The sequence below is a fragment of the Micrasema longulum genome, unplaced genomic scaffold (assembly GCF_059751315.1).
Source record: "Micrasema longulum isolate JH-2025_06_02 unplaced genomic scaffold, ASM5975131v1 h1tg000326l, whole genome shotgun sequence".
Taxonomy (NCBI): Eukaryota; Metazoa; Arthropoda; class Insecta; order Trichoptera; family Brachycentridae; genus Micrasema; species Micrasema longulum.
The window spans coordinates 11301-299658 of NW_028277530.1; the positions used below are offsets into that span (position 1 = coordinate 11301).

At 31.3% G+C, this 288358-nt stretch overlaps 4 protein-coding genes across 9 annotated transcripts; 2 read left to right on the forward strand and 2 right to left on the reverse strand.

Moving 5' to 3' along the window:
• The first annotated feature begins 5160 nt into the window (after window positions 1-5160).
• Window positions 5161-105349, forward strand: LOC148282460 (uncharacterized). 5 transcript variants are annotated; one of them, XM_088225037.1, is made up of 9 exons: window positions 5161-5779; window positions 54271-54333; window positions 79854-80008; window positions 91706-91976; window positions 95157-95440; window positions 98820-99149; window positions 101131-101542; window positions 102134-102325; window positions 103934-105349. In XM_088225037.1, the coding sequence occupies exons 3-9, from the start codon at window positions 79922-79924 to the stop codon at window positions 104074-104076; spliced, it is 1719 nt and encodes a 572-aa protein (XP_088081163.1). In that variant the 5' UTR covers window positions 5161-5779; window positions 54271-54333; window positions 79854-79921; the 3' UTR covers window positions 104077-105349. The 5 variants fall into 5 exon arrangements, with proteins under 5 accessions (XP_088081163.1, XP_088081166.1, XP_088081167.1 ...); XM_088225040.1 differs by having other exon boundaries at window positions 5330-5779; window positions 54274-54333; XM_088225038.1 differs by lacking the exons at window positions 5161-5779; window positions 54271-54333 and adding exons at window positions 61650-61732; window positions 61836-61944.
• Window positions 105350-109527: 4178 nt separating this feature from the next.
• LOC148282461 (cytochrome P450 4g15-like) lies at window positions 109528-137289 on the reverse strand. Its single transcript, XM_088225045.1, has 12 exons — window positions 137000-137289; window positions 135846-136043; window positions 134795-134977; window positions 132548-132617; window positions 130631-130757; window positions 128791-128956; window positions 125054-125166; window positions 121824-122061; window positions 120630-120815; window positions 120406-120555; window positions 111032-111120; window positions 109528-109626 (listed from the first exon to the last, which is right to left on the reverse strand). The coding sequence occupies exons 1-12, from the start codon at window positions 137208-137210 to the stop codon at window positions 109528-109530; spliced, it is 1830 nt and encodes a 609-aa protein (XP_088081171.1). The 5' UTR covers window positions 137211-137289.
• Window positions 115371-120338, forward strand: LOC148282462 (uncharacterized). Of its 2 annotated transcripts, XM_088225042.1 has the most exons (8): window positions 115371-115438; window positions 118384-118527; window positions 118639-118908; window positions 118986-119325; window positions 119418-119565; window positions 119638-119782; window positions 119857-120048; window positions 120133-120338. In XM_088225042.1, the coding sequence occupies exons 2-8, from the start codon at window positions 118449-118451 to the stop codon at window positions 120264-120266; spliced, it is 1308 nt and encodes a 435-aa protein (XP_088081168.1). In that variant the 5' UTR covers window positions 115371-115438; window positions 118384-118448; the 3' UTR covers window positions 120267-120338. The 2 variants fall into 2 exon arrangements, with proteins under 2 accessions (XP_088081168.1, XP_088081169.1); XM_088225043.1 differs by lacking the exons at window positions 119638-119782; window positions 120133-120338 and having other exon boundaries at window positions 119857-120026.
• A 40840-nt stretch (window positions 137290-178129) lies between the features above and the next one.
• Window positions 178130-237822, reverse strand: LOC148282463 (uncharacterized). The gene is made up of 2 exons (XM_088225044.1): window positions 236492-237822; window positions 178130-178466 (listed from the first exon to the last, which is right to left on the reverse strand). The coding sequence occupies exon 1, from the start codon at window positions 237820-237822 to the stop codon at window positions 236497-236499; it is 1326 nt and encodes a 441-aa protein (XP_088081170.1). The 3' UTR covers window positions 178130-178466; window positions 236492-236496.
• Between the last annotated feature and the right edge of the window lie 50536 nt (window positions 237823-288358).

A 288358-nucleotide genomic window follows, 5' to 3' on the forward strand; every position in this document is an offset into this window, starting at 1 on the left:
TTACATTAGTGGCTAATTTATGGATAAATTTTAATGATTCTAGTTGAAAGAGTTCAGTTTATTTAATTGCTTAGTTTGTTTAAAAAGTTCTCTAGTTGCAGTTAAATAGGGAAGGTCATATACTAACTTTAATATTTTATTTTGTTGTCTTTGTAGTCTGTTTATGTCATTTTGATATCCTGCACCCATAGTAGTTGCGTATAATATTCATTTTCATACAGAAAACTCAATTTGACTATATGTTAACTTCCCATTGAAATACGAGCCCTGGACTGGCATCTGAAGCGGGTCATCTTACGTATATCGCATATGACGTAAATGTAACAAACATAAAACCAGTACTCAATGTCAACTCTAGCAGGAATCAAACGTTGGGCCAAACATAGTAGGTGAACGCGGAAAATCGTATTCTATGAGGCGGACTAATGTCCACACGATTTCGTTTTCAGGATATTTATCTAGGAACAGCCATCAAAAACATTCTTCTAATGTACTACTTCTATTTCCAAAAAAATAATGGAACAAATGAATTAAACGCGCTGACTACGACGAAAATAATCCTTTACCACTTACCACCCAGGGATTTTACGAAACAGCAAGCTAATTTTGTCACAATTTAGTTTCGTAAGTTCGTTCGTTCGTTCGTTCGTCATATAAATCCATCTCACACTATGGCCCTATCACACATGCCACGCCAACCCAGTAACCCACCCGGCCCAGTAATTTTCCGGGTACTTCCTACAAACGCATACAAAATGTGTCACTTTTTGTAGGGTGTACCCGGAAAATTACCGGGCCGGGTGGATTGGCCTGGCGGCATGTGTGAAAAGGGCCTAACGCAATCAAAATCGTATTTCGCATCGTTCCCTCTCATACGAAATTTATGGAAAGGAATTAGTTAAAACAGGCTCATTTTGTCACAATTTCGTTTCGTAAGTTCGTTCGTTCGTCATATATCCATCTCATTCTAACGCAATCAAAACCATATTTCGCTCTCGTTCCCGCTTATACGATACGAATGCATTTACGCAACGAATTAGTTTTAAGGTCACGAGGAAGTTCAGGCCTACGGGAAATAGGATATGAAAAGTTTATTCGTACGTAAGTTTCTTGAAAATAAATGAAAAAATAATAACGAACTACTTCGCGTGAAGGCTCTAGTTCTTTCGAATCAACTAATGATAAGAGAGTGGTACAAGATTTCAAGTTTACGGTAGGTCAACTGACTAATCAGCAGAACTCATCAAGAAGAAGGGGAAGAGAACTTGAGACGTCATACGCGGAGTAATTAAAAAATACAATAGTTTAAAAAATCATAGTGCTGATAAATACGGTACGTAAAAATCAAAAAATCAAAATTCTTCGGCGATAATAATTATTATCGAACGCTTTTCGTCAGTGTCATAAAATTAAATTCCAATATCATTATGAATGAAGTACATAACTCATAAAAATAATATTTTTTTATATTTTATTTAAAAGCAAACTACGTACATCTCTCTGTAGAATGGTTTTCGTCAGTGTCATACCTAAAATGAAATTCCAATATAATTTCTACTTCATTTAAGAGTAGGCTTACCATACGTCCCGGTTTGACCGGGATTGTCCCGGTTGTTCGCATTTGTACCGGAGTCCCGACCGATTTAGCCTTTTGTCTGGGCCACGAGAAAATTAAAAAAAATTAAATGAAATGCCGAAAAAAGTACATTCCAGTGAGAATAACGATTGGTACAATACAATACAAAACAATAAAAATATAAAGTTGATTTTAATTATTATTATGATGTGATTATATAAAGAAATAAATTTAATTTGAAATTCTTAATTTAAGAAAAACAATGTACTAAAAACTGTAAAACTGATTTGCGTTAATATAACCTTATCGAGTCTATCCAACACCATTTTCTAATAAAAGTGGCATGATTGCTCGGATAACAAAAGGGTAATTATTCCTATTTTGAAATAGAGCAATCTCTTAATCTGTCGTTATTGGAAAGACGTAGAACTGAGATGGACCTTATATGCATTTTCAAAATACTTAATGCTATAATTGATGCCCCATCTCTGTTGCAATAATTTTTTTTCATGTTCCCAACCATGTCACCAGAAGTCAAAATCTGCTATTTATTCAATCTTCCATGAGCAACTTTTGTTTTTATGTCCCAATGTTCAGAATGTGTAGATTAGTCAATTTATCACACGACTTGGAATTCTTTGGGATAGATCTTCCGGCTTTTCGTACATATAAAATTCAATTTTCTGACTTCAGCTTTTTCGTAAATGGGAGTCTGATTTTTACCTTTTCTCTGGTATTGTGATCATGTTCATCTTGATTTTTAACAATTACTATACTGTGAATCTGTATATTTGAATAATAAAGCAACTTTAGGGGTTTATATTTTTTTTAAATTGCTTTCCCCTTCCTTCCATGGCGACAAAAAATATGTCCCGGTTTAAAGATTGATAATTATGTTAAGTCTATAGAAGAAAAAAGTAACAATATTATTTTCAGTGTTGTATTCAAAAATCGTGATAAACTTTGGTTTACTGGTTTTGTAAAACTATTGCTGCTTATCGGCCCTGGGTAAAAACAAACAAAATTAATTTAAAGGAATAAAAGGTTAAATAGAAATATACAACTTGTACCTTTTTACTATGAAGCAATAATGTATGGAACATAATACAAATTCTATGTTTAGTTCAGCTCATGGTACTAGAGAGAGATAGCAACCAAAACAACAAGCTTGTATTTCTTCTGGAACACAGCTGGGGGAGAATGTAGAGGTTGCCAACATTTTTTATGAAATATAAAATACAATGCTTTTATTAATTTTATAGTGAAAATGTTATTCTCAAACTATTTATGCTGAAACAATAACTAATACAATTTTAATCCATTTTTATTTCGGATATAGCGCCGTGTGTCGCGTGCTTTTTATTATGCCGTAGACTGTAAGACGCAAAAACGTTCACATTTTCTAGGAAATATCAACAAGTAAAATAATCCAGGGTATTTCCATAAAAATGCGAAATGAATTTGAAAAAACAACCCTTTTCATTAAAACATCACCAAAAGACTAAGAAAACTAGTGAAAAATATCATTTCTGCCAACACATCAACGCCTTCGTGGTATAGTGGTTAAGAGGCTTGAATCACGCATTGAAGATTCCGGGTTCGATTCCCAGTGAGAACACAAAAAATAAAAAAAGATTTTAATTATTTTATCAAAACCATGTAACGTAAGTTATTTTAATTTAATTTTTTTCTCGTTATTTTTTGTATCGATTGGTAAATTAGTTTATCGTTATTGAAATAAACAAGTATCTGTTAGTGCTGAGGTATTTTTGTTTTTCTAACATGTTTAATTAGAACAAAGTTTTAGCATTATATACCTGTGCATAGAATTTCATGTCTCACAGTGTTACTTGCGTTACCAAGCAAAATAAATATTTTAAAAATAATTGTGTACGCGAATTGAATTATTGATTTTCTAAAAATGTTGGTGATATACAAAATAAATATTTTATTAAATTATATTTATTAAATTATTTTATTTATTAAATTTTACAATTCGCCCAAGGGGCATTTACGAAATAATACAATGAAGTACAAACATAGTAAGAAATAATTTAAAAAATAAACAACACGTTTTTTTAACAGAAAAAGCATACTCCAATGCAAAATCGAAAGTGAAAACGTAAGAGTGTAAAAGTGAATTGTAAATAAATTGTGAAAAGTTAAAACAAAAAAATAAATAAAAAAAAACGATAAATTAATATTGTATGTAATTTATTTTTTTAATTTACAGTAAGTATACAAGATAATATTATCCAACTTAAGGTACACGTATTAAAAATACTTGAACAATTAATATAAATAAAAATAAATTTCATTTTATTTTGTTTAATTTGAATCTTGAAATAGAACAAACAAAAAAACAGCTTAAATAATACTCAGTTTTGAGTTAAATGTCACCATGAAATTACCCTCTACGGCATTCAGAAAAAAGATTTAAGCCTATTTCAGACATATTACGAGAAATGACAAGGATACTCTCAAGTGACAATGATAGTTCAGGGTAAACAAACAAGGAAATAGTCTCCTGGTAGATGGACCGATACAATAAATAAATTGATGGGGTCCTCATTAAACACTACCCTCAACTTAGCCTGGAGGAATAAAGGTGTATCATATCAAAGGTGTGTCATACACTTACGCAAGGCGATAAAGATGTACAGATGTCGTCCGGTGCCATACCTATTGCCGTAACCACGTAAATTATTCTTGTTATGCGATCTGAAATGTCAGCAAAAAGATTCAATGAACGACACACGACAAAACGAAATTTCCAGCAAAAAGGTCTTGAAAATTTAATATGCAAATTTTGACAGTTTTTTTGTAAGTTAATTAGGTATAACATTTTAAAATAGAATGCCATCAGATGAGTCTATTTTAGATTTTAGAGTAGCCTAAACATTTTCTCTTTAAGTAAAGACCTTTTCCGCTCTTTGGAAGTTCTACACAAATTATTGCAGATAATATCGCTAATTAATTCAATAAAAACCACGTACCAGTTGAGGGATTATTTTTATGAAGTCCCTGCTCTCTCTATATGCACAAATTTCAATTGCAACTACAAAAATATTTAAAAATTTATATTTCATGTCGAGCTTCTAAGGAATCGAAACCGAGACGTCTGGAATGTCTCGTGTCGATGATAATTCATTTTATTTATTTTAAATGAAATAAATGAATAAATACAATAAGCACTCGATAAAAAATATAAACACTAATGTGGTATATGATATTAACATTCCGAACTAATACCAAGTCACAAGTTACAAATCATAAGCATAAAATATGGAGTGAGTTAATGAAATTACTGTAAATCACGAACACGCTTTGCTTAAAAACCCTAAGATAATTTATTATAACGGATTTTAATGTATGCTTTGCTATATTAACACACCAATAACATAAAAGAGTGGCAGCAGCAGACAATACACACATACATAATTATATAAACGTATAACAACGGGCAAATAATATTTAAATAACACGGGTTATTTTTCGAATATTTTTGAACCACTGCCACTGGTTCCGAGCCGCTGGTTTGGTTCCCGACGCCCGTCCCCTCGCCTCCCGCTTTCTGACGTTTCAGACCGCGTGCTCGGCAATCGGCAATGGCCGCATCACTCTTGCAATCGCGGACGGCTCGCGCTACACTAGCTTCATCCACCATAGAACCCCGCAGTTCCATTATCACGACGACCGACGACAACATAGCGGACCGCGAAGACATAACTTAAAACGAAGCGGGCTACCGGTACCAGTTACAAGTTACAAGCCGCAGAAAGGCGACTGTTGTGTTGTGAAATGTTGCCGCCATTATCGATTGCAATGAAGTTCGCGCATGTGAATCGCGAGTAATAGTAACAAGGAGAAGAGCGCAGAGTGCCCCTCCACAGTTTTATTTCGTCTTGGTCATATGATTTTGACAAACGTGAAAGTGTTGCAGTTTTGCAGTTGCGAAAATATTTCGTGCGATTAGTGCGGCCTAGTAGCATGCGCAGAAACGGATGCTATTTTCATTTTCGTCAGATTTTATATGCAAAGTTTCCAGTTTGCCTCGTAGTATGGCCATTTGCCAGTTTTATTAATGTGAGCCTTTGATACGTGCCGATAGTAATCCTATTTCTAGTGCCAAATTTAAATTTCTTGAAAATTCGTAACTTTTTCATTCATTTCCGAACAAAATAAGGTACTGAAGAAAATAAGGTAAGCCCACTTTTTTGTACGTAATATTACTATGTATTGACAATCAAAGTTTATAATTTTTTCAACATTCTCAGAATTCAAAGGTGAATTTGAGGTGAAAAATATCTAACATATTATTATGAATATCTGCATTTTAAATGAGGTTCTAAAAGTGAAAGCAATATTTTATTATATTCTCATTTCAAAAGTTACAGACAAGTACATAAAACTATTTATTTGAATTTTTTGCGCTATTACGTGAACTCAGACAACAGAAGAGTTTAATTCTTTATCGTAACTTAGAACTTATTTCTGAACTCCTTAACTATCGCATAAATACTTCGTTTCGATATTTATTGCATTATGAACATTGTTTAAGACATGTTTTCATCACATGTAGGTTTTATAATTATGCACACGTACGAATTTCGTTTTTATTTATCACACAAGTTGTTTATAAATATTTTCACTGGGTCCCCCCCACTCATAAAACGGACAGGAATCATATTTATCTACGAATGTTTATTCAAAGTACTTATCTTATCATAAATTATTACATTTCCAAATTTATTTTTTTATTTACTTGCGTAAAAAATATAAAATAGAGTTCTTACGCATAATTTGATTGCACGGCATAGACCGATACATTGCGCAAAATTTTCAAATGTGATGCAATTAAAAAAAAAACTTCATATAAATTACATACTCTGATTCACCTGCTCCACAAATGTATAATTATTTATGTTATGTTTTTGTTCTTTTATTGTGCGCTTGATATTATAAATAATAAATATATACACAACAACAACAACATGGTTTTTACCATGTTTTCACTACATTTATTTCTTTGTTTTTATTATGTTTTTGCTTCGTTTTTTTTACTACATTTTTACTATGTTTTAACTACATTTTTACTATGTTTTTACTACATTTTTACTATGTTTTTACTACATTTTTTACTTTGTTTTTCACTTTGTCCTCTATCTTTATAACTGTTTCTATGTATTAATTATTGTTTTTTATATTTTTTTGACTGTCTTAGAACGGGGTAAATAACCCTAGTTAGGCAGTAAAAGCAACTTTGTATAAATTATAATTTTGTGTATGTAATATAATGATAATAAATAAATAAATTAACTAATTAAATATAAACAGAAATACGCAGGGTTTAAAACTGTCTGTTATTTCTCTCTGTATATTAAGTCTTCTTTGTATATTCTCACATGTAAAAATAATTTCAAAAAGTATATTGTTAAGTGTCCCCGGCACGGGTAAAGCCCAGTGAGGTCACATTATTTTTATTATTCATCAAATGAGTAAATAAATATTACGTCTAAAAATTAAATCTTTAATAAAATTATTTGTTTGAAAATACTTTCAAACAAAAAATACATGTTGTGGAGTTACGGACTACGCGAATCACTGGTCCAAGGTTCGGTTATTTAGTCATTATTTATTTAGTATTTTATCGATCGATATACCCAGTGTTATTTGAGAACATCAATATAAAATTTTTGCTAACGTCAGTTTTGTCTTGAGTCTCTACACATTAATAAATCAATGTTGTTATATAAACAAATTATTTAACAAATAACAAAATTACCACTGTTTTTAAGTATTGAAATAAATAACCGATTATTTACTTTATATTCACCATTCAGTATAATTTTATTGTTGTATAGTGATGCCCGACTTTTCAAAAATCGATCGATTGATTGAAACGAAAACATGAATGACCTCTATTTTTTTAAGGTCACGTTTGAATCGTAACTTTAGAACCTACATACAACTGAAACCAATGCTCTCTTTTTAAATAATTTACCACCGCCATATTATACTTCAATAATATTTTAAATACGTCCAAAATTTGTTCCTTGTGAATTTTAGGCCCAATACTCAAACGACCGAGTTGCCGACGCGACGCTAGGTATTTTTCTACTACACAGTCAACATTCCGCTTTACGTTTTTCAAACATTTTACAATTCAAACCGACGCGACGTGCGCCCAGCTCGAAATATTTCTCCGAACTTACAAATAAATCATATCGGGCTGTGTGCTTCCGTGGTTAGTATCGCGGACTAACATACCAAAGGCCCACTCTAACCCAACTTGATTCCCATTTTCTAATAGTTAGTTATTTACTACTCGTTGAAAATGGACCCCACAATTAGAATATTTGGGTAAATGATAAAAACGTAAATATTTATTAAACGTAATGTTGATGGATGCAGAAATAGAAGACTGAAGATCTGTTGGCCTCCCAAATAATATTAAAAATTAAATAAAGACAGACATGACAAGACTAAATCCAACAAATACTTGAAGATGGGCATGTCAAAAGTTAGAATAATCGACGCGTCGAATGTAAAGGAAGCGAGTTCTGTATGTAAAGACTGAGTGAGATGGCGTTCTATCCTCTCTACTCTCTACCTACCCTTACGGAAAAGCGGCGTGATGGCTCGTTTGTTTGCTGTGTTTGTTAAATATTTATTAAAAAATTTATAAAAATCAGAATATGAATTATTTTAGCGTGCTGCCGCCAGCATTGTCGTTAAAAATTTCTATGGAGACAGGCGACTCTATCATTTCACACAACGTAGCGCCTGTAACTGGCGCACGGAGCATGACAGCAAATCATAACACACTAAAACTGTAAGGAGCATGATTATCACTATGTATTTAAATGTAATTGCGTCGCTTGTAACGGGGTATGTGTACTTTTGTTGGCTGAACAAAGTGTACAAAAAATGTACACAGGGTGTTCTTTAAACCCTGTCACATCCGAAACCACGATGGTCAGTATGAGCAAGAAGGCATATTGGCGCATTAAAATATTTTTTTAGATCGAATAAAAATTCAAAAAATAAAATATCAAAAAAAGCAAATGGTTGCTTACTTCTGCAGTGGTGAAACGAGGTGTGGGAAAGGGGGAGTCTGACACTGCGCCGCGCTCCCCGCACTTCTCCCCTGCAGAAGTAAGCAACCATTTGTTTTTTTAAATATTTTATTTTAATAAGTTTTCTTTGTTCTAAATATTTTTTAAAATATGCTAATATGTCTTCTTGCCCATACCGATCATTGTGGTTTCGGATGTGACAGGGTTTAAAGAACACCCTGTATATGATAAAATGTATGAATAAGTTGATAAAAAAAGGCATTTTCGCATATTACGTAAGTTCCTGCATTTATTTCTCATGGGACGAAAGTAGACTGAATGCTGTTGAAATGCGATCCCTCAGGCGAATGTGCGGAAAAACAATGTATGATAGGTGCCCTAATGTCGAAGATAGAGCAGAATGCAAGGCTGAGTTAAGCATTATCGACAAAATTAAGAAAGGTCTTTTGCGATGGTTCGGTCATGTGGAGCGAATGAATGATGAAAGAACGGCTAAAAAGATTTATGATGCGAATGTGTCTGGTTGTAGAAGTCGAGGAAGGCCGAGAAAGACATGGCATGATCAAGTACAACAAATTCTTGAAAGTGGTCATGTGAAAAGTCGGAATAATCGACGTGCGTGCATGAGAAGATGTATGAATGTGAAGGAAGCAAAGAAAGTGTGCCAGGACAGAGTGGTGTGGCGTTCTATCCTCTCTGCCTACCCCTCTGGGGAAATGGCGTGATGGTTAGTTAGTTAGTTAGTTAGTATAAATCATCTGTACAACTATCCATATATAATTAACAGTTCATTCATCAGTAATATTGCTTCTGTTGGAATGATGCGAAATGATGTTTCTAATATCTGACCCTTAAACCTCCATAACTTCAATAATAATGATAAAACCTTATAATTTGACAGGGCTTATGACTTAGTTATTAACTGGTTTAAATGATTACTTTATACGCTGTGTAACATTGACCACTATGCCTTTTATTTGAACATCCATATTTTTTTTCTCTTATTAGGTTTACAGTACATGTGAATAATAATAGAACAAAACGATTAGAAGAAAAAAATCCCAGAAAGGCATAGCCTGTTCGTGGGTATACTGGTTTAATACGTTTAACGTGAAATTTTATTTCGCGACACCTATTTTGTCTACAAAGATTTCGACATACTCAAAATACTGTTTGTAAATATTAACAATTGAGTTATTTTTTAACCATAAATAATGTATAACCCAGCAGCGTCAAGTTGTCTGTCATGTATAATTAATTTGCTGTATAATAAATATGTTGATATTCATTATGTATTCATTAGTCATTATAATCCATTATAAATTGTCCATTAAGGTTCGTTCCAGAACATTAAACATGTTGTTATGTATGGTCTATCTGTTAAATACTGAGGATGTTAATGGGATAATTGAGATAAAAATGTACAGAAGCATTGGCGTATAACACATAGACATGCCCAGAGCCCTCAAAAATGATGACACTTAACTAAACGCTCAGTTATGCCCACCGCATATTTAGCCGTTATTTGACCGCCTAACTTCGGGACAATTTTTTTAATCAACCTACTCTAGGATCGCATGAAAATAACTGACCTAATATTTTTATATAAAATTATTACTTCTAAATTCGATTGTTGCGAACTCCCGGATTTAATAAATATTAATATACCAACACGTAGAACTATACAAAATAGTCTATATTATTGTCACCCTTCTCAAACCAACTATCTTTGTCACTCACCTACAGACTAGGAAATAAATGTACCTCTCATATCGACATTTTTAACTCGAGTCTCTGTGAATTCAAATCATCTCTTTATAAATATTTTTGATGTCCTATAGTAACGATTGACGAATTATTTGCAAAAACTACTTATGCTAATGGTCTAGTGTTAATTCATTTGATATTTTTTATACCTTGTATGCTGACATACATACATGTATGTACGACTGAGTAACTTTTCATTAGTTAGTTCAAGAGGGATAAACAAAGCTTTAAACAATGAATATTCAAATATAAATATTATTTTTTGTAAACGTCAAACTACGCCTAGCGGCAAATTGCGAAGCTCTTAGTTACAGTGATGCACTGATACGTTTTTAAAATATAATAAACGTGAGTTAATATTCTCTTTTCGTTTCTAAAAATCCAGTGAAAATAAATAAATGCGTCAACATTATAAGGAATTTTCGGAATTAACAATATTGGAATGTTTTTTTTTCTTTTTTTCTGCACGATCGGGAAAACAGGCATAAAGCCCGCAAGTTCCCAGTACAGAAGATAAGGTGCCTATTTATACATAGTATAGCAATAAAGTCAAGTTGGCAACAAACACTAATTAACCCATAATGGCCGTTAACAATTTATTTTTTAATGACTGTCTAGATTCCTCAAATGTATCCAACCCTCCATCCACTTTGACTAAATGATTAAACGTTCGTTGAATTCTTGGAAGGGGTGAGTGGTAACCGATATTTGATTTAAAGATTGGCAAAAGAAAATGGTTGGTGATGTTGTGTTCTTCTACTTGGTGCAGAAAAAAAATATTTGTATAGTTAAGTTTGGTGTGTCTACGGATAAACGTATTATTTTATGTAGATGTTGATTGTTAACGTTAAAATAAAAACTTTTTCATGTACCAAAAATGAGTATTCTTCAATTTCTGGTAGCATATGCATGCTCGTTAAATGCAGCCCTGGTGTGATTAAACTGTACTTAGTAACTATGGGTATATTTTCGTGTCACTACTTATTAAAATATTTTACCCTCTAGGGCATGTCTATGTATTATTATACGTCAATGTACATAAGTCTGAGTTGAGGTTAAATGGTACAAAAGAAGTTTTCGTTATTGGATTATGTTGCCGGTTGCTACTGTATTATCTAGTTGTTATGCTGTCTGGCTGTTATACTAGGTAAAGTTTTTTACAGACCTATTGGATCGTGTCCTTAATAAATGTTCTTGTATTTTTTATTTAATTTGGTTGATTTCTTAGTAATCACGACCATAGTCGTCTGGTTCTGAGAATTACAAACGGTTCATTGCCCTAAATTTGTTGTAACATAGAAGGAAAACATTTGCGAGAAGAGAATATGGAAGTCTAGGCATTTTCTAGACATTCTGCCTATGTTTTAAGATTTCTTCAACTCTTCCATCCGTTGACTTTTGTGATGTAAAAGAGCTGAAACTTTTTTCTGTTAGTGAACCATTTCTCCTACCAGGCTACGCCTGAAAATATTCGGACATACTCAAAACATGGTTGATAGTCATTTTAAGCCTGAAATAGTCAAACTACATCGGTCATTTGAGAAACCCCATTAGTCAGTCTCAACTTTTTAGAAAGACTGTTTTTTTATTAAATTTGAAAAAAAAGTTTAGGTATATTTAACTTGAATAAAAAAGTAGCTTAAATCGTATTTGTTTATTTTTTCAGGAATAAATCCTGAAAAAATAATCCAGTAGATATTAGTCTGGTTAGTGGCTATCATGTCTATGAAAACCTGGGTTTAATTACAGCTAAAATATTTAAATTTATTTCATTAGAGAGGGAAAACATTTTTGAGAAGGAATATGGAAGTCTAGGCATTTACAGGGCTTATGACGTGTCATTGGCTGGTTTAAGTGGCCGCTTTACACACCGTGTAACATTCACCATTCTGCCCATGTTTGAACATCCACATTTCCTCAACTCTTCCACCTGTTGACTTTTGTGAAGTAAAAGAGCTGAAACCTTTACCACGTGGGTGAGATTCATCCGGATGAACCAAATCACGTACTAGGCAACGCCTGAAACCAATTTTCCAATTTTTATACTTCTTCTTTCACCAGGTAGTTGATTCAGGAAGTAACATTCAGGCAGTTAATTCAGGTAGCAACAGGTAGTAAGGGTGAGTTAAGGAAATGTTGATGTTCAAACATGGGCAGAATTGTGAATGTTACACAGTGTGTAAAGTGGCCACTTAAACCAGCCAATGACAGGTCATAAGCCCTGTAAGAGACTTCCATATTCCCTTCTCAAAAAGGTTTTCCCTCTGCTGAAATAAATTTAAACATTAAAAAGTCCCTAGGGAGGAAATCCAGCCAGTCTGCAAGCATTAAAACATACTCAAACATTGTTGAACGACCAAAATAATATAAACAAAGACGACGGGCTTAAATTAAATTCAACATGGTTCCCAGCACTACATATGACAAAAACGAATAGAAATGTGCCTACTGCCGGCTGCGACACAGTACAAATTACTAGGACATAAACATAATTATTCTTTCCTACAAAACTAGAAATGTGCCTACTGCTGACTGTGACACGGTACAAATTACTAGTACTTAAACACATACATTTCTCTATAAAACACACAGTTTTCCCTGAAGATGGCTCCTGCAATGGTAGCCGAAACGTCGGATCAAATCCAACATACACGGTATCACCCAAAAAAGATACATAATATCAAAATTACAAATTTAAAAGTATTTTTTATGCTACTAATAATTAGCAATTTTTTTTTCACTGGACAGTATTTTATAGATCTTTGTTACTTTAAAAATGTTAAAAATAAAAGTAATGTTTCTTTGTTATATTGGATTTAAATTAATAAATATTGAAAATAATTTAAAATATTTTAAGAACGTCCAGACGTTTGTAGGCAGGGCTAGAATTTACTCCCTATAACAGAGAGGTTGCAATAAATTTATTGATTTAACCCCGCTGTCGCATTAAATGTAATATTTTATTATTACGTACGGCAATGTGTTGAACGTTGCGCGTGTTCCAGAGTTCAAGTTACGTTGTTTAATTAGATTTGTGACACCATTTTACAACAGGAATATTTAATGAAAACAAAGAAATATTTAATCACGCCGTGATAACCGTGCGCACAATCGACAGAGATAAACGGCTGCAGAAAATCAAAAGCTGATATTTCTAACTGTGGTATTCCCAACTGTTTTTACCTAAGCAAAAAGTGGAACTTAGTTGTAGAAATGATAACGGAACGAATCCGTTCTGTGAATGGCCAAAAAGATACTTAACCTATTTGCCACTCCTCAAATACTCTCGAGTGGCTTAGATTTTTATTATTATTAACTAACTTATATAGCGCCATTTTCGTAGAGTAAAGAAATAAATTTAATATTTACTTATTGAATTTGTAATTTAATCAAAACAATTTACTTTGTCATCACATGCATCAGGTTCATTCAAACGTTTCGGTGGGTTTTAAGATTCTTCCGTAGAATCACTTCACTCTCACATACTCGTATAATAAACATTATCTGTTTTTATAACAAAAAGTAATATTTTCAGTACTATTAAATATGGTAAATTAAAATTCAATGCAAGGAACACTCCTTTTTTCTAAACCACGTTCAAGATTTTACAAATTTGCCTTGGATTGCTCAGCTTACTTACAAAAATATCGCGCTTGATGAAATTTCGATTTTATTGACTTTTCATTTAATATTAACGGTCACCTTTTTTTATTCAGAAAATAACATATTTAATCAGTTTTGGTACATAATCCTTTTATTTGACTATAAAGCCCTTTCATATTTTAAGGATCACAACTAATGGGAAATTAACTGTGCCCAGGCGGATGAAGAATTCAGTTCTGTGTGTGAAATAGAACCAGAAACCACGACGAGTGTTTTTTATTTAGTCACTTGTTACTTACGTATTATGTATTTCAGTTCAGTGCCGAAAATCAACGTTTGTTAATAATACAATATGCTTTGTTTACAAAATAGTGACAAAGGGTACAATTCAATAAAATTAAACGCAGTACAATTGAGGGTATTAAAGCAAACTTAGAAATCTCCACCAAAAACGGAAAATCAGTTATTGATGCCAAAATAAGCTCTATATAAAAACATAGTAATAATAATAGGGTAATTCAAAACCGTCTCTAACAAACAAACAAACCACCTCGCCGCTTCCCCGTAAGGGTAGGCAGAGAGGATAGAACGCTACATCACTCTCTTTGCATACAGATCTCGCTTCCTGTTTGGTCATGCCATGTCCTTCTCGCTCTTCCTCTATTTCTGCATCCATCAACATTCGCAGTGTAAATATTCCTAGCCGTTCTTTTGCTGTCCATTCGCTCTACATGTCCAAAGTCCAGTGCAAAGCTCTTTTCTTGATAACCGTCTCTCAATCTTGCAAAAACAGATTTCAATTATACTACTTGACACGTCAAACTTAGCATTCTCCACTGAGTTAGTGAAGCATAATTAGAAATCTCACAATTCTTTTTTCAAAGTTTTTCGCAAATATCTCAATAACTCCTTCAATGGAGATTTATCAGTTTGCTTTTAATACCCTCAATTATGTTAAATTAAATTAAAACGAAATTATAAGCAAGTATATTAGATACTGTCTATCCTCACTGGGTATGGTAAATACCTGTTCTGAGTAAGTGCAGAGATAATTTTTTGTTTTATTTTATTTATTGGGGATATCAACAGAGTAATACATGTGTAAAAATATAACAAACAAAATATATACAGAAAAAAACCAATGACAGATATTCACAGAAATATACATAATTCGGTTGTTTTAGAAATTAGTTCTGATGGTTAGTGTGTAAGGGTGAGTGTTGGTGCGAGTGAGAGTGGTTGAGTAGGTGTTATAATGGAATAAGAGTGGACATGTGTATGTACAAGTATGGAAATAATAAAAAAATGAATATCCTTGAAAATTTTTAAAATTATGGAACTAAAATAAATCAAACTGTCAAAGTGTATGAAACTGAAAAAATAGTACATAAATGTATATATGGTCTTTGTGAAGTTAAAGAGCTAAAACCTTTTTTTTTTTTTTTTTTTTTTATCAATATTCCTACAGAGATGAGGTAGAATTTTTTTCAAATTCAGGATTATCGATATTCGAGCGTTTACAGGGCTTATGACCTGTCATTGGCTGGGTTGAGTGGCCACTTTACGTACAACATTCCCCATTCCGCTTATTAGCGAATATCGACAATGGTATCATTTTGATAAAAATATATACCTACTTCCCCTCGGGAGAAATCCAGATTTGTGTATGTACAAAAATACACATACCAAAAAATAATGTTGTGAGCTAAAACCTTTATTGATGGAGGTGACATTCTGACCGAATTATTTCACCAGTTTTGAAATATGGGATAATTGGATGAGGATGTGCAAATGACACACTGATTAAGCAAATAATAATTGCAAAAAAAGCTTTAAAAAAATTATCTTAAGAGTCCCAATCAAAACTAGCTCCCTCGGTATATTTGAAAATCTTAATGTAATATCTATAAAACAACTTTATGTAAAAGCTTTGTTACTATACGCACGTAAACATTATTCTCTACCTTCCGTTACAAATGCAAGAGTTACTAGATACTCCACCCTGATGCTGCACAACAATAAAAAAAAAAAATACAACCTTCGGTCAAAGAGGATTGGCCTACTACTCGGTTAAAGTGTACAATCTACTTCCATTATCCATAAGGACAATTAGTAAGTTCTCACAATATAATATTGCTATTAAGAAATGGATAGTGGAGGTGGGTTGCACACGGATCGATGATTGGATCAAGCCGAATAGGTAAAATGTATGTACTGTTTATGAAATTTGTTCTATTGGTCTATATAAATTGGTTACGTTTTTTATGATTATTTTAGTTTTTTTATTGTTCATTATGTTAATGATAAATTAGGTTAATTGGATTAATTACGTTTTTTTTTATTGTTACTATTATGTTAACTTTGTTAAATAGCTAATCTTAGGCATGTTTCACATTTTGTAAAATGTTTCCCTCGGTACGGGACACCCCAGTGAGGGAACATTATTCTGTATAAAAAAAAAATAACAAACTATGTAAAAGTATAAATAAATAAATAAACATTCTAATTAGGCAAAGCCTGAAAATATTTTTTGATTTTTATACTTCTCGGACGAGCTGGTTTTATCAGAAATATTTTGGGTCTATCTAAATTTTCAAATGAAATTCACGAACATCAATAGATTAAAGAATTTAAGGAATCTAGATGTTCAAATATAGGCTGAATGCTGAATGTTATACATTGTGTAAAGTGGCCACTTAAACCAACCAATAACAGGTCATAAGCCCTAGGCTTCCATATTCCCTTCTCTAAAGTGGTTTTCCTGATTTTTATTTATTTATATTTTGATACCCCGTTCAGAGCTGTGCAGCGATTGAAAAGTGAACCAAACAGTGGAAATTTCCATTACCCACTCGCTCCGCAATCATTGACCACGGCAGCAGTGCCAATTAAAAAAGAAACGAAACGCGTTTACCGGAAACTGCCGTAGGACGAAAAGAGAAGCAAACAGTTGTCTCAGTCGCCTACCACAATATAACGTGACTCAACAGGAGATGGGAGATGCACTTGCTTCCTTTGTGTAAACGACCGTACGATAAATGGGGCGATTTTAGACAAAATGTATGCGTTTTGTATTGTGGAGTTTACCTCTTTTGTGTGTGAGTGCGTGTTGTATTGCCAGTTCATATTTTGGTGATTTTCTGCAGTACCTAAGGTTTGTCTGTCCTTTAAGTTAACAAGAAATAAAAATTTATATTGCAGGCATTGCCTAGTATGTAGGTGATATAATTCAGTCACTTGAATCTTACTCGCATCAATTATTATTATTACTATGGATAACTTATGTGTGGTAAAACTATGTACGATAGATGCACAAATGTTGAGATCCGTACATTATGTAAGGCTGAGACAAGCACTATCGACAAAATCAAGACAGGGTTCTCTGCGCTGGTTTGGACATGTAGAGCGAATGGACAGCGAAAGAACAGCTAAGAATATTTACAATGCGAATTTTGATGGATGCAGAAATAGAGGAAGACCGAGAAAGACATGGCATGACCAAATCCAACAAATACTCGAAGATGGACATGTCAAACGTCGGAATAATCGGCGCGCGTGCATGACAAGATGAAGAAGTATGAATGTAGAAGAAGCGAGATCTGTATGCAAAGATAGAGTGATGTGGCGTTCTATCCTCTCTGCCTACCCTAACGGGGAAATGGCGAGATGGTTTGTTGTTGTCGTTGTTGTTGGACTTATATAGCGCCATTTTCGTAATATTATACCTCAAGGGCGCATTAAAGAGTGATTCTATAGATATACACATTTAATCCAAGCTTTTAAATTTGTAATTTAATTAAAACAATTTATTTGGTTTGAAATGTTACGGATTTATTAGATGATTGAGAGAATAAGTGGGTTTTAAGTTTTTTCCGAAAAATCACTTCACTCTCACAGCCTCGCACCTCTGCTGGGAGAGCATTCTATGCCAAAGGGCCTGCGACCACAAATGCGCGTTCACTGAATTTAGTGCGCTGTTTGCGTAGCGTAGAGGTATAATAACTTTTCTCTCGCCCTAGACGTAGCTGATCTAAGCGTGAGACGCCTGTCAGCTAGTTCATCTAGAATGCATAGTTCATTTAGATATTCCGGAGCAGAGTTGTGCAGTGATTTATATATAAGCCAACAGAGTTTGTATTCCACCCTCTGTGGAAAACGTAGCCAGTGTAAGTCCCGAAGTAGTGGAGTGATATGACTGAACTTCCGAAAATAAGTCTCGCAGCGGCATTTCATACAGACTCTAGGCGAGTCATTTTCGAGTACAGGTTTCAGCTCTTTTACTTCACAAAAACCAACAGTATGAAGAATTAAAGAAATTTTATGTTTAAATATAGGCAGGGCGGTGAATGTAACACATTGTGGTGGCCACTTAAACCTATCAGTCATGACAGGTTATAAGCTCAGTAAATGCCTAGACTTTTATATTACCTTCTCAAAAATGTTTTCCCTCTCTGCTGCAACAAATTTGAATCATCTCTAGTTCATGCATTACCATATACACCTTTGAGATACCGCGTTTGATTCTTTGCTGGGTCGACGTAAAATATTTGTTTATAAGGTGGGTTTACACTGCAATATTGTTCTGTACACAGACTGGCACCTGAAGCGTAAGACTGGTGACCTTTCGTTTCATGTAACAACAATAATCCAGATACGCTGCATCCGTGGGTAAGGAACCATCACTGAGTTAAGATTAAACTCTCGACTTTCGTAACATTTTAGTTACTAAAGTTTTTTTTTTACTATAAAACCCACCATAAAGATTTGAGAAAGAACAATAGGCCGAAAAGTGGGGTCGACAAAGGAGATTCCGTTTTTTTTTGGAAATACCCAAAACAAAAGAACACGTTTAACAAAAACTGGCTTCGTTCGACCGTAATTACCGCTCTATTTTTTTGTGAGGAGCGTTCATAAAAAATCTTCAAATTACGACACACGATAATTTAGGTCTGCCAACGGATGTGAAAGGGTTCTACTGTTGAAAATGTTGTAAATATAATATATTACGCAAAAATTCATTTGTATATAATGCTGGTAGTGTCGTTTGAGCCGATTTATTGACATCTAAAATTGTTTACCATGGCTTCGATTATGATGGAAAGATAAAGACGTCATACCTTCACCTTGACGGTATTCTCGAAGATAAATTCCCTCTAGCGATTACAAAGATATACTACCGACCCCCCACCTTCAAGTGTTCGGTAGGTACATCGATATGAAACAAGGGGAAGCGTACGTCACGGAACACTTATCTGCGCTCTAAAATGACATAGCCTCAATATGACTTCATAGTTGAAGATAAGTCTCCCGACCGACTACAGAGATATACTACCGATACCCCCACCATCAAGTTTTGATGTAAGTACATCGGTTTATACCGACGGGTCTAGAACCCCTCGATACGTTTATCTACGTATTAAAGGTGTCAAAAATTTTGTTCCACCCAGAAATTTTTCCTTTAATTGTGATTTATTAAAATTTTCAATCGTTTTGAGGTTGACACTTTTTTTCTTAAAAGCCTATTAAGAATATGAGAGAGAAATAGGTAAATTTTGAAGTCGAATGAAATTCCGACATAGCTCTCAGTTTAATAAAACGAACGCCTAGATGCGAAAATAATGACGCTAGGTTCTGTCCTATTAAAATATAAGAGTATCTAAGAGTTAGAAAGTTACCACTGTAAAAAAATAATTTAGTTATTACATTTTTTCCATCTGTTAAACTATCTTTCTGGGAGAACGTATCAAGAGTCGCTCTTGTAATAGCTCAGTACTACCTCAGGAGATAAATGCAGACGATCGTTAAGCATATAGTTTTGGCAATGGTTAAAAGTCTTATAAAAATAATATTTAAAAGAGTTTTTTTTGCTTGAATTGGGATTTATTGGAGTTTATAATCGCTTTGAAATGGGCACTTTTTATTACAGAAGCCTATTTGAAATATAAATGAGAACTATTTTAAATGTTAAAAATGTTTAAATGTTAAAAAACGCGGACTAATTGTTTACGGTTATTCATTGGCTTGTTTCGATCATATGATGTCGATATGACAAGAAGGTAGAACATACAGAATTAATTAATTAATTATGGATAACTTATATAGCGCCATTTTCGTAATAAAATACCTCAAGGGCGCTTTACATGGTGAAGTTAAGTATACCGTCTTGATATATTTATACAGATGAAGATAGCGTTCATAGTCGAGGCACTGGTATTTGTTTTAAAAGAGTATTATTGTATAATATAAATTGCATAATATAATACAAGATTTTTGCTTTATATCTAATTAGGCACTTTACTAAATCTTTCATAGTTAGAAATTAATTTATTTTTCATAAAAATTCATACTTTTGTAGGATTTTGGTAGTTGAGAGTTGGAGCTCCTACCCCAGTTAGAGATTGACAGAAGACACAAGGTCGCTGTTTAATGCGTATTTATTACATGACGAATAAGATACAGCACTTGGTTGTGTAGCGCGAGCGTAGCGGCGATGATGGGTTGAAGAGACTGCACTTGAACTACATGCTGGAGCTGTGAGACTGCGTTGAGAGGGACTGAATTAAACTAACTAACTTTGACTGCGTTCTGTGGTCTTTTTATAGGCGACGTTCATTTCTAATTTATTTATTCATGGTAGGGACGATGTGAATGTACTGCATAACGATGCTCCCGATTTCTTGTGCAATACTGATAGAGTTGAATTAAATGTGATATTGGATTCTATAGAAAATGATGACATTGCTCTCTTCGGTCATCACACTATTTCAGGTTAAACGTTTAAGCATGTGTATGTCATCGATTATGGACTATGAACCCTTTACTCTTATGTACTAATAATTGAGGATCGTTTTTTCAAAACAAGATTATCGCCCCACGCGGCGATTTGCATTTTAAAAAAATATTTAAACCCAGTATCGTGACGCATCGATTACCTGAAAAAAAACGTGTATATTGATACCTAATTTGAAATATAAAACAAAATTTTAAACTATGTATAAATAATAAATTATATTACCTTTGGGCTTAGTTGTAAGGTGTAGTTTTTAAAATGAAGATTGTTCACGCGATTTCACGCGACTCAAAAAAAAAACTCTGAAAAATTAAGTTTTAAGCGAATGTCGACTTAGGAAAAAACGGTACTCAATTAAGACATTCATATTTTTAAAGGCATTGATGATACTAGAATTACGAATTTAATATTTACGAGCTATTTTTAAATAAGAAGGAAATATTTGTTTCTAAGATGGTTTTACATCGCAATATTTTACTGACCCCGGACTGGAACCTGGAGAATACGACTGATCACCTTACCTTCGAGTACCAAATGATCAAGATATATACGCTGCATTTACTTTACCAATGTGGAGCAGGTGTGGATAAGGGTTTAATGATGATTGATGATATTATTCCAATAACAGTTTTTAGCATAAATAGAAAATGAGTCAAAAGTACAAAGTTGTTTTATTTTTGTATTAATTGGTGATGTCAACAGTTGCGCCGATTATAAATAAAATAAAATAAATAGGCAGATAATAAAACCAATTAAAGATATCTAAAGAAATACAATTATTTTAGCATATAATAACAAAGGTGGATAACATTTAGTCTAGTGCCATAAACCTGAAAGAAAATACGGGTTTACATTTACATGAAGAAAAGACAAACCGTGCATTCTCTTAAGTATAACATAATTAGATTTTTAACTAACAATGTTTTGAGTATGTCCAAATGCTTGTAGACAAGCTGGCTTTCTTCCCTAGGGAGTTATTTAGATCTAAATTTTGATGCAGCAGAGAGGGAAAACATTTTTGCGAAGTTAATATAAAAGTCTAGGCATTTACTGAGCTTATAACCTGTCATGACTGATAGGTTTAAGTTGCCACCACAATGTGTTACATTCACCGCCCTGCCTATATTTAAACATACAAATTTCTTTAGTTCTTCAAACTGTTGGTTTTTGTGAAGTAAAAGAGCTGAAACCTGTACTCGAAAATGACTCGCCTAGAGTCTGTATGAAATGCCGCTGCGAGACTTATTTTCGAAAGTTCAGTCATATCACTCCACTACTTCGGGACTTACACTGGCTACGTTTTCCACAGAGGGTGGAATACAAACTCTGTTGGCTTATGTATAAATCACTGCACAACTCTGCTCCGGAATATCTAAGGGAACTATGCATTCCAGATGAACTAGCTGACAGGCGTCTCACGCTTAGATCAGCTACGTCTACGGCGAGAGAAAAGTTATTATACCTCTACGCAAACAGAGCACTAAATTCAGTGAACGCGCATTTGCATAGAATGGCATAGAATGCTCTCCTAGCAGAGGTGCGAGGCTGTGAGAGTGAAGTGATGTTTCGGAAAACATTTTTGAGAAGGGAATATGGAAGTCTAGACGTTTACAGGGCTTTTGACCTGTCATTGGCTGGTTTAAGTGGTCACTGTGTAACACTCATCATTCTGCCTATGTTTTAACATCCAGATTTCTTCAAATCTTTCATCTGGCCAAATAGGCAGAATGGTTAATCTTACACAGTGTGTAAATTGGCCACTCAAACCAGCCAATGACAGGTCATAAGCCCTGTAAATGTCTAGACTTTCATATATCCTTTTCTAAGATAATTTTCCTCTTTGTTGCAACAAATTTAGAGATGATTCATTCAAATTAAAATAGTGATCACTAAATTCATTCGAAAGAAAGAAAGAAAGAACGGTTAAAAATATTTAAAATGCGAATGTTGATGGATGCAGAAATAGAGGAAGACCTAAAAAGACATGGGATGACCAAATCCAACAGATACTTAAAGATGGACTTGTCAAAAATCGGAATAATCGGCGCGCGTGTATGAGAATATGTATGAATGTAGATGAATCGAAATCTGTATACAAAGATAGAGCGATGTGGCGTTTTATCCTCTCTGCCTATCCTTACGGGGAAACGGCGTGATGGTTTGTTTGTTTGTTTTAAATTCATTCGAAAGATTTTACCCCCCTCAGGGATGGTATTCTGAATCTTCATCCTCTACATCCTAGAAAGGGGTTAATTTAGGGATATTTTTTTGCATGCATGGACTCTTTGCTTCATTTAGTAGCCACACCGATATAAAACATTAAATTATGTATAAAACTGTTTAAAAAACAGTGAAAAAATAATACGGTTTGCTCAATTGAACTTAATTAAGTATTTTGGGTAATGTTTAAGGTCGCAATAATGTTCTAAATGAAAATCATCGTGTTGGATTCAACGTGTTCATATTTATTTGTATATGTAGCAAAGTGTAAACGCCCGCAAAAAACTCCCAAATTACGGGGGTAGGGAAGACTAAGCAATAGTACCCCCAGATCCCATTTTTTTATATGACCACGACTCCCCAGCCCCTACTCTCAATAATCGAAACGCCCATCTCTATTATCTATGGTACATCGGAAATGATTGATTAATTTGATTGATTCATTCGATTATTTAATTGATCAAATAAATTAATCATTCGATTAGCAAATTCATTGAATTATTTTCATTTTTAGTATGTATTTGTCTATTTTTCCAATTATCGCAACAATTTTTTTAAATTTAATTTAATATTTTTTTTATTTATTTACAATTTTGAAAAACCCGTTAGGATTACATTAGAAATTTAATATTGTCCAGTCATTTTATGTCTCGTCTAGTCTAGTTAGTTCAGTCATCATGTGCTTTTTCAGATTGATTTTAAATTTGTCTCCAGTAAAAGTTTTCGAGTAGTAAGGTAAGTCGTTGTAGTGTTTAAGTCCATTATGTAGTATTTTTGACTGTCCTGTGTTTGTCTTTGCTTTTTCAATATGATAGTGTTGTTGTTGTCTGGTGTTATATTTGTGTATGTCAGCATTTTTGACTAATATTATGTCGTCGTCTTGTATGTTTCCCAGTGTTATATTGTGCTCAATTTTTAACACAATTAAAAAACAACATTTGAATGCTGATGATGCCGTGCTTCTTGCTAGCAACAAGATCTGCAATTGGCAACTAAGGTCAGTTATTTACTGATGAATGTCGATAAATTGAATGATTACAAATATGATATCACTCTATCCTGAAACAGCTGGACGAATTTGTGAATCGGGGATGCACGTTTGCTAGATATGGAAATACTTGGAAAGATTTTTGAAGGAGGGTAAGTGCCGGGAATAAGTTGAACGATTTACCAAAATCAACCTTCCCAAATCATTTTTTTTCGCAGGAGGCGAAATTAGCAGTCACAATGGATTCCTTGTGTTAATCCTTATATGGAAGCAATGTATGGAGTTGGAAAAAAAGAACGAAAGTAGGCTAAATCTTGTCGAAATACGTTATCTCAGGCGAATGTGTTGTAAAACTATGTCATGATCCGCATTATGTAAGGCTGAGATAAGCACTATCAACGAGATTAAGAAAGGAGTTCTGCGTCGGTTTGGACATATAGATCGAAAAGACGACGAAAGGACGGCTAAAAATATTAACGATGCGAATGTTGATGGATGCAAAAAACAAGGGTGACCTAAAAAGACATGGCATTACCAAATCCAACAAATACTTGGATGTGGACATGTTAAAAATCGAAATAACCGATTTGCGTGCGTGTATGAGACGTTGTATGAATGTATGGATGTACAGGACCCAAAGTCTGAATGCAAAGACAAAGCGATGCAGCGTTGTATTATCTCTGCCTACCCCTACAGAACGGGGTGATGATTTGTTTGTAAAAAATCATATTAGGTATGTGCTTGTGGAAAGTTTTTAATTAATTATGGATAATTTATATAGCGCCATTTTCGTAATAAAATACCTCAAGGGCGCTTTACATGGTGATTCTATTGTTAAGTTAATTTAATTGAAGCTTTTAAATTTGTAATTTAATTAAAATAATTTATTTTGTTGTCACGTGCTACGGATTTATTCAAATGATTTAGAGAACAAGTGGGTTTTGCCTGCACATTAGAGAAGATCAGGCTTTGAAACGATTTATTCTTTTGATAAAATGACTCATTCGTTTTGCGATGTTGGGCATGTCAAATGTCAGCATTTTTGCATTCGTTTTATACTTTGTTTCCGGAAAGTCTTGTTTCAACCCTAATTTATTAAGAATGTATCTAAGTAAATAATATCAATGTATATCATTATTCATTGTCACGCGGACCTACAGTTTGTTAACATTGATAATTGATATCTAGATTGATTAATAAAAGTAGTATGTAGTTCCATCTATGAGTATATTATAATAATTATTGTAATCAACGCAGGCCCTTTTGTTATACCGCTCCTTATTAATTAATTAATAAAAATAACAAGTAACATAAAACCAAGTTCAAAAGTTGTTAAGGTCATGGATTGGGATGTTTTAACCTTTTTAGTGATTAGTCATTTTATTATGTTTTATACTTACCAGGCGCGTGAGGTGTCTACAATTCGACTATCTGTTGCGAAAACCAGTGTTTTATCTCGTCTAGAATACTTAAATTGCTTTTAGAACAAACAAATTCGCAATTCTAGATAAATTACATGACTTAGAGTCATTCGAACTGCATTTCTACTCTAATTTCAGTGTATCTAGACCATTTTTGCTACATAGAAAGTGACTTGGTTTTACGCTTCAGCTGCCAGTACAAGAACGATTCAATTTTACAATGTAGAACTACATTTAAAATCAATAATTTACGTTCACCCTGCCAGGAAACGCACCTGGGCATGATAGACGAACGTGTTACCTCTACACTACGAGACGGACTTATCCCCACTCGATCTCCTTTTTAGGAACTTTAATCCAAAAGTACGTAGCTATCATAATAACACTCGTCCAGGGTTCTGGTTCTATTTTTATCATATTTTGTTTTTAGATTGGCCTCCGAACTATTCTATATGCTGCTAACTTTTGTTTGTCCCTGCGTCAGGATTGTTTCCCGTAGTTCAGAGTTCAGACACGACCTGCCTGCAACTGGCAGCAAAGGAGCCCAGGACTAGAGAACCTGACGACTTATAAATTGGCGGCCTCCGTGGTGTAGTGGACTTTCGGGAGACTTTAGGAAGACTTTCGGGAGACGTCCGCTGCATGCAGTAATGTGCACCATGGCCAAACCGACCATATCGCTTCTGCTTTCTGGTTGATGCAAGTTGCTACAGCGTGGTATCCGTTGTCCTACTGCTACTTTCTATAAAGGTCCACAGCCGAAATTCCCTAACTTTTCTAACACTACTCAGATAAAGTAGGCCAGAAAACTAAATTAAATTGTGGAATATAAACCTTGTACATTATAAGAAAGGTTAATAATACCGCACCTATAAAAAAAACTACTTTTTACGTTTCCTATGAAGGCGCTCATTCAAAAGTGTTCTTTTACCTGCTTAAGTAAAATTGGTCTACTGGCGGTTCAACGCTTTTCCTTACCATGCAAGAAGACTCAGGTTCCATTTCCAACCTGGTTGACATTAAATATTGGTTCAAAAGAGTGTTTTTACACTGCAATATAGTTTCTAGGCCCCGATTACAACGAGAAGATTATAGAGTTATCTTCAATTGTTTATAAAACAAAAGCTAATTTTCTATGTAAAAATCAAATTCAATATATTTAGTTTTTTTAAACATCTTCAGTTACAGGTTACTGACAAAGATACTTAAAAATTTTATACGAACAAGTAAATTGTTAGGGGCCCCGGGACCTGATTACAATGGGGAGACAACAGGTTATCCTCGATTGAAAATTGAAACATATGACCGAAAATGTGTACATTTGTATTGAAATTTGAAGCATCTTTGTCGGTAACCAGGAACATGTTAAAAAAAAATTATACATATGTTATTTTTCATACCGAAATTTTTTATTTTTTTATTTAAGTAATTTAATTATACATTTTTACAATTTTTTAAAATTTCAATTTTTATATTTTTGCTTAAAATAAAATCTCACCAAGCCACTGTAGCTTGTTGGTGGAGATTATATTTATACTAACTTATATAATATTATCTACATTTATAAAAACAATGAATAACAGACATAAATTAACAACCGGAAAGATCAGAATATACATGTATATACAAATAATATTGTATAAATTTATTTTTTAAATACAAGAAAATATATGAAAAATTAAAATATTTACACATAAGCTACATATATACATATATAAACTTTTGATCGAGTAGCCACTCTATTATTTTGCTCTTGTTACAATGTGAGTTTAATTTAAGTTCTTTCAGCAATAAATTAAAAATGCTAGGTACTAAATATTTGAGAGTTCTATTACCATACTTATTACATTATTATTATTTGATTTGACTTTATAGGCAATTGTAGATAACTCTGTTAACTTACCACTGTAATAAATACGGCCCCTGGACTAGCCCCAGCAGTGTAATTCTGAAAGCTTTGTAGGGGGTAGAGTAACTGTTGCTATCACGTAAGTACTTATTAATTATTAGGCCATTTTCAAGAGAAGAGTAAAAGTTTGGATTTTAACTAAGGGAAGAGACTATTGCAGGAGACTACTGCGAGACATTGTATAGATTTATATACTACTAAGCGTGTTTATTGAAAATTATGTAATATTTTTTATTTGTAGTATTCTTAAAACAGGTAGAGGAGCTTGTGTATCTCGGAAGTATGTTGTCTAGGGATGGAATGACTAAGAAATATATTGAAAGGAGGGTGAGGGCCGGGAACAGAGTGAATGGTGCACTGAAATCAACCTTGGCAAATAAATGTTTGTCGCAAGAGGCAAAAATAGCAGTTTTCTGGTCTCGACCCTGATGTATGGGAGCGAAGGATGGACTTGGAAAAACAGGGTAAAAGTAGGCTGAATGCTGTCGAAATGCGATCTCTCAGGCGAATGTGTGGTAAAACTATGTACGATAGATGCACAAATGTAGAGATCCGTACATTATGTAAGGCTGAGATAAGCATTATCGACAAAATCAAGAAAGGAGCTCTGCGCTGGTTTTGACACGTAGAGCGAATGGACAGCGAAATAACGTCTAAGAATATTTACAATGCGAATGTTGATGGATGCAGAAATAGAGGAAGACCGAGAAAGACATGGTATGACCAAATCTAACAAATACTTGAAGATGAACATGTCAAAAGTCGGAATAATCGGCTCGCGTGCATGAGAAGATGGATGAATGGATGCAAAATCTGTGTGCAAAGATTGAGTGATGTGGCGTTCTATTCTCTCTGCTTACCCTTACGGGGAAACGTTTAGTATTCTTTAATAATATGCATGCTTCCACTTTCTATTATGTTGTATCCCAACTCAACACATGGCTTTTGGCCTTATGGAGTTAGGATACGTTATTATTTTTTTTTAACATAAATAAATAAATATTACTTTTATTTTATTATGTACTATGAACGTACAAAATGATGATGTTTTTTTTATAGTTTACTTGTCAATAAAATTACCATACGCCAGTGTTACTAATGCAGTGCCCTTAACAGGATTAGATGTGTGTAAGAAATTGATGATGATGAGTAATATAAAATGTAAATGGCAATCACTACTTTTTATATAATCTCATTGGCCTGTGAATCACTGTTTAGCAACTATAATGTTAACAATTCGGTACCAGATACTATCAAAAGTACCTAGTTTGATGCATAGTGTTATGTTCTAAAAAGCAATGGGATTTTTTCAATGTTAAAAGCCGACATAAAAACGTATCACGCGCGAGGATAGCTTCGCTTTCTAGGCCAGTCGAGTCTGCAGCCGGCATTTTGAAAATCTTACTATTGTAAACTTATTGCAGCAAATAAGGCCAAGAACAAATCGTATGAAATTAATGTATGCATGAGTACCTTATCCTTCCATAATGCGGATGTATTCAACAGTAGTATAAGCAATTTTATTTAATAAAAAAAACATATTTACTTAGCTAAGTAGGATTTTTATATCCGGAAATTCCTTTCAATCGACTTCTTATTTTATTTTTTTCACTTCCGCTCCTAAGTGGCACTTGTGGACATCACCAGTTGCTTTCAGGAGACCCTATCGCCAGCCAGCACTCTCGCCTCTTTCTACGTCAATCCAGTGCCCCTTAGTTCCACCGAATAAAGTCGAAAGATCGTCATCGACGGCGTGAGCCCGCAGGTTTAAAGAAGAGGCAACTTGGATTTAAGTTCTCCTGAGGCATGCGCAGCACGTGTCCAAGCCAGGTCCACCGCCGCATCTTCAAGACGCTCGTTATAGGAGGCTGCTGCGCCCAATTTCGGACTTCAATGTTAGTTATAAAATCGAACTACCTTATACCTAATATTCTTCTCAAGCACTTTCTCTCAAAACTCAGAAGTTTGGTGTTTTGAGCTTTAGTAAGATGCCAGGAATCGCACCCATATAGAAGTACTGGCATTGTACTAGAGTTGAATAATCGGCATTTCGTTTTAACCGAGTATGTACTAGAGTTCCAGACAACACGCATCACGTTAAAAGTTGCTCCAGCAATTCCTAGGCGGATTGCGAGCTCTTTTTGTTGCTTCCACCCTCAATTTTGTAAACTTCAAGTATTTATTTTATTTTTTCTTTAAAGGAAAATATTATAACAGCCTTTTTAAGTAAACCCGTCACACAAAAAATGCACACAAGTAGTATCAGATTATTATTATGGATAACTTATGTTACCTCAGGGGCGCTTAACAAAGTGATTATTGAAATAAATAAATTTAATTTTAACTTTTTGACGTCCTTAGCTGCCATCATAATCGCGGCCTTGGGAGAATATGATATTACGTAGTGTAAAACCACCGTTTAATCAAATATTTCATATCCACTTAGCAAGGAATCGAACCTTAGACCTCAATCCCCACTCGATATCACTTTCAGGATTTTAACCTGATAATAGTCACCGAGTCGATAGCACTAGTCCAGGACTCTTGATTGTAATCACACAAAACTGTATTCGTAATCCGCCCAGTCAAGATAGTAATCTAATGTTATTATTTGTAAGCGATTCTTGACCCCCGATGCTTTGATGTACAGAGTATGTACATATACAGATATACACGAATAGTTGTATGTAACTTGTAATATCACTCAGACATTCAAAGGGTGAACGACCAGACTTTTCTTTCTATTCTAAGATTTGGAATATATTGTTAGTTGTAAATCTACATCACGTCATCGCACGATACTTGCTAATTAAGGCATATATTTTAAAAGATGTTAAGGTATTATTCTGCAAAGAAGTTAAGGTAATAAGATAAGGCTTTAAATCGTAAAGATGTCAAAGTATTTTGTATCGACTGACTAATTTACTTTATTTCAGAATACACGAATAAGGTATATTTTTAGTCTTTGGAAATATGACCACATTTCTGATTTTCATAGGCAACTGAAATGGCTCAAAATTAGACAGCGTAGAGACTATCACTCCCTTTCACTTATGTTCAATGTATTTTATAGTCCTAATGCTCCTTTATACCTCCTTGAAAATTTTTAATGCTTATCAGTTCATGGTTAACCGTTTTTTTTTTCAGTTTCAGTGCTGCAGAGCAGCGTTTATTTTATAATTTAAAAATAAATATAAGAATTGGTTACCTACTAAGTCTAAAGACTTTTCGGTGAGACACATTTTTTTTATAACAAGTTTATATTACATTTATTTAATTTATATTTTACAAATTTATTTATAAACAGGCACTATAAAGTATCTAGAAGATATTTCTTCAGTTCTTTCATTCTAATTCTCAAAACACTCTCTTAATACTCATTCACAATTCTTCTTTCTTCGCTAACTCATATTATAGTAGAATGTCGTAGAATATAATCGGATTGTGGTCCCGTGGCTAGTGTTGCGGATTCACGGATTAGAGGTTCGAGGTTTAAACCCCACTTTACCCCAACTTGATTTCAATTTTCTAATAGTGAGTTATTTATAACTCGTTGAAAATGGCCACCAAAATTAAATTTTTATGTAAATTATAAGAACGCTAATATTTCTTTAAAAAAAAGTGTTTATGCGGCTCGACTGTGCAATCATCTCCTATCAAAGATGTTACTACAGTATCACGTCTGAAGAAACATCTCCTTTCTCTTCCTTTACCTCCTTTCCTCTTTCCTCTTTCCTCTTTCCTCTTTCCTCTTTCCTCTTTCCTCTTTCCTCTTTCCTCTTTCCTCTTTCCTCTTTCCTCTTTCCTCTTTCCTCTTTCCTCTTTCCTCTTTCCTCTTTCCTCTTTCCTCTTTCCTCTTTCCTCTTTCCTCTTTCCTCTTTCCTCTTTCCTCTTTCCTCTTTCCTCTTTCCTCTTTCCTCTTTCCTCTTTCCTCTTTCCTCTTTCCTCTTTCCTCTTTCCTCTTTCCTCTTTCCTCTTTCCTCTTTCCTCTTTCCTCTTTCCTCTTTCCTCTTTCCTCTTTCCTCTTTCCTCTTTCCTCTTTCCTCTTTCCTCTTTCCTCTTTCCTCTTTCCTCTTTCCTCTTTCCTCTTTCCTCTTTCCTCTTTCCTCTTTCCTCTCTTTTTCCTTTTTTTTTCCTTTTTCCCATTGAGTAATAGTATTGAATTAAGGTAATGCATATACAAATTCAGCCATGATGTCTTTAGCTTTTTTATTTTTGTTTTCTATAGAATACATTTTGTAACTTTTATAATACAAATACAACTTTTTAATTTGTTGGTTGGAAGAAATTGCCATTTGGCAATATGCCCACCAATGTACAATAAACGTTTTGTACAAAAAGTTCAATAAATAAATATTATGTTAGTTTGAGCACGCACAGTGGGGGATCGAGAAGCCTTTTTATTTTATTTTTTATACATATTTTTTTTTTTTTTTAATGTTTTTTGAAAACATTTTTTCACAGCATGTCTCTATGTTTTTAACTTCGGAATATTATGTCTTTTGTTTGAGGCAACGCGATGTCACATCACAGCATGTACGGGATTTTTTTAGCACAGCTTTTTAAGAGTATACAAAATGTATCAATTCGACAATGACTTAATTATAAAAGTGTAGCATTCTCGGGATTGCTGCGTTTTGACTATTTCTCGTTCTATATGCCTTAACATAAGATAGGCGGCTTAATCTTGTTGCGCGTTGAGGGATAAAAAAAGTGTAAAAAAACTAATTGCATTTTAAATCAGTTGTATTCTCGAGTATTCAGGTTCATACGTAAAGTACTGATGATTTGAGATTTTTCGTTTTTATTTTATTATAAATGATCTTTAATCATAAAAAAACAAAAATATCAAAGATGTATACAATTAAGATACAAAGGTTAATTAAAAAAAATCATGATATTGCTAGTCTGAGTGATTTTCGAGATGCAAGATTATGCTGGAAAATAGTTCAGTCACTTCAGTCTCAAGTTTTGCTTTTTCTTAAGCGTGGGTTAAAAATTCTGCCTTAGAGAGTAAATCAGAAAAAAAGCTCTTTTTGTGTCTGGTGGTCTTTTTATACTAAAATGCTTTTATGATACCCACGATGATGATAGGTAAAAATACGGAATCAATTCAAATTCAATTCAATTCATTTATTTTAAATATAACATTTACATCACAAACATTATTCAATACGGACAAATTATAATTTGTCTTATAATATATAAAAAGAAAAAAAAATACACGAAAGAGACTCATGTCAAAGAAGTAGGAGAATCCTGCTCCGGAAAACCCCTTCGGATACATGGAACAGATCAATATCCAGAGCGATGTTGTTCAGCATAGCGGTAGCCCTTTCAACAGGCATAACCATAGGCAGGTTGATCCTGAATATCGGAATATGAAACAATCTATGCTGACGCTGTCTTGGTAATTATCAGAAACATACAAACCAATGCTCATCATAATTTCAGAATTATCGATCATACAACAATCGATAAAAAGTCAAATACACATTCCTTCTAGTCTCTAAACTGTTGTAGCCAAGCATACCCTGGAGAAACTCGGTCGGGTAGAGCCAAGGATAATAGTCGCACTTTCTTATGTAGGGACCTTTTACCTTACAATCAGGTTTAAAGTGGGTTTTAATCACGTAATAAAAAGCAATTTTTTTTGGAAATGCAGATTTATTTTTTCGATTCGGAAATAAGGACATATTAATATACTATATATATATGTATATTATACTAGCGGACCCGGCAGACGTTGTCCTGCCCAAACGTTGGCTTGCTTGCTATTAGTTAGGATAAAGGCTTTTCAATGATAAGTAGGTACCTAGGTACTTTTTTATCGTTGAGTTCCAAAACATAAAAAAAAAAAATTTATATACAGAATTGTTTTTGCACATGTCAAACTCTGCTATTCTAACAACAGCTTACTTAATTTAGAAGTGCGATTTTCAAAAATGTATTAAATGTCAATTAATATTATTTTATCATTACCAAAAATCCAGTAAAAAGAAGTAAATGGGTAGAAATTATAACAAATTTTAGGAATGAATCTGATTGAGATCCACACAAACCGAATGCTGTTTGTTAACATTTAAATTCAAACTTTTTTACATACAAAAAAAAAACATCTTCCCAATATTTTAGTATACGCATTCTCATCAAACGCAATCCTGGTAGGTCAAACAATAAAATATTTATGCTCGTAACTTTTTTTTACATATTAGATTGAAGATTTTAATATCTACGAACACGCGCAGCGCAAAGATCTACATTTCGCTGAAAACCGCACGTAAATCGGTTAAGCCGTTAAGTAGGAGTTCAGTGATATCACACGTACGGAAGAATTAGATATATAAAGATATACATGAATTGACATATGTTAAGTGTTTTTTTTAATGAAGGAGTATTATATGTGTTAACATTATAAGTTCATAATTTTATTACAAATAAAATTGTCAATCGATTATAGGGCTGGATGCTTATACAATCGTACTCTAGTTGGTAGTAGATACTACAAAAACACGTTTTCCACCATATTTTTTCATAAACTTTTTTAAATCTGAATTTAGCAATCTGCAAAAAAAAACATTTCTACAAAAATAAAAAGTACGGTTAATTACAATGTTTTCACCTCAAAACTTTGTATTGATTTTTATTTTAATTATAATGTTTTATTATTTTTAATGATTTAAAGGCAGAACGCACTTACAAGTAACATCACGAGGCAGACTAATATTTGCTTCATTATATTTTGAATTTTTTTTTTTACCAGAGAGTAGCCACTAAATAAATAAATAGATTAAACAATACAGTTAATTTTGAAAGATTTGGACGATAAGTGTGAAATGGTCCTATGTATTTGAAAACTAAATCTATCGATTCTTGGCGTATCGCTCAATGGGGAAGTTCAGCCTCACGGGAAATTGGATATTAAAAATGTATTCTTACGTGCGCTTAAAATAAGAGCATTAAATTGTACGACGAAGTTTCTTGAAAATGTATAAAAATTATCATAATAAAAGTGATTTTAATAAAAACGAACTACTTTGCATGATGTCACTAGTTCTTCCGAATCAACCAATGATAAGAGAGTTGTGTTAGATTTCCGGTTTCCGGTAAGTCAACTGACGAATCAGCAGAACTCAAAGAGAAGAGACTTGAGATGTCCCACGCGAAGTTATTTAAAAATTACAAAATTAAAAAAATCATAGCGTTGATAATACGATACATAAAAACTAAAATGTACTTAGTTTAATAGTCGATTAACAAATATTTAAAAACAAAACCCTGAACTTCTTCGTTGTGATGTCACATATCTAATAATAAAAATGTTTTGGTATAGGAAAACAAAAATATACAGGGGTTCACTAAACCCTGTCACATCCGAAACCACGATGATCAGTATGAGCAAGAAGACATATTGGCACATAATTATTTTTTTTAGCACGAATAAAATTTTAGAAAATAAAATATCAAAAAGAGCAAATGGTTGATTACTTCTGCAGGGGAGAAACGAGTAGGGGTGAGGGGCGAGTCTGATATTGCGCCGCGCTCCCCTCACTTCTCCCCTGCAGAAGTAAGCAACCATTTGTTTTTTTTAATTTCTTGGTTCTCAATATTTTTTTAAATATGCTAATATGTCTTCTTGCCCATACTGATCATTGTGGTTTCGGGTGTGACAGGGTTTAAAGAACACCCTGTATAATTTAACGAGTTAACCACTTATTAAATAACTTTTCCTTAACCATCGCGTTATTATTATAAAATGTGAAAGCTTTAGAGAACAACTACGGCACGTTAAGTGGCTCGATCTAAATTATTCCGCGCAATTTTCTTCTCAGAATTTTAATTTGGTGCTATTGAAATAGTTTTTAAAGCGATTCATGCTTACATCACGTGATTCCAAAGAAGCTCCTAAGTGACACCGTCCACATTCAACTATGGGGCGAAGTTCTTTCATTTTGCTTTTATTTATATTGGTCCGTTGTCCATAACGTTAGTGTAAGATGGCCCCGCAACTATCACACGCCGCGTTCTCGTGCTAATATAATTTGAGTACAACATATGAATTGGATGGCGTTATACAACATGGCACCAACGCCACTAACCCGTATCAAACATACAAAACGTATCTAATTGCAGTAAGTCAAAATGTAGTCGTTGTACTTTAAAACAAAAAAGTTTTTGCTCTTTGTGAAGAATGTCACCTTGGTAAACATAATGGTTTGATTATATAAAATAATTGAAAATACAATTTTTCAAAAATATGCAAAATAATTTTTAGTGAAAATATTTTTTGTTATTTTCAAATTATGCACCCATAGTTTTTGTGTATTTAACAGTGAATTAATCTAATCATTTTTTTTAAATTAACTGTACAGGGTGTGAAAAAACAATATCTGGATTTTTTTGGTCAAACGGACGTCTATGATTTACGAACTAATTTCTGAAGGATGACATACATAATGTAATATCTAATATCAGATCTACTTGTGTGTATTTAACACTTTCTATTATTTCGTACATTTAAGAGAAGTTTTGCCATAGATACAATTTTTTCTTTCCCTTTCTTACAGCACTAAACTTCCGCATTTATTCGTAAAACACTTTACCTCTCCATTTTTCGTGTAGCACTAAATTTCCACCTTTTTTTTGCGTAAAGCACTAAACTTCTTCATTTTTAGTGTAGAACTAAATTTCGACGTTTTTTCGAGGACTCAAGTTCTAAATTTTTCGTATAGCACTAAATTTTCACATTTTTTACGTGTATCAATAAACTCATATATTTTGCGTGCAGTACAAAACATTAAAATTTTTCGTATAGCACTTAACTTCTGTATTTTGCACATAGTACAATACATCTTCATTTTTCGCGTCACACTAAACTTAATTTTTTTTCCATATGAAACTAAATTTCCGCATTTTTTTAATATGGGTTTAAACTTCTCAATTTTTTCGTAAAACTTAAAACTTCCACATTTTTTGTGTACATCATACCTCTATAAGCCTTTTTCACACATGCCACGCCAATCCACCCGGCCCGGTAATTTTACCGCGTACACCCTATAAAAGGTGACACATTTTGTATGCGTTTGTAGGATGTACCCGGTAAAATTACTGGGCCGGGTGGATTGGTGTGGCATGTGTGAAAAGGGCCATATTGTGCGCATAGTACTAAACATTTCCATTTTTCGTATAGCACTAAATTTCTTCATTTTTCTTGTAATACTAAATTTCCACATTTTTTTTCAATTATCTGTTCGTTAGTGGGCTGGTTCACTGTTGTTCATCGGCTTCCTAATACTGGTGTTTGAATACGAGGCTGGAAACAGGTTTTCTTGTCTCGCCATTTGCAATTTAGTTTGGCTAGTTGAATGACAAGTGGCACGTGCGCGATTGGCGATAGGACGCCTATGCCTGTTGCTAACTAAAACTTAGTATTCCATGTTTATTTACATATCAATATTTTTTTTAAATCATAAAGTACCTATGTGAATAACGTCACGTCCCGTTGTGTCGGCTCAGAGCGAAAAGTGGCCAACTATTATTTTTTAGAAATTGATTTTTGTATGAAATATGTGAGTACCTACTACCTACCTAATTGATGCATGTTTATTTTTACGAACCTAAATTTTTTATTTATTTGGAAAGTTCATAAATGTCGCCAGTTAGGCGCAAAAGCGCTTAAATAAGTTTTTGTGATTTTTTATTAGTATTTGTATGTATATTCCATACAAATACTTATCCATATAAATTTGATTGAACAGTAAATATCTATTTACATTCCCTTTATCTGCACCGTTGTGCATATGGAACTGCATTGGTATACAAACTGCAATTTATCTCGATTATGTACTACATGAACTCAAAATGATCAGTGATAGTATTTTGATACATTATTTATTTATTTATTCACCAATAAAATTGTAGTCAGCATCACTTTACGGGTTGTTCAACCCATTACGCAATGTAGACTATGAATCTCAGAAAGAAGTTCATAAATAGAAAGGAGATTTATTTTATTTTATTTGGGAAATCAGATTGCTGCTAAAATGTCTATAAAAGTATGTCCATATTATGTATGGAAGCCATATTCAGCATGCGAAATGTCCCAGTAATAGGTGAATTCTGACTTGTATAAAAAATACGAATCAGTACGTAATATTTTTTAGTAATGCAACCGACGTGAAGCTTACAATATATTTATTACAATAATAACCAACATTCAAGAGAAGTATTTTTTTTATAGTTGCAAGCTTGTCAGTACCGAGGTATGTAAGAACACTTCATTATACAATCACTAAAATTTTTAGTAAAATTCTCTAGCAGATCTTAAAAGAAAATGCAGATAAAACTTTTAAGGAAAAAAATATTAAATGGGTCATACGTAACAAGGCTTTATATTGATTATTATTTTATGTTAACAATCATATATTTAATTTTTTGTATATAAATTTTGTGGAAAAATACGTATGCTTTTAGTTCGGTTTTTAAAATTAGATAAAAACAATATTTTTTAAAGGTATTTCTGTTAAAAAATATACTTAAAAGTTTTATGTAACTAAAATATAATTACTTTTAGACCGACAGATAAACTGTCACAAAAATGTATGTGATTTAAAATGCTTGTATTTTTTTTCAAAAACAAAAAATTAAAATTTGGCCGCGGCCACTTCTATGTTCAATTTATAATCTTTAAATTATTGCAAAAAAAAATAGTTCAATACTTAGTCTTTATTGAGATCCCAGATACCTAAGTTTAGTCTAAATTTAAAATGGCGTAATCTGCCGGTCTAAAAGTAATTATATTTTAGTTACATAAAACTTTTAAGTTAATTTTTTAACAGAAATACCTTTAAAAAAAATGTTTTATAAAATTTATGTTTTTTTAATGTTTTTATTATTGCGCGATTAAAAAAAAACATTCGTTTTTAAATGGCAAAATCGTATGATTTCCTAATTTTGCGTTCGTTTTACCAGACTACAGCCTTAACAAAGCCAATTTGTTTTTTCTCTTATGGTTTTCGTCTAGCAGCAGCAGTGCGATTCCGAAAACTCTCCCGGGGGTACAGAAGCGTTTAGAATTGCATTGCAAGAAAAAAATTCTAGACCTCACGCAGTCGACAAATAGTCCTTAAATGCCAACCAACGTGATTAGAATCGTAATTTAGTATTCATTTTATATGCAAATATTGATTATCTCAAAATAATAAGTTATGCGATAACATATCAACCTGCAAGTTTACTAATACTCCTAAATAATTATTATAATAAATAATTTGTTATAATTATTATGTCAATACTAGTATTATTATATAATGTAGGTGCTTAGGAACCAATAACATTCATTGCATTTAAAAGTAATTGGCATCAATTTGCTGAGTTTAGTTAAGATATATAACATATATATGGTTTAGTTCGAAGTCTTATATGTTTATCGTGTTTATGAATATATTGTATAACGTGCCCTTGCTCGCCTTTGCTATATAGTTTTATGTTCTTTTTGTTCAGTTTCTTGTACATATGTTTCTTGTATAATGTTAGTATTGTAATTGACTTATGCCGTATATATAATAAATAAATGAATAAATAAAATAAATATATTTGACTACGTAGAATAGTGAATAGTGCAATACGCTACTGCGCACGAAATCCTGAGTTCGATTATTGGCCGAGTCTACACGACATTTTCAACCTACGAAATTGACCGGCTTTTTAATCGTATTATTTAGGTATCATCGGCTTTTTATTTGTACCGACTTACATTTATTTATTTTAGAAAGAAAAGTAATTTTGGCAAGATTTTTTTAAAAACAATATCTACATCACACCCTTATACGTACCCTAATGGTGTATAGAGCACTGAATTTGTATACCAAATGTAGTGTATTTAGATCATTGTTTTACATTGGTATGGAAGTATTTAAGTAAAAACTGTGTTTGTTTCTTATTTTTTAAAGTTTTTTGACATTAAAGTTAAGATGATCAACCTTACGCTTCAGGGGGCAGTCCAGGGACTGATATATTGTAGTGTAAAAATATATTTTTATATAAATATTTCATGGCGACTATGTCGGTAATCCGAGACTTCTTCCATAGTAGGCAAACGTGCTGACCATTATTAGATTATGGGGCGAACAAATAATAAGTGATTTACGGAAATGAGAGCCAGTAAAATATAATATCGAGGATATACTGACAGAATGCATGAAGTCAACCGTCTTTAGATATTTAAAATATTTTTAAATATAGGTGCAAGATGTTGATTTTAAATTTTATGCTATGTCTAGAATAAAGAGTACTTTTTCAAAGCTTTAAAAAAAAAAATTAGAGAAATAATGCGTTGAAAGAAAAAAAAAGCTTCAAATGCGATTCTCTCGGAACCTGTTTTAATGACTTAATTCATTCTGTGAGTAAAGCCTTTTATGTTAAAATAACAAAATATTTGTTACCTACAAGAAATGGGAATATATAATTTTACCGAATTTTTGACTCGATGGCTAGTCAGGTTAAAATCCCGAAAAAAAAATTTTTTTTTGGCTTAGTTTAGTAAATGTTTTTTTTTTTTTAAACTACTAAACTTTCTCGTAGTAAAAATACTAATAAAAATCAGTTACTGCTTCCCACACTTAACAGCCTGTTATTTCACGTGTCTTGTGTAACGACACATTATTGTGAATAATTTGCAAATTTGTTATTCGTGACATTGGTCACTAGTCAGTACCTTGTCGCTAAGTTGTGTAATGTTTGCTTCGCATAAGAATATGGTAGTCGTAATATCCAAAGAAAACAAGCATAGATTCAATTAGAACTATTACCAAGCAATCAAGTCTTCATAATATGAGTTACGATTTATTTTTCCTTGTATTGTGTGGTCAGACGTAACAGCAGAGAGAAAAATCAATCTGTCTTCTTCCAAAATACACCCTGTGTAAAAATACAAGTAATAATATGATACTACTGTAATTATAGTATATAAATACATATTATGTAACTAAATGTAATTCATACGAAAGACATAACCCTAACAACACAACACATGCAAATAATCTAATCAATAGATCCTCGACTTAAACACTAATATCATTTTCGGACAAAGAGACTTTGAGTATAATACAATTAAAATCTATAACCTATGTATTTCAGCTGTCCATTAAAACATTTATTAACGAGAAAATGTTCAAAAAGGCTGTAAAAAATGGATACCAGAAGTAGGTAGAAGTAAAATGTATTGTCTCATTCGCCCAAACCAATATAAAATCACCCGAACCACAAACGTATAGTTCAAGTAAGGTTTTTGTTATTATATTGAGCGTTTTATAATAATATAAAAAAGGTTGACATAAATTAAATATAAACTGAAATACGTAGTGTTTATAAATTTTCTAAACATTTTGTAATTTCTCCCTATATATAAAGTATTTTTTGTATATTATTGTCACATGTAAAAAAGTATATTGTTTAGTCTCCTCGGCACGGATAACCCCAATGAGCACACATTTTTTATTTTTATAATGTGGAAAAAATGAATAAATGAAATGAAAATAAATAGGCGAAATGGTAAATTTTACTGTGTGTAATGTTACCACTTAAGAGGAAAAGCGGTCTCATTTTTCTTCATACAAATTATTATCGTATTTTTTCCCTGGATTATGGGATAGAGTAATGTATTTTTTACGTACTATAGATATTTACCATTGGCATGTGTTTATTTATCGTTTTGCTTTTTTGATAAGTTATTTTTTATGGGAGCTAAGACCACTCAAAACCCCAAAAAATCGCCCAGTTTTATCTGCCGTTTTCGGACGTACGGCATACAATATGGTTTATATTTTGGAAAACTGAGAAGGTACCGACACAGAAAATTTGATTCTGATACTTTTTCTTAAAAAATAACCTGATCGGTTCAGTTTTGGGATACGGAAAACGGGAAAGCCAAACGTCGATTTTGTCGATTTTAGTTAGGCAAAATTAGTACATTGAGTTTTTCTACTGACATTTCTTGGTGGAACTGCATTTTAATTATAACAATAAAAATACTTTATAGTTTTATTCCACTTTTATTTATAATTTTTTACCAGTGACCGGGTTTCGTCGTGACCGGTCTGACGATGTCGGTCACGACGAATCCCGGTCACAGGTAAAAATTTATAAAATAATTATAAATAAAAGTGGAATAAAACTATAAAGTATTTTTATTATTATAATTAAAATTAGTACAGTTGTCTTTTTCGCACAGCATCGGGGAGGCATTTCTGAGAGAGAAAAACAGTGTTCAAATATCCATTCCGATCTGAATATTGGTGTTTAAGAATCTTCAACTTCGAGGAAAACTCAAGTAGGTAGTAAGAATACATAGTATACCGGGTGTTCTTTAAACCCTGTCACATCCGAAACCACGATGATCAGTATGGGCAAGAAGACATATTACCATATTTAAAAAAATATTTTGAACAAAGAATTTTTTTTAAAATAAAATATTTAAAAAAACAAATGGTTGCTTACTTCTGCAGGAGAGAAGTGAGGGGAGCGCGGCGCAGTATCAGACTCCCCCCTTCTCGTTTCACCCCCGCAGAAGTAAGCAACCATTTGCTTTTTATGATATTTTATTTTTTTAAATTTTATTCGTTCTAAAAATATATTTTAATGTGGCAATATGTCTTCTTGCTCATACTGATCATCGTGGTTTCGGATGTGACAGGGTTTAAAGAACACCTGTATACAATTCCATCCAAAACAATTTATCTTATTTTTTGTACACAATTCCATTACGACTAAATTATCAATTTTATGTCCCAAGTTGCTAGAATGTTAATTTATTTATTTTGTAAGGTAATTCAACAAAGATACATACTATACATACAATTTTAAGTTATTCGTCCATACAATTTCATATGCATACGAGTATATATCTTCAATTGAAGAATTCAATGTTTCATGTTAACTTAGAATCTTATGCACGTGTATTAATTAAAATCATATTCATAGACAGATATGTTAATGTTACGATACGCATAAATATATGAAATACGTAATATCAAAATATAATGCAGATAGGTAATTTAATTATTCAGTTGTGTGGTATTAAGATTATAAATATAAATGTGCATGGAAACGGGCTGAGGTGAGCAGTGAACGGATTTCCATAATTTTTTATATCGAGTAATTGACACCACGTCGTATCCCTTTCATGTATATTTATTTAATTTATTTAAAATACATTATTTCATTTAGTTTTTTACTTCTGTATCCATCCATACTAATATTATAAATGCGAAGGTGTTTTGGTTTGTTTTTCCTTTACGTCGACGAAGCGACTGATTGACATATTTTTTTTGTGTAGGAATTGCCAGATTATGTGAGAAATAAAATGGTATACTTATTTTTCATCCCTAATTTAAATAAGTACAATGAAAAAAAAAATATTCCTATGTCAACAAAGAGTAACATTATTTGATAATGGGTAGGCGGTAATGCGGGATGTCATAAATAATCAATTAGAAATTAATAATGGATTTAAAAAAAAAATACTTGCTTTATCTATAGTTAGTTTGTTTTACTTTTCGTTTTGGTTTTGTAGTAGGAATTTGTATTCCAGGAGGTTATATTCAAAAATGGTCAAGTCCAAAAATGAGTTTAATTTTTTTTTCAGAATATTTTTGTACATTGATTTTTGAGCATCGCTTTTGCCTCAAATGTATCAATATCACTTCGAAATGAAATGTTTTTAAATTGCTAAATTTCAAATTTGGTCAAGTCCCTCACTGTTCTGCTTCAATATAGAAACTAAAAGATTACTTTCTGTGTGAACATTATAAGCGAGGACCGGCAATTGATACAAGCTACTTTCTGTCCCGAAAAAACATATTTCCATCTGGAAATTTCTTATTGCCAAACAAAAAAAACGAATTAATTACCTAACTAATTTCTCTCTAATACCACTTCAGCGAAGCAGCGGGTAATAGCTAGTCATAAATATAAATGTGAAATCTGTAATTGGTCTTATTTTTAAAATTGTTCATTTGTATCTTGTTTATCGTTTAATACTGTATGATTAAAATAATAATAAATTATTGATATTAATGTCATTTGCATTTATTTTTATACAGTAGAAAAACCAAAAATGATCATAACTTTATGTAACGCAACTATCTAGGTATATTTCTCGAAAAAACTGTTTGTATATGTTTTTTTAATGAGCCAACTACTTTGAAATGGCTCTTATTTTTACAATGCCGTAGATTATCATATCATTACAATTATTGTTGAATGAGTGTTAGTAATAATATATCACTCTTTGAAGTCGTGATAGTATTAAGGTTACTTTTTTTACTTCCTGATAAGATTTAATTTCAATCATGTGATCAATATCAGCTGATAAAATTAATTGAAATAAATCACGTGATTCAATAATCATTGACCCATATAATGAAGTTTAAAAAAAATTGCTTTAAATGTCAAGTTAACTGTCTATGCTCGCGTTACTCTCCACCGACTTATCGGTGAATTTATTTTAAAATAATAGAAAACCAGTTTTATGGTAATAATTAATAATCTACAGTAAACAAACGTTTAAAGAGGAAAGTTCAACGCATTAATATCACACATTGGATGATTATTTTACTTTACTTTGTTATCTGTTTTGTTAAAGGAAACGCCTATTCGCAAAGCTCAAAGGTTCTTATCTCCCACTACAAACACACATATTTTATATTTTTATTTTTTGCAACAGAGAGGGAAAACATTTTTGAAAAGGGAATATGGAAGTCTAGACATTTACATGGCTTACGACCTTTCATTTGCTGGTTTAAGTAGCCACTTTACACACTGTGTAACAATCACCTGCCCATGTTTAAACATCGACATTTCCTCATTCTTCCATCTGTTTACTTTTGTAAAGTAAATGAGCTGAAACGTTTATCATGTTGGTGAGATTCACCCGGCTGACCTAATTCACCTACTAGGCAACGTCTGAAAACATTTTTATTCTTCTTATACCGGGTAGTTAATTCAACAATGTTTTGAGTATGCCTGAATGTTTGCAGACAGGCTGGTCGTAAGCGCTGTAAATAAAAACTTCCGTATTCCCTTCTCGACAATGTTTTCCCTCTCTGTTGCAACTAATTTAGATCTAAAGAACTCCGTATGGAGGAAATCCAGCCTGTCTGCAAATATTTGGACATACTCAAAACTGTTGGACAAAATTTATCCTCTTATTACAATGAACCGGGTTGTGGTAGTACTGTGGACTCACGAGCCAAAGGTCCGAGGTTCAAATCCCACTCTACTACAACTCGATTTACATTTTTACAGCACGTTATTTCCGACATTTAGGAAATTTTCTGAAAATTGAAATATTTGAAAAAATAATAAGAACTTAAGTATTTCTCTTATTAAAAAAAGTAAAAAAATGTGTAAGTCTGTTCTTTTTCTTCAGCCCGTTTCCGTCTACTCCTGAACGAAGGCGTCCTCCATCCTCCTCCATGCCAAAACGGTTCAAAGTTCGATATGGTTTGTTTCAGAGGGGTTTTGGCATTTGGCATCGCCCGCTTGCCGAGGGGGTTCGCAAGTTTCGCATGTTTTGCATTGTTGTTTGTTCCTTACCAGAACTTATGTTGATTCTGTCGAAGCGGCTGCCCTTCTTCAGACTTTATTCTAGTTGAGGTGTTCCCAGTTTTGTGGCGATGGAAACCCGCCATTCGCCCTCTCCCCATCGTTATGCACTAACGAGTCCTACTCGTAGACCCCGCGAACCCCGGGCAATACCACTGATATTACCTCAACATGTCGTTTCGTCGAATTTTTCAGGCACACTCCCTCGGTCAGAGATGTTTATAAAGAGTGTACTACTACGACCCTACTTACCATTTGAACCAGGGACGAAGGAGCATATGAAGCAAGTGAGGCTGAGCCTCACTAAGAAATACTTGCTATTCACCAGTACCTAATATGTATTTTAATTCGCATTATATCAACACATTATGAAGATAAAAAACTAGCAACCAATATAAAAATGTTCAATGCCTACAAACGTGGTCCGTACTGTGTTATTTACTGTAAGTACCTAATTAGCATTTACGCATATCATACTTATCCTTAAAATCTGAGCTTCACTAGACATTTGGTATCAAAGACGCCACTGATTTGAACCCTGTAATGTGTAATATATACATAATCAACAATATTTTGAGTTTGTCCAAATTTTTGTAGACACGGACTGGATTCAACTCCCCGGGGAGCTGTTTATATTAACATATTACAACAGAGATGAAGAACATTTAAGAGAAGGTAATGTGGAAGTCTAGGCATCTACAGGGCTTATGACCTGTCAATGGCTGGTTTAAGTGGCCACTTTACACACTGTGTAACATTCACCATTCTGCCTATATTTGAACATTCATATTCCTTCAATTCTTTCATCTGTTGGTGTTTGTGAAGTTGAAGAGCTGAAACCTTTATTTATGCGGGTGAGATTCATCTAATTGAATTATTTCACTTACATACTAGGCAACGCCTGAAAATATTATTTTTTCAATTTCTATACTTCTTCATATACCAGGTAATTTATCAACAATATTTTGAGTTTGTCCAAATTTTTGTAGACAAGGATTGGATTCAACTCCCTGGGGAGCTGTTTATATTAACGATAGATGAAAGAATTGAAGGAATATGGATGTTCAAACATAGGCAGAATGGTGAATGTTACATAGTGTGTAAAGTGGCCGCTTAAACCAGCCATTGACAGGTCATAAGCCCTGTAGATGCCTAGACTTCCATATTACCTTCTCTTAAATGTTCTTCATCTATGTTGTAATATGTTAATATACATAATCTGCAAAAAAACATTGAAGTTAATCGATTTTTGCGATCTTTTATAATGGTAATTTTAAACCATTTTTTTTCAGGTTTTTTAAACAGTTTGCCAATAGCCAATACCGCGATGTTTCGGACAGAACTATCATCTGACCGATATGATCTGATGCATCGACCCAAAAAATTGCCACAAGTAAATAAAAACGTATATTTTTATGAATAAATAGATTATTGGTTATTAAATGAGTCTCAACACTTTTTTTATTAAAGACGTTTCATAAATTATTTTATGCAATATTTTATCTGAATTCTGCAATCGATCGTTTACTTTACTCTACCTACTGTCAGATGTAAACTGGTAGTGACGTCAGAGCATGACGTCATGTGTAGACACGCGTGAGCTTGACATGACCGCGTGTTACGAGCACAAGCAGCTGACTGCTCGGGTGAAGTCGGCTGTTTCCGGATCGTATACACATACATTATACATGCCACAGGCTTCCCCATTCATTAGCAAGGGCGAGTTTACGTGACCTTTCTTTCGAAGTAATGTCAACCTTTATCTGTGCAGTTTTCACTTTTTGTTACTTACATAATATATCAGATTTCGCTATAGCTTTGTCGATAAAAATCCAATTAGTCTAAAAGCGTGCTTCTGCTAAACGTGACATTTCGGCTATGTACTGACTACCAACGTACTGATAAGTCACTAATTTATTGACAAAGTGTTAATGAATTATGTCAGAACTTACTTGAGTTAATATGTATATATTATAGCCGGTCTAAAATATGCATAATATATATATTATGGTCGGTTAGCGCGTGAAGCAGCAGATGAAGCATTATTTCGTATCCATTCGTTCTACACAAAGTGGCCAGATACTCGAACTAAGAAAAAAAATGTGGTGACAATATAAAACACCCTTGAACCTGTAAAATAAAGGTTAGTCACATTCAGTAAAATGTTTAACGTTTTCTAGATATTCAAATTTAACTTTTTTTTACAGATTTTTGTTTTAGTTACCAGAAATTATATTTTGGCGAATAAATACTTCGTCTTTATATTATTAAAAAAATTTTTTTTTGTATCAAAATAGTGTTACTTAACAAGCATGTCGAAGATGTCTATTTAAATCTCACTTTCCTTCAATCATCCTTAACCACTCCTTATCAATTTCCTTCTTTTCCTTTCCACTATCTCCTTGTTTTGTCCATATTTATCTTATTTTAACATATAGTATATTTTTTATTTATATAGTTTAAACTTCAAGCCGTCGTCGCTTTATTACAGTATTATTTAGTGAATACATATAATTGGATGGCAGGCCCTACTATGTATACATTTTACATAGTTTTTTTTTTTAATATTCGTTTAACCTGTGCATCTGTTTGTATTCGAAATAAATAAAATAAAATCATTATTTTAAGATCCTGGTATTTCACCTTACGACAGTGCGATAGATTTAATTTTGTGATGTTTTTTTTTTTGCACCGCAGCAAGCCAGGAACCCAATTTTAGTAGATAAGTACAGTAATGATAATTGCGATTTGATACTTTATTGATATACTAGATAAAGGAAAAAAAAGTACTTATTTATCCTCTAAAAAATAATTTTAGGTAACTAAAACAAATTCAAAGAGAAGAAAACAGTACAGTTAAATTTCTCGAAAACGATAAATATTTTATTGAATATGATTAACCTCAGTTTTAGAGGTCTAAGTGAGTTCTATCACCACAATTTCATTTTATTTTGATTGTCTGGCCACTCTATATAGTGAGTTCTCACAAGTTCATTATTGGTTATTATTCTTTATTTTAAATACATTTCTGCCTATGCTCAGCTTTCAAAACAAAAATCGGTATTTTTTAAAAGTTTTTAAACGAATAAATAAACGAAATTTCTTACATATATTATTAATATTCAAAGCATTAACTTTGTGGTCCAACATTTTAATATTATGTTAATAAAATTTGTATAAAACCACTCACCGACTTATCTGTCTACCGGTTTCGCCAACCACATTATAGACTCAAATCATGAATTTAATAAAGATACCGGTGTTAAAGTTTTACACATAAATAATAAAGGACTGAAAGTAAATAATATGGAGATTTTTTACATAAAGAAGGCTTTGAAAAATAATGTCCCATTAATTAATAATCAAGTAACTTTCCAATATAGTCCATTATTCGATATTTCATTGTAATGGTCACCCTACCCCCCCCCCCCTTTTTCCTCATTTTCCGATTGCTAATCCTTTTGAAATATTAGCTTCATAAGTCATTAACCCTCGGTGGTGGCGTAGTGAAGCATGGGTCTAACCTGCATGTCGATTTTATATTTTTGCAAATCTACTATGGTAAAGGTGTGTAGTGGTATTTGCATGTTGGTGTAGTGTTGTTGTCCTGACGAAGAAACGGGTTACGTCTCGAAACCGGTAGACAGATAAGTCGGTGAGTGGTTTTATACAAATTTTATTAACATAATATTGAAATTTCTTACATTAAATTGAGTCACTCCCACTACGGTGCAAAAATCTTTAAGTAGACTTAGCACGCATGTTGTAAAAGTCGCTCCGTTACTATTAACCTATTTCGTTAATACATAACTTGATCATTTAGCATACGTCCCGTTTGTCAATACGTAACGTGACCATAAAATATCCTGTTTTGAACGGGACCGTCTTATTTTTAGGTAGCCAGTTCTGTTGCCTCCAAGCTTAGCTTCGGGACGCCGAAATGTCCCGTTTTCAGAAAAATTAACTCACGTACAATTTTCTTTTAAAATTCGCAAAAAAAAAACATCTGACATTGATTTATAAACCCTTACGAATTATTACATTAATTTCACACAATAATTTTTTATTTTTAATTCGTGCTCTGTTTTTGATGATAATTTGATAATAATTTTGATTTTATTTTTCACTTCTTTTGAAAATGTTGTCTTAGTCTTTTGTTTAGTTTTATCTGGTAGTTTATTGCATAATTTCAGTCCCCGATTTTTACACCCGTATACAGAGACAAACCTTAAGGTGAGGAAGGTACATTCTATTGTCTTCACCTTCGGGTTATTCTCTGCATTTGAAATTAGAATGTACTTTCCTTACCTTAAGTTTTGTCTCTGCATACGGGTATTAGTCTCGATTGTCCTTGTTTCGTTTTAGAATGTTTTATGTGATATTGTTCTAATCTCGGACAATATAAGATGCCGCCGTTCTGATGTTCTCGTAATGTGTCAGTGTTTCTGTAATTTTTTTCCAAGTTTTAGTTCTTAGTTTTACTTCCCGGTATCACTGAAATAATAGAGTAACATTATTATATTCTCCAGGCGAACATTTATTCAGACTCACCGTAATGTACCAGGTACCAGGTTGAGGATGTGATTTAAATAATAATACTCAATGTTATCTCTCATAACAAATGCATATGTTTTAACAAGGGCCCCGTGGCTCCGATTACAATGGGAAGTGAACAAAGTCATCGTCTTTAAAGTCGAATCTAATTTTCTTTTCGAAAACGTTAATATTTGTAAGAACTTTTATTTCAAACATGTTCAATTACTTGATTTAAAATATTTATTGCTAATTCTCGATGGAATTCCATTGAAATGGTGTAATAACGTATATGTAATAACTTATACTTATACAGGGTGTTTTTTAAACCCTTTCACATCCGAAACCACGATGTTCAATATTGGCAAGAAGACATATTAGCATTTTTAAAAAAATATTTAGAACAAAGAAAATGTTTAGAAATAAGATATTTAAAAAATCAAACGGTTGCTTACTTCTGCATGGGAGGAGTGAGGGGAGCGCGGCGCAGTAAAAGATTCCCTTCTCCCCCCCCCCCCCCCCGTTTCTCTCCTGCAGAAGTAAGCAACTATTTCCTTTTTTTAATATTTTATTTAAAAAAAATATTTGTTTAATAAATTATTTTAATGTGCCAATATGTCTTCTTGCTCATACAAATCATTGTGGTTTCGGATGTGGCAGGTTTAATAAACACCGTGTATATATTTACATATAAGTTATTAATTAAAAATACTTGGTACGCTTCCACTTATTTGTTTGACCAATTAGCGCTTTCACCCTCTAATGGGCATATTTATCCTTACACTGTTTAATATTCACCAGTCTGAAGATGCCCACTAGAGGGTGAATGCGCTTATTGGTCAAACAAATAAGTCGAAGAAAAATTCAATTCAATTTTGGGAAAAAAATGGCTAATGGTTGATAGACATGGGAAGCAAAGAGTCAGAAAATTTGTTGACAATTATAACTTAATTTGTACCTATATATTACATTCATACTTTTTATATCCGTGTACACTTTTGCAAATACGACCCTATATTTTTTTTGCCGCAACATATCGGTTCCTTAGAACAGTATAGATCCTCTCAAGTATTCCGCTATACCGCAGTCCTTCACTTGCTTGATTAAAATATTTATTTGTAATTTGGCTTATGTGATTTTTATAATATATAAATAAATAAGATTACCAAGTATTTTTAATTGATAACTTATATGTAAATGAAGTTAAAGTTATTAATTAAAGTTATTAAATCATGTTCAATTGCATATTACTGACAAAAATACTTCAAATATTCACATTTCCTTTATTTATAAAGTATAATTGTAGCATTATTTTTCTTTTTCATTATTACCTAGCTAAATACTAGCCACTTTATGTTTATGTTAAATTATTCTTAATTTTACTTTGTTATATTAAGAGCTTAGGATTTTCTCACTTAAATTGTTATCTTTTATTTGTCATCTTGGATATTTTATGTTTCTTTTTTACTTTTTTGTAGTTAAAAAAAAATACTTCTACTAATTTGTTTAGTTTTAATTATTCAGTTGAATTCAGTTATATTTCATATTATATATTACATAATGAATAGTTCACTGCTGTGATTATTTCTGTAAAAAAAATATATTGTGAAAGGTTCCCTGAACCGTTAATATAAAAATAAAAAAAAATCAATAAATATCGATTTGACTTAATAGACAATTGAAGATATTTCTGTTACCAGTTATTTATCTTCAATTTAATCCATAAAAGAAAATTAAGTTTTCTGTATGAAAAAAAGAGTACGCACACTTTTTTTCTGAACATGTCCAATACAGGTTACCGACGAAGATACTTTAAATTGGCATACAAATATACACATTTTCGTACATAAATTTCGATTTTACTTTAAATACAGTCGAAGATAACTCTGTTAACTTTTCATTGTAATCGGGGCCCAGGTGTGTATGTGTATACTTACCAGAATAAATAAAAAACTGTGAATAAATATGAGTTTTCTCGAATACACATATCGGCGGCCCACCTTTAAAAACTCGGAAGTCTCAAAAGAGTAAAAAAAGTTTTTTATCCATATATTTTTTTAAAAGTGCAGCACTGTACGGATTTACATGTTATACTCATATATAGATTATTTACAGCCCAGAAAACGTCAAAATATTGTTTTTGACCATTTGTAAATTTACGAGCTTTACAAGTTAGGGTGACGATATGTATTATTACCTAAAATTTACTAAAGTCCCGTTTAAGGGATTAATTAAATGGCCACATTACCAATACGTCACGTGTCTTATTCTCTCTGGTTCCATCACTCTACTTCTGTGTGAACAGTTTCAAGGAGAGATCGTGATCTCTTTATTGAATCGCCTGATTGTTTGTCCAAATGTTACCGTTTCGTATGAAAACATTCGCACTATACCAGGTGTTACGAATCACAACATCCTCGGTGCAAAATATTTTCTTTACACGAACATAATAAATAATAAATAGTCATGTGCTTTGCACGTTGCGCGTGATGTTCGATTGTCTTTTTTAGCTTGTCGTAACCGTTTTTTCTTCTTCCTGTTACCTTCATTTGTATTTGAATATGTAATTGTCTGCTGGCTAAAATATTATTTCAGCAGAACGAAACGTATAATATTAGTTGTTGACGTAAGTTGTGTCCGCTTTTTATAGAGGCCCTCTATATAATATGCCAAACTCACAGTGAAAGGGGCAGGGAAAGTAGTAGAGTGAAATTCAATTAAAATCGGGATTTATGAAATTGAAAGTTTTAAAAGTGAAACTCGTGTATTGACAAAAAAACTTTGCTGTTTCGTATAAGTGAAACCGATAGAAATACCCACGGTCTTTAAAACGGTTTCAGGTGTAGGGAGGAATGTACTTGTACTGAGCGAACATAAATAAAAAGACACACGAACATTAAATTAAATGAGAAAAATAATAATAGGAACAACAAAACTAAAATACTTAATTTATTGGGTCATTTAACTATTTTGTGTTCGAGTCGCATTATCGTTTTTATTTATATAATTTTATTTCCATTTGTATTTTTAGAATAATTTATTTAGTATAGTTAATCACTTCTCAGTTTACAAATATAAAACTGAACAATTTTCCAAAAGTGTAAAAGCGGTTTAAAATATATAAAAATAAATACAGTCGAACTTGGTTATAACGAGGAAGAAGGGACCACTTGAATTTGCTCGTTATAAGCGTTACTCGTTATACCAGATAAAGGTATTTTTTAAACAATCACTATTGCACATTTTCACTAAGTAAACAAATAAATACATGTGTACATAAAATTCATGCATTTTTTTTTACTTTTAACTGATCTGGTCTAGAACTCATTTGATATTACCCACTTGTAATGTTTATTGTGTAATGAAATGAGCCTAGAACATTAAAAAATAAAAAAAAAACCGTAAAAACTTCCAAAACAAGCATGTCATTCATAAACTACAAAGGCAGCTGTAAATTGTAACAATTTTCCGAACCGGCACTTACTAAGTTCACAAAGTCTTGGATTTTTTAAAAACCATGTGTGTTCATTTTTCAATATTGTCGGCGGAAAATCCAATTAGGTACTTAGATACTTACATAGCTATCATAAAGGTAATCCAATCCCAACGCCCGGCGGTATTTATTTTTTACGTTAGCCGGCCGTTAAGATTTTATTACTTAGATTCTTATTTCGAGAATGATTTTTTTGACAATTAAAGATTTTTTGTAAACTTTTTGACAATATTTTTGTTCGGTATGTCCGAGAAGTAGCTGGTTATAACAGTGAATAATTGTATAAAGAAAATCATTTTTATTTTTTAAATTTTATTTATACATTTATTGCAAAAAAATAATATACATACTTAATAACAGGGAATCTATGTAAAACCAATTAATGTAAAATGAAAACGGAGTATTCTCTGTTTATGATATTCTCCATCTAACATGGCACAGCTTATTCTAAGATGGAGATTTTTTTATCTTTAGAGCGTAATTAGTCCTATACTAATAAAACAAAAACGTAAAAAAGAAAAACTAAAACTACTCAATTATAAATGCCTAGCTAATCAAATGTAAGAAATTAAAAATCATTATTATTCAGATATAAAGTATATATATGTGCCAAGAATACATATTACTTTAAATTAAAAAGTTAAAATTAAATTTATATCTTTATAAAATCACTTAGTAAAGCGCCCTTGAGGTATTATATTACGAAAATGGCGCTATATAAGTTATCCATAATTATTATTATTAATATTATTATTATAAACATAAATAATATAGTATAATATATAATAAAACAAATATAAAGCAATGAAATACATAAAAATATAAACAATATGTGTGTTTATTGATTTACATATATTTTTCAAAAAAATCTAAAATGTCAACTAATGTTTCCTCGTTACATCCGAGATCTCGCTATTTCCGTGATTGTTATAACCGAGTTCGACTGTACAATAATAGATAGTCAATAGTCACTCTCTCATTTTGCCATTGTCTCTCTTGGTAGTGGCATTTTTAAGACAGGTTGGCAAGAAATTTGAACATAAATAGACCACATATGTATTTCAATGTTCTTTTTCCATATTTGTTCATATTTTCGAGATCTTTCATTGTGTGCGAATCGCATATTGTAAATTGTAACGACTTTCAAAAATATTTTTGGTTTTGCTGATTCACTCGCACTTATGTTACACAAATACATATTTATGGGAATTTTAATTATGTTTGCTGGTATCTGCTTTGTAATATTTTTGTACATAATAATTCTATAACTAAAATTTCCTTTCCCAGAAGCGGTTGCGTGCTGGTTCTAACTGGTCAATTGGCGAGCTTTACACTGGACTGGGGAGAAAGGTATTTATTATTTACTCGACTTACGCCTGTTTAATTCATTGATTATTGGTTATCGCTTTATAAGCACATGTTGTGTGTACGTAATTAGTAATTCTGTAATCGGTTACTATAATTTCCTTCATTTCCCCGTCATAAACGCCAAGAGTGTTTGGATAGGACTGTTTACTAAGAAATATTAGTCCCATCTTTGTTTCAATCAATCTCTTTTTATGTTCTCAACCGTGTCACAAAATCATCCAAATATAAATTTTGGTTTAAATGCCTGATTATCCAGAATGTATAGATTAGTAATGTTATTTTTTATACAACTTGGAGTTCTTTGGGATAGATCTTGGGAGTTTGAGCGCTGTATTATCGAAATTAATTTTTTAACTAATTTAAACAGGAATATAGTTCAAAGCAAACAAAAACAAACATTTTTGAAAATTATCGACATACTATTTAAAAATTAATTGGCGTTTCTTGTTCTTAATAATAATTTAGATTTCACTTACCTTGTTTATTTCAGAGGATTTTGATTCTGTAATGTCGATTTCAATAATAAAAAAAAAACATGCCTCCACGCAGAGCACATTATGTTTTTTGCCCTGCATTTTATACTGATTTTTTGCATATTTATCTGACGATGATTAAAATGCTAAATATTTCAATAAATATAGATAGAAAAATCACTATGCAAACATCCAATAACTGCTTGTTATTCTCCAAGCCTGTACCGTGTTGGACTACTGACTGCGGTTTCTGAATCGATCGAATATCTGACTGGCCTGGATCTGAACCTCCGACGATAATAAAAAGTATAGTACACGTAATATCTTAAATTAAAAAAATATCGTTTAACGTGACAATAGAAAATTTACATAAATTAATTAAATTTCTTATGTTACACAAACATATTATAACTGTCTATTAATTTATTATAGGAGCAAAAATTCTTTAACGTTTCCTTGTATACCCACGAACAGGCCATGCCTTTTTGGGATTTTTTGCGAACTATTTTTACTATTAATTATGTATTTGTAAATAAATAAAATATTAATAATTTATACATTAATGGAAAAAATAATCATAGGGAAACAAGTAATGTATAAAATAAATTATTTGAAAGAATTTCGCAGTAACCAAACTACAACCAAGATTACACACTTAAATTTTGTTGCAGCAGAGAGGGACATCATTTTTGCAAAGGGAATATGGAAGTCTAGGCGTTTACAAGCCTTATGACCTGCCATTGGCTGGTTTTAAGTGGCCACTTCACACATTGTATAACATTCACCATTCTGCCTATGTTTTAACATCCACATTTCCTCATCTCTTCCATCTGTTGACTTTTGTAAAGTAAAAGAGCTGAAACCTTTACCATATAGGTGAGATTCATCCGGCCGAACCGGCAACGCCTGAAAACAATTTTTCAATTTTTATACTTCTTTTACCCGGTTAATTAATTCATCTATTTTTTGAGCATGTCCAAATGCTTGCAGGAATCTCACCCACACGATAAATGTTTCAGCTCTTTTACTTCACAAAAGTCAACAGATGGAAGAGATGAGGAAATGTGGATGTCCAAACATAGGCAGAATGGTGAATGTTAAACAGTGTGTGAGGTGGCCACTTAAACCAGCCAATGACAGATCATAGGCCATGTAAATGCCTAAATTCCATATTTCCTTCTCAATAATGGTTTCCCTTTCTGTTGCAACAAATTTAAATATGAATAACTTCCTAGGGAGGAAATCCAGCCAGTCTGCAAGCATTTGGACACATTAAAAACATTGTGAAGATTACACACGTTTACATACATACATCTGCCTTGCAAACGATGCTGTCAAAATATGTCTCTTGAGTATTTATAAGGCTGGGAAAATTTTCGAATTTAAATTACGTATTTGACAGGCGCAGTTGGTTAGACAGCCAACTCTGAAACTGGCGTCGCGGGTTCGATTCCCGCCAGTTGTAAGAAAATATTAGAAATATTTTTTTCTCAAGTGGTCTGGGCGTTATGGTGTATTTTTCACAACTTCTTTCTATATCCTTCTTCCTATATCGAAAGTAGAGGCTCAGCGGGTTATTCATTAAAATATAATTATGTATAAAGTAACAGGGATTTCTTTTTCGTGGTTTATTGAATTGTAATATTACATGTTTTAAATAATTTATCAATAATATTGTAGGTGTCCTGATAACGCTGTGGTTAATTCTTAAACGGTAGATATTTGTGTGGTTTATAAAATATTGCAATGTTTACTTACGATAAGGTATCCTTCTTACTTACATTGGTGATTTTTTTAAATGCAAATCAAATGTTTTCTTTGAGTGTTCAATTTAAACATTTGCAATAAGTATCTATGAAGCCAAGTGATACGATAAAAATTGTAAATACATGTACGTATAGTTTATCACGAAATTTTATTTGAGTTTTTAGTTTGGTTAATGATGGAAGAACTTAAAATATAGTTTTTTATTACAATATTTTGCGTTTGTCCAAATGTTTGTATACAAAATACTGGATTTCCCCCCCTAGGGCTAGGGAGCCAATAAGATTAACAAATTACAGCAGAGATGGAGAACATTTTAGATAAGGAAATATGGGAAATGGAGAGATCTGTACATTATGTAAGGCTGAGACAAGCATTATCGAAAAAATCAAGAAAGGAGCTCTGCGCTGGTTTGGACATGTAGAATGAATGGACAGCGAAAGAACGGCTAAGAATATTTACAATGCGAATGTTGATGGATGCAGAAATAGAGGAAGACCGAGAAAGACATGGCATGACCAAATCCAATAAAAACTTGAAGATGGACATGTCAAAAGTCGGAATAATCGGCGCGCGTGCATGAGAAGATGTATGAATGTAGAGGAAGCGAGATCTGTATGCAAAGATAGAGTGTTGAGGCGTTCTATCCTCTCTGCCTACCTTTGGGGGGAAACGGCGTGATGGTTTGTTTGTAACATTCACCATTTTGCCTATGTTTAAACATCCATATTTCTTCGATTCTTCCATCTATTGGTTTTAGTGAAGTCAAAGAGCTGAAACCTTTATTGTTGTGACGAGATTCGTCTGATCAAATTTTTTCACATGCTAGGCAACGCCTGTGAACAGTTTTCAATTGTTTATTTCTATTTATTTCAACTTTAGGGATATATGTTTTTTTAAATAGACAAAAGTGGAAAGTAGTGGCGAGGAACCCGGATCTGGAAGTCCGAGGTTCGAACCCCGCTGTACCTCAACTTGTTTCTCATTTTCCAAAACGGTTATTTACGACTAAAAGATATTGGTCCCAGGAGACAAATGTTTTGGTTAATCACAATAACGCAAATTAATGTATACAGGGCTAATGAACTATCATTGGCTGTTATGAATAATTCATTATTATTCGCTCCGGAATATCTAAGGGAACTATACATTCCAGATGAACTAGCTGACAGGCGTCTCACGCTTAGATCAGCTACGTCTACGGCGAGAGCAAAAGTTATTATACCTCTACGCAAACAGCGCACTAAATTCAGCGAACGCGCATTTGCGGTCGCAGGCCTTATGGCATGGAATGCTCTCCCAACAGAGGTGCGAGGCTGTGGTAGTCAAGTGATGTTTCGGACAAAACTTAAAACTTACTTGTTCTCTAAATCATTTGAATAAATCCGTGGCATGTGTAGCAAAATAAATTGTTTTAATTTAATTACAAATTCAAAAGCTTCAATTAAATTTATGTATCTATAGAATCTCTTTGTAAAGTGACCTTGAGGTATTATATTACAAAAATGCCTCTATATTTATTTTTAAAAAAAAATTAAAGAAAAATAAATATTTGCGTTCTTACGATTTACCTAAATAATTAATTTTGAGGGCCATTTTCAACGAGTTGTAAATAACTCACTATTAGAAAATGGCAATCGAGTTGGGATAGAGTCGAATTCGAAACACAGACCTTTGGTCCGTGAGTCCGAGACACTAGCTACAGGACCACAACCCGATCTATATCTATATATAAGTAAATCATAATAATAAAAATAATAATGACAATAAATATATACTAACTAATTTAAGAATCCTCCTCAGTAGGGATATGGAAACCTGTTCCGAGGAGGACTAGCCAGGAGTGGCCAGTTTATACAATGTGTAAAATTCACCATTTTGCATATGTTTGAACATTTTTTGTTGTTGTTATTTACATTTTTTTTGCATATATTTATCTCTCGGCATTCTAGAATTAAAATGCAGAAGTTTTTCATCCGTAGATTTTTGCGGTGTAAAAGAGCTGAATTATGTAGTAAAGATTTTATTTTGTGGGGTACTGTGTACTGCCGTTCCAAGCAAAAAGGTAGTATCTAGCGAAAATTAAAAGTTGTGTTTTTTTCTGCCATCTGATAAATAATTGTAATCCTTCTAATCAACTTATTCCAATAAATACATTTAAATTAAATAAAACTGTTTTGATAAATACATGGTTAAAAAATACCGAATACATAAAACGTCAATTTCCTCAAAACTTTAAAAATGTTCGTTACTGCCTTCTTCATGACAGATCACAAATTGGAACTATGCAATGTATAAAATGCGTGCTTTTACGGCATAAATTAGTATTTGGATCATATGAGTGCAGTGCATGAGACTGACTGGCATGTTTTTAATCTGATATTATTTCTTTTTTTTTTATTCAATGAAATAAATCGTAACTATGCTTTTCGTTCTTGATTTTTATATCCATTTTTATTATTGACTTTAATAAGTGCTTTCATTGAAAATAAACTGCCACCACTACTTCGCGAAACTTCTTTGACGAAAATCACACATCGACTACATTCATAATCGCAATATAACACTTATGTATGTTATTATTCTTACTACTACTCACAGAATTTGCGGACTTTTCTTGTTTACTTTCGTAATTTGTTTTTAAGTATTTACGAGTAGGTATGTGACGCTCGTTTCTATGTGCGAATCGAGGTATTTGTTTTTTCGTATACATTTAAGAAACACACATATATATTATTATTACTCATTAGAGTATTTACCTATCGAGAAGAAAGCCTTCCCATATAATGTACACGAATATACGTAGATCATTATTTACAATGAAAAAGTTAAGAGCTACGATTTAAAAAATGTTTTCTTAAACGCAGTAAAAATAAGAGCATAAAATAGTACAACGAAATTTCTCTAAAATGTATGAAAAAAAAAAAATTTTTTTTTTTTAAAGAAATATTTGCGTTCTTATGATTTACCCGAATATTTAATTTTGAGAGCCATTTTAAACGAGTTGTAAATAACTCACTACTAGAAAATGGGAATCGAGTTGGGGTAGAGTGGGATTCGAACCACGGACCTTTGGTCCGTGAGTCCGAGACACTAGCCAAAGGACCACAACCGTTTCAATAAAAATTTACTAAAAAGGTGCGAAGGTTTTCACTTTTATCAATATGGTTTTTTTTGGGTGATACCGTGTGTGTTGGATTTGTTCCGACGTTTCAGGGTAAACAGTTCACTTACTTTTACTTTTATTTTAATTTTGATTAAAACTAATGTCTGAGCACCCGATGACAAACTATTATTCAATAAATGTTATTAAATATTTTTATATACCCACATAGCGACTCTTCTATGTTTACCGGTTTCCAGACGTAGCCGCCTCTTCGTCAGGACACCAATTAAAACATGCAAAACCCGTACTTACGTTTCGAAATCGGTTTTTACTATAAAAAATAATACAATATATTGCATTAGCAAAATAGTTAGGAGCATCTAAAACAAAAAACTGAGAATTAAATTACAATTAAAGAATAAGAAATAAAAGAATTTGAGATGAATAAGTCACTCAGATACCAAAATAATATTAAAATTCCTAAATTTCTCACAAGTCATGGTCAAAACAGGTTTGTCTTCAAATGTGTAAAAAATCATAATAATCTCCCTAATGAACTAAATACAATTAAAAATAATATATCAATAAATACATTCAAAGTAAATCTAAATAATTTTTTTGAACACGTGTAAAAACTGCATTAAATGTTAATTAGTATGAATGTATTATTATTAACTTTTTCTTTATATATTCTATGTATTTTTTCTCTCATATACTCGTATATTTTAAATTATATAAACTCTTATAAATAAACAAATACAACAGTGTAAGTCACTCCCCAAGCACAAGAGATAGTCTTTTTTTTTGGAGAGTTACAGTGATAACATTTACTAGATGTATAAAAGTAGATCTGTATAGAATTTTTTAAAAAACACGTACCTTTTATGAAATTTATTAATAAAAAAAATACTATGGCGACCAATAATATATTATATTACCTCTTTGATGGTAACTGCTTTTCTTGACATTTGGCTTGCCAACCGCCGGCTAAATGCAATTAACAGCATGATAAATAATAAATAAATACAAATAGCAGTTTTGGAATAGTTTCCATATTTACACCGGTGAAATTAAATTATGTGATTGTGTAGCAGGATTATACGTCGCGAAACGTAAATATTCGACATTTAATATTAGGTGTTCATGGATGTTGCATTGTGATCGCGAATACGATAAACAACCATGGTGAGAAATTGTTATCACGTCGCTTAAAGCACGTTATTTGTGATTGAGCTATAGACGAGACATAACGTGACTAGACCTTATAATTTTTTTCTTATACGAGTACCGAAACTGTGAGAGTCAAGTGATGTTTCGGAAGAAACTTAAAACCCACTTGTTCTCTAAATCATTTGAATAAATTCTTAGCATGTGGTGACAAAGTACATTATTTTTCTTAAATTAAAAAGTTAAAATTAAATTTATATCACTTTGTAAAGCGCCCTTGAGGTATTATAAACGAAAATGGCGCTATATAAGTTATCCATAATAATAATAATTATTATAATAACCCTTACAATTAAAAAACATATGTACAAATAAAGTATTTTTCTTATCTTCGTCTTATAAAAACTCTACTATTCCGGATATTTTTTTACTGTGAAAATAACACTTGTTTTATTGGGTTGGTACTAAAATAACGCTTTCAAATGATGTAGGTATTTTTTTGGTGTAATTTGGAAGGCTTCCTATGTCTCACGAACTCCCGAACTCACGACTCATTATAATCATATCTCAGTTGACACTCTGTATTCCGTATTAAAATATTCCGGACACAGCGGTCGATATTCCTCTCCAATGGCTCTATGTTCGATATTCGATTAAAAGTCAAATCGCCGGCCGCCGAATAGTGCTGTGGTGGTATCTCATCTCGTTATCGATCAGTGATATTATCGACTATCGAAAACATTCGGAAAAGCCGGAGCGACAGTCAGATGGTAATTTGCAAATAGCTTAGTACAAAAGTTCGGTTGTACAAAGCAACAGTGTGCAAGTCGAAAAGAATCGCATGAAACGTGCCATACAAATATTATAAAAAGTAAATAAATATGCTGTGTTGAAACTGATACAATTTTACACTATCTTCAATGTTTTTAGAAGTGTTTTGTTTGTGGTAATTTATTTTTTCATTTTGTTTTCAGTTACCTATGATAAGTTATCTGTGGTGCGGTTATTGTGTTTTTAGTATTTTGCTGTGAAATTGTTTTTTTTTTGTGTTGTGGTAGGAGGTAGGACGAATACAAAATTAAGGTAATTATAAAAAATGGCAACTTATTTTGTTTTGGAAATGTACAATAATTGGTTATCGCAGTGTTGACTGATTTTTCAATGATACTTAAAGACAAGGCATTATTTTTTGTCTGTAGTTTTTTTTAAATTCTACGTATATACTTCATGCAAATAATTTTCACAAATCCTGACAATTATCCGAAATTTCTGACGTAATCGTACAGTTCTTTAGGGGTTATTTACGAATCTCAAATCACACAGGTAATTGCGAACATTTTTTTTTTTGCTTTTTATGCTAATGTTATTTTATTTGACAATCATCCAAAAGTTATGTTATGTTTTTTTAGTGACTTGTTAAGAATCACACGTCGCCCTCGTGGTGTAATAGTCAGCGCGTTTGCCTACCATTCAAGAGGTCACGGGTTCGATTCCCGACATGGTTGATATGAAATATTTATTTGAAAGGGTGTTTTCACAATATAATATTTCATAGTAACTGGACTGCTACCTGAAGCGTGAGAATGATCATCCTTCCTTCATGTAACAAAAATGATCAAGATACGCTGCGATTGGTGTACCAATGCAGTGCCCTATGCAACATTAGGTGCGGAAAAGGAATGGTGATGATAAGAATCACACATTTTTGTGTGTATGACATTTTTTGTATTTTATACAACATAAGAGTAGGTATTACCACTGACGTATAATATATCGACACGTTATTTCTATACTAGTTACAATATGATGGAATCGGGTTATGGTCCCTTGGCTAGTGTTGCGAACTCACCGATCAGAGGTCCGAAGTTTGAACCCCACTCTACCCTAACTTGATTTCCATTTTCTAATAGTGAATTATTTACAACTCGTTGAAAATGGTCACAAAATTGAAATATTCAGGTAAATTATAAGAACGCTGATATTTCTTTGAAAAAAAGAAAAAGGCAGATATTGCGATGCTCTTAAGAATTTTTTTAAAAGAATCAGCGAATCACAATATGCGTGTAAATAATTATGCGAGAAAGAGATGCAGGGATGGCCAACTGCCTACAAATTTAAATGCCATCTATTACGAGCTTGTAACTTGTCTTAATTATACGTCATTGGTTATTATTTATTTATTTAAATCTTCAAGTACAAAGAACAAGTTCTTTGGCGGACTTATTGCAAGATATTCTAGCCGACCAAAAAACAGACTGATCAGGAGAAGAGTCAGTTAAAAAAATTGTACTATAAAACGAAAATAAATATCAAAAGGTACATACTCGTGTACATGTAAAAAAAATAAAAAATTCCAGCTGTTATGGAATAGGGAGATAAAGCCTACACATATTAACTTAAATAAAAGTACATTATGTCGTACATATTAAAGGCTGAGGAATGTGGAATCAGATAATGAGTTTGAAAGGAGAGAGAAAGAGGAACGAACGAAAGAAAAGGGATAAAAAAATGTTTGAAAAAAACCTGTTAAATACAGGGAGGTCAGTATTCTAAGGATAATATATATAGTGATGTTAGTAATAGTAATGTTCAGGCGTTTCTTGAAGTTTTTATTCGATAATTATCCAAAATGGTCAAATTTTGTGTGAGGTTATCAAATTATCTCGAATGGCATATTATTAACGTACGTTGACACTATTTTTTTTGGATAAAAATAATGTCATAATACATTTTTAACCGCAGTCATTTACCCAGTTTTTTAGTGTCTTATAAAATTTAATTAAAAGTCTGTACGTATAGTCGCATTTTTATTGTTTTTATCCAACTAAGGTCTAAGTGACTTCAAACATAAAAAAATCTTAATTATTATTTACGTTTCATTTTGATTGAAATGCTGGTAAATGAAACCACATTGCTGGCAAATTTGCTAACTACTAGACCGCGAGAGGGGCAACAATAGAAATTTTACTCGGTTGTTTTTATTTTATTTAAAGAACTACCAACATATAACGGCAAAGTCAAAACGCGAATTTAAGTACATACTTGTATAAAATTAAATTAAATATTTAATGTAAATACTACTTAATTCGCGCTTTGCCGAAATAAATATAAAAAAGCGGTCGAAATATTTTTGAATAAAGATGGAAAACATTTTTGAGAGAATGGAAGTCTGTATTTTTTAAGAGTTATTGTTGATTCAACTGGTGCAAGAAAAACATAAAAATAATAAGGAATTTTCAGGCCTTGCAGTTGCCTAAATGCCTAGTAGGTGAAATAATGAGGAACTTTAGCCCTACGGGAAATTGGATACAATAAGTATTTTCTTGCGCGCAGTAAAAATTGAAGCATTAAATTGTAAGGCAGTGTCCTGAAAATATACTAAAAAATAATCAAAAAACATATTGATAAAAACGAACTCCATTGAACGACGTCACTGGTTTATATGAATCAACCAATTATGAGAGAGTTATGGAAGATTTCCGGTTTGCTTGCCGTGAATGGACCAATGGGCAGAACTGATCGAGAATAAGGGAAGAAAACCTTTGACGTCCCAGGCGAAATTATTTCAGAAATACAAAACTTTGAAAAATCGTATCGCTTATAATACGATATAACAAATTTAAAAAAAAAACCCCTCATTCGGTAAACCAACAAATGCCACTTTATGTTCCTTTACAAAAGTAATATAAAAAATAATGAAATTCTGTTCCTCCTGAAAACTCCTGAAAAAGGAGTGAAAGATTTTAGGTTTTAAAAAATTCTTATAAAATCATAGGAAAGTTGCTCATTTTTGACGTTTTTTATAGCAGATAATTTCAAATTAATTTATTATTTTATGACCGATTATAAACAACTTGATTACGTCTGACAGTCAATAAGATATTATATATGGTCGATAATAGATAATCCAATTATTATGGATTAAATTATGAATAATTGGATTAACCATCAATGAAGTATTCGCATTTCATGTTGAAAATTAATTGAGAATCGAATTCAAATAAAAATAAATTCTGTAAAATTCCGTTTATCCGAACTCCAGCCATCCGGATTGCCAAATATCTAGATAGTTATCAGGAAATAAAACATAAAGGACAAGTTTTTAATTTAATTGAGCAATTAACTTTGCTGGACATATTTAAGTAAGTTTTGAATTTGATTCCGATTTGCTGTATTATTTCAAAAGCGATAAAATCTAGCACTCGTTAATCCGGATACTTGTAGTTTTATCGTATTGCGTTCTGGCAATCTATAAACCGCTTATGATCACCCAAAAAACTATATAAAAAACAATGTATTTATGTATAAATATTCTCCTACCTATATATCAAATTTAATGTTCAAAAAGTCCAAGTCCGTACGATTATATAGTGCATATTATTATGTTAAGGCGTGTCTAATTTACTTTTGGGGCACCAGTAAACAAAAAACGCAACAAAAAATAACGAAATATTCCTCTAACGCAAATTACTAAACACCAAATGTGGAACTGGCTAAGAGCTTAGAGGTATTTCTCAGTGGAAGGTCCAAGGATTTTTGATTTGATGGATCAGGGGACAAAGAAGACTGAACTCTTTTCAAAATTCAAATCTGCTTTGAGTAATAATCGGTTTGTTCGAATGGAAATCGATCACGGTAATAGAATGTGAAAAAAGAAAGCGTTCCTCTGTTATTGGTGGCGTCCGTCTACTCCCAATCCCAACTGAAGGAATATCTCAATCGGAAATTTAAAAAAAAACTTTTAATACTCTTCTTGGCAATCGCGATGAAAAAAGTAACCCTCCCCCTTTTACCCGTCATTCTCTTGGTAACTATATTTGGCCTAATGTAAAGATCTTTTAGCTTGGGGTTTCCTTTGTTTTGTGAGAGTACAAGTGTATTTTGTTTAACTAGATCTTCCTTCTCTCTTTCCTCGGCCTCGCGGGTTTTGAACTTCTTTTGTACTTCCTTAATCAATCTGAAGCCGGTGTTTAAGTTGGAGGAGGAAGGAGAGAGCTCTCCGGGTTTTTTGGTATTGATACTGCGGTATGTTCTGCCAAAGAGAATAAAACCATTTCATACACTAGAGACACCACTCATAAGAGCAATTTTATAAAGATTCTTGGGAGAATTATACACATAACTATTTTTTATGTGAAGGTTTGTTATATATTCTACTGCGTAGGATCAAAGGAGGCAATGAGAAATATGTTGCGAGGAATGACGAGAGAGAATCTTTTAGACTTTAGAAACGAATCATAAAGTCTATGCAATCGAAAGGGAAAACATTTTTAATAGGGAATCTTGAAAACTCCCTACGCTTTGAAATCTACCCTGCCTAAAAACATTTGGACATACTCAACACATTGTTAATAATCTCCTTTAGGGAAGGTTACTTTTTTTTCCCTTCAATCCGCCAGCGCTTAAAATCGTCTTGGGCTATCCCTGATCAGTGGACTAGGCAGTTTTTATCAGGTCATGGTAAAATAAATGAAATTTAAAAAAATATATATATTATTGATTCCCCTTCGTGTTGCTGTGGATATCCTAATCAATCTTCTGAACACATGTTAAATACACGACACAACACATTCTGTGGTCTTATTCCTTCTCTATCTCTATGATAACCGAAAAGAGCTTCTCTCTACTATCCATGGCCCTGTTATAGGTCCTGTCAGATATGCACGTCTGGTGCCTTCCAAAAAGAATTGCAGGCTTTAAAAAAATTGTAATCATTTCGGCGAATTGATTATGTCCAATCAATTTAATCCCAGTCAGTGAAAAATTCACTTAACTCTTTTCTCAATCCAATGCAGTGCGTATTATGTTCTTCTGGATTAACTTCTTTCAGCACAAACATGCTAAGGCTACCAGATTACGGTTAGCTTCTTCGGGCAGCTTTTCTCGTTCAGTAATGATCAATTTTTCCGTGTATAAAGGCACCAAATTTTTATGTTTTTTGAATCGTCAAAATTATGTTTTAATTCATTTAAATGTGATGCATAGTTTAATATATCGTTATTTAATCTATTTGAAGCTAAATGTTCTTTCAGTCTATATTTAATTGCTCTCTTGCTAATTGGTAAAATAAATAAGTGGAAGTGTACCAAGTATTGTTAAATTAATAACCTATATGTAAATATAAGTTATTACATTATTACAATGGAATTCCTATAAGAATTGTCAATAAATAATTTAAATAAAATATTTATGTATGCATAAATATAATATCGTGAGAATACAAGAAAAACTGACCGAGTCAAAGTTTTACCATTTTGAGATTTTTTCACCAAATTTTAGAGCTAGATGTTATCTTTTAGTGAAAAAAAGGTCCATTTATGTCTCAAAGTTTTTTTTACAAAATTAATAACTGTATATTGATTAAGTTAGTCTATGAAACAAAATCTAAAACACTTATACTAACGCAATACATTGCTAATGATTTTTATATGCAAAGCAAATTAAACTTTAAATCAAAAGTGTACTTAATAGCAAAATCTCGATTTGCCAACTAACAAAAATTGTGATTTCTGTTTTCCTTGTGTGCTCACGATATGTTTATTGTGTGAAAATATATGCATGTATGTGTATGTGTATGTGTGTGAGTATGTATACTAATGTTTATGAAGGCATTACAAGTCGCCCGGCTCTTCACGGATTTTCCAGCGAGTCAGAGAGGCATGGGTCGTTCCTGGTTGTCACAATTACCCGTGTTTCTGTACTTCATAAATGTAAGTGTTATGTTATTCATCATCATCATACCCTTTCCGCACTTAATAGTGCATAGGGCACTGCATTGTATCTTCATATTTTTTGTTATGTGAAGGTAAGATGATCAGTCTTACGCTTCAGGTACTAGTCCAGGGACAATAAAATATTCTAGTCTAAAAACACCCTTTTAAATAAATATTTCAAATCAACCATGTCGGAGATCGAACCCAAAACCTCTTGCATGGTAAGCAAACTCGCCGACCATTACGCCACGAGGCCGACATGTTTGTAAATTATATAAATTGTTAAAAAAAAAACTTCGTAATGGGAATATTTAGTGCTAACCCCAGCGTTGCTAACCTCCATCAAGCTAATTCGGAAAAATATATCGGTAGATCTCGGTAGATTCGTTATCAGCTAGGTAAAAGGGGGGTAGAGAGGGGATAAAAATTGACAGTTGTTCAAAAATCGGTAGTCGGCTAACCCTGCAGGGAAATAACGTGGCGTGATGCTTTGTTGTTATTGTTCTTTGTACAATTTTAATTATGTGTTAAGAAGATGAGTTAATTTGAATGAGGACAATATGGATAATTTATTCTCTACAATTTTGAATTATTTATTTATTTATGCTTTATTAAGTTAGTTCATAACATCTTAAAAACTAATATAAACTTTTAATAATATTTCAATTTTTTTATCAAAATTTCTCAATGACATATTTTTTCAAATTAATTTGAAATATTTCGATTTTTTCTATTTTATTTATTTATTCAGGTAACTCATTGTACAGCTTCAATCCCTTGTACAATTAGTTTTGAGATTGTTTTTCTCCTCATTGGTAATCTTATCTTTTTTTTACCCCTTGCTTCATATGTAAGACATTGTTGGTTAAATTTTATTATTGTTTTTATTTTATTCATCCCCTTAATTATTTTATGTATAAAAATTGCTACATTATATTTAATTTGATGCTTCACTGCGAGCAAGCCAATTTCTTTGTGCATTATTTCTACATTAGAATAGATATTTCTTTTGAGTATAATCCTCATCGCCTTATTTTGAAGAATTTGAATATTTTTTATTTTAATTTCTCCTTCATTACATAAAAAAAAAGGAAGAACAGTAATTTATGTGTGGACATATTATTGTTTTACATAAAAGAATACTACTTTTTATATCTATTACATTTCGTAATCTTCCCATAAATGATTTTTTTTAAATCTTTTTTTTGTTACATATTGAGAATGTGTTTTGAAATTCAAATATCTATCCGAGTAGACCCCGAGATACTTTCTTTCGTCCACAGAAGTTATATTCAAATTATCAATATTAATATTGTAACCCTTGGGGTATCATTTTTTTCCCAATATTCATATATTTTGTTTTTGAAATATTTTATTTTAATTTATTCACTTTTAACCATTTTGATGTATTTCCTTAATCGTAATTAATCTTATGAACACCCATGCGTCTTCGAAACTTCCTACCATGTAAAGAAACAATCATATTATCTAGTTTTGTATTTCTGACAAGGAAACCTTTCAATTACACAATTGTGTATCTAATTGGATTGAAGCCTTCGTTGGAACAACATAACGTTTGCACTCAACTCCACTCATCTTCCATTATCTAATTAAGAACTTCCACATACTACATAATGTAACTGCCATTTACCATACACAAAATTCTGTTTTACAGTGAACAACATCGTCAAACTATAATTTCTAAATATAAAAAAAAAGTTTAATACACTTACCTGCGTTAATTTACAAGCTGAAAAGCGGACAACGAATGGTATCAGGGCCCCGATTAAAATGGGAAGTTTAAAAAGATATCTTCAAGTGTCTATAATTAAAATTAATGTACGAAAATGTGTATTTTTGCATAAAAAAATCAATATCTCCGCCAGTAATACGTAATGAGGAAGTTCAGTGTCTTTTTTATTTGTTATTTTTTTTTACATATAGTATTATCAACGCTGTGATTCTTTAATGTTTTGTATTTCTGAAATAACTCCGCGTGTGACGTCAGAGGTTGTTAGTTCATCCGATTGGTTCGTTTACGGTTAGCCAACCGGATATCCTTCACAGCTGCCACACCATTGGTTGGTTCATACGAGCCAGTGACAACAATCAAAGTAGTGTGTTTTTATTAAAATAATTTTTATTATTTTTTTCGTACATGTTCAAGAAACTTTGCCGTACAATTTAATGTTTTAAATTTTACCGAGCGCAAGAAAACATTTTTTGCATCCAATTTCCCGTAGGGCTGAAGTTCCTCATTGAACATGTTTTGAAAAAAAATCGTGAAAGTATTCAAATTTTTGTACAGAAAATTCTATTTTACTTTATCGACAATGATGGTAACTCTGTCAATTTTCCACTTTAATCAGGGCCCGGGTGCAACAATCACTTTCACAAGTATTAAACGAGAAGTGAAGACGTTTTTAGGCTTCTAAGGTGAGACCACTGAATAGATATATATCTGTGGGTGAGACTGACTAGAACTTAGAACAACATGTTTTATAAAGGTTTGAAAGTGTTCAATGAGTTGCTAGAAAGTCTTGAGAATTTAGAAAATACTGCTTACATTTAAAAAATAGATAAGAATTTTCATGTAACGATTTGATTTGTTAAACCAATTTGGGTATGTCCAAATCTATGTAAACAAATTCCGGATTTTTTGTTGACGGGTTTGATAAGCTAATGAGAATACAGGTTGGCATTTACAGAGCTTATTATCTGTCATCGACTGGGTTAATTGATCACTTCACACACTTTGCAACATTCTTTATTTTGCGTGTAGGTAGTTCCCTTCCATATTCATGTATTGCATTTTTCATTTCTTGTTAATTCTTGGTTTGACTATTATATTTCACATGCGCGTTGGCCCACCATAGAGAATAAAAGTATAAAGAAAACTAACGACATTTATTGTCAAAAAGGGAAAGTTTTTTATTGAACAGAAATTTTTATATTGGATTTGTTTCCAAGCTAGACAATGCCAACGGCGAGAGTCTTAACTCTTTATTTTTTACTATTCCTGCTTTCTTACTACAGATAATATTTATTAACAGTATTTTGGGTTTGTCCGAATCTTTGTAGACGAATTATGGATTCTTACTTTTTTTTTACTTGGATATCATATCTTTTTTTAGCAGAGATGAAATTGTTGAGAATATGGAAGTGAGGCGTTTAAAGAATTTTGCTTAATTTATTTTGCAAGGACATTATAATAATTAATATTACAGTTCAATTTTACAATGCTAAACCATGATTTAAAATGTGATTGCGTTAAGATCCTGGTTTGAGGCGATTCAATTAGAATCTTTTGACGTTGCCTTCTTTCGGAGAACTTCTCTGGCATAAATTACTCGATTGTAAATAAAATCGATTTTCCTACCTCTACCCACACATAATTTGCCTGTGTATTAAATAAGATTTAACTACCACGGTTTAAATTTTCGTACCCCGAAGTTAAAGATTGTTATTTTATATATTATTTTTTACCGATCAACTTAATGTATAATTTTTTTTTCGGTTACTTGCAATAAATATTTATTTATTTATATATTAATGGTTCAAAGAACGTTTGACAGTAAAAAGTTTAAAAAAAATAATCACAGCAGTGAACAATCCATTATTTAATATATAATATGAAATATAGTAAGATAATTAAAACTCAACAACTCAGTGGAAGTAAAATATTAAAAAAAACGACAAAAAAGTAAGTAAGTAAGAAACATAAAATATCTAAGATGACAAATAAAAGTTAAAAATTAACGTGAGAAAATCTTATGTTCTAAATATAAATATAGCAAAGTAAAGTTGAGAATAATTTAAGATAAACATAAAGTGGCTAGTATTTAACTAGGTGATAATGAAAAAGAAAAATTATGCTACAAAAATACTTTATAAATAGTAAGTTTTTTGGAGAAATATTAAGACTTAAATAATCTAAATAACACCTTTATTTTACCAGTTTGTTGGAATTTAAATAAATGCATATTTCATCAAAATTAACAAAAACATTAAATTATCAATATGCCCCGTTTATTTACATGCAAAAAAATACGATCTAGAATATTATCTTTTGCATGCAAAGGTAACTAAAATTTTAAATTTGTATTTACAAGTTTTAAAACTGCAGTACAAGGTTTTGCAACCTAGCAATTAAGGAATTCTCGGGGTCTAAACACTCATTAATTGTGAAGATGAATGTTGGACAGGAATTTTTAAAAAGTTGTATTTGTTCATCAATCCCAATAATGAGGAAGTTCAGTGGTTTTTTAAAAACATGTCTCTTTGTTAATAGGCTATCAAAGTAAACCAAAATAATAATCTTCATGTATAATATCTTACTATCATCGCCATGATTTTTTTCTAATCTAATTTTTTTTAGTACACTAGGTCTCTTCGGTGAGTTGTCCTGATTGGTGAGTTGGCTTCCTGGAAACCGGAAATCTATCACAAAACTCTATCATTGGTTGATTTAGAAGAACTTGTGATGCCATTTAAAGTAGTGCGTTTTTATTAAAATCATTTTGATAAATTTTTTCATACATTTTAGAGAAACTTCGGCGTAAAATTAAATACTGCTTTATTTACCGCGTGTAAGAAATATTTTTTTATATCCAATTTCCCGTAGCACTGAACTTCCTCATTTCAAAGCTGAGCGTGTTTTTAATGTACGAGTATTAATTTAACTCATGTCAAAAAGTCGTTCGTTTTCTGCGCGCAGTGTAAAAAAGGAACAATTTTTTTAAAACATATCAACATTTGTAGTTGTAACGTTGTTTTTCACTACTAAAAAATTCTAAATTACATATATGTTATTTAAAAAAAGAACTCATACTATTTTAGCTGTTTTTTCATTTTACCTCCGGATTTTCGGCAACCCTAACCGGAGCCCGCATGAAAATGTTAAATTACCTAATACATGTATATGCATATACATTATTTCACCGAGCTTGTATATTATCATCATACTATGGTGTAATTTGTAAAGGATAGTTAGATTAATTAGCAATTAGTGAGCTTTGTAATTTTGTTCATATATTTTGTTATCTAAGTATTACAGGTACATATTATAATATATAATATATTTAGTAAAGATAATAATATTAATAATGAATTGTAAGAAATATTATGCACACAATAATATTTAGTTCTTGCTTTTTAATGTAGGTGCTAGAAAACTATAATAATACCTATTCGTACTCATACATGGATACAATTTAAATGCCGCATGACAAAAAACAAATTCGTTTTAGTGGAGTTTTGTGGGAATTACGCGAGAATCAAGACCCACTGTCACCTGACCCACTATTGTCTTAAGGACACCACATAAAGTGAATCGTGCATTTCCTGTCCGTAAACCAATAAATCATAAAAACATTCAAATCGTTTATTACCTAGTACGGTTGTCAAATTGCTGGTATGAAGGGAAATAGAAGATGACCTCAATTCCCCACTCGGAAGTAAAAAAAAACAATACGGACAACTACTATAAAAGCAGTAGCACCCTTAGGGACTATAAGTAGTTCAGTAGAGTTCAGTTTAATCCAGCAGTTCGAATAACTTTACTAACGATTTTTATGCAATAAATACAGATCGAAACATAACGTCGTTTTCTTCTATCTCCGACTGGTGTAAGAGCTCCCCTATATCTTACTGTTCTTTTTCATTTTTTAAAAATATGATTAAATATGATTTTCTTACATAAAAAAATTAAGTGTTTTTATTTGATTATTTTTTAATGGTTTTTATTACACATTAATAGAATAGTAGCTTTAAGATTTTTTTTGAAGCTATCTAGTAACAAGGGTCATCTACAAAAAAAGGTTAAAAAAGCTCCTGACACCGTGGGAATTTTTCGTTCCAAAGTTGGCGCACCTGACGTGCATGGGAGATCCTAACGGTCGCGCGTCTTTGTCAGCCATTTAGTTTAGTCGCAGTAAATTTTTCCGATGACTTAGTTTTAGACATGGTTATTTACGACTCTTCGAAAATGTTCCCTAACTGTAAATATAGTACTCCCTTTATAATCCGGCACTTCACTTCACCAATCGGGTAGCTCGACAATGTAAAACAATAAAACAGCTTCCGCCCTTTAAATGCGTCATTATTGCGTTGAGTGTTTATTACGTTTAATGCGTTTACAGCGGAAAAATTATCACTCCTGTTCGCCGTACTTACGTACACTATACCTTCGTGAAAAATTCAACGCTTATCAGTTCATGGTTTACTTCTTCGTTCCTATTGTCAAAACCCCTTTTTAATTCCCATCTATAATTCTTCCTTCTTCTCTAACTCATATAGTGTCCATACGGCTCGACTGTGAAATCGCTTCCCGGCTGTTTAGAAATATTTATTTCATTTAGCTAATTAATAAATACATTTTTACTATTTGAATATAATTTAAAAATAATAAAAAATCCCTCTTTCGTTGTTTACTATCCCCAAAGGTTATTTGCTTTTTTTGTATTCACTGTTATTTATGCAGTTTTAATTTTGTAACAAGCTTTCGATCCGTGGCTGTTAAATAAAATAAAAATAAATGAGGGATTCTAAACTAAAATTATATGAATAACGCCCTTTATTTTATTGGTTATTGTATTCCCTACTATCCCCTACTCAGTGGTTGGTGTAAAGAAATTGCAATTTGGTCAAAGTATAAAATAATATTTAAGGGGTATTGTAACGAATATCATAATCCGTGAAATAAAATATGGCAAAGGTGTATATTTTGAATTCTGTAATGTCCTGCCGGTAAAGCAACCTTGTGACTACAAATTGATTGTAGATCACTTTGTTGATTCAAAATATAACAAAAAGGTGCCCAGGTCGTACCCTGAATTACAAATAACTTCGGAGAACGAACATTAAATTGCGTTATTCCAAGGTTGTTCAATGTTTTCCCGAAACCTATTATTAATGATGAAGATCTTCAGTTGAAAAAAAACGAACTGATAAAATATCTGATTTGTTACTAGGTACTCAGTACACCACAATCAACAGTTCTATTTTCCATATTTATAGCGTGCCCACATTATCAAGAGATTGAGAAATTATCGTCCCCCTAGTTAAAGCCACCATAGGCCTCGGAATAACATTTTCACACAATAAATTCAACTGTTTTACGTATCATGCTGTGTATTTTACATATAATGTCACGTTCATATTATCATGTAAAGCACCTTCAACGTGTGCAAGATTATATTATAGTTTTGCTTATACATAATATAAATAATGCATGTGCCGAACGCGTATTATAAAGATACATTTTCAAATTGTTGTTTTTTACTCTTCATCATAATCTGTATTCCAAAGTGCAACATAAATTTGTTATTCGTGATTAACAAAGCAAAACTAGATATATGTACGCATATATCGTCGGGCCAATGCCAAAGTCGCGAATCTGCATTTTGCCAGTTTTGTTTGAGTTAAAGATACCACGAAACTTCATTTTAAACAGAACACACAACCAAAACAGCTAATTTTAAAATGTGTAACACGACCGAGATCTGACTACCTACCATTTCACCAGGGACCCTTTAGGGGTCGCTCTACTCACAGGTTAAACATCACTGCAGTAATGCAACGAAAATGTTTCCGGACGGAAAGGTTTCTTTTGTGAAATACAGGGTCCGTAGGTTTCAGGCGAGGGCCGTACAAACTAGGAATCTCCTGATTCTTGCAGTCCAACGTGGCTTTTTCATTTTCATTTCATTTATTTATTCAGATATTTAGAACATTACAGAAAAAAGACCCAATTCATTCTAATTACAATAATAGATCACAAATTACAGTAGATAGTTCTGTTATTAAAATAATATAACAAAATGTAAAAAGAAAAATTAAAAGTTAGAAAGTGCTTTCCTAAGGGAAGGCCCACTGTCGTGAAATATGTCGACATCCGAGGCGATGTGATTAAGTAGCAAGATTACTCACTTTTACACTCCGATTATCGGTATGTAGTAGATCTTGAAAGTATGTTGATTCTGAAAGATTTAGATTTAGGTGAATTGAAAAAAGTGATTTTGATACATTTTAACTGAAAAATTATATTTGGTCGAATTTCTTAATGTTAACGAGAAAACATTAAAAGCAATTAATTTAGGCGACCCTTAAACATTTGGATAACGAAGTGATTATTTAAACAATACTTTAAATTAAATTTCACAGGTGACAATTGTTATAAGATATTTTTAAATATAAGATGCGAATCTTTAATTTTTGTTTGATCCAAATATATAACATAATCCTGAATTATTACATTATCTATTGTCGAGCATACGTAATATCTTTCTGATTGTCAAATATAATTGAGATATTGATCATAAAATAATAAATTCATTTGAAATAAAATGTTCATTTGTTATAAAAAATGTCGAATGCGAGAAAATATAATCAATGATTTTATACTTTTTTTAGAATAATTCTAAACGTGTTTTTGAAGAAAAACAGTTTAAATATAGTTATTACGGCAATTTAAAAATGTTTTTAACTTAATGAAGATTTTTCGCTTTGTGGTATGACATTTTACAATTTTTAGTTTATAAATTTGTATGAATCACGTTGCTTTTGAGTTTTATAAACAAAAAACTGTACAAATGCTTTTAAAATAAAAAGCATACTTATTCATTTTAAGCATTAACATGACTAGAAAAAATCCACGAATCATCGCTAGTCAAATGTGTAGTTAGCCGGGTCTTAATCTTATCGCTCTCCTGATAGTGTCAAACCTTCAATCACAATAGACTTATTAATATGTCATGTGTTGAAATATTTATCTTATATCTTGACTAATTCTGTGAATGACATTGTTTTGCACTTACCCGGTTTTTTTCTGAATGCCTTTTTTTCTTTCAAAACAGCCAGTAAGTCAGTTTCTGTGGCACGGGGCCTGGAAACTCTAATTTTCGAAATCCCTATATAGGTAATATGGTTCAGAAAAGTTTCACGCATCACTAGGTTTTATGTCCGATATTTTATTGTGAATCGTGTACATAATAAATATGTACTACTGGGTTATAATCTTTTTTTTGCATCTCTGTTTATTTTTCTAAACTTTTTTTTTCCATTATGTCATGATTTACCCAAAAAATTCAATTTTGCCTCTTTTTAAACTGGTCGTTAGTCAAGGTTAGCAAAATGTGCTTAGGTTTTTATGGTCACTGTTATCATCTTTTTTGGGCGATCCCGTGTAAGTCAGATTCGTTCCGACGTTTCGGCTACCATTGCAGGAGCCATCTTCAGTGTAAAATGTGTGTTTTATAGAAAAAAAAACACGTGTTCATGTACTAGTGATTTGTACCGCGTCGCAGTCGGCAGCAGGCACAAAAAAGATTCATATTGATAGTTTTACGTCGCATCTAAATGGAAAATGAGTTGTGGTCGAGCGGGTCTCGAACTTTGGACCGTTGACCCGTGAGTTAGCGACACTATCACAGGATCACAACTCGGTTCTATCATTATAAAATCCCCAAGAAAGCTAAAATCTTGCTTTATTATCTTAATAATAATAATGAAATCAAATACTGATTTGAGTGTAAAATCTCATACATTTTATTAAAAAAATATAAAAAAACAGTCAATAGGGTATTATCACCCGGGAGGAATATCGGATTTAACATATTGTACATATAAAGGATTTCTCAAAGACTCTTTTGGTGTTTATAAAAGCTCTAATAATCAATAATTTCATTCATAACTTTCGTTTACTATTTTCAACATCTCATAAAAGCTATTTTATTCGGTTGGTAATAAATTCGATCATCCAAACCCACCCAACAGTACACCACGAATCGTGCATTTGTTTGAAATGTTGGTAAAACCGAATAGATATTGAAACGACGCGTATTGTTGTCTATGATTTTTTCCCTCTCTCTAGCCAACCTTGAAATAAATGGCGACCGTAAAATGGGGCGACATTTAAATCGTAAGGCGACTTTGATCAGCGGATATATTGTTTATATTTATCTCTATAACTACTGATCATTATTAAATTTCGGTCAATTTTAACTGTTTTTTTAATGGTAATACGGAATACAATTCAAATGAAATTGTCAAATAACTTTATTTCAAGTAAGATTTCAAGAAGTTTGAAGTGGAATCGTCAAGATATTTTTTAATTTTTAAAATTTAGTAATAGACTTTTTTTAATGATACAAGTAATTTCGTAATTTGCATTGTCTTGACATTACTGGTACTTATATCACTGAGTGTTCATTATTATTTAATGAATAATAAGAAGTTTTCTAAAATTAGCTGAAATTGATCATTTTATATACATTTTTTTTTAGAGCGACATGATTCGAACTTATGAATAAAAATTTTAAGACAGGGCCTACAAAAAAATATTCTCATTCTGTTTCGATAATAATGTCAGTCAATGAACAAATTCCTATACACAATAATACATTCATTAACTGATAATTTTATTCCATCAAAAAGCAAGGTATATTATGTTATCTTTATCAATTATTTAAAATATTTCATAAATACATTTTTTTAATCACCATAATATTTTTCAATTTTAATCTTGATTTATATAAAAAATCCATTTTTTGGTTTACAATAATTAGAAAAATAATTTTTGTTTTATGTGGAATTAAAGTATATTATTTTTAATTATTTTATGAGATTCGACTTAAACGCTTATTAAATACACGCCTAATCATAATTTGCTGATACCTGAGTGTTTTTTTTGCAAGTAATTTACTATCGGAGGATGGATAATATAATTAAAAAAGAAGGGAAAAGTTATATTTATAATTCTTTTTTGTGTAGCACTGACTTAAAACACCGTTTTTTTATAATTTATATGTTATACTAAAAATATTTACCGATTAAAAATAAAATAAACAAATTATTGTAAAACGTCACTCCCCATTTTATACACAAGAATCGTTTTTTTTTTTACGTAAAGCGAAACGTTAATGTAAATATATGTATTAAATTAATATAAAATTGTATTTAGTAGTAATGTTGTATACGTTGTATACTTATATTTTTTATCTAAATAAAGTAAAAAATAAAATGAAATGTTCAAAACAAACGCATAAAATCATGATGTATCAAAGCGACCCCACTCCGAAGGGTTGACTTTGATCACAAAGTTTTTATTATTTTCTCGCTCACACAACATAATATTTTCTCATTTAAAAAATAAGAATTTTAATTTTTCTTTTACGAAGGTTTGAAGTTCGAAACTGAACAAAGTCACCCCATCCCACTTACTCTACTCGAATCATAAATTTTTACGTAAAAACTATCTTCGCATACGATGACGTCAAACTTGGTGACGTCATGAATTGTCTGTTTTTATTTACATTCAAATGACTAGACTTTAATCCTTTATATCTCCCTTATTTCTTAACGGATTTTAATAAGAGTAGTACCGATTGTCTTTTTCAAATTAATTTATTAGCTAATAAAAAAAAACCGTGATAATAGCCCATTGTTTGACCTTATTAGGGCATTTAATATACGAATATGAAGATTAAGTAGACTGAAAAACAATAGTAAGATTCTAATTTAAGAATGTGAAGATTAAGTAGATTGAATAACAATAGTAAGATTCTAATTTAAGAATGTGAAGATTAAGTAGATTGAATAACAATAGTAAGGTTCTAATTTACGAATGTAAACATTAAGTAGACTGAAAAATAATTGTAATATTGTAATTTACGAATGTGAAAATTAAGTAGATTGAAAAACAATAGTAAGATTCTAATTTAAGAATGTGAAGATTAAGTAGATTGAAAAACAAAAGTAAGATTCTAATTTACGAATGTGAACATGAAGTAGACTGAAAAATAATTGTAAGATTGTAATTTACGAATGTGAAGATTAAGTAGACTAAAAAAACAAAAGTAAGATTCTTATTTAAGAATGTGAAGATAAAGTAGACTGAAAAACGATAGTAAGATTCTAATTTAAGAATGTGAAGATTCAGTAGATTGAAAAACAATAGTAAGATTCTAATTTACGAATGTGAACATTAAGTAGACTGAAAAATAATTGTAAGATTCTAATTTACGAATGTGAAGTTAAAATAGACTAAAAAAACAAAGTAAGATTCTGAATTTAAGAATGTGAAGAATAAGTAGACTGAAAAATATTACTAAGATTCTAATCTGTATTAAGTTCTGCAAAAAAGACGCCAGTTCAATAAATAAGTATCCTGATTTATTTCTTAAAAAAACCTTTCTTCCAAGGAAATGATCTTAAACACTAACAATTTTACTTGTTTCCATTTTGAGCTGCCTTATTACATTATGGTTTTTTTATTTCCAGATATTACACATTTCCTATGCTTCGGTGATGGTAACTGAATAGGGCTACCGAGAGTGCCCGCCACCACCATGACGATGACGTCACAACCCATGAAGAAGGTCGCCCCGGACGGCGGCTGGGCATGGATGGTGTGTCTTGGGGTTTCCATGGTGAATGTGAGTAATTCGGTGTTTTCATACTTCTCTATGAAATATAATATAAAGGGATTGACAAAAATGGATTATAGATTTTATAAGATGTAGAATTGAAAACAGAAGTTCTACTAAGTAAACACCTCAATTAATAAATGACATCAATTATATTAAGACTAAATATCCATGTACAAATATATTTTATATATTTTAATATTTTTATTTTTCTTATATATTTTATTACAAAAAACGAATGGTCATGGTTTTGTTTACTATTGTTATACAGTGTTCACATATTTTTGTAGGATTTTATTATTTGATACCAAGAAAAATCTAATTATTTTGGGTTTGTTGACTGTTTACGTATTTTTGGTGTGATTTTATTGTTTTAATACCAGGAGAAAACAAATTCTCTTGGGCTTGTTTGCTGCTTATATATTTTTGGTATGATTTTATTATTTAATACCAGGAAAAAAACCAAATTACCTTGGTCAACAAATTACAACAGGGATGGACAACATTTTTAAATTTAAAACAAAAATATTACTAAATTTCATAAAAGGTACATGTTTTTAAAAAAATCTATATATATCTACTTTTACACATCTAGTAAATGTTATCACTGTAACTCTCCAAAAAAGAGACTTACTCTTGTGCTTGGGGAGTGTCTTACACTGTTGTAGTTGTTTATTTATAAGAGTTTATATAATTTAAAATATACGAGTATATGAGAAAAAAAAAACATAGGATATATAAAGAAAAAAACATAAAACCATAATACATTCATACTAATTAAAATTTAATGTAGTTTTAACACGTGTTCAAAAAATTTCTTTAGATTTACTTTAAATTAATTTATTGATATATTATTTTTAATAGTTTTTAGTTCATTCATCATAGGGAAGATTATTATAATTTTTTACACCTTTGAAGACAAAGCTATTTTGATCATGACTTGTGTGGAATTTAGGAAATTTAATATTATGTTGGTATCTGAGTGACTCATTCATCTCAAATTCTTTTTTTTTCTTTTTTGTATATATGTATAATATAATTATTTTTTTAAAGAGTGTCTACTGTATGAACCTTAAATAGACTTTGAATGTTGAATTTTAAAGAAGGGAATATGGAAATCTAGGCATTTACAGGGCTTATGACCTGTCACTGACTGGTTTAAGTGGCCACTTTACGCACTGTAATATTCACAATTTCGCACATGTTTGAACATCCACATTTCTTCAATTCATCGTCAGGCTGGTATAGTTTTAGATTACTCTGACGATGTTGCGAGAGCGATGCAAGCGGTTATTGGTCTATTAAATAGTGTCAACCTGCCATTAATTACTTTTAAAAATTTGATTAATTATTGTAGATACTTTGTACCAGTCAAATAAATTGCAGTACAATGTCATGAATGTCTGCGGCCTCCCGTTTAATTAATGAAAATAAGTCATATCAATTAGTTTAAATACAACAGGAAAGGGGTTACTTCATTCGTTAACTATGTATATTATTTAGAGTCAATTTACAATTATTGTACTGACATCGAGTTTGAAATAAATTGGTTAGTAAACAATTTATTGGTGGTAGAATAATTAAAAAATAAAAGACACGAAAGTGGTGCATGATGGATGATTTAATATTATTTGACGTAACACAAAATGTACACAAAGCTAGGAAATGCCATCAAAAATGATTTGTGATAAAACACTACAGTTGATTTAGACAAATTGATGGATTTCATCAAAGTAAGCAATCGAAGTTATCGCACAAAAAATAAGAATGAAACCATAGAATTAAGAATAGTCCAGAAGGAGCGTATAATCATATTTGAATACATCGTACTGTGTCCAATAGTTCCCCCACTCCGGCTTACCTTCGCCGCGCGTATTCGCGAAGTCGCCGGATAATGTTGCTTGATGGGGAAAAAAAATCACAACACAAATGTAAGGTTAAAAAAAAGTAATCTGTTAATTTCTCTAAACTTTTATTGTGCACGCGGAAACATTGATTGACATAACAGAGTAGATAAGTAAAGGGTCATTTAATAAGAGTAATTAAATGAATGAACTTTGAACTTAACATATAAAACAAATTTTATTTGACATAAAACGGATATTTTTATATCATCAATGATTTGTGTTTTAAAGATAATGTCGTTCAAATGTCCCCCACGGCGTTGTTTAATCCGAGGTCTAATTTTCATAAGTTCTTTTATTAGATGAGCAAAGTAGGGTAAAAAAAATCTACCCTGGCAACACTAACGAAATTTCCATTTTGTTTCTTCGACAATCTGACGGATGGAAAAATAATTAAATTTTCAAGTAATGCATTTGTTATATACACATTTATTTGCAAATTACAGATGAAATGTGATTGCATCCTGTTTCTTTATGATCCTAGCAGTATTAGCAGCGTTTGTAAAACTAGTTAATTAAAATGAAGGGACAGGTGTAGGATAACTGCCACGGATAGATCACAGATTGGATAGATTTCGTGGACCTACGGTTCTGTGACCTTTGACCTGATAAGCTGCGCGTACGTTATTGCGCAAATGGGGATGGAAATAGGGTCGTGGGGGGTGTTGGGAGGGGTAGAAAAGAGACAGGAAGGACGAAAAATAATTTTATAGATAATATTGAAAACTCCTTCATAATGCAATTATTGAAATTTATTTTATAAATTCACTTTTTTTTCATTTTCCTTTTGAAAAAATTAAATATACATGTACACCGCAAGACAAAAAAAATTACGAGTTTACCTGCTACCGCGCCCCTTGACTTTACTGAACCCTTTTTCTAAGAAATCCTTTATCGATACCTCTTTCTTTTGTTTAATAAATTAAGGACACTATGTGTCACCTTTCTACAATATTTACATTTTAAAATGTCTCAACAGTCTTGTTTTACCCGCGTTTGAGTGAACATAACACAACAATCATGGAAAGTGCAAAGCAAATGTCGATTGCGATAAAATCCAAAATAATCACATTGTCGCAAGAAAACATATCTAATTGTGAAATATCTCGTCGAGTTGGGTATTCAGAAGGTGCAGTGAGGTTTTTATTTAAAAAAATCCAAGAAACTGGATCCATAGAACGGAAAAAAGGAAGCGGACGGGGGCGCGTGACATCTGCCCGAGATGATCGCTTAATAAAAAAAATTGTTATGCGCGATCGATTTTTAACGGCACCTGAAATACACGCAGAGGTGCAGTCTACCAGCACATCAACATTTTCAGTAAAAACAGTGTCCAGGCGGCTGTTGGAGCATGGTTTCCAAGCACGGAGTCCCGCAAAGAAACCATTACTCACGGACAAAATGAAGAAGGCTAGACTGGATTGGGCGAAAGAGCACCAGAATTGGACCTTGGAGGATTGGCAAAATGTTGTTTTCTCTGATGAATTAAAATTCAACCTTTTTGGTCCAGACGGCAGAAAGATAGTTCGACGAAAACGTGGGGAAAGATATCATCCGTCGTGCGTCACTCGAACCGTTAAACATTCACCCTACGTGATGATTTGGGGGTGCATGACAGCATACGGTTTAGGACCTCTAAATTTTGTACAGGGTACGATGAATGCCATTCAGTACAAAAAAGTGTTAAAAAAACATATTATTCCAACAATCGAGGACATTACGCAGTATACCGCGGACCCAATTTTTCAGGACGATTCTGCGCCGTGCCATAGAGCCCGCACTGTGAGTACAAATATATATATTTTTAAATGCATTTTGTGACCACATGATAAATAATTTATTGTTTTTTTATAGATCAATGAATTCAAGGAGAAAATTGGCTTAAAATCGTTGACGTGGCCCGGGAATAGCCCTGATTTGAACCCGATAGAAAATTTATGGGCGATTATGAAAAAAAAAGTCGGGAAAAAAAATCAAAAAACATTGAGGAATTAAAAAAAAACTTAATTCAAGTTTGGGAAGAAGAAATAACATCAGAAATTTTAGATTCGCTTTACGCTTCTCTAAATAATAGAATTTTACATGTTATAAAAAATAAAGGTGAATTCACTAAGTACTAAATATTTTTAAATGTTATAAATGTAAAATACTTTAATTTAAAATAAAGCGATAAGAACCTACTTCTTAAATATGAATTAAAAAATAACATGTCTTTTATTATTCCATCACAAACACTCGACCATAAATGAACCGTTATGGGTCTCTAAGGTTCGGGTAATCTGATACCTGATATATAATGGCAATTTCTAAGTAATATTCATGAGTAAGATTTTTTATTTTAACCTTGAAATAACGAGTAGTCATCACATATGTCAAACAATATAAAAAAAACTAATTAAATATCAAGAATAATTCATTATATGTCAATTTTAGTTTTTTTTGAGAACTCGTAAATTTATTTGTCTTGCGGTGTATGTAATATTGATGTTTTTTGTTGATATTTATTGTTAAAACTCCATAGTCAATGATTATGATAAAATTATAAATACACTTATCAATTAAACTTCTTGGTTTAGTTTTACTTTTTATTATTTTGACCAACGAGCGCTTTCGCCTAAGTAGGCATCTTCAAGACTGGTGAATTGTTTACGACATTTACAGTTTTTATACTATTCTTAACATATTTTGGATATAAGATCAAAAAAGTATTTAACAGGAAAAGCGCTCGTTGGTCAAATAATAAAAAGTAAAACTAAACCAAGAAGTTTCATTGATAAGTTTATTTATAATTTTATTATAATCATTATACATGTTTATATTTTTTAACATAGTTTGCTTTATTATAAACACGGTATTTAATAAAATACATATAACATTTTCACAGAAATATTATTTAAAAATAACCATATTTTTGCCTTTTTTAGAACTTAGCGGCATTTTACCGTACCAAAGACATTACTTAAAAAAATAATTTAAATGTTGTTCTTATTTTTTTCTAAAACGCAACTTTTGCGACCTATTACTTTTCTGAATGAGGAACTTCAGCCCTACGGGAAATTGGATACAAAAAATGTTTTAAAAATTAGAGCGTTAAATTGTACGACAAAGTTTCTTGAAAACGTACGAAAAAAAAATGTTTTAATAAAAACGTACTACTTTGATCGACGTCACTGGTTCATATGAACTAACCAATGATATGAGAGCTGTGAAGGATACCCGGTTGGCTTACCGTAAACGAACCAATCAACAACCTCTGACGTCGCACGCGGAGTTATTTCAGCAATACAAAACTTTACAAATCATAGCGCTGATAATACGATATACTCGAATAAAAAATTTGTTTTTTTTTAGTTTAGTTTAATAGTCTTTTAACAAATAAAAAAATATAAAAAAGACACTGAACTTCGTCATTCGAAAGTTGAAAGAAATGAGGCACCCTAATGTGTAAGTTCACCAAAGTGTGTATATTTTTGTACTTAAAATTAAAATAATGTTAAAACCATTGAATGATAACTAAAGTAAGCGTTAGTAATATTTTCGCTGAGTGGTTTGATAACCTATAATATCAAAATAAATCAATTAAAATACCAGTTAACGTCATTCAATTCGGAACAGCAAATTCGACAATAATAAATTTTATTTCAAATGCATGTCACGTCACGTGTATTTTCATAATCATTTAGCAGTTTAATTGCGAATGCGCGGCTGCGAACCGCTTAACATTTAGTCATTTAATTTTAGCAAAGTGAAAATATTTCTCACGTGACTTCAATTACATATCTGGGTTTTTTAATCATGTGATGTTATTTAAATCCTGGTTTCATTTTTCATTGGATGAATTGATTGGTCATTGGTTTAACCGTAAACTATCTGTTAAACTAAAACAGGCGTTCGACGTGTTTGAATATTTTTTAGTCGTCAATATTGCTGTAACAGCTATATTTACATAAATATATAAAAAATATACACGTTATTTTCTGAGTAAATGCATCTCAGTTTTAACATATATTTCGGTGCCCTCAATAACTAGAATAACAGAGATATAAGCGATAGACCCCGTTTTTTAAGTTTTTATCAATATTAAAAAAATATATATTTTCATATGATAACGGCCGATAATTTGAGCGCAGGACACATTGTATGCATGTAAATATTTATGTGTGAAAGAGATGCAAGGAATGTAACTACATACGAATTCAAATGCCATCAATTACGCGCTTGTAATGGGTCTATTTAATCATATGTAATGTAACTGTAGAATTATATGTAACAGATTTTTTTCAAATCACCCAGCGCATTGATTTTTACAAAAATATAAAAATTATTTTAAGAAGGGAAAATGGAAATTTACTGTTATCGGCAGGTTCTTACTATGCTGCCCGTGTTTGAACGCAGTATAGGTACATATTAAAAAAATATATATTTAAAAAACATAACAGGATATTATACTCCCAATAATTACGAATAAAACGTTTTTGCAACAGTACATAATATCAGTTAATACAATTCAAAAAAGTTAAAAAACATAATATTAGAAACACAAAACACAGTATTATGCACTATTTATATCAATTATATCAATAACTATCAAAATCGAAAAGGTTTAAGCAATATTTTTTAATTGCAAAACTTTTAGATTTCCTATTCGAATTTTTGTTTTACAAGCAGTTTTTTAAATTGGGAATGACCAGTATTTTCCAGAGAATTTTTGCCGAACTTTTTCGAGCGAAATTTAGATACATGAAGATTTTTTGAGTTTCGTGTAATGTGGTTAAGAATATCATGATTAAATGTGTATTTTAAATTTGTGTGACCAGAAAAGTTTATGATTTTAAAAATAGTGTTGGTGATGTCATGCAGTGCCATTACCTTGAAAGGAAGTATTTTTGTCCGTCCGTAAATATTCTTGACATGAGAATCCCATTTTAGTCCAAGAATGTTCATCAGAGCTCTGTTCTGAAGAACTTGTGTCTCCGACATCTGATTTGTGTATGCGAAACCCCATATACATGATAGATAAGATATGTGGGAATGTATCATAGCGTAGGAGACGGCAAACAAACCACAACATCAATAAAACACTTTGCATTTCTGTTTTTATAAAGGAGTATCAATCTTGATCACTCCCTGGGGCAGTGGTCATCAAACTCATTAGCCAAAAGGGCCAAAGATCAACTACAACAATTGAGATTTCTTTTGAGAGCCAAATTTCCAACGAATAGCCAACGAACCTTATTATGCTGCGAAGATCTTCGTATTTGCTCTCTATTTCAATTTTTTTTTATTTAAATTGGCAATGATAAAGAGCTTCAGCAACAACTGTGTTGACAATCTTGATCAACAAATCAACATGAATTTTTTTTTTCTGGAAATGTCTTCGCACAAAGCTGAATTAACATGCATTAATTTTCTCCCATCTTCATAAATGATGCAATGGTAAATAAGTATCCCATGATTAAATAGAAATAAAATCTTTCTCCCTTCGGTCATACTTTTAGCCCCATATGTTGAAATAGAAAAAGTTTTATATTTATATAGTTTTAAATTCATGAAAACATATAAAATGGTCGGACTTATTATGCGAGTATCGAAACCATTTAAACATGCAGAGACATGTGAAAAACTCTACAAAACATTTGTTCGTCCCCAGCTAGAATACTGTACTCCTATTTGGTCACCTTACTATAATGCAAGTATTATTAGACTAGAAAGGGTCCAACAAATTTTTTTTAAGCAGGTCGACTACCGGTTGAACATTAACTTTTCTAATCATGCTGAAAGTATGCAGTACCATGGAATAAACTCTCTTAAAAATCGAAGAATAATGTTAGACCAGTTATTTTTATTTAAATTAATAAATAATAAAATTGATTCTCCTAACCTACTTGAAAGACTTCCATTCCGTGTGCCATCTAGACCGACAAGACAAAATCTTCTGTTTTACACTGAAAACGCGTCAACAAACTATTTTAAACAATCTACAATACCTAGAATATGCGACCAATATAACAATATATTTACCGAGGCTGATATTTTTTGTGACAATGTATGTAAATTTAGGTAAAAAATTATAGAAATTTTGAGAGAAGCAGATATTTAACTTTATTATTATTATTATTATATACATATTTTTTCATTTCGTTTCTTGTACATTTATTATATTGAACATAATTTAAATTATTGTATTAGGCGTAAACAATTTTTTTGGTGTGTGCATGAGTTTCTTACAGTAATATCCAAAGAAATTGGTAATATATGTGTACATACTGTTTGTTTACCTAATAAAATAAATAAATATTTGGATAGGTTTATTCGAACGGTTTTTACATACTTTCACGACACAATTAGGAATTTTTGGTTTCAAATCAAATGTCCAAGCTCACGTCAAAACCCGACTGGCAGTTAAATAACAACTAAATACGCGTTGGTCACGACTGGGCGTTTGGGCATGAGTTGAGTGTCATAATTTTAGAGGGCTTAAGGTGCCTGTGTGTATTGACAGGTCAATGGTTTTATTTAAGAAAACCGAATCTGTTTCTATAGTTACGTAAAAGCATTATGAAGCAACGTGTTTACTTAATCATGTTTTATCTTAAAAGAGGAAACGCGGTCTGACTTTTCTTCATACAAATGTATTCTCGTATTTTCTCCCTGGATTATGGCACTAGAGCGGTGGTTTTTTTTTACACAGTATAGATATTTATCATTGGCGTGTCCTTATTGTTTTGTTTTTTTTTTATGAATAGTTAATTATGAGAATTAGAACCATTCTGAAAACCCATCAAAGCGCCCAGTTTTATCTGCTGTTATCGGGCGCACGGTATAAAAATATAATAAATAATTTTGAAAAACGCAAAAAGCAACAAAAATTTCACTCTGATACACTGTTTAAAAAAAAAAAAAACAAAATTGGTTCAGTTTTGAGGTGCGGAAAACGGGACAACGAAACGTCGATTTTGTCTATTTTAGTTAGGCATAAAAGGTCCTACATACAGCATACAGTTGTCTTTTTCGCTCAGTATCGGGGAGGAATCTGCAAGACAGTTACAGAAATACAATTTTCTAATACTTATTTTTCGAAATTCCCCGTGACCGCAAATCCTTATAATTTATGGAATCTGAAACAGAAAATTAATAGTGTACATATTTAATTTGAACTAATTACAATAATTGATATCAAACTTTCGATTGTGTTCATTTAATCTATATTCGAGTATATACTCAAATCTAGCAATAGCAAAGCATTGCCGGCCGGGTTCAGCTCGTATTATATAGTTATGTAATGAATGAGTTATTTGAAATACCGGAATATTTTATTACGTTTCGTATCGACAGATAATCTGCAGAAACACTTACGAGTATATACTCAATATCAGCTTATTTGGTAGAATTCAATATTGTTTGATCATTAAATGGCTGATACAATACGCACTTGTATGTGTTTATTCAGATTCTTTATATCCACGGCAGATAAAATGTGCAAACAATAATAAAGTTCTCGAAAACATACTTAATTATGTTCCTCCTCTTAATTAAGCCTCATTCTTTCAGTGCTTTACTTTTTATGTTTTTGTATATAATTTGAGTAGAATGTGAGCATGTGATTAGCTTATCTTTGTGTGCACATAGGATCACCGAATGGCTCATTTCTCACGCATCGTTCAAATCCACACGTCGCGGAACAATTATTGTGGATTGATGTTTTATCATTTTCTCTTAACGTTTTAAACAATGTTTTAAGGGGGTTCTCTGGTTTGATGGGTTCCAAAAACCTTTTTTTTTTTTTTTTTTTTTCAATTTTCCAATTTTTCTTTTCATAATAGTCCATTTCGTGGATATAAGTTTACAAATGAAATCACCGCCAATCTTTTTAGTTTCGAATCAGCTGATTTTGTAGAGGGAGTGAGCGTCTATTTTTTCGATGGAGGTGTCTTCAGAGCGCTATAACTTTGGTTCTAATGGATATTTTTAGCTAAAAATTTATATGTATACTCTGAAAACACTTACAAATAAATGGTAAAAACTCTTAAGTTCTATCTTTTCATTGCTTCTCACAAAAAATCCCAAACAATGCTTAAAAATCCGACCGTCATACTAGAGAACCCTCTTAAGTCATAATTATTGCGTTATCATAAAAAATTATAAAATGAGTTTTCTTGCTTTTTTCATACAGCACGTTCTGCCCATGTTGACAAAAATGCAACCATTTGCAACTGAACATCGCACGGAATGCGAGGCCAGCCAACATAGGGCGCTGTCAAAATATGATAAAATAAAGAATACACGACGGATCGCTCTCTTCTGAGCTCTTTATCATAAATTATTATTTTCATTATTAACTCAGTGAAAAGTAAATCTTATGTTAGCAATCTTCATTGCGTATCATTTGATAATCATGACCAAAATAAGTCTGGGAATAGGCGGCCCCATGGTGTGTTTCTGCCACGTCGAAACGGAGCGACCGATTGACGTGATTTTTTTGCATAGGGATAGAGCCAACAACTGTCAAAAGCTACTTTTTATCCAGAAAAAACATTTCACTTCCTGGGGAAAATTCTTAGTGGAAAAATGAATTAACACTAAAACAGGATAACGATGCTACGTCGACATAGAATAAAAAACCATTGTATTTTTGCATGGCGAAAGATAGAGGGCCAGCAATCCATATAGGCTACTTTTTATCTTAAAAAATATATCGTTCCATCAGGAATTTTTTATTGTTAAACGTCAAAACTACTTGATTAACTACTCCGAAATTAGTAATTTCTCCCTGATACCAGCAGGTGAAGCCGCGGGTAAAATCTAGTAATGCAATAAAAGTCGATCCAACCTATGGAATTTTATCGTGGCTTGTGGATTTTTGTGATCGTATTAAATGGGCTAGTAGGGGAATCAAGAAAATGAAAATATGAATAGCTTTGCTTTAAAAGTATCTCATAAAAGTTAAATTATTAAAACGCGAGTAGTGTGAATCATTGTACGTAAATCGGATACTTCCATCATGTTTTCTTCTGGTTTCAACTCCCGGGATTGATTTGCAGTTTGCAGCAAACACCCGCATCTCTTTCTCCGTTGATTTTAGTCCTCGGAAGTTTTTTCAACTGACCATAAATGTGTAATTCATATCTTCTTTACATAAGGCCAGGCGGATGAAGAACACAATTATGTGTGTAAAATAGAAGCAGAATCCTGGACAAGCGTTTTTGACTCGACGGCTGCTTTCAAGCGAATTCCTGAAAAAGGAAATCGAGTGGAGATAAGTCTGCCTCGTAGTGAAATGGTTGACGCATTCGCCTACCATACGTGAGGTTCCGGGTTCGGTTCCTGGAAATGTCGATATGAATGAATGGACAGGTCTTTGCACACATACCTCGCTTCCTCTTTAACATTACAAATACAATAAACAAAATATACAAATAATAAAACCGATGACAGATATCAGTTATGATATTTCTTCGTGTGTGTTAATATGTCGGCCTCGTGGTGTAGTGCACGCAAGAGGTCTCGGGTTCGATTCCCGACACGGTTGACATGAAATATTTATTTGAAAAGGTGTTTTTTCTCTATAATATTTCATAGTCCCTGGACTGGCACCTGAACCGTAAAGACTGATCATTTTACCTTCGTGTAACAAAAATGACCAAAATATGCTGCGATTGGTGTACCAATGCAGAGCCCTATGTACCATTAGGCGCGGAAAGGGAATGATGATGATGTGTTGATTGTTAATATGCGGTAGATATTGGTAGAAATGTTTTATAAGTATTATAACTTAAACACTCCGTATGTTGTATCTTTTCAGTTTTCTACCCGATCCCTGGAGCCATCATTCGGTCTTCTATTCGGCGACCTCCTGAAAGATCTGGGAGTGGCCACGACTGGAGCTTCCGTGATTATGAGTACCCTAGATTGTATGGTCAACTTCTCCGGCTTCTTCGTGGGTCCCGTAATCAAAGTATTTTCCTTCCGGAAGGTCTGCATTTTTGGTTCCGTCATTTCTGCTACGGCTCTTCTTTGCACCGCACCAGCAGCAAGCATGGCACATATCCTAGCCACATACAGCATACTTGGAGGTCAGTTAGTGTTTTCTTTTATTTTTATTTATTTTCGAAACAATACCCGATTACTAGTCTCCCCTCTTCTGGCAAAACGATGCATCTGAAAAAATCTCCGAGATATTCGCTTTTAAAATGTTTTATGGGATTTGAATCAGAACTTTTCTACAGTTACACCTAGTTGCCAATTGGCTAAGAAGTCTTATAAAAAATTAACTTAAATACCATTTAATATATAGATGTGTAATTTTGCTATCAGATGGGTGTAGTGACACTCACAAACACATACAAAAGTCCAGTTTTCATATTATTATTTATTTTTGTTTCATCTTGTTAAACATTGTAAGATTCTGGGTACTTCTTATTTTCTCAAACTGGACGGTTTGGATAGGTAGGAAGAAATTGCCTTAAGGCAATATACCCGCCTGTACTAACTGACTACATCATGCGAGTTACAAGAATCATAAATGGATGAAGCTTAACAGCAGGAATATACAAACGCTGATCTAGGTCTGTAATGGGTAACCTATTTATGATCTAGCTTGGCGCGTCGAAATTCTGAAAAATACCTGGCTTGATCCGGGTGCCGTGTCACATCTAGGAATATTAATAATTTTTGAACTCCATTTAAATTAATGAGTTTTGTTTTTTAACTGTTTATTTATTATTATTAAAAAGCAAAAACAGATCCTCAGTGACATTTTTGTAGTGAAAATTTGTATTTTATAAATTTTAAATATAGTTAAGCATCAGAAACTTTATCAGTCAATCTTTCATTTAACAATATTTTGAATTTGTCCAAATTTTTGTAGACAAGGACTGGATTTAACTCCCTGGAGAGCTGTTTATATGAACATATTACAAAAGAGATGAAAAACATTTAAGAGAAGGTAATGTAGAAGTCTAGGCATCTACAGGGCTTATGACCTGTCAATGGCTGGTTTAAGTGGCCACTTTACACACTGATTAACATTCACCATTCTGCCTATAGGCAATATATTTGAACATCTATATTCCTTCAATTCTTTCATCTGTTAATGTTTGTGAAGTTAAAGTTAGCCATTGACAGGTCATAAGCCCTGTAGATGCCTAGACTTCTATATTACCTTCTCTTAAATGTTCTTTATCTCTGTTGTAATATGTTAATATAAACAGCTCCCCAGAGAGTTGAATCCAGTCCTTGTCTACAAAAATTTGGACAAACTCAAAATATTGTTGATAAATCCACCTGGTCCATGAATAAGTATAGAAATTGAAAAAATAACATTTTCAGGCGTTGCCTAGTATGTGGGTGAAATAATTTAATTAGATAAATCTCACCCGCATAAATAAAGGTTTCAGCTCTTTAACTTCACAAACATCAACAGATGAAAGAATTGAAGGAATATAGATGTTCAAATATGGGCAGAATGGTGAATGTTACACAGTGTGTAAAGTGGCCACTTAAACCAGCCATTGACAGGTCATAAGCCCTGTAGATGCATAGACTTCTATGTTACCTTCTCTTAAATGTTCTTCATCTCTGTTGTAATTAGTCTTTTATTTGTCTTAACATTATTCGGTGCTGAGAATATGGTCTCACGAAAGTAAACGATGGGTATCACCCGAAATATCTTGGCGTGTCACCTATGACACGTGTGTCATTGGTTACCCGTCACCGGTCTTGGGCAAAAATAGTTGGAAAACCCTCCTCAAGGCGCTTAGCGAGTCTCCAAACATAGCAATTTTGTTTAATAATCACATAAATAAAAACTGGATACTAAAAATGCGACAAAAGTGTGCTTGGTAATTTAATTGATGGATGCATTAAGAAAATTGGAAACCGGATGGCTGAAGATAGATTAACATTAAACCCATCTAATACGGAGCAACTATGGATAGCTTGATTCAGGATACGGCACTACCCAATGTAAGGAGTACTACTTTACCCACCGTTAAACTACTGGGAGTCTTTCTTAGTTCTGACCTTTCTCTTGACGCTCAAATTAGTAGAACGATAAGTTTATGCTTTTACCAGCTGAGACAATTTAAATGCACACGTAAAATTTTTCCCGTTGATGCCGCCCGTCAATTAATAAATTTGTTTGTAGTGTCTAGAGTCGATTATTGTAGTGATATATACGCAGGTCTACCAATGAACAAAATGACTCGCCTACAGTCTGTATTAAATGCCACAGCAAGACTTATTTTCGGAATCTCTAAGTTCAGTCATATCACTCCACTACTTCGGGAATTACACTGGCTACGTTTTCCACAGATGGTGGAATACAAACTGTTGGCTTATGTATAAGTCACTCCACAACCCTGCTTCTGAGTATCTAAGGGAACTATGCATTCCAGATTAACTAGCTGACAGGCATCTTACGCATAGATCAGCTAAGTCTACGGCGAGAGGGAAAGTTATTATACCTCTACGCAAACAGTGCACTAAATTCGGTGTACGCGCATTTGCGGTCGCAGGCTCTATGGCGTGGAATGTTCTCCCAGCAGAGGTGCGAGGCTGTGAGAGTGAAGTGATGTCTCGGAAAAAACTTAGAACCCACTTATTATCTAAAAGATTTGAATTAATCACATTATTATATTATTTTTCCTTAAATACATATTTGTATTTGTTTCTTAATTTATTAAGTTTTCATCATATTAAAATAATATTTATGAGAGGTAATGTAGATCTTTATTTCAATGTGCAGGGGGCGCAATGCTTAGCTCCAATTATATTTACATGCATGAATACATTATTTTATTTTGCAACAATAAATGAAACAACGCTTTGGCTAATAATGGCAAAACAAAAAATGATAATAAACGAAATTTAAAAATGATACCTATCATTCATTTTTAGTCTGAACAATCCAAATTATGTTAAGGTATGTACAAAATATTACGCTCTTGGGTCAATGCCATTCCAATCAGAGAATTTGGTTTTCAACAAAATGAGATTGTGTAATAAGACGACTATTACTTAATATTAATTATAAATCCATTTTCGTACCCAAAATTTTAGTATATTTACAAAGCTCAATTTCTCATAATTATGTTTTTGCAAATTCATGATTTTTTTAATTGACCAGATATTTATCACCTATGGAATTACGTACCTATGTAATATGTATATTCAAAATTAACATTTCTGCTCATCATGAAAACAAGTAGCATTAAAAAGAGTGGGTATATAATATTTGTGTGTTTATTTTTTAGGCTTCGGCGTTGGTTTTGCTTCTGCATCATCATTCGTTTCCTTGAACCACTATTTTACCAAGCGTCGTGGTCAGGCTGTGGGACTGTCTATGGCTGGTACAGGCCTCGGGCTGATGATTATGCCGCAGCTTGTGAGGCTTCTGCTGGATGTTTATGGCTTCCGAGGAGCAGTGTTGGTCCTCGGAGCTCTGGCTTTCCATTCTGTTCTTGGCTCCTGCCTGCTGCAGCCTGTTAAATGGCATCTTAAAGAGGTGCCAGTAGACGAGGAAGGCCAATTCATGCAGGTTCGCAAAAATATCGCCAGGTTTATATAAGTTGCAAACTTAACGTATATAAAGATGAGAAAGTTGTAGAAAAATATGTTTTAAATTTTTACTAATACAGAAAAATAGGCTATTGTGATCACTATGGGACCTATGACTTTTGGCAACAATAACCGATTAATAATATTAAGCAAATATTTTTTTAAAAATACAACAACACAATACAAACCTTTATTTTTGGTGTATGAGTGATGATATTGAATTGGCTCACCAGAAGTTTTTTTTACACATGTGGCGTGTATTAACATAAAAGATTCACTTATGTATCGTTGGGTTTCTGGCATAAGTTGGTAACTACATTTTTCTAGTTGTGAGATATTGCACTTTTAAAGTCAAAAGCTCTTCCCAAATCAAGAATTTAAATAAAACTGCAAGCGAATATTACTAAATATTATTTTTTGTATTTATAAAATACGATATATTTTGTTTGACTTTTTAAATAGAGATTATTTTATGCCATTTCAACGTGATCGTAGAACAACGATGTTCGAAAACTGTGACATTGACTTTCTTTTATCTTAAAAAGGTTATAAATGAGGGCTTTATAATTTATTTGTATATTTCAGGTTTAAAATAAATCAAATATGTACAACTAACTCAAGTATCAAAAATAATTTTAAAGCAGTCTCTTATTCTTAGAGGGGGGGGGTCGGTGCTATTCAAGCTCCTGACATCACTGCGACCTGTGAAGATCTATTGTGACAGGTTAATAAAGCACTCTCATGTAAAGTTTAATCAAATCAAATGTGTCATTGTATTACAATCATGACGACATCACTTTTTGAAAATTTGCAGTTACCATTGTGTGCCAGAAACCCGACAATATTATGTGGGGTTTATCGTTAACTCTTAAAACCCAGTGGGTCAAAAAAATATGCACCTGGCGGCAGTGGGTCAGAATAGACCCAGTTTTAAAAATTATCTTTCAGGCATTTTGAATGAGAACAAAATGTATTCTGATTTGACGAGAAGACGCGCAGTTAAGTTTTGTGATTTTTCAGGATTTTAAAAAATAACTCATAATATCTGAGCGCACCAAATTTACTTTTCACGCAATCGATAAGTTTCAATACTACTAGGGCTAATCGGACCCATTTGTGGGTATATGTTAATCTTGTAACTAAGTTACTATATTAATGGTTCGAATATACAATACCGCAGAGTGTGTGCGGGCCAACTACTGCTTCACAAAATTATAGCAGGAAAAGTTAACTGTGCAGAATGACTTAGTTTAATAACAATACATGTTCCAGCCAGGATTTGTAGACGGTACCACCTGTTTCATGTACCAATAAGTAAAACATTGTATGTTAAAAATGATTTTTTCCGTAGGACTTTTTCAGTGTACAATACAAAATTTAAAGACAGACTACTCAAAGATCACTCTGTCAGGTTTAAAATTTACCCTAAAAATGCATTATGTAACTTAGTAGACATTAAAATAATAAATATGTACATCTCCCTTCCCCTCCTTATCCTTTTTCCATGCATCCTTGTCCTAATACTGCCCAATTTACAATAACTTGCTGTTCTTTAAAAAATCAATTCTTTGATTATTAAAAAATATATCCATGAAAATAACATTTTTATACATATAAACTTATATGTATTGTATTTTCTTGAGCTGACTTTGTGCACTTAGTGGAAATCTGTTATTGGTGCTGAGTTTATACACTGTATCTGTTTGTTTACTACAAATTTGTATGCAGAACTTTTGGTTTCCCAAATAAAATAATAAATGAAAATGCAGACAGTACTGATTGAATCTAGCCGTGTTAATGAACGCGAATTGAATTTTTGTTTGCGTTGAATGTCGTTAGCTGTGTCGTGTTGGTCAACCGGTACCAGCGCTGAGCGGAGAGTATAATTTACACTTTTCGCTGCAGTTGGTGACGTTTTAGTTGGGCGTGTTGGTGGGTAAAAATATGGCATTAAATTGTATGGCAAATATATTGTAGGAAAAAAACAATAAAAAATATTTTTATTAAAACGAACCATGTTCTTTGAACGACGTCACTAGTTCATATGAATCAACCAATGGTGAAAGGGTTGTGAAAGATTCCCGGTTTACGATAGTCCAACGGATCAATCGGCAGATATGACATCACATGCAGAGTAATTTCAGAAATGCAAACCTTAAAAAAATCTTTTTTTTTTTAATTCTTCGCATTAGTATATTAGTCTATTAACAAATAAAAAATATTAAAAAACCACTGAACTTCCTCATTGATAAATATAGTGCCCTATGCACAACTTGGTGTTGAAAGGGAAATGATGATGAGTAATATTGTGCGTTCATTTACGTAAAATGATATTTTGTTGACAACTTTGCAATATTGAATTTTTCAACCATCATTATTTGAATAATATTTTTAATGTTTCAACATTTCTATATAATGTTGATTTTATACATTTTTATGAGCAAGTTGAGGCAAATGTTTTACACGTCAGCACATGAAACAGCACATGAAACAGCACATGAAATTGACCATTTAAATAAATATCGCATAAGTAGCTTGAAAATTCCACAATCTCAACAGATGGTAATCTTTGTATCATATAGGTATGTAGTTATAACATTCTTCTGTAGAATTCATATTTTGTTAATTGAATCTGGAGTTTAGTTTTAATTAAGGATTTTATATAGTTATTTCTGTTTATTTATTCCATTCATATTACAGAGAAAACACTTCTAAAATATTATTAATCTTTAAACTTTCTGGTCAAACATAAATATTAGTAAATAATTACATCAGTATAATTAAAACTACTTTTTTCTTAACCACTTTTTTTTGATCGACCGGTTTTGAAGCTACCCAAGCTTTCTTATCAAGGTATAATTTACTAAAAAAATGTAAATACTTACCTCATTATAAGTGGTTAAAAACAAAGTTTAAAAAAAATATATATCGATTTTTATTTATTTATTCATTCAAAATTACACTTGTTTAAATATTAATGAATTTATTAAGGCTTTTTAGGCCGTGTCCGTGTCAAGCCATAATAATTAACAATAAAAAATTTAGATTCATACATACCTAATCAAATATACAAAATAATAGTATCAATATATCAGTATATTGAGTAAGTTCATGCCATCCTTAAAACTAATAAGTTTTTACATTTAATATCAATAATATATTATTTTTAATAATTACGATATATTTGAAGGATTTTCCACTTATTATTTTTTTTGAAGTAACTCATTTAACGCACAATTTGAAACCCTTGTAGTTTTGAAAATGTTTATTTCCTTATTATCATGTCTCTGGCTTCATATTTATTATGTATGGCATGTACAATCAATATAGTATAATTAATCAACATTTACTTTTTTTAGGAGATGGACAGAATAGATGAGACAGAAGAAGAAGCAGAGGATCGCTTCGAAGCAGACGCCCTCATGCAAGCTGTGAAAGGTCCACAACGCCCACAAATGCCGAGAGCCGCCACTTGCGAGAAGACCCTGCGAGATATGGAGAGGGCGGCGGGAGGCCTCGGAGGAGGTCTCGGCAGGCTGCCCAAGAGACCCACAATGCCTGCTATGCCGAGGATCATGTCTTCTGCCAGTGTGACGCATTCTGCTTCCATCCGAAAGCGAAGGGAGTCCCTTATTTCTAACATGTCGAATATGGACTTCACCGGAAGTAATATGTACATTTATTTGGACGTAAGTTATATCAATCCCGCACTTTAAATTAAAAATTTCATCCAAAAATGTTTAAAAATGTACTTAATTATATTATTATTTTTTATTATGATATTATTATTATCTCAGTGTAATAATGTGCTATAGCTTTAGAGTCGCCATTTTGCTCTATTGCATATAACAAAAGCGTTTAAAATTTATTCTTTAGTTTTTGGTTCAACAAAACAGACGTGTAACGGACGGTTTCATCGCTGTGTTTGCAATTTGAGACCTGAGTATCTTCGGCCCGTTGTTTTGCCATAAACTATAGGTAACTTGATTGATAATTCTACAGTGATTTTTGTCTGTACGTGCGCCTCTTTAGCGGTAGCGCGTTATTACTCCGTGATTATTACTTTATTACTCTGTAAAAATGAAAACATAAATAAAGTGTTCACAGTATGGGACATCTCAGTTAGGACATATTCATTTTTTTGTCACCTTTCATTGGCTGGTTTAAGTGGCCACTTTACGCATTGTACCATTCACCATTCTGCCTATGCTTGAACATCTACATTTCCTCAACTCGTCCATCTGTTGAGTTTTGTGAAGCAAAAGACTTGAGACCTCAACTGATGTGGGTGAGATTCATCTGCCTGAATTATTTCACCTACTAGACAACGCCTGAACTATTTCACCTGCTAGGCAACGCCTGAAAACACTTAAATTTTTCCATGTTTTCTTCTCAAACCCCTCTCTGTTGCAATAAATTAAGAACTTAATAACTCAATTGGAAGTGAAATCCATCTGAAAACATTGTAGAATAAAAGAGTTGTTGATAATTTTCAGTACTGACAAAATTGGCTTATTTATTCCAGTCTCATTCTTACAGAATTATAAGTAATATAGTAAATAAGGTTCATTTTACAAATTGTAAGTGTAGTTGGTAGACATCTCACTATGTTTTATGAGATAGCTAGCATGCTTCCTTAGCTGTATAGAGTATAATTAGAACAAAATGTCACATGAACTGTTATCAATAAGTGATTGTAAAATGAGCTACAAATTAATGTTTTGTGTAATTGGCCAGTTGCAAACTAAAATGTAACAATTAAAACAACAAACAACTATCAGTAACATTGTATACAAGTAATAAGATTTTAGCGGATCTGTAAATCGCTCACTTCAGGTCCGGCTCGAAGGACCAAATGTTTGCGCTCAAACCAACAGTGGTACATGAAAACCAGCACAGACAATACTTTCAGATGAGAGGGTCGCCTTTCCTTCTCAAGTCGAAACAACTGGTGAACTTTTTTAACTCAAGCACTTTATTATAAAAAAATCCTTATAGGTATATATAAGGCAATGTTCATATGTGTGTCCTAGATAGACTAAATAATTACTAGACCAATTTACGTGTTGTTTTCATCTAAATGACGTGCTTTGGCCTGGGTATTTTTATAGTTCTTAAAATCTTCAATCAAATTTATAGAATAAAAGTTAGGAGCAGAAATGTTTTATTTAGCATTCACCAGGGTTGCATCTAACGAGAAAGTATATAATACAAAATTGGAAGGATATTATTATTTTTTACATAAAAAAAGTTTGTTTTTGAATGTTTACAAACAACATTACTTTTTTATGGCTCCCAATTAGATTCTTTCCTTAAATTCATAAATTCCTTTCTACCCATATAAATCTTTTTACTGAATTTTCAGTTAAACTAAAATAACATTTGTTAAATTTTTTTAAATCGTATTCTTACATAAAGTGCACCCCTGCTGGTTTGAAGAGCAGAGTTTGACATTTGGAAAAAGAATTCTATATTTGGATATTAATTATTTCAAGTTTTATAATTCAGCCATAAACAAGTACTTAGATACCTAAGTATGACTGACAGTAAAATATGCTATGTACAAATCTATTTAAAATGTCATCATAATGAAAGTTAGCAATGCTCTTTAATATTTTTTTGTAATTATTATAATTTATTTTATGGATCCTGATAAATCTTCATTTTCAGGGTGCAGATGATGACTTGGGGTTAAATATGACTCCTGGCAGAAAGGCATCACAGATAAAAGGAGAAAAATTTACCATGAACAACAATGATGTCAAAGTCCCTGAGCAAGAGAGCTTCTTCAAGAGATTCATTAATCTAATGGACTTAGACCTTTTGAAAGACTGGTCTTATCTAAATCTTTTGTTTGGCCTGTCCATCTTCTGGGTGGGCGAACTGAACTTCAGGATGTTAACTCCTTTCTTTATAACTAACATGGGGTACACAAAGACTGAAACAGCTTTTTGCTTATCTGTCACTGCCATAACAGATATTTTGGTCAGATTGATATTGCCGCCAATTTTCGATCGTAAGAATGTGTCCAAGAAACTAGTGTTTTTTCTGTCTTCGTTCTTCTTGGTTGTCACCAGAAGTGGTAAGATTTCGTAAATTATTACTTAAATAAACATGTTTTTTTTACTATGTTCAGTACTTATTGAAAATAAATATTATACATTATTATCAAGTAGTAGAATCCCATATATTGACATATTTCATGGCAGTGGGACTTACCTTTGGTAAGATTTTGATTTTTTTGATTTAATTTAAAAAATCAAAATGTGTTTTGTACAAACAGAAATATGTAATATTTATATAATTGATTTAAGTAACATTGTTATCTCTCCAAGGGATCAAGATTCTCTTAAATAGAGAAGTAAACAAAAAAAAAGGTGTTATTTTTTTATTTTTTTTGTACCACAACAAGCCAGGTGGCCCAATTACAGTGGTAAATTACATTACAGAACACCCAGGCTTGAGAAAAATCACATTTAATTTTTGTGTTCTCACCGGGAATCGAACCCGGAACCTTCTGTGTGTGAGTCGAGCGTCTTGACCACTACACCACGGAGGCCATTAAAATGCTCATTTTAGAATATACACCATACATCAATATTAAAATTTTTTGAATACCTACCAAAGTGTTTTTATTTATTTGTAGTTACAAAATTTAATTTTTTTTTTATAGTGCTGGCTGAACAAACCGAGTGGATCCCTCTAATGGTGTGGCTGTCTATCTGCGGATTCTTCCGAGGATGTTGTCTGAGTAACTTTACCCTCACAATATCGGAGAGCTGTACGCTGGAGAAGCTGCCAGCAGCCTTTGGTCTCCACATGGTTGCCAAGGGAATCTTTGTTCTCATCCTAGGCCCAGTAGTTGGTAAACATACATTGCAATATTTTGATAATAATTGTCTGAATTTTTTTCATAATATAACGAAATGATGTGAAGATTTAATTACGCTAAATTATTTATTATAGAAATCAAACAGTCTTTATCAAAATACAAAGTATTAGGCCAATTAGTTGATATAAATACATAATGACAGAGCTCCCTATACTCTTTTCCTCTCACTTTGTTTCCATGCACATTTATATTTGTAACATTAAAAAAAAAAACATTAAAGGTAAGTAGCATGTGTAAAAATTAAGTAGGTACAAGATAAATTAAGAATGTCTTTAATTGCTTGAATGCCTAACTAGCGAGACACAAAATGTACCCTAACTACTGAGCATTTTGCCTGCATGCACCGTTTTTTAAACTTTTTTTTGCGATTATAATGTTTATGTGAAAACGGAACATAATCGCTGGCAGATCAAAATTCTTGGTTGGTTTCTATAAAAACTAAATATATATGTGTTTTTAACTTTGCAATAATGTCTATATAAGATTTAAACATGACATTTTTAGAGTGATAACTATAATGTTGTAGTTTGTCTTAGATAAAACGATTAAAACAAAGGCTTCATCACACCGCGGCTTCCGAGATGTAAAAGGTTAAGACGCTTGACTCACGCATGGAAGGTTCTGGGTTTAATTGAAAAAATAAAACGTGATTTTTCTTGAGCCTGGGTGTTCTGTACTGTAATTCACCACTGTACTGGCCTACGGCATTTTGTAGTGCAAAAAAAAAACAAATCATAACTGTGCTTTTGTTTTCAATAAAAACTATCATAAAGTACAAGCTATCATAAAGTAGTATAACAGTACGGTATTTATACAAATAATATTTTTATTTCTCAAAATTGAAAAACATTAAGTCTTAAAATCACGATCTGTTGAATGCGGCTTTAGGCACTGTTACGACGCCAATGTCGTTGTTTGATGATAGATATTAATTAGTTCAAAAAGTAGTACAAAAAATCAGTTTCAGGCCCTGAAGTTCACAATAACAAGGAAAATATGACGAATTCCGCTTGAAGATTTTGAAGCGCAGATCTCAGCTCTGGCATTTAAGTGGTTATTAGACCTTATTAATCTGTTGTATTTGCAGTGTAATATGTCGGTGTATCTAAAACTGTCATTGTATGTAGCCTGTATTCTCCGAACAGTGTTCTGGAATGTCGAAGAGTTCAGAATGAAGAGTTCTACAGACAGGGACTCTATACGAAATGTATATGTACTTGTCAACTATCAATTAGGTTGTTTAATTTTATAAAGATAGCTCATATCCAACTCCAATATAATATGCCGAGTTGCCAGATTTTGAATTTTATGAAAACTAGCGGACTTAGTCACTATTTTACTTTTGATGTCTGTATCCCACGGAGCAATATGAAATATGTATACATACATCATTATTTATTGTCCTCTAATTATGGTATTATTTATGAGTTTTCAAAGTTATACAAAACATAAAACAGAAATGATCTCAGGACTGCAATCTTCAAAATATCCTTATGATTGATGTAGCATAGTAACTTTGGTTGAATTGAAAAAAAATATATTCTGGATTCAAAACAAAAATGTATTTGCTATTTTTTACAGGTGCTGTTCGAGATTACACGGGAAGTTATCCCATTTGTATTCACTTCCAAAACTTCTTCATCTCTCTCTGTGTCCTCGCTTGGGGTATAGAGTACGCCTTAAACTTTTTCTGCAAGAAGAAAGTAATAGAAATTGAAAACTGAGACTTGAAAATAAGTCAAATGGTTTATTTGCCAACAAGTGAAATTGTAATCTGATTAATAACTTGCAATAATATTTGTGCATTTTTAAGTTATAAGTACAATTTGACAGAAACTTATATGTATGTGTTGTGTGCAATTTCTCTATCTTCACTTAGTGCAAACAAATTGCTGCACATTTTGAAAATGATAATCGAATGTCATTTTTTAGTATAAAAATCTATGAATGAATTTTATTTATTAATATGTTTTCTTGTTTTTCTAAATGAATAAGTGATCATGCTTGGTAAAAATAATTATGTTTAAACTATTTCAATAATAAATTAGAACTTCGAATTGGGAAAAACTGAAAAAAAAAAAAGTTAAAGGAAATAACATGTTTATTGAAATTTGTCTCGTTGATAAAAAAAACCTGAATTTTTCAAAAATTTCAATATGGTGTATGTGAAAAATACGCTACGACAAATAATATTAAAATTATCTTTTTAAAGTGAATATTGATGACATATGATATTCTACTGAAAATTCAGTAAAGATGGAATAATTCTTAGTATTTACAAATTTAATTTAAACCATTATTTATCTATATTTAACAGTCATGTTAAATGTCATAGCTATTACATTTTATTTTTGTAAAATATTTTTTTTTACCAAAGGAGGTAAATGTTTGTATTGTTATGACCATAAATAAAAAAGAACTGATTGGCAACAAAGCATGCAGTTTGAAATGAGAAATATACATCACTAACAAATTGACGGTCCGTACGTATAGGTAAAGTATACATAGGGACCATCAAAATGAAATATTCAATACAACTTTGTAACAGTGAAACCATCGAAAAATTCTAATATTAACAATTTTAATTAATCACAAAAGAAAACAAATTCAACTCGATAATATAATATAATGATGGATCCAAGCAACAAAAAAGCAGATCAGTTAATTTTTAAAATAAAAACATTGAGTATTATATGAAATTGTTTAAATTATGTAATCTTTCTTCTTTGTTCTTTTTTTATATAAATTCATCCAAATGAGAATTATTGATATTTGAATTGAAAACATTAAAGGAATGCCTAAATCAAACAAATCATCACATCGTTTCTCTGCAAGGGTGGACAGAGAGCATATAATGCCACACTACTGTTTTTGTATACAAACCTCTTTTTTTCTAAATTCTTTTTTTTATGCACATATGCTGATTATTTTGACAGTTGACATGTTCATCTTCGAGTATTTGTTGGATTTGGTCAGCTATGTCTTTCTCGAGACAAATAATATGTGTGTTTATCCATAATTGAGATTGTATTCAAATTGTTTTTAACACATTATGTTTTTTATTATATTGTGTAGAGATATTTGTAATATTTTTATTAAGATGAAGTATTATTAAGGAGTATTATGTATTACTTCATTATTGTTTCTAGGATTATGTTACATATTTGAAATATGAAAAAAAAAAATTGAAAGACAAATTTATTTGTGTAATAAATATTATGAATATTAATCTGTATATCCATAAATAATTTATTATATTTCCAGAATTCGGTATCTTATCGTAGTTTGTCATCCACAATAAGAAAATGGAATATACATTTTTTCCAATATATGAAAGAAATAAAGAATTTAAAAAAATAACTGTAAAAAAAAACAATAATTCAATTTTTATAATTTAAAATTGTAATAATTTTCATTTTCTGATTGTAGTTATTCAAGTTTCTCGAAAATCCCCTTTAACAAGACACGTACTGACAAATTCTGTAATGAAATTATTTTTTTTAAGAATCTTTAAATCACACAAACATTCGATGTTCTTATGAACAAATTTTGTTGTGGTCAAAACTCCACATTTCCGCAGGCCTCATCAAAACATCCTACTGACCCGGGGTTGACCGCATGTGACTTAATCATATATTTTTTGATATTCGAGGCAAGTGTGATTCACAATCTCGGTTTTATAGAGGTATTACTCAAAGCTACTGGAATATTCCATTTTATTATGATATGATGCATTTAATTAATATTAAAGTATTTTATATGCATTATTGTAGTTGCTATCAAAGATATTGAAACAGTGGATTTTTTTTTTCGATTTATATTATGTACCTGGATTTCACAATTGAATGAAAAAATAGGAATCATTTTATTAATGGTGCTAATTCAAATTTATCGTATAACTATTTTATGTTTCTTGGTATGGGGAAGAATACATTATAAACAAACAATAAAATCAACAATATTTTTCGTATGTCCAAATGTTTGTCGATAAATACATACTGTCAAATTTCATTTAAATCACAACAGAGATGGAGAACTTTTAAAAAGGGGGATATGGAAGTCATTTACTGGGCTTTTTTTTAACCCTTTTAGATTTGAATGAATTTTTGTTGATATGAAAAAATATTTTGAACGAACTAATAATTAAGTGACAAAATTCATGAAGCATGTTTCACAATCTTATAACATTATGTTAATTCAATCAAGACAATAAGAAATCTCTCAAAAAATTTTTTATGTTTGCACTAAAATTTTTTGTAAATTTTGTTTATAAACACAAGTGTTTTGCATTTTGTGTTGATGTTTATATTTTTTATACTTTGTTAACGGCATAAGCATAAAAATAAATCGGCCAGATGCTAGCTGTCAAGTTGAAAAAGGAACTTTTCTGTGTAATGCTGACTACCAACATAAGCAGAAATAAATAGAGACGTTCTTAGGGATACCAGTAAAAAATAAATACACTTGCCACTTTTTTCTAAATAAATCTAAAACTTTGTGTAAATTTGAATTGATAGCTAGGCTGATAGGCTAAATCAACCAATGACAGGTTATAAGCCCTGTAAATGCCTATCCAAAAAAGTTCCCCATCTATGTTGTAATATGCATATTTAAAAAATATGCATTTACTGTATGTAAAATGCGAAATAACTAACAAAATGTAAAATAATGTATTCAAATAATGACTAGTATTGCACTGCCAAACATACATAAATATTTGTATAATAATGGATGGTTGATAGGATTGTTTTTAATGGATAAGTTGCAATTATTGTAGCTCCCACCACTAACATATAATTAATAGACACATTATTCCCTTACTTGCTGTATCTCATATTTAGAAACTATTGCATTGCCCTTAAAAGTTGAAAATAAAGAGATATCAAGAGAGGTGGAAGGAAGTTTTAAAAAATACGCTACAACACCCAGACTAATTGAGAAAAATAAAATTTTTGGATTTTTTCTTGCATTTGGCGGGAATTGAACCCGCGATGCCAGTTTTGCAGTTGGATGTCTAACCAACAGCGTCACGGCACCTCTATTCTTCATAATTGCTTTTTCTCATCACTCACGATACGACAAATTCTGTTAGAGAAAGGCAAGAGGCAATTGTATTGAAATGCACCGACTCTGCGCTTTCTACGTGTTTATTTAATTATATGTCATTGGTTTCCATATTCCATCAACTGCATAGTATAACTTTAACTGAAATTTGTCAGTGGGATCCTGCTATTTGTTTTCTAGAATTATCAATAGAATCTTCAGTTTATAAACCGCATTTTAAAGGATTTACTAAATTGTTTTTTCATAATCTTAGGTTATTTTATAGAATAGATCAACAGTATTTTATTTTAATACATTATACTACTTAAATGTAATATGGACTTATTCCATATGCTAAATATTAAATAGTGACTGTACAACTTATTGTATCCTATTTCATTTATACATACAGTTTTATTTTTAATACTAATTTTATAGGAATCTACAAATGAATATGTGATAGCTAGTTTTGTGATTTAGGCACAGTTTTAATATGGATATAATATACCCATTAAATGATAATTACTGAAACATCTCAAATGAAAACGAAACATCGTTTTTAAATCACTTTTGTATATGAATGTTTATTCACATTTGAGATATTTTAAAAACATTTTTGGATTATTGTTAGATTGGTCATTTGAAAATACCAATTTGAGGTAGACAAATGTAAATATATTTGTAATTAAGATAAATATATGTACGTACATTATGCATACATACATATTCAATATTTTGTTTTTAAAATTAACTATATTTTTTTGTAGGTATGTAAATAAATCTCCATAAATGTATACACAAAGAAAAAAAAATAGGAGTATGTTAACGATACATTACTTTTGTCACATCATAATCTAAATAAATATACATTTGTGTAAGTACTGAGAAGGGTTTTAAAAATGCATACATTATGCGTATTTTTGTTTTGTAAATGAAGTTATCATAGTTTATATTTCATTTTGTAATCAAAATAATATGAATCAATCAGAATCATTTGTAATCCAGATTTTTGTTGGAATATTCTATTATTTCCTTTTTTTTAATCTACCCGAGGTAATAAGGCATCTTTGTTTATTTTAGTGCTATACTTAATCTTTTGTCTTTAATGCAAAAAAAAAAAACATATTTTACATGCGATTCAGCAGTGATGGTCATTTTAAAATGCCACATTTCCATCGAATAGTAGTTTTATGTCTTAATTTAACTAATTAACATTTTCGTCGAACAATGATCATTCATAAAAATACAAATTATCAAAATGTTTGTACTGAATCACTGTAAAAATTATAATTTTGATGGTCAATTAGATTATGAAGATTGTATGAAATAGTGCCAAAACGTTCTATTTTTGTAATCAATATAATCCTTTGAAAGTTAAAAATGAGTTTTGTAAATCCTGTATCAGATGTAAGACTTATAATACAAATCTATGAATGTCCATTCTTGAATACGTCCACATTTAATTCAGTACTTAATAAGATTACTTAAACAAAAATATAATCTATTGAGCCTATCTGAAATTACACCATTCCTGTCACAGCCGGACCTCTACCATAGATTCACTCGGCACAAAGAACCATAAACTTGCTTACAAGGGAGGAGATGATAATATGCTAGATCTGGCGCTGATTCCTATCGCATATTTTCAAGAATCATCTTTCGAATTTAAAAACCTTATATTTGTCGCAATTAATAATTTTACTAATAACAAATCCATACCCTCTCAATTTTCAAAATGAACTTCAAGAGAAAATAGAAGGTATTGTTGGTTTTGAAATAAATTTAAATGAGAATCACAGATGGCATGACCAATTTTCTGATATTTGCAATTTATGTACAACCCACAAAATAAAAAATATTTTTATTACGACACAAGCGCCACACTAATATCTATAATAGGCGTGGCTATAAACAATATGTGCGTTGTGAAAATGGGTCAAAACAGAAGACTTAAAAGTGGGTTTTTTAAATATTATTTAATTACCAAAATGGGTTCTGAATCCATTGGAAGTAGTGTGGTAAAGTTTTGGATAAGATAATTGATGATTTTTGTTAAGTTACAATCCAAAATATCGAAGCGCATCCAAAACCTACTGATACGCCAGGCTCTCTCAGTGCGCGTCCGTTGTCTGCTAGCCTCTAGCATATCGCACACGGCACACGTGATCAGCATCCGGTAAAGACACTTTAATGGTTGCAAAAATTCTGGTTTTCACTGAATATATAACATTCTGAAATATTTTTTCAAATATATATATCGGGTGTTAACATAAGTTGTGTCCATTTTTTCCAAAGGAATATAACAAGAGGACACAACCAAAAAAAAAAATTACAACAAATAAGACAATAATGTATTCTCCTTCATTATTTTTTAACAAATTAGTCAATATTATTGTATTACATGTGTATATGTATTACATAGCATCTTCACCGTACACTGCACGGATATTGCTAGCAGCTTTGACAGCTTTATTCTTTCGATCGAATGTGAACAAAAGGAAGTGTAGAAAATGCTCACTTTCGTCTACTTGACATTTCATTTTGAAGCCTTGTAATAAAATAATTTAAAATTCTATAATGTGAAAGCATACACAATATCTTCTTCTTTTGAATGACGAACAACCTTTACCATTTTGTTTTACTTTTGGTGTTCATTTTTCAATTAGGAAAAAAACAGACACAACTTATGTTAACACCCAATACATGCAAATATTTATGCGAGAAAGAGATGCAAGGAAGGCAAATTGAAATGCCATCTATTACGCTCTTGTAACATGTCTTATTTAATTAGATATCATTGGTTGGAGCGACAACTACGTTAAGAATGGTGTACTTTCAAAATTCTTATCAAAGATGGATTAATTCAAAAACTTATTCCTACATTGCAACACAAATCTTTGACTGTGGAAGATAATAAAGTGTAAACTAAGAAATATATTTTAGAAACCAATATTTTATGGTACACAATTATTATAAGTATAATTTTTATGTAGGTATTGTAAATATTTATATCTTGTGCATGTACATGGTAACATGAATTAGTTATCAATGATAACTTCTCATATCTACATAATTGTAGGAATGGCAGTACTTTGACATATTCAATATGAATACATATTGTACTTACGAGTGTGTATGACAATTTATTGTTTCTGAATAAAAAATACATTTTCGATTTGTTTGTTTTTTTTTAACCTTTCCTATTTGATGTCTGTAAAATATTTCATTATGTGATTCGTTAATAACATATTATTTTTTTAATACTTTGTAAATTATATTTAAATTTTTATTATTATTAGTATTGGTTTTAACTATAATTCATTTGGTAGTAATGATTTTAATTATGTTAACAACATAGTACAAAAAAGGTCCCAAACATTAATGCTCCATATTACAATCATCTGCTACGTGAAGATAACGAAACAGTCTTACGCTTTAGGATGCCAAAAAAACCCATTATAATTAAAAATACAAATCTTTCACATTGCTACTTATTTTTATTTATTGTTTTGACAAGGGCAGTTTATGGCTCATTCAAAGATCAAAGCCAATCAAAACTGACAATGCGTACTATTCAATTAGTATGTTTGTCTTAGATGCATAAGTTTTTAAATTTATGTACTGAATTTTAAATACCCATAAGTGGCGATTTGTGTCCTTTTGTAGCTGGACGATAATACTCAGTTTGTTATAGCACTCGGTTACGCTAGGGACCTTTTGTCTAGGTGGCCTTTCCCGGAGACCACAGTTCTCTGGATCTCGGAGAGGGAGTGGAGTTCCTGCAATGGAAACCTCTATTGGTGCTCTTGCATTCGGATCTCCACATGAGTCTCGGGTAATTCCCATGAGCCACTGGTCTCCAGGATATCTGTATTCTGAAGACTAAGCTGAGTTCCTGCAGTAAAGACACTCAACGTGCAGGTTAGCACTGGAGTGCAGAACTCCGCTGAAGCCAATGAGGTGTTGGTCTTCCTTGAAAATGTATTACATCAGTATATTTGTTATAAGGACTTAGAGCCGTTGGTTTTACATTATTGGTATTTTTACTGTAAGTAATTATAGCTTTTCTGATACTCTATCCGCTGTCGTCTAGTCGTTGATTAAAATCGTAAGTAATGTATTAACAGAATGTTTTTTAGGTGTTCCTGCCAAAAAAATCAATTGATAGTTTCACAGATGATATGTATAAGAAATTACAAAAGAATAGAATTTATTTTTGAAAGATAAAAAATGACATTCCAATACATACCTATTATTATGTTCTAGAGACGTGTTATGAGTATGTTGATTGTCTTTAATATGTAAAGTATTTCCAATCATTATTGGGGGCGTTTAATGCATCATTTAATGAATGTCAGATGATTACACTATTGTCTCTAATGACTGCAATTAAACAAATTTATACATTATGTCATCAGAAATTACGTTTAAGTATATTATCTCTTATGTTTCATGGAAAACATTTTTATAATTATGTATTAGGGAATTATCTGGATGTCATTGTTGAATACCTCAAACATTGTACATACAGAATATGGCTGCTACTTTCATACTTGCATTGCTTACGCCAGTAAGAAAAATAAATATGATTATTGAATTTTTTCCTATCTTCATGAAAGCACATATCGACTTATGGATAGAGCCAGCTTTGTAATATGTAGATAGGTAGATAGAGATAGACGAAAAGTTAAGCATACCATTTTGAGAATTGTCCAATGTCATATAAAAATAATATTCAAGCAAACACATTTTGCTTTAATTGCAATTCAGTTAAATTGTAAATAATTTTGAAGGCGCCACTATTTATCACAGAAGCCTATTTAAAATACCAAAAAAAAAATCTTTAATTTTAATTTAGCATTGAAACACAGAGTTAAGTTTCTGCGCCACCTATTTGTTGCTTATGACGTAATGAAAACACATATTGAAATGTCGATAGATCAAAATTTGCCACACCGAGGTAGATAGAGATAGTAGAAAAGTTAAGTACATCATCTCGAGTGTGAAAGCACTACAATTAATGATATATGTATCGATGAAGATAGCGTTTGTAATTGCAACTCAGGCATAGTAAAATATTACAGTGTAGAACCTGGGACCTGAAGAATGATGTGCAAATGCAATCCATTATACTACAAGGTATAATTATCTCCAATCGATTTCCCTTTTTGCGATTTTTACCCGAGAGTAGCTATTGAGTTCAAATACTCTTCCAAGGGTTCTATTCCACACACAGAACTGTATGAATAAGAAAAGGATACCATAAACTAGTAGCAGTGTTTCTTAATTATTATTGCAGGATGATCCCTCTTTCTATTTAGAATGATGTCAGTTTAGCGATAGTATGAACTATGGTCGAAGTTTATGGCATTTCTGTAAGGCCATTTTTAATTAGTCTTAAATAACCATGCTATAAAATGAGTATCAAATATGTATTGAAGAGTAGATTTCGAACTGGACGGCAAAACTACCGGGGAACAATATTCCCATCGATGAATTTATATATTCAATAATTTAAACTTTCATTGTAATTTGGCAATTAATTAAGGATCGCTGAAGATCAGGCCGAGTGGAGGAAAAAATGTATTGCTTTACTGCTCACCGATACCCAGGATTGAAACTGAAGAACAAAAAACACCTTTATTATACATATTTCACTATCAATAAAAATATGAAAATCATAATTAAACTAGTTTCAACCTTTACCTAAAAATTAACTGGTTTGTTTTGAGATACCTAATACAGGTGTACTCATATCTCTGTTGTTAATTATCCATAATAGGAGGTTAGTAGTAAGTATATGTAATAAAATTTTGTGCAGTGATGATCTTTCATTGACATTAGTTGTACGATGAAAATTGGTGGAGGAACTGACGGTAAAAATGTGTCCCTGGGTGAAGGAAGTATTGATGAAACTGAAGGAGGGTGGGGTTATATTGTGTGTATAGGATTTTCTATTGTGTTTGTGAGTACAAATTTTAAAATATTTGACGTATGTATTTTATTTACCTATATGAGGAGCAAATCTAAAAATGATTTGTCACATAAATATAGCGCTATAAAAATTAAGAAAAACACATTTTGAATGAATAGTGTGGCCTTTTCACATAGATTAAAATAAACCAATATAGTAAAATTATCAATATTCAAAATGAACCTATTTTTATTTCAAATTTGGTCAAATCGCTTTCTAAATGTTTGCTCCTCATATATACATATTATATTAAACAATGTTCAAGTCAAAGGCGCCAAACCACAATTCGGGAAAAAAGCGGTTTCATTATTTTAAATGTATTGCATAGGTCATTATACACATCTTGGCAAAAGGATTTAAGTCAATAGATGTTTGTGGTTTAAATCCTTTTTCTGTAAAGTGTATTAGACCTACGCACATATTTGAAATACTGAATCTCCTTTTTTTATTATTGCGGTTTGAAGCCTTTGACCTGAACGCGGCCGGCATAAATCTTTTTAAAATTTAATTTATTTTCCCCTCCACATGCAGATCACCTGTTCCATAAAGGTAAGGTTATCAGTCTCACACTTCATATGCCAGTCCAGGAACAATGAAATATTGCAGAACAAACAACATTTGAAACCAATATTTCACAATGTTTTGAGTATGTCCATATCACAGTGTGTAAAGTAGCCACTTAATCCAGCCAATGACAGGTCATAAGCCCTGTAAATGCCTAGACTCCCATATTCCCTTCTCAAAAATGTTTTCAATCAATATTTCACGTCCATCCTGCTAGAAATCGAACTCAGGACCTCAAGAACGATAGAGCGATCTGTCAACCACTTCGAAACGAGGCCGACTTAAACTTAACTTCATTTGATTTCATTTTTCAGGATTTTTACCGGAGGGCAGCAATAGGGAAGATTCATAAACTATTCATGAAGTATTCAGCAAATATTATTAAAATAATTCATCATGTTTTCAGCTTCATATGTCGGCCTTGTGGTGTAGTAGTCAGCGCGTTTGCCTACAATTAAAGAGGTCTCGGGTTCGATTACCGGCATGATTGATATAAAACATTTATTTAAAAGGGTGTTTTCACACTAGAACATTTCATAGTCCCTGGACTGGTACCTGAAGCGAAGGACGGACTATCTTACCATCGTATAACAAAAATGATCAAGATACGCTGCGATTAGTGTGCCAATGCAGTGCCCTATGCACCATTAGGTGCGGGAAGGGAATGATGATGATTAATCATGTTTTCAGATAGTCACTATTGCTCCTATGTCTTCAGCTGGATTACTATTTAACGACTTTTTAGATGATTTGGGACATGGATCAACTCCCATGACAATTGTATTTGGAGTATTCAATGCTGCAGTTTCATTTACAGGTATTGGATTAGGCAGTTTTATTCTTAAAAATACAATATCCTTTTCAGACCCGGCTAACACGATCGTGCGAGTCGATAAAAAAATTTAAATCTCGAGAACGCTTTACAATTTTCGCCATATACCGAGCCGATATTCACCGTGCGGGTCCACAGTCCTCATGGAGGAACTTCAGCCCTACAGGAAATTAGATACAAAAAATGTTTTCTTGCGCGGGGTAAAAATTAAAGCATTAAATTGTGGGGCAAAGTTTCTTGAAAATATACGAAAAAAATAGTAAAAAATATTTTGATAAAAACGCACTACTTTGCATGACGTCACTGGTTCATGTGAATCAACCTATGATCTGAGAGCTATGGAAGATTTCCGGTCTGCTTGTCGTTTCTGGACCAATGGGAAGAACTGAATGAGAATAAGCGGAAATGAACCTCTGACGTTACACGCGGAGTTATTTCAAAAATACAAAACTTTAAAAAAGCGTAGCGCTGATAATACGATATATAAAAATTAAAAATTATATTTTTGACTTAGTTCAATAGTCTATTTTAACAAATAAAAAACCACTGAACTTCCTCATTACTCTAAAATCTAAAACTCTAAAGGAATTAGTTTCAAAAATATATCGCTAGGGGTGTCAGTGTCAGCTATCAAATGTCACGTCGCGCCGTGTTGGAGGTCGAACTCTGTCACGTAAGTATTTTATAAAAAATATAAACATTCATTATTTAAGTAATGTGCCATGTAATTAGTGTAGTTTACATATGCATTTAAGTGGTTAATTAGTTTTCAAAAAAAGTATTTGTAATTGTGACAGTTATTTACGACAGCATTTACACTAGCACGAGCGTGCGGGCGGGGACGTACATCTGACATTACAATATTTATAGAGTAATGACATATTTTGATATTTTCTACGTGTATTTGTAGTTTTTTTAATCATTTATTCCGTATATTAAATGATTTTAATGCTTTACATAAATTTATGTATAAACTATTCATAACAATAATTATTATTTTCATGAGATGCTGTCAATGAAGCAGCACCAGATGAGGAAGGATTCGACGATTTTGTTCTGAATGTGATTGGAGACGGAAACATTTCAGAGATGGACTGATCAAGTGCAGAAAATGAGGACGATGACCTTGTGGAAAATATCCTTAACTTATTAGCAGATAGGACGAAATAGAGAAATAGCTGTCTCTTTTTTGATAGGTATTTCACAATTATTCCTCTCCTGAAAAGATTAAATACTATTGGCATTTACGGAACTGGCACAATCATGGTTAACCGCCTAAGAGGTATTAAACTAAAAGCGAACAAGCTTATGCGACAGGGAGATTTCCAGCAACCAGTTTGTGACGATATTGTTTGCGTCAAATGGCGAGACACGAAATCCGTTGTGATGGCCTCGAACTGTACTGGAGTTGAACCTGTTTCAACAGTCAAAAGGCGACACAAGCCAACCAAGGTACACGTAAACATACAGGCTCCACAAGTGATAAAAAATACAATAAACTAATGGGGGGTGTGGATATATGTAACCAGTAAATTGAGTACCATCGTACTTGAATATAAAAAAAATGGACACAGAAGACCATCGTACCATTTTTTGACCTAGTTTTGTTAAACTTCTGGATGTTGTACTGTTGAGACGCTCAAAGAAAGAAAATAAAAAACCCCTAGATTTATTGGCTTTCTGTTTAGAAATTGGAGAAGCCCTAACGAAAACCCCAGAACGAAAGCGCAGGGCTCATGAGATGAGTGAAGATAATGAGAATGATGAGAATATCGTATTCAATCATCATAAAATTTATACAATCTGCCTATTCCAAATCTAAGGTACGATGGCTATGATCACTTGGCAGTGTTTGACGATGAAATAACTTCCCCAAGAATTTGTTGTTTGGAAAATTGTAAAAACTGAACAAAAATAAAATGTGAAAAGTGCAAAATATACCTTTGCCTTTCACGCAATAAGCACTGCTTTAAAATGTTTCACACAAAAAAACAAATCATTTTGAAATTTTTTAATGTTTTAAATTAAATGTCTGATATTTTTCACTATACAGTTGGTTTTATTTAAATTATTTTTAAGACTTAAAGATATGTAAGATTACTTTTATTTGTATGACTATAGTCCTGACCAGCACGATCGTGAGGGTGGGTTTTTCAGAAACTGGATTTTCCGGATTTTTCAAATATTTTTTTTGTCTCATAAAAGTCTTAAAAAAATTTAAATTTCAACAAGTCTGAAAGGGATATGAAACAAATGTGTTTTTTTTCTAGTTCACAGATTTTCTAGTTCAAATGCTTTACAGATTTCACTCACAATATTTATGGATACCATTTATTTGAAAGAAAGTCTTCCATATTTCTTTCTCATAATTTTTTTACCCGTCTGCTGCAATAAATTTCATAGATAATATTTATTTTTTATTTCTTTGTCACATTTAATGTTTATATCTTTTTAATTTATGAAAACTTAATTGGTCTTTTTATGTTAAAAAAATGTTGTTTTTAATACTTATTTGTGTGTGTATGTTTTCTGAATAAAATAAAATAATAATAATAATTTAGATATCATATTTGGAAGTTCAATTATTGGTAAATTGGTAGGATAGTATAATAATAAAATAATTAATTAATTGTGATTTGTGTGAATTTGTGTATCTGGTAAGCATGTTTTCAAGTGATGGAAGGCTAGAAAAGATGTTGAAAGGAGACTGAATGCGGTAAACAAAATGAATGGCACACTAAGCACAGTTATTGTTAATAAAAATATGTCAATCAAAGGGAGACTGGCAGTGCAAAACGGAGTTTTATTCCCAATACTTATGTATGCAAGTGCACGGAACTAGCAGAGTAAGAATAAAAGCAGAGTGAATGTGGTCGATTACTTAGACGAATGTGTGGGATATATATGTATGACCGGGTTACGAATGATGAAATCAGGTGAGAGTGCAAATCCAAGACAGGTATAATTGATAAGATTAAGAAAGGGTCACTGGGATATATTTTTGTCAGTTAAAATAATGGATGATGAAAAAATGGTTTAAAAAATATTTATGGTGAGAATGAACGGTTACGTAGTACGAGAACGACCAAGGAAGACGTGGCATAGTCAGATTAACCAAGATCTTAAGCCTGGTCATGTCAAAAGCACACGCAACCGTGGGACATGTATGCCAATTTGTATAAATAAATAAATCTGGAAGAAGCTAAGAATGTACGTCAGTGGCATCCGTACGCGCGTGGCAGTCCATCCTATCTGCCTATCCCGGTCGAAATGGCGCAATGATAGGAGTAATGAATTCGTAAAGATTACAGTATTTTTCAAACTCACAAGGGACGAAAAGTCCAACATTTTAGTATGAGTTATTCTTCTTCTTCTTTTGGTGGAATGCCCGTGTTCAGACGTTGACTCCATCATGTGCCACGAATTGCACCAATATCCTGCCTGTATTGGTCAAGATGCTTTAGTAGCTGGAACAACTCCCCTACACCGAACCTGGTCTAGTCGTGCATGTTCCTTAGTCAGGAAAGCTCCTTCCTATCCAGCTATCGTTTTCCTTGAACTTTTTCCCATATTTTAATTTGTAAAACCTTTACGAGTAATTACACACTTTTTTTTCAGGTTTACTGACAACATGTGCCCTCAAACGTTTCTCTCTAAGACAAGTTGGATTGTTAGGAGCATTTATGTTCTCGATAGGATCGTTTTTAGCCATTTTTGTGAATTCAATGGCCACTTTTGTATTTGCTAATGGATTTGTCCAAGGTTACAAATAACATATTTATTGTGTTTATTTTTGATTTTATTATTTACTTTAATATTTGACAGCTAAATACTTAAGGTATAAAATTTTAGTGAGATATCTTTTGCTTTTAGCTCTTGGTTTTGGTATTATGATTCCTATAAGTCTTACAAGTTTTAACCAATATTTCACAAAAAAGCGCGCTGTTATGATGAGCGTCTCATCTGTCATTATCGGAATAGCTGCTATGGTCTTTCCGATGGCAATCGAACTGATGATGGAAGAGTATGGGTTTAGAGGAACTCTGGCATTATTGTTTGCAATTAATTTAAACCTCATACCGGGAATTGCAGTAATGCGTCCTATTGATTGCCCAAACACCAAGAAAAAGATAAACAAACTGAGTACGTACCTATATAACCTTGCAACTTACTTTCCATTTTAGAATATGGTTAATCGAAATAAGAATGTTTTATTCTAGCGATCAGAAAACTGAGTGGTATAAACGATAATTCTCATCATGCATTAAATAAATTTAATTATAATGTCACTGATTGTGCCAAAGATAATAATAGATCAGCAAGAGACCCTCTAATCCATAAGTCATTAGATTTAAAATTGCTAATGGAAAATAAAGGATCCATACTCAGTGTGAATGTGGAGAGGAAATCTTCTCTCGTTCCAGTAATGAGAAAAATATCACTAGTTAGCAATGATGTTTTTGAAAACAACTTGGCAAAGGCATCTTCACTACAAAGTCTTGGAAACTGGACTAGTAACGTTATTGCAACTGAGGTTGTGCCATCTAAAGATGGGAAATGGTAACAAATAAAAACTTTTTGCTAAAACGTATTAATAGATTTTAACATTTGAGTTTTAATGTCTTAATACATAATATATAATTTGTTTATAGGACGGTTTTGATTGACTACTTAAATCTGAGTTTGCTGAAGGATCCAGTTTATGCAAACATCTGTTTTGGGATAACCATGGCGACATTTTCTGATGCTACGTTCTTTACTTTGGAACCAATGATGCTCAGCTCTTATGGTTTTGATAAGGTCTGTAAAAGAACTTTGTGGTTTGATAATAAAAATGTATTTTTGTTTTATGGTAGTTTCGCACATTTTTAGGCAGAAGTCGCTTATTGTATCACCGCTGGCGCTGCTACCGATCTAGTATCAAGAACCGCATTTGTCGTCATAAGTTTTTATTTTAATTTGAAGAGCAGAAATGTTTTCTTTATTGGAAATCTTTTTATTGTCTGTTTCCGTATTGGTGAGTTTTTATGGATTTCCGATAATGTTTAATATGACTTTTCATATATTTTTAAAATAAAAATTTAATTGCAGCATTCGTTTATTTTACTGGATTTTATGAACTGCTGATTTTGACTGGAGGACTGGGATTCTTTAGAAATTGGTTGCATGTTAATGTTCCTTTGACGTTTGCTGACTATAGTGGTCCTTCTCGATTTCCGGCTGCATATGGCCTCTTCATGCTAGTTTCAGGAATGATATCTTTGATTTTGAGTCCTTTGATTGGTAAGTTTGACTTAAAAGAAATTCATTGCTAATTCCACTGACGGTTTAATAATTTTGATGGTAACTAACATGTTCTTTTTTTAGGGTATTTGAGTGACATTACTAAAGATAACGTATTTACCTTAAACGCTTTAACCATCTGTTCACTGTTATGTACAGTTCCTTGGGCAGCAGAGATAATTTATGAGTATTTTAAGAAAAAAAAAGTAATGAATTGAAGAGTAGATACAGATGACCAGTGAACATACAAATATAATAAAAATATAAATTTATTATGAAAATATGTGAGATGTGACCAAAAATAAAGTATTCTTCTTATTTAAAAAATAATCTTTTATTAAATGTGTTTTTCTCGATGTTCTATTTGGATGCTGAATCCATCTTGCCGTTTCAAGATAATATCCGCCTGTAGTTTGAAATCTTTTTCTGTGAGATCTGATAAGATTCTATAATTCCTCAGGACTATTGAAAGCAATACTTTTAGCTTCAGCATAGCGTATTTCCTCCCTGCAAAAAATAAATACATAAGATGGTCTGAAAATGAATATGAAATAAATTCAAGAAATGACTGTTTTCATTACCAACGCAACTCCTGGGTCCTGCGCTAAATGGAATGTAGCTGTAAAAGTGTCTATCCTGAGTCCTTTCGGGTAGGAAGTTATCAGGATCAAACACAAGAGGATTCGGGAATACATTAGCATCTCTGTGCATTTTTAATGTGGCAATAATTACTGTCGTTCCATTCGGCAAAACAAGATTTTTAGAAGCTAGAACAGAAAACATTAATCAAATTAATTAATTCTGATTGGTAAATAGCTAATAAAAATGAATAATTATTAAGAAAAAAAGTAAATTTCAGTTAATAAATTAAAGTAAATTAGTATTCCAATCAACTCAACAAAGGACTCCATGGAGTTGGGATTGGTGTCTCAATTAAATGTAACATGAATAAAAAAAAATGTAATGCCACATTTGCACAATGCACTATTGTCCTTTTTCCTAGAAAAAAATCCAGTTACTCAGAACAGGACCATGAGAGTTGTATTAAAGTGTGGTCCATATGGTGCCGCCAAATGGTTTAGTGGCTATTTTTTTCATTAAATGCTGGCATTCAACTGAATGGCTAGGCCGTTGGTTGAATGAACGTTAAACCAAAGGGTTGAACGTTGGTGAGCTTCTCTGATTTTGATACAGCAAAAATAATAGTATTATTTTTTTATTAATTATTAATTAATTTATTTTGTTATGTGAAGAAGTAAGTGAAATAAGGATAGTTTGGTTAAGTGAAATAATTTAAAAAAAGATTTTTTAGTCAACTTAATCCTTAACTTAACCTTATAATTAATCTTTAACTTAATAAGTTAAGTAAAAAAATTAATATTAAACTTAACCTAACCAGGCGGCTTTTGGTTCGGCCGTTTCCAAAGGGCTAGCTTTCAACCTGCCAACACATTGAACGTTAAGTTACCTTAATTAATTCAACCAACGGCCTAGCCATTCAGGTGAATCCTGGCATTTAATGAATCGACGGAGACACATATACCAGGATTAAATTTAAATTAGAGAAATTAAATATCCTTGATATTTAAAAGATAACCCTATTCAATACTCTTGACTTAAAATCCCTTAAAAATGGACATTGTTGATAAAGAAAAAAACATTAAACTTGAAGTATTGTCCAATACGGGATTTATCTCGAACACGGTTATTGCTATACCGATTTTAATTAAACTTGACCCAGATGTAAATATTTTATGTCTAGACCTATTTATCACCTAAGGTAACATCTTGGTAGAGTTTTCTGGCTATCACAGGAACTGGAGGATATAACCTTAAAGTTTCTAAGATCACTCTTTCGAGATACTTCATCTCTAGGGTGTCCTGGAAGGTAACTGGTCTGTCTGATGTGCCGAATATGTCATAAAGTTCTCGGTACACCTTGGCTTGGATATCCTGATGGATTCCCAGGAGACAGAGGACGAAACTTGAACCTGCTGCAGTGGTATCGTGACCCTGTAAAAAATAAACAATTATTTTATACTAACTAAGGCTAACTTTTAAGTTTATAAATATATATATATAAATTACTTTTAAAAAAACTCTCATATCTAAATGTATTTTGATTCGCATTTTCTATATCATGATGTGAAAAATTTCAACGCTCATCAGTTCATGCTTTGCCTCTTTATTCTAATTCTCAAAGCACCCTCTTAATACCCACCCACAATTCCTCTTTATTCTCTAACTCAAAAAGTGTCCATGCGGCTCGACTGTGGAATCATCTCTCATCCACTATCAGAGATGTTACTATAGTATCTCTGTTTAAATCACGTCTCAAGAAACACATCTTTTCTCTTCTTAATCTCTCCCCCTTTCCTCTTTCCTCTTTATTCTTTTACCTCATTGAATAATAGTATTGATTTAAGGTTATTTAAAAACACATACAATTATTTCTATTTTTGTATATCTTTAGCTTTTTATTTTTATTTTCTGTTGAATATGTTTTGCGACAACTACAAAAACGAAACTTTTATTTTATTGTTTGGTTGTTAGAAATTGTTATTTGACAATAAGCCCGCAAATGTACAATTAGAATTATGCACAAAAAGTTGAATAAATAAATAAAAATAAAATAATCTTTGATAACTTTGTGTATATTTGCGATATTTTATTTACAAATATATTATTTTTTTCAATAAAGTTGTAACGGAGGCATTAAGGGAGACTAGGGTAGAGAAATCGTATATATTTATTGATTGCACGCACTTTTCTGCCCTAGGGAAAAAAATGTGCGTAGAAAGTAAATTCGTTAAAATAGCGTAGCTGACAGGGAGTCCTCCAAGGGTGCTATTCTGAACCACTCTCGTGGCACGAGAAAACGGTTTTTAAATAAAAACCGGTATGTAAATATACGAGATAATACGGCCACCAGCCTAGAAGTCTATTACAGCTGAGGGTGAAGGTGAGTTTTCTCCCTCAAAAAAATAATATATACTGCAGAATAGGATCTACGATGCGATACAGACGGGTGAAGTTATATTTTAAATTTTGTGGCGTTCTGCGGGTAAAATAATTTTGAGACTTGATTGCTGCTCCGGAACGGAAAAAATTGTGTCCCATATTTTTAAATAATAAAATGAATAACCTTCTAAGCCTCTATTTCAGAGGATTGTCAGCAAGTGAAAAAGAGAGGACATGGTATGTTGTCATGAAAAATACACCAAATTAATGGGGAAAAACTTCCTTGGATTTTTTCTTGCGACTGTCGGGAATCGAACCCACGACGCCAGCTTCACAATTGGCCATCTAACTAATTGCGCCATAGCGCCTCCCCTGTTTTTACTACACTAGATTAATTAGTCAATTAGTTAATCAGTTTCCGAATGACACATAATTTTGATAAACTATTATTAAATTGCGTTATCCCAAAATTATTCAATAACCTGCTGAAGACCATTGCATCGGTCAGATGGAATATCTTAAAATGATAAAAAAGAATATACGAAATTCACATAGGCATTTATTTTATAAATTAGTTTAAAAAAAATATTAGTACTATAAGAAATTAAGTAATTTTAAATATATTAATTGAATACGTATTATTTCATTGAAATAAAAGAAAAATAACTACGTGTGTTTATTACAGGTACTAATATATTTTTTTCATATGTTTTTATTATTTAATTGTGTCTTTTCTAATTGATTTTATATTAAAATGTGCTTTTTATTATTTAAATGAAATGATTTTTTACTTATGAATTTCAAAATAAATATAAATTGTATCTGCTTTGAAGAAAAATTACCTAAAACTAAAATTTAGGAGAAAACGCGGTCTCACTTATCTTCAGACAGACGTATTCCCGTAATTCCTCCCTGGATTATAGCACTAGAGCAGTTATTTTTAAACACACTATAGATATTGACCATTGGCGTGTCTCCATTGTTTAACCTTCTTGATAAATTGTTTCTTATGGGAGCTCGGACCACCCAAAAACCCAAAAAAGCGCACAGTTTTATTTGCCGTCTTCGGACGTACAGTATACAAATATGATATATAGTTTTGAAAAACGAAAAATGTACTGACACAAAAAAAAACTTATTTTAAAACTCTTTCTTTAAAAAATAGGCAAATCGGCGAAGTTTTAGGGGGCGGAAAACAGGACAGCAAAATATTGATTTTGTCGATTTTAGTTCGGCAAAGTTAGTCCAACGTGCAGTTGTCTTTTTCGCACAGTATTGGTAGGCTTTTGTGAGAGAGTAAAAAAATATTGAAATACCCATTCATCAAAAATTCATTAAAATTGTCTGGCATCGCATATATAACGATATAATAATATTGTGAGATCTATGTGTAATGAATGTGTGTATGTATTTATTTATTTCGACGGCTTACGCCTTTGACAAAGAATAAAATAATATTGAAAAACAATTATAATGAAACAAAACACTTGAATACAGTATAAAAAATGTAGATACAAAAAAAAAATCAGCAGAAAATAAGGAAATAATAAATAAAAATTAAATAAGAAATTATACCATATTTATGCAGCAAATTAACAATAAATAAAGGGTATAAATATAAAAAGTATTGAAGTAACAGAGGCAATGTATCATAGCATAAACAGTAAAACAAGTAAAATTATATCACTAATACATAAAATCACTCATAAATTTTTAATTTAACTGCTTCATTTAACATTTATAGTTAAGCTCTTCAATCGGAATGTTGAATGTGTTATATCTAAGATTTTGAATTCACAATGGATGAAATAAAAAAGTCCTTAAATTAAATGAAGGACATCAATATGTTACGGCAAGATAAAAAAAAACATAATTTATTTTTTAATTTAATAAACTCCTTTTGAAGCAGTTTAAGATCCGAGATCTCCCGGTACAATAAATAAGAGTGATGCGCGCTTACTTTGAGGCATTTAAAAAAGCAAAAATGCCGCCAGGTATTTAAGGGTTCTTTTCCTTATTTCCTGCGAGAAATTTTATTACCTACCTCAAACATTATTGTGTCAACTTCTTCTTTAATTTCATAGTCTGTTATATCCGCAGTGCCATTTTGGGATGCTTCAATCATGAGGTCCAGAAAAGCGAGCCTCCTTTTTTCACCTGCCAAAGTAATATAATGTTTTAAGTTATGTCATTTGGACAAATATTTTCCTCGGTTTTTGTTTACGCACGAGAAGAAATTGCGATTATTATTATTGCATGAATTCATTCGACGGTTTCGAGTTAATGATGAAATGCATTTTTATTATTTTTTTCAGCAATTGAGACCCCTCGATTGTATCAAACCACGGGAGTCACATTGAATGAAATGTTCAGAAAACAAGATTTTGATATTTTTTAAACATGATAACTTTTAAACCAAATGAGATAATTTTAATCTTTAAAGAATTTTCTATAGTAAAAAACGATTATTTTGACAATAATGGTACATATTATAATAGCGAATCTGGGAGTAGTGATGTTTTATGGATTAAAAGAATTTTATTTCAACGTAAAAAAAAAATATTACGACAAAAGTGGACTTTTGTGTTTTGTTCACTCATAAAATAGCTTATTGCGATAATTTCTCCACGTTTAACTTCAAAACGGCAAAAAGTGGACTCATGTTTTTTATCCTCAAAGGGAAATATAGTTTTTACTGCCTATTTGAATGGTTTTTATACATCAACAATATTTTGAGTTTGTCCAAATTTTTGTGGATAAAGTAAAGTATAGAATATGAAAAAGTATGAAAAATTCAGGCGTTGCCTAGTATGTAGGTGATATAATTCAATTACACGAATCTCATCCGCATTAATAAAAGTTTCAGCTATTTAACTTAACAAACATTAAAAGATGAAAGAATTGAAGGGATATAGATGTTCAAATATGGGCAGAATGGTGAATGTACATGAATGAACATATTACAACAGAGATGAAGAACATTTAAGAGAAGGTTATATGGAAGTCTAGGTATCTACAGGGCTTATGACCTGTCAATGGCTGGTTTTTGGTTTCTCTTTAACTTCACAAACATCAGCAAATGAAAGAATTGAAGGAATATAGATGTTCAATCAAGATCAAATATAGGCAGAATGGTGAATGTTACACAGTGTGTAAAGTGGCCACTTAAACCAGCTAATTACAGGTCATATTCCCAGTAGATGCCTAAACTTCTCTATTACCTTATCTGAAATGTTCTTCATCTCTGTTGTAATATGTCAGTTTTCATATATGTTTCGTAACGCTTTGATAGCCATCTTTAAATTAACTTCTGTGGTATTTATCAAAAACAATTAAAATTATTACGTAGTAAACATTATATTACATCATAATTCTCGTTTCCGCACTTAATCGTGGATAGGGCACTGCATTGGTACACCAATCGCAGCTTATCTTGATATTTTTTTGTTTCTTGAAGGTAAGTTGACAGTCTTACGTTTCAGGTGCCAGTCTAGGGACTGTGAAATATTATATTCTAAACACACTTTTTTAAATAAAACCTTTCGTATCAACCATGTCACGAATCCAACCCGAGACCTCTTGCTTGGTAGGCAAACGCGCTGACCAGTATACTACGACGCCGACTATTACATATTATATAAAAATATATTTGTAAGTGGATATATATTTTTTTTAACAAGTAAAACATGCATGTATCGCCATATTGAAATTCATTGCAACAGATGGGTAAATTTTTTTTAGAAGAAAATATAGAAGTCTAGGCATTTACAGGGCTTATAACATGTCATTGGCTAGTTTAAGTGGCTACTTTGAATACTAACATTCACCATTCTGCCTGTGCTTAAACATTCACAAATTCTCAACTCTTGAATCTGTTGACTTTTGTGAAGAAGTTTTGTAAAAGAGCTCAAACGTTTATCGAAGTGGGTTAGATTCATCTGGCTAAATGATTTCATTGAGCTTTATCATTTCACGTCTAAAAAATTTACTTCTTTTTACACCAGTTAGTTATATCGAAAATATTTCAAGTATCTCCAAATGTTTGTAGACAAGGATAGATTTTTTTGTTCAATCGTTGAATTTGCATTTTCTTAATAAAAAAAAAACGTATTTTTATAACAATACCCTTTAAAAAAATTGTATGCACATTTTTATGCACGTTCTTTTGTTCTTGTTTTGAATTAATGATAGAACTCCGTTACCTTCACTTATAATTATTGTTATGATAACTACACAAATTATCCCTTTTTCGTAAACTTGTCAAAGTAGTTCTTTCCCAATTGGATGCAACATTCGTTATTTTCTAACAATGTTGAAGGAAATATTATATCCTTGAGAGCGTTCCAATATTTATACGTTTATAAATTTTCATTGTTATAGTGGATGCACCCATTTAAGGGATTTGTGTTCCAAACTAAAATATTTTTATTTCTCATATCGTTAAACACGATACAAAATTATTTGAAGGGTGCTTATTCAATAAAATATAATGAACACAATTGCACGATTTCACAATTGCACGGCATTACTGAAAAATGCATTAAATGTAATTCAATTTGTGGAAATAATAATAAGAAGAATACGTTTTTTAGTTGTGACAACTTAAAAAAAAAAAAACTTATTATTGTTAAAATACGATTCCACCAAGAAATTTCCATATAGAAACTCAATCTATTCTAGGAAATATTTAAGTATGGGGTATCATTACATTAATATACCATGATTATTATACAGTTCTAAGAAAAATCGCCGAATAACTGTTTGCGCTTGCTTTTTCTAACTCTTAAAAGACTGTGGTAAACAATCCCTTTACGTGCGGAAATGTAACATCGCTTTACCACAAGCAAAAGATGGAATATTCTAAAGCTCAGAAATATGAAAAAAAAACGTGGAGACAAATAGTTTAATAATTCTTTTTCCATAATTTATAAAAATAAACATAAAATTTAGCCCTGTTGTAGCAAAAAAAATATAAATCGTTAATCGCCGCTCATAATTCACGCATGCGTCCTTTATCAATGTCAACAACTGACTAAATTTGTTTCACACAACACCGGCTACGGTGGCTACAAAACAGTGTCTCTGTCTTTTTTGTTATATGTTCTATATTCGCGCTCTCTTTAATACAGATGTGTTGCTGTATTTGCGGACATCATTCTTCGGGTAGTAAGGTTAAATATTTTTGATTGATTTGGTGCTTATTTTGTAGAACTCCATATTTCAACTTATCATATTAGAAATCAAACACTGATTTGAGACTACTGAACACTTTATTTTATTTTTACAAATATAAAAACAACAACAATTGTCACGGAATTTTTATTTTTATATTTTTTGTATTTGTAAAAATAAAATGAAGTGTTTAGTAGAATCAAATCAATGTTTGATTTCTTATATTATAAGGTTAAATATTTTTTGTATTAAAATCGAGTATAGTTATACAACTTTTACTTTTTAAATCCAGTGTGAAAATGTCAATTTAAAGATTATAAAAAATGTAACTTAATCATTTAAAAAAAATAAGAAAGACATATCAAGTCTTGTATCGCATGTCCACGAGTGTGACATCACAGCCATACAAGAGTTAAGAATGAATCAACGGATTATATTAATCAGACAAGTACCTTTTTGATATAAAAAAGTACAGTACAAGTTTTGTCAGTCAAATGCATAAAATAAATATTTATGAGTCACATAACTTCTATTTTATTTAGTTAGTGTCAGGTGTAATAATATGTGACTTATATTGTTAGGTGCAACTCATTACAAATTTTTTCTTACCTACGTCATTTTCATCAATTTCATCAATGTCATCTTTAAATCCCTTAATTGGGTCATTCTGAGTGTTTGATATTGGTGGTTCTTTTTTTAATTTGATTAATTGTTCTTTAGTCTCATTATTACTTTTAGTCTGTAATTTATATTCGCTTTTCTTTCTCCGCAGCACCTAAAATATGGAAATACTAGGCTATATTTGTTGAATTAGAAACAGGCATCAATAAAGATTATTGTTTCACCTGATGCGGACATTTTAAAAACACTGTTTAGGTTCAAAATAAAACATTACAATGACTCTAATCTGTTGTTACTTTTAATAATAGCAGGTGGATAAGGAGTAGATCTTTTTACATACCGTAAATTATTTCTATGACTAAAAATTGACTAGGTTTTAATTGTGAAATATCTTCTTATTTTTTTATTATTATATATTATTTTTATGCTTTGTAATTTATATTTGTTAAAATTTTCCTATTATTATTAGTATTTACATTTTTAAATTATAAATATTATATTTTCAAATTCATATTTATCCATAAATTTTTATTATTATCGGTTTATTTTCTAATTTATATTTAATTTTATGATATTATTATTATCTGATTTTTTTAACCATCAATAATAAAAAAAAACATGTAAAAAAGAAGGTCCTGCCTAAACAAAGGAATTTCCAAGCTAGTCGAGACCTGAAACAAAAAACCTCTACATTTTAAAATTGTTAAATAAATACAATATGGAATTATTACGTTTTTTTTACATTTTTAAAGTAATACGGGTAAATGAAATACTGTCTAGTAAAAAATTTTTTTTTTTACTTATTAGTAGAATTTTTTATTTTTTTTAATTTAAAATTTTTAATGCCCACAAAAACGGTCATTGCATTGGCCACGCCCCTAATACGTCATATAATGTTATTTTTTAACTTTGTTCCTAACCGTTCAAATTAATGTCACGAATCTTGACGCGAAAATTATGAATGCCAAACAGGTCTCGTTTTTCTAGTGACATAGTTTTTTTTATATATTAAAAAAAAGTTATATATGAAAACATTTCTCCACAATATCCAAATTGATTTTGAAAATACAATTAATTATTCTAAATCCATTTCATATATATTTTTATCGATATCCGTATTATGTGATATTTCCCTATTCTTTATTCAAAGTGAAGTTCTTTAAATCAAATACCATTGTGAAACAAATAAACCATCAAGTGCGTCGTTTCCCCGTAGCGGTAGGCTAAGATAATAGAACGCCACAATATTATATTATCATTCTAATATTTTTTACATATTATCATGCACGCACGCCGATTATACGGACTTTTGACATTTCAACCATCAACTACGTATTGAATTGTTCATGTCGTGTCTTTCTCAGTCATTCTCATTTTCTGTTATCATCTGCAACATCTCATTTGTGCATATATTGTAGTTAGTTTTACCGCACATTTGCTCGAAAGATATAATTTTAACTTCATTTACTATTTTCATTTATGTATAATACTTGATTTTGAAATTCTGTACTTCACATTTATAGATTAGAGTCGGTATCTGGGACTTTAACCACCATTTTCATCGTAAATTAATTTGTTGAAAAAAAAACAGTACCAAGAGTTTCTCGACATAATTATAATATCTTCTAAATAAGGTACGAGTGAAACGATAAACGTGATACAAATAAACGATAAAATTAAATTTAGGCTTCTTAATAAGTGAGTATGTTTTTTAAATTCCCTTTTTTCGCTTGATTGCATAGCAAAAATTAACAGGCTATTGCAAATATAATTAAAATCAAGATTGTGACCACATTAATGCATTTTTTACTAAGTATCTATACTTTACCCTGTTCGTCAATCCATGAATGACGCTGAGAAGTTTCTTTTGTTGTTCGGCAAATGATGTCATGTTGAAAATAATATTTGGACGTAGCCAAAATTTGTAATGTCTCTGGTGGATTATATCACACATCCTAAAATAACAATTGTAATAAAATGTTTAGTTTTAATATTTTTTTAGTCGGGACATGAATAGTTGTAAATAGCCGTAATAAAAAATAAACAAAAAAAAATGTTATTATGTCCATATTTTCACATTTGGTACGATATAAGTATAATATTTTTATAACGATTGTTTTAATAAATAATAATAATTGGTGATTTTGCAGAGCTTCGTTTTGTAAAAAGTCACCTAAATATTTCCACAATACTATTTTTGGTATGTGTATATATATTTACATATTTATACACACACAATTCTGGGTTTTATCCCAAGGGGGAGTAGGTATATTATTATTTATATCACTACAGAGATGGGTAGAATTTTTGTTTCAAGATTATGGATATTCGAGCGTTTACAGGGCTTATGACCTGTCATAGGTTGGGTTCAAGTGGCCACTTTTATGTAGAATTCTACAACATTCCCCATTCCGCTTATAAGCGAATATCCATATCGGTGACATTTTTGGTTTTTGTATATATGTCATGAAACAAGGAAAGCTTTCACTAGCGCGTTTGGAGCGCCATAGTAATTAATTTAACTCGGATAGAGTCTTAGCTACATAAATAAAGTAATTTGCTTTAATACTTAACCTCAATATCAAATACATAGTCAAGTCAATGAATCATGTATGTTGCCAGTGAAGGCATACGGACTAGAAACTATGTACGAGTATGTGACACAAAAACGTAGCCAGAAATTAAAATGCACGAAACAATCCATGGAATGACAAATGCTCGATGTATGTCTAAGAGAGAGAATAAGAAGTGAATAATTGAGGCGTTGAACAGGAATCGTAGATATCATGGATCGTGCAGCAAATTTAAAACGGCATAGTAGTGGGCAGGACATTTGGCGAGACAAAATGATGAAAGGTGGATATCCAAAATAATAAAGATCATAGGCAAACAAAAGAGGTGTTAGAAGACCATAAAAAAGATGGGTCGATGTCATTGTTTCGATAGCCGCTAGCAAAGACCCTTATCCAGCAGTGGAGAGAAAAAGGCGAATGGTAGTGAGGTTCTTTTCGATATGTTTTTCAAAAAATAACGAAGCAGTTTACAAATATCCACACAAGTTTTACACGCACATAGCCAAAATATCATTTTTGACCCTTTGTGGAGTTAGAAGTATCATAGTTAAGGTGACGATATTCAATCTTAAAATAAAAATAATTATTTACTAAAAATACACTAAGAAAAACACATTTAACTACTTTTAAACCCCCTCCCCCACACATATTAAAATTTCGCAGCTTACATAATATATACAACTCAAAACAATCTGTATCATAAAGGACTTGATGTTTAATGAGTTGTCAAAAGAGATTAGGGATGCTGTGTTCATCGCATCATTACGTGGGATGGCGATGATTTTCGTTAAAAACAAACATCCATATAGGTAGATAGAGTGTCATCGGAAAGCGTCTGAATTTTATGTTTTGTTTTTGAAATATTTTTTTATATTTTTTTATTTGAGTTATTAGTTAAGTTATAATTAGGAAACTAGGTGTTTAAATTTTATTTGTACTTATCTGTAACTACCTAAAATAAGTACGTTATATTATATATACCTTCAACTTTTTAAAAATCATACCAGTCTGACGATGTCGAGAGTGGCGAGAGTAACAAAATCGGTTATTGGTCGATGAAACTAATGGTGCCAACTTATCTTTCATTAAACAAATATATATTATGAATTATAATGAACTTTTACCAAGAAATATCACTGACCAATTGAAATGTTTTTGGTATATTTACTTACTTCATTACTGCCATTGCATAGTCAAATCCTCCACTTTCCTGTGAAGTTTTATTTATACCCATCGCCGTTTCTGAAAATCGGTAAATTCTATTTTCAAAACCATAAAAAAATTAAAAAATATTTTTTGTGATGAGAATTCATACTTGATAAAGAAGCTTGTATAGCTTTGAAACCGGTAAGTAGAAAAAAAAAGCGTTTAAAAACAATGTGGCTCATATTTATAAAACCACAAAGTTATTGTTCCAAATATAAAATTTATTGTAAAACATTAAGTTCATAGCCATAACATATCGTTTATTTTCTGAGCGTTATTTGATCTATGTATGTATAAATGGTAAATAATCAGTCAGAAATATTGTAGAACCTACAACGGATTTGATTTTATTTTTAAATTCAGCTTTGCCGGGATTCAAATATTTAAGATTTTTTTTAATCATCCTATTATCAGCATTGCGTTTCAAAGTGTTTAGTAAGATTAATAAATCTTTATTTTAAAGTTCTTGTCTTTTGGTTATGCCCAAATGTTTTGCAAAAGTAATGGTCCCCGCAACATAAGTAAGTGTTCTGAAGGAGTCTCTATAAATACAAGGAATTCAACATTGTTGAACGATTGAAATATTTGTTAATTAAAGGTACAGTCGGTGTTCCTGGCTTATAATACAATGTAGGTCCCATATATAGTAGATTTAGCAATTCTGAATACCGATACGTCTGATCTCAAGATATACCTGAATACATCGACAAAAATTGAAAGTTCTTTTAAGGCTGTAATGTGATAAAAAGTAAGCAAATTGTAAGATTTTGCCATTTTCAAACGCCGTTCTTTTAAAATTGCTCCATTAAAAAATAATCATCATTAGTTGCGCTACAGCCCGTTGTGGGCCCTGGCCTCCTCCAAAATTTGTCTCCATTCGTCCTTGCACCCCGCGGCTCTTCTCCAGTTCATCAGGCCAATCACTCTAATGTCACTTTTCACATTATCCAGCCATTTAATTTTGGTCTGCTTCTGCTTCGTCTGCCTTCCGGAGTGGTATAAAGAATATTTTTCGGGGTACGGTTATCATTCATTCTGTGCACATGGCCCAACCATTGTAATCTTCTTATTTTGATGAATTGCGCAATGTTAGGTTCACAATACAGTGCCTATAATTTATGATTAAACCGTCTCCTTCACACTCCGTTTTGGTTGATAGCATCAAATATCTTCCTTAATAATTTTTTTTCGAATATTAATACCATATTTTCATCTCTTTTGGTCATAACCCAGCATTTGGCACCATATGTTATGACCGGTCTGAGGAGAGTTTTATAAATAATGGTCTTAGTTTTTCGAGTGAGCAATTTGGATCCCAGATGTTTAAACAAGCCATAATTACATCTGTTTGCTGCCGATATCCGTGCTCTAATCTCGGTACTATAATTGTTATCATTAGTCATTTCAGTACATAAATATTCAAAGGAATTGACATTTTCTATGTGGTGTGACCCAACGTCAATTGCCTATTGTACATAGTTTATTTGTGACTTTCTCGCAAATATATATAGTCTTAGATGTACTTATTTTAAGACCCATGTCTTTTGCAGCCATTTCAAGTTTTAAGAAATCATATTTTAATCCCGGGACAGTTCTGGAGATTAAGTCTAGGTCATCTTTAAAGGCTAATATCTGGGTGATCTTTCTAAAAATACCTGTTGTTTCTTCTTCTGCAACTCTTATGGATTTTTCAAGAGCAATAATAAACAACAGGCATGCCAGTGCATCACCTTGCCTTAGAGCGTTGTACGTCTGGAATGGATCCGATTTGTTGTTTTGAACCTTTACCAATCATTGTGTTTTAGACATTTTCATTTTAGTGAGTCTTATTAGCTTTTTAGGAATCCCCAATTCCACCATCAAAAAAATAAAGTAAATTAAATGAAAACAATTATTTTCTATTCTTTTTAAAATTTTGTATAACATTACATATTTTCAAAAAGAAATACAAGTTTTTTAAACCATATAAACTTTGCGCTATTTTGCCTTTAATTCTGGGTAAAATTATTCCTTCAATAATCGTTTTAAAAACATTTGGAACATTTAAAATCAAACCCTTTTTAATGGAACGATGTTTTATTTCTTATTTTATAAAGAATAGTATTTTGGTTGTAAATATTAAATTTCTACAGTACATATGTTTTTTACCAAAAATTTCATGCCTTTCGAGTGGACATAATGTTTTCAATGATACAAAATTTTGGAATACCTACCAAGCAAAATGTCCACAGTAACAGCGCTGAGGTTGTCGTGAATGTCAAAAGTTTTGCCAACTTCTGTCTTGAGCCGCTCACACAAAGCTCGACTATTGCTGTTGAATACTCCCATAAAGGACTTCAGGATATTCAGATGAAAAGTAGGAGCAATAATTTTTCGATGTGATCTCCACTTTTCTCCTAAAAAAATATTGTTTTAATATACAAGGGCCACAAGTACTTTTTCATACAAAATCTCAGCAAATTATAATCAGAGAATAATAAATTCATTTGATGAATTTACACATATTATCACAACAGATATGGAAAACTAGATACATCTTGGCATTTTTAGGATTTATGACACAGCATTGTCGGGTTTAAGTAATCTGCGTACTTATGTTTGCGAAAAAAATCATATGTTGACTTTTGTTGAGTACTTTTAAAGATTTTGTATTTTTTTAAAGAATTTTTGTTACCGTGGTTAATGCTTTCTTTCTTAATTGTTTCATTTTCATTATTTTTTTATTTCTTTTTGTGGCATTTTTTTAAAAGCATATAATAATTATGTGACGTAAATCAAAACTGTTTGTAAGATTTCTAATAGTATTCGTGACATCAATTTTATGTACAATGTAGAAATAATCACTTTCATTATATTTCTATTTATTTATATTCACTTACATTATTATATTTACAAATACGCCCAAATGGCTTTAAAAAACAAAGTAAATTAAGATGAAAATTCACAAAGATAAAAAAAAAACATGCTTATTTTTTCGGAAAATACAAAAATAAAGATGAAATGATATGTTAATACAAAGAAAAAACAATACAGAAGTAATTACAATTTTAAACCAAAAGACCTGGCTGAATAAACATTGCACACAAAATAAACGCGTAATTAGTAAATTAGTATTGGAACTTAATAAGTGGAAGTTTCTAACACTGCGATTTGGCGCGTTAATGAAAACCTAATTCAATAGCAACGGACTGTCCAAACAATTGTTTAGTATTCTTAATGATAAAATGATGCCGTGTTAGAATTATGTAATCAATATTTACTGACCTGTACTAATAAGCAATCCTTCGCCCAGCCAAGGTTGGAAGAACTTGTATTCATCAGATTTGTCTATGTGAACATGACTACTGAGGATGACTTCTATATCGCGAGGATCCATAAGGAATACAGCCAACTTGTTACCAAACCAGGCTCTTCCAACTGAACCATAGTCTCTGCTTATCTCCATTAGTTTATCGACGACTTCTGCAAAATAAATATTTATTTTTATTTGTAAATCGTGTAATATATAATATTGTTTAATTCAATGCATAATATTCCTGTGCAAAAGAAATAGTGATCATATTCGTTAAAACATAACATAATTATGATAACAAAGGAACAAACAACATTTTTGTAGTTTAAATAAAAGATTTAAAAAAATCAAAAATGACAAAATAATATTTTTATTTTTATTATTCCCTTTTCAAAGCTAATGATGCATAGGGCACTGAATTGGTATACCAACCGCAGCGTATCTGAATTTTTTTGGTTAAATAAAGGTAAGATAAAAAGTCTTTCGCCTCAGGTGCCAGTCCAGGGATTGTGAAATATTATTGCATAAAAACACATTTTTAAATAAATATTTTATATAACCATGTACGGAATCGAACACGAGACTTTTTGCATTGTAGGCAAATACGCTAACCATTTGAAAACGATGCTGACAACAAACCAACTTTGAACAAACATTGAAGTTTTGTAAATCAAATAAAAAATAAAAAAAAGAGATAAATTCAAACGAAGAAGATTTAAATGAAACATTAAACACTATAATTTTAGAAAAAAATATTGCTTTAATAATTCATAATTTATTCTTTAATAAGTCATGTTTACAAATTGATTAGATTAATTGAATACATTTTATGTTATCAGGAAAGTATTAATTCCTAGACTTCAAGTTTCTAATATCATTTTTTTAAATAGGAGTCGGTTATTTTTGCCTCGCTTATTATGTACAAAGCTTATATTATATACTGCAAAAGATATGTTACTTCTAACTTCTCTAACCGTAGTGTGAGGATCTGGTGGGATAATCGGCTGTGGCTTTGTTAAGGAACTTCTCCGCATTTGCTTCAACAGGAGGAAACCACAAAAAAATAATTCAGGAGAATCTGGATCGTTGACAGACATCAACGGACCTTTCGTTCTAATATCCTTACCTGAAGGTTTCTTTCCCAGGACGATCAGGGCGTTTCCGAAGAATGGTACTTCCTGAGGTCCCGGGATGAGGTTGCCGAGGCGGAAGATCCTGGATTGTTTCTGCCACCAGTGACAGACATAAAGGATCAGGAAGCTGATAATGAGGCCATAACACACGTTGGATTCCACTCTGGAATACTGCTCGGGTGTAATATCAGCGAACAGGAACATTTTAGAAACAGCATTCAGTTCAATTTAGTTACTTGTCCCTGAAATGAGCTTGCGGCGATAAAACACGTAAAAAGAATACCTACAAGAATAATTAATAATACAAAAATATAATATATAAGTGTATCGCCGTCAAAGTGGTGAAGACCCGAGTGAAAAATACTTTGTAAATTATATTATTCATATTTAAAGCTAAAATAAATCGATTATATCTTACGAAGTACGTGTCTGGGGTCTCACCTTCTGGTCTCATATGGGTAAAAATTATGACATTTAGGTGAGTCTGTTAAAAGGGATTATGCCGAATAGCGTAATCCGTGAGGCGAAACATATGGGCAAAGGTGTATATTTTACATTCTGTTATGTACTGCCGCTAAAACAACTAAGTGACTACAAATATTTATTGTAGATCACTTTGTTAAACCGGAATATAAAAAAAGAGTTTCCCACACTCACAACACTAGACACAAAACTAAGGGTTCCCTGGTCGTTCCCCGAATTACAAATTACTCCGGAGAACGAACATTAAATTGCTTTATTCCAAGGTTGTTCAGTGATCTCCCGCAAAGCATTATTAACACGGAAGATCTTCAATTGGAAAAAAAATAACTGATGAAATATCTGCTAAATGCTTTATAGTAACTGTTAAAAGGTAATAAATATTTATATATAACTAGCGGACCCGACAGACGTTGTCCTGCCCAAACTTTGGCTTGCCTGCTATTAGCTGGTTCGGCAAACGCAAAATCTCAAAGATTTGAAAAACAATTTATTAAAAATATTTTTTATTACTTTTTGAAGATTTCATTTATCAATAATAATTATTATTTAACTATACTTTTAGCAACACTGACAAAATAAGCACATTTTAATTTTTCTTTATTTTTTTTTCGATCATCTCTTCAACTGAACATATTGAACTAAAATGAATTCTTTCCAGTATACAAATTTATAGCTTCACACAAGATGTAACCAGTAGGTCATATGTGTACATACTTAAACGCATAATTTCAACCGATAAGATGGGAGTCCCTAATATTTATAAGTCCTTCCACAAAGTAAACAAATATATTTTATTAATATTTAAAGCTTTAACTTTGTGGTCAAAGATTTAAATAAATGTTATTAAATATTTGTATATAACCACTTACCGACTTTTCTATGTCTACCGGTTTCGAGACGTACCCGTCTCTTTGTCAGGACACTAATTAAACCGACATGCAAACCAAATAATAAAGGGTTGAAAGTAAATAATATGAAAATATTTCACATTAAGAAAGCTTTAAAAAATAATGTTCGTTTGATCAATAATCAAACAAACTTCCAATATAGTCCTTTGAAGGATGTTCCACTGTAATGGTCACCTTATTAAATATATTAAGCTTACCCTCTCCCTGCATCCCCTCTACTTTTTTCATTAATGCTCAAACAACAGAATATTTTCATAATTTAATCAGTGCATGTTTGTCCTCATCAGTGCATGTGCTTATTAAAATGTATGGCGTGTAGGTTTTATATTTTTGTGCAACAACTATGCTGAAGGTGTATGGTAGGTTTTGCATGTTGGCTTAATTGGTGTCCTGACGAAGAGATGGGTACGTCTCGAAACCGGTGGACATAGAAAAGTCGATAAGTGGTTATATACAAATATTTTATAACATTTATTAAAAAAATATTTATTTGTTATGCTTTGTATACTTTGCATACGTAATTAACAATATTCTAAAGCATCAAACATAGGTTTTACAATAATCACGACAACTTTTTACAAATTATCGTTAACCATTAATGAGGCAGAATGTACGTCACGACTGTCGCACGTAGCGTTTCATCCTTTTTGCCTACCTCTACGGAGAAATTTTATTTTCATTTTATTTTATTTTATTTCATTGGAAAGCCAACAGACATTTATAAATTTATAAGATACAATTATACCATAAATACATATCATAAAGTCCAATTAGAGGCTTCCACATAATATTGTTAATGTAAATGTTGTCACATAAAAATTATACATAACATAAAATAACTAATCATACAAAACTTATAATATTACTAGAAATGTATTTGTAAATGTAATACTTATTATTCAAAATATATCTACTTTTGAATATTGGTCACACAGTTGCACATTTTAATTTTTTTTTATTTATTAATAACAAATTAAAATACAATATTACAACAAAATACATTTTTTTACATTAATCACATACATATATTTACATTAACGTTTCCCATTACGTAAAAGAAATAAACAATTCTTGTGTACTTAATGGGGAGTGACGTCTTACAATAGATTATTTTATTTTAATCAATAATATTTTTAGAATAACATAAATAATTTACAAAAAAGATAAATACGATGTTTTCAATCAGTGTTACATAAAGAAGAATTATAGATGTAGTTTTTTTACTTCTTTCTTAATATATAATACAAATATAGTTGACCATACAGTGTACATTTATTATGTGCCTACATACAGAACTGCACTTAACCCGCATAACGTAGGCTGCGGATTTAAGGCGCAACATCATAACTTGAATTATTTTTGAAAATTTCACTTTTAAAGGAAGTTAAAGATATGTTATTATTATCAATACAATTTAATTTCTGATGACACATACTGCAGGTTCTATTTACGAATGAATTTCGAAAAGATTTAGTAGAACATTTAGAAAATTTAAAAAGAGATTGGTTTCTGGTCCGCGTTACTGGGACTCTAAAATAATTAAGTGATAGAATCTTAGGGCAATCTATCATGTTATTCAAAGTTTTATACATAAACATGGCGTCAGCCATGTTCCTTCGAGTTTGGAGAGTTTGGAGTTTAGGTAAGTTTGTAGATTCATCTGGACCTGTATTCTGAGTCAACCGTCTAAAATTGCAATACGATAAAAATTTTGATTGCATAGATTCAATTCGGTTAATGTTTTTTTTGTATTGAGGGCTCCAAGCGGGATATGCGAATTCTAATTGACTTCGAACATATGTAAAGTAAAGAGTTCTAAGAGTGCGCGCATGATTGAACTCTCTCCCTATACGGAAGAGGAAACCTAACATTTGGTATGATTTTTTCACAATTGAGACGTGATGACGTGATAGTAGTAATAGTAGTTATTTTGTAGATAGTTGTTATACAACAGATAAGTGAATGGTACACAGTGTTTAAATTGGCCACTTAAACCAGCCAATGACAATTCACAAGCCCTGTAAATACCTAGACTTCCATATTACATTTGTGTTGCAAATTTAAAAAAAATCAACTTGTAGTTTTTGACGTTTGAGGTTAAGAAAGTTAAAAGGGTTTTTCTAAATATTTGGTTGTACGGACTCCCTTCTTAAAGAGGTTAGATATTTCTATTGAAAATATACCTCTAAGATTACGTAGGCATATGGTAATTCAGTGAAGCCCTTTTGTGGACCCCAGCGCCCCCTTTGACCTCGTTCTATGAATCATTTAAGTTTAATTAGGCAATTTTAAATACAGGTTCCTATTTTTAAAAATGCGTTAAGAAATTAAAAAAATATTAGCATAGGATAGAGTTACACATAATTAAAAGGGCACCAAATAAATGAGGTTTGGCTCCAACACATTTGGTCATTGTTTTATTTAAAGTAAAATTATAAGTTTAGCGTGCATTGAAAGCAATTATTTTAATTGGAAATAATTGAATTTATTATTTATCAACTGAAGAAAATATTTATTAAAACGTAGAAATATATATGTAATATAATATAAATGTATGTTAAGTATAAGTTAAAGCTATTTTATTTCTCTATTTCAAATGACTTCTTATAACAAATATTTTTTTGCGTCCGCCTGGTGTTTAAATGGTCAGCGCGTTTGCCTACCAGTGGTTTCGGGTTCGATTCGGAACGTGGTTGTCATGGATATAATTTTATGAGAGAATCGGGTAGTGATTATGTGACTGGTGTCACGGATTAATGGATCAGAGGTCGCAGGTTTGAACTTCACTAAACCCCAACTCGATTTCCATTTTCTAATATTGAGTTAATTACAACCGCTAAAATGGCCCCCAAAATGGAAATATTTGGGTAATGAAGAATTTTTTTTAATATTACGAATATGTTTATAAACTAAAAAAATACAACATATTAATTATAATTAATATCTTTACTTTCCCAAACTGTGTTCCGCGGAGCCTTAATCGGTTTTCCTCAAAAATTTGGAGTGATTCTATTCCTTGTGTATTTAAACATCTTCTTCTTCATATTGGAAGGTGAGTGATGGTCAATCTCTACTGATGTTTATGTACTCGTATACGTACATAACTTGAAATAACTCTTTTGCAATATTTTCCGAAAACCAGTAAGGATGATTCCTGGATTCGGGACCTGTTTTCTGTGACAGTTAAACCGGTAGGTCTAAGCGCATGTGATTATGAATATCTAATACATAGTACAATAAATATGGCAAAATGACACTGCAATACAGTATACCTCAAATATTAAACATGTTACCAAACAATATTAAAAATACCGAGTTAAATACAGGAGTGAGACGTTTGCTCAAATTATGTTTAAATAGAAAAAAGTTTTTTGTATTAGTGATGGTTTTTAATTTTTGATAACGCAATATGTAATGTTTTTCAAGTAAAATTATTATTAATGTAGGTTAAGTGTTAATAATCGATGCAATTTATAAGAACCTGCTGACGAGTTGCATGTATGCAACTCAGCAGGACTTTAATTTAAAACTATTTTGTAAATATTAAAAAAAAAAAATCTCTGACATATTTGGAACAAAAATACAAAGATCAGCTATTAAATGACTAAAGGAGGAGTTTGTTAAAAGAGTTCGCCAATGTGTAAAAACAATACATCATTGATTTTCTTCTGTTTGTTATAACGTGTATGCGAAGTGGGTCTAATTACATTACAACAAATTCAACGTGCGGAAATAAGTTCGACGTCACAACAGATCGTGAGCATAGAAGAGAAATTGACCATGTGACAAAATCAATAATGTTTAGGGGAGCCATTTTAGTGTTTTTCTAGAGTTCAATTGCTTCTCAAAGATCAGATTTTTCACAGAGGTGGTTTGTAATTTTACATTATATGTACGGTACTTTCAACTTTAACTTAAAGTATAAACATATTTTTAAAACTTAGTCAATTTTACCTGTAAAATTTGTCATGAAATTTGGCAGATAATAATTTTTGTTTCGTTCATTGAGGGAGGTAGTATTTTATTTTATTTTATAACTATAAATGATGTTTTTGGGTTTTTTTATTATAATAATCCATTTTTTTATATTTATGAAGGTTAAATAAATACAGAAATACAAAATAAATGAAAAAGAACACATAATTAAGAAGTGGTACGTAATTATCTAAAGACTAAATTTTTTTAATGAACTTTTTATTAAAAAAACCGTATTTGTCAAATACAAAGAGTGGACTAATTTACTAACTACTGACTACTAACTCTAACAAACTCTTTACTGGTGACATCACCTACAAGTAAAATTGACTAACTGTTACTTGGTCAATTCTTTGGATCTTAAATTTACTAATAAAAGTGACTATGTGTGTTGGTAAGTTTTACCTGTCAAAAATCTGTGAGGTTCTATCAAATGGTCACATATTTTACAAATGAAATTCTTTTTAGAGTGTCAAATCGATTTGTCATTTTTACCAGTCAAGCATTATGCTAATACGATGTCAAAAAGTCAATAATCTCAATTTCGTCATTTTTGCAAATGGTCGCTTTTACTTGTATAAACACGAGTTATAATAATTTAACTCACCAATATTGCGCCTGATATAAAATAAAACTGCGATTCAAGAATTAAAAATCATCAGTAATTAAGAGTTTAATTTACTTACGTGTACCGTCAAAATTTTACTCTCGGAAGTGTTCCGTTTATGAAAAAGTTTGGGAATCTTTAATCTATAACTATCCGTTACAGTTAATACTTTTGAATAAACTACAATATGGAAGCAAATCTAAATTAATCAATGTATAAAAAAAATCGTGTCGTTTATATGGAATATCGCGGTATACGTATTCTTGAAAATGGTTTATTTTTTAAAACAAGTCATTTTAGTGAATGCATATTTAAAGTATGTATGTAATTTAATACGGTATGATTAAGGATATAAAAATATGAACCTGTAAATTATCCCTTCTGCGGTTTGCAAAAAATAAAATGTTTCGGTTACTTGTCGTAACTTGAGAAATCTTCAAAATTGACATCTTGTTTACAATGTAAAAGTAATATCTGTACTTACCGTATTTGTACTTAAGTTTACGCATATTTGTGGCTTTGAGAAAACTTAAAAATGTACGTACATTGTATTTAGAAATAGATCGATAAATTGGGGCAAAGGAGAACGGGCAGCAATGTACGGAGCGTTGCCTCACAGCAAGATGGGCGTATTTGCTCCCATTTCAAAGGGTTATAACGGTAGTCAGATGGCAGAAGGGACCATCTGAAATTTTCAAAGATGTTCAGGAGAGCTGAAATAAGAGTAAACTTCCATATTCCCTCCTCAAAAATGGTTTTCCTCTCCGTTGAAATAAATTTAGTCAGTCAAAAATATTTCAATAAAAACAAATTATTTACTTCACTAGTTCATATGAATCAACCAATGATAATAGAGTTACGGAATATTTCGGGTTAGCTTGCCGTCAATGAACTGATCGTAAAGTTATTTCAGAAAAACATAACTTAGAGCTGATAATACGAAATATAAAAATTGAAAAAAATCGATTTTGGCTAAGTTTAATAGTCTTTTAACTTATTTTTAAAAAAACACTGAATTTCCTCATTACTAGAACTCATCCTATTCTTTGCCAGTATCCCATGGAACAAATTAGCCCAAGAATTCTCAGAAGATTTGTGCCCTACAGTTCATTGACATAACGACGTATTCCTGCAAGGATAAATAATATGTAATATTTTAAATACCTGTTGTTTATCGTTGACACAAAAAGACGCATGTAAAGAGTGAAGATTGGCGGTTTAGCCCTCATTAATCGCAGAGAGAGGAACTTTTAACTCTTCCGGGCCTGAAGGGGTTATCTAGGGTTTCCCCGAATCATTTTCTTTTTAATAACTTTTTTGTTCATCAGCATATTGAACTTTTTTTGCTTAATTCTTCCCTATCATGTTAAAAATGTATTAAAAATATAAAAAGATTTTCCTGCCGAATTCCTTAAATAATGATTGATATTTGTATTTGCTTTACTCCTGTGCGTAGCAAACACGTCGGCCTCTGTAGCGGTTATCGCGTGTGTCTACCATACAAGAGGTCTCGGCTTCGATTCGTGACAAGGTTGACACAAAATGTTTATTTGAAAAAAAACATTTTTTACACTACAATATTTCATAGTCCCTGGACTGGCACCTGAAGCCTAAGACTGATCATCTTACCTTCATGCAAATTAAATAATCAAGATACGCTGCGATTGGTGTGCCAGTGCAGTGACCTATGCACCATTAGGTGTGGAAAGGGAATGATGATGATGTGGAAATAGCAAACGTTACAATTCAAAACAATAATCATTGATATGTTAGTCAATTTGCACGTGTGCTTCTTGCTATTTAGTCGTTTATTTCCAGTGATAACCACAAAAATCCTGATTGCATGCATTAGATTTTACACGCATTTCCCCTCCCAACTACGACAAATATATTGTTTTCAACGTTTAAAATATATATTTAAGAACCCAAATTTATTTACAAGTAATTCAGATAGATCAAGTCAAAGAAGGAATCGTGTATTAGAAATACAATGCATATTTTATAGGCCCGAAAATTTAAAATGATTTTTTCACTGATAATATTTCATTTATTTATTTATTTATTTATTTATTTATTTATTTATTTAGTATTTCACAGTTTTAAAATGTACAGAGTTTATTTGTTTCAGGTCCCGACTAGCTAGGAAATTCCTGTGTTTAGGAAGGACCTTATTTTATTCATGTGTTTTTTTATTTTTTATTTCATTAAATGATGCTTAATAAATTCAAAGAATAATAATAACAATATAAAAAATCAATATAAATTTAAATTAGAAAACATGCAAGTAATAATAATAAAAATAGATTAGAAAATATGCCATTAATAGTAAATAAATGAGACACAATTATTATAAATTATAAAACATACCGATAATAATAAAAAATGAACCACAAATACACATTATAATATATAAAATGAGTAATTAAGAAATTAAACAAAAATATAAATTGGAAAACATACCGATAATAATAAAAATTGAAGAACAAAAATAAATTACAGAATATACCATTTATAATTTTTTTTTAAAATAAGATACGGTTAAAATACTAGTTTTAAAAAGAAAAAAAAACATATGTAAATGAATAAACATAAAAAGTAAAAATGAAATATACATAAAAACAATAAGAGATTTTTTTCAATTAAAAGCAACACAATTTTTAGTCATGAAAATAATTACAGGATATAAAAAGGTCTACCCCTAATCCACTTGCTCACCTTTTTCTTATAAACATTGTAACTGACAGACGTCTTTATGTCAGGGTCCAACATATTAAAAAACCTAGGGCCCAATACTGCAAAATGCCTCTGAAAAAAGGCAGTTCTACTTAGAGGTACCCCAAAGTTTATGCTCATTGCATATCTTGTTTTAATATTTTGTTGTGTTCTATTTTTTATTGAAGACCAGAAATTTGTAAGGACTTCTCTAACATAAAGTTGTCTGATAGTTAGTAAATTTGTTGTTTCAAATAGAGTATGAGAGGGGTAAGTAGATGGCAGTTTTAGCATTATTTTCAATATTGTTTTTTGGAAAATGACCAATGGATTTAGTATGACCTCCGAACAACCACCCCATCCAATTATTCCATATGACGCAACCGACTGGAACAGTGCAAAATATACCGATTTAACTGCTCCGTAGTCTAAAACACCTCTCAATGAGTAGAACACATGTATCAGTTTTCGGAGTTTTTTGACAGTCATAGAAATGTGAGATTCCCATTTAAGATGGCTGTCAATCATAATTCCCAAATATTTAATTTCATTAACTCTTTTCAAGGGAGAGCAGGTACACGGCACTTTATCTTGTCCAGGAATTTGGTTTAAACCACAAGTATGAAGCATAACATTGAAAGATGTGACTGGTTGGGTAGCTCCACTGAGGCTAAATGTTATGTAGTTTGTTTTATCAATATTGAGGGAAAGTAAATTTATGTCTAACCACTTTCTCACCATTTCCATTCCTTCTGTGGCCTTACAAAAAACATCGTTCCATGAGCATCCATCGAAAACGATTACGGTATCATCTGCGAAAGAAATAATGGCTTTGCCAAGTTCCATGTTACAGAGATTATTAATGTATACAAGAAATAGTATTGGACCCAGTACACTACCTTGGGGCACACCGTTTATGACTGGTTGACTTTTGCTTCTAGTTTCTTTTCCCGTCTCATCCGTTATTTTTGTAGTTTGAGTTCTCCCTGTCAGATAATTTTCAAACCATTTTAATGCAGTTCCGTTGACTCCTATTTCTGATAGTCTTCTACACAGTATCGAGTAGGACACAGTGTCAAAAGCCTTAGCTAGATCAAGGAACACAGCTATAGTTTTACTTTTTCTATCTAAACATTCGGACAGTATCTTTGATAAATTTGCTATCGCATCAGATGTGCTCTTTTTTTGTCTAAAACCGTACTGATTATTTGATAAAATGCTATTGCTCTCTAGGAAGAAATTAAACTTTGTTTTAACTATCAATTCTATGATTTTAGAAACTACACTAAGAAAAAAAATTGGTCGGTAATTGTTAACTGAGCACTTATCTTTGGATTTAAAAATAGGAATAACAATAGAGTTGATTGATTCCAAACTTTCTAAAAAAGATATCAACTCTTCTTTTCTATGATATATTTTGTTCCCCTTTAATAATAAGGAATATTTTAATGTTTTTTTTAATACCTTTTTTTATTTCATTATTCAATTACTATAAAAAATACCATATATTCTTTTACAGAATATTTTATTTTCTCTTTCTTATGTTACACAAAAATATTATAACTGTCCATTATTTATTATAGGAGCAAAAATTCATTAACCTTTTCTTGTAAACCCACGAACAGGTCATGCCTTTATGGGATTTTTCGTTTACTATTTTTACAATAAATATGTATTTCATTGCTATGTAATAGCATAATAATGCTTTATTTTTTGAATACTCTATTTTAGCTCTTATGTATATTGTAAAAAAATATAAAAAAAAAATCTCCTCTGTACCTCACCGCTACCAGATTGCCTGACTTTAGATCAATGTCATACAACGTGCAGCAGCGAGAGGAGTGTGTAGCATCTTCTCGCAACAGTATTTGATGAAAAACGTATGAAATATTATGAAACAGGTTATAAGGCACAGAAACACTACTATGACAATCATAATATCATTTTTTCTTAACTCTTTAAAGACTATGGTAAATAATATAAATCCCTTTGCCCGCGGTGATGTAACATCGTGTTATCACAAGCAAAAGACGGAATATTCTAAAGCTCAGATATTAAAAAAAAAAAAATATTGGGACATACAATTTAATAATTCCTTTTCCATAATTTATAAAAATTAACGAAAAATTTAGCCCTGTTATAGCAGAAAATCATACATTCGCCGCCCATAATTCACGCGTGCGTCTCCCATCACTGTCAACAACCGGCTGAATTGGTTTCACACAACACTGGCTATGGCGGCTAAAGAACAGCGTCTCTGTCTTCCTTGTTATGTGTTCTACCTTCGTACTTCCTCTGATACAGATGTTTTGTTGTATTTGCGGACATAATTCTTAGGGTAGCAAGGTAAAATATTTTTTGTATTGAAATCTAGCAAAGTTATACAAATTTTACATTCCAAATCGGATGTGGAAATGTCCATTTGAAGGTTATAAAAAATACAACTCCATTATTTACAAATATAAGAGATATTTATCAAGTCTTGTATCGTATGTCGACTAGTGTGACATTACAGCCACATAAGTCGTATTCATGGCAGTTTAGCTTGGGTATTCTTGGTAACCCCCCGAACTCGCGGATTTTTTCCACGCTCAGGCCAGAAAAGGTTAAATAAAGTTCCAACGACAAAATAATAATATTGTATTTTAAATTATAGATGTATTATATTTCGGTGTTCGGACGCATAAAGAATACATTTATGTGTGTGCAAAAAACTTGAATATTGAGATAAGTCCGCTTTGTAGAATTGTGGCTGGCGCGTTCGTATTTTACGCTACCGGTCCAGAGTTCGATTACTGAACGTGAAATATTAAAATTGAAGGTGGTTCTGTACTGTGATATTTTACTGTACTAGGACTAACAACTGAAGCGTAAAACTGATGATCTTACCTATACGTAACATATGATCGAGATAAGTTGAGTTTGTTTTTCCAATGCTGTGCCCTTAGCACCACTGGACGTGGAAAGGGAGATAGTGATAGTGAGTATTTAACGGTATCCCACCTAAAAATGTAAACCAATATTTTTACCATATCGTTTAACAACAGAGATGAAGAACATTTTAGAGAAGGTAATATAGAATTCTAGGCATCTACAGAGCTCATGACCTGTCATTGGCTGGTTTAATTGGCCACTTTACACACTGTTTAACATTCACCATTTTGCCCATAAATATGGGCAAAATTCAAATTCAAATGAACATCTATATTCCTTCAATCCTTTCATCTGTTGATGTTTGTGAAGTTAAAAAGCTTTATTTATGCGGGTGAGATTCATCTAATTAAATTATTTCTCCTACATAACTAGGCAACGCCTGAAAATGTTATTTTTTTCAATTTCTATACTTCTTCATGTACCGGTGGATTTAACAAAATGGATTTATAGATTTATTAACAGCTCCCCAAGGAGTTCAATTCAGTCCTTGTCTACAAAAATTTGGACAAACTCAACATCTTGTTGAAAAATCGTGTAATTTTAAATTAACAGTGAAAATAATAGGTTACCTACGTCAAAATGTTTGCAGCAAATTCTCTGGGAGTAAGATTAATTAATATTTCAACAGAAATGAGAGAGGTGGTGTAGTGGCCAAGACGCTTGACTTACATGTGGAAGGTTCTGGGTTCGATTCCCGGCGAGAACGCAAATGTTCAAATTTTTCTCAAGCCTGGGTGTTCTGTACAGTAATTCACCACTGTAATTGGCCCCTTGTGGTGCAAAAAAATAAAATACAATAAAATAAAATATTATTTTTATTTTTTAAATATGGAAGTGTTAGTGCCACGGAATATTGCAGTGTACAGCCACCTGTAGAATCGATATTTTACGTTCACCCTGCCAGAAATCGAACTTTAAACCTTAAGTATGGCGGACGTATCTCTACTCGATTTTCTATGAAAGACTTCTATGAACCGAAAAAATTCTTCCAGGTTTCTCGTTCTATTTCACACGCATAACTGTATTATTCGTTCCACCCGGACTAAGAAATAAATACAAATTTTAGTCACTCCTACATAGATTCTTTAACCTTGCATTGCCCAACTTACAAAGCTTAGACAATTCATGGATCTATTTTTCTAATCATCCGGGATTAAAGTATCGCTATCGTTATTTTAAAAAAACATAAATACCATCCAAAAATAAAAATTAACGTAATATCCATAAAAACAATGAATAATAAATATGACTTATTTGTGTAAATGTTTTGTCACCACTGACATCTATCGAGATATTTTGTAAGCCCTTTGCAAATTTGTTACAATTTGACTAGTTCACACAGTCACCGTAAGAGGACGCTTTAATTTTAAACCGCTTCATTTTTCCTTATTAAGTTTAGTGAAATTATATACAGATGTAAATAATGATCACTTTAAACAGCCAGTGAAAAGTGATATGTTCTGTCATGACATATTGCCTAGAATTCCATTTTTCATTCCCTAATAAATAATTAATTCGTTTCTATTTACATTAGGGTCTTAAAATATAAACATTTCTTCCGTTTTAGGTTGTGAGATGTAATTATTACAATAAAATGCTAAATAATTGAATTATTTTACTATTCGAAAATACCGACTTACTTATAAAAAACACATACCTAAATATTAATGTGTTTTTAAACTGTTATTTTTATAGCTTTGTGAATACAAAACACAATATATTGTGACTGTTTCGTAGAAATATCAAACAAAAACAAACATTGTATAATATTCTTTGAAAACTGCGATTTGAAATTTGCAGAAAGTCGAAATATTTTTAACAAAATTCCGTCAACATCAGTACGAGCTTATCTTTTGCAAATAAAGTTAAAATTTTACGGATCAAAAGTAAACATAGCACCCAAGGTAGGTTATACTGTTTACAGGAGGAATTATGATATAAACCAGTGTTTACCTTTTTACTTACTAACAAAAGAATATTGTATTGTTTATTTTCTTCCGTTTTAACCCCTTTATCCCGGGTGTTTATTTAAATAAACAAAAAAATTAAGATTTTTTTACTTCCGTATCTAGAAGAATGAGATTACATACAAAAAATTTTTCTTGTAAAAATTAAGGAATTCAATTGTATGACGGAATTTCTCGAAAACGTATGAAAAAGAAAATTAACTTTTGTGAACTACGTCACAAGTTTATCCGAATAAACTTACGATAGTGTTGTAATAGATTTCCGGTTTCCGGGAATCAAACTCACAATTCAGCAGACCTTTCCGTCGAGAACTTGGGTCGTTACGTGTGATATATATGTTTGGATTATTTATAAGGCGCAATTTTTGTGAAAATAACCTCAAGGGCGCTGTACAATAAACAAATATCCCAGCACGTCTTGCAGCTACAGAGCGCATGGAAAGTAAAAAAATTAGCCCATATTTACATTTTTTTTATTTTATTTTATTTGACAGTGAAGTTTAAAGTTTAAGTGATTTTTTATAAACGAAATAAAAATCAAACTTATAATAATAGAAGTTAGAAAACAACAAGTCTTGCAGCTATTGAGCGCATGGACGGTTGAAATTCTAGATCCCATTTACTAAATTTAGATATTTGATAGTTAATAACATTTATATAGTTTTGTAATACGATAACACGCGTTTCTTTAACTTTGTCAATTTGTAATCAGTGTTAAAATGAACGTTAATTAATTCCAAAAGTGCAGTACCGTGCGTATCAATTGGAACACAGAGTATATAATTACATACACTCGTGGTTTTAATAATAAATGTGTCTCTTTTTTGGCTTGACAACGAAACTTCAATAAGACATCTTCGTAACTTTGTACGTCAAGATGGATTCCTGGCTCATGAAGCTCTTTGTTAAGATGAACTGGACTCTTCCATAGATCCATTTTGCTTTTAAGTACCAGAAGTTGATCATCCTAGGCGGTCGTTTTCTTCTTCTCACCACAGTTTACCTTCCTTTTGATGTTCACAGCTTTGTCAAATTTTCTTGCTTGATAATCCTGCTTACAGATTCTGCTTTCGTCCAAAACTTTCCGCTATCTACAAGTACATCACAGAAGTGTGCTCAGAAAACGTAATTATACGTTTTCTTGGCGTGATATCCATGCTTTTAATTCCCTCAAATTAGACAAACGAACAAATTGAAACACCTTGAAATAAATAACAACAGTTAATGATGCAAAACATTTCTTGTGTTTAGAAAATGTAATCATTAATTTGAAACTTGACACATGGCATGACAATATAAAAAAATTCTTAGGAAATTACTGAAATGAACATTTTATAAATATATAAAACATTTTGCTTGTTCCAATTGATTGGCACGGTACCGTATATAAAAAAATATAAAAAAATCTTTCAGTACATACATAATTATGATCAATTAAAATTGATAATCCTAACATTTTGGAGCGTTTAAAATTAGATGCACCGAAAAACTACTTAAGAGCTAGGTAACACATACTATTATTTGAACGTAGCTACGCAGAAAGCAGCCAGTCAACAATTTTGAAAAAATGAAATATTGATATTATCGGTTACAGTACGTTCAATTCTATGTTCTGCTAGAAACAGCCAGACCGCTTTCATACAAAAAGCTGTAATAATTGGTTGGTTGGAAGAAATTGCCATTTGGCAATAAGCCCGCCAATGTACAAATAACATTATGTACAAAAAGTTAAATAAATAAATAAATAAATAAAATGGTGTCGATCACAAAAACGGCATTTCTCAATTTGGAAAAAAAACCCACAGCACTAGAAAAATCTTGTATTTAAATGTATTCATTGTTCATCATTTGACAAAGTTAAAAACATTCCAACTTTGGTGTAGATTTGATTATTCACTATTTTCACAAAAGTGCTAAAATCTCAGTTTCAATTTTTTATTGCTTTCTGCTTTCTGCATAACTACGTTTATTTGTTTTTCCTGAATGCAGAACCAATTAACCGATGCTGAAGTCTGTGGGGGGGATAATTGGTCTATTGAACACCCTACCAAGAGAGGTGGATCTTTTCCATGTTAGGATTACCAGTTTTAGATTCTTCCTCTCTAACTATGTAGCGTAATATGTATTGGTGATTTAGTTGTCTACGTTCTTTAGAGTTTTTAAGTACTACATGTTTATACGTCAGTACCTTTAAATGTTACTGAGCATTTTTTCTTCATGTTTTTTTTTTAAATACTCACAACACATTTTAATTGACAGGTATAATGTAATGTACATGTAAATTTTAAATAAATAAATACAAAATATTTTTTATATTCATGGGAATTTATTCGGGCGTGAAAGAGTTAGAAAAATAAAACATCAATCTAAGGTTTACAGGTTTAATACGACATTTCAACTGACATGTGAATCGAGGGATTATTTTTGCGTCAATGCCTTCAGAAGCAAATAAAAATATTGTCCATTTTCGAATATCGCATTGTTGTGCTTTTTAAAATATGACGTTGGAATTTCGCCTATTTTATCTATTGTCCATCAAGAATAGCCAAATTCTTATAAAAAAATATCCCTTAGGATTATAAAAACATATTTCTATACTGACTTAACCCTATCGAATCGGTGGGTTGTGTGAATCCATCGCAAATTCCTTAGAAATTTTACCCCGTTTTTTAGTTCCCTTGTATTTCACATCGTGCAAAAAAATAATAAAGAATATAAAAATTCAACAATGTTTTGAGTTTGTGAATTACCATTGTATATATAATTTATAATAATAAAATAATTTTATTTTTTCTTCTAAGGACTAGTTGCACGAACATAAGTTAAATGAAATAGAGCTAATATATTGAGTTTTTCTACTGACATTTCTTAGTGGAACAGCATTTTAATTATAATAATAAAAATACTTCATAGTTTTATTTATGGTGGTTTTTATTATTATAAATAGAGCTAAGTTAAATAAATGTAAATTTGTTGCAACAGAGAGGGAAAACATTTTTGAGAATGGAATTTACAGGGCTTATTACCTATCTTTGGCTGGGTTAAGTGGCCACTTTACGCACCGTGTAACATTTACGCCTATGTTTAAACATCCACATTTTCTTATCTCATCCAATTTTGACTTTTGTGAAGTAAAAGAGCTGAAACCTTTGTCATGTCGGTGAGATTCATCCATTGAAAAATTATTTTCAGGCGTTGCCTCGTAGGTGAAATGGTTCAGCCGGATGAATCTCACCCTCATGCTAAAGATTTCAGCTCTTTTATTTTACAAAAGTCAATAGATGTTCAAACATCAGCTGAATGGTAAATGTTACATAACGTGTAAAGTGGCCACTTAACCCAGTCAACAACAGGTCATAAGCACTGTAAATGCTTAGACTTCCATATTTCCTTCTCAAAATGTTTTCCTATGATCTAAATAGATCCCCAGGGAAAACATCCAGCCTGTAGGAATTTGGATTTACTCAGAACGTAGGTATGTTTTCTCTTATCTGTTTTTTTTTTTTTTAAAATAATATTTTGTGCTTTTAAAGCATAGATTTAAGATTAGCCCAGAAACCGCATACGGACATCAAACAGAAGGCGACTAAACTACTCATAAATGAGTAGGTTTACGTTTTGACCCATTAGTTTCTTTGTAGACGTCGCTTAATACGCAACTCAACTATGCCGTGTTGTGTCCTTTTAAAGTGTAGAAATACTGCAAGGATCTTAAAGAAACAGGACGGTATTTAGCTGAGTAAGATGAGTATAGATGGTAATTAGCAAATAAATGTTTAAATAGCAAATGCATTACTTAGAAATAGAATTATTTTTCCAACTATCAGATTGTCGAAGAAACAAAATGGAAATTTCGTTAGTGTTACCAGGTTGGTATTTTTTTTACCTTACTTTGCTCAGCTAATGAAAGAACTAATGAAAATTAGACCTCGGATTAAACAACGCCATGGGGGACATTTGAACGAAAGTATCTTCAAAATATCAAATTTTATTTAACATGATATAAAAATATCCGTTTTATGTCAAATAAATTAGTTTTATATTTTAAGTTCAAAGTTCATTAATTCAATTACTCTTATTAAATGACCATTTACTTATTTACTCTGTTATGTCAATCGATGTTTCCGCGTGTACAATAAAATGAGAAATTAACAGATTGTTATTTCTACCTGTTATGATTATTTTTTTCCCATAAAGCAACATTAAGCAGTGACATCATAAATGGGCGCGGCGAAAGTAGGGCATAGTGGGGGGATTATTGGACACCGTCCGATGTATTCAAATATGATTCTACGCTCCTTCTGGACTATTCTTAATTCATATGTTTTAACGCATATAAAAAAAATGCAATATTAAATTTCGGCGGTATGGTAAAACAACGAAAGAGCACGTGCCATTGGCTGTTGTTTCTAATGTTATTATGCACGCTTGGCTGCTCATTGGACGGTTCAAATGTTTAAATTTAGAGCAGGTAAACACCGCAATATAATGACGGCGACAGGTGATGCGAGTGTGGTCAGTGTTCGTTCCGTAGACCAAGGAAAACGTCGCTTACTGAGTTCAATGTTCCGTTTCGTACAATTTCATTTAAAATTTTAATTTTACGCCTAATACAAATAAAAAAAAACAAATCATCACGCCATTTCTCTGAATAGGTAGGCAGAGTTTATAAAACTCCAAAACACTGTCTGTAAAGACATATGTAATACGGACTTTGTTTTTTCCAAATGTATAAATCTTTTTAAGCTGCATACTGATTATTTAGACATTTGACTTGTTCAGCTTCAAGCATATTTGTTGAATTTTGTTATGCCATGCCATTCTCGATTTTAACGAAGAACTTTTTTATCATACATTTAAAAAAACTTCGCTTTACAATTTATTGCTCTTATATTCACAGCGCGTAAGAAATCATTTTTTTATTTCCCATATTTCCCGTAGCACCGAACTTCTTCATTGCAGCTTATAAGTATGATGTTTTGGATACAAGAAGAAAAGAAAAATTGTCTTTCACTTTGTCTACAAGTTCAAGACAACTGTTGAATATGTTATAGGCATTGCAACCATATATTAATTACAGCGCATTTGAATGACTTTTGTTTCATGGGAAATTAGGTAATACGTCTAACGTTTTAGGTGCTAGCCTAAACAAAATATATTATTACTGTGACGACCTATAAAACAAATATTTTACATTCACCCTTCTAGTATAGCCACTACACTACAAAGCGGACTTATCTCTACTTAATATTCTGTTTCAGGATTTTTACCCGAGAGCAGGCATCGAGTCAAAAACGTTCGCCCAGACTATTCATATAATTGTTTTCTTCATCCGTCCAAATACAGATCAACATCTGAAATCCATATTGTCGGGAATTGAATATGGTAGTATAATTTGATGACTGCTTCACCAGCAGATGAACGAGTCTTGATCAAATTTTTAAACAAATGAATGATTACTTTAAAAACGACAAACGGAATTTTGATGACACTCTTCAATAACAAACTGAAAGCTTCTATGACGTTTTTTCTCCCTAAGAGTAGATAAACGAATAGAGAACGACGTATAAAGATATTAAATAATACCAAGTAGTTCTTGCAAACATCTGAATGAAGTAATTAAGAGTGGCTATAAATTTAGCCCCTTGGGAACTCCACGTAACACTACCACACTTCACACTCGAAAATACTAATAGTTTGGCAAATTGATACAATATATCTCGCTCGTTAACTCCCAGGAGAGCACTAAGGAAAGAAGTGTCCCATAAAATTAGTGTGAATATTTTATTTTAAACAAATGCAGAATGGAATTAATTATGTAAGCTCTTGAAATACTCGAGGATCTTTTTCATTAGTTTCAATGTTGCAAATATTTTTAATTTTTTAATATTTATTAATTTTTTGTAATAAGTCGTAATATTTTTTTATAATATTTATAATTTTTTTTATTTTAATATTAAATTTAATTTTAAATATATTTTTACAAAACAGTAAGAATTTTATAATAAAAATACCAGTCTCAAAGGTTAATAAATTATACATCATTTACTTTTTTTTACAGCAATTTAAATTTTTTGTTATAATATCAAAAGGTTTAAAGCGTTGTAAGAATAAATATATATTTTTTTGTTTTGCTATTGAGTCACCTAAACTGCTTACTAGGATAACTTCCCCGTTCTAAGACAGCAAATACATTTTTTTCCAGTTATTTTTAGCAAATTCTACTTCAAAAAAACATTTTCATCCACTTTGATAGTTTTCTTTTAAATGTACTTTTCCCATATTCAAAATAAATTTACTTAAACATGTAAAATAGTTAATAAGATAAAATATAATAGGAATAAGAATAGAGAAGTAAAATAGTAAATTATATAAAATATACTTTACAAATTATATTCCACTGTTACCTACCTATTTATGTATTTATAAATTTATTGCAAAAAAATAAAATAATTTACATACTTAATAACAGAGCATCTATATAAAAACAATGAATGTAAAATAAAAACGGAGTGCTCTCTGTTTATAATTTATGAAAAAGAAAAACTAAAACTACTTAATTATAAATGCCTAGCTAATCAAATGTAAGAAATTAAAATATATCATATCTATATCACTATGTTTGTAATTATCAGTAAAACTATAAAACTTACGTCCTCCCATATCAGACAACAATTTCTCCAACTCATCGTGTTTCCTTCATCATCCTTATTACCTACATGCACCATGTGGTGCATAGGGCACTGCACTGTCACTAAATTGCATTGTTTCTAGTTATTTTTTCTGCGAACAGTCTTACACTTCTGGGGGCAGTCCAGAGACATTAAAAAATACAGCTCTGTAAAACCACAATAAAACAAATATTTTACGTCCACTATTTCTATAATCGAACCCAGCTCCAAAAAATGTGTAAATAAAGCGATGTAAAATATAATTAAACAATGTTTAATAAAGTGGAACGCGTGTGATATGAATAACTTTAACATAATATGTAATTTCCTTCATTAAACTACTGATTCTGGACACGTGTACTATAATTAAGTCCTTCATGGATGAGTAATTGAAAATTTGGACAAATATTAAATTTATTTACCCCTTTTATTCGTACAAAAACTATTGATCAATAATTCAAAATGATTAATCAATTTTTCCAAGGTATATTATGCCCGTCAAAATATATGTATGTTTATGTAATAATACGTAATCTTTATTTTTGCTATTATTTAATTATGTACGTGCTTCCACTTTCCATTATATTGTATCCCAACTCAACACAGGGCCCCTTGCCTCATAGAGTTTGGGATACGTTATTATTATATTTTTTTTTGTTATTTGTATGTTTTTGTATGAATAAGATAAATAAACAAATAAATATTTTTATTAGTGTAGTTACGTTTACCTATCAAACATGAAATCCTGGGTTCGATTATCGACGAGGTTAAGATGAAAATGATATTGTTTTTTACTGTTACTTGTGATCGATATACACTGCAATTTAAGTACCAATTCAGTGGCCTACGACCCTAATTGTGGACAGTAAAATGAAGATTTTATCTGTGTGAAGGTGGAAGAAGAATGAATTATTTTTGTGAAATAGAACCAGAACTCTGGATGAGTGTTTTTGATTTGATGGCTGCTCTCAGATAAAAAAAAAAGCTGTACTCTTATAAAAAGTAAGGAAATCATACAATTAAGCCATTTTAAAATGGGTTCTATTTCTAAAAGGAATGAAGTGTATTTGTTTGAATATTTTATAACACTTCAATATTTTACTGTTCCTGTTCTAGCTCCTAAAGCGTAAAGCGTAAAACGTATCACCTTACCTTCCTGTACTGTTACAATAGCATCTGTATGCTCGAGGTATGATGCATTTAATTTACCAATGCAGTGCTCTATACACCGTCAGATGCGGATAATATGGTGAATAATAATATGAGACATAACCTTTTTTAAAATTTATTTATCAAGCTAATATTTAAACACGATTTATATTTATATGTACATTATTTAAACATTTATATATTTGGTTTTGTTTTGAGTTTTTTTCCTTCTTTCTTCTAAATGCTATATATTTTTTCCAAAGCATCAAAAACAAAAAAAAATATGTGTTCATTATTTTATATGTGTACAATATAATGTGTGTATTTTTTTATTTGAATCTTAATAAAAACCAATGTCTGAAAACCCGATGGCAAACTATTATTTAATATTTACATATTACAACAGAGATGAAGAACATTTAAGATAAAGATAACATAGAAATCTAGGCATCTACGGGGCGCACGACCCGTCAATGGCAGGTTTGAGTGACCACTTTACACACTGTGTAACATTCACCATTCTGCCCATATTTGATCTTGATTGAACATGTATATTCCTTCAATTCTTTCATCTGTTGATGTTTGTGAAGTTAAAGAGAAACCAGAAACCAGCAATTGACAGGTCATAAGTTCTGTAGATACCTAGACTTCTATATAACCTTCTCTTAAATTTTCTTCATCTCTGTTGTAATATGTTAATATAAACCTCACCCCAGGTAATTGAATCCAGTCCCTGTCTACAAAAATTTGGACAAACTAAAAATATCGTTGATATTATTTAATAGTCCATCGGGACAAATAGGTTTTAATACTTTGTTTTTATTCTTATAATGTATTAATATTGTAATAAGTAATAATACGTGTATTTTATTGAATAAAGACTTAAAAAAATATTTTTTAAAAACCCAACACCCTTATGTATACAAAGAGTGGTATTGTCTTTACAACTTAATGAATAAAATTGGATATCAATTTTTACATTTTTTACATTTTATTTTTTGCACCACAACAGGCCAGGAGGCCTAATTACAGTGGTAAATTACATCACAGAGCACCCAGGCTTGAGAAAAATCACTTTTTTTTTTTGTGTTTGGAACCTTTCGTGCGTAGTCAAGCGTCTTGACCACTACACCACGGAGGCCGCAATGTTCAGTTAAGCATAACGGGTACTAAGTTCATCATCTTAAATTGAGGTATAATCATTTATTCAGTTTGTAACCGTGACATTAGATTTTTTATTACTTTTTTATTATGAAGAAAGGTCAAAATTCACGTGCCAAACGACCGGAAAATGTAAAATGCTTAGAATTTTTTTTATTTTTACGATTTTTTTATTTTCTCTTTCAGCGCATGGTCGCACAGGTACCTTGCGGCTCGTCATTATCATTCCCATTTTCGCACCCAATGATGCACAGGCTGCATTGGTATATCATAAACAGCTAATATTGTTTTTTTATTTTTAAGACGAAGATGATTTACTAGTTCGGAGATAATCAAATATTTCAGCGTGAAAACACCTTTTCAAATAAATATTTCATGTCTTCTATGTCGAGACCTCTTGCATGCAAACATGCTGACTATAGCCTATCTCAAAAATAATTTGTATTTAAAAATATTTTTGTCGCTATTGCTTCCCATTATTAATTATTATGAGTGGTTAAGCGAAATATATTATAGTTGATGAAAAATTTGATAATCGAATGTTCGAGAAATGGTTAAAATATTTCCTTTTGTAACCATCATATGGACCGATAGAAGGCCTATGAAACATGTCGAGATCCGCGAATTATGTACGGCTGAGACAAATATTATCAACAGAATCAAAAAGGAAGTGCTGTGATGGCTTGGGCATGATTTTTTTTTATTTGTTTTTTTTTATTTTTGCACCACAACAGGCCAGGAGGCCCAATAACAGTGGTGAATTACATCACAGAATACCCAGGCTTGAGAAAAATCACATTTTTAATTTTTGTGTTCTCACCGGGAATCGAACCCGGAACCTTCCGTGCGAGAGTCAAGCGTCTTGACCACTACACTACGCAGGCCGCTATGATGAGCTCACGGACGTTGAATGAACGTCTAGAAGGATTTAGGATGCGAATGTTGATGGACGTAGAAAACAAGGAAGTCCGAAAAAGTCATGTTATGATTAAATTCAACGAATACTTGAAGATAGACAAGTCAAAAGTCGGAATAATTGTCGTACGTACATGAGAAGATGTATGAATGTAGTGGGAGCGAGGTCTGCATGCAAAGATATACTAAATAGGCGTTCTATCCTCTCTGTCTATCCCCGTGGGAAAATGAAGTAATAGTGTCTTTGTTTTTATATAACTGGGAGTTTTTTCTAATTCTTTGTTTCTATGTTAACAACCGTATAATTTCTGCTGTTAAATAAATCATCATCGTCATTCCCTTTCCACACCTAATGGTGCATCGGGCACTGATTTGTTACACCAATCAAAGCGTATTTTGATATTTTTTTGTTACATGAGTCTTACGCTTCAGGTACCAGTCTGGTTACTATGAAATATTCTAGTGTGAAAAAACCATTTTAAATAAATGTTTCATATCAACCATATCGAGAATCGAAAACGAAGCCGACAATAAATAAAATAAAATAAATAACAATAAATTAAACAAATTCATATTATTTTTATTTATTTTACTTTTTATATGCACATTGCACATAAGGGTGGGCATATTACCTAAATGCAAATTCTTCTTACCTACCTAAACCGATCAGTTTCAGAAAAAAAGAAGTACATATTTATGGACGTATTGATGCAGAATCTTATAATTTAATGCAAAATTTGAAACAAAAATAAAGTAAAAAACTACATTATAGGATGAAAAGAGCAGGGGGATGGGAAGGAAAGAAGAAGTTTATTATTTAATTGCGCCAAATAATTGAAGCTATGTTATTTTCTTAATTAAATGAATCCAGTTACAATTTTAAATTCCCTTTAATTTGATTTTTGTTTCAAAGTACGAATGTCCGAAGAATTTTTAATAAAAGCATAAAAGAGGTAATAACTTTGTCACTGTTAAAATCCAAGCCTTTTTTTGGGAATGTGTTTTATTTGTTTCAATTTTCCTAGTACTATGCCCTTTATATTTTGGGGTATGCCAAGTCAATAGCCAATTACTGGTAATTACAGTAAGTCAGAGATACAGGGAAAGAGATCGGAGTATTTTATAATAGGTTGAGTAGCGTAGTGTAATGTGAAATTACTCATTGGCAAAGATGCCAATAATTAAGACTAAGTAAGGCTCAGTATACGGTGTCGTTAAAATTGACAGTTATTAAATCAAAAATATTTTGTTTATTCCCAAATATTTGCGGGAAAGGCTGGACTTCACTCATAAGGGAGATTGGGACTTCAATTTATTGCTATAGAAAAGAGAAACATTTCGAGAAGCCAATATTTATTTTTTTGTTCATATTTTTCTCTTACAAACTATATTTAATAATGAAAATAATGTGACCTCACTCGGGTTACCCGTGCCGAGGACACTTAACAATATATTTAAAAAAAAATGTTTTTACATTAGAGAATAAACAAAGAAGACTAACTTAATAAATAGAGATAATTAACAAAATATTCACCGTTTTAAAAACTAGGTATATATGTACATATATATTATTTATATTACAAAACGCACAATGAAAATAACAAAAACCTAACATAAGCTATACACTTGTGGAGAAGTTGATTCTATATTGGTTTGGGCGAATGAGAAAATACATTTTACTTCTACCTAGCTCCACTATACATATTTTTATAGCCTTTTTAAACATTTTCTATTTTACTAATTGTTTTAGTAGATAGTGGAAGTAGGTTATAGATTTTGATTGAATAATACTCAAAATCCCTTTGTCTGAAAGTGGTATTGAAGTCTTGTCTTAATAACCTGTCATTGGCTGGTTTAAGTGGCCAATTTACACACTGTATAACATTCACTATTCTGCTTGTGTTCAAACATCCACATTTCCTCAACTCTTCCATCTGTTAACGGGAAGTAAAAGAGCCCTCAATAATTGATGCTAGTGAGATTTATCTGGTTGAATTATTTCACCGTTGCACTAAGCAACGCCGAAAATACTTTAAAGTTACCTTCAACATATTTTTTGTTAATTTACTTCATTTTTAAATTTTTTTAAACGTTACATTTGCGGGCTTATTGTCAAACTTCAATTTCTTCCAACAAAAACATTTTGGTTTCACATTATGTTAGAAAAAAAAAATAGATTAAAAATGTAGGATTCTTTACAAAAAACTGCGTAACTGAAATTTAAATCTTTTCTCATTAATTACAAAAAACATCCCGAATTAAAATTAATAAAAACATTTCTCATTTCGAGTGTTTTGAACACAATATTGTAAAATATCTTTCCCATGTTTTATAATATTGTCTTTAAGACGATCCATTCGTTTCGTTAATTTTTAATAAATAATGGTTTTTCCAGTTACTGACAAAACATTTCAATAAATAAATTAAAACATAATTTTGACGAATCAAAAAATAAAAAAAAATTACATGTAGGACATAACGGTCAAAAGTTAGATGGATTAGAAATTTTAGAAATAAATAGGATAAAAAATAATAGCGATAGAATTTTAATAAATCAGCAGATAGAATTAAAAAACTCACCCTTATTAGTCCGCTTAGTTGTACCTTGTTCATTGTAATAAAACAATAAATGTGTTTTATAGAACAGAATCCCCTCTTACAGTACACCGCCAACACATATATTTCAACCATTTTTCCCTCTCTATTCCATTGAAATATTGCGTATTGTATCTCTTTCAACTTATTTTTTAAATGTACCTACACTAAAATAATATTAAAATAAATAAAATATTTAGTTTAATATAAATTATCCTTACACCAGTCTGAAGATGCCCATTTGAGGGTGAAAGCGCTAATTGGTCAAACAAATAACAAAAAGCGTACCAAGTATTTTTAAATTAATAACTAATATGTAAATATTAGTTATTACATCATTAAGTTATGAAGTTTTTGTAAAAAAATCTTCAATTAGAAATAGCAAAATGCGTATTTTATTTTATTATTATAAGAAACAATTTTTTTGTACGATAAACTTATTGTTATGTTTAGTTATATCTATTTTTAGTTAATTTATCATCTGGTTTTCAAGAAATCACGAAAATATCTGCTTTGGTTAAAATGCGTCTACTGTGATTAAAACAATGAAGTGATTTGAAATAAAAGAATGAAAAATATTTCAGGTGGATTTTAAATTAAATCATCCCTGGGTTTACAATAAAAAGTTTTCGTTAAAAAAGAATTAAGGGAGTTAAATTGAATTATAGTTGTCGTCAATAGTGTAAAAAATAAAATTGAATTTTCTGTATGAAAAATTTTGAATGATGGTGATAATTAAATTTTTCTTGCAAATATACAAATTTTCTTACACAAAATTAGATTTAATTTTTTGACAATCGAAGATACAATCATTAAGTACATCGGGCTGCTTGTTCTTCTTTCTCTTTCTGGTATCTGTAACATGAATGAATGACAAAAACAACGCTCTATAAACTGAAGTTATCCGATTAGGCCGGCAGTCTCTTTTTTAAGCCCGATGTACTTTATTTAATGCCGGGTACTGTAAGAATCCATTAAGACGGTATGCGGTAGCAGATTAGATCGATAAATAGGTATTTGTGCAAAGTTTTTCTGTCACCCTCTTGCAGGTAGGTGCCTCTCCGATCTGTGCAAATATAACTTTTTTTTTGTTTTGTACACCATTTTGTGAAAAGGATCAAAATTATATTGTTAACGTATTTGTTACAATTTATATAGTATAATGTTTCCGCAAACCAAGTTTTGTAAAATTTCCATTGAAAATAAACGTAAAAATGTCGTTTTTCAATAAAAAAATGATAAAAGCGCCATCTATAAATATTTAGATTCATATTTCCGTTTAGAATCACCTTAACTGCCCATTGCAATTGAGGCCCAGGGGTATTTTGTGTCAAAATCTTGTTATAATTTGACTTAAAAAATATAAAGGCAAATCAGAGAACCTGTTATTTTTTCAGAATTTCATTATAATATTTAAGATGAAAAAAATCTTTCCCGATACTTTGACGACTATTAATTTTTGGTGCCGTGTATTTGGTCATTATTGTAACACTGAATACCAGATTGAGGGAATTTTAATTACAAAGCAACATTGTAATTTAAATACTCCAAAATGTCGAGAGACAATGCATACATAATCGTATTTTCCACATATATAGTTTACGTACTTAGTTTATATTAAGAAATTACTTTGGTTGAATATTTTAAATTGTACATATTGTACGTAATGTCGAATGTCATCACATCTTGAATTTAATTGTAAAAAATAATTGATTTTTAAATTCACTTTTAAATAATCTATGTTTGACCATTAATACATACACTATGTAGCGACAAAATTTAACCTTTACAATTAAAGTGTTCTTTAAAGGATAACTACACGAAATTTAAGATTATTTTTTTAATCCCGTAACCACCCAAATTAATAAGAAGCGAGTTTATTTTTTAATTATTGGTATCTCATGTATTTTTCTTTCTCCTTATGTTGGTTGTCAGAATTACACATAACAAATCGTCTTTTAGTTGGATGGTATGTTTGTTTAGAAGCAAATAATTGTCTTTTTAAATGACATTCAAGCTATGTTTTAAATGTATTTCACTAAAATAAAACTTATTTAATTGAATGAAAAAATAATGTAATATATTCATTCATTATTCGTTTTCCGAACCTTATAGTGCACAGAGCACTGCAATGGTAAACCAGCTGGAGTGTATTTTGATCATTTTTGTTACATGAAGGTAAGATGATCAGTTTTACGCCTTTCATGCCAGTTCCAAGGACTATGAAACATTCTTATGAAAAATAACGTTTTAACAAATATTTCATGTCAATCAAGTCGTAAGATAATAATAAAAGATGTTGTCGATTAACAAACAGTTTGAATCCAATTGTTTATTAAAAAATGGAAGTCAAATACTTTTCTTTGATCAGTATTAAATATAAGAGAAAATAAAATATTAACAGTTTCATATAATTTCTTTTGTACATAGATAATTCTAAATATTTTATAAATGCACTGGAGTTGATTCAGGTGTAAAAGGGTTAAATAATAAAAAAATAGTTGTAAGGTTTTGTTAAGTTTATCTATTCTTCTTTATCGTGTTGACTAGGTGTATGATACTTGTCCATTCTTCCCGGTGAAGCTGAGGACAGCGTTTAATATGGATTGAGGACCCCGCTAAGAGAATATGCGAGATCAGACAATTTTGATGAATAGGTATTTGAACATTGCTTTTCTGTCACTCTTTCGCAAATGCCTCCCAGTTTATGAAAGATAAAACGACTGTAGGTGCATCGGACTGATAATGCCAAAGAAAAATTGACAAAATCAACGTCTCGTTATTCTGTTTTATGCACCTTAAAACTGAACCGATTTAGTTTTTTTTTTATAAATAGTATCAAAATGAAATTTTCTGTCCTATTTGTGTTTTTCAAAAACAGTATATATATTTGTGTACCGTACGTCCGAAGACAACAGATAAAACTAGACGCTTTTAAGTGTTTTTGTATGGTTTTAGTTATATTATTATACTTAAAAATTTATTTCAAACAAAGGTTTTCGTGGTTTTCCAGAAATTTGAATTATTTAATACCGAAAATACGAACGTCTTTCGCAAACCGAGTTTTGTAGTCTGTCTTGATGAGTCAGTTAATAAGTCAGTCTTATTAAAACAGTCCTAAAAATGCCAATTTTTAGTAAATATTGCTAAAAGCGCCATCTATGAATACTGAGTTTCATATGTTTGTTTTGAATCATCTTAAATGAATAAATAAAAAGATTGAAAAAAATAATAATAATAATTTAAAAAAATAAATAAATTAAACAAATTAAACAAATTAAATAAATGAAATAAATAAAATAAACAAATTAAATAATTACAATAATCTCCCCAATGAACTGAAAACTATGAAAAATAATTTATCAATAAATAAATTCAAAGAAAATTTTAAGAATATTTTTGAACAAGTAAAAACTGCATTCAAATTTAATTAGTATGAATGTATTTTTATTTTTCCTTTTACATCCTATTTTTTTTTCTCATTTACTTGTACGTTCAAAAGTCACTCTTCAAGCACAATAGTTAGTGTATTTTTTTGAAGATTTACAGTTATAACATTTATTAGATGTATAAAAATAGATTTTTAAAAACACGTACCATTTTAAAATATATTTATTAATAAAAAGTAATTGACACAAATAAAACAAACAAAATAAACAAAATGAACTAAGTTTATCAAACAAATAAAATAAATAGGGAAAAGGCCAATGGTAAATATCTATAGTGTGTTAAAATCATACCTCTTGTGCCATAATCTACATAGGTAGAAAACACTAGAATTCGTTTGAAAAGTGAGACCGTGTTTCCTCTTAATTTCTTTTTTTGTAGATACATTGAATAATGCAATAACATTTTTTGATTTATTGCTTTAACTATCATTTACATTTGACAAAAACGTAGGTAATTATTATTTTACTTTTTTTCTATGCAACTGGCCCGAACTTATTAAAAATCTTTAAAATGTTTTTATATCCGTGTAATGTGAATGTTTATTGCGCACTATTCTGTTCTACTCCCGACGTTTCCGGTTCCTGCATTTCAAATCAATAATATATTGCGCTCACAGATACGAGGGGTTGCTTTTTCAAGTACATGGCGGGAATTAGCAAAGCTCAGGGGTAGTTGGCTGTAACGCGAGGGTGGAATTAGGTTATTGGTCGATGCATGACGTGAAATGAGCTTCCGATGTTTTGGTTTAGTGGTTCCATCAAACTTTTAAAAAGGGTGTACCTCAAATATACACGTGCGGTCGTGCATATATGAGTATTAAAAATCACTATTATTAAGGTAATATATCGTTTTTTTTGCTAAAATAACGACTTATCTAGAATTTGACGATATTTACCATTGACGCGTTTTGCTTTTTTGATAAATTGTTTCTTATAGGAGCTATCCAAAAACCCAAAGAAACGCCTAAAAAGTTTTAACTGTCGTCTTCGGACGTTCGGCATACAAATATGATACATAATTTAAAAACAAGGAAATGATACCAATACAGAAGATTTCATTCAATCAGTCCATTGTGCAATTTTCTTTGAAAAATTGCGATGTCGTCTGCGAAATTGAAAGATAATGTTCAAATGCCTATGCGTCAAAATTGTAGCCTTCCGCAATCCTTTTTACCATTACACTATCTTTTTCTACACGCTACACACATTAAAAACCAAATTATTATTTATAAAAGAACCGATAAACTTAATTCCATAAAAATGGAATAAGTTATAAAAATTATACGTATTTAATTTTTTTTTAAGATGGAAATATTTGCGTTCTTATTATTTACCCGAATATTTGGACTTTTGAGGCCATTTTCAACGAGTTTTAAATAATTCAATATCAGAAAATGGGAATTAAGTTAGGGTAGAGTAGGATTCGAACCTCGGACCACTGATCCGTGATTCCGTAACACTAGCCACGGGACTACAACCCAACACAATTGAAGATATAATAATTTATCCTAGAATTTGAGGAAAATTATACTAAATTCGTGTCACTAAAAACGCATTACAAAAAAGATTTAACTCCAAATTTTCAACAAGTTGGGGTAGAGTGGGGTTCGAACGTCGGACCACTGATCCGTGAGTCCGTAACACTAGCCACGGGACCACAACTCGACACAATTGAAGGTAAAATAATTAATCCTAGAATTTAAGGAAAATTATAGTAAATTCGTTTCATTAAAAATGCATTACTTTTTTTAATTACAAATTTTCAACGAGTTGAAAATAACTCACTATTAGAAAATGGGAATCAAGTTGGGGTAGAGTGAAGTTCGAACCTCGGACCGCTGATCCGTGAGTCCGTAACGCTAGCCACAAGATCAAAACCCTACACAATTGAAGGAATGATAATTTATCCTAGAATTTAAAGAAAATTATACTAAATTTGTTTCATTAAAAATGCATTACTCTTTTTAAATACAAAAAATAATCCCTAAATTTCATTCCATTTTGACAAATTTTACTTAAATACATCGTCTTTGGGATTGCAAATTTACCTTAGTTTAGTCAAAATTTCATGCTTTCATTTCAGGCTAAAATTGTCGATCAATAAGTAATTATTAATTGGGGTTCGAACTGTCAGTAGGGTTGCAGTGAGTCAAATCTTGCTGGAGGATGCGATTCTATAAAATGCTGCAAACACCCAGTTGCATTCCATCAGCAACACTACTGTCTAGTCCAACTCGTTAGCGTTCACGTCGCGAACCCTGGGCAATGGGATCACACTCATAGCAGTGTGATCACAGCAGATAACGAGAGGATGAATGGCGAGTTTTTGGCACCCCAAAACCAAAACCAACCAGCTAAGGGAAGGTAACCCCGACAGAAAAATCCACCAGAGAAGGCAACGGGAAACCAATCTAGTCATCTTTTCCCAGGAATCACTACGGCGAGTGCATCAATAAGCAGTCGTCCTGGCTGCGAAATATAAAAGTAGCACAGGACAGATACATATGCTTTCGCTGTAGTGATCGCCAACGTCGTGGGGACCTGGTAAGGCACTAGAAGAAGAAGAAGTAATTATACTCGAGTTATATACAACATTTATAATATTGTTTATCGGAATCACCGAAGAAAATATTCCGTTTTATTTAACGATATCATTTTTAAAAAAAAAAGTTTTATTTGAAAAAACGCCGTTTTAAAATAGCAAAATAGTACGATTTATTTTATTTTTATCTACTAACTGTGTACCCTTACATTGTTGTATTCGGGTGATGAAGAGGCTGGATTTGTGAATATAATTTGTATATGCTTCAAGTCGTGTTGCGGTGTTTATTGCACAGCGCCCATGAGGAGATTTTCAAAAAAATGCTGATATATAAATTATACAGCTATAGACCGGCAAGACATAGTTCAATTGATATTAAGCAAGGCATTAAATTAGATTCAATTTAGGTCAGAGATTATGGAAAAGGTGTCAAAGTGGGTAAGATACCAACTTAAAAAACTCTGACTACTAACAGCTTCCAGCCATCACCACAGCCGTAGCATATGTTAGTACGGGGAACGGATTCAATTAACCGTGGTAGAGTGTGGATTTTGCCGACAAACAAACCTTGCAAAAGGAAAATAAGTAAAATATTTACATTATAAGATGTCATGTACATACATACCAACCAGGACTTTTTGTTGAAAATGGATTAAAATACTGTTTTGAGAAAGCATTTAAAAAATATGAGAACAAATAATTGCTTAATAATTCGTTCGTTGAAACCGTTTTATTAAAAGCCACTTTATATTTTTTATTCACAGTATTACATTTGAAATACATTTTTTTAAAGATAAGTACCAACTCCATGGGACCAAAGTCCTGCGTCAGGGGGGACGAATAATTATTAACTAAAGCAAAATAGCACAAGAAATGTAATATTATGCTAAATGAGAAGTATCATTTAAAAAAATAAAAAACAGATATGGAGACCATTTTAGAGAAGTAATTCTGGTTTGAGTTGTCACTTTACATGCTGTGTAACATTTATCATTCTGACTATGTTCGAACATCCATATTTCTTCAATTCTTTCACCTGTTACTTTTTGTTAAGTTCAATAGTTGAAACCTTTATTTATGAGCGCGAGTTCTAACTGAATTATTTCAACTTCATACTAGGCAACCTCCAAAAGTATTTTTGAAAAATCTTCTTGGATCGGTTGGTACACAGTATGTAAAATGGCCAATTAGACCAGCCCGCAACAGGTCATAATCCTTGTAAATGCCTACTTATGCTTTCATATTCCTCCTTTCATAGATAACTGAATCAAATTCAATTATAAACACCTCTCTCTCGTTTCCCCTCCCACCAAGTCTACTATATAGCATTGTGTCTTTCTACTTCCTTTTATAATAATTTTCCATGTATACATGTGTCCTTAAAAATGCTAATGGGGTGTATATATATATATAGAGAAAATTTTTCTTCATTTCAGTTGTTATACGTTAATCTTAACTACTCCCATCGGGGTCCAATTCCTTGTCTACAAATATTTGACAAAATTCGAAATGATGTTGATCGTATTTTTTATTTATAAGTTCGTTTGTTATTCAAATAATTAATCTATGATTCTTTTATTTACTTCTATAAACAAACTCTTACTTATAGTTTAAGAAGAGGTGTGATTACAAGATGTTTTGGTTTATTATTTTTATTTATAATATAATAATAATATAATTCGTAAACGTTTTTAAATAATAAATAAAAACAAGTGTAAGTAAATATTAGTAAATAACCACTTACAGACTTTTTTAGTCTACTGTTTCGAGACGCACCCGTCTCTTTGTCAGGACACTCACTACACCAACATGCAACTATTAAAATACACTTCCACCTTCACCATCACTGTAGTATATATATAGTATTTCCAAAAATACATAAATCACACGCAGATTTAAAGAGATGCGAACACTATAAAGTCTAAACATGCGCTAAGCTTGATTAAAAAAAAATTGATCTTATATTAAAGAATTGGAAGGAAGTTGCGAGGAAATAATAATAAATTTAATATTTTAGTGTGTAACTTTAATAAATAATATCAAAAAATATTTGTCATAATGGTGACATAAATATTAAATATCAATAATATTTTGTGTTTCTCTCATTTACGTACAAGAGAAACTAACCTTTTAAATAATTTAATTTGCGAAGGATTCCGCTTTTAGAAATCTATTATTTTGATTGCATTTATGTCTGCAGTCACTTTATTTTGACACGTGTTCTGATGAACCTGAAAGGCAACACGTGTACCATGTACGGCTTCCACATACACGTGTATTACTTCCTGTGCGTGGGAGACAACTTCTAGACCAACTTGTAATTTATTAACGCCAAATATAGAAACTAAAAAAAAATACTAGCAAAACTGCTAACGGACTAAATCAACATTCAAAGGATCTGAGGACAAGCTAATTGTGTATAATTTATGGTATATTTGTTTGTTTTATACGTATTTAAGTACTAGTAAATTGGTTGCGTCTGTACATATATTATTTATATGGACAACTAATATAGCTAGGCTGAGATATGCATTATCGAAAGAATCAAGAAATGGGGGCTGCGTTGGTTTAGATATGTAGAGAGAATGGACAGCGAAAGAACGGCTAAAAGGATCTACGATGCGAATGTTGATTGCACGATCAAGTCCATCAAATTCTTTAAGATGGACATGTCAAAAGTAGGAATAACTGGCGTGCGTGCACGAGAAGATGTATGAATGTAGAGGAAGCGAGGTCTGAATGCAAAGATAGAGTGATATGGCGTTCTATCATCTCTGCCTACCCCTACGGGGAAACAGGGTGATGGTTTGTTTGTTTGTAAACAGCGCAATTTTCGTGATTTAATACTTAAAGGGCGCATAACAAAGTGATTCTATAAATAAATAAATATAATTGAAGCTTTTAAATTTGTAATTTAATTAAAACAATTTTTTTTGTTACCACATGCTACGGATTTTTTCAAATGATTTAGGTTTTAAGTTTTTTTCGAAACATTACTTCACTCTTTCAGCCTGGCGCCTCTGATCGCAGAGGACATCGACATATCATCATCATGTTTTAACTATGCACACCCAGTGATGCATAGGGCACTGAGTTGGTGCCCAAATTGCAGTGTATCTGGATCAATTTTGTAATGTAAAGTAGAATCACGTTGTGGTCACATGGCTAGTATCGCGGACACACCAGAAGTCCGAGGTTTGAACCCCAACGGGAAAGAGTGCTACCTTAACTTGATTACCATTTTCTAATAGTGTGTTAATTGCAACTCTTTAAAAATGGGCCTAAAATTGAAATATTGGGTAAATCATTAGAATATAAATATTTTTTTATAAAATAAAATAAAAGTTAGCAGTCTTACTCGTCAGGTGCCAGTCTAATGTAGTAGTTGGCGCATTCGCCTACCGTGCTTAAGGTCTTGGGTTCGATTCCTGGAAGGGTGGACGTGGAATATTTCTTGTAACTGTGGTTTTGAATTGTGACATAACATTGTTCCTGGACTGGCACGTAAAGCGTAACTGATGACCTTACCTTCTATGTAACAAGAACCATTCGTTGTAATTGGAATTAAAATGCACCACCGATAAAAAGTGAATTTATAATCAAAAGTGTTTCAAAGCGTTAATTAATACTTAATTATACAAATGAACATTTCATTATGACGTACTTTTAAACATATTCTCATGAATGCATTTATAAAGCATTTTATAAAGGAATTATTGTTTTTATTTTTATTAAAAATATATTTGACCAACGAAGAGATACCGGACGCGTAATAGGGAAGCGGCTGGTTATGGTAGGGGTATAGGCTAGTGGAAGGGATGATAGTCCGAGTGATGTAGGATTGTCTCCATTTTCAAACTCTACACATAATTTTTTCAAATGAAAAATTTAAGAGTTTTAAAAAGTTCATCATGAGAAATGTTAAACATCGTGATTGAATCATTATTAGATCACTTGTGGCATCAATTTCATTTGAACCCCTTTTTGCACTTGTTAAAAAAACGCAAAATGATTGATGATATTCAAATTTTAAATTTGGTTTCATGAAAAAAAATTATCCGAATACGCAATATTTGAAGTATCAGTGCAGTAGGTACCCATCACTAGATTCAGAAGTTCAGATAGTAAAATGATAAATGGTGGCTATCCTTATTTTATTGTCTTTATTTTGTTATTACTGAATGTAATCTGGTTCAGTTCGGATCTGGTAATACCATAAATAAAATTTATTTTTTAAGTCATGGTCTCAGACTCACGGATCAAAGGTCTGTGGTTCGAATCCCACTTTACCCCAACTCGATTCCCATTTTCTAATAATCTGCATGGCATGCAATGTTAATGACCTTATCTCCCTTAGTATATTCACTACTTTTTTTAATTCTTAAAATCGTTTTTTTTATATATATTTATTCTGCTAGTGTAAGAAAAGGTTTAAGGCGTATTTATTGTTGTTGTATATTTAGTTATAAAGGCGCTAAACTTGCTTTGTTTCTTCTTGTTCTCAATATGTGTTATTTTCTAAATGCTAATATTATTTATGTCCCAAATTGAGTTGTTGTAACTCCTGGAAATGTAATTCAACGTATTATTCTTGTAAAATACTTTGTGTAATATGATTTATAAATAAAAAAAATAAAAAAAATAGTGGGTTATTTACAACTCGTTGAAAATGGCCCTCAAAATGAAATATTTAGGTAAATCATAAGAACGCAAATATTTCTTAAAAAAAAAAAAAAGTTTTATAGGTAATCTTATGTGTGAAAAAGTGGGGCAGATGTTTCTTTCGTAAAACGTCGCTATTTCTGTATCATTGTTGTCATTTTACACGAAATAAATATGGCTACTATTTCCCAGAAGTTTTAATCTAATATAAAAACATCTTTTTTTAATCAGCGTCAATACTTTATTGGCCTTTTCTTAGTAACGTCGTAATTATTTGAATAGAAAAGCTTTCAATGCAATTCAAACACCGCACCACCAAAATTAACGGTAATTTTAATATAACGCAATAGAAGTCCGTAGGAGGCCTTATATCCTTAAATTTCCCGCCGAGACTGAACTCCAGGGGTTAAAATTTATTATAAAAAAACTCACCCCCTGGCTTATTAAAGATTGCGGTGAATGTTTAGAGTTCTTATTATGCGTAAAAAAGGTTTTGTGAGTATTATGGAAAAAAATAATTCAGGAAACTACGGTTTTTAGGGGTAGCTAGCTAGCTATTAGGGGATGATGTGATGTTAAATGGTAATTTAAATTATGTTTTTTTTGCTCTTTTGTCCTTGGATGAATAAATTAGTATTTAAGAAAGGATTCAAAAGAGTTTAAGATTTCATTCTGAGATGAAAAACTGACGCGTAATAAAATACGAATTATATAATGTTTGTTATGTTGTTGATAATCATCATCATCATCATTCTCATTTCCACACACGGTGGTGCATAGGGCAGTTTATTGGTGAATCAAATACGGCGTATTTCGATTGTCTATTTCATGAAGGTGAGATGATTCGTAATCCACCAGGACACACAAGTATATTTTTTTCAATGGGTAAATTTTATTAAATAAAACATGTTTAGATTAATTTTATTCATTTATTTACATTTAATCAACATTCGTGATTTTAAATACAGACTTTGTTTTGTGATCGGTACTATTTTTAATTGAAGTTTAAATACATAAACATATTAAGTAAACAATTAAAAATACTTTCAAGTTTAATTAATGCAAACTACTCAGCATAAATAATAATAAAAAACAAGTACAGGCTAAACTTTATATAGAAAAGGTAGACATATTGGTTTTCACATATCAAAATAAATAATGAACGGTAATTATAAGTAGGAAATTAAACCTTGTACAAGTTACACGGTAAAATGAATAACGCTTTTTACAAAGGAAAATGAATATTTATCAATCATTGACTGAACTTATTATAAAAGGCATTCTAATTATTGACTAAGGCACTGGTGTAATTTAAGAACTATGTACAAAATATGAAGGTGTCCCAAAAAAAGCAATTATTAATGTAATTTTGATCCATTTTTTGAAACAACGTTTTGATTATGTTAAAATTTAAATTTGTTGCAACAGAGGGGGACTATGGGGGTCGAAAAATTTACAGAGCTTATGATCTGGCATATATTTCAATGTTAATAACTCCGTAGGGAGTAAAATATTGAATTATCTACAAACATTTATAGACATACTAAAAATATTGTTGATTAAATTAAATAGCACAAAAAGAAGTATAATGAAGTAAAGGAGTTTGATATAGAAACGTGGATGTTTAAACAAAAGCAAATTGATAAATGTTTCACTATGTGTAGTGGTCACTCAAACCAACTAATGACAGGGGTCATAAGCCCTGCAAATGCCTAGACTTCCATATTCCACTCTAAAAAATAGTTTCCCTCTCTGTTGCCATAAATCAATTTTTTAAATTTTTTTAGGGAAATATCACATACTACGAATACCGATAAAAATATATGAAATGGATTTAGAATAATTAATTGTATTTTCAAAATCAATATGGATATTGAGGAGAAATGTTTTCATACATAAATTTAAAAACAAACTTTAAAAAAAATGTCGCTAAAAAAACGCAACATGTTTGGCTTTGACAGTTGTGACGTCAAGATTCGTGACAATGTTCTAAACAGATTCGAATGGGCGGGAACCAATAAACATGAATCGTGACGTATTACGGGCCAATGGAATGACCGTTTTCGCAGGAATTCAAAATAACAATTTTAAAAATATTTTTTATGCTACCAATAATAAGCAAAAAAAAATTTTTTTCTGGACAGTAATTTATAGCCCTTTATTACTTTAAAAATGTCTTAAAAAACCCGATATTTCCCTAGTGAGCTTTAGCATACCTACATTTAACACTGCAATATATAAAATATATGTTTTTTTTATTGCATGTTTCCAGCTGCAATTTGTAGCTGAAGCGTAATATTGATCATATACAATATCTAAATTATGAGATTTATGCTACACATGGTATGGCAATACATAATTCCATAAAAATATGTAGTCAAATTTGCATAATGACTTAATTTTTTTTATTAATTCATTTAATTTGAATCCACAGTATTAAATTTTTATTAATTATTCAACCTGAATAGGTTGTCGAGTTAATTTTCATTTGTCAGTCTCTTAACACCGTAACACTGAGTTTATTTCTTGCAAGTTGGGACATGAATTTTAAAACAAAATCATGTACTTACTAATTTAAAAGAAATAAAAAATATTTTTGTGCTAATTATTTATTTAATTTGATTAAAAAAAAACTATAATAGTATAATTCCTATCAAAACTGTAATAGGCCTATTTTTGCCGTGGGGGTTATTTTGGACCCCACTAACATTCCAACTTCAATTTAATTGTAAAAATAAAAATAATAAATGACAAAACTAAAAATGTTTTTATTGAGACACCCCTTAAAACAAGTTATGAATATGAAAATACAGAATAATTGTATTTATAAAACCCTGTTATGATATGTTTTATTCAAATAACAATTATCTTCAAACAAAATTATCCTTTATGTACACTCTTAGTTTTGGTTTCGATTATTTTTACCCATTTGGAAAAATGTTACGATTTTAAACTTTTTACTATTAACAAGAAAATAAAAAAGGCGGATATGATGACTCTATATCATTAAATATGAATTCGCTAAAACTAAAAGTTAAAATACACAAATAAATAAAAATAAGAAAACACAGTAAAAAACGATAAACCTGATTTGTGCTAAAATGTTTCTAACTATGTACAATATTTCAATACCGTCATATTTTATTCGAACAAGTTTTTACAATAAACAAAATTTCATGTGATTTCCGCTAAAAAAGAAACTCCCTTTAGCCCCACTAGCAAGTCAAATCTGCAAGCAGATTAATTCAATACGAAATATAGGAATAAACAAATATTTCACAAGCACCAAATGTATAAAAAGTAAAAAATTACATAATCTTTAAAGGAATTGGTATGGGTAGAATAAATTTAAATATGTGATTTTCGACTAATAAACACACCCATACATTTAAATTTGACTTAATAGTACTTAATAATATGAATTTATATCCTATTTAAATAATGAAAGGTGATAAATGAACTCCTTTGTATAAACATTACTGTGTAAGTGATCAAGTATTTAATATAATTTTAAAGGTATTACAATAAAATAAAATATAATATATTTATTTACTTGCAATTAAAAAATATTATTTATCGAGTTCATTATGCAGCTATCGTTATTTTAGTAATAATTTACAGTTAATCTTTTACAAAATATACATGTGTTAACTAATACCATTATTAGAATTAGTAAATTTGGCAACCGAGCTCGCTGTATGCTTGAATAAAAAATATTTACAAATTAACTTAACAAATGTACAAATAATTTTGTTATTTTTTTCTTAATCACAAAAAAAAAAAATTTAAATATAAAAATATTACACATACAAAAAGCATCAAAACAGAACCAGTGGCTAAAAATGAGAAAAAAATTACAAAATACATAAAATAGTAAATAAATAAAAAAATGCAAACTTGTTTTGGACACGGAAGATCCTATTTTGAATGTGGAACATAAAAATCGAACGAGCTTAATTTGAGATCCTCGACCAAAAATGTCTCTTAAATTTAAATGTTAACTAAAGCATAAGAAAACTTGTAGTAAACCAAGTTTAAAAAAATAATATATCGTCACCTTACGTTGCATCGTAAAAAATAAATAAATTATTAGTGAAGACTAACACTTTACGATATGATTTTACTTTTATCAAATTGAAATTTTACAACACAATTAGATAACTACAACTGAATTTTATATTTATTATATAAATAAAAGACGAGTGATACTTAATTCATAAATTTGGAATATCCAGTGACCGGTTTCTTCGCTTTCGCGACATCTACGAGACTGGTATCTTTATTTAGGAGTTCAATGTTTTTAAACATTATGATAATAATAATGATCCTTAAGATAAAAATAACTTTATTTAATTTTCTTTCATATAATTTTGAATTATCTATTCTCATCTCTGTTTTGTATAAATACATTGAACTCCTTAATAAATATACCAGAATCGAAGATGTCACAAAAGTTAAGAAACCGGTCACTGGATATTCCAAATTTGTGGATTAAAGTATCACTCGTCTTTTATTTATATAATAAACAACAATGAACTTCCATTAAGAATTTTCACTTACAAACTTAAATGTTTGAATTTTATATTGACTTAAATATGTACAATTTTGATAATTTACACTAAAATATAAAGATAACCATCTAAGGTTATAAAATATATAACTTTAGGTGGTAATAATTAAATAAAATAATTTAATTAATGTTGTGGAAATTTAGAGCGCACGCGTTCAATCTGAAACAAAAGAAAAATAAAATATTAAAACGTGTAAATGTAGCCCTATCTTAACTTTTAATAGAGACGAAGGGCATAATAACATTAAAATATATCTCAAACGAAGTGAAGGAATGATAAGGGAATGTGTTAATCTAGGTTAGGCATTTACAGGGCTAATGACCTGTCATTGATGGTCTAAGGGAACACTTACACGCCATGTAACATTAATCTATCGTATAACTAGAACGATCGGTGGTGTCCGCATGAGAGCGGGTGTGGAAAATAAGAATAAGTTTTCAATAGGAAAAGGAGAGGAAAAGAGGAGAGTTTAGGGCTAGCACCTACACTCTTTGTAAATTCCGCTGCGTAAATTCTGCTGCTGAATGCCAAAACATTTTATTGCATTTATTTACTGTTATCCAAATTCTTCAAACATTCAGGCGTCTCATCGTACAATTTTAACCCTTTTACATAAATTGTTTTGAACCCTTTATTTTATTTGGGAAACCAATAGACCTACAAACATATTTATAGTAAATAAACAGATATAGTGTATAAACTCAGAACTAATAACAGATTTCCACAAAGAATACAAAGTTTGTAAAGAAAATATATTACATATTAAATAAATACATTTACTTAAATTAAACTTTTACACATTTAAAAATGTTATTTTCATGTACTCGTAAATATTTTTCAATAATCGAAGATTTAAAAAAAAAAAAAAACAGTATGTTATTGTAAATTGGGCGGAATAAGGACAAGGATGCTTGAAGAGAGGATAAGGAGGGGAAGTGAGATGTACATATTTATTATTATAATGTCTACCAAGTTATATAATGCATTTTTAGTGTAAATTTTAAATCTGACAGAGTGATGTTTGTGTAATCTATGTCTTTAAATTTTGTATTGTACACTGAAAAAACCCTACGTTAAGTTTATACTTTATTCGTCAAGTTATTTTGGGTTTTTGTTTTTTATCCTATTCCTAATTCTGTAATTATGAACATCTCGATTTCGCTTAAAAACTATTTCGTCAAATAATAATTAAACCCCTTATATACTCGTATAAGCGTAAATACATTATATAAAAACATTTTTAATGTAATTGAAAATTATTCAATATTTAAAGCTGTAAAAATGCGCACGTGCTGTATAAATTAAATTTATTTACAAGTAGTTATGGTTATGAATGAAAGCTTAATTAGTTAACTCGGACACTTCCATCTTAACTCGTTGCTTAAGTCTCATTCTCTAATTAAAACAGCTTCCTTCTATTTATTACAACTTAGCGTGAGTCGCTTTCATCCAAACACTTACGCTTTATACTTTGTCAATTGAAAACTACCAAGTAGATATTTCAAGAAAGGTCCGGGTTCTTTTACTTAATTTTTTAATTGTTATGTTTATTGCGCTGCCCTCGCGAGATCCGCAATTTAAACCGAGGGAAAAATATTTGTTCATTTAAGTATACGAAACATTAAAAATATTTTTTCATTAGGTTTTTCGATAGAGTAAGGTAGATAAAATATAAGCAACAAACGTGAATTAAATAAGTAACAATACACACAAAAAAGTTATTTAAAATATACCTATGTAATGCAAAAATGAGATACAAAGATATAAAATAAAAACAAAGGAATGCCGTACAAATACATTAAACAAAAAATGAAAAAGTAATGTTATGTGTACTTACAAAATAAAAAAAAAAAATAGAACCTGGTTCTGTTCAGGGTCTAGTATCGCGAACTCATGGATCAGAGTTCCAAAGTTCGATCCCGTTCTACCACAACCTGATGCCCCATTTCTAATAATGACTTATTTTACTGGTAAAAAATGGTCCTAAAATTAAATATATTTAGGTAAATCCTTAGAACGCAGTTTTTTTTTAAATCTACTACTTTATAAATGATGTAAAAGCTTTTGTATAAGGTACCTTGGCAGTGATTATTAATAATATTAGTATTTTTAATAATCATTTTGTCGGCGTCACAAAAATGTGTTTTTATACTAGAATATTTCATGCGCTCTGTAGCTGCAATACGGATATTTATTGTACAGCGCCCTCGTGGCGCTATATAAATTATCCCATAAGATCAACTAAAATGCATTAACCAGTTAAAGCACTCGCTCCACACATCCTTAAATCGTTTTAAAGACCAAGGGTCTTTCTAACGGTTTTGCTCATACTTAAAAATATTTTTTCTTCTTAAAGTTTTTTTTGAAAATGTCGATTTCGTAAACCGCGATTAAAATTGAATTTAACTCTAATGCTTTCATTGCCTCATTCTCTGTAAGTTTATATGGAAGGTTATGTCGGATATTGTCATCTTTTCATCCTGAATACATTGGAAATGACAAAAACAGTTAACAACAAAATAAACTGCTTTGATTTCGTTGTATAATCCCAAACTCATTGACCAAAAAGGTAAAAATTTATTAAATGGTTTACAACACAATAACACAACACATGTAATGTTCGAGTGTCTTTATTCTATATCTATTTATCTCACTAGCCACTTAGTAAATGGCCCGTCTAGACTCCATTTATACTCATAGAGTGGCAAGTGTCCTTTGTCTTAGCAGGACATAACTACCACTTAAAAGCGATCATCCTTAAAGTATTTTAAATACAATAAAACAAATGAATTGTTATAGTTATTTTGCTAAATGTTGCATTTTGGAGCCATATAATAGAAAATGTAAATCAATTTATAGTAAAGAGTGACTCGAGACTCCGATTTCCGATCCATGTGTCAGCAACTACCACCTGGAGATTTCATTAAAAATTTAAAATTTTACACAAATTACCATAGGATGATAAGATAGCCATACTAAAAATATTACTACTTCAACCCTACATTTTTAGTACTTAGGTGTTTTATAATATTTGTGGCCAAAAAAAAATCAACATAAGAAGTTTATCGAAATTGAGAAATATTACAAGATTTAGATATTTATAGTTGGATAATTTATATCGCGCCATTTTTGTGAAAATCACCTCAAGGGCGCTGTACAATTAATAAATATCCCAGTACGTCTTGCAGCTACAGAGCGCATGGACGGTTGGGATTCTAGTTCCTCGTTTTCAATTAAGATCAATAAAAAAATATAACAGATAGGAGCTAGATTACAGGACGTCTTGCAGCTACAGAGCGCATAGACAGTTAGAAATTTAGCCCCCATTTACACATTTTAAAAATTGACAAATAAATTTAGTGTATTAATGATACTAAAAGAAAATAAAAATAATATGAATAATAAAAAGAAGTAAGATTACAACACGTCTTGCAGCTACTAAGCGCATAGACGATTGGAATTCTAGACCCCATTTATAAAATTTAGGTATTTTTAAGTTGGTATATGAAAGCTAAATAACCAATCATCGTGCAGCTACAAAGCGCATGGACGAGTGGAATTCTAGCAAAGTTAGAATGATATCAATAAATTTATATTATTCTATATGAATGTATTTAGATATGAATGTTAAGGCACTATTCTGTGTCCGGGAAAATGAACAATACAGCCATGTGTGTGAAATACAATCAGGACCTGGACGCGTGTATTCGACTCGATCATAAGAAAAAATCTTACATAAGGAAAGAAACGGAGAAAAGTTCGCCTCGTAGAGAATCGGTTTGGATGTTTGCCTACCATGTTAGAAGCAGTGGTGTAGTGGGCCGGAGCGCACCGGAGCGGCGCTCCGGCACTGTTTATCTGAGTGGAGCGGCGCTCCGGCTCTGGTCAGGAACAAATATTACGTTTCAAAAATACTTCTACTTAAGTCTCTTCAAACAATTCGAAATAACAACAAAGTATTTATTGTCGATATCTGGCAAAATTCTAAACATGTGCCCCCCCTTCCCCTCTCCCACTTCCCTCCCACTTAACCATAATAGTGGCGGTACACTCCGGTACTTTTTTATTCAGGACTGCGCCACTGGTTAGAAGTCCTGGGATCAATACGCGCGAGGGTCGACATGAAGTATATTGTTTATAATGAGATTTCTAACAGCAATATTTCATTGTTTCTGTACTGGCACCGGAAGCTTACGACTGATTTCTTTACCATCGAGTAACAGATGATTGAAATACACTGCATTTCATGTTAAACTTTAGTGTCCTAAGCACCATCCAGGATGGAAAGGGATTTGGTAATGCATGGACTTATGACGTAAAATAAGACAATGGGAGAAAGTTTATTAACAAGGACATAATATACGACCATTCCAACAGATCCCTATACAATAGTTTGAGCAGTTAGAAAGAACATACTCTTTCCAGTAAATCCAGAACTTCCAACCAAAAGACGTATAAAAAATAGCCAGTCACAAATCATAAGGTACAAATTTATGTATTTCCTTATCAATTAGATTTGCTATTAATAATAATTCTAAAAATAAATCTTTATCTACCATAATACATAATTGTTACAAATACAAAAGTAAATTTTATGACAAAAAGGCAATTTCTTACAGTCCAACTAATAAAAGTATATAAAAAAATGCAATAATAATAGTGATAAAAAATAAATTTAATAAAAAAAAAAAGTTGAGATAAAATAAACGGTAAATAATATGTTCTATTAGTTATGGTGCTAAATGTTTACATTATTTATATTAAATAAATTTTAATTTTCTATGTTTCACCTTGCAAATATGCATTGATACGATGGTAATATTTATCTATTGAGAACACTTTTAACACCCTTGCAAACTTTTTGGTGCAATTGATTTCATTTTTTTTTAAAGTTTTTTTTTACGGCTATACATAAAGGCCCTTTTTAAATAAACGATGTTTTCACAAATGGAATTTTCTTTTTTATTTTTGTTTCTAGTGTATGAACGTGACTATTTTCCTGTTGGAAAAAATATTCTGGTCTTGATTTTACAATAAAACAAAATTCCTTCATATAAATATTTCCATTTTTTTACGATGTATTTATTTATTAAGAATACTAATTTAATTAACATTATTACTGAGAATAACAAACATTTGATTTACATGAATCCATTCAACTTAAGTATTTGAAAAATCGTCAGAGTCTCCTTCTTTTCTACTACTTTCCTAATGTTAAAATGTATGTGGAAACAAACCTACGCCAATTATTGACTTGAAATTATTCTTGAATTAGTGTTCTACAGATCGGAATCCTTATAAAATTTGATGTAACAAGATCTTCCCATTATATTCCTAAGCGTGTCTCAGCTTCTTAATGACCGTTATAGGAGTCTGGGACTGCCACTTGACTCGGGTCCTCATTTCCTGTCGACCCTAAATGGGGATTTGACCATATGCCACATGACAAATTCATCTGCACATGACCCTGGCTTCACGTCATGTCAACACGACATTCTGTCGGTGATATATTGATATATTTACGTGTCAAAACATATTATTGGGAAACTGGAAGGATGTTGGCTTTGGAAACGATACCTGGATTCGGTCAGCGCTGATGACAAATGTAGCGTAAATAGTCTGTTAGTAAAAATAATACTAGAATAGAAATATACTGTTAATTATAAATAGAGCGTGGTTCCAAAAACGTGCGAAAGGACATACTTGTAAAAAGCAAACGAAAAAATATAAACAACGTTTTGAGTATGTCCAAATGTTAGACCGGCCGGATTTCCTCCCTAAGGAGTTATTTATATCTAAATATCCAGCCTGTCTACAAACATTTGGACAAACCCAAAACATTGTTGATTAAACTAACTGGTATAAGAAGAAGTATAAAAATTTGAAAAATGATTTCAAACGTTGCCTAGGAGGTGAATTGGTTTAGTCGGATGCATTTCACCAGCATGTTAAAAATTTCAGCCCTTTTTTAAAATAGTCGAGGAAATGTGAATGTTTTGACATAGGCAAAATGATGAGTGTTATATATTGCGTAAAGTGTCCACTTAAACCAGCCAATGACAGTTCATAAGCTCTGTAAATGATTAAAATTTCGTATTCCTTCTCAAAAATGTTTTCTGTTCTGTTTCTGTAGAATGATGCTACCATATAGATGTGTTACTATTATTACTTTATTGTATGATTTTGTATTTATTTTTACTATCAATGAATGGCCTAATTGAACATAAAATTACTTTAAATTATTAAATCCATTTTTTGACTTGTATAAATTTTTATTTTGGTTTTATTAAAATTATTATTTTGTGAATTGTTAAGATTATTTTGTATATTGTTCAATATGTTTGCAAATGTTTTTGATTTATATATATAAGAGTTCCGACTTAACACGGAATTTCCCAACAAGTCGGAACATTAAAAATTATAATTGTGCTGTGATAAATGTGTATTCTGTGCATTAAAAAAAAAAAAAAAAACATAACAAATTTAGATTTTTTTTTTTTAATTATTGTTATTTTTGTTTATTTTATCTATGAAATTTACACAGTTACACATAAAATAAATAAAGTACAATTCTAATCAAATATACAAAATTAAAAATGGACCTAACAACACTCTCCTAATAAAAAAGTCAACATTTTGCTATGTTTACGGTTAGAAATAGAAAATAATAAAAATACTAAAATATAATAAATCATCCTAGTGAAATTATGAGAATCATTTTTAGTACATCCATTTTTTTGTTGAAAAGAACTGGATTCAACCCCATGAGACTTATTAATATCGCAACAGAGATAAATAACATTTTAGAAAATGGAATATAGAATTCAAGGCATGTAAAGGGCTTGTGACTTTTTCTAAAGTGTTCTTCATTTATGTTGTGTTGTGTTATATTTTTAACTCCCTAGGGGGATAATTCTAGGGCAGGAACCGAACTCAGGACCCCAAGAATAGTAAGCAAATGCGCCAAACACTTCACAACGAGGCGTCCACTCGATTTCCTTATTCAGGATTTTTACCAGAGTCGCCATCGAGTCGAAAACATTCGTCCAGGGTTCTGTTAGTATTTTATTTATTTATTTAAATCTTCAAGTACAAAAAATAAGTACGTTGGCGGACTTATAGATAAAAGCAATATAAGAGTTGACCAAAAATTTGTACTAAAAAACAATTTCGCAGACAGAACTGTATTTTTTATTGACCTAGACAGTTATTATATTTTTATTTATATATATATTTTTTTATTGACATAGTGTTTATAAGAGAGAATAACTAAAATACACTACTGTCTCCAAGGAAGACGTCAGTCATTAAATTGAAGATGTTTCGTAGGAAAGCACATTCAGTGTTTAAATTTTCAAACATAAATTAAAAAAACAAAAATTGACTTACTACAGTCTTCCTTACAGCAGTTGATTATCTACTAATCGTTTTGCACTTTGTATTTTAATCGATTCGTATGATAACTATCAAATACCAACGTTAATCGATACCATAATCGAATATGTTACATTTTATTCCCACCGTTTGTGTTATTCATTATCCTAAGTAGTTCCAAAATACGTGAAGTAATGTAAAAACTGTTTCTTCAAAATGTTGTATTCTCAGAAGAACTACACGGACATTTCTTATATGTTTATCTCTTGCTTTTCTACTAAAGTCCCTCATTTTTTATTGATAATCCGATGATAAACGCTTAGTACAACTGCTTAAAACAATTATTCGAATTGCTCGCATTATGAGATTTAAAATAGAATTCGATCTAGTTACCTGCGCGCGGTAAAGATAAAAGACAATTTTGCTGTTATTAGTACTTAAAGGAATCATCCTGACAGGTACAAATCCTTCAGTAAGTATGATCTGAATTATTTCTAAGAATTCGCAAAACATTTTATCTAGGTATGTGTAAATAATATCATCGTGGTAGTGAAAATAACTGAGCCTCAGTATCATCATCATCATCATTATTGAACCAAACCTAATTATGCATGGGGCACTGCATTGGTAAAGTAAATGCAGTGTACCTCAATCATCTGTTATAGGAAGGTAAAGTGATTAGTTTTACGGTTCAAGTACAAGTCTAGGGGCAGTAAAATATTGCATTGTAAAACAACCTTAAAAACGAATATTTCATATTTCCCCTCCCAGGAATCGAACCCACGACCCCAAACATTTAAATTTGTAAATCATTTAAGTTTTAGTGACAATTTTCGGTGGGAGTTCACAAATAAAATAAAGAAACCATCACGCGGGAGAAAACGCCATATAACTCAGTATTTGCATACATATCTCCCTTCCTCTATATTCATACATGCCCACCAAGTATTCCGACTTTTGACTTGTCCATCTTCAAGTATCTGTTGGATTTGGTCGTGCCGTGTTTTTCTCGATTTTCCTAGTTTTTTGCACCCATTAACATTCGCATCGTTAATCTTTTAAGCTGTTCTTTCGCTGTCCATTCGCTCAACCTGTCCAAACCAGCGCAGAACTCTCGATTCCTTTCTCGATTTTGTTGATAATGCTTATCTGAGACTGAACTAATGTACGGATCTCGGCATTTGTGGAAGTTAATTGTAATTTATTATATAAATATGTAAGATAAAAAAAAGACATTAAAATTTTACATGTAAATACTATAGAAATACTTAGATTTAAAATAAATAAATATGATAAAAAGTAATAGCGATAGAATTTTAATAAAGCAGCAGATATAATTAACAAACCTACCCCTTAAACCCTAATTAGCCCGTTTCGTTTGTTTTGTTTGTGCATTGCAATAAAAAAATAAATGTAACTACTCTTAAAATATTATTTTGTATTATGTAAATTATCTTTGTACTGTATAATATTGACCAATATGAAGATGCCCATTGTGAGAAGTGAAAGCGCTAATTGGTCAAAAAAACAAGTGGAAGTGTACCGAGTATTTTTATTTGGTAACTTTTATTTAAATATAAGTAATTATATCAATTATTTAAAATTTTCTTCTAAAATAAAATGAAAACCTTCTGAAAATTCTCCTAGAAAATGTAGGGCAAGTATTTATTCTTTTCATCACAATATTTAACACGTTATAAATTTATGAATGTGCTTTTGAAAAGAATAAACAAAAAGCTTTTGCATTCATTGTAGTTCCAGTTATTATGTTGAAATTGAACGAAAATTCAATAAAAATGCTTTTGCCACGTACAAATAATTTTTATTGTTCTGCATTTAAAAAAATATAATATGTATAATTGTTTTGATAATGAACACTGGTTTATTTAAAAACCAAATATTTTATTTATAATTCACTGGTATAATTTCGGTACTGCATAATTCAATGATTTAAATGACCACTTTCATTGGACCTAGAACTATCATGATTTTTGGTGACCAGATTCCTTTTGATTTCAGATTTTCAAGTAGAAAAACGCCTTGCATAAGAATGTACCAGTTTTAACCAAACTGGACATGTTTAAATATCATACAAGAATAATGTTTTATTCATTTTGTATTGTAAAACATAAATCTTGACTTGTGTTTCAGAACATAGTCAGAAAGGTTTTGATCAACGTCAAGAGAGTGTCTTTATCATTGCAAGAACACACTGTCATAATTTATTTAATCGCCTTAAGTCTGAATTTTGGGATAGGTGGTTTTTGCTGTTAACCGATTTCTGATTGCGAAAATTGATACAGTTAAAAAAGTGTATAACGGTATGTAATGTAAAACAATAAAGATAAGTGTTATGTAATCAGACTGAAATTCAAGAGAAGTTCCACACACTATTTATTAAGTAATAAAAACAATTGGGTGGTTTGATCCCAGGGCTATTTTATGGACCATTATTATGTAAAAGTTATTATGTCAAAACTTAACGGAACGTAAATTTAAACTTTTACGGTGAAAACAGTTTTTATGTTGTTTTTTTTGGGTTTACACCAAAGCTATGAAATAACACATTTCTTATATCTTGTATTATAATAATTAACACACTTTGTCCGTGCGTACTAAATATTTCATAGTTTTCCAAGATCTGAAGAACAAAACAAGAAATAATTAATCATATAATATACTAGCGGACCCGACAGACGTTGTCCTGCCCGAAAGTTGGCAAAATACTTTTTTTTGATAAGTAGGTACCTAGGTACTTGTTTGTGATTGAATTCCAAAACTAAAAATAGTTCATATTGAATTTAAGTAGGTACCTAGGTACTTGTTTATGATTGAATTCCAAAACGTAAAATAAATATTTTTTCAAATATGGCATTTTTTTTGCAAACGCCAAACTCCGGTTGTCTCACCAACAAAGGCGTGTACTTATGTAGGAGTACGATTTTAAAAAATGTATTGAATTTAATATTATTTTAGTATTACCAAAAATCCAATAAAATAAAATAAATGGGTAGAAATTATAAGGAATTTAAGGAAAGAATCTGATTGAATTCCACAAAAACAAATGCTGTTTGTAAACATTCAAAAACAAACCTCAAAAACAAACCTTTTTTAGACACAAAAAACAACATCTTTCGGTTTTTTGGAAATGCATTCTCCTCAAATGCAACCCTGGTAGGTCGATGAATAAAACATGTATGCTACTAACTTCTTTTTTACATATTCAATTGAAGATTTTAATATCTACGAACACGCACAGCGCAAAGATATATATTTCTCTGAAAACCGCATGTAAATCGGTTAAGCCGTTTAGGAGGAGTACGGTGACATTACACGTACATAGAAATTATATATATATAAAGATATAACGAGTAGGCGTTATTCATTCCGAACTATTTTAACCCTAGTAAAAACCACGGTCTATTTCAATTAGAATAACCGTACTATTAAAAAAAAATCATGTGTATTCGAATAAACATAACTTCAAATTACTAAATCACTGTGACAGTGTAAGTCAATCTCCAAGCACAACATATATTCTCTTTTTTTGAAATTTACAGTTATAAGATTTACTAAATGTCTATAAGTAAATTGAAAAACACAGTAAATTTTATATCATAAATTCAGGTCCAGTATTTATAATAACAATACAAATATTAATTAATAAAAAAAATAAATTAGATCCATGATATGTCAATACTAATATTTAAAGTGATGCTAACATTTTTTAAAAATCCTTAAATAATAAAGAAATATAACTGGATTATCATAACTTTTATTGCTTGCATTTGTCATTCAGTATAAAAATATAAACGTCTACGTTTACATTCCCAAAGCATTCTCCCAATTCCTGTTTACGATTTATCCTACTTTTAAGCTCATATAAATAATTTCAAAGTTACTCAGCTGTGGAATCATCTCCCATCTACTTTCTTAGATAATTTAACAGCAAACTTTGCTTAAATTCACTCTAAAAAACATATCTTATCTTTTTCTCAATAACTCCTTCACATTTATTTCCTCATTTAAACCTTTCCTTTTATTTCCCTTTTCATAGAGAAGAGGAGTGTCGAATTGATATATTTTATATTTACACCTGTTGCTAGTTCTATTAAAGTATGTATTTTATTTTGTGGTTTCCGCATTCGTATTGAAACTAAAATAAATACAAAAACATTTATTAGATTTTTGGGAGAAATTACTTTCTGGAAATAAACCCACCAACTAACAAAAAGTTTTGTACAAAAGACAAACAAATAAAAAACCTATTTTTAATCTCGGCTCAAATGTAAAAATGGATATTAAAGTAGACTGTAATAGAAAAAAAGCATGTATCATTTATTAAAAAAATAAAAGTAAAAATACTTTTTTATATTTTATACCTTTGGCACACGACAGCAATTTGAAGGGGTGTAGTACAATAACTGAAAGACGATATTTTCTTATCGTGATGAATAGCCACGCGAGTCTTATTTGTCAAGGAATCCATCGAAGGAAGTGCATTGCAGACGAACGGAAGTAGAATTGCATAATTGAGCTGAATAATATAAAATTATGCAGTCCATAGATATATTATATCTTACGGGGCAACATTCTTAATATTTATTTCCCCGTCTGTAACACGTGTCACGCCCAGTACAACAGTATAAGAAATAAGGTCATTAGGTCTCCGCCCACCTTGACACCCCTTATGCTATCCTGGTACACTGGTCTTCGAGCCGGTACTCCAAAATAATCTAACCCAACCTCACCTATTATTATTTTGCTTTGCATATGTCGCGGCATAGGCTAGGTCCGTTGCATTCGCAAAATATATTTTATTGCTGTTACAATTATTACACATATCCAAACCCAAATGTCTTACAATGAAGTGTTCAATTTCAGCATGAAAAGTGAAATAATTATAATACCCGCCGAATGAGCTTTTAACAAACAATGCGCGGTAACGTAAAACGTTTTCAGGTAATTAAAAACATGTATGATTTTAACCATTGTAAAACATTTATCCGACGTTGCACGGAAAATTAAATGCCTTCTTTTTTTAATAAAAAATAAACGTTTACGTTCTAATGATTGACGCAAGCACTTCAACTTCGGGGGGCATCTTCAACGAGTTGTCAATAACCTATTAGAAAATGAGAATCAAGTTGCGATAAAGCAGGGTGCAAACCTCGCACCTTTGATCCGTCAGTCCACGACTCTGGCAACGGGACCACAACGCGATTCTACAGTTAAAATCGAAATTTTTACTTATTAAAAAATATTTTTTAAAAAACTTAAAAAAAATAAATTATTATGAGTACCTACGGTAGTCACAATTTTGTTTTTTGAAACTGTGATTATTTTGTCAAAAAATATGTAAATAAGGGATGAATGACGTATCTTTCAGCACACGTGACGTCAATTATCTACAGGGGTAACGCTATTACAAGAAACGGGAGCTGTATTGGGAGGAGTTTATTGGTTCAAGGAACATCCCACAGTAAACTGATATGTAAAACTTCTACTCAGTAATGTTAAAGGAGATTTATGCACATGAAAAAATTCAAAGTGTCAATTATGACACTTGGATGTTCCGATTCCTGACATATGATTTATGTGGGTTAATTAGAATTTTTATAATGCAATTTTCAGTTCAAAGCCACAAAGAAGTGTTAATTTAAAACGGATATAACAAAATCACGATAATATTATTATACAGATTTTACTAACCATATTATGTTGTTATCAGTGGATCTTCAGAATTTTAAGTTGTAACTATAACTAAAGTAAATAATAAACTCATCACCACCCCCTTTCCGTACCAAAAAGTGCATAGGCACTGTATTTTGAAATCAAATGCATCTAAGTTAGGTCATCTGTTTTATGAAAGTAAATTGACCAGGTCTCCGACTAGAAACAATGAAATGTTGTAGTTTAACCAACAATCAAAAACAATATTTCACGTCCACCCTGCCAGAAATCGATCCCAGGACCAGGATTTGAATGTTAAATATAACTAATTACCTGGACGAGCGTTATTTACTCGATGGGTACTGTTAGATAAAATTATTGAAAAAGAAATTCGAGAAAAGATCGCCGCGTAATTAATCGGAATGGTCAATGCACCATTTTTGTTTGAGCTTAATTTTACGATACAATATTGCACTGTTCCTGGACTTAAGAATGCATCGTAAGACTGATCACCTTACCTTCCTGTGACGCATGATTGATAAATCCTGCATGTATTTTATCAATGCAGTGTCCTATGTACCTTCAGGTGCGGATAAGGGTTTGATGATGTTAATGATGATCGGAGCATATGTTATCGTACATAATAATACTTAAATACCACAATACGCAAAATAGTACTTACAGTAAAAATCAAATTCTTCGGAGTTACATATTGGGAAAACATAAAATATATAAAGAAGACAATACTTCTGCTCCCAAAGAAAAAAACAAATTACGGACAAAGGCATTATACTTTTCTGGCCCCTAAGCTATACAACTTTTTAAGCAAGGACATATTGGCGAACAAAATTAAAAACAATATATTCAAAGCTAGAGTACATAAATGGATTGCTAAAAAGACTAGACAGGAAGCTGAGGAATATGTTTCACATATAAGAATGTAATTATAGTTTCTTGAAGATCCTTTTTCGTTTTATTGATGTAGATATGTTTTAATTTTAATTTTTTTTATTTCTTTTAAATTTTTACACAATTGATGTGAAATAATGTACAATTATGTATAAATAAATAATACACTGACACTCCGGAACGTGCCTGTGGGCCAGTGGAGTGGCTATATCCATAAAAAAAAAATATATATTGAATGTACCTACCTATTGTATAGACATTTTTGTTAACTATGTATATGTATTGTTTTTTTTATTGGATTAAATAAATAAATTAAAAAAAAAAAAAAAAAATACTTAGTATAGCAATTTAATATTCATGTCATCGATTCTTTTCCGCACCTAATGGTGCATAGGGCTCTGCATTGTTATATAAATCGCAGCGTATCTTGATCATTTTTGTTACATGAAGGTAAGACGAAAAGTCTTACGTTTCAGGTCCCTGTCTAGGGACTATGAAATATTCTATTCTAAACATATTTATAATAATATGTAGCTTCCATTAGTGCAGTTTCGGCCTTTTGATTGGCTCTTGTCGCGTAAAACTGATCATTTTACCTTCATGTATATTACACGCCTTGAAGTTACAATGCAGTGCCCTATGCACCATTGTCTGCGGATTTTGAAATGATAATGAATTTAACATGAAGATATCATTGAAATATTAAAGCTGAAAAAATAATTGAGGGATGAGTTCCATTATGGCCACGTGTTGTGTGAAATATGTACACGTGTTTGGAAGAATTTCAATATTTTGAAATATGCACGCAGCATACCGAAGACTGACAAATTGCATTTCCTGTAAAATGCAGTTCCGGCATATAATAAACAGGCAAAATTTAATGGGTAAATATGCATAGATAAGCAAACATATGTATCTTTATAAAACTAATTAATTTTATTGTGAAACGTAACGAGTAATACAAACATTTATTATGAAGGTACAAAGGATGTCCATTTTTACGCGTTTTAAACAAATATTGGCATTTGACGGCAGTTCACATAATCCTTATTACTGTCCAATAAAATTTGACATAAAAGCTCTACTTTCTAAGATAATTGAACAAGAAAAAAAATGCATACAGGGGATGAAAGGTGGATGTCAGTTAAATACTGGAAATAAAGAGAAAATTTAATATTAACACCATTTTAGATTTCCTTAAATAGTACAGGCTATTTGCATTAACCAGGTTCCTTTAAATTTATAAGTTTATTCTTAAGTCAGAGGTTTGAAAATAAAAAAGTATTTTTTGACATTCTTCCTTCATATCCTGTACTGTTCATATTATAACAAAGATGGAGACCGTGTTAAAGAAAGAGATATGGAAGTTTAGGCATTTATAGGGCATTTATTTTAGTATAAAAACACGTTTTTTTTTTAGATGAGCGCATTTCAGCTCTTTTGATAAAAACCCGTGTTGAGCGAAAATGTGGTTGGTTTAAGTGACCACTTCTAACACTGTGTAACGTTCGCCATTCTGCATATCAAATCTCCGTGCTTCTTTAATTCTTCCATTTTGTTGATTATAGTAAAGTGAAAAAGCTGATTCATCTAAATTCAATGAAAATGTTTTTAAAATATGTATTTCTTGGACCAGTTTCCTTCTATAAAATGTTTTCCGTCTTTGTTTTAATATGTTAGTCTTAATAATTCCCCAGGGAGTAAAAAAATTACTTATCTTAAAATACAGTCGATAGGTTTTTAAATTGTAAGTTAGAATTGAATTATTTTACAATAATTTTAAGTTATAGAATGCTCGGTTATAGTTATGAAAAGGTGTCTAATTTTACAGTGACACGTCAGCTTCGTGAATTTTTTCGTGAAAAAGGAAAATATTTGAACTTAAGGGTATATACTAAAAACTAAACATCATCATTCCCTTTCCGCATTTGATGGTGCACAGGGCACTGCAATAGAACATCAAACGCAGCGTGTTTTGATCATTTATATGCATGTGGTAATATATTATAATCAGCTATACGCTTTTGCTAAAGCGATTTCAATTATTTAAATTTTAACTACTTCAAAAGTTTAAAAAAAAATCGCATTTTTTTGTTTTTAATATTATCTTTTACATTCAAGACAATTTTTATGTCATTTGAAATACTTAATTAAACTGCAGGGTCAAAAATAATGAAATCAGACAAGATCCAAATCTGTGAGGGTATAAATGATAAGATTAAAATAGGATCACCAAAATAATTGATTATTTAGAAATAAATGTAAAGCAAACCTTTATGACTAGATGATAAACCAAACATCTCAAGTTTGTATGTATGAATTTTGAAAAAGCTAGGAATGAATATCAGGATAGACACATGTAGTGTTCTATCCTTTCTGTCTACCCCGACGGGGAAATATCGCGATGGTAGTAGTAACAAGTTAACAAAGTAATAGCGCATCCAAAACATGTTTTTTTTACAGTTACATATACAATGTATCAGAAGTGCATAATTTGAAAAATCCAAGTAGGTACTTCGCAAGTCTTCGATACATGAATGTTTTATAGAGTAAAAGTACCCAGTAAAACATATTTTCCTTACAAATTGGGGACACTTTAGAATCGGATTTCGTTAAAGTGCTCTCCGAAGAAGACACTCGAACGTGAACCAGATGCGGGGCGCGTCCATTGATCTGTTACAAGGATCAAGCCCCCATAACAAATTGACGATAAGAGATTTACCGACGTTTGCCGATAAAAATAATGCATGTTTAAATTTTGAATTGTTATTTTTCATTAATACATGGAATTTATCAATAAGTACATTTTATATTCATATAAGTTAATTAAACTCATTCTGGGACATGATAATTTTTTTGTACATAATGGAATATATTTAATAAAAAAAACATAGCATGGTACAAGAAAGTGTTCAAATATAATATATTACATAAAATTATCACTGATACTGTTTAAAAACTATTGTTTTTATGGTATGTTGGATTGGGGGGTGGAGGGTTCAGGAAATGGACGAAGAGACGGGTAAATCTTAAAACCGGTAGACATCCTAAGCCGGTATGTGGTTATGTACTAATATTTACTAACATTAGTTGAAATGTTGACCACAAAGTTAATGCTATAAATAATGCGATATTTTAACCAGCCAATGACAGGTCGTGAGCTTCGTAAATTCGTAAATATCTGAGCTTCCATTTTCCTATCTCAAAACAGTTAATTTATTTTAAACCAATTCAACATTTCAAGATCTAAATTGCGAGTGGGTTATGCCGATAAATATCGATAATCCTATATCGCAGTTTTGTTATCGAGGGCCAGGAACCATAATGACCGGGGAACATATGGGTCCTAGTTTTTATTCCTTTCTCATTCCGAATATGTGTTTTATAAGCTTACACTGACAACATAAGTGCAGCCCTTCAAGAAGGCTTAAGCTATACGAGTACCTTAGTACAAGTATGTTCTAGAACTCTAGACATTGTTACAGCAAGATTAAACGTTTGTCAGATGTTGACATACACTTAAAAGGTTTTTAGATCACTAAGTTTATAACCGAAACATGTAATTATTTTTTGAAATAAAATACGAATGCAGTGCAAATTTTGATGGAAGTGATTTATTAATGACATTTAAGTATACACCAAAATCCCTGTCTACACCAGATGGTGCATAGGGCACTGTATCTTTTTTATTAAAAAAATATATTTATTAATTTTAATTGATATGGTTTATTTATATTAAATTCCATTATGGTACAAAATGGATTTTTGTTACTAAAATATACACGAGAATTAATCAGTTTTTGCTACTGTTCATTTTATTGCAATTGGTCATGAAGAAGAATTACAATATCCAACATACCTTCCATATTATTTGCCAAACTCACAGTAAAACGGAGAATGGAAGCAGTATAGAAAATTAGATGCAAACAATAAATAAAACGGCTAATTGATTTATGACAAAAAAGAAATTGTGGTCTTTAATACAGTATATGGAGAGTGCTTTCAGTGTGCATTGTTTCAAACCCTAGTAATATTTTATTAGACTATAATTTACCCCAATAATCTATAATTAGTAAATTAGGGCAGAGTTACTGACTAATTTATTAAGTTTGATTAATTTTCATGTACCCTTAAACGAACCCGACACATCAAATTATTTTACTGTCCTTGCGTAAACACTAATGTGGCAAAAAAATCATGCATCCATAGATTTCGCAATTTTTATAATAACATAATGAAAGCCAATACAAGTGATTTATTCAACTTGAATAATTATAAATTCAAAAAAGAAATCAGCGACAGCATGCAGGCATTATCGTTGTAAGAAAGTAATGATAAGTAAATCTATTCATTTTTTTTCAATTTCAATTCATATTCAATTAACAAAGGTACAAACATACAAACACATTTAATTTTTTGTTTTCCGAATTCGATTCTTGAATACTATAAATTTTGAAACAAACGTAGGTAAATTGTTAATTAAACGTTGTTATGCAGAAAGCAGGCCAGTCCACAATAAAAAAAACAGAGATATTGGTGTTATCGGGTGCAGTAAGATCAATTCTATGTTCTGCTAAAAACAGCCAGACCGTTTTCATACAAAAAACTGTAAAAATCACCTTACGAAAATAGTGCCGATCACAAAAACGGAATTTCTCAGTTTGCAGAAAACACCCACAGGACTAGAAAAATCTTACGGTTCTTTAAAATTCATTTACACTGTTCAAATACACAATAAGATTCTTGTTTGTAATATCAAAAAAACTAATGTATTCATTGTTAATTATTTGTCAAAGTCAAAAACATTTGACAATTCACTCTTCTCACAAAGGTGCTTTTATCTCAGTTTCACTTTTCTATGGCTGGCTGCTTTCTGCATAACTACGTTCAATTATAAGTTCGAAAAAATATTTTTTTGTAAATAAATAAACTATATAAAGTATTATAAAAGAAATGCTGTTCGTCATCTAAAACTAATGAAATCAGTAGTAAAAAAAACTGATTAAAATCTATAGATTTAAATCAGTTTTTCACATAAAATTGATTATGATTTAATATATAAACCTAATTATAATTTTATTATTTGTGGACGGTAATACAATTTACTCAGAATAAGAAATTACTACTACTACAATCACGCTATTCCCTTGTAGGGGTAGGCAAAGAAAATGTACCGCCACACACGTCTATCCTGGCAAACATTTCTAGCTTCTTCCACATTCACACATCTTGTCTCACATATCTTTCGGTTCTGCCTATTTTTGACACGACCAAACCTAAGATTTTGGTATATCTGATCATGCCACGTCTTCCTTGGTCGTCCCCGTCTCACGCTACCGTTCATTTGCCATATATACTTGTTTTACCATTTTTTCATCATCCATTCGTTCTACATGACCAAACCATCTTAGAGACGCTTTCTTAATCTTATTTTTCATTTCATTTCATTTCATTTTTTTGCACCACAACAGGCCAGGAGGCCCAGTTACAGTGATGAATTACATTACATAACAACCAGGTTTGAGAAAAATCACAGTATAATTTTTGTGTTTTCACCGGGAATCGAACCCGGAACCTTCCGTGCGTGAGTCAAGCGTCTTGACCACTACACCACGGAGGCCACCTTATCAACTTTGCCTGGCTCAGATTTACACTCTCGTCAGATTTCTTTATTCGTAACCCTGTCATACATTGATTTCAGACACATTCGTCTAAGAGATCGCATTTCAACCACGTTCGGCCAATATTTAAGTTCAGTAAATCACCTTAAATTCACGCCTGTAACTAAATTACTGTAATTACGCATCCGAAGCAGATAATGTTAACAAAAGGCTCTTGTTTGCAGGTTGTAGGGATTCTAATTGAATGGGTTTTATTTCGTGTGGCAAGTGTTAGATTACAACGAAAATTTGGGCAATATGGCTAATGAAATTCTTCGAACATGTTGTATGCAAGGCGATAAAAAAAACATGCCAGAACTAAAGCGTAGACAGTGAACATGAACGCAAAAATTTCGACGGCCCTTACGTTATACTATCGAATCTGCATTTTGCCTAGGATTGCCAAACATTTATCTACTGAATTACAATAGAAAAATTGGACAATAATTTTTAAATAAAAAGAAATACTGTCCAGAAAAAAAATATTTAAAAAAATAAAATAAAAATGATTGTTTTTTTATGTTTAACTCAACTGTATTTCTTTAACTCTTCTTTAAATCTTTATTCTTATCTTTCACTAAACTTAATCTTTATTATAACTTAAATTGATTTTATACACTTATTTTACATAATTTATGAAATATGGTGGAGTTCTATAATTGAGGATATATATAAAGAATGTTAGTAATGCTTACTTTAAAAATGTATGTATTTTATGTATCCTTGTTGAACTTCTAAATAAATAAAAATAAATTTAAAAAAAAAACTCTTTATGCCTCTATTTTGAGGCTTGTCAGCAGGTGCGAAAGAGAGGATATGGAAGGTGGTAACGAAAATACACCACAACACCCAGACCAATTGAGAATAAATCTTACTTGGATTTTTTTCTCGCAACTGGCGGGAATCGAACCCGCGACGCCAGTTCCACAGTTGGCCGTCTAACCAACTGCGCCACGGCGCTTATCACTAAAATAAACCATGTCTTGTCTCGATGTCATTATCAATTCCTTTGTCGTACCTTTAGTATTTTTACATGTATTTTATTTTGATCGTAAATGTATATTAATAGTTTAGATTAGTTTTTTTTTTCAATTGTGACTACGCATGCGCTAATAGTAGCCATTGAGTAAAAAATCTTGCCAAGTTTTATTTCACTCACAGAACTGGATTCATCGTTTTACTTAGACACGGGAAATACATATATATATTCATATATAATAATTATTATAGTATATCAGATCTATCGTCTTATCCAGACCAACAGGTTGTGTTATTCTGAACAACTCGAGTTGAGATTAGATAACGACTGGAAAAAATAATTACCATGCATTAGTTATAATCATGGTGCTTACTGGTTTACTCAAGTGGTAAGTCGAGAGCCACCATTCAGAATTTTATGCTAGCACTCGTAGGAATAAGCTACTGACTACCACCATAAATTAATTTTTCAGAACCTCAAGTACTGTTCGTTGTAAGGGTAATTAATATTTATACTTTATTGTTGGTCAAAAATGATATCGTACAAAAGGGAAATATCTTTTTTTTTTTACAATTTTATTTGATGAAATAAAAACATATCTCCCTTCGTAGATTCACTTTTTTTATTTTCTTAAAAGCGTTTTTTTTATATATTTATTCTGCTCAATATTATACAAAATTATACAAATAACAAAAGGGTTTTTGGCATATATATTGTTGTGCTATATTTAGTTATAAAGGCGCTAAACTTGCTTTGTTTTTTTGTTGTTCTCAATATGTGTTATTTTTTAAATGTTAATCTAATTTATGTCTCGAATTGAGTTGTTGTAACTCCTAAGAATGTAATTTAACGTATTATACTTGTTAAATACTTTATGTTATGTGATTGAAGAAAAAAAATAATACTTATACTCGTAAGAATCATAGAAAATATTTTTCATTTTAATTAAAAATTTTGAATTCCTACAAACAGGGTCCATTAGCCACGCTTTTAATACGTCACGTTTTGTCTAAATTTTGAATTTTGTTTGTAGCCGTTTAAATTTAAATAGAAAATCATCACGAATCTTTTTTTTAAAGAAAATGTATGCCTTCTAATGATTTACCCAAATATTTCCTCTTGAGGGCCATTTTCAACGAGTTGTAAATAACTCACAATTAGAAAATGGGAATCAAGTTGGGGTAGAGTGGAATTTGAACCACGGACCTTTGAGCCGTGAGCTCGAGACACTAGCCACATGACCATAACCCGATTCGATACAATTATCAAAACCAAACGTGTTAAGTTTTTATAGGGTTATATTTTTTAGGGTTATGTTTCAAAAAAAATTCCACAATATCAATTTCGATTTTAAAAAGACAATTAATTTTACTAAATTCATTTCATATATTTTTATCGGTATTCGTAGTATGCGATATTTCCCTATTATTCCGAATATAATTATATTACTGTGATTGATATAAAAATGCAATTTCTTAGCTATCACTACGCGCACATTACATTAAAAATATAATAATACTTTTTTTAAAATTTCAGTATTTTTATTTTATTTTTAAAGCCCATATAAAATTGATTGTAAGAAAAAAAAAAAAAAAAAAAATACTGTAGGTTTTGTAATAGCATGATCTAAGCAAATTATTAAGACCAACTAAGCAAAATATGAAATCATTATCATTCTTCTTTTCACACCTGATGGTGCATAGGGCACTAGACAAGGCAGAATTTTACTCCATATGGATTATTAAGATTTAAAATAGTTGCAACGGAGATGGAAAACATAACAGGTTAAATGGATCTAGATGTCAACCATGATAGTAAATTACTTTTCGGCGCTCATGTTGACAGCATCATAAAAAAACTCTACGTCGTTTACTATAGCAAAGACACTAGACATCCTTAATGTACATTGGTGTGAAGCAACTTGGAATATGCATCACAAATATGGAGTCCTATGTACAATGTGCAGATATCACGCATTGAAAATATACTAAATAAAATGGTCAAGTACATGTGTTTTCAGTTGAAATTTGAGTTTAAATCCGATTAATACATTCAAATATGTAAAAATAAACATCACTTATTACCTCTGCAAAAACGACGCAAAAAAGCTGATATAATCTATTGAAAATTGCCTCTGGTTCAATTGACTGTCCCGAACTACAATGCAAACTCTCAATTAATGTTCCTCCAAAAGTTCTCTGGAATAACCTGCTTCTACATATTCCTCTTGTTTCCTAATTAGAAGCAAAATGCATATTTATGGCGAACTTTTAATAATTTTAATGCAGTAACAAAATCATTCAACATAGACTTATTTGCGAATAAATAATGACGTGCGGCGTTTGCTTTCGAAATAATTTATAGTGTTTTTTTTTTCTTTTGGATTTGTACTTCTGTTTGTTTTATGTTTGAGAATATATTTAAACTTACTGTGGCGCTACTGGTGTAATCTCTAATTGGTTTATTTGCTGTTTGTTTTGTTTTTTATACATGATAAATGTAGCTGTTGGTTGTCCGAGTAAAAAAATAAATAAATGATTAAATTTTTTGAAACGAGAGACAAAACCTTTTTGAGATGGGATATGGAGGTTTCGGCATTTACAAAGTTTATAACGTGTCAGAATCTGATTTAAATAGGTTACAAGCTCTATAAATGCGTGTTTAATATTACAAAATTAAAAAGTATTTTTTATTCTTATAACAATATTATAAACTGAATTTCTTACGTAAAAACATAAATAAATTAAGAGATTATGTTTCATAATAACACGAAAATTTCTAAAAAATTACCATATCAATCAAAAATAAATTTGAAAAGAAATGTTTTTTTAATGTCATAATATTTGGGGACATTTTTTAACGATTTAGGCATGTATTGTGCGTTTTCAAATGCAAGTTTATGTATTTTTTCATGTTAATCCATTGTAGAGATTATAAAAAACGATCTACACAATTTGTGAAAAGGTGTGCGTTCATTTAAAAAATTTAAATATTTTAGAATGTTATTTATGAATGGAAGGTCCTAATGTTGATTTAATATTTTATTTGCTTTTGGAAACTATGAGCACGAGGGACTATATTGTTCATTCAAGAAATGTTAGCGCATGAAGGTAGAAGAAAGCGTTTAGAAGTAAAGAATAATATTTAAACCTTCTACTATGTTATTTTTTATGATCAATAATCAATTTGCGTACGTGTTTAATATACCTTATTACAATATAAATGAACTATCTATAATATTAATACTCTAGATTTTTTATAACAATTTTTATATATTTATTTATTTCAACAATAAAATAGCATACATAATTGTATTGTGTTCCCGCAAACCCGAGGCTTGTCTGAAGGTTTCATTACATTAAAAACAATAAAAGGTAGGTGCAGAGCTAAATAAAAAGTGAAGAAAATATTTATGTGCAAACGTAAGATTCACTTGCTCTTTTAAATAAGTTTTTTTAGATTGATTGCGCCTGCCCCTTATACTCGAGCACAAGAATTTGAGCCTTATTACCGTAGTATCAACGCTAAACTAGGATCTTATTCGTCCGTTAAAATTTAATATTGGAACGAAATATTAATTATCTCTCAATATTTGTATGAATAATTACTTCAGCTAATTTTTTAATATAAACCATAGAATTTAGTGATAAAACAAGGCCGAAAGGCTCGATTTCTCTAGTATAAAATAAATGCTTTTAAATATGCGTATTACCACTTACATGCATTTATATGTCTACCGGTTTCGAAATGTACACGTCTCTCTGTCAGGACAATGAAAGCATCCACTCCTTTTCCGAAACTGTTCATAAAGACTCGAGTCTTTCTTCATTTTCGCATATCAATATCAAATTTAATTTTTTTAAAACTAACTAAGCAAAAATTTAATATTTCTTTACAATCAAACCGCGATAATAACAAAACAAATAAACTTTAAAAGCTTTCATTGTACCCCTCACTGCAGTATTGTCAGTTTGTGATCAATCAAATACACATGGTCAGCACAATCACCCCTTTCTAATTTCCCAGTATTACAGTGGAGGAATACAGTGTTAGTTCCAAATTGAGACCGCGGCCGCACGCTCCAGATCCCGCATCGGAAAGGAAGAAGAACGTAGTAATACAAACAAATCAATCAAACGACACGAAACCCAAATACATATAGGAAACATTAGAATAATTTGCCCTATACAACATGCACTCAATCAACAGAAGAAAAACAATACGTATCTATAACAAATCACAGTGGAACATCAAATCATCAAGACATTACCGGCAAAATCCTAACACAGATCCTAACATGATCCCTATTGAACTCAGGCGAAATTACTTTTCGTCATAGTACTGAATTCCTCGCAAAAACCATTTTCCTAATACCAACAGTAGAAACAATCCCATGCAAAGACCTTCATCGTCTCTGTCAGGACAGTAATTATACTAATATGGAAATGCCACTCTCGTCGGCTAAGGACACATTCTATTAGAGGTTAAAACCTGGATGCACCGACGTGTTACGTGTTGTTTTATATTTTTGTTACTTTATATAGATAGATAATAAATTGTCGTGGGGTGATTAGTAAAACTAGGTAACTAAAAAATCATCATTTGTGAATTAAGCACATTTTTTTTTATCGTCCTCTATGAATGCTACAAATAGACAAGTCACGCGTTCATATCATCATATGATTGAATGAATCACAGCTTGCCTATTTGTAGTATTCATAGTTGACGATGAATATTTGTTTTTAGTGGGTAACTAAAAAAAAAATATTTCGAAGTTACCTAGTTGTAGTAATTATCCCACGATATATAGAAATTGTCTTTGAACGTATAATTTGTATACCTTTAACATTATCAAGATAATCGTCATCAGATATCTTTTTTTTTGCTGAATGCTGTTAAATAGCTTGCTCGTATAAATGTGTGGTAAAACTGTGTACGATAGTTGCACAAATGTTAAGATCCGTGCGAATTGTAAAACTGAGACATGCATTATCGACAAAATCAAGAAAGGATTGTTGAGTTGGTGTGGACATGTAAAGCGAATGTACAGTGAAAGAACGACTCGAAGGATTTATAATGCGAATGTTGATGGGTACAGAAAATGAGGAAGATCGAGAAAGGTATAGCATGGCCAAATTTAACAAATACTTGAAGATGGATATGTCAAAATTAGGAACAATTTTCGTTAATCGTTGTTTATGAGAAGATGTATAATATACAGGAAGCGATGTACGGATGAAAAGACATTAAAGTGCTGTTTTATCTTATCTGCCTATCCCTACAGAGAAACAGCGTAGTGGTTTGTTTTGTTGTTTGTATTTTTCAAATGTTTTGAAAAATCAATAAAATCCGGCGATGTATTGGCTAAGACGCTTGTCTTTCCGTGGGGGTTCCATATTCGATTTCAAGAAAGATTTTTTTTCAAAACTGAGCTTTTTTGTAATAAAATAGTGATTGTGCCTCTCGGCGTATTGTAGTGCGTTAAAAAAGTAGAAGTTTTGTATTTATTACAACATTTTTAACGATATGTTTACTAATGAAAAGTGACATGATTTTCCCTTACCGTGACTGTATCACGTATAGTCTGTCCAAGCAAAGGTCGCGTCGGCTTCTCATGAGCTTTTGATAAAGTTATAATAGTCGCTATAAAGAATACATAAACAAATTTGACGACGGTGTTCGAACAATAATATCCCCCGTGACGTGTCCACTTGTCCATAATGCAAGTGACACAAATCGTCAACAAATAAAACGCATAATTTTTTTCCAGACAAGTGACGGTCATGACACATTTATAATATTTAAATTAACGAATATTTTTTAAAAACGATTAAATATTTTTGTTGTTTGAAATAGATCCAGAATGTTCTAAAAAATAAATATGGCAAATATTACGCTGCTTTCAAAAATAAAGAAGTTAAGGGGGTTTTCAAATTATCGTTATTTATTTGTAGGCAATCAAACTGAGCAAAAAAATCATTTTTTTTATATTTGTGTAACGTATTATAGTCGCTATGATTTAAAAAAAACCTTTAAATTAGACCGTCCGTGATGTCACAATTCAGGTCGGTCAGTTTTCCTGACATTTAAAAAGAGAAACCCGTCCTTTTCAAAACATAATAAACGTTGAAAAACATGACTACCCGGAAACCGTAAATCTATCAGAATACACAACGACTCTATATTTGATTGGCTATTGTTCATATGAACCAGTGGCGTTTCAAAGTTGTTATTTTTAATTAAAACCGTTTTTATATATTTTTTCGTACGTTTCCGAGGAAATTCGCAGCACAATTAAATTATGCAAGACAGAAAGAAGACATACAAATTGAAAAGCCATCTACACTGTTAGCGTGTCTTATTAATTATGCATAATTGTACTAAACTAAATTTAGCGTTTTTTTAAATGCATCATAAAATAAATATTGGCTTTTTTATAAGTTTTATGACGGATTTCTATTAACATGTTTTTCATTTAAGTAGTTAAAGAATTTAGTACAAGTGCAGTAAAACAAAATAATCTTTTGTGGTCATAGTATTATTATTTTACAGAATTCTTCAATTACAAAGTTATCAATTGAAATCAACTGCTTGTACTAAATCACGTAACCCACCCTAACCTAACCAAAACTAACCTTACCAAACAAGTAGACCAGCGCGCAGCGGTACTATTCTGAACCGCTCTCGCGGCCGTAGAAAACACTTTAATCTCACGTATTTTGTGTGTAAATACGCGAGATAAAAGATTTTTCTACGGCTGTGAAAGCATTTGGAATATCACCCCAGTGCGGCGATTATAAACGCAATTTTCATCAGTACATTTCGAGATGGTAGATTGAAATCATCCTATATATCTGTTTTAAACACTAAATGTCTTTCTTTGGATTCACTTATACAGGCAAGTACTTTTTTTCAATAAGAATTAATTATATTTCTTCCTCTGCAAAATAAATTAAGTAAGGAAAAACGCGAACAAATATTTACATTTACAACTTTAATGTCCCTTTCACTGTCGCTCTAAACTAAATTATATACGAAAATGTATATATTTCTATGAAAATTTAAAGTACCTTAGCTGGTAATCATTAATTGAACGTGCTTAGAAAAATGAATTGTATACATGTTACATTTTTTAAACAGAAAACTTAATTAAATTTGATTAGTAAAATTAAAAATAAATGTTAATTTCTCATTGTAATACGGGCCGAGATAATCATAGGTAACACACAGTTTGTACTTACAAGTGATTTGGTAAAATGTTCTAAAAATATAATTCAACACATAGATAATCTTTATTTATACAGTGAGCTTTTTATTTACAGATAAATAATTGATCTATTGCAGAATAACTCTTTTCTATGTCAGTATACGTTTTGGCAATAACACCACCCGGACTCATAAAATGTACATGCACCGGCTGCTTATAAATTGTGACCCCAAAAACGTTTAAAAAACTTAATTGAAAGAATACATAGAACACAGACCAACGATATTTCTCACAGAATATTATTACATTTTAAACAACTTGGTTTGATATTCGATATTTTCCATACACACAAACAACGACAGTTCAAATGTTTTTATTTAATTTTATTGTTATAGAATATTGACATTTCATGTGAACTAGAAATTTGAAATTGAATACGGGAGCGTGGAGCGGAAGACGGAAGTAAATATTAGCTCACACTAAATATAGGAACGTTGGTCTGTCACAAGAATCATTCAGTTAGCCGCTTCTATTCAAACATACCTACCGATCTATGTAAATAAACAACCTCAACATTGTTCCAACACAAAAGATATTCAGAAGAGCATTATAGATGGATGCCTTGAATAAGAAGAACACAAATTAAACATTAAAGAAATGTAAAGAAATTTGTTTGCGGCCGTATATAAAAAAAATCCGTATCTTAACACAAGACGCTGGAGAAGAATTTAAAACAAGGATGCAAAAACTTTTTTGAACTGGTTCTTACATTTATTTATCATTTTCCTATTCACACTAGTATTGTATAGGGTACGTTGCAGTGGCGAACGGTGATTTTATTTACAGGTAAGCTATCAAAAAAATATCATAAATTTGTACCTACATAGAAGATACATAATATCATGTAAGTAAAATCTCTTTATTTATATTTTTACATTGTTTGTGTTTTTTTATATGGAATATTGTTCCCTTACTGGGGAATAATGTCCCGTGCCGAAGGAAAAATTTTACAAAATGTGAAACATGCCTTAAATTAGTTATTTAACAAAGTTAACATAATATTAATAATAAAAAAACCTAATTAATCCAATTAACCTTATTTTCATTAACATGATAAACAATATAAACAAAAACAATCTTAAAAAACATAACCAATTTAATAAGACTAAATTTCATTAACAGTACACACATTTTACCAATTTGGCTTGAACTCATCGATTCGTGTGCAACCCATCTCCACTATTCTCTCTTCATTTCTTAATATCAGTTTTATATTGTGAGAACTTACTAATTGTTCTTATGGATAATGGAAGTAGATTCTATACTATAAACTATAAATTGATATTTTTCTGTGGTTCTGTGTGATACAACAACTCTCATCCATGAAATCAGCTCAAACGACGTAACTTCGTGATTTATTATAATATATAGATATATTATCCATATCTTTCGTACATAACTCATTAAAAAATTAATAAAAAAATAGCACTACGAATTCAGTCGATATTAAATATTCAATTGAAATGTCATCTGGCCGAATTGTTCTAGAAATTAATAGTGCTTAAAACGGCTGCGTCGAGCGCCATATGTTCTGCAATATGACGCATGAAAGTAAATTGTCTTATGTCAAAAGTACCATCTCAAAGAAAAATAGCCCTTAAGAAATGATTTTTGAAATACTGTTTTCCAAACCAAGAATCTTCAAATAATTTGTGTAATCTGCAAGTTTATTCTAGGAAATTTTATTTGCATGAAAAAATAAGCCGGAAGAATCGGCTAGTTTCTTGGCTCACCGCAGATGCTGGGCACGTTTTATGAATATTAATATTCATAAAAGAATAAAAATATAAACGGTGGAAATGATTTAAAATAAAGAGTAATTATTTATTTGTTTTTAGTCAAATATAATGGTAAGCTCCGCATAATCGCTTCTTTACACGGCTCGCCCCCGGTACGTTGGTAAGTACTCAAATTGCAGCGTATTTTAAATATTTTACTTATAAAAGCAAAATGATCCATATCACGCTTTAGATCCAGTCTAGAAAATATGAATAATTATAACAGTGAAAATCATATATTTAAATCTTAAAAATCCTTAAAACATATTTTTTGACACATTTTGAATTTTTCCCTGAGGTATTACATAATTGGTGAATGTTACGCTTTGTGTTGTATACAACAATTGATCTAACCGGAGACCGATGATAAGCTTTATGACAGGATTTTCATATTCTCAACAGCATCAAGCCAGTTGAAAAAATATATAGTGAAAAATTCCTGTCGGCTCAAGTCCCAAGGCCCTGTCGGAAATCGAACGCGAGACATGAAATCTATCTCGATTATACAAGTATTAATTCCTAGTACACTTATATGACTAGGTAATTTGTATGGATGTTGACAGAATGAATGAAGTATTTTTCATATTAATGTTCTATAATATTTTAAAATATAACTTCTAAATATAGGTATTCAAATCTAATTTACTCCAAAACAAAATTGGAAACATCTCGTTGATAAGTGAACTCAATCAGAAAAAAATTGTAACGGAAAGTTTAGATATGTCATTGTTAATAATTGAATATAACATTCAATAGAAATGTACCTATATAGGTACTTGTAAAAAAATATTAATAAAAACGCAAATATTTTTTTAAATATGTAAATTGTTAATTGATATTCTAAACATTAAAATTCGACATTAATAAATACGTACCTTTAATAATATACAAAGGGTAAGACCAGTAAGGGGTACATGTCTACTACATGAAAATATTCATTGTTATGCTTATTAGTATTGAAACAGAATAAAAAAATCAAAGTTTACAATTGATTTTTTTTTAAAATCCAATAACGATTATTTACGTATGAATAAAAAAAATAAAATTATAATGAGTTTGATTGTCAAAGAGATTTATGGTTTTTTACATGCATTATTAAAGTATTTTACATTACCATAAGGCCAACTGATTTTAGTGAGTAATAATGTTAAAATAATGTATAATACTTTAAAGGTGTAAACTTGAATAAAGTTATAAAAAATTAGCAAGTTTATAAAAAAAGTAGTAATATACCTATATGGTAAAAGATTAGTAAATTGCGGTAAAATAATGGTAAAACGAAGAATATTAGAGCATTGTTAAATAATGATAAATTAGATATTAGTTTTTATGATGAGATCTGATCATGCCAATATATTTGTTAGGTCAGTCAAACCAAACTCTCAAATCTGGTAATTTAAAAAACAGACACACTCGTATGACAAGATGTATGCATGTGGAAAATATATGTCAGGATACACGCATGTGCGTTCCATACTCTCTGCCTATTCTTTTATGGAAACTATACGATAGCAAAAATAATAGCAGGGGCAGATCCTTTTATTTTTTCCAAATATCCAAGGTTTTTACAAAACCAAATCAAAATACTTTACACGCGTTTAGTAGATGCTGTGTCCGTACCAAAAGCAACATGAAGCTTAATAACACGATTAAACACTGTATTCCTATCAGTTTTTCTTTAAGTCTGTTTAAAAAAAGGACAAACAAACTTTTTTAAACATATTTTTTATTTATTTTAACAAAATTTTATGTTATAGGCATTGTATGAAGTGGTCAGATATATTGAATATGTAATAATCAACTAAAACACGGTTTTTATTACAGGGGTCATCCATCATTTTAATGTAGCGCCTTTCACAAAGGCAAATAATATATTTTATGGAGTTTAACATTTTTTTGCACCACAACAGGCAAGGAGGTGGTGGATTCCAACACAGAATACTCAGGCTTGAGATAATACACATTTATTAATTGTTTTCTCAACGGGAATCGAACCCGGAACCTTCCGTGCGTGAGTCAAGTGTCTTAGCTATTAGGCTACCAAGGATATCATTAAACTTTAGTACAGGTATTTCCAAAATTGGTTTGACACTAATAGTAAGTGTAAAATTTACAAAAGGGTGAAAAAAATATTTTAAGGTGGTAAAAAAAAATCCAAGCATTTCTATTAAATGAGGCCTATAGGACTGTTTGGTTTATTAGATCTAGTTTTGTAATGTAAAGCTTCTTAAATTTGTATTTTAGTTGTAATTATATGGTAAATTGATTAATAAAAAAATAATAATTTTCAAACAAAAAGCCAGACCACCCATGAACGAAATACAGATAAATTATTGAACAACTTAGCCAAGTTAAGCTAGGAGAAACGTGCGCTTTAATCCAGGATGGATTTGTATAGTGTCCTTTGTCAATTAAGGATTAGTCAAAACGTAGACAAAATTTTGACACGAGACTCGGAAGTCGCATTTCACGGGATTAATAAATGATAATATACACTTTTCATTTCAAATCATATATTCACACACATCATTTTTTAAATTTTTAAAATAAAATTTTATATGATGGTGTTAAAAATAGTGTTTTTCGAGTTAAGTAAACTGAAATGATTTTGGATAAATTTTCTGTTTGAAAATAATTAATGGCACAATAGGAAAAATTCAGTTTTTTTTTTAAACATTTTTATAGTAATAAAGGTCTATAAAATACTGTACAGTAAAAAAAAATTTTTTTTGCCAATCATTAGTAGCATAAAAAATACTTTTAAATTTGTGATTTTGAATTCCCGCAAAAACGTTAATTCCATTGACCATGCCCCTAATACATCACGATTTATGTTAATTTGTTCTAGACCATTGAACTTTGTTTAAAACAATATTACGAATCTTGACGTCACAACAACCATGGCCGAATACATCGCATTTTTCTAGCAACGTATTTTTATTAAATTTCTTTTTTACATTTATGTATGAAAACATTTTTCCGCAATATCCATATTCATTTTGAAAATATAATTCACTATCCATTTTATATATTTTTATCGGTATTCGTAGTATGTGATATTTCCCTTTTCATAAAAATTCTTAAGATAGCCTCATAAGTAGAAACTTTTTATACTGTAATTTTTTATTTTATACTGTAATTTTTTACTCAAACTCAAGAAATAACAGTGGAACAATTATGTTATTTTTGAAAACATTTAAAGCTTGATGGCGTAAGTGAGTGAACTTTACGTTGTGCTTTAGTTTTCGGGATAAACTTTAGTTTACTTAAAAAACCTCGGAGTAATAATTTGCCCGCTTTTAGAGAAGCTCTTTTGCTTTAATGCATAGAACAAAAGCGTTCAATTTTTTTTAGTTTAACAACAAACGTGTAACGGACGGTTTCAGTCTTCGCTAACGATTTTAGACCTGAGTATCTACGGATTGATAATCATATAATGATTTTTGTCTATTTGGGCGACTCGCGGTTCGAGTATTATTACTCTTAAAAGAGCACGGATGTGTGCGAAACTGCTCTCCAATAAAAAATAGTTTTTTAAATTGTGCTACTGTTTTTTCCAATTTACGATATGTTTTTCAAATAACATTTAGTTGATAATACTTATAAAAATTTAAGTTCCACGAAATTTTATTTGATTTATGAAAAGTAAATTTCAAATAAATGTAGATTGTCGTTATGATTTAATCGGGTTTAGATGCTTTGTGGTTATAAAGTGAGGATCATCCATGTCTTGAAACGAAAACAATATTTCTTTAAAAAACCTTCATCAAACAAATGTTATTGCGTGTTCTGTGCATTCGTGCATTATTTATTTTCTTTGGAAAATAATTTCAGTCGGCATTGTAGTTAAGGGACCCGAGTCCACACGAATACAGGACCCTACCTTTCCCACGGGATCCTCCGGTATAAAGGAATGGATGACAATAGACGCGAAAGTTAAGAAGTGAAAACGAAGAAAAAATATAAATAACAAAACGCGTAGGGATAACGGCGGTTCCTTGTTAACCCAGGGGAGTTTAACTGAAATAAATACAAACATTAAGTAAAATCAAACGTTTGCTTCGACACGACTAATAAAATAATGAAAAAATTGAAATTTTGCATTCAATTTTGAAAAATTATTTTAAAAAATTCAAGTCTACTATGGAACGATGGCAAAAATGGGACCTGACTCAGATTTAGAGCCAGTTACACCAAAATAAGTCATTTAAATAAACGATTAATGGTTTTATCTTACTTTTTTAATATGTAGATAATTTTTTTAAACTTTTTTTTATGCAACTGGCCTTCAATCAATTCAATTGCTATGTTTTTTTTAATCGATTCCACCGTAAAAAAAATAATATTATGCAAAATATTAAGTTAAATAAGTTCGAATGTTGTTCTACTGCAATATTTATTTTTTCCCAGACTGGCTCTGCAGTGTAAGGCTGATCATAATTTCTTTTACATAAATGATCCGTATTCGCTGAAAGTGCCCTATGCATCACTGGGTGCGAATAAGGAAATGATGGTGATTTACGTAATGGGAAACGTTAATATATGTATTGAATTTGTACAAAAATAAGTATTTAGTAGTAATATTATACAATTATATTTTTTTTCAGAATTAACCTAAAATAAAATATATATGTAGGTATATAATATCAAAATGTTTCGTTTATGATTTGAATTAAAATTAATTTTACTTTATAAGTCCGTAAAGCACATTACTTACTTAGAGTTTCTTGCTGTAAAAAAACTACAATAAATTGTTATATAAAAATAATAGGAACCAGGTGTGGTCCCGTGGTCGTATTGTGGGCTCACGGAACAAAGGTCCGAAGCTCAAATCCCACTCTACCACAACTCGATTTCCATTTTTCCAGCACTCGATATTTACGACTTTTAGGAAATGGTCTGAAAATGTAATATTTGTGTAAATAATAATCAATTGTTTATCTTTTTATTTATATTAAAAACATTTACATATTTTATAAATAATATTGTATTTCACATACGAGTAACGAAGAGTACAAAAAAGAATATTTTTTGAATCTGAAATAACAAAATACAAGTAACTTCAAAAAAACAGAAAAAAGAAAAAAAAGATAAAATATGGTCATAATAGTAAATTAGCAATATAATAATGATAGAAAAAAACTTTCTGTACTGTCGGCCTCGTGGTGTAGTGGTCAACGCGTTTACCTACCATGCAAGAGGTCTCGGATTCAATTCCCGATACGGTTGACATAAAATATGAATAAACATTTTTAAATATATTTTTACACTAGAATATTTCATGTGGTATCTGAAGCGATAGACCGACCACCTTACCTTCATGTAGCAAAAATGATCAAGATACAATGCGATTGGTGTACCAATGCAGTGCCATGCGCACTATTAGGTACGGAAAGGGAATAATTTATTTTTTTTAAATCATAAAAGTTCACCATTTGAAAAAAATACTTTTGTACGTAGGTATTACAATTTTATATTTATAGTTTCTACCACTCTAATGGAGTAATAATAGGTATTTACATATAATCACTAACGTATTTGTACTTACAGAATAAACAATTCAAATATTGATTCTATCATTTAGTTATACTTGGTTAATTATGGTTAATTAGTAATTGTATATATAATTTCAATTTTACGTTAAATACGTCACCTTAATCTGAGTGTTTATTGTACAATATTAATTATAACTCGTCGAATAATTTCCTTTCCGTAACGAAAAGTTATGTATAAAGACATCCGTTGAAATAATATAATAGTGTACAATATTGAAAAAAAAAAGGCAAATTGAAATAATTTAAATTGCGGATTGCGGTCCTTGCATAAAGTTACCTGCAAGCAAAGCCAATGAATCCATGCGCATAAATTTAGTTCTGAATTACCTTTTCACAAAGTTCCTGTATTGTAAGCTTTTGATCGTAGATTCAAGGGAGCATTTGACCTTGGGTAACAAATTGATAATGATACTAATAAGCTTTGAAAAGCTCCATACAGAACTGGTCTAACGGTTCGAAGCTTTAAAGTTCAATAAAATCACACGTTGGAAAAGGTAATGATTTGTATTTTAATTCAAACTGAAACTCATAAATCATTTGATATATTGAAGTCATCACATTTTATTTGAACTGTTATGACAGAATTAATGATTGTGAATAGTTTAAACATCGTTAAAATCATTCCATTAACCTATTTTATTGAGTAATATTGTATTGCCGGCCCCGTGGTGTAATGGTCAAAGCGTTCGCATACTAAGTAAGAGGTCTCAAGCAAGAGGAAACATTTATTTTAAAAAGTGTTTTTACACTACAAAATTTCATAGAATGATCAAGAACCTTCATGTAATCAAAATAATTGAGATACGCTGTGATTGGTGAACCAATTCAGTGCCCTATGCACCATTAGGAATATGATAAGTTATTTTTTGTTCTCAACACCATTTTGTGAAAAAGACCTTAATTATATTATTTTGGTATTTGTTACAATCAATATTGGGTTAAGTTTCCGCAAACCAAGTTTTGTAAAATTTCCGTTGAAAATAAACGTAAAAATTGCATTTTTCAATAAAAAATTATATAAGCGCCATCTATGAACAATTACTTTAATATTTTCATTAAGAATCACCTCAATCACCAGTTTTCTATCAGCATCTATTGAAGCAAATGATTCTGTAATGGTCTTGCAATTGCAGCCTGCGTTAATTTTTTGTTATATACCTAATACTTATACATACACGAACACATATACATAATTTATAATTAAGTTTAGTGTTCTGTATTTTATTGAAAAATACTATTATTTTCACGAGAATACTGTTTTTCGTTTTAGTTACTTATGAATGGATCATCTCTTCTCAGAATTCTTTCATTAGTTTTCTCCATTAAGCCTCTATCTGGTAATCTAGATTAGTAATTCATCTAGAAAAGAGTCCTTTCAGTATGCACCTCTACTGGTGCCGACAGTATAAGGCGTGTAATAAAATCCCGGAATAAGTATCGTGTTACTGATATGTGCTCCTGGTAGGATGATGCTCACAGATCAAAATAGACAGACTTGTAAGTTGATACACATAACTCCTGTTTTGTGTATTGTAATGAAAGCTTTGAGGTTATGTTGTATAATGAAGGAGAAATAAAGCGACGTTGTGTATTATATATTGAATACGATTCCTCAAACTCAGGTTTTAATCAGTACGTATAAAATTGTTAAGTTTTATTAATTTTTATTCATGGTTACATATTCATTTCATCAATTTTAATTTCATTCAACTCAACTCAAGGCTCTAGGCCTCATAGAGTAAGGGATACGTTATATATATTTTTAAATGAATAAACAAACATGAAAATAAATTAAATAATTATAATAATAATAAAAAATACAGAAAAATGCAAAAAAATACAAAAAAAATAAGAAATCAATAAATATATAAATGAATAATCAAATAAATAATTACATATAATTTAATATAAGATTGGTACGCTAGGTTAATTGAGTAGTAAAAGTATACATATAGTACATATTTTTTGTTAACGAGTCATCTAAACTACTAGGGAGAGTTTCTTCGTTCTAAGACAGTAAATAATTGACTTTTTCAGTTATTTTGTCATAAATACAGTGAAAGATTTTTAAGCCACTTTAAAATAATTTTTATTTGAATGTAAGTACTTTGTGCATATCTTTGATATTTTTGCCTATATTTAAAGCGCTTGCTTGATAGTCAAAAACTAAAACAAGATAAATAAGTTACTTAAATCTTAAAGTTAGTTAAATAAATAATAATTAAATCTTTTTATTAAAATAAATCACCAATATTTTTTTTCTTATTTACCTTTTTTTTCTCATAAATAGATTGACAGTTAATATTCATGGCATAAAAAACATTTGATACATAATAAATTAAAAAATCTTACATAGGGATTGCCTGTACGTGGGGTAAACTGATTTAGTCAGATCGCACAAACGTATGTACAAATTTACACATACTTATAAATGCATATACATAAACACACACGCACAAAGGCACACAATGCATAGATTTGAGTATATATTTTTTTTACTAGTAATTCAGCTGAAGTAATCAAGTATAACTCTTTCTATGACCCAATGTTTTTGCACGTTTTTTAAAGGTGTGATTGAAAAATCTCTCATATCTATAAGTAAATACGGTATATGATCAAGTATAAAAAATGCACATCTCTGTCGTAATACAGTTTTACAGAAGGGTTCTTTGATTTTCAGATTAACAAGCGTTGTTTTAGGAAAAAAAAGAAAGTTAATCGTTACCAATCTTAGCTTTCTTGGCTTCACAAAATTACCTTTTTATAGATTGAATTATTATCTTGTATTATTGAATGTATTTAAATTTTGTAAATCGCCTCATAGCTTATAATATATTACATAGATTAAAACTAACTAACTAACTAACTAACTAACCATCACGCCATTTCCCCAGAGGGGTAGGCAGAGAGGATAGAACGCCACACCACTCTGTCCTGGCACACTTCCTTTGCTTCCTTCACATTCATACATCTTCTCATGCACGCACGTCGATTATTCCGACTTTTCACATGACCACTTTCAAGAATTTGTTGTACTTGATCATGCCATGTCTTTCTCGGCCTTCCTCGACTTCTACAACCAGACACATTCGCATCATAAATCTTTTTAGCCGTTCTTTCATCATTCATTCGCTCCACATGACCGATACAAAACTATATATATATATATATATACACACAACTACATAGCCATTGTTATTATTATTGGTCATAAATATTTGACAACGATTTTATTTTACTTCATCGATGCATTAATTTTTCAAAACAAATTTAAATACACGCAGAAGTACATACGTTTTTTAAAAATACATTTTAATTTTTACAGTGTTTTTTGTATACTTGTAAAAAAAAGGATTCTATCTTTATAATGGAATTTATAAAGCTGAATTGAAATACCCATACTATAATCAGACTTTTTTCTTGCCCTGAAAAATAAAGCATTTTCTTATAAAATATTTCATTTTGCAGTGTTCCACGTATTCAATGAAAAACACCAGCTACAGCACTTACAATTTTGGATCCACCAATTTTATCTATCGAACAAAAAACCATCAAAACTGATCAGGTAATAAGATCGATTATATTGTTAACTAGACGTGAATTTTAAAATATGACAAAGAGACTTAGTAAGGATTATAATAACTTTATAAAAAAAATCTTTTAGAATTAAGTGCGTATAGAATGCTCGCTCAATGAGGGGGTTTAAATTGGATGCAAAGCACCTAAGGATCCTAATCAAGGTCCTTGGGAATACCTTTACGAAATCCGCCGTCAAGCCATGGGCACAGAAATTAGATATAACCTATTGTACTTCCTAACGGTAGCCAGACATCAATAGTGACGTAAGGTCTCACGAACCTTTTTATGAAATCAACTTTTTGACAAAATAGTATTTGTCAAATAGAATGCATTTATAATTTTTATTTATTCTACATAGAAATAGAATATTCACAATTTACCACTTAAATTAACCAAGGATAGGTCATACGCTCTGCAAATGCATAGACTTCCATATTCCCTTTGCGAAAATGGTTTTTCTCTCTATTGTAATAAACTAAAATCTTTATCTTAATAACTCCTTATGAAGCGACTCCAACCACTCTAAAAACATTTGAACATACTCAAAACATTGTTGATTAAACCAACTGGTATAATAAGAAGTAAAAGAGTTGAAAAGTAATTTCAAGTGTTGCCGAGTAGGTGAAATAATTCAGCCGGATGAATCTCATCCGCATCAATATAGGTTCCAGCTTTTTTACTTGACATAAGTTAACAGATGAAATAATTGAAGAAATATAAGTATTCAAACATAGGTGGAATGGTAGATGTAACACAGTTTGTAAAGTTGCCACATAAACCAGCCATTGACAGATCGTAAGCCCTGTAAATGCCTAGACTTCCATTTTCCCTTCTCACCAATGCATTTTCTCTCTGTTGCAATGAATTTTGAGTGAAATTTATTTTTAACTACCCTTGACTATTTTCTAACATTGAAAATATGTTTTTTCTACTTCAATGGTTGAGCACTCCGGCCTTATGTTAACGGACACAATACGGCGTAGGTTACAAGAGACATTGTACCATCGATGTCAGATCTTTTCCGCGTGATTCGTCAGGGCGATCTTCTGCCTCCCTTTCGTGAGATATATTCGATGAAATTGCACCCACGAGTAAAATAATCGACTCAAATGCACCACTAAAAAGATCATTATAAAAAGAAAAAAATAACTTTTGTACAAAAAAGCGTTCAAATACTGAATTGCAGGGAATTTTAGAAGTATGCTCATCGATTAATTGAATTACGTAAGAGGTAAAAAATGAAAGAGTTGGATTTAAAGATGGCTGTCAGGATAATTTTCAGATGAAAATGTAAGGGATTCTAATCTGCGGTTTTGAGCGTAAAATATCGAGAAAAATGAATCTTACGGTTTTTTACTTTTATGCCCTTTTACAATTTTTTGTTTGAAATGTTTCTAAAGATTGTGGTTGGATGGGTTATGAAAGATAAGTGGGCAGATCGGCACTCAATTTTATAGGATACTTGTACACAATGTATTGAGTGTCAACATAATGTGTCTTTTCCAAATTTAAAAATGAGCACTTTTGTGCATTTTTTACTTTCGAGTATTATTTAACACAAATTAATTGTTTTATGTATGAATCCTTATTCATGAATATATGTTTATATGTTAAAAAAATACTATTTTAAGAAGAAAAAAGTTAAATACTAAACAATAATCGACTGACTAACTATTCACTAATATTAGGGTGTTAACATAAGTGGTATTCGTTTTTTTCTAGATTTCAAAATGAGCATATCAGAAATAAAACAAAATGATAAAAATTATACGACACTCGAAAGAAAATTTTCTGCGCAAAAATATGTAGTATTTGCATTTACGTTACATGTCAAATACATAAATGAAAGTAAGCACTTTGGAAACTTCTTTCTGTTCGCGTTTGATCGAGGAAATAAAGCTTCAAAAGCTGATAGCGATGTTTGCGCAGTTTACGGTGAAGATGCTATAAATTATTGACGGATTTGTTGGTGTTCATATAAGTTATGTCAGATATTTTTTCAAATAAAAAGAACAGGACACAAAAACAAAAAAGATACTACAAATGAGTATTCTTCTTTATTATTTTACAACAAATTATTATGGATCAAATGATGAGATAATTAAAGTAAAATAAATTTACAACACATTGAGTACACCAGTTAGTTAATAAAGCTCTTCAAAATTTTGTGCCCGGGCGGATAAAGAATATCTGAAACAGTACCAGAACCCTTAGCGAGTGTTTTGGACCTGAAGCGTAAGACTGATCGCCTTACCCTCCATGAAAAAATTAAGATGTACGGATTCGAATGTAGTGCCTTATGTACTACTGGGTTTGGATAGAGAGATAAAGGTACTTCCAGATATTTTAAAGTTAATTTTTGTGAAAACAAAGAGCTGAAACCTTTTTTGAAGCGTGTGTATCGTGTATAAAGTGGCCACAAATAACTAGCTAATGACAGTTTATAAGCCATGTAAATGTCGTGGCTTCTATATTCCCTTTTCTGAGATATTCTTCATATCTGTTGTGATGTGTGACGTATTAATAATTTTTTTGATTATTTTTGAAAATTTTATGCTTTTAAATACATTTTTTTTTCTACTTCGGAAGATACCGTATCGCATGCCAGATGATTTAAAATCATCAAAAATATTTTTTATTCACGTCAGTTCAAAGGTACAATCGCCCTCCATATGATGTATTAAGCCAAGGTCTCACAGATGTGGTATTATCCTTCATACCTTTCAATAGAAACTGCAAAACAACCAGTTTAGATCCTTTTTATTCCTTCCGGCTGCGGATCGAGCGACTGAGATGCAAACAGCTTAAAGCTCGTCTTACTCCTCAGGTGGGACTGGGATGGAGATAGAGAATAATGTCGCTAAAAGTCGACGGGGGGAATGATTTAAGAAATACTTCTTTTATAGTTTCTCCGTTTTGCGAAGAAAAAATCTTATAGGCTAGATTTTCGATTGTAGTTTAATAAAACTAAATAAGTTTAACCTTCGAATTGGTATTGTCCGCCTCGTGGTCTAATAATCAGTGAGTTTACCTACTAAGCGGCCTCTGGTTTAATTTCTGACATGAAAATGGGTGCTGCGTTGGTTTGGACATGTAGAGCGAATGGACAGCAAAATATCGGCTAAAAGGATCTACGATGCTAATGTTGATGGATGCAGAAAACGAGGAAGACCGAGAAAGACATGGCACGATCAAGTCCATCAAATACTTGAAGATGGACATGTCAAAAGTAGGAATAATCGGCGTGCGTGCATGAGAAGATGTATGAATGTAGAGGAAGCGAGGTCTGTATGCCAAGATAGAGTGTTATGGCGTTCTATCCTCTCTGCCATCCCCAACGGGAAACGGGGTGATGGTTTGTTGTTGTTGTTGTTGTAGAAAATAGTTTACCAAATTATATATATATATATTTTTTTTAATCAGTGCATTAATGCGTTTTTTGTAAATAACAAACAAATCTTTAACAATATTTTGAATTTACAACTCATACATTTCATTCTTCCCTTTCCGCACCTAATGGTAAATATGGCACTGCTTCGGTACACCAACTGAGGCGTATTTGGATTTTTTTTGTAAGATCTACGTTTACGCTTCAGATACCAGACCAGGGACTATGAAATGTTCAAGTGGTAATTAATATTTCATGTCAATCAAGAAAAAAATAAGCCCGCAACCTCTTCATGGCAGACAATTGACCATTTGACAGCGAGGCGGTTAAATAAACATATTAAAAAATAATTGTAAACTTAATGCCACAATTTCATTTAAATTATTTATTGACAATTCTTGATGGAAGTAAATATTAGTTATTACATCATGAAGGCCACAAGTAAAGCCACTATATGTATCTTCTTCTTCTTTCCTCAGCCACCGTACGGGCTGGGCGTGAAATATAGTTCCTCCCCAACCGTAGCTTATAATCTTATAATAAATCTGAAAATAAGTTGTTATATGTTAGAAAACAATGAGTTTATGTTTATAAATCATTAGTGTGTAGTAGTGTAGTCATGTTTCAACAAACAGTGGAAAAAAGAAGACTATTTATTTAATAGCATTGTTTTATACTTTATTCTTAACAAAATATGTGACAAATAGTGAACAATGGAAACTTACAAAAATAGTGCGTCTGTAACCTTAAAATCATAAAATTTTATATGAATCCTTTAAAACCGTTTAAGAATGCATCAGTTTTTGACGCGAAAGTACCTAAATTTTGCTATTTAGAACACTACACCCATAATTAAAAAATTACAACAGTGCTACTAAAAGTGAACTGACATTTATTGATAAATACATAATATTTCAAATATCTGCCTTCTAATAATATACAAAATTATAAATCAAACCGCTTATACACGCGTTTGTGTAATATTCATGTAAAGAAGTGAATTTGAACAGGAATGTTGCGTCTCATAAAACGAAATAATACGGACCAAAATGGACACCAAGTCGTTGGAACAATAGGCGTAATCCTGGGGTCTACACACGTGCGTTTCCAGAAATTCTCCAGCAGCCTAGTGGACCACATGGTGACGATATCTACCTACTGTCTACAAAAGATTCTCTTCGGACATCTATCTCCCTTTGTTAACCATGGAGTTGATACAGTGCTTTATTTATTTAGTTTTTTATTGCTTACTTCTTGGTATAAACACTTGACCAATTTACTACTATACTCTATTTTTTATAAATTTATTGATATTGTTTTAACTTTGCTGGAATTCCTCTCATCCATGCGCTTTGTAGCTGCACGATGATTGGTTATCTAGCTTTCATATTTCAACTTTAAAATACCTTAATTTTGTAAACGGGGTCTAGAATTCCAATCGTCTATGCGCTTAGTAGCAGCAAGGCGTGTTGTAATCTTACTCCTTTTTACTATTCATATTATTATTATTTTGTAATACACTAAATTTATTTGTCAATTTTTAAAATGTGTAAATGGGGGCTAAATTTCTAACTGTCTATGCGCTCTGTAGCTGCAAGACGTCCTGTAATCTAGCTCCTATCTATTATAATTTTTGATTGATCTTAATTGAAAACGAGGAACTAGAATCCCAACCGTCCATGCGCTCTGTAGCTGCAAGACGTACTGGGATATTTATTAATTGTACAGCGCCCTTGAGGTGATTTTCACAAAAATGGCGCTTTATAAATTATCCAACTATATATATATTTATCTTTTGAGAGATCCTATGATCTGTGTTATAGAAAGCTAGTAGTTCGCCTTAAATGCTGAGGTCGAACCAATCCTCCATCTCTTGGGTGGTCTTCCAGGTGGACGTTGTCGAGATGGAATTTCATTGGCTGCAGTGTACACAAGTTTAACATTCATTTTGCTCACTGTGTCTTCATCTGGATCTGCTCCATCACGCGATATCCTCTATTTTTCACGTTTATTTTATTATAGTATTTTGGATTCGGTATCGGAGCGTTTTTTCAGTAATAGACCTAAAGACCTATTTATCACCAAAAAAACTAACAAACAAACAATCATAACGTTTCTTTATTAAGGTAGGCAGAAAAGAAAGAACACCACTTCACTCAGTTTTTGCAAACATACTTCGCTTCCTCTACATTAATACATCTTCTCATGCACGCACGCTAATTATTCCGACTTTTGACATGTCCATCTTTAAGTATTTGTTGGATTCGGTTGTGTCATGTCTTTTGTGGTCTCCTTGTTTTTTGTGTCTATTAACATTCGCATCGTAAATCTTTTTGGTCGTTCTTTCGCTGTATATTTGTTCTACATGTCTAAACCAACGAAGAATTAATTTCTTAATTTTGTCGGTAATGCTTATTTCAGACTGATAACAAAAACGGATCTTGGCATGGGTGCACATATCGTTCATACAATTATCATACATTTGCCCGAGGGATCGCACTTTTATAGCATTCAATCTACTTTCATCTTTGCTTATCTTTTTCCATGATTCGCTCTAATACATCAGGGTCGGCGCCAGGACTTCATCGTAAACTGGTTTATTATTGAAATAAAACTTCAGTAAAATAGTAGACTCATTGAAATCTGTTAAATTACATGGATTCATTGTATCTGAATATTACGATTCGTATAATATACATAAGCAGTTTAATTTCAATCTAACGAATACCAAACAACAGTAGTAAACCAAAATATAACATATAACAACAATAGAACACAGCAAAATATACAAACACGATCAGCGGGAAAAATAAATTACCTTGGCAATAACACTTACCACTCACTCAAAGCTAGCTCAAGGAAACTTTACCTTTCTGGCTCCGATATTTTTTAATCAGCTTCCGGCAACCATAAAAAAATCCACAAGTGCCAATGTATTTAAGCAAAATGTTTGCAATGGTTGCTGCACATTGATAAGGATGAGGTTGTCAATATTTTTTTTATCTTCGAGATTAGCAATTGGTAAAAATTGTCAAATCTGCTTTCCTTCCATAGTTTTACTTTTATTTGCTTTTTAAATATCTTTAAATTTTTATCTTTTTTTCATTATGTATTTTTGTATTATTTAATTTAGTACTCACTCTCATTTGGCATATTATTTATTACTCATATTTCTTATTGTAGTATAAAAAGAGTTTCTAGAAACCATATCGCAATTATAATTTCAATTATGTTTTTCTTTTTCTATTGATTTCAATGATAGTATTATTTAGTTTTTTTTCAATACTACTATATTTTACTTTTATACTATTTTTTTATATTTCAATGATAATATTATTTTGTAAATTTGATTATGTATAAATCTAAATATGTATAATTTATATTTTTATATTGATATCTGATTATTTTCATAACATTGTATTCTACTACTATAATTTACTATTTTTACCTTGTTTTTCTGGATTGTTATTCTATTGCATAACATCTAATTATAATTAAATCTTATAATTTTACCACGTACTTTTTATTGTTTATTATTATGGCTTGACATGGGCATAGCCTAAAAAGCCTTAATAAGCGCATTAATATATAAACGAGTGTAATTTTTAGTGAAAAAATAAATAAACAAATAAAATAAATAAATATCATATTTATATCGGTATTTTAAATTTTATTTGTTCAATATTGGAATAAAATCTAATGTTGTAAACTAAATTTGAAAATCCCGACGCCTATCGGTAAGAAATAAATTTCGGCACGGTCCGCAATCATGGAGAGAAAACCGTTAGTAGAATTTGGTACCGAGCTTCATATTAATTTGAAATGTTAAGCTTTAAAGCGCAGTTATCCACTGGTGCATTATGCGAGCTTTTTAACAATCTTTACATGCCTACCAATGCGTTGATATAAATTAATTCACTAGAATAATTCAAATAAAAGAACGCACGAATATTTTAAATGGTTTTGTAAACACAATTACATTCAACAATATTTCTATTTAATTTTCAGAGAAAATATTGCCTTTCAAAGAATAAGAAAGTTTGCCTGATAGAGCAGTCTGTTATCTGTAATTTGTAATCTGATAGCATTGGCATTCATACTATCACTAATCAATAGATTAAAGAAACGAAGGAATATAGATCTTCAAACATAAGCGGTACAAGTTTCTTTGTTTCTCATAAAACTGCCTAATTAATGATTAAATAGTGTTTGAGTTTGTCCAAATTTTTGTAGACAAACGACTGGATTTCATCCCCTCGGGAGTCATTAAGATTAACAAATTACAACAAGGCTGGAGAATACCTTAAAGTAAGGAATATGGAAGTCTAGGCATTTACAGGGCTTATGACCTGTCGTTGGCTGGTTAAGATGGCCACATAACACACTGAATTAACTTTACTATAATCAACAAATGAATAAATTTAAGAAATATGGATGTTCAAACATAGGCAAAATGGTGAATGTTACACAATGTGTAAAGGGGCCACTTAATTCAGCCAACGACAGGTTATAAGCCTTGTAAATGCCTAAACTTCCAAATTCCCTTCTTTAAGGTATTCTCCATCCCTGTTGTAATTTGTTAAGATTAAATACGACCCGGAATTTGTAAAAAAAAGCATTTAGCACCGTCTACGAATTTTCTTGTCAGTACTCAATCAATTAAATCGAGTTAAAATGCTTTCAGCAATCTGATAATTTGAGTCTAGGGAATAGAAAAAAGTCACGCAAAACCAAATCTGGTGAATACGGTGGACGGGGAACGACTTTTATGTTGTTTTTAACAAATAATCGCGTACAAGGAGAAATGCGTGAGGCGGCGCCTTATCGTGATGCAAAAATTAAAAATCTTACCATAATCTGGTCTTTTTCGACGAATATTCTCCCTTATAATTAAAATTGTTTTCAGGCGTTGCCTCGAAGGTGTTATTGGTCAGCCAAATGAATCTCACACGCATTAATAAACCTTTCAGTTCTAACTTCACACATTACAACACCCTCAAATCTTTTCGTCAATTTTTTCATGGGAAACATTTCTGTAAGCTGAAAGGATATATAATCCAAATAAACTGAATGGGATCAGTTTGTATGTTACCAATAACTATACTAGAGCGAGATACAGATACAGCGAGAGACAAGTGCCGCGGTGAAACTGGCGTTGCGGGTTCAATTCCCGCCAGTTCCAATAAAAAAATCGAAGATTATTTTTTTTATCAACTGGTCTGGGTGTGGTGGAGTATTTTTCTTTACCTCCTTCCATATCCTCTCTATCCTACCTGCTGACAAGCTTCAAAATAGAGGCTTAGCGGATTATTCCTTAAAAAAAAATAATCTCATGCACTGTTTTACTCACTCAGAAGCCGTACAAATGCAAGTCAGAATTCACCCATTAATAGGACAATTCGCTTGCTAAATACGGCTTCTGCGGATAATATGGATAATTTTGTTTCTACATACCGGCAGTATAGCAGCTATCTGTTTTTTATTCATTAACTTCTAAATTATATTTACAGTTTGTATTACGTAATTGGTTAAACAGCCCGTTTAAGTACAGTAGTTTATACTGGTCAAAAAAATAAATAAATAACTTGACAGTTCAAGAATGTAGAAAAATCGGTTGTTTGAACATAGCCAGAATAGTGAATGTTACAAAGTTTGTAGTGGCCACTTAAACTAGCCACAAGACAGGTCACAAGACCTGTATAAGTCTAGACTTCCATATATCTATCCCTTCTAGGGTATGTTCTCTACCTCTGTTGTAATATGTTAATAATTAGATCATTTTTTATTTTTTTTAGTAGTCTTCAAGGCTGGTAAGTCGTTTAAAACATTTTAATGAATTTATATTTAATATTAGTTTAACGGTTTTTTTATTTTTCAGCTTGTTCATTTCATAAAACAATTTTAAACTTTTATTTTTGCTAATTTGTACATGTGCATGTGGTAGGATATGATATATATTTTATAAACAATATCAAACCTTAACCAACTACAATTATTATGCTAATGTCTTTTGTATTGTAAATTGTTTGTAAATCATAAAAAATATAACATCAGGACCCAGATTATAATGAGAGTTTATCGTAATTGGCCTATTAAATAAAAGCAAACATTCTGTCGGAATTTGTTTTTTTAAATAATTTTATGTACTCGTAACTTTGTTAATAAACTGCAATTGAACATGAATAATCAAAAATTTTTGGAAATCTAACTTTCAATACAGAAAATCTGAATTTTCTTTAGAGACAATTGAAAAAAAATTGGTAACTTCAATTGTCCGGAGAGTAAAACTGAATTTTTATTATGAAAATGCGTGTATTTGTAGGAATTCAATTTTTAAAACGAAAATATAGGTTATTGACGAAAATATCCAAAATACTTAAATATATATAAACATTTTCGTACAGAAAATTCAGTTTAACTTTTCGACGGTTAAAAATAGCTCTTTTAACTTTTTATTGTAATTGGGACCCAAGTTATTTTTTTTTAAATTAAAGGTACAGAAAGTTTGCAAACAGTGAAAATATATACAAAAATTATCAAAATATTAAATTTGTGCTTGAATTAGAGTGACTATGGGTATTTTTCATTATGTTTATATAAAATCTTAAAAATAATAATGGCGATAAACGATTTTCAGACAACTTTTTGCGAACATTTTTGATAAAAATAATTGCATAATCGTGAAAATTATCAAATATTTTATCCATATGGCTATAAACACATTAAATACAAATTTTATGGTTACAATATTAAGCAATTTAAATAATGCAAAATACGTATTAAAGACACGTTCACAGTATCAGTAAATGATAAACGATCATAAAAAAAAAACTGAAAATTCTTTATTTCAAGTACGAATATTTTATTCCAGTTCCAGATTCACGCGAATAATTTATTTAAAGTATGATAAGATTTCGTTGAAATCGTATCTGTAAATTTTATCGTTATTAGTAAGTTATCTCCAGAACGTTCCCGTATAATTTTTGCATATTTTTTAAAACGTATTCCCAGCATTCGTTGTGTATTTCTGTATTTATTTTTAAAGACATTTAAATATCTCGATTTGATTACGTAACATTACAGTGATATTTGTAATTCGCCGATGGAACGTGTCGGCGAGCCGCCATTTCTTCTTTATCGCACCGCGAGCCACTGAATTACAGATCGCGGATGCCAGCGTTCTTCACACGCAAACCGAATCACAGAACGATCGCGTACGTAAATCTTTGATTGCTATACAATGAGGAAGTTCAGTGCTACAAATATTTGGAGCAATTAATTGTACGGCGAAGTTTCTCAAAAACGCATGAAAAAAATTAAAAATAAAACACTTTGAAATATGGCAGGTTCATGTGAACAATAACCAATTATTTTTTGTAATAGATTTTCGGTTTCCGGGTTGCCATGTTTTCAATGTTTAGTGTGTTTTGACAGCTCCATGGTTCTACTATTAAGTCAGAACAACTCACCGATTTGAATTTGTAACGTCAAAAAATCATCGCTACGATTATAAGATAAATATTTTTATTTTTTTTAAATGTCTGTTTTTTGGCTTAGTTTGATAATCAATTGACAAATTCTTTTTTTTTTAGAAAAAAAAAACACAGAGTTTCAGTAATAGAAGTTGAAAAAAAACTTGGCGCGGCGGTTGTTTGTGAAATTGGGCATATTATCTAATATGACATTTCGAATTCAGACAACCCCCGAATGGGAAGATCGATTTTTGGATGTTTGGATTCGGACTGTTTGTCAAATTGGGAAACTCAAATTTTTTTTGATCTTTAAATTCAAGTATTTCTAAAATTTTAAGAAAACCATTTTTTTATTTTAGAATTTGGGCAGGTCGTTTATTTATACAAAAAGTTCGATATATAAGCCATCCAATCCATTTGGGCAGATTAAATACAAGGAATGGGTTGTCAAAGGTTTCCTGGCTCCGAAATTTGAGACAGTGTTACGGAAAGATTACTACATCACTGTTTAGGGATGCAGTCAACGACATGGAGACAGCTATGATGATCGTCAACCTCAGATAAAGTAGTTTATCAGTTTGATTAATTCGAAATCAGGCGGTTTTTCCATACGAACAATTTGAATTGGGACGGTTATTTGATTTAGACAGTTAAAATTTAGTCAGTTTTCCTTAGTGGTTTGTATGAATTAAGACAGTTTTTCAATTTGGTCTATTTAAATTTGAGGAAATGAGGCAGTTTTTCTATTTTAGTATTTTGAATTCACAATGTTTTTTCGTTTGAGCAGATTAAATTATTTGGATTCTTGAATCGAAGCAGTTCTTCTATTTGAAAAATACGAATTTATGTAAATCGTTTATTTGAGATTCAAGCAGTACCTTTTACATCTTCTATGCACGTACGACAGTTATTGCAAATTTGACATTTACATTTTTAAGTATTTGTTGAATTTTGTTATGCCATGTCTTCAGCTTCTTCGATTTCCGCATCCATCAATTTTGTATGGCTTATCCGTTAAACCGTTCTTTCGCCATACATTCACTTTAAATGTCAAAACCAACGTAGCACTTCTTTCATAATTTTATTAATAATGCTTGTCTAAGCGCACGGTTTTTGGCATTAGTGAATCTATCAAACATACCCAGTTTTACCGTTGCCAGAGAGATCGCGTTTTGACAGCAGTTTGAACTCAATAGTTTGGATTCAGGCAGTTGATCTAGACGTAAAAACACAAGTCCGTATTCACTCATGAGAGAAAACATTTTCGCAGTTCGAGCTAATACGTCACTTAGTCCGTCTGATAAACATGTTAATGTCCCCGCGCACTTAAACGCAGGATAATTCCTGGTCCTGCCCGTAATTCAGCCTACTGCTAACTGCAGCCTGAATTATCCCGGCAGTGGGCAGTAAGCGTAATATACGCGAGTAAATTAACAGGGAATTAACTGGGAATTAACGGCAAGGAACTACATAAACAAGCTACTGAGGAAGTGTATTAGCCGCAAGAAGCACGTGATTGAAATAAGGGTGACTCCATTAAATGGCGAATTCTCATGGAATTAAAGACACCTAAGGATATTAAAAAATCAGTAACTTCTACCCTTTCTACTTGAGGTTCTGAGTTCGGTTTCCGGCAGGACGGACGTAAAGCATGATTTTTAAAGGTTGTTCAAATTACAGTTTATCATTGGCCTGGATTGGGACCTGAAGCGTAAGACTGATCATATTACTTTCACGTAGTAGACGATTGAAATACTCTGCATTTTATTCACTGTATCACTGGGTGTGGATAGGAGAATGATGATGAATATAAGGACTTAATTAACAAAATATATTAATAACAGCCAAATGAATAATTTATTTTTATTTTTACCCAGCTAATCTCGATTAAGCACATTTGCCTAGTACTAGAGCTCCAGGGTTTGATTCCCGGAAAAAGTGTGTTTGAAACAATTTTTTTATGAATGGTTATTCTTAGAAAATTGGTTGTTGGATAAAATTAGTCTCTGAAGAACCTTTCTTTCGTTTATGTGTATTTTGAATGATCGCTGCTATTTTGCAAATAGAGTATTAATTTAGAGCCATATGCAAAATTTGGCACGTACATGGGAATAATGATTATGTAGAAAAAAAGCTTTCAAAAAATGTTCAAGATTATTTTGAAAAACTAATGCTGTATTTAAATTAGGTTTTCTTTTTACTCTATAAAGATAAAATTTACGCTTAGTTTCTTAAAGCTTTGGGAATGAAACACGTGTGAAATTGTGTTAATTTTTAAATCCAGCCGGCTCAAAAAATCACACGCATGGCGGTGGTGGGTCAAATAAGACCCAGTTTTAAAAGTCACAGTTTTCGTAATTTTTTGTGAGATTCACAATATTATTTCATAATTTTGTAAAATAACACTGTTTTGTTCAAATTTATTTATGGTTATGTTTGTGAAAAATATTTGTGCCGTATACAATAATCAACGTAAAAATAAATAAAACTATCTAACCATCAAACTCCGTTTTGAATCTATAGATAGACATGTGTTAAATGGATTTTCTGAAGGAAAATAAAGCGATTTTTTTTTTATGTGATCGATATTTTGAAATACTACTGGGTCTAACTAACAAGTTAAACGTTGCTATTAAAAAAAAAAAAATATTCGTTTATTTTTCCATACATATATTTACATAGAATTTTAATTACAAAAATACTCTTTAAAAATACATCTTAAAATTAAGCTATAACATAATTTGGAAAAAATGCCCATAAAGACTTCAGCGTCTGAGCGTGGGCCATTTCTTTTTAATTATTAATAAGTTTATAACATATAAATATGATATGACATGACTATGGAAAGAAAAGAAAAACAAAACAAAAACAAAAGAAAAACAAAATTAACATTTGCTGTTATTATAAAAACAGGATTTATTTGCATTAGGCATTTTATTTTTAAATTAAATTTTTTTTTTAAAAGGTGTCTACCTGTTCCTTCCATGCTAATCCAAAACCTCAAACCTACTTTAAACTGTACTAGTGATTAAATGTTTTGTAGTTCCTTAGTTAGAATATTGAAGGATCTTGAACCAACATCTAAGGAGTGCCCCTGTGCGAACTTAGTTCTGAATCCTGGAACTGACAGTACACCATCGGATCTATTGCTAATACGATTTAAAATATTACTCAATAGTTCCCTATTTAAGTGAAAATATTTTAGTCGCTGGAATAAATATAATTTTCTAAAACTAAGGAGTCTACTCTCTACGTATAATTCATTAATAGGAAATAGTCGATGTTTTTTGTACATTATCTAAATTATATTTTTCTGTGCAATTTCTATTGAGCGACTATGCACGTCCAAGACTCCTCCCCATCAAATTCCATAATGTATGTAATCTTAAATAATGGAGATTGTTTTAAGGGTGGTAAAAAATTTATGGAAGAGAAGTTGATGTGTTTGCTTTTTACGATGTTAAAAATAATATCCAACCAAAAATAATGAGTAAGTGCATTGGTAAAGAAAAGCTGGTTTATTATCGTATGAACTTCGAAACAATTACTAAAGTAGAATGTTAAGTAAACGGAAATGGTTAGCAACAAGAGATACATTTTAATTTAGTAAAGATAAAGCTTTCAAACAGGTTAAGTGTTGTGGGAAAATCAAGAATAGTGTTTTCATTTTTTTTTAGACACACAGTCATTCGCATTGATAGCGCATGCACAAGAATACACATTCGTGGAACGTTTAGGGTAGTTTCTATATATAAAAAAAAGGGTACACCATGTACGTTAGTTTAGTCAAGTAATAAGGTCAGAATTGAAGAAAGAGGATTGAAAAACACCCCAAGAAAGTAAATTTAGCAGAATGTTTGATTCACGACAGACTGACGCGACGTGCAGATTGAAGACTAGGAGAGCTAACCCCAAGGAAATAGAACATACAGACAGGAGGATGAAGCCATTTGTGTTGAAATATATGAAAAAAAGCTTTCAGTTTTTATTTCAGTGTCATTTATACAAATGCATGTACACGTTTATACATAGATGCATATGTATATGTATTAAAACACACACATGTAGACTAGAGATAAATGTTTCAGTTAATTTATTTTATTTGGGATTTTTACAACTGTTTCATAAAAAAAAACTAAGAAATATATTTACAATACGAGAGCCAATTTAAAAAATCCACCGTTAATCTAATTATACATAATATATAAGAAAAGAGTTTACGTAATTGTATGTGTGTGATGTTTGTATTCATGTGTGTGTATGTGAATGTGTGTATGTGTGAATGAATGAAGGAGAGTGCGTGTGTGTAGGTGCGTTAAATATAAAAAAGAATAATTTAAAACTTGTATTTAAATTGAAGGAAGGAAAGTGCAAGAAAGAGATGGATTTGAATTTAAAAAAAATATATTCCATACCTACTTTTGATGACTATTTGAAAATATTTAAGTCAAGTAGTTTTATAATTGCATTTTCAAAAAGTATGGTAAAGTTCAAAACCTTTTTCTGAAAAAAAGGCATTTTATTTAAAAAGTTTATTCATACGAACTGAATGAATAATGTGCAACGAGTCTCATATAATACGCTAGGTAACCAAAAAATGCAATGAACACGATATAATTTAAACAATAAGAAAAGGTAGGTATGACAATATGCGTTTTTAAAAAGAAGTTGCAGGAACAGTTACCGTAATAAATAAACCTATTATCTACTTGTAACGAAAAACTAGTCAAGATATATTCAACAGTTTCTAATAAGAAACAGTTTTTCATACCTTTTTCTTTACAGTAACAGTTTTTTTTTAGTGAAACTGTTTCAGCTGCTTCGGAAGAAAAACTATTATTTTTTTTGTACCATATCCAATGAACACATTTACATGCATTGCATTAATTACATACTGTAAATAAAGACACATCATACGTCATATAAACCACACAATGTGTACATTCAGCCAAATTCCAAAATAATCAACTCCATGAAGGAATTTTCAGTAAAAATTCGAGAGACGGGTACGTCTCGAAACTAGTAGATACAAAAATCAGTAAATGGTTATATAGGGTTTAATTATTAACAAGCTGGTACGAAAAAAAAGGAATTAATCTGGAACAACAAAATAACATTCTTTATTGATAAGCTTCATTTTCTTGCGTCAAGTTTCATAAGCATTGAATCAGTCCAACATCACTTGCTTCAAAAAGTAGCGTGGATGCTTGGACTACAGAGAGGTAATTATTCTTATGCTGAAATAGAGTCAATGTTAAATATTTCTAGTCTACAAAAACGTAGAACTAATATTGACTCCATATATATGTTCGGCATACTAAATGGTATAATCGATGTTCCATCATTACTGAGACAAATAAAATTCAATATTCCGACTCGTAGGTTGAGAAACAATGAAATACTGTTCATCGATCAGCATAGTACAAACTATGGCCTTAATTCTCCCATGACCCGTCTTTGTCGTATTGTTAACTCAAGACAAGATCTTGGTAGTTAAAAAACAATATTTTATTATAATACGAAAGAATTTGCTTACGATTCGATTTATATAATTAAAAGTGCCTATTTCAAATTAATCAAAACGAATTATGATTGCCACTCAACTTCGGTAAGTAAATAATTTTCTGAGATTTATTTTATTTGTACATAAGTTTATACCCTTAAAAGAGTTTATACCCTTAAAAGTGAGAATAAAATAAATTCAGATTATAAGATATTTACACAGAATAGTGAAAAAAAAATAAAGAAAAAAAATATGAATACTTGCAATAGAAAAAATATATGTAAAGAGATACAATGAAAAATAAATAAAACATTATTTTTTTAAATAATTTGATCAAAAATATAATTTCCTAGAATAAAGTCTAAATTATTGTAAAACATTTTTGAAAAGGAAATATGATAATCTAGGCATTTACAGGGCGTATAACCTGTTATTGGCTGGTTTAAGTGGCAATTTACACACTTTGTGATATTTATAATTCTGCTCATGTTTAAACATCCACATTTCCTAAATTCTTCCATCTGTTATTTTATGTAAAGTAAAAGAGTTGAGATCTTTATCTTGTGGGTGACATTCATCCTGCTTAACCAATTCAACTACTAGGCAACGCCTGACAACAATTTTTAAATTTTTATACTTTTTATGTTTTGGTTATGTAAATTTAGATTTAAATAATTCTCTAACTAGGAAATCTAGCTTATATACAATCATTTGGACATACTCGAAACATTGTAGATTTTAATGAGTTGAGAATAAATACATTAGAATCAATTTTTGGTTGCAGTTTCCATGTAGTAAAAAGTAAAAAGTTGAAAGCAATCACATCCTGTGTGGAAACTACGGCGAAAGAGCAGAAAACAAACATGTTTCATACTGAAACATTGTTGAAAAAGCGCAGATATTCACACGGCTTGTATCTGATTGATGGTAGGTCGAAGATGGAAGATGGAAGATGGAAGAAGAAGATGAATATATGCACGTAATTGAAAGGAAAATTCAATGAATGTGTCACTCATTTATCTCTAAAGCAATCGAGGAGTCTTTCATTGCGGTGATCCGCCAAGAGATAGACTTCTTAAGGATCGGAGTTCTACCGAACCGAACCGCGAACTCGAGAAAGAAATGCACGCTATTGATATGGAACGTCAAGGAGCTTGTTAAAAATGTGTAAGTTTTTTTACGTGTACTTGATTTTGAAGCCTTCACATTTTATTGCAAATGGCCCCTTAGAGCAATTTTACTAAGGTTGGTCAAAAGGAATACGTAATAGTTTTATTTTATTTTATAAAGTGAACAAACACTTTGCACAAAAATTATATTTACGATCTGTTTATATTATTGGTGCGGGACTCCCATGCCCATATATAAAAAATCATAATAATTCAAACTATGATAATAAAACGAGAATTCAATTCAATTTATTTAAACACTTATATTAAAATACAGTTTACAAACGTATGCATAAGGGCGGGCATATTGCCTTAAAGCAAATTCTTCCTACCTACCCAAACCGTTCAATTTGAGAAAATCAGTGGTACATGAATGAATTTTAGGTATATTATAATATTCTTATTAAAAATCAAAACACTGATAAATTTGTATTTTTAAATTAAAATTAACTAAATATTAACACTTTAATATGAAGAGAAGAGGGGGTAAAGAGAGAAGGAAAGAAAGAGGAGAAAAGAAAAGCTCAAATATTCAGGAAGTGACATTTCATATGTGATTTTAATATTAATAAAGAAGAGGCGTCCCTTACATTAGTGGGTAGATTATTCCATAATCAAGTAAGCAAACAAATTAAAGCAGTAAATGGGTATTTAAAGGGTTCTCTCGTAACTAGAACGAGAGATATGTAGCCCATGTTGTGATAAAGGCCGGAAGAGCTTTCTCCAATAAACAGGTGAAGTGGGATTGTTTAAATTATTGTGAAGAAGTGATAGAATGTGAAAGTATGTAAATATAATATGAAAAATATTAATAATTACTTAAATAATATGAGTCAATTTTTCTATGGCATGTGACGTAAATCTAAGCTCATTGGCATAAAAAATATCAACCAAGCTAAATCTACAGTTGTATTTCTCGCTTATTCTAGGTAATATATATATTTGAAATAATACGTTAATGCGTTTTCGGTATAAAACAAAAAAAAAAGATTATAATGAAAAATTCTAGTTTCAAATAACAACTTTATTATATTTTTATTTATATATATATTTTTTTTTAGATAGTTTTGTTTTCATGTTTGATTCGTTTCTAGTGCATTCTTTCTGGGAGTTTTTTTATATTAAGTATTAAGCCAGAATTTTATTAATTAATAAATTTATTTTTTAAATAAAAGCGTGTCAAACATGTAAACAAATATGTTAAGTAAATATTAAAAAAAACAGCTAGAAACAAAAAGTTTAAAAAAACAGAAAAAGAAATAAAAATTTGAAACCATCAAAAGAAATTATCGATTTTTCTTCTACGCAAATTGTAAAATTGTTTTGTTATTATCTTTAACATGTCCATAACAATAAAGAAAGAGGGAACCAATAAAACAAATAGTTTGATAGTAAAATGAAATAAAATAAAATAAAAGGTCATTATTAGAGTCGTCTTGCTTCCATTAATTAGATTTAATTTTCTTGATTGATTTTATTTAATTTATATTACGTTGATTGTATTAGTCATGTTTGCAATAATGTTGCAATCCTAAAACACCTTATAACGCAAATTGAAATTTTGTTTTTAAAATATCCAGTATGTTTATAGGCTGGTAGGAAAATATCAAGAATGTAAAACACATATTTTCATCTCGCAAATAATGGTTTTTAGGGAATGAAACGTTTGGTAAAGACGAAAACCTTTTCATTAAAAGTTTTCGCTATAGTCGAATAGTTCTTTTTGAAATAAAGCACAATGTATTATATATCAATGAAATATTTATGAATATTATTACGTATTTATAAAATGCGTTTTGAATATTTTCAGATAGAAAAAAACGTTGTAAATTGACTGCCATTTAATTTTCAGAAAAAAATATTTACAAAAATACGTACCTTAGTCAAGCTATTTGTCCTTTCTCTGCTTGCCACCAGCTTATGACGTCATCCATATTCTCACTCCCGTCAATGTTACCTTGGAAATTTTTATTTAATTCGTCAGGTTCTTGTTTTAAGTCCAAAACGTTTGAATAAACTATTTTGTCTCGGATAATCCCGTGATTAGATAATAGCACTCCATCTCTAGTAATCGAGCTATTGTTTAAAAGCATTTTTGGTAGTCTATTCGGTAAAACGTTTGATGATAAAATTAAAGGCACAGAATGGGAATTAGGAACTATTAACGAATCTTGGTATAAAACTTGCTGTCCACTACTAAGAACGGGATTGTATTTAACATCAATGTAATCGGAGTCTTCATGAGGGGACAGGGAACTCTCGCTGTAAAAGTCTGAAGACATCATATCAGGATGAATAACGGTAAACTCTTGTCCCGAACCTTGTATAAAGTCCATGTTAGATTCTATCAAATTCTGGTGGATCAGCATCTCTTCTTGCGTTATGAGATCCGAATTCGGAGTTAAAGGTATGTTTTCTTCATCTTCGTAGTGGTGAAGTGGCGTTGGTCCGGGAATAAGTTGAAACGTGTTCGTCCCCGGGATCCTCGAATAGTGATGGTTACTGACGGGAGGCAGAGGAGTGGGTGGATTTGAATCTTCTTCATCTTCGAGCATCGGAGACTGTAAAGAGTAATAGCTCTGATCGAAAGATGAATTATTTGGTAGAGATTCCGACGAGGCAGGTGATGGATAGGATGTCATTGAGAGATTTGCACTGTTTTCTTTCGAGTCCCTGCTGTCGTCGATCGATAGTAAGCACTCTAGGCTGCGTATGTATTCAACAGCCATTCGCAACGTTTCTACCTTGCTTAGTTTTTTATTAGCAGACCTATTGTTGTTCGCGTTTTCGTATATTTCCGCAATTTCATTTGGAATGTGCTGTCGCAGTGTGGCAAAACCGTTATTAACCTGCTTAACTCTGTTCCTTTCCCGCGCGTTTCTTCTCGCCACCGCAATGGGAGGCGGATTGGAAACTCTACCGGAGTTCTCCTTGGCTTTGGGACATTTCTTCCCCCTCGGTGAGTTCCCAGCGGGATTTTGAATTACGTTATTTTGATTGTTAATCAAACTCACCACTGAGATAGTCTGAGGAACAGGCTTGAGGGTTGTCGGAAGCAGCCGCGGTTTTTTCTTCATTACGACAATTTCAAGCTTGTCAGTATTGTTTACGTTGCCTTTATTTGCCATGTTATTGATGGACTCCTGCAGGACATTCGTTTTAGCGTGAGATGAGATATTTCTAAAAGCCGCGACAGTAACTGCGGCCATTTTCGATTAAATTGAGCCCACCCGAAAAAAACCGCCGCGTCACTGGGTAATTTGAATTCTCAGAATGTCCGCAACATTCCCGGAATACACGATTTTCACAACACTGTATGGCGTGGCACTGAAACCAGATCGGTTTGACGCGGGACGAGTGCTATTGTCTTTCGTTCGTGCTGGTCGTTAACCCGTCACTGTCTCACTGATAACACTGCGGCTGAAGTCACCGGAGGAAGGTGATAAGGAAGGTAACCGAAGCGCAACGGAAATAGGCGGATTGACTTGGCGCGTGCCGAGTGTTCAATAGAAGTGAGTATGAGTGCTGTGGGGCGGTAGCACCCTGTACTGGGGGGGAAGGGGAACACAATAAGTGTATTGGGGTATTTTTTTCACAACGCGAATGAAAACCCGCGCGATTCGATGTTTCTATGTGTGTGAACAGGGGGGTACAATTTTTACCGGATCGGTGCACTGCAACGGGTCTTCACCAACATTTAATATTAAATAATTTAATTTTTATAAAAGTGCGTTAAGAAATAAATCACGCTTAAAATTAATACAAAAATACAGGTTTGTTGAATTTTATTGAAGGTGCTTTTTATTTTACTACTTATAATCATTAATATTGTCACAACTTTCTCAACATAATATGTAAGTGAAATAGTATATACTTTGTGGGTTAATTTTGAATCTTCGATTTTTCTTTAAAAAAAAGACAGCTTTCTGTTCTTATTTTACGCAAATATTTTTTAAAATGCGACATTTTTTTAAGGTTGTAATTAAGCGCACTATGAAAAAATGTAGTTGAGGAGCTAAGTAAAAAAATATTCTAATTATTTGTAAAATACAATAATTACGTACTTTTTTGTTTTCTAATTTAATTAAATGATTTTTACAGTCGATAGTCGATTTCACGGAAAAATATTATATAAATTAAAACGAGTATAATGTTAATACAGGTAATTAATATTTTTTATTTAAAAATAAAAATTAATTTAATATAGAGTTGTTGCAGAACTCCGGCGAAAATCTTAAACTGGCGGGTAAAACATGAGGCGGTTCGTCAAAATATTTATGGATCTTAATTTTAAATAAAGTAAATTGATGATATCCAGAAATATAAAAAACACAATAATATTAAAATTAAATTAAAAAAAAAACAGTGTTAACAAAACGATTTTAGTTTCATCTATATTTTATAATCTGGAATTTTTTTTCCTGAATAAACGTTTTCAAAATTGGTTTAACCATCATTTTAGTAACCTAAGTAGACATAAAATATATATTCAAGTTAGGAACATTTTCAAGCAAGAAATATGCGAGTTTTAAACCACTGTCTATAATTATTTTAACCAAAAAATATAAAATGTTTTGAAAAATATCGTACGAGTTAGTATTGTAGAGAAATGACATATTTTTCCGCTTACCTTTGATTTTAAGGTTCTTACTATGACGTAACCCTTTATGGGACACATATTTGTTTTTTTTACGTCTTGAAATCCTAATAAAATATGTTATTTTTTAGAATAGTAAATCTGTTGTTAACAAAAAGCGGACTGTAGCGAAAAAAACGAATTCATTCAGTTTTGTTAAAAGGTTGGAAATATTTGAATCAAAGAAAGGATCACTCCCTCTCACTTCTGTTCAATGTACTTCATAGTCCTAACGCTCCTATATACCTGCGTGAAAAATTTCAACGCTTATCAGTTCATGGTTTACCTCTTCGTTCTAATTCTCAAGGCACTTTCTTAATACCCATCCACAATTCCTCTTTCTTCTCTAACTCATATAGTGTCCATGCGGCTCGACTGTGGAATCATCTTCCATCCACCATCAAAGATATTACTACATTATCTCTGTTTAAATCACGTCTGAAGAAATATCTTCTTTCTCTTCCTTAATCTCTCCCCCTTTCCTTTTTCCTGTTTCTTCTTTTTTTCCCTTTTCCCATTGAGTAATAGTTTTGACTTAAGGTAATTTATAAACAAATACGTTTATTTGTATTTTTAAATATTTTTAACTCTTTAATCTTTTTTTTCTATTGAATATGTTCTGTAACTTGAATTATAAAAATAAAACTTTTATTTTATTGGTTGGTTGGAAGAAATTGCCATTTGGCAATAAGCCCGCCAATGTACAAATAACATTATGTACAAAAAGTTAAATAAATAAAAATAAAAGGAGCACTGAAATGGACCTACCTTTGATATGATGAGGATGTTTTTTTATTTTGGCCACTGGATGATGAAAGTTCATTATGAATTGTAATATTAAATGATTTATTATAATAAATTTCACAACGACGCTCTACGATTCCTAGAATTCTTATGCAATGTTACTTAATGTTAAAATTTTGTTTAAAATATTCCTTGTATTTCTGTTTTTTTATTTATGTTTTTTGTATTTCTTCTATCTTGATGTAAAGTATGAAAAACCTAAGTGGAAGACTGATCTACAAGGGCCGTCATAAGATTTCTTGTGTTTTAAGACTCATTATTTAGAGGAAATATTAGAAAACAAATACCACAAATCTTGTGGTTTATTTATGTACCACTTTATTCAAAGTGTCCTATAAAGGGTTAAATAAGAAATAAAAAAAATCCAGCGCCCTTAACTAACTGATACGCTTCATACAAATTTGGCGGGGATGTCATATTTATTTTAAGTACTCTATTAACCAAAATTAATTTCTGTTTATATAAATTTGAAAATTTAATTTTGCTGCTTGAGTCAGTGTGATTGTTAATAAAAATGTTAAATATTCTAACTATAAAGTTAAAACATAAATTTATATATTTTTTGTAATACACATAGTAGTTTTATTTTCCTTTCTTAAAGATTTGATACCAAAAAGTGTTAGATTTGTAAGTTTTAGAAAATAATAAAAACATTAAAAAAAAAATTGCAAATTAATTATTTATGAAATAAACAAGCATCGCTACTCAATTTTTCATCTTCCCACTCAGGAAATAAAAGCAATAACTCTCGAATATGATATTTTATTAAATGTGCATTAGGCAAAAACAAAACAGAAAATTTAAATTTTACAAAGCTTCATTAACTCATTTTGATTTTGGCAAACATTTCATGAATTAATTTTTACATTTTTGTTTTATTTACATATAAACAGCAGCCATTATAACAAAAAAATGCAATATTTTCAAATAAACTAAAATTGTTTTTCTGTGTATTACTCAATACAATGCCAGAAACAAAGAATAAACAAAAAAAAATACTAATGTTGGGCCACTTTGTACCATTACAGTGTAAAAAATATTATATTGTCGTAATAATGTGAATTAAAAAGTTTTTTGCCAACTTGGTCTCGAAAAAGATTTATCGCCAATTGATTCACCCTTTAATTTCCAAATGTCATGTTTGACATGAAATTGCTTTAAATGAACAGTAGGTAGAGCAAACGTTGGTTGTCCGTTGTCCACAATGGTGACACGTATTCAAAATGTCAATTTTTACACCGCGGCGTACTTATAGTTCCGAAATTTGACGCCTACATATAAGATCAAGGATAATAATATTAAACTTCGAAGTAAAAAAATAAAGCTTACAGGGCCGAACATCCTATTTATAATATTATCGTTTCCTTATTTTTAGCAAAAAAAAAATATGCCACCTCAATTAGCTACTAAAGTAACCGCCATTGTTTAAAATATTACTGATAAGTTCTATTTACTCTCGTTCAAATGCGCCAAACTCAAAATTGTTCTATCTGCCACCGACTGCCCGATCATTCTCGTAGCACTCTCCAGGACCTCGCGTCCCAAGGATTCAGCCCATTTGGCCTGCATGGAAAATCAGGCTTTACATATCATTACCTTTTCCACACCCAGTGGTGCGTAGGGCACTGCATTGGTGAACCAAATACAGAAAATTACGATCATCTGTTACATGAAGGTAAGTTGAACAGTCCTACGCTGGTGCCATATATCGAGTCCACCCTGCCAGGAATTTAATTCAGGACCTCAAGACTGGTAGGCAAACGCACCAACCACTACACAACGAAGCGGAAATATATCTACTCAATTTTTTTTCCAAATTTTTTTCATGAAAGCTGCCATCAAGTCAATTTTTTTTAATTTTTCTGGTTATATTTCACACACAGAACTGTATTTTTCATCCACCTGGTTACAGGAATCTATGTAACACTAAACAATTTAAACATTAAGATGTGGTGTTCTCTGGTAGTGTTAGTTTATATCTAACATGGCTCAGCCTGTTTGAAGATTTTTTTGAAAATGAATTCGGTATATAAAGTTTTTTTCTTAATTACTATTACTTCATATGGTAAGATAAAATTAAACATATTTATTTTTAATTTCTATTACTATTTACGCTTAAATTTATTTAGTTAAAACTTACCTTAAAAGAGACTACATCTTGTGCTCGGAGAGTAGCTTACACTGTTTTTGTTTTTTAACGAATTTGAAGATATATTATTTCAAATGTATTAAAAATATTTTTAAATATTTTTTTCTGTATTATCGAGAATTAAAAAAAAAGCATTAATTGTTTTTTTTTATCTGAACCTAAATTTTATGTTCCGCCAATGGGGTAACTGCTAATGTTCCCACATGGTTCCCGCGCTCCCTTGCTAGACGAGGATAGCACGATATAATGAGGAAGAACAATTGTCCGGTTGTAGGACGGGGAGAGAGAGAAGGCGATAGGCATGTGCCACGGCGACAGCTGTAGCGTACAGCTCTATACATTTCCATTCCCGCGACATAATTCATTTTTAGCAATTGAGAACCATTTTTTTTTTTTTCATCATTAAAATAATAAATTCATTTAATGTCTTCTTTAATCTTGGGATGATTTTTTTTGTAAATAAAATGAAAATTTGTTTGTAAAAATATTGTTAAAGCGTAATTGTAAGAGCCTAATCTAAGCTTGTGTCCAGGTTAATAAATACTACAGTTCTAAATGTGAAATAGAACCAGAATCCTGGACTGGAGTGTTTTTGATTCAATAACGCACTCAGACAATAATCCTGAGTGTGAATAAATCGGCCGTACAGTTCAGTGATTGACGCATTCCTCCATCACACTTGAGGTACCGGAATCGATTCCTGGCAGGGTTGGCGTGAAATATTTGCATTGCAGGTTTGCACTGCACACTGCAATATTTCACTGTCCCAGGACTGATACCTGAAGCGTAAGACTGATCACCTTACTTTTATGTAGCAGATGATCAAGGTACGCTGCATTTGGTGTTCCAATGTAGTCCCCAATACACTAGCAGATGCGGATAGAGGGTGTCTGGGCGAAATGAAAAATACGTTTCTGAGTTTTAAAGAAAACCAGAATCCTTGACAAATAATAAGATAGGTTAGTAAATCAGTTAAAAATCATTTAAACTTTTACGGTTATCCAGATATAATTATATTCAACTTTATGTACATATGTATTGGTACTTATTAAAAATTCATACATAATATGTGACGGAAATAAGTTTAGTCGCCTTAAGTTTCAGGTTCCAGTCAAAGGAATATAGAATATTGAACCCAGTGTAGGATTCACCCGGAAACCAACGCCCACTGTCCTATGACCTACTATTGTCAGGACAGAATAGAAGTTGAATCATCTATTCTATTTTCAAACGGGATATTGTGGAAAAAGGCACGAAATCAAAGGCGAAGAGTGGATCCAGTGCATAGCCTGCCGCCATTGGTGCCATATTGAGTTTTCGCGGGCCGATAAAATTGATTTCATGTGAGATTATTGCATAAATAATGAAAAAATATGGATATCCCGTATTAGGAGAACTTTTTTGAAATGTTTTAAAAAAATATATTTTAACGACATGTTATGTTACATAACTTTGTTTTCATTCTTATTCTTAAAGGTGGGAGTCAGTTCTATGCAAGCTCCTGAGGTCACTGCATCCTGTGAAGATTTATTGTGACGGGTCCACGTGAATAGTTCAGGGCCCATTGGGACATCTCTATGTTACCAAAGATTTTAATATGTAATAATTTATAAACAGTATGAATATAATTAATAAGATGATTTTTTCCACCTAAATAGGTACCCATATTCGTTGCATCATTTCTTCAAAAATATGAATGCATTTTTTAATTAATGAAGGAATTACTGTACTTAATATTATTAATACAAACTGTGTGTAGCAAAACGAATACAGAAAACAAGAAAATGTACGTACGTGTAAAGTTATATTTAAACTTAAATATGTGCTTCACATAATAATAAAATGTAATAAAAGGTTGGCGATGCCGTATAAAGGACCTTTATAAACTGCAAATACGGGATGCGGTAAGAGTATAAAAGATCTTATAAACAAAAAAAAACCTTTTAAAATTTTGAGTAATATTTGAATAGGTTGGCTGAGTGACCCTTCTTTACCTCGATGTAAAAAATAAATTAATTGTTATAAAAAAGTTTTTGGATAACTAAAAAAAAAACATTATCTATGCCTATGATTTTTATCATTATTTAGGATAAAATATTAATTTGATCCTGAATAAAAATACAAATAAATGCGGGATTGAGAACACTTAGACATCGGTATATATTTAAACTACTGTCTTCATTTTCAAATCACATAATTATTTTTTGTGTTCTCACCGGGAATCGAACCCGGAACTTTCCGTGCGTAAGTCAAGTGTCTAAACCACTACACCACGGAGGCCGCCTCTTATATAAATATGCTTAATTCAATAAGTGATGTCCAATCTCTGTTGCAATCAATTTATTTTCATGTTCCCAACTGTGTCACCAGAAGTCAAAATCTGCTATTTATCAAATCTTCTAAGAGCAACTTTTGATTTTATGCCCCAATGTCCAGAATGTGTAGATTTGTCAATTCTTCACACAACTTAGAATTCTTTGGAATAGATCTTACTGCTTTTCGTAGATCTCTTCGCCATTAACACAGTGTAGGATGAAGATGGATTGGCATGGATAAGCTCGAAGTCTCATATGTTTATCGTGTTTTCTAAAATCACGCCTCATGAAAGTAAGCTGAATGTCATCAAAATGCGATCTCTCAGACAAATTTGTGCTAAAACTTTGTACGATAGGTGCGCAAATGTCGAAACCCGTACATTATGTAAGGCTGAGGGAAGTATTATCGACAAAATAAAGAATGGAGTTTTATGATGGTTTGGACATGTAGAGCAAATGGACAGAGAAAAAACAGCTTAAAAGATTTAGAATGCAAATGTTGAGGGATGCAGAAATCGAGGAAGATATGGCATAAAAAAATCCAACAAATACTTAAGGACGGACATGTCAAAAGTCGGATTAATCGGTGGGCGTGCATGATAAGATGTATGAATGTAGAGGAAGCGAGATCTGTTTGCAAATACAGAGTGATATGGCATTCTGTCTCTCTGCCTACCGTTACTGCGAAACGGCTTGATAGTTTGTTTGTTTTGTTCTTCCCCACATGACACAATTGATCAATGTTTTCATCTCTTGACTTGTTAGATAAATCCGTAATATGTCTAGACCGTATACTACATAGGTATGTAAAATGGTTGAAATTACTCCAAGGGTATGTCAAGGTTGCTAGTTCCATGGGGGTGGAGATCTGTAGCTACAAACGTCTGTTATGGGATAGAACCCTCCAGCACGCTACACCACAGATGTTACACCATGTTTCTAAGGTACGTTTATCTCTAGTACTCCGACTCTTGATGGGACGCTGGCAGTATGGCGCTGGGAAGAACCTTTCAGGGGTTTTAAACTTGCATTCAAAATCAAATAATAATTGCGGAATCGTATTTTTTAAATATTTATTTATTTACAACTAGATAAAAAAAAAGCTTCAAATTTAGTTGTGCAGATGAATTCTTTGAACCTCATGGACTGATCGTATTTTAAATGACGCGGTTTTAAGCATTATAAACAAAAAAATTACTGACAACTGTCAAAAGAAAAAAGTCTCATACTTTGGTCACATATTCAGCAATGAGAAGCATGCCATTTTTAAACATATTATGGAAAGAAAGATAGAAGGGAGGCGAGTATGGGAAAGGAAAGGGCATTATGGCTCAGACAGTGGTTTGGTGTGTCAGATGCATCAGCGCTGATTTGACTGGGCCATGATCGAGATGAATATAGAATAATGGCCGCCAATCTCCGGTAGAAGTGGCAGAAGAAGAAGAAATGAAGCTTTAAAATTAAATTTTTCGGTAAGTAAAACAGAAGAATTTTGGTTTCTATGTATGTGGTTGAGCCGATAATTTGTTTCAATGTATTTTAGCCCAAAGAATCGCATGTAAGTAGATACTAGCTAATTTTGATTTGTGAGGTTGCCACGTCCGACGGGACATTTTTTTAGTTGGCAACACTGCTCGTCCTCCGCGCGACTCTTCGCTTTTTCAACGAGTTATGTTTGCACGCTTTTCTAATTGTTGAAAAGTATTTCTCGCTATTTCGCCGTGAAAATTAATATAACTTAACGCTATAATCACACAACGCCGGAAACATTTTATCATCCATCGCCATTGATCATCATCCGCCGCGCCGCCTCCAGACTCCAGACAATTGTGTGCATGCAGTTTTCCTGATCACCAGTTTCCCCGTTAGCGCGTGAGCTGATCACCGACAAGGAGGAAGACTTAACACCAGGTTAGTCAGTGTTTTTAAATATTGATTTTCTCTGGTTCGAGTACATTTTAATAGATTGTTGGCTGCATAATCCACTAGCTCACATCGGCAGTTTTGGAGAAAATAATTTGATTGTCCGCTATAAAAAATATATTTAAATCGCAAAAGGAAAATTCTATTTACACGGATTCTCCAGTATGCAGTAGTTCTGTTAACAATGATTTTAAATGTTTGAATCATTGTAAATTGTAAATTGTACTGATTTCAATCATCAACGATATTTAATAAAAAATGCGAACACATAAAAACATACCTATTATTCTTAAGAATTGATTACGTTTTTAATTTTAAACATAATGTTCTTTTGACCGTGGTCATGTTGTCTAACCGTGTAACAAAATGGGAAACAGGTCATAGCAGAGGAGCGTGCGAACCTCAGACTTTCTCTTCTGATGCTTGCACGGCGGCCTCCGTGGTGTAGTGGTCAAGACGCTTGACTCACGCACGGAAGGTTCCGGGTTCGATTCCCGGTGAGAACACAAAAAAAATAAATTGTGATTTTTCTCAAGCCTGGTTGTTCAGTAATGTAATTCACCACTGTAATTGGGCCTCCTCGCCTGTTGTGGTGCAAAAAAAAAAAAAAAACTACTTACGGGATCACACTGTGGATTGCTTAGGGCGAGTTCTTAATTATTCAACATATTTATAATACTCACAGATTTTTCTTATTATCATGTACCTTTTTAAAAATCTTTAACTGTGCATTGGCGAACTTATTTTCAAAAAGATTTTTTTCCTAACTGAACCAACAAAATAACACGCGTTATTTATTTACAGTTTAAATTTGTCGGTATATGAAAAAAAGTATGAAAAAATATAAAATCATGTGGAAAAAGTCCGCTTCGTAGTGATATAGTTGTCACGTAAGCCTACTACGCTTAATGTCACAGGTTTCATTCTTAGGAAGATCGTCATGTGTTTTTAATATTCTAAGGTGGTTATAAATTGCAATATTTTTTTGTCCCTGGATTGGCACCTTAAATGTTAGACTGATCCCCTTAGCTTCCGTAACAGACGATCAGATACGCTGCATTTTGTTAAACAATATGGTGCTTTACGCACCATCAGTCACATGTAAAGGTTGCTGGTAATGATGATCATTATAACCTTACAAAAGGCCGTAAATGTTTTAAATTTGTACCTGTTAGAATTGTATAAGTTTTATGGCAAAAAAAGTTCTGACTGAAAATATCTTTTGTTAAAAGACACATCTTATAAATAAACAATTGTATCCTATTTCGTTATCTCTTAAATCATTTTCAAAAAAAATTATTCTTGTATAATTTTGTGTACTCGTATGTTAAAGGTAATTTCGTTGTATTTTCTCAAGAAGTTACAAAATGTCAAATAATGTAATGGACATGACAGCAAAATTTATATTCAAAGATATGCTCCGACCATCTAGAAAAAACACAGTATTTAGCTTAGAGCACCAGAAACAAATAATCTCATCATAAAATTCATATTTAAAAACCGGGTTGTGGTCCCGTGGCTAATGTCACCCTGAATCCCGACTTTCCGCAACTTCTCATTTTCGAATAGTTTTTTAATAATTATGTCTCGTTGAAAATGGTCCCAAAATAAAAATAATTCTGTAAATCATGAGTAACGCATAGTATAAAGCAGTTTTATTAAAAAGAAAAATTAATGCCTTTCTCAATAATATTAAGGATTTATCATAATTAATATAATAACATTGTAAAATAGGTTATAATCTCTGAATCCGTATAAGCTTATTTAATAGTTATTTTAATTTACGGTTTGACTCCCCTGGTTAAATTCAAAAACTCCCACAGAATCGGAAGTTAAATAATATGGTATTCGAATGTAAAAGCTCCATATGGCGTCGGTTACAATGGAAAGGAATTTTTTCCACTAAGTCAAAAAAGCAAAACCAGAACTTAATAATAATTTCTACACATTTGATTAAAACACTTATTTCGATGCTGATCATCAGCTATTCTAAAATGTTAATGTGTTAACAAAGAGAAAGGACCTTTTTATCCATTTCAAATGTCTGTTGGACTCTAATAGGTACGGCACCATAAGTTTGATAGTTTTAGCATGGGGATATTAAAATTTAATGGTGTTTTTACAGAAAATTTCAATGTTTTTTTTTCGTAAATGTGTTGTAAAATTCTGTAAAAATAGCTTATCTTTATCATCATTATTTCCGTATCCACACCCAGTGATGTATAGATCACTTTATTGCAATAACACTTGCAGCTTATATATATATATATGTATTTAAAAAAAATAAATCATATAAATTTTATTTTAATTATAAATTTGCCTAACATTATACGCACGTTATAGGATACTAAATCAACTAAATTCGTACTAACATCATGTCACTACGCATGTTCAAAGTAACATTGCAAACGCACTTTAAACTTCAAATATGCGCATGCGTTGGCAATGCCCGGAGTATGTATATTATCTTCTCTCTCTAACGCACGATTCACCGGTAGCGTTGAAGCGTTGTCTATCTCGCCCAAATGACGATCTTAAGAGAAATTACATATTTCATAGAAATTCAGTGTAAACAATTGTGCAAAACAAAACATGCACAGGGACGATTGCGCATGCGTAGACAAAATGTGAAAATCGTCCGCTAGAGTCGATCTCGCTAGATCTTTTGGCGCTAGTATTTAATATAATGATGTTTACGAGTATAATATTGCAACGAATCCCTGTTTTTTTGTAGCTACCTATAACATATTTTTACTATCAATAAAATTACTCATTTATTTGCACATATTTTTACTTGGCAGTGCACTGCACTTACGCACATACTAAGGAACCGCCTCTGGATACAACACAATGGAAAGTGGAAGCATGAACGAAATGTTCAGGAAACGAGATTTTGTGATAGAGCGATTTCCATAGCGTGATAAAAAAAAATTGTCGGTCTCGTGGTGTAATGGTCAGCGCGTTGGTCTACCACGCAAGAGGTCGCGGGTTTGATTCCTGACATGGTTGATTCGAAATATTTATTTAAAAGGGTTTTTTCACACGAGAATATTTCACAGTCCCTGGACTGGTTCCTGAAGCGTAAGACAGATCACCTTACCTTCATGTAACAAAACTGATCGAGATATGCTGCGATTGGTGTACCAATTAGGAGCAAGAAAATGATGATGATGATGATGATGATGATAATTATTTAACCAGATAATAATTTTAAAAATAAATATCAGAATGCATATAAAAATAGCGTATCTGGGACTAATGATAACAATAAAAGTCTTTATTTAATAAAATATACATGTTATGACAATATTAATACATTATTAGAAGAAAAAAATAAAGTATTAAAACATATTTTTCCCGACAAACTATTAAATAATAGTTTGTCATCGAATGCTAAGACATAAGTTTTTATTCAGATTCAAATAAATGAGTAGACATAATACTGAACACATATTAAAAATGAATATATATATTTATTTATTTTGTTTCTGTTGCTTTGAATTAATAAAAAAATAGCGTTTCTTAACATCTTCTTCTTAGAAAGAAAGAAAAACACCAACAAAACCAAATAAATTAAATAGATTTGAAACTTTAGAAAAACAATGTAAAATATGTTTTTTGCATTTTAAGAAAGTGGACTTCAGATTTTTATTTCAACTTAAAAAAGTATTTTTATGACAATGTTGAATTCTTGGGCGTTTTATTCACGTATAACAACAACATCAACAAACCATCACGCCGTTTCCCCGCAAGGGTAGGCAGAGAGAATAGAACGCCACATCACTCTATCTTTGCATACAGATCTCACTTCCTCTACATTCAAATATCTTCTCATGCACGCGCGCCGATTATTCCGCCATTTGACATCTTTAAGTATTTGTTGGATTTGGTCATGCTATGTCTTTCTCGGTCTTCCTCTATTTCTGCATCCATCAACATTCGCATTGTAAATATTCTTAGCCGTTCTTTCGCTGTCCATTCGCTCTACATGTCCAAACCAGCGCAGAGCTCCTTTCTTGATTTTGTAAATAATGCTTGTCTCAGCCTTACATAATGTACGGATCTCAACATTTGTGCATTTATCGTACATAGTTTCACCACTTATTGGCTTGAGAGATCGCATTTCGACAGCATTCAGTCAACTTTCATCCCTGTTTCTCCAAGTCCATACTTCGCTCACATATATCATGGTCGGGACCAGGACTCCGTTGTGAACTGCTAATTTTGCCTTTTATGACAAACATATTTACGTATCAAGTAGCTTATTGCGATGATGAATGTATTTTTAACATCAAAACGGCGATAAATAGGCTCCTGTGTCTCCTGTGTCCTGTGGCTCCTCTAAGGTACAGTACAATGTACAATGCAGGTATGTCGGAACAGCCCGAGGTAGGTTGAAGAATCCGCGTGTAATGGAGTGTTCTAGTAGTCACAACAAACATGCGGTTCCATATTAAATGTGGTGCATACCATATTGCATTAGTTAATCCTCGCCCCAAACTAATTGGCCGTGAGCTAAATGTAGACCGAATGTTCGCGATGTGTGCGGATGCAGTTTTTTCATAGTGCATCAAATTTAAGGTATGGTGCCGTATGGCGATCTCGACAGAACTAAAGAAAGGTAGTGAAATAACGGGAAACTGGTAGAAATGTTCAAAAAAAAAAAAATTAACAGAAAAACTAATAAGAATTATAAATATTTTCAGTAAGTGTATGCAAATGCTTTCAAATTAGAACGGTACCCAGCGATCTTACGAAAAAAAATAATAACTCAACAGATTTATGTGTTGATCACTTTGGAATACCTAAATTTGAAAAAAAACTTTTGCATAAGTTCCTTTAAAATCAGTGTCCAAACCCTGGACGAGTGTTTTTGACTAGATGGCTACTCTCAAATTTAAATTATGAAAAGAAAATCGAGTAATGATAATTCCGCATCGTAGTGTAGTAATTAGCACGTTCGTTTACGATGCGAATTCTGTATTCAATTTCTAGCGGTGAGATGTGAAATATTGGTTTTGAAGGTGGCTTTACACTGCAATATTTCATTGTACCTGGACTAGGACCTCAATCGAAATATGATAATACGTTCTGTTTTCGTTTAAAGTTTTTTTATTTTAGCTTTAAGTATTAACTTTGTAGTCAAGCATGTAATGGTTGTATTTTTGAAAATTTATATGTACTAATGATTCACACCTTTTGCAGTAATATTAAAACTCACAATGAACGTAGAATTTTGAATACGGAACGAAATTTCGACTAGACGGATTGAGAGCATGTGGTGAATATCAGGTTTATTCCATCGTCCCAAGTAAAACAAAACTTTCTTGGGATTTTCTTACAAGATTTTTTTTAGTTAAACTGGGTTTGCGATTCAGCAAAAAAGAGGTTAATAAACCCACTATAGTAAGAAACGGATATAATTGTTTTTTTAACTCAAACGGAATATATTAAAAAAATATATATCTTGCAAAGACCTTAATGTTTTAACCCTTGATGCATAAGTGTACAAAAAAAGGTATGTAATATTATATTATGTATAAATAAATAAATTTTATGTAGGTCCTTGATTTTTTGCATTCGTATTATGAAGTCTTCGTATTTATGCATCGATTTCGTGATGACATTAATTTTTTTTTTTAACAACAAAGACTGAGAAAAGACTGAACTAATGCAAAAACAGGTATAGGTTCTGCTATTCTAATTATTTTCCACAGTGAGTTTTAAATAGAAATTGATTATGAATTTATAAAAAAAACAATGATTAAATTTACAGAATATCATGAATAAAAAAACACAAATTAGGTTTATCGAAACATGATAATTATTAACATATTACAACAGAGATGAAAATCATTTAATTGAAGGTAATATAGAAGTCTAGTGAATGTTACACAGTGTGTAAAGTGGCCACTTAAATCAGCCATTGACAGGTCATAAGCCCTGTAGATGCCTAGACTTCTATATTACATTCTCTTAAATGGTATTCATAGACAGCTCCCCAGACAAACTCAAAATATTGTTGATGATAATTATTAGTGAATTACAATACAACAGTATAATTAAGTAGCAAAACTGTTTTTTTTTCCTTTTATTAAACTGCTTCAAAAATATTTTGGTAATAGCAAAAAGACTTGGCAGAAATTAATTGTGATTTTTGATAAATTAACAGTTAAGATAATTAATTAGAAAAGTGAAAACAATGAGATGTTTGAAAGTAAAAACATCCTTAATATCAGTAATTTAAAGATAATGGCACTGAAGGTATTATTCGTCGCGTTGTATTAAGTAAAGCATTTGAGCAGAAATTTATTAAGGATTTTTAAACGTCAAACTTATAAGGTCGTATTAAATAAAAAATTGCATAGATTTATAGATTTGAAAAATTCTAATAAGATTTTTAAAACTGCAAAATTATATTACACAGCCTTTGTGATTTTACAAAAATTTCGCGTTCGTATTGCATGATATTAGTAATAATGACATCATTACGTGTTATATCTAGTAGACTAGGCCGCTTAAGATTGAAGATTGAAGTTAGAGTCACGTCATCCGTGGAAGTGGAAATCACTGCTCAAGGTTTCTATATGGTGAAATAATTTATTAATTTATTCATTGGCATTCACCATGGTGTTTGCTTTATGGAATCGTTACGTTTAAAAGTGTCTCACAGATGGCAGGTTCAAGTTTAATTTTAAAAGTTCAGGATTATACAATATTGCATTTAAGTTTTATAACTGTTTTAGTGTTTATAAAAAAATAAATTTATAAATTTGAGTTTTAAAAAAATAAAAAAAATCTCATGTAGGTCCTTGATTTATGCATTCGTATTATAAAGTCTTCATATTTATACATTGATTTCGTGATGACATTCATAATTTTATTTATTTTAACAACAAATTTAAGATAAAATACATATAAAATATAAAATAAAGACTGAACTAAAGCAGAAACAGATAAAGCAGATTTTTCCAGAGTCAATAATAGTGAATTTAGTAAAATAAAATATTGTTGATAAATCTACCTGGTTCATGAAGAAGTGTAGAAATTGAAAAAAAAAATCAGGCGTTGCCTCGTGTGAAATAATTCAATAAGACTCACCCGCATAAATAAAGGTTTCAGCTCTTTAACTTCACAAACATCAACAGATGAAAGAATTGAAGGAATATAGATGTTCAAATATAGGCAGAATGGTGAATGTTACACACTGTGTAAAGTGGCCACTTAAACCAGCCAATGACAGGTCATAAGCCCTGTAGATGCCTAGACTTCTATATCACCTTCTCTTAAATGTTCTTTATCTCTGTTGTAATATGCTAATGTTAACAGCTCCCCAGGGAGTTGAATCCAGTCCTTGTCTACAAAAATTTGGACAAACTCAAAATATTGTTGTTTTATTGTACTGAAAAAATACATAATCATTATTTTTTTATTTATTTTTATTTTTAAATCATTTAATACCAAATATTTTACAAGTATAATACGTTGAATTACATTCCCAGAAGTTACAACAACTCAATTCCGGGCATAAATAATATGAACATAAAAAATGACACATATTGAGAACAGCAAAGAAACAAAGCAAGTTTAGCACCTTTACAACTAAATATAGCGCAACAATATAAACGCCAAAAATCTTTTCTTACACAAGAAGAATAAATATTAAAAAAAACGTTTTAAAAAAAAAAAAAAAAATAGTGAATCTACTAAGGGAGATAAGATCATTAGCATCACATGCCATGCAGATGAGACCATATCCATCTCAGTTGGCAAACATCTGGATGCCTAAAAAAAGGCGTATAGTACAATGAACACATTATATTTGCATAATTTTGCTAATTCCGGGAATAACCGTGTTTCTTGTTGATTTTTCTATTTTAATAGGAAAATTGGGCACTTCAATAAGTTCTCGCTTTCATTTCGTAAAAACTAATGTTATATTGAAAACATTTAGAAAATGCCATTGAATGTATTGTCCATCGCAAGCGGCTAATTTTTCTCATCTTTCTGACAGAATACGAATACCATCTCGAAAGGACAACTCATCTATTCAGGAAACAAAACATATTTTGGCACCTTCATAAGAATGAAAGTGATGCTCAGCCAGACAATGAGTCGTCAATTGAAACAGGTGGTAATCGGAAAGAACAATGTCCTGTTAATACAGCGGGTGAAGTATGACTTTCCGTTAGAGCGTTTCCATCTATGCATTGACTGGCTTTGCAATATGTTGCCGAATTTAGTCATGCTTCAAAATAAGTTTGTTATGTCCCTCCTGTTTTGCTGTATTGGGGCCGTTTTTTCTTCAATTCTTGGTTCAAACGCATCAATTGTTGCGGATAAAAATTCCCGTGATGGTTTTGTTGGTTTGAGGTGCTTATAATTCACTACACCCAGCTGATCACCATCTGGAGGAGGTATGATGATGATGATGATGATGATGTTGATGTTCGTTGATATTCTGACAGAACATGGTCACCGTAAGTCTCCACAAGAATTCTATGTAAGTACATAGCTATATAGCGTATAGCTGAAGTCAGCTAATGTTTTTTTTTTTAAAAAGGAAGGCTGTAAAATTCCTTGCAAATACTCCTTCTTTGGCATGAAATTCAACATGTTTAACGCTATGAAAGAACATGTTGTTAACATCTCAGCGGAATAACATAAACATGTCATATCGTGTCATTTCAAGCCCAATAAAGGAGCTTTACGATGAAGTTCGTCGTAGATTACTGATGTAAAATTGGCTTATATGATACCATTTGTCGGGAAACAGCAAGCACTTATACGAGTACCTTTTATTTTCTATATAAAAACTTCTAAAAATTTGTCCGTTTTAAAGAAGACATTTTTTTTAAATGTCTTTTTTTCACTTGACTAATTAACGGTTTCAAAATTAAGGAATATAACAATTTTCCCGCCTCGTGGTCAAATGATCAGGGCATTTGCCTCTCATGCAATAGGCCTCGGGTTCAATTCTCATCATAGTTGTCACCAAATATTTATTTATAAATATGTTTTTAGCCCCAGGGCTGGTATCTGAAGCATACTTATGCAAATCAATGTAACAAAAATGATCAAGATACGCTCCAGTTGGTGTACAAATGCAGTTCTTTATGCACCATTCGGTGCGTAAAGGGAATCATTTTAAGAATAAACAATAATTAGATATCGGCAATTTTTTTATCAAAAAATATTTTTTACTTGAATGAATATACTTCTGAACAATTATATGTGTTCATTTTAGGCGTGACGAATATAAAGCGCCATCTACTATTCACCAAAAAAACTTTTGCCTATCTAAAGATAAAGGATTTTTCTGCATTTCGACATAAGTCCACTAGACTTAAGTCCTTTCTCTCTAAAAGTGTAGCTCTTTTTGAGTGACACGCGCGCACTTAAATGAAAGCAGAGTATCTATTTTTTTTATCTGTTAATGTTGTTCGACGATTGACCGAAACGTGTAGAGAAAATTAATAGTTGGGATGTAGGTGGTTCTGTTTTATGTCTCGTACAAGGTAATTTCTATAGAAACTGGCTGATTTAAGCTGTCAATGGTATAATTCATATTCAAGAAGCCACGTAGAAAGGTTTCATAGAATAATATTAATTAAAAACACAACAAAACAGTCGCCAATATTTAAAAATGAGTATTAAAAACTGCCAATTGTTTTATGAAAAACTAATTCAAATATGTTTTATCATGTACGTATTATAGTGTACTTTTGATAAAATGAAATTCCTATTCTGCAATGCTAATGTAAACTTGAAAATAAGGCAAAGATTGGTAAAATGTTATGTGTGGTCTGTATTGTTGTATGGTTGTGAGACTTAGACTCTGAAGGTGAACACTACGAACAGGCTGAGGGCTTTTGAGATGTGGTTGCATCGTGGAATGCTTAAGATATCTTGGACAGACCTGATAACAAACTCAGAAGTCTTAAATCAAGCTAGAACGAACATAGAACTCTTTAACCACAATAAAAGTTTGTAAAATTTCGTATCTGGGGCATATAGTGCGTGAAGAAAAGTACCACTTCCTTCATTTAATTTTGAAAGGCAAGATTGAGGGTCACAGAGGGGCTGGAAGAAGACAGATGTTCTAGCTGCCCAATATACGAGACTGGACTGGCTTCAGAACTGTGGAGCAGATATTCCGGGCAGCACAGAGTGATTGCCAACGTTGGGAATACCTGACAGGGCCTAATAGAAGAATGTATGTATATCAACGTTAAACCATAATGCCGCCATCGTTCAGGCAGGTCATTAAACTTAAAAAAGTCATATTCTTTAAGTCCACAATGCCCAATGTAGACGATTTGCTACATACCAATAATCGGTGTATAAAAGTGATTTCAAACATGTTTATCATTCGGCGACAAGTTTATTATATTGTATACATACTGCTCATTATAATTTATTTTTAAAAATCGCCACCAGGGTAAAATTTTTCGATAAAATTTGAAACAAAAAGTCAGTTGCACGTATGCTATCAAAAGTGTAATTTAGCTAAAGTTCTAGGTTCAAATTTCTTAGTTTTTTTTAAAGATATTTAGTTATACTTGTTTTCGAAACTTTCAAAATTATACAAAACAATGTTCATAAGAATCGCAGTTTCTTGTTTTTATTACATTTTTGTATTTTTTAACCTTTTAATGCCCGATGTAGCATATTGTCTACACAACCTAATAAATGAAATAAAAACTGAAAAAAAAAAAATTTCATTTTTTTCCCCAGTATTTGCATCAAAACAGACATAAAAATATGATTTGAGTTAGAATTGAAAAAATTGGGCATTGAAGAGTTAGCGTCTAGATTATTAACAAGCAACAGGTACTTACCAAATGTTAGCCACCTTGTCACATTAAAAACCTTCCAGATATATGAAAATGTATCGAACAGAAAAAGTAACCCAAGGAATTTACGCAAAAGATACGAAAAAAAAGTTTTGTTTACGCAAAACTAAAATATTACAAAAATCTAATTTTTCTTTGGCCTCTAAACATTTGAATCGCGATTTCTCAAAATTGTGTTTTTTGGGGTGGTGACATTTGCCCGAGCGTCGACGATACGTATATTTATTTCTACATTTATTTTGGAAAAAAAAAAAAATTGATTCTGGATATTGGTTATTATTACAAATGCATCAACTTATTTATCATTGCAATTATAATATTTTGTAAGTGTGACAGTTTTCTTTTTCTTTAAAAAAAAGCGTTTTACAACGTTTTTAAAACTATATTTTTTATTATAAGGTTTTTATAGACTGGCATCTATGAAAAGCATTAGACTTCATCCTTAACAATAAATTATTATTTACCAAGCTGTATTACAGTGATTGGTCAAAAATACTAAGCAATAGACTTAAAATCACTACAGTGATTAACCTGCCTACTTGAAGAATATATTAGAGACAAATTAGCAATCAATATTATAAAGCGATAATGAGACATAACATTACTTAACCTAATAATTTGTTTTTATTTAACCCTATAAGGGTTTTGAGCATATAAATAAATATTTGATTTTATTATTAATTACCAGTGCAATGACGTGTTAGGGAAAAGGGTAATAAATAAATGCATTTAAAATACAATTTTAAAGTAAATGATATAAAAAAAAAATGATTGGAGCTATGGCGGTGTTGCAGGCTTTGGATTAGATTTCATAACGAAGACTTTATTCGATTTTACGTATGTATAGCCTCAAACTTGTACAGTTGAATTAAACCTCAACCGCATTTATTATTAAGGATACACAAATATTTTTTTTCCGTAAATATGTCTTATTTAGCATAACTAAATGATACAAAGTAAAAAAAAAAACATGAATCAGTAATTAAAAAAAAAATAAAAAAACATATATGGCTTTGCATGCATTCATGTAAATAGATACAATAACTTAATTTTATATTGATTTGGTGGCAAATCAATCACGATGTATGAAAATTAGAAGCAAGCTTATCATCACTCAAAGACACCAGGAATAAGATTCACATACTTAGAAGTTCCGTAGAAGCTAAAATGATCATACGAAGTGCAGACGAAGCCATATCTGTTCGAAATGTTTAAAATCGCACTAGCTAAATTTGGTGGTTGCAAAAAAAAATAGTTCCAAAACAATATAAATATAGAAAATTTCATATAAACGAAACATATTCGGATTCATTCTATATGTATTTAATTTTTTGATAGTTGTCCCTTACCTTGAACTATTTTTTTTACTGATAAACGTAGCACTATTTTTATAGAACTCGCTAAGCTGGGCGCGTTGCACAGACTGTTAAATTATTATTCTTACACTGGACTAGTCATAAACAAAAAAGTTTGTTCCATTTTAAAAATAATTATTTTTACTTGTTCGAGTTTTTTTTTTCAGAATTTCTATAATTTGTAACGTTACGAAAAAAATTAAAACTTATCATATAGGGCTTGGAATACAGTAAAAAGTTAAATCTTAAGAACGCATGAACTAATTTAAAATAAAAATAAATAATTGAGAAATGTTTAAGTACTGCCTTCATACTTCAATCTAAAATACTTCCTTTCTCCTCTTGGAAGAGGGTCCAGAACACAACGCTAATGTTTTGAATAACCCGAATTGTGTCTGGAATTTTCAATAGATGTCTGCTCAATTGAAATGAATGTTGGCCGAGGAATCGGATGCGATGAAAAGAAGTTGAAAAGGAAACGTGCCAAGTGTTGGCGACCTCTAAAGGACTCGGTGAGGCAGGTCCTTGCGAGACAATGCGGTGCTTCAAATTTGTAATCAATTATTTTTCAGTCTACGAAAACCAAATTAGTTTAAAAAGGGTTTTAGACCTTGTTCTTAACTTTACAGAGACTATTGTGTTATTAATATTTTTTTAGTTTTAAATTATTTAATAAAACCAAGAAAAACGTAATGGGGAATTAAATTCAACCAACCGCAAATTTTGATAAGCAGACTTCACTTTTCCATAACTTCCGAATTTAAACAACGTAACACATGACATTGTTGAAAAAAATACAATTTAAAAAATATAATTACTACAAAATTTCAAATACATACATAACACATTGAAAGGAATGTAATTTTGAATAACTGTATTTATTTATAATATACGTTTTTACTCGATTACTCGTATTTGAATAATTTGCGCTTTGCAGTATTTTTAAAACTAGACTTCCAGTTATAAAAAATATGTAATCGTTGATTTGTAATGTTGACTGGAGGCATTTCATCCACCCTAAGGTTAACAGTTAAACAACTTTACATGGCTAGGGTTGGTTTGGTTGGTTGGCTTACTAACTACCCTCGCAGACGACGCGTTGCATCAAATTTCCTTCTTTGTATTACAGTACTCTGCAGACGTATTGTTGTGCAAATCTCTTCACAAATCATTATGTTCTGCGCGATACTGAAGCGCTTAGCAACAGCTAGTGGCTTCCTCAGGGACTGTCAACTTCTAAATTGATCAGACAGATCACAAGCAATGAAAACAATATGATTAATAATAGCTTTGGGGGTCCGTGACAGTTTCGCAAACTATGAATTAGAGGGCAAAGGTTTATTTCTTTAAAGTATTTTTTTTTTATATCTATGATTTTTAATATAAAGTTTGTTCGGATTTCGAGCTAAATAAAACTGTGTAAAAATGAGTCGGTGTAAGCTAAATAATACCCAGAATAATTCTGTGTTGATAAAGTAAAGAGAGTTAAGTCAACGAATATATTATAGTATATATTGAGAACGGTAGTGGTTACACACATAAATAGAGACATTTACCCAAGCGTCAACCACAACCATAATACAAGATACTCTAATAGGGATCTGATACTAAGTGAAGGGATCAACACTGTTCTGGCATCGAGACAACACTATTACGTAGGCAAAAAGGTCCATAACCTTTTGCCAGAATCGTGGAAAGACGGGAGTGTTGTCAAGTTACGGAAGGTGTTGACCTCGCTCTTTCATGACGCTGGTCGTAGGGAGTCAGAAAAGTTGATGCATGCCACGGATTGGAGAACCTTACTGGATGTCAAAAATAAAATATAAAAAATAAAGAATAATTAAAAAAAAATATATTTATAGATGACAACCATGAAGTTTCGCATAAATAAATTGTCTATGTTTTTATGAATGTATGTATGTGTATGCGCATGGGTGTATGTACGTGTGTGTGTATGTACATGTGTATATATGTGTGTATTTATATATATGTGTTTATATATGTGTATGTCTGTATGTATATGAATCAAAATGTGTATCCGAATAAGTTTATATTTTGTTTGTCTGTTGTCTATATTAATTTGTTAACTATTATAATATATTAAAATGTAATTGCCTAGCTTGGAACGGGGTATGTACCCTTGTTAGCTGGGCAAAGTGAACATGGAATTGTATTTTGATAAAGAGTGTGAATAAATAAATAAATAAAAATAAATAAAATAAAATATTTGTTGATTTATATATTAACGAATATATTATAGTATATTTGTTGACTTATACCCCTTTACCTTATCAACACAAAATTATTGGCTTTTAAACCCAATTTCTTTGTTTATAATTTTACTGTTATCTTACATATTAGATTTCACACTTCTTTGTCATTTAATATAAGATAAATTTTGCAAAAAAAACAGGTTTCTAATAATATTATTCCAATATGCTAGCATTTTTATTTACAAAAAGTAAAAAAAGCACCGAAAATCAACATGCATAATATGTACATATCACACCCGCAATGTGAGACCATAAAAATACTAAAAATGCCGGTTTTGAGTGATAATACTCGTATAGTAAAGATCGAAAGATTCATTTTTACCTAATGGGAAAAAAATTAAATTAAATAATATTTCGTTCAATGCTGTCTTGAATTTTTTCAAATAATCAATGATAATTTTGCACCTCGTGTAAAACCGTAGTATGCGCAAATAGTATAGTTTAGAGATACGGGGGTTTGCAGATTTCACTTTGCTTGAAAAACTGGGTTTTAAATGTTCTTTTATGCGTGAATGTTTTATTTACACTTTCAAGCTTTGAAAAATCTGACTGTTTTGAATTCAAACCTGAACGACGGATTTACGACTATACTATTTTGAGTTGCAATAGTCTTGTATTCGGAAATAATATGGAAAGAAAGTTTCAATACATTTTAAGATTATGTCATTTAAAGTTAAAATTACACATTTTTTAACATTTAAGCAAATTTATGAATATTTTAGACATAATTTACTGAGCATTTTATTGAGAGACAGAATAAATAATGGATAAGGGTGAGATTCAAGGTCATCGGTGTTGTCCACAGGGTTGCCAACCAGAAATAGAGCTAGGTTGGTCATTTAGCTAAAATCAGACTCTAGGTCTATTAAAAGATATATTAAATCAAAGATATATTATTATTATTATTATTAGATATATTAAAAAAAGTCTAAGAATGGCGACTAAGAACAGGCATAAGAAGTGTCGGCAGGCCTCAGTCAACGAGGTCCCAGTTCGCTCAGGATGGGAATATTTGGATTGTGAAGCGAATGCGCATGTTCACCGTTGGACACGAGCGGGCTGATGATGAAGAATATATTTTATCTATAGTTTTACGAATTGATAGGCTTTTTGGCTTGTTTCGTTCAAATGCAATTTGAAACGGGATTTAAAAAAAAAAAAAACAAATACATTTTATTTTTGAAGTGGTCATTTTGGTTGCTTACATTTAACTGCCCCTCTTACTACAAGTGATTTTTTAGTTTTTTCTTGGAAAATGGCTAGTCGTATAATTTTTTATTAAGTTTTGGAGGGTTTTTTGCCGATTTTTAGTTCCTGAAGAAAGGATACATATTTCACAACGCAAAAATCTTACAATACGGGCGTAAATCCCTAATTTCACAAACTTAATCACCCCTGCTATAAATCATGACACGAATGTTCTATAAATGTGCAAGGAATTGAGAGAGGTTCTGTCGGAACTCAGAACACACGTATCCCATATCTACACATTAGCGGCATACAAAACTATTATTTTCGGTACTAACTTCACGTGAATAGAACGGGGCCGGGGGTCGCGTGGTATAAGCGTGCCTCGAATCTCCCGCACACCCCCTTACCCGTCTCGTTCTACCGAATTGATATCAATCTGAGTTGTGATTGGGGAGAGAGGGATGCAAGGTGGTCAGTGCACGTGTAGAGGTGAAAATATGAACATCTGCCTTTGCCCCCCCTATGATTTGACGTCAGATATAAATTTTATTACATTTATATCATGATATGTGTTAGGGCGAATAGTGTTTACTTTTAAAAATGCTGTGTTGTAAAAATAACCGCTTTTAATTACTGTGAAACAATTTTTTCGTTTTTATTATTGTTGCTAATTTTCCCATTTTACTGATTAACAAAAATATCAAAATAATATATATTTTCGTATTTAAAAAAAAAAAATAATTTCTACTACCTTCTATAATTACGTCAGTTTTAGTAAATGTAGCGCGAAGGGATATTTTTTATCTGGATAGTTAGTATACCATATTTTCTGTAAAAAAACACCTCAACGGCGCAGTACAATAAACATTCCAATACGTCTTGCAGCTACTGAGCGCACAGGTAGTTGGGATTCTAGTTCCACTTTATCGTTTACGTCCAATTTTAATAATATATATAGGAGTTAGATAACAACACATCTTGCAGCTACAGAGCACACTGATGGTGAAAAATTTAGTCCTTATTTAAAAAAAAAATAAAACACTTACATTTCAAAATGTCCTGCAAAAGTGCATAGGTGGTTGGAAATCTTAACTCTATTAGTTTTAAGTTGAACAATAAATTCGAAATAATTTCACAGTTATTTTATTTTTTCAGAATACATAAGCTCATATTACCAAACGTCTTGCAACTACAAACCCTACGGTCAAATGTTATTCTAGCCAATTGAAAATGATTAAAAAAAGTTTACTGTAAAAAAAAAAAAAAAAATGTACAAGATTTGTCCAATAATCCTTGCTTTTTCTGTTTTTTTAAAGAAATGTACATTTAAATCAAGATTTTTTTGGAATCTCTTTAATGGTTAATTTTCAGACAATACTAGGATTGAATTTAAAATTATGACTGAATTTTTAATGATAACTTAACTGCGAATCATAACTAGATACCCACTAGAATCGTAGATAAAAATGAAGTTTTCGAACAGGGTCTGAAAGAATAGAAGTTTAAATATTTTTTGCGAACTTAACGTTACATAACGGACTTATGCTATTCAAAATAAAGGTCCTTAATGTTTCATAGTCCTTTGTTCCCCACCGGTTTGCCAGAGAATTTAAGTCCTAAGTCCCAGAGGTCCTTATTATGTTTCAAAGGACGATTTACTCGACAAACTTTATTGATGTGTCCCCTATTTGTTTTACGAGACAAAGGGTCCTATGCGGGACATAGAAAAATAACATGGCTGAATGTTTTGTCGAATACCTGAACATTACAGATTTGATAAAATAAAAATGTTCAATATTTTTATTGTTTTGTCTAAGGTTCTTAGAAAAAAAATATTTTTAAAATCTATGCTTTTTGTTTTACGTAAATTTTAATGACATACGAAGCAGACAAACGAAGACAACGTTTGATGACGTTTTATATAGATTCCTTAGTATTAAATATGTATATTTATTTATGCAATAAATTTATAAAATAAATAACAACTATATATATAGGCAAATTAACTTGAATTATTTCGTATTTTTAAGAAAGGTACTCGGTACTAGGTATTTGATACACGAAGGATAAAATATCACAGTACGTAAACTTACGTATAGATATGAAGGTAGGCAAACGCGCTAAACATGAAGCGGGCAATCTAGTAACAAAAGTGCAATGCCTCTGCCTGCAAAAATAAATTTCTGTATAACCTATAGAATAAAATTTTAATGCGTATTTTAGTTAATTAAATAAAAAACGAGTACTAAAATCAAAAAATTTAGAAAAACCCCATTTTTTTCATCGCTTTCTGGCGTCTTTGTTATAAAATTTAATCTTTTAAATACTTTTCGTTGGCAATTCAAAATTTTATAATACCAATTGAATTTAATTATTTTTTAACAATGTTTTGAGTGTGTCATAATGTTTGCAGACAGGTTGGATTTCCTCTTTAGGCAGTTATAAATTTCTTGCAAAAGAGAAGGAAAACATTATTATGACGTCAATATGGAATTCTAGGCATTTACAGGGCTTAAGATTGAACGGTTTATTAGCTTGTTGGTTTATCGAAAATACTGGTTATCAAAAAAAAACATTGGAGTAAAAAATAAACCCATTTTTAGTCTATTTTGTACAATTATAACACCCCTGGAAACAATTTTAAGAACCAATTTACAAATAATATTTTATTTGATTTAAATTATTTATTGACAATTTTTGACTGAATTCCATTGTAATGATGTAATAACTTATATTTACATACAAGTTACTAATTAAAAACACTTGGTACACTTTCACTTATTTGTTCGACCAATTAGCTCTTTCACCCTCTGATGGGCATCTTTAGACTAGTAAGTTTTACACAGTGTAAGGATAATTTATATAAAAATAAATATTATCTAAAGTGTAGGTACATTTAAAAATAAGTTTAAAGATATATAATACGTAATATTTCAAGAAAATAGAGTGGGACAAATGTTTTAATCATTTTAAATATTTTCTAGTCTAAAGATGCCCATAAGGGGATGAAAGCGATAATTGCTTGAACTAATAAGTGGAAGTGTACCAAGTATTTTTATTTTGTAACTTAGGTATACGTAAATAAAAGTGATGACCTTAATAATATTTTAATTTATTATATGATATTCGAAGTTATATTCAATGGATGTACGGTGGATTTCAGGTTCAATTAACAAATTATAATATTAACGAACGACTCCATTACTCTAGAATGATAATTTTGCAGATAGTTGTTAAAAGTTAATTTATAGGGTGCATATCTATCAGTAGTAATTTCAGCATTTAATTGACATCTTTGCCAATAAGGAAACAAAATGCTTACCCTTTATATCTAATTAAAGTGCTACAATATATTCATCAAGTTGGAACAGGTGACGTATTCTGGAGTTATTTGATATCGACACAGCTTTCGCTGAGTTATTTTTGATAACAATTAAAACTATTTGAGAATCATTGAAAATAAATCTGGAGAAACAGTTTTAGAAACATAATATAAATACATTTTTCTATATACCTAGATCTAGATGTTTTAATGGAATTTTCCCAAAAATCCAGGACCTCATGCATTTTAGCTGAACGCGTTAACCGCAACAAAGCCGACCTAAACAAGTTTCAAGCATATTTTTGTGTCAACAATGTTTTCAATATGCCCAAATATTTATAAACAAGCTGGATTTTACTCCTTAGGCATTTATTAAGATCTAAGTTGATTAACTGTCTAAGCAGATGAAAAATCCAGTCCTGATTGTCAAAAATTCTGAACGAGTGTCTCAATGGCTACGGTCAGTTAAAACTTCTGAAAATTAATTCAAAAGAGTAGGAAAATTTATTTGAAAATGTTACTAAGTGCGCAAAGCAGCCACTTAAACCAGCCAATAACAAGTCATAAGCCCTGTAAATTCCTAGAATTCCATATTTCCTATCTCGAAAATGTTTCCACTGAATGTTGCAATAAATTTCAATCTTTATGGATGGATAAAAATACAGCTTCGTTTACCAATATTTCGATACATTTAAAATATTGTTGATTCAATTTGTTACTAAAAATTCTTGAAGACAGTCAATTAAAAAGTAATATAGAAATGAAATATTTAAAAGAGCGATTCTTTAAATCCACAAATTTGACAAAAAAAAACAACTTGTTTTTTAATTTCTAAAAATTTGGAATAACATTAAGTTGTAACATCAAATCAAAAATTGCAGAGAGTTTTTTAAGTCGTTTATTTGATCATCAATTTATTTATGTTCAAGAATAGGATTCTTAGTAAATTACCATTTCCTGTCGATTTGATATTTGAGAATCCGGAACGTGGACGGGATTGGTTCTTGCCGTTGTTGATTTGCCGCCAACGACACATGCTTAAGAAGAGGAAGAACAGAAAAGAGTGACCAGTCCATTAAGTCACTGATTACCAAACACGATGATGGCTATTTGGATATTGAAGAGGCATTAAGCCGAAGTACGCTATCCGTTTTGCCAGATCCATTAAGCGACCGGATCTATCAAGTAGATTGGCAGTGAGAAGCAATGCTCCTGAATCGATTTGACGTTAATGAGGCAAAAAATTTCAAAAATACCAGCGCAATTTAATGTACGTACTTCGTACAAGCAAACAACTAAATGATATATCGTTTTATGGAGATTTCAACAGAGATGAGAAACATTTCAAAAAAGAGGAAAAGAAGGCCTTTATTTTTATTGGTGTATTTCTAGGAAAATTAGAGCAATTAACCTTACCTTTAATAGAACTTTTGATGAAAGAGTTGAATAAATATAAATGTTCAAACAAAGGAAGAATAGTGACTGTACAGTGTGTAAAGTGGCTACTTAAACCTGCCACTGATAACTTATAAGCCATGTAAATGCCTAGATTTCCATTTTCCCCTATTGAAAATGTGTTTCCTCTCTGTTGTAATAAATGTTAATATTTTTATTGAAGAAACTTTTGATTTCTTCATTTTTTTATTTTATTTACTTTTTATAAATTCAAATACATATTTAAAAAAAAAAACGAATCCCTAACTCTACGAGGCCAAGACCCCTGGGTCGAGTTGTAACATAACGAAATACAAAGTGGAAGCATGCATATTATTTATTTATTTATATGTACGCCGAATGAACATTTTTAAGGACATATTTATGCATAGAAATTTATTTTAAAGAAAAGTAGAAAGACACGATGGTATACCTATATAGTAGACTTTGTGGAAGTGGAAGCAGGAGAGTGGAAGTGGAAGCAGCATATTAAATTGGATTCAGTGATCGTTTGAAAGAAGACAAATTGTTATCAAAGAAATCAATACTGGTATGTTTGTTGGCAGACCTAAGAATTCTAGGCATAGAGAAAAAAAAACCATAGTTAGTTTTATGGTTATCGGTATGAAAGAGTAAGTTTTGTCTGAGGTTTATAGGTGGAATATTTAATTTTATTGAGCTCAGTAGTTCAGGCGCAAACAATGAGTTAAGAATTTTAAATAGGACTAGAAGATCGGATTTATTTTGATTGTCTTAAAGAAATTATATATTTAAGCTAGTTTCTAACTCATTATACGCATATTGGTTTCTGGATAAGCCCAACTTCCAGCCAATCTTTCTCCAAAATCGATGTTGAACTAATTCAATATTCTTGATGTGAACATAATAATATGGAGACCAGATAACAGAGGAATACTCTTGGTGCGGGCGAACTAGGGAACAGAAGAGAGTTTTAAGGGTATTGATATTTTTGAAGTCAGTTTTGCTTCTGTTAATGAATCCAAGGAGTTTTAAGGATGTATTGAAAACATGTTCAAAATGAATTGTAAAAGAAAGTTTAGTGTCAAGTAAAATACCTATATTATTAAATAATACTTCAAAAAATATTACATAAACATAAATTTCAATAAACCTCCGGGGTGGTATTCCAAACACTATCGTGGCCGTATAATCTCGCGTATTTACATACAAAATACACGAGAAAAACTTTTTTCTTGCGCCGCGAGAGTGGTTCAGAATAGCATCTCTGGACACCACGCTTAATAGTACTGTATATAAATCTATGAAATTATTTTCATACCATTTTTCAGTCATCCCTACTTCCAACCCTTAAAAAAAATGTTGTCTCCCCACTTCCCGCAATAGTTTCATAGATTTTCTCACCCTAATTTCATGTAAAACATATATATTTTTTAATTTCGAAGATGATTTATATTGTGTTAGTAATTATATTGAATATTGTGCCGTTAAACTATTTTCAAAATACAAATGATATTAAATTTGGTAGGATTTAAGATATTGATATGTACGAGTAGTTTTAAACCGCCAAATTCGGTGCGCAAAAGTTTAAATAAATGTTTTTTTTAAATCACACGAAAATTATAAAAAAACAACTAAATGAAAATCTATTGGGACAAATGAAGAAACGTTACGACGAGATCTTTTACGTATCAATATTTTTTTTAAAAAATCAGTATTTCGGAGAGATATAAAAGAATTCGAAAGTCTCTTGAAATTGGATTAATGGAACAAAAGCTGCGAACAGCCTCGTGTGCTTTTCACAAAGAACCCGAGAATCTCTGCAATTTAACATACCACTTCCCACCATTTATTTTAAATCATTTAATTGTATTCACGCACATTAAACGTTTCCTTTTCACCTGATTTGTCCCCCGGTGTTCCCGAAATGCTGTTCCTGTCCTCTGAGAATCACCGGTTCAATTAACCGGAAACAAAGTACCGGGGATGTTGGCAACAAGACGAATACGCCGTGGAAAGTCGCCATTAGTCCTCCGCCAAATGAGCCGCCAGGACTAAAACACTGATTGCTATGTTAATTAAACACACGGAGAATGTTCTTGCACTTGTTAACCATAAATTACACGGCCATGCCACCAGTCTTGTCGATAAACAAGTCAAAAAGACAATATTTTCTGTATGTTTAAATACCGTATTTACTGAATTTTTCCCCCTGGAAGTATATCAAGTTTGATGGATAAAATATTTAAAAGAGTATGGATGTCTGAAGTCTTAAGCTGATTTAAACTGCCTATGCTTATACAGTTTATTTTGGCCTTATGATGTAATGGTCAGCGCGTTTGCTTACCATGCAATCTGTTATTGGTGGCGTCCGTCTACTCCCAACTGAAGGAATGTTTCCATCGATTTTTTTCTCTTTAAATGGTCTTCTTGATGCTTGGCAATCGCGATGGGAATCTTCTCCTTCAAGGAGGGACCTTACTTTTTTTCCTTCAACCCGTCAGCGCTCAAAATTTTCTTGGGTTATCCCCGATCACTGGACTATGCTGTTTTTTATTAGATCATGGTGAATTAAATAAAAAAATGTTTGTTTTCTATATTAGGGATTCCACTTCGCGCTGCTGGGAAATCCTAATCAGTATCCAAAACCCATCTTGTGGTCTTGTCTCTTTCCCTCTCTCGATGATTACCAAATGGAGCTTCTCGCTACTTTCCGTGGCCCTGTTATAGGTCCCGTTGGATGTACAGATTTGGTGGCTTACAAAAAAAGTTTCAATGCTTTAAAAAAGTTTTGTAATTATTTCGGCGAATTGATGATGTCCAATCAATTTAATCCCAATCAGTATAGCATTCACTTCCCTCTTTTTTCAATTCAATGAAATGCATATTATTACTTTCTTTCAGCACAAAGATGCTAAGGCTACCAGATTACAGAGAGCTCCTTCGGGCAGCTTTTCTCGTTCGGCAACGAGCAAATTTTTCATGTATGTGAGCACCGCCAAGGACACTTATGTTCTCAGATGCGGTGTGCGGTATGTGGTGGACAAGCTACCATGCAAGAGGTCTTGGGTTTGATTCCCAAAATGGTTTTTTTTTTATTGTTAATAAAAGAAATATTAACGTTCTTATGATTTGCCCAAATATTTAATTTTGAGGGCCATTTTCACGAGTTGTAAATAACTCACTGTTAGAAAATGGAATCAAGTTGGGGTAGAGTGGGATTCGAACCACGAACCTTTGGTCCGTGAGTCCGAGACACTAGCTACTGGAAAAGTAGTTTATAGTTTAAAAGGGAGCTTTTACACTGGAATATTTCATAGTTTCTGAACTGGTACCTGAAGCTTGAGACTGATCATCTTTCCTTCATGCTACAAGGTACGCTGCAATTGGTGTACCGTTACAGTACCCTATGCATCATTCGGTGGGGAAAGGGAATGATGATAATGTTTGTTCATACAAACGAGACATTTTTATTCTTTCCGAGTTGAAACCTTTATTGAATAGTACAAATCGTTTCCCTGCCTGGCAGAGTCTGAAAACACTTTTCTTGGACTAGATGATTTAATTAACAATATTTTTGCATGTCAAGTTTTAAATCTTAACCAAAGTTTAAATATCTTGTTACTGAAATCTTTCTATCAGAAGAACGTAAAAAATCAACTAATTTCCCACGACATACCGCACACCACACACCGCATCCATGGGCTTAAGTTTCACATACTAGAAAAAAATGCTTGTTGACGGATGAGAAAAGCTGCCTGGAAAAGCATGACGTAATCTTTTATCTTTAGCATTCTATTCTATCGATCAAAAATCAACTGATTAAAAAAACATTATTTTTTTCACGAAGTTTTACATATATGTATTTTTAGTTTATTCAAATAAAAAAATATAAGCCTACAATATTACAATTAAATAGATTTTTCATATACATTTAATGCATATATTTACATTAACGTTTCCTATTATGTAAAAGAAAAAACAATTCTTGTGTACATAATGGGGAGTGACGTCTTACAGTAATTCGTTTACTTTGTGTTTAGTATAAATAAACATATATTTATACGTGTAAATTACATAAAAATCAATAAACGGTGTTTTCAATCAGTGCTACACAAAAAAGAATTATAATTATAACTCATCGCTTCTCTCTTAAATATGATGTATTCCTGACTGTACTTTTTATTTTCTTCGTTCATTTCATCGAAGAAAAAAAATCCTCTGTAAGTATAATGCTGTTGTGCTGTATATGTTTTTGGATTTTGGAATTAAGAAGTTTACCAGTTTTTCTATGTTGCGTACTTACGTTTAATGACGTAGAAACTCTACTATTTATTACATTATTTTGAATTAATCCAAATGTTTGTAGACAAAAGATTGGATGCCAAGACTTCCATATTCCCTTCTCTCAAATATTCTCCATTCCTGTTGTAATTTGTTACTACTTTTTATATTGTTTTTATGGGCAGTGGGAAAAGTAGACGGTTTTTTAAATATAACTTGGATAACTAGTTTTTGTATTTTTTCGACGAGTAGAATATTTATTTTAAAAGCACCAACCGGAATATGCATTAAGCTACAAACGTAAACGGAAAAATAAATAACTATATATTTTTTTGTAAATATTTCTTGATAAAATTCCAAACCTAATAATTATGAAAAAAATATTCTGGTTAACAAAAATAAGTAAAATAACTGAAAAGTAATGTTAAGTAAAATAATTGAGCCAGAATAATTTCACCTACATCAACAAAAGTCAACAGATAGATGAATTGAACAAAGGTGGATTTTGGAACATTATCAGAATGGTGAATGTTACACAGTATGTAATGTGGCCACGTAAACCAGCCGATAACAGATCATATAGCCCTGCATAAACTTGGATATTCATTCTTCATTGTGATGAATTTCAACCGAAAATTATTCCTCTAGGTTAGTTAAAATCTTCTTGGTATGTCGTAAGGTACGCATCAAAATATTCGCTGTCCATTTAAAGCACATTCATTCAAATTTATTTCCAGCCATATCAATACCATTTTAAATATTGCCAATTCAATTCACGGCACAACAGACAGTAACCATAATTTCAAGCGCCACTTTAACTGGATTCAACAAAAGGCGCAAAATCTGATGAGGTTACTTAATATGCACTCTTGTAACCAGGAGCACAAGAAATAACGATCTGGGATGTATCGGCAATCGTTAAAATATGTAATATCGCTGCTAGCTGCTCTGGATCAGCATTACAATGAGACGGTAAGAGTTTTTTGGTCGATATGAGTAACATGATTTTTGACGCATATAACACGGGTTATAGTCCAGTGGTTGTGTGCGGGGTTACAAATCATATTTCCGAGGGTCGAACCTAGATCTACCTTTACCTGATTCCCATTGTATATTTCATTTTTTACGATTAGTTGAAAATGGCTAAAAAAAACTATTTTGGTAAATAAATAAATGAAAATTTTAGTTAAAAAAAATAAATATATATTTTAATGTTTTTTTGTTTAATTTAACACGGTATATGATTACAGTTTACAATTACTATTTTCGTTCTTCGTAATAATTAGTGGCAGTTCGTCAAAGGGTGTATCGAGAATCATAATATATTATATTTAATTAATTAATAAATATTACAAATATCATCAAAAAATACATCAATCTGTGAAAGTACGTTCCTTTACGTACCCGAAATCATTTTGAAAACAGTGGGTCTTCTTATCAGTTTCATTCATACAAAGAGCAATGTTTTTTGTCAATAAATGAGTAAGCACAAGAGTTAGTCTCTTTTTTTGGAGATTTACGGTGATAACATTTACTAAATGTGTAAAAGTAGATATGTAAAGAATTTAAATAAAAACATATGCTTTTTATAAAATTTAAAAATAAAAAAAATAATAAAATAAAAATCTCTTTTAAAATTTTCGATTTTAAATATCGCGATTTTAATTTAATTTAACTTTCACTGTGAGTTACGCATATACTATGGATGGCCTTTCTCAGATATTTTCATTTATTCTCTTGACCATATTACTCCAAACACACATATTACCAAAACTTGTATTTATTTGTATTTCCTTGTATCGCAATAGACTTTGTTCATTACTGTGATTCAATCAATTTAAAAATGCCAGATTAGATTATTTTTATTATTATTTTTAAATTTCCAAACTCGGACGCCCTCCATATAAGTATTATATATCGAGGAGTAATAGACAAATATCACATACTACGAATACCGATCAAAATATGTGAAATGAATTTAGAATAGTCAAATGTATTTTCGAAATAAATATAGATATTGGGGATGTTTTGTGTTTTCATACATAAATGGAAAAAAGAAATTTAATAAAAATGCGATGCTAGAAAATCGTAACATGTTTGGTCTTGGTAGTTGTGACGTCAAGATGTGTGATAATGTTCTTAATCAAATTAAATGGACAAAAACAAATAAACAAGAATCTTGACGTATAAGGGGCGCGGCCAATGGAATGACTGTTTATGCGGAATTCAAAATTACAAATTTAAAAATATTTTTTTTCTACTAATATTTAGCCGATTTTTTTTTACTGGTCAGCATTTCAAAGACCTTTATTACTTTAAAAATGTTTTTAAAAAAACGTTTTCCTAGCATTACAACTAGGTAACTTCGAAATTAGCATTTATGAGTTACTCACTAAAACACATTTTTTATCTTCCTAAATGAATCCTACAATGCAGTTAAATCATCATTATAAAATTTAAATGAATCTAGACTTATTTGTTATAAACATAGATCCTAAACATAGATTATTGAGTACATGAAAATAACATTTTGATATGTATAAATTGTATGTATTTATTTGATATGTAATGTATTTTCTTTACTAACTTTGTATACTATGTGGAAATCTGTTATTAGTTCTGAGTTTATACACTATATCTGTTTGTTTACTAAAAATATGTATGTAGAACTGTTGATTTCCCTAATAAAATAAAATAAAAATAAACTAAAAAATAAAACAGGGAAGAACATAACTAGTTTTATGTTACCAACAACGCAACAAAGATAACTAAAAAAAATCACGAGCGCCTAAAGAAAATTAAATATTAAATATATCGACAAATATCGGTAATTCTTTTACATTGTTATCGATCGACTGTTGACTAAGGATTGTATCTTCATAAAATTAATAGTGTCACTTAAATACGCTTTTGTGTAACGGGTGTAACTCACTGAGTTTCCTGCTATAAATATCGTTTAAACACCATTTAAACATTAAAATAATAAAATTTTGTATAAATACAGAAAAATATTACGTATACATAGTCGAATCATTCATTTACAGCTACAGGATTAATTCGGACAAATAAGTCTTTATGATAAGAATTTATTATTTAATTTGGTTCAAAATTGTATGTATCATTAACAATCATGTGACAGTCTTTCATATGCCCCTTTCCAATGATTTGTCCACCTATGTTGTTTTACGAGTATGTTTATCTTAATAACTCCCTAGGGGGTAAAATTCAGTATTTGCCTACAAGAATTTGGACAAACCCAAAGTATTGGTGATTGGTAATCAGATGGCCAACTGTAATTTTTTCGATTTCAAAAGTTTTAGTAAATTTAATTAATTTATTTATTCATTCAAAATTACACTAGTTTAAATATTTATGAACTTATTAAGGCTTTTTAGGCTATGTCCGTGTCAATCCACTATAAAAAACAATAAAAATACAAAAAAATATTAATTAGATTAAATTATAGTGACATGTAATGCAATAGAAAAACAATCTAGAAAAAAAGGTATAAGTAATAAATAGTAAAATTCCAAAGAATACAATGCAAAAAAGATAATTGGAAATAATTTTTAAAATATAAATTATACAAATTAAGAATCACACATAATCAAATAAACAAAATAATGGTATTATTAAAATCAACAAAATAATAGTAAAATAAAGTAGTATTAAAAAAAACAAAAATGAGAGTATCATTGAAATCAACACAAAAATAATATATTATATATAAAAACATAATTGAAATGATAATTGAGATATGTTTTCTAGAAATTCACTCAATCCTATAGTAAGAAATAGGAGCAATAAATCATATGTCAAATAATAGTACATACTAAATTAAATAATACAAAAATACATAATGAAAAAAACATAAAAATACCAAGATTTATAAAAAGCAAATATAAGTAAAAGTATGGAAGGAAAGCAGATTTGTAAATATAAAGTGAAATATCGTTGAAAACTTTAATCAAAATTTTATTTCAGTTCTCCTGAACATTTTCGAAAATCACAGATGGTCCCTTCTGCCATCTGACTACCGTGTTAATATAACAGGAACTTGAATAAGTTATCGATGTTATCTAAGACAATTATCACTGTGCAATACTACAGCCAACTTCATCATAAAGTTCCACCATTAGGCCGTGTATGTTATCCCGTCAAAGTGCATACAACGTATTTTTTATAGAGTTTAGCATGTCAAATTTCGTAACAAAAAAAAGTTGTTTATTTCTGTAAATTTATTGCCGATTTTAAGTTGCTTAAATTTCACTTATCCATGCACTTTGTAGCTGCAAGACGATTAGTAATCTAGCTTCAATGGGTAAATGTTATCAACTATCAAATACCTAAATTTAGTAAATGGGGTCTAGAATTTCAACCGTCCATGCGCGCAGTAGCTGCAATACTGGTAACCTAACTTCTATTTTTAGAAAAATGTTTTTTATTTCGTTTTTTTAAATATCATTTTAACTCTAAACTTCATTGTCAAATAAAAAAATAAAAAGGGGCCAGAATTTTTACTGTACATGCGCTCTATAGCTGCAAGACGTGCTGTAATCTAGCTCCTATATATCATAATTCTAATATACCATAATTGGAGACGAGGAACTAGAATCCCAGCCCTCCATGCACTCTGTAGCTGCAAGATGCGCTGGGATATTTATTTTACGTACAGCGCCTTGGAGGTGATTTTTACAAAAATAGCGCTATATAAATTATCCAAATATATATATATTTGCGGGGAATTTTGCAGCATTACTTTTTTTTATAATCTGCAGATGAAGCACATATGATTCTTGTGAAGACGTACGGCGACCATGCCCTGTCGGAAACAACATGCAGAGATTGGTTTCAACGCAAAAAAAATATTTGTTGATGAAGATAATGAACGCTCTGGAACACCGAAAAAGTTTGAGACGAATTTGAAGCAATAGTCGATAAAGACCCATGTTAGATGAAAAACGAATTTGCTGAATCACTAGAGTTGGTCACACAACAGTTGCCAAACGTTTTAAAGCTAATGCGAATAAATGATTAAAAATCCAGGAAATTGGGTGATGTACGAATTGAAGCCGAGATATGTCAAATAAAAACAGCAATAACTCACTCAAGTTCCCAATATAAAATAGGAAAAAAAAAAGTTATTTTGTACTCAAATACTAAAGTATAATACTGATTATCTTTTATGCAATAATACATGGAAATAATGCTACGTTTATAGTCTCTGGGCTCGATATGAAGCGTTTGACTGATAGTCTCGAATGAGTCAGGTCGATTGGAATGCCAATTCAGTACCATATGTAAATTAATATGTTTTTATTTTATAAAGTAGAATTGGCTCTGCACTATTCACACATTTAAAAAATAAAAAAATAATAAAACTTATTATTATTCATATTTTACCACTAGATTATGATGTTTTTATGTACCCCCTGAATCACATTTGATGTGCTCCGACAGAATAAGAAAAAAAAAATCAAAAATGATGGAATTTTTTTTTATCAGCAATTATTTTTGAAAAAATGTTATTAAATTATTTTTTTAAGCTATTAAGCATTTATTTTATTTCTTTTTTTTTTCCTAATTTGTTTGTCTGTGGTAAGTGAAATGTTCCTTTGTGCAATCACAAACTGTTTCAATAAATGAAATAATTTAACATAATAAAACACAGACGAAGAACATTTTAGAGAAGAGAAAATAGAAGTCTCGGCATCCACAGGGCTTATGATCTGTCATTGGCTGGTTTAAGGGGCCACTTTACATACTGTGTAACATTCACCATTCTGTCTACATTTGAAAATCTATATTCCTTTGATTCTTTCATCTGTTATGTTTGCATATATAAACAGAATGGTAAATATTACACAGTGTGTAAAATGGCCACTTAAACCAGCCAATGACAGGCTCCAAGTGCTGTGGATGCCTAGACTACTATTTTCCTTTCTCTAAAATGTTCTTCATCTCTGTTTTATTATGTTAATATTAACAGTTCTCTAGGGGGTTAAATCCAGTCTTTGTCTACAAAAAATTGGACAAACTTAAAACATTGTTGAAAAAGTTCGTTTTTTGCAAATGCGTTTTTATTCAACGGAAGGGATCTTTACGATATTTTTTAAATCTGAGTAAAAAGTGAGGCGAATCTTTTTTTGTCTTTCGTGGGTTTATTTTGCTTACGAGATGCTTCCTGTTTTCTCTTGTTAAAACATCATTAAGACTTTTTGCGCGTCACAGGGTCTTTAAAAAACACTTATCCCGAACTAAAATGTCACCACCTGATCAAAATAGCACGTCATTTAAATCGCTGGTAATGCAAGTAAATTGATCCCAAAACAAACACACTTTAGCTCAATGTCTCATTCATGATCGAAAATTATTATGACGTCGCAGGGTTGTCCAATTTCCAAAACTATTTATATATATATACTTTTTCTAAAATAAAGACAAAGTTTTCCGCCGTTTCCCCGTGGCGGTAGGCAAGGAGGGCCACTTAACTTTGTAAACAGTCCTCGTTTCTTCTGCATTCATACATCTTCTCATGCACGCACGATTACTATTCTGACTTTTGACATGTTCCTCTTCAAGTATCAATTTGTTGAATTTGGCCATGCCACGTCTTTTTCGGTCTTCTTCATTTAATGAATCCATTAAAATTTGCATCGTAAATCCTTTTAGCCGTTTTTTCACCGCTCATTTGCTCTATATGTTCAAACCAACGCATCACTCCTTTCTTGATTTTGTCGATAATGTTTGTCTCTGTATTATAACATAATACACGGATCTCAAAATTAGTCACCGCATCACATATAGTTTTGCCACACATTCAACCGAGATATCGCATTTCGACAGCATTCAGCCTACGTTTATCATCGTTTTTTTAAATTCCGTGCCTCGTTCCAATACATAAGGGTCAGCACCAGGACTCCATTGAGAACAAGTAATTTTGACTCATGTGATAAAAATACTATTATGTAATGTCGACAAAAAAAGCATTGTTTTAAATTTAAAACTCTTAGAATAATGTTTCGTCTATACTATCAAACACTAATACCCGTATGCAAAGACAAAACTTAAGGTGAGGAAAGTACATTCTAATTTCAAATGCAGAGAATAACCCGAAGGTGAAGACAATAGAATGTACTTTCCTCACCTTAAGGTTTGTCTCTGCATACGGGTATTAATCAGATAATAATTAGGGTTCTTACAATAATTTTAACAAAAAACAAAACTTTTTACAATAAATGTATTGAGTGGTACTATTTATTTTTTATGAGATAGTATTTATTATTATTGATGATCCGTTATTTTAGGTGCCATACCACAAATAATAAAATATTGCAGTTTGAATATCCTTTAAAATCAATATTTCACGTATACCCTGCTAGGAATTGAACACAGAACCTTAAAAATGGTAAACGAACACGCTAATCACTAGATAACAAAGCGGACTTATTTCCACTTGATTACCTCATTCAGGATTTTTACCTGAGAGCCACCATCGAGTTTAAAACACTCGTCCATGGTTTGAGCTCCATTTCACACACGGAACTGCATTTTTCATCTGCCAGGATATAGAAAAGTTCCAAAAGAGCCTTTTAAATATATTTTTTTAGAACACTCCTCATGTGAAAGCTATAAATACATCCGTGAATATTTTGTTCATCCCTAAAAAAATACGAGTATATAATAGTAAGCAGAACTGTAAGATAGTGGTCATTAAGGAATAAAATTGCCAACCGCTTAAAATATCGTCACCATTTAAGGCAAGGGTAGGTGGTCTAGAAAAAAAAATATGAAGGGGAGTGTAACTCTACCCTATCAGGATGTTAAGTTCTGAAAACCGCAAAAGACATCATGGCATTTCATATAATATGATGATTCAATCAAACAGATGAAATTTTTTTTTTTGATTGGGTGGTAATATACTTCCATAATTTTCATCATCATCATCCCTTATCTGAACCTGATGGTGCTAAAGGCACTGCATTTTCCAAGTTAATACCTCTAATGCTTCACGTGCTTAGTCCTGGGACAGTAAAATATTGTAGTGTAAAATCACCTATCAAATATGCATTACCTTTTTTAAAATGTTTTTTATCTCTGTTGTATGTCATATGTTAATATTATCAGCTGCCCAGGGAGTTTCATTTTTTAATTTATTTTATTTTTTGTTAAAAAGAAATATTTGCGTTCTTATGATATACCCAAATATTTTATTTTGAGGGCCATTTTCAACGAGTTGTAAATAACTCACTGTTTGAAAATGGAATCAAGTTGAGGTAGAGTGGGATTTGAACCACAGACCTTTGGTCCGTGAGTCCGAGACACTTACCACAGGACCACAACCCGATTTTTATTGTTTTTTTTGTTTTTTTACAATAAATATAAGTGATAAAACAGAGTATTAAAAAAAATAAGCATAATTACATATACCAATCAAATACATATTAATAGTAAAAATAGTAAACAAAAAAATCCCACAAAGGCTTGGCCTGTTCGTGAGTATACAAAAAAATGTAAATGAATTTTTGCTCCTATAATAAATAATGGACAGTTAATATATTTGTGTAACATATAAAAGAAAAAATAAAATATTCTGTAAAAGATAATATGGTATTTTTTTTTGAAAGAATTAAAAATTTTTGGGCCTATAAAATATATATGTCTCTGTGCGAGCCTCGTTTTACAATGTGGTATTTCTAACACACTATTCCTTCTTTGACTTGATCTATTTGAATTACTTGTAAATCAATTTCGGTTCTTAAATATATATTTTAAACATTAAAAACAACATATTTGTCTTAGGTCTAAAAGTTTGAATCTAGTCCTCGTCTACAAAAAATTAGACAACTAAAAATATTGTTGAAAATTCCACCTTGTCCACGAAAAAGTGTAGAAATTGAAAAAAAAATCAGGTGTTGCCTAGTATGTAGGTGAAATAATTCAAATAGATAAATCTCAATCGCATAAATAAAGGTTCAAGCTCTTTTACTTCACAAATATCAACAAATGAAATAATTAAAGGAATATATATATCCAAATATGGGCAGAATGATGAATGTTACGGTAACGAATGTAGGTATATTGTAAGTTACGACAATATATCTACAGTCGTCTGCATACCCACTCAGCTTGGCAAGTCATTCTAGATTTTTCTCTTTTAGTAAACAGTCGCTCTCTAAACATAGTCATATCAGTCCGGCGTAAAAAGTCTTATTACTGATCTTCTTTACCACCATAGAGTATAACAGTTACACAGCGTGTAAAAAGCCCACTTGAACTAGCCAATGACAAGTCATAAGCCCTGTAGATGCCTACACTTCTATGATACGTTCTTTTAAATGTTTTTTATCTCTGTTGTAATATGTATTTCATAATGGCCTCTCCAGGAATTGAACCTAGGACCATAAGCATGATAGGCAAATGCGTCATTAAACTACGAGTCTTTTACTCACTCAAATCCTCTAATCATGCTACCTAATTTGTCCTCTTTGACAAAAATGCAACAATTAATCAACTTTTTTTGGTGCAACTGGCCCTAACTAACACCAATTTGTTTTTGATTTTTTGAATGATAGTGCTCAAAGCAATACGTCCGCCAATATGCATTTATAAAATTAATGATTATAAATTAAGTAACGCCAGAGTAAGCAGATGATTTTTTGTAATTATTACGATTTTAATATTGAATTTATGATCGATACCTTTCGATATTATCGATCGATTGAAAACATTTTTTTTTTCTATTTTTAAATAATTGTGATAGAAAAATCATAAAACAAATAAAAATACGTAACAAAATTTCTTGTCGCGACAGAAGCTACGGGGAGTATTTTTTGTATATTACTAAAATTTAACCTCTTAAAATGACTCCCCGATTCTTAAATAATTTGACCACACACAGGGAAATAAGTTTTAGACACTCTATAAACGCAACCTATCAAAAGTAATAGGATATAACAGTTACGTCACTGAAAATCAACCCTTTTGTCTTCCTTAAAAAAAGGTTTATAAAATTCTCCATATGGGAATTATTTATTTATAAGTAAAATTTAATTTAAATATAAATCGTAGAACAAAACTGAACTAGCGAATATATTCAATAAAACTTAACTGACATATTACAACAGAGATGAAGAACATTTAAAAAAAGGTAATAATAATTCTAGGCATCTACAGGGCTAATGACCTGTCATTGGGTGGTTTAAGTGGCCACTTTACAATAAGTGTAACATTCAACATTCTGCCCATATTTAAACATCTATATTCCTTCTCTAAAATCTTCTTTATCTGTGTAGTAATATGTTAATATTAACAGCTTCCAGGGAGTTTGTTGAGGAGTGGACAAGGTGTGAAGAATACCTCGTCGAAAATTTAGAGAGGACTGTATTGTATATGAATATGTTTCCGCAACTTCACTAACCTGCTGATAATGAGGCGCGATGAGTGCTGGAACCTGGCTGGGGAAGCTAGCGGTCGTAAGACGCTGGTACAGATTGTATGGAGCTGTCGGTTTAAAAGGACGCTGGCACAGCTCGCTTGATGATAGATTAGTTGAGCACTTCACACGTTAGATTTTATACTGATTTTTAATGTTGTTACCGGCACGCACACGTAGTATTGTTGCGTAGAATGCGCTAGAAAATGGAAAGGACGGGTAGATAGGCATAGATTTATTCTGAACAGAGTTGAATCCAGACGAACTCAAAATATTGTTAAATTCAACTGATATAATAGATTAAAATAAAATATGCATTTTTAAGAACTTTTCAATGATGATTAAATATTTATTTATGAAAAAAGAAGGCAACTTACTTAAAATTGAAATCTCTGTTTCATTTTAAAGAAAAATGTAGCCATGTCTTTAAACACTAATAAAAATTAATAGTTTTAAAGTAACAGTTATAAAAAAAATATTATTATTAAAAATTTATGCCGTAATGAAGAATAACTAAACAATATGGGTAAATAAAGGTATTTCACAAATAATTGATTACTCGTTTTACTATTTATATTATGAAAGATTGAAAGAAAACATGCTAAATGAGATAGATACTCATGTTAAATTTCTGAGATGCTAGATGAAACTTATGTAACATATGTTGTAAATCATCTTCTGATTCTGCCACTACGGTTGCATTGTCTGCGTAGCAAGTGATGTCAACGACCTTATCTCCCTTAGTCCTAGATTGATCACATCCTCCATTTTTTAATGTTTGTCTTTATTTATTTATTTTGTTTATGTAAGACAAGTATTTTCGTTTATGTATAATGAAAATATATTTATTTATTTACTTTTTTTGTTAAAAACTTTGCCCAACTAACAAGGGTACATATTTTGTTCCATACTAGGCAATTACATTTTAATACATTATAACAATTAATTTTAAAGAAAGAACAGACAAATACAATATAAACTTACTTGTATACACATATTCATATACGTATATATATACATATACCTATGCGCATACACGTACATACATACATACATAAAATATACACAATTTAATGAATATAAGGGTAACATCATGATTCCCGTTTTTTTACCATTTAGTTATCAAGATTTCAAAATTGCTTTGTTTCTTCCAAGTCCCGAATTGGCTTGGGGTAACTCCTGGAAATGTAATAAATTTGTATTTAACTCTGTATGGAGTATATGGTAACCTGCCAAGGACTATTGCGTCACTGTACAAGGACAGCACAGCATGTGTGAAGGTGAATGGGTCATCAACATCGTGGTTTAAGATTCCTAAAAGAATCAAACAGGGGTGTGTAATGGCACCATGGTTGTTCAGCATATACATCGATAACTGAAAGATTTAAGAATGGGAGAAAAATCGAGTTGTTTGACTGTTAACTGTCTTCTGTATGCAGATGATGCCGTGCTTCTTGATAGCAGCAAAGAAGACCTGCAATTCTTGGTAACAAAAGTCTACGATGTATGCAAGAAAAGCGATTTGCTTATGAATGTTGATATATTGAAAGTGATGGTTTTTGAAAGGGATGGTTTTTGAAAGTGATGAAAATATAACGAAATGTGAGATCGGTGTGAACGAAGATATTCTGAATCAGGTAGAAGAATTTGTGAATCTGGGAAATATGTTTACTAGGGATGGATAGACCGAGAGAGATATTGAAAGGAGGGTGAGTGCCGTGAACAGGGTGAACGGTGAAACTGAAAGCTACTTTAGCAAACAAATGTTTATCGCAGTAGGCTAAACTAGCAGTTCACAATGGAGGTCTAGTGCCAACTCTAATGTATGGGAGCAAAGTATGGAATTGGAAAAATGATGATGAAAGTAGGTTGAATGCTGTTGAAATGCGATCCCTCAGGCGAATGTGTGGTAAAAAGATGTATGATTAGTGCACAAATGTCGACATCCGTGAACTGTGTAAGGCTAAGATATGCATTATCGACAGAATCACGAAAGGGGTGCTGCGTTGGTTTGGACATGTAAAGCGAATGGACAGCGAAAGAACGGCTAAAAGGATCTGCGATGCGAATGTTGATGGATGCAGAAAACGAGGAAGACCGAAGAAGACATGGCATGATCAAGTCCATCAAATACTCGAAGATGGACATGTCTAAAGTAAGAATAATCGGCGTGAGTGCATAAGAATATGTATGAATGTCAAGGAAGCGAGATATGTATGCAAAGATAGAGTGATATGGCGTTATATCCTCTCTGCCTACCCTTACGGGGAAACGGCGTGATGGTTTGTTTGTTTGTTGTTTGTTTTTGTATTATTTGAATAATAAATAAATGAATAAAAATCTACACATTTTGTAGACCTCGTTCACAAATATTTATGCTAATATTGGATAAATACTATTTTTTTGAAAATTTAATGTATGTATATTAAAAATGCTGAAGTGCTGTTGATTATATTATAAGCATTAATCAAATCGAGATGATTGGACCAAAGACCGGTGGAAAAAATAAATACTTCAAACCTTTAGACGTTCTCACATCAGTAAAATCATATCTTCAGCATCTCGGATTCCGTACCAGCAGGGGTCAATTCATCACCTTTAGGCATCATAGAAAAGAAAAGAAAAAAGTCATAAAATGTAATAAAAAACCCACAGGACTACTGACTGCTTTTAAAGAAGCTGCCCATTAGAACATCGGTAAACTATAACCGTTGGATAATTCGGTTAAAACTAGTGAGTATGACTACTGTTTCCTAGTTAAACTCTAACAGTTATTCAGCGGTAGTTAAAGTCATACTTTTGTTAAACTCTATGTTTAACCACGCTTGAAGATTATGTAGCTGTGTTCATTTGAGCCATCAAATGACGTAAACGTTAAACTTAATTGATTCAATAATTCTGGGGGGCGATTGCAATCGAAAGATATGGAACCCATACCTTGACTATGATGCTATAGTTGAAGATAACTTATCGCGAGCGATTACGAAGATACACTATCAACCCTTCGTGTTTTGAGGCAAGAACATCGCTAGCTATTGAGGGCACATTTACCCCAATCAACATATATGTATTTAGCTTTAGCTTTTTTTTTTATTTCAACGAATCAAATTTTTATTATAATTATTGTAATATTTCCGATATCTGCGACTGCGCTCTAGAGTCTAGACAACTACCACTTACATAATATATTATCGAGTCATGATCGCCTAAACATCGTAACCGACAGCAGCAATATTTTACGGGAGAATATTTTTTATCTCTTGTATGCCTGTGATGTCACATTAGTCTACATACGATACAGGACTTGATACATCTCTCTTATTTTTTTAAATGATGAAATCCTGTTTTCTGTAATTTTCTAACGGACATTTTCACACCGGATTTGGGAATTAAAATTTGTAATACTATGCTAAATTTTAAAACCAATTATATTAATACTTGCTACGCGAAGAACGAATACGCCAAAAAACAATTTGTATGTATAAAAGAGAGCACGACGACAAAACTCATAACAAGAAAGACAGACACGCTGTTCTGTGGCCGGTGTTTGTTAGAAAAAAAATTCAGTCAGATATTGACAGTGATGGGGGATGCACGCACGCAAGTAAGACGACCGGCGTATTTTTTTTTTTTGAAATTTAATTTTCCATAACAGGGACTAAACATTATGTTTGTTTTTATTATTAATGGAAAAGGAATAATTTATTAGTGTGTCTTCATGTTTTTTTTTCTTCAAATTTTTGAACTTTAGAATATTTCATCTTTAGCTTCTGGTAACACGATGTTACATCACCGTCAACATATATGTATCTAGGCACTGAAAATGACAAAAATCATATTTGAAGAAGCAATTTTGCTGTAATTGCGATTTATTTAAATTTTAAGAAATTTTCAGGGGACTTCTTTTTACTACAGAAGTCTATTTACTATACAAAAGAGAAATTAATTTAATTTAATTTGACGTACAACGTAGTAATTTTTTTTTCTTCATTGAAACATATATTTAACTGAAAATAGTTATCGACTTGTCAGTAGAGCAGGTTTTGTAATACCGAGGTAGATACAGATTTTGTCGGCCTCGTGGTGTAGTGGTCAGCATGTTTGCCTACCACGCAAGAGGTCTCGGGTTCGATTCCTGACATGGTTGATTCGAAGTATTTATTTAAAAAGGGTGTTTTCACATGAGAATATTAAAGTCCCTGGACTGGTATCTGAAGCGTAAGACTGATCATCTGAACTTCATATAACAAATTCAATAATAAATACGGGAGAAGAACACTAGACTACAATTTACCAAAATTTTATAATATGCTCCCATTAAATATTAAATATCAAAAAAACTTATCTGGCTCAAGAGAAAGACGTCTGCCGAGAATCTGGCTTCAAGACCGTGGTTTTTTATACGTATTAAGATTTTTTTGTGTTTTTCTTTATTATTTGGACAATTTTTTATTTCGATGTGCATATTTTTCTTATTTCTATAGTAATAAGAGTTTTTATATGTTTATAGAATTTAAGAGATAAGATTATGTATATATATTAGAACTTAACTATTAGCCCCTGCTGATGAACTGCATTTTATGCAGTTCAGTAGGACTTGATAATTTATTTATTTATGTTATTTTTTGTATGCTTTTGATATAATATAAAAATAAATGATAATAAAAAAAATAATTAAAAAATGATTAAGATACGCTGCGATTAGTTTACCAATGCAGTGCCCTATGCGTCATAAGGTTCGGAAAGGGAATGATGATGATGATGAGATACAGATAACAGAAATTTTAAATATACTAACTCGATATATACCGATGAACATAGCGTTTGAATCGCTCACCTGGATTTGGGTTATGTTACGTATCTAAGCTTCCATTTGACCTAACGAAAAGGTCGAATTGCATTCAAATTGATTCACAGCCAATAAATATACTTTGCATTTAAATGACGAAAGCTTGTTTGGTTAATTTTAGTATCTATTTTGGAATTTTACAGCGCGGGGCGCATTCTGCATTTTTTATTTACCCTTTCTCAATCGACATTTTTCGATTTGACAGCGGTTTTATTCCCTTTTTTGGGACACGGTTAAAATTCAAGCTTTTTTTTTATTTCAACGAATTAAATTTTTATTATAATTATTGTAATATTTCCGATACCTGCGACTGCGCTCTAGAGTCTAGACAACTACCACTTACATAATATATTATCGAGTCATGATCGCCAAAACATCGTAACCGACAGGAGCAATATTTTACGGGAGAATATTTTTTATCTCTTGTATGCCTGTGATGTCACATTAGTCTACATACGATACAGGACTTGATACATCTCTCTTATTTTTTTAAATGATGAAATTCTGTTTTCTGTAATTTTCTAACGGACATTTCCACACCGGATTTGGAATGTAAAATTTGTAATAAATACTATGCTAAATTTTAGTACAAAAAATATTAATCCTTGTTACGCGAAGAATGAATACGCCAAAAAACAATTTGTATGTAAAAAAGAGAGTACGACGACAAAACTCATAACAAGAAAGACAGACACGCTGTTCTGTGGCCGGTGTTTGTGAGAAAAGAGATTCAGTCGGATATTGACAGTGATGGGGGATGCACGCACGCAAGTAAGATGACCAGTATTTATTATTTTTAATGTTAAATTTAAAGTTTATGTTTATTTTTAAAAATAATGGAAAAGGAATAATTTATCAGTTTATCTCCATGTTTTTTTTTTTTTTTCAAATTTTTGAACTTTAGAATATTTCATCTTTAGCTTCTGGTAACACGATGTTACATCACCGCACGGAAAGGAATTATTTACGAAAGTCTTTTAAGAGTTATTCTCAATTATTAGGGAATACATTGGGCGATAACATGAGTTCTGTCCGTTTTTTATTTAAATATAAAAATGAGCATCAAAAGTAAACAAAATGATAAAGCTTACATATATGTCATTCGAAAGTTTATGTTCTTTTCTACAAGATAGCGGCCTCCATGGTGTAGTGGTCAAGACGCTTGACTTACATACGGGAGGTTTCGGGTTCGATTCCCGGTGAGAACACAAAAAATATCATTGTGATTTTTCTCAAGCCTGGGTGTTCTGAAATGTAAATCACGATTGTAATTAGGCCTTCTGGCCTGCTGTGGTGCAAAAATTATGAAGAAGAAGAAAAAATATATTTTGTTCGCTTTTACGTATGATACATTATTTTAATTGATTACAAACCTTCAAAATATAATGTCAAGTAGATGAAAGTGAGCATTTTCGAGATAGACGGAAAAAAATAGAAAACTAGATTTTAGAGAAATAGATTCAATATTATTATAAAACACTAAACGGTGGATGTTATACTCGGTGTAAAGTGGCAACTTAAACCAGCAAATGACAGGTCATGAGCCCTGTAAATCCCTAGACTTTAATAGTCCCTTCTCAATTTTTTTTCCTCTCTGTTGCAATAAAGTTAATTGTTATATTAGTTTCATTTATTTATTTGACTTTTTGTACATAATGTTGATTGTAAATTGGTGGGCTTATTGCCAAATGGAAATTTCTTCCAACCAATAAAATTAACGTTTTATTTTATAATTGAAGTATTACATATTCAATAGAAAATAAAGATAAAAAAGCTGAAGATGTATAAAAATGGAAATAAATGTATTTGTGTATAAATTACTTCAAATCAAAACTATTACTTAAAAGAAAAAGGGAAAAAGTGGGAAAAGGAAAGGAGGAGAGATTAAGGAAGAGAAAGGAAATGTTTCTTCAGACGTGATTTAAACAGGGATACTGTTG

Excerpts from the sequence above, each read along its gene's own strand:
- LOC148282463 (XM_088225044.1), bottom strand. The coding sequence starts at position 237,822 with ATGGCCGCAGTTACTGTCGCGGCTTTTAGAAATATCTCATCTCACGCT.
- LOC148282461 (XM_088225045.1), bottom strand. The coding sequence starts at position 137,210 with ATGTTCCTGTTCGCTGATATTACACCCGAGCAGTATTCCAGAGTGGAA. Across the intron at positions 132,618-134,794 it reads TACTGTGGACATTTTGCTTG|AAACGGCGATGGGTATAAAT; the intron begins GTAGGTATTCCA and ends ACCGATTTTCAG. Across the intron at positions 120,816-121,823 it reads CTACCAAGATGTTACCTTAG|CTTCTAAAAATCTTGTTTTG; the intron begins GTGATAAATAGG and ends TTTCTGTTCTAG.
- LOC148282460 (XM_088225037.1), top strand. The coding sequence starts at position 79,922 with ATGACGATGACGTCACAACCCATGAAGAAGGTCGCCCCGGACGGCGGC. Across the intron at positions 80,009-91,705 it reads TTGGGGTTTCCATGGTGAAT|TTTTCTACCCGATCCCTGGA; the intron begins GTGAGTAATTCG and ends GTATCTTTTCAG. Across the intron at positions 101,543-102,133 it reads CTTGGTTGTCACCAGAAGTG|TGCTGGCTGAACAAACCGAG; the intron begins GTAAGATTTCGT and ends TTTTTTTTATAG.
- LOC148282462 (XM_088225042.1), top strand. The coding sequence starts at position 118,449 with ATGTTCTCGATAGGATCGTTTTTAGCCATTTTTGTGAATTCAATGGCC. Across the intron at positions 118,528-118,638 it reads TGCTAATGGATTTGTCCAAG|CTCTTGGTTTTGGTATTATG; the intron begins GTTACAAATAAC and ends TTTTGCTTTTAG. Across the intron at positions 118,909-118,985 it reads GAAAAAGATAAACAAACTGA|CGATCAGAAAACTGAGTGGT; the intron begins GTACGTACCTAT and ends GTTTTATTCTAG.